We start from the raw sequence: 242,496 nt of genomic DNA, 5'->3' as shown, positions 1-242,496 counted from the left end.
TCAAACCCCACCAATCTGTCATTTTTCTTTATTTTATTACTTACGTGTCCTCCATAGCAGAAGTAAAGTTAAGAGGCAGGGGGCCCTGGTGGGCACTTGTGCATATAAGAATTTATGCACTAATTTGAAGTTGAAATCCAGGAATGCCCATGCCCCGCCCAGGCCATGCTCACGCCCCGCCCCTTTCTTGGAACATTCTATTGGTGCACGCAGCAGGAGATACGCACGTTCTCAGGCAGCTTTTAAAATCCATTCGGCACATGCCGGCCCAACCTATTTGGGCATCTCCCGGTTTTGTCGCATGTTGGGCTTTTACAATTCACCTTAAATTGTTTTGTATCACCATGCAATGGCTTTTTACTAAATATAGATATTTTTCTTTAATTTCACATTTACTTGTTACAGTAGTGAGGATTCTTTATTGTTTGGCTCCTAAAAAATGTTTTCTTTTTCCCTTTATCAAACAATTAGAAATCTCCATGGGTAAAAAAACACATGAGCAGTCTGTTGGGAAGAATAAGAGAATATGCAGAAACTCAGCCCTGGATTTACCTTTAAGCTCCCATTATGGCAATATGAATCTTATTCAGCAAAGAAAAGCCCTCTTCTCCCCTCTAGCAGCCAAAAGTGCCTAGGGTCAGCAAAATCCTAAATCCATCCCTGCAGAAACCACAGTAAATTCAAAATTATTTAGGGACATCAGTTCAAGGTAGTTACTATTTTCATCTTCAGACAGGCAGATAACTTCCAAACATGGCCTTGTTGGGGTTTTAAGAGGGTTTTCCTTTATCTTTACACAGATTGGTTTAATGAAGTTTAATACACGTGCCTTCTATTTTAAATGTTTTGTTGTTTTCATTTTTTTTCCTTTTTGCATGTTTTCCATGTTCCCTGCTTTTTCCTTCTGCTTTATTTCTTTTTCCTCCTTTTTGTTTCAGGCAAATGTTTAAACATTTGGATTCCTTTGAATAAACCCTGGATGTTTTGAGAGTCCTTCTATGCATGTTACTCTATACAATCTAGATAGATAAGACTCATAAGTGGTCATTTCCAAAGGAACCTACACACAAAAAACCCTGTTCTATGTGCGTAAAAGAGTCTTAGAAAATAGCCCTAGTGGGTATGTGCATAAAAGTACACATGGGATGTGATTTTCCATGTACTTTTCCATGAATGCTAAATAGATATTCTGGGGGGCAGAGCCGGTGCAGGATCAGGATTTATGTGCATTCACAGGGCTACTGAAAAGTGCCCTCTTATTATACTAGCCATTCCTTGTTCTTGCATCTTGGTAATATTGTGCTTAGATTTTTCTCCCTTTGATTTTCCTTTTGAACAAAATATGAATTCAGGCAGCTTCAATTTAGTATTTTATTTCTCTGGACATAAAATTTATTTTGCCATCTTCATCAAAGGGCACATAGCCAGGGTGACTGCAGACAAGACAGATGATAGCTAGACTAGAAATACTTTAATATTGTTGACACAAAATTCAGGTTGCAATAGCCAAGTCATAAACAGTAAGAAATAAGGATCTTTTTTCAAGAACTAAGTGAACTTATCATGTGGTTACAAGTGGCCACAAGTGTTATTTTCTTCCATTTCTGTAATGAAAAGAGTACCATGGAAGTCTGTCCCTGCCCCGTCCCTAAAAACAATACATGAAAACCAGCAAAGTGCTTAAGTAGAGTTGATGCATTTATAGTCTAGTCAATAGTTAAAGATCCACGCTTTAAGAAGAACCAACATCCCATCCTTAAGCTATGTCACTTCCAATAGCCAGCAAGCTCAGAAATAGGTTTATATTTCTATGACTTAAAAGATGGGCAAATAGTTTGCTTATATGATGCTATGATTGACTAATGCATTAAAAACATTTTATGTTTGTGTCAAAATCTGCATGTGTTCTTAAATCTTTTTATTCTGTTCTATTTTTTGTATTTACCTGAATAAATCTGTAACAAAAACGGGTAAGCAGATTCACTAGTAAATTTTATATTGATCAGTATTATTTTTATAAAGTTATAACAACACTACTGTACATGTATTTTATCTCTATTTTTTATTTAAAGTTTAACTGTATTCAGCAACTATGTAATACAGGTGATGGTTCTTATTCCATCTGTACATGATATTACAAAATCTTTGACTACAGAGTTAAGTATAACTATGTAAAATAACATTGTATTTTGCTTTCTATCATGGCTCAGTGCCAGTTTATAAAACTGAATTACCAATAAAGATATTTTAGCTAATATTTTTAAAGTATCCAATGTATCAGGCAAACTTCTTTTCTTATTTCCATACTTGCACTCCATTATTAAATTCTTCATCACAATTAGAAGCGCTACACAGAAGTAATGGAACCTATTTTCTGGAATGTGCACGCATTTGCTCATGCAAGACTAAGTTCATCCCAAAATAAATGCCAATGTCTTTGTCCTCCTGGTCTTCCTGACATCTCCTGAAAATCTGGTATGGATTGGATGAAAAACCAAAAAGTTACTGGATGACATAGTTGCACACATGTATTCATCAAATATGATGAGGTCCATATTCAAAACACAATTAGTTGGATAATATAATAGTAATTCATCTAAATGGCACACCCGGCTACATTCTAGCGAGGTAACAGGGATGTTCCAGGAGTGGGCAGGAGTTGTTTCTGGAGAGGAGTGAAGTTAACCACATATGTTAACCAGGTAACTCAAATATTCAGAGTTAGCTGGTTACCTTCTGCAGCTAACTCTAATCGGGCAGTAGAGGTGACCTAAATTTAACTAGTTATACATAACTGGCTAACTAGCACACAGTCACAGTGACTGAATATGGACCTTGATGAGTCTTCCCCTTATCCTGCCACCCCCATCAAATACTTTTGTCATGATCCCTGTAGATCTTTTTATTTGTCCTGATAATTTGATGTGGGTCAAATGTGAAACCAAAATGTTATTAGGTTGCATAAACTGTGCACAAAGATTCAAATATCCCTTTCATGATCCTTGTAGACACCCTGACATATCCTGAGAATTGGGTGTGGATTAGATGCTAAACCAAAAAGTTTTAGGTGGCATAATTGCTCATGGATATTCCTGGAATATGTGAATCTAGAAAAAATACTTCAGTCAAAATCTTCTTGCAACCCTGATCAGTGGTAAAATTTTTGGTGTGAATTGAATGCAGAACAAATGCCAAAAAAAAAAACCCAAAAAACATGATTAGGAAACATTTGTCGACATGTATTCACGGTATTTGTGGATCTGGAAAAAAATGCTCATATCTGATTCCATTTGAGCCCATCCCTATCCAATATGCCCTACAAATCTGGTATCAATAGCACACTGAACAGGAAAGTTATTAGTAGGGGACAGACACATACAAAGATAGAGTGATCACACTATCCTTCAACCCTTCAGAAAATAACATCATCTGAAAATATCCAAAAGTCCCCATTTAATCCACTTTGTTGCACATATATAAAAATGGGAGGACAATTTTTAGCGACATCTAGCTGCATTGACAATGAGCAATGTGGCAGATTACCCTTTATGAAATCCACACCCCCCCTCCCCTCCCCAATGTGGACAAAAGGACAGATAGAAGGAAAAGATAGAGATTTAACTGAGGATAGTCACAGGATTGCTGCTAAAGGAGAGGTGCTGCTTTAAGGGATTTTAATCTTCCAGATGTTGATTGGGAAATCCCATCTGCAGTATCTTCTAGAAGCAGGGAGATCTATTTATTTACTTATTTAAAAATACTTATATTCTACAACTTCCAAATTTAAAATGTGTCCAGGGTGGATCACATTAGTACATATATATTACACAAGTATCAACAAATATATAAAACTAACACCCATATATTACATAAACATTACATAAAATTAACACATCTCATTAATACCATAAGCTTTTTGAAAAAGATGTATTTTTATCCCGTTCCTGAAGTCTTTCACATCCTGCATTCCACTCACCTGGATTCTCTGCAAGGAGAACTGTTCAGTCAACTGGTAGCAGAACCCACATGGGAGGGGCAATACTGGACCTGGTGCTTACTAACTGGATAGTTTTTCTGATGTTGTAGTGGATGATCATCTGGAAACCAGTGATCACCCAATGGTGTAATTCAATATTAGGACATTTTATTTATTTATTTATTTAAGGCTTTTATATGAAGGTTCTTTCTAAGGCGAGAGTTCTAGACTTCAGGAAAACTAACTTTTTCAAAATGGGGGAGTACTTCAAGGAGTTGTTAGCTGGATAGAAAAATCTAGGGGAAGTAGAAGGGCAGTGAGCAAAACAAAAAGATATTATAAGGGCAACTAATCTTTTTGTTAAGAATGTAAATAAAGGGAAGAGGAAAAAGAGATCATTATGGTTTTCTAAAGAAGTAGCTGAAAAGGTAAGGGAGAAAAGGTTAGCATTCATAAGATACAAGAAACTGCAGAAAGAGGAAGACAAGTGACAATATCTGGAAAAATTAAGAGAAGCTGTGAAAGTAATCAGGAATGTGAAAATTCAAATAGAAAAAAATATAGCAAATATGGTAAGACTTTTTTTAGATATGTTAGTGATAGAAAGAAGTGCAATAGTGGCATTGTGAGACTCAAATGTGAAGGGAAGCAATATGTAGAGGCTGATGAGAAAAAAAGCAAAATTGCTTAACAAATATTTCTGTTCAGTGTTCACTGTGGGGTAGATTTTCAAAGGGGTACGTGCGTAAGATACGCACGTACCCCCCCGAAAACCTACCCCAACCCCCCCTGCGCGTGTCGAGCCTATTTTGCATAGGCTCGGTGGCGCGTGCAAGCCCCAGGACGCGTGTAAGTCCCGGGGCTTGCAAAAAGGGGCGGTCGGGGGCGTGTGGGCGGTCCGGGGATATGGCCGAGTGCCCCGACACAGCGGCCTGTGTTGGGGGCTGCCGCGCCGGCGCGCGTAAGTTACTACTGCCCGGAGGCAGTAGTAGCTTCTCCGATAAAGGTAGGGGGGGTCTAGATAATGCCGGGGGGGGTGGTTAGGTAGGGGAAGGGAAGGGAACGGGCAGCGTGCGCAGGTCTCGGCGCACGCAAGTTGCACAAATGTGCACCCCCTTGCACGCGCCGACCCCAGATTTTATAAGATACGCATGGCTACGCGCGTATCTTATAAAATCCGGCTTACTTTTGTTCGCGCCTGGTGCGCGAACAAAAGTACGCGCGCGTGTATGTTTTTAACATCTACCTCTGTGGAAGGGCCTGGAGTAGGACCACATAAAACAAACACAAATAAGATTGGGAGTGAGGTAAACCTCAATCAATTTTCAGAACAGTGTGTTCATGAAGAGCTAATTAAACTTAAAGTAGATAAGGTGATAGGGCCAGATGGGATACACCCCAGGGTACTAAGGGAACTTAGAGATGCCCTGGCAGTTCTGCTGGCTGACCTTTTATTTATTTATTTATTTATTTATTTATTTCTTTCAAATCTTTTATATACCGACGTATAGCAATCTGCCTTCCCTCCGGTTTACATGAAAACAACTTATTACATTAAATGAACATTGGAAACAACATATTACATTAAGTGTACTGTAAAGAAATAAGGAGGAGGCAGGGAACTAAAAGCCAGTTAGTCTAACCTCTGTGGTGAGCAAACTAATGGAATTATTGATGAAACAAAGGATAGTGCAATTTTTGGAATCCAATGAATTGCAAGATCCGAGGCAGCATGGTTTTATTAGAGGTAAATCTTGTCAGATGAATCTGATCAAAGATCTTTGTGTGATCAGAGAGTTGGATCAAGGGAGAGTGTTAGACAGAGTACTTGGTCTTCAGTAAGGCCTTTGATACAGTTCTGCACAGAAGACTTGTAAATAAATTGTGCGCCCTTGATATCGATCCTAGAGTGACTGACTGGGTTAGAAACTGGCTGAGTGGGAGATGACAAAGGGTAGTAGTAAAAGAATTTTCTCTGGGAGGGGGTTGTTACTAGCAGTGTGCCTCAGAGATCGGTCCTTGGACCGGTTCTTTTCAACATTTTTGTGAGTGACATAACGAAAGTGTTGTTGGGAAAGGTTTGTCTTTTTGTTGATGATACCAAAATCTGTAACAGGGTGGAGAGCCAGGAAGGAGTAGAAAACATGAGGAGGGATCTTGCGAAGCTCAAGGAACGGTCTAAGTTTTAGCAGCTAGGATTTAATGCTAAAAAATGCAGAGCTATACATTTAGGACGCAAAACCCAAGGGAAAGGTACAGTATTGGAGGTGAAATTCTAAGCATAAAGAAAGAGCAGGATCTGCAGATAATTGTATCTGATAATCTTAAGATGGTCAAACAGGTAGATAAAGTGATGGTAAAAGCCAGAAAGATGCTTGGCTGCATAGGGAGAGGAATGGTCAACAGAAAAAGTGAGGTGATGTTGCCCCTGTATAGCACCCTGGTGAGACCTTACTTGGAATACTGAGTAGAATTCTGAAGACTGCACCTTCAAAAGGATATAATCAGGATGAGTTGGTCCAAAGGGTGGCTACTAAATGGACTATGGCCTTCATTCTAAAGCATATGGGGATAGACTTAAAGATCTAAACATGAATACCTTAGAGGAGAGGCGAGATAGAGGAGAGATGATAGAAACATTCAAATATCTGAAAGGTTTTCATGCACAGGAGGTAAACCTTTTATCTTGGAAAAGAGGCTCTAGAACGAGGGGTCATGTGGTGAGGTTGAAAGAGGGTAGACTCAAGAGTAATCTTAGGAAATATTTCTTTACAGAAAGGGTGGTAGATGCATGGAACAGTCTTCCACTAGAGGTGGTAGAGACAAAAACAGTATCTGAATTCAAGAAAGCATGGGATAAATATAGGGGATCACTTCGGTAGTAATGAGACTTATAATGCTAAATTCAATTAAATTAATTGAATGGATGGGCCATACAGTCTTTTTCTGCATTCATGTTTCTATGTGTCACAACATGTGTACTTTTAGTTGTGCAAGAGAGGGGCGAGACCAGAGGGTGGCCAATGTAATGATACTTTAAAACTGGCTCCCTGGGTAATCAAGGAAACTACAAACTAGTAAGCCTGATGTCAGTACTGGGTAAAATTGTAGAACCTATTGTTAAGAACTGGGCATATAGATAGTCCTGGTTTAATAGGAAAGAACCAACATATTTTTAGTAAAAGTAAGTCATGCCCTCCAGAACTATTAGAATTTTTTCACTTTGATTTATCACTATGTATTTTTTTCACTATGTATTTATCATAGTGTCCCATGAAAGAAAATTAAAAGTAGGAGAAAGTCTCTTATTGTGGCTAGGTAACTGTTAAAATACAGGAAACTATGCTGAACTAAATGGTCAGTTTTCCCAGTGGAGAAAGATGAATAGTGGATGCGCAGAGATCTGTTCTGGGATGAGTGTTGTTTAACATATTTATAAATGATATGGAAAACAAAACACTGAGCGAGGTAATCGAATTTGCAGGTGACACTTTCGAGCTTATTCATGAAGCTTTAGTAAGCTTTTAGGGGGTAATTTTCAAAACAATTTGTGTGCAGAAACCTAGGTTTTATGCAGATAAATCACCTTTTAAAATTGCTCAACAGGGTGTGCACATAAAAGTAAGTGCAAAGGTAATTTTATGCCTACTGCTACACGCACTACAAAGAGTCATTCCGGTGGGTGGAGCTGGAGTGGGGATAGAACTTATACAAATATTTTGATTGCTGAAAGTATGTTTGTAAATATACATGGACAAAGTTACAGGTTGATTGAGCCCAGCATCCTGTCTCCAATAGTGGCCAATCAGGTCGTAAGTACCTAGTGGAAGATCTAATTCATGTCATTCACTCCCAGGGGTACAAATAACTTCCTTTAGTCTGCCTGGCTAATAATATGTTATGGACTTTTCTTCTAAGAATTTGTCCAAACCTCTTTTATAGCCTGCTATGCTGGTCACCTTGACCATGTCCTCTGCTTGACAGTGCACTGAGTGAAAAAGTACTTTCTACGTTTTGTTTTGAATCTACTGGTTGTTAATTTCATTGAGTGTCCTCTTGTTTTAGTACTATTTAAAAGGGTAAATAACCATCCTTCATTTATCAGTTGCACCCTACTCATGATTTTTTAAACTTTTATCAAGTCCCCCTCTCAGCCGTCTCTTTTCCAAGTTGAACAGCTCAAGCCTGCATAGTCTGTCATTATAGGAGAAATGTTCCACCCCCATTATCATTTGTTACCTCCCTCTGCACCTTTTCTGGTTCCACTATGTTTTTCTTGACATGGAGCAACTAGAATTTCACATAATACTCAAGCTGTGGTTATTCCCTTCTCGCTCCTTACTCTCCCCTTCCCTTCTCTTTCAATCACTCAGCTCATCTCCTTTTCCCTTTTCTCCCCTACTTTCTCACTGATAAGGGAAGGAAAGAAAGGGAAAGGGAATGGGAGTTAAGCTGATTGAAGGGAAATGAAAGAGTAAGAATTTCATTATTATTATTATTATTTATTAGACTTAATATACTGCCTGTAAAAACAAATTACCCAAGCAGTTCACAATAAAAACAGTTAAAATATATAAACAGGCACAATAGAGTATACAATCAAATACCAAAAGGCAACAGAAATACTATTGCATCCATTTGGGAAATCCTAGTAATGGAGTCCTGCTCTAGGATGTTAACAGTCATAAGCTTGAGAGCAGCCATGTTTTCACTGCTTTGCAGAAATTCATGAGTTAGTTTCCGCTCAGATGCTAAAAAAAAAAAAAAAAAAAAACCATTCAAAAGGAGGGGAGCTTAGTAGGAAAATGAGCAGTCTCTGGTAATGTCCAACCTAAAAACTGAAAGTGGGGGGAGGTGGAGAAAGCCTGTTCAGAAGAACTCAAAGTGCAGGAGGGATTATAGAGGATCAATTTGAAAGATTTGAAAGGTATTCAATTTGAAAGAATAGATTTGAAAGGTATTCAGAAAGGCCAATATGAACAGCACGGAGGAATATGAGATAGAGAATTTTGAATCTGATTCAGCAAATAACCGGAAACCAATGAAGGGACGCAATGTGGGATAGATATGATCAGATTTCTTCAAACTGTAAATCAGTTTGACTGCTGTGTCCTGCAGAATTTGTATTCTTTTAAACTGTGAAAGTGGAATACCTGATAGCAAAGAGCTGCAAAATAACTAGAACATGAGTAAGAAGTTTCAAGTTTTTCACTCCCTTTCCCTTCCCTTCCCTTCACTGCCACTGCCACTGCCACGCCTCTCTTCTCCTCTCCTCCTCGTGGACCACTTCATCCTAACCGTGAGAGGTGAGAATCCTCTGGGCACATCATCTTCAGGGCCACTGTGATTCTTTACTTCTGCCTGGGGGGGGGGACATCGTGGGCAAGCTATATTTGACCCCGCCACAGTTTCTCTGCCCATAGGGTGTAGAACCCATAGGCACGTCGCCTTTGGCACCTCTGCGGTTCTTCTACCCAAGGGGGTGGGAACCCTGCAGACACAACATGAAACCTGTCCCACTGTGATTCCTTTCTTCCTGCCCACAGGGTTCCCACTCCCTGCAATAATGTAATTATAACTGTGCCACCACCGTTCTCTTTTATCTGCCCATAGTGGGTGGGGACACCGCGGGCACATCATCAGAACTGCACAGTTAAAGTCAGTCCTGAATGCAGGATGAGATGGTCATGATAGGAGTTTGGGTGGGGGGCAACTTTTGCCACCTGAGTCAGCTGCCTGACCCTGCCTCTGGTCCCCCTCCTTTTCTAATGCCCCATAGACCCATCTCTTTTACTTTCTTCGTCTGCCCCTGTTCATATACACTTGTTCTTCACATATCGTCCCCTTTTCAAGCTGCAGTCTCATTACCTTCTTCTTTAGCCCATTTGTCCACCTACCAATATCTTCTTCCAGACTATGTCCCCCCTCCAACCACTTTTTTCACTTGCTATACCTCCTTCATTCCCCACCTCTAATTTTATCTTTCAAATGCTGATACATCTCCGTCCTGCTTTTGAATCACAATTGCTTGCACATAGTTTCTGATCTGAAAATATACCTATGAGCAAGCTGATATTCCTAGTAGGGCTGAGAAAACTAATCTGAAACAAATCCATCTTTTTGCTCTACTCAACTCAACTTTACCTGGAGGGCTTGCACTCTGGTTACATTGACATGATTCTCTAAAGCCCTTTTGTATTTTCCATGTCTAGAACAAATACTTTTAGTGATTTCTGAAGTTGACACCATGGCCTTATGAAAAGTTTAGTTTCCAAAAAACAAATTTTTGGCAGAAGATCTTCTTCACAAATATTTAGGAACCTTTCATCCCCACAGATTCATGAATTTTCCTGAACTACACAGCTGCTGAAAATGTTTTTAGTCACTAGAGATAACGAAATCCCAGGAACCACATGTTGTTCATGCAGCAGGCAAAAAACTGACTAGTTAGCTGCTTTGCAGAGAAGTGACAGAAGAAAACGGTCTCATTGCCACAAAAAAAAAATAAAAAAACAAGAAGGAAACAGAAAATAAAACAAAGAGCATGGAAGAATAATTATTCTAATAATGTATGTTTTAAAGTTTTTGAACCACCCGCATTAGTAGATATGTCATTTTCTCACACTACTTATAGATAAAAAGAAGAGTGTTAAATGGTGTGGGCACAAAGACAAATCCCATTCGTGAATACATGAATAGAACAGTGGCCTTCAAAACCAAGTCTCTCAATTTCTGACTCGCCTACCCCTGTGTCAAATGTTATGCAGCCTCAGTCATCCAGAAGCAAGGAAAATGTCCTCTATTGAAAGACTACATTCCCACATTTCTTGTTCATGCCCATGCAAACTTTATGCCTATCAGGGTTTTCTAAAGACAACAATTAAATCAATCACAAACTTTAGCCCCATAACCAAAATGAGAGGTGGTTCATAAAAAACACCCCTACCATCAATGCTGTAATCTGAACTGTGACACAAAGACACTAATTGGAACTGAAGCTGGGCCAAAGCCAGTTCTCAAACCCTCATTTCCAACTGATTAACATGGCCTACTATGGGTTTGTCAGCAGAACAGAAAGCGTATTTTTACTGAATACTTGACAATTCTTAATTATAGCTTCAGTTTTAACTAGATGTGCCTGAATAGGGCCTGAACCATTTAACAACCATATCCACTGCAACGGAAGTATTGTTTGGGTTTATCCAGGCACCAAATGCTTGCTATAGCCTTTGAAGACAAAAAGGGCTTCTGACAAAATGATCACGTAAAGCATTGGCTTCCAAGATAATGAGTGACTTGGAAAAGCTCAATTAACTACTAATGAGTTTTGGGAAAGCATGGTGTACTTCATAAGTACAGTATGAGTGAGGTACTTTCCAAGGCTCGTCAATCTTTATGGTACATCCGTGGCATGGTCTGAAATCTTTCAAGCAGATAATTCCCCATTTTCAGCATTGACAGTGCTGAGCCACACCAAGGTATGGTGAACAGAGCTGCAGGATATGACAGCCCTATAAGAAATAAATACAGTATCTAGCTGAATAAACAAAATCTGTTTCTGGTTATACAAATAGAGGTCATTTCCTTTTCCTGCACCATTAGCTGGCCTAAGCTGGACTGATGTCATCATATCTCAACCGGTGAGAAATAAAGATTTTAAGATTAAAGAAGAATAAGATATTCACAATAGGTCTGACTATTAATTCCTGGCCAAACTCTGGATATTAACAGATCAGTCTTCCTAAAGAGAAGAAAAGTATTACCAAGCTTGTATGAACAATTGCTAATAAAAGTTCACTTTGTCACTTACTATTTCTTTGGAGATTTGAATTCTATCCCAAATTCAACACCCATATCCAATGGTTAATTTATTGCATCCTGTGACTTAACATCCTGAAATAACTGCAATAAAATTAAACAGAGTGTTAACTGTTTTGTGGATGCCTGTTGACTTGTTTATACTTCTTTGACAAATCTTCAAGTTAACTGTGACACTTGGAAAAAGTTGAGTTTTGCTATAACTAGATAGCAGACTTCTGTCTACTCTGCCCCTACTGTAGTGTTTTTCTTTTTCTCCAAAGACACCTATGGCAGGTAGTTGATAAAAATACAAATATTGAACTCTCTTCACCCTTTTGGAGGCTGTGGTTCAACCTTTGTGTTTAAAGTAATTAGTCCAACAGAAAGAACACACGCACCACTTAATAATAAGTTCCAAAAAAACAGTTTAATATTTATTTGACAAACAAAACATCTATGCAAAACAAGAAAGCCCACTCTCTTTAGAAGCTGCAGCGCAGATGCTGGGCAGATCAGAAGTGAAACCTGAAAGCAGCAAACAAGAAGAGAAACAAGGTGTCTTATCGCATCAGCTCAACACTTTTGTACAATCACAAGCAGTAAGTGCTAAAGAGAGAAACATTTTAACACTGTGCATTAATTCAATAAAAACTAACAATCATAAGAACCTACCCTCCCTTTTACACTTTTAGACATTGATGTTCCCAACACACCAAAATCTAACTTCAAGAAGGTGAAGAGAGGAAAGTTACTAAATAGCAACTGTCAGAAAAGCAGTTATTAGGAGAAAAACCTATTAGGAATGATCCCATAAATATTCAGTTTGTTGAACTATAGGGGCATTGCAATTGCCTTCATTCTGTCCACAAATCATCCAACAAAGAGATTAATATTTATGCACCTTTTTCCTTGTCTCCAGGAGGCCTCAGATACAAAAAATGAGGTCTAGTCAGTTAAGAAATGGGCCATATAACTGGATATCCTTCCTAGAGCTAGACAGAGAAGTCCCCCCAATCCCACATGGCACACCTACCTCTGGCTTTGATCTCTCCTGGTTGCAAATACAGAGCTTCCTTCTATCCTGCCAGTAGCCATGGAGCTCCCTTTTTTTCCATCTCTGCCAACCTCACCACAGCAGAAACCTGCTAACCCTGTATGAGCTCCTCTGATGCAGTGCTATAAACCTCTTCCCCACACCCCTGAGCTCTTGGGATAGTTTCACTTTTGGTGCAACAAACCAACTGCCTCCTTGTGCCCCCCCCCCCCTCCCGCCCCCTCATTCTGCTCATCTAGCTTTTCTCTTGTTGTTCCAGCTTCTGCTGCTACCGGCCACAATTTACCAGTGTCTATCTTGTGATTGGGCCCCTAAATATTCCTTTCATGGTGGCCATCCTTTGATTGGCATAGTCACTAGCCATCATGTACCCCTGAGAACAGCCATTTTGTGACTGACTGAGTGGCAGCCATCTTAGCCTCCCTTCATGCAGTGAGCATCTTGGGGATGGCATAGGGGAGGCCATCTTCTTTTCCCCAATGTTGGCCATACTGAGGTTGGCTCTTCCACCTGTTCCATAGACTGCACCACAGCTAGCCATTCACCACCAACTATTTCAGTATTCCCAGGTTAGAATACTTCTTTAACAGTAGAGGGAGCCTTTAGACTGCAATGACAATCTGTGATGGGTTCAGAAGGCTGGATGTCAGTTCCTGCCCTTGCATGGCACAGGTGCTACAGCCGTCTTGTGTACATCTTCCTATCCAACATGTCTTCTGCCTCCCTGGCTCTGGCTTCCACCAGCACCATCATCTTTAGCCAAGCATTTTCACTCCAGCTCCCATCCTCACACCCCAAGAAGCCCCACAAAACATGCTAGTCACCCATAGTGGCCAAACCTATGCTGCCACCCCAGTGAATTTCATGAGTAGAAAACCACAAAGTAGCAACCAGGGGTAAGCACAAGTTCAGGAAGGGAAGGCATTTTGACAGTGGACCACTCAGATGGAAACCTACAAACCTGACCACCAGATACAGACATTGTCATCAGATGTGCAAGCCAGCTCACCCACCCTGCATCTATGGACATCAACCATTCATCAATCATCAGCAACTATATACACCAATGGCAGCAAACACTGGCACATCAACAACTGAACAAGAGAACATGATTAGGCTGATCACTGAACAGACAAGAGCAGCGTCAACTGTTCATGGAGCAGAACGGATGCTATTTCAATTCTCAGAACTGCAGCAAAATGAACATGGCAGCACACAATGGCTGCCAGAGACAACAGACACCTCCTCCTAGCCTATAGCTATGAATGTGCCAATGCTCTTACCACCACATCACAAACACATGTACTTCCAGCACATGATAATGGTGCACCTTCACACCCAACACTTATACATTTTCAACTAATGATGGCCACCCAGAATTTAACTCTAACAGATAAGGGAAATGGTAGTATGAATAGCGAGGTATGGTTAGACTCTCAACACCATGATGGATATGCTGAATAAGGTAATGGAACAATTAGAAAGAAAGAACAGCAAGCACAGCTATTGCCACTGATGGTAAACCAGGAAGGACCTAAGGCAGTAGCAGAAGTAACACAGCAGGTAGAGCAAGTAGCTACTGGGTTGAAGACAGTGATGTCAAAAGATCATATAGAGGCAACTCAAAATATAGGAGCAGATAAAGCAGTAGAAACTAAAGATCAGGGAGCTGCTCCAGATAAAGCTATGCCAGTCTTTAATAAGGCTGCCCATGCACATAATGCAACAGAGTATTTATGTGCTGTTAGCTCACTGACAGCGCATATCACTCAGGCATTAAAGAAGAGGATAAGCTGGGACAAATATGTAGACATTTTTTATTTACTCTGGAGGGATGAGGAGGTAGTGGAAACAAAATGGCATGAAGTTTGCAAGCTAGCTCAGAAGAACAAACCAATTATTGTAAAGAACATTGCAAATTGGTCAGCTGTATGCAAGATTTTATCCAGCATTATAGGGTAAAAAAAACCAGGAGAAATGCTTTGCAATGGTAAAGTATCAGGATGTGATTTGTGGGACATACCATATATATTGGGGAATAGCTTGGCTTGAATACGATGAACAGTTAGGAGGAATATAGCAAGCATTGCTAATTTGGAACAGAACAGGAAAGACATCAACCTATGGCTGTCCAAAATTACATCTTATAGGCCTGCAAAAGAGGCATTTCCTAGGTTTGCTGCAAAGTCTGCCAGCCCAGTTTGACCATCACAAATCAGTTTTTTCACCCTTACCAGAAAGTATTCCTAAATCAAGAAAACAGGTACGGAGGAGACAGACAACCAAGGCAGGGACTATATAGGCTTTTCAACAGTGGGAATTGCAAATATGGAAACTCCTGCCAATATAAACACTCATTCACTGCATGCGGGGCGGGCCACCTAAAAAGCAAATGAAACACGGGATCCCAGGAACATGGGCAACAATGGAAAGTTTAGTTTTACACAGGGTCCCCACTCCAATTAATTTAACAAATGTAAAACACCAATTAACAAATTTTCCACCCAGACAAGAGTGGTGGCTTTATTTTGGTTTCCTAGAGGGTTTCAATATTCCATATAATGGTCCAGAGGCAGATAATCTCAAATCAGCAAAAGACAACAATGAGATAATTATACAAAAAGTCAGTAAGGAATGTGCCCTGGGCAGGGTTGTGAGACCATCTGATGAGAAATCTTTACCAAATTTTAGGTTTTCACCACTGGGTGCCTTGCCCAAAAAAAACTGGGAGAATTCAGAATGATACATCATCTGTCTTTCCCAAAGAATGGGTCAATTAATGACTTTCTGGACCCCAGTTCTGCTCAATATCCTAGGTTTCCCTTGACCATGCCTTGCACATGACAAGGAATTTAGAGCCATGGGCATGGCTGTTACTTCCCTTTCACCCAAGCAGGTTTTGTTTTTTTTAACTTTATCTTTATTAGCTTTTAATTAAAATATACAAATAATGCCAAGAAATAATGTGTTGTAACCAATCAAAATTCAAGAACTAAACAAGGAAATAAAGAGTTGCAGGCACATTTCAAGTCCCCACTTAAACAGGAGCATAAGAAATTTTAGAAAATAATAAGCGAGAAGCTGTTCTAAACTGTTTCTTAATTAACTAAGTACCCCCAGTTCCACTAAATATTCACTATTACAATTAGGATACAGAAGGCACAGAAGTTGTATTATCTATAAGAAATGTTTCCAGATGGCTTGAATTAGAGAAAATATATTTATTACCCTGATAAGACATTATAGAATTACAGGGACATTTCAGAAAGAAGGATGCTCCAATCTACAATGCTACATCTACAGATATTTGTATCTTTTGACCACACAAAATTGCATCTTTGTACTTGAAATATTGCCTGAGTGCTAAATCCCTATCAGAATTAAAAGCAAAAGTAACAATTAAAGTAACCATCAAAGCAATATTATCTTGGGTATCCTGCAGAAAAGCAGATACTTTAGAACTATCAAAAGATAGTTCTAAAGTACTACCCTCTTCAACATTTACCTCTTACCTCTATGTCATCTACTTACTAAACTAAACCTAACTCACTATCTCTACGCGGATGACATCCAGATACTCATCCCAATCTCAGAATCCTTACAAAAAACCTTGGCTCACTGGAACAATTGTTTGCAACAGATCAATCATCTTCTCTCCAGCCTTTGCCTCATTCTTAACAACAACAAAACTGAGATCCTAATCATCAATCAAGACATCAACATCAAACTTCTAAACCCAGCTGACCTACTCAACTCATCCACTCCCATATTAAATCACTCACCACATGTTCGAGATCTAGGTATCATGCTAGACAATCAGCTCAATTTTAAAAAATTCATAAGCACAACCACCAAAGACTGTTTTTATAAGTTACAAGTCTTAAAAAAATTGAAGCCTCTTCTTTTATTTCAACGATTTTCGGATGGTCCTACAAGCCATTATTCTATCAAAAGTCGACTATTGCAATTCGCTTCTCTTTGGCCTTCCATATTCATCCATCAAACCCCTCCAAATGCTACAGAACTCTGCAGCCAGAATCCTTACCAATACGAATAAAAGAGATCACATCACCCCCATTCTCAAGCTCCTCCACTGGCTGCCTATAAAGCAAAGGATCCTATATAAAGTACTCACCGTAATTCATAAATCCATTCACAATATCTCTCCTCTTCAATTATGTAACCAACTACGCCCTCACTCCTCCTCTAGACCCATCAGAGGAGCATATAAAGGCACACTCTATGTACCTTCAACAAAATCCTCGCATCATAAACGTGCCATATCTACAGCAGGCCCCATTCAATGGAATGCGCTCCCACCAGACATTCGGCTTGAGTTCTGCCACTCTTCATTCAAAAAAAAACTTAAAACCTGGCTCTTTAGCCAAGCTTTTCCAGGACCATGATCATCATTTTTTCCCCTCCAACCAGCAAGAACATATCTTCTTCACAAACCCCCATTTTCCATACCACTACCTACTTCGGTATCTAATCTCTTGCTGCAGGACACTTGAGACTTTCTCACTTATACGTTATAATTTTTATGCTCAATAAGACCTGTCAACTTAATTGTTTAAGTCTTTTTTTTTTTTTTTTCTCCTTTATCTTTTGGTCATCAATGTTACAACGTTATTGTTAAATTTTGAACTTATGTACACTGTTCCAAGTTTCATAACCTTGTTCTATGTAATGCCTTTTGGCAATTTTCATGTTCTGTTTCAATGTAAACCGATGTGATCTTTATTTCATATAGGAACACCGGTATATAAAAATCTAAAAATAAATAAATAAATAAAAGATGTTAAAATATTCATATTTCCCTCTACGCTAATATCTCTCCTCTTTACAAATGCAATCTGAATGTGTGATAATAATGGGAGATTGTAATATTCATATGGATGATGCTGCCTCTCCTTATACAAAAGAGTTGTTGACCACGATGTCTTCAATGAATGTTGTCCAGCTTATTTCAGTTCCAACTCATAAAACTGATCATATATTGGACATTTTATTCATCCATGAAAAACTGGAAAGCAAAGGAAGAAATTCAAAATGCTTTAGATTATATTATGGTCCAATCATTCTTTAATTTTGTTCAGTATAAAGCTCCCTGAAGGCCAGTCACTTTGTATGAAAAATAATTTTAAATCAGTAAGATGGTTTTTGAATATGGAATTGTTTAAAAATGATGTGCAATTAATTTTTGATGAGGTTCTGATTGAAACAGACAGTGACTCTATGAATGTAGATATGTTGACCAACATTTGGGATTCTACTTTGTCACAAACATATAACAAGCTAGCACCAGCAAAAGATGAAAAAGTTGGATGCTTCCGTAAATGTGCTAAATGGTATACTAAAAAGTTCAGAACTAAGAGAAAAGAAGTACGTAGAGCTGAAAGAGCTTGGAGGTGAGATAAATTAGATACCTTTAAATATATTTACTCAGATATTCTTAAAAGTTATAGAAAAGACTGTTTAGAGTGGAAGATGGCTTATATTAGTATGAAAATAAATAATTCTTTGAATTGTCTACATAAACTCTTCTCTGGTGTGAAGAGATTGACAACAAAAGTCGATTTACATATTGTTGGTTTACCAAGTAGTAATTATTTTGCCCTTTATTTTGAAAATAAAGTAAGGAATACTCAATTTCAGTTTAAAAACTGTGATAAAGTACTTCAGGCTTTGAAAGACATTGGTTGTAATTCCGATGGACAACTTCAATAACAGGGAAACTATGTAATACACAAGGTATATTAGATCCATGCCCGTAGGTAGTAAATAAGGGGTTTCAGGGTCCTATTTATAAGGTAATTCAGCTTATAGTAAATAAATCTTTGTCAGAGGTAAGATACCTGGATCCCTAAAAGTTGAATTACAAGCAGATTGTGATAAATTGCAGGAAGACCTTGTAAGACTGGAAAATTGGGCATCAAAATGACAGATGAAATTTAATGTGGATAAGTACAAGGTGATGCATCAATGTGTTGCATATAGGGAAAAATAACCCATGCTATAGTTACACAATGTTAGGTTCCATATTAGGAGCTACTACCCAAGAAAGAGATCTAAGCGTCATAGTGGATAAAACATTGAAATCATTGGTTCTGTGTGCTGCAGCAGTCAAAAGAGCAAACAGAATGTTGGGAATTATTAGAAAGGGAATGGTGAATAAAATGGAAAATCCAAGTTGTTAGCTGGATATGGGTATCCAGCTAACTTAACCAGCCGCTTAGTGGCTGAATATGTACACTTCTGAGTACAATTATTGAGAAATGTGTTTTGATATAGTTGGATGAGTATTTAGATAAAAATGAAGTCCTGGAAATTATCAATGTGGCTTTAGGAAAGCTCATAGTGTGGAATTACTACTACTTTCCTTATTAAATGCTACTCTTGATCATGGTGAGACAGGGATGTTGGTCCAATTGGATATCAGCTCTGCCTTTGATACTGTAGACCATGATCTGATGCTTTTTTGACATCAAGAGATAGGGCTTTTGGGGACTGTAGTAGTTATAGGGCCTTGTAAAAGGCAAAACTGTGGAGGAGGATGAGAGAGAAAGGACCTATTTCTATATTTGCCTTTTCCTACCAGCGCTGATGAGAAGGAAGGGGAGAGGTGATAGCCTAACCCCCAATGAACTTTTTCTTTGGCTCCAGCACTTCTGGGTAGCGCCGATGTCATCCAGGGGTGACTGGCTAAGGATAAAAGCAAGCCCCCTGCGGCGCATCGGCGACGCCGGCGCGTCACCAAAACCGCGCACACCAAAGGGGCGCACGGCTTTGTTGGAAGTCAGGAATATTTGCATTTCTTCTAAAACATTGGAATTATTCTCTCGAAAACCTTTTGGAAGCTGAAACTGTAAGTTATTGACTTTATTTCATTTCGAATCTCTCAACTCAGCCTTCATTCAAGAAGTAAGGAAATAAAAAAAAAAAAGATTGGGAGAGGAGGTGTGGGGCCAGAGTGTTAATTTCTGTCTACATAGATATGCCTCATACAAAACGGAAGGCAAAGATTAGGGAGATTGTAACTTCATCTCCCATTTCTGAGCCTTCACAACCTCAGATCCATGCCTTCTTCTCCTCAACATCTAATAATCAACCGGTGAATAGGGCCATTGAAGATATGGGCATGGAGCAGGTGTCCTTTCTTCCGGCCGAGGCATCTCTTAGTCCCGGTGCCCCAAGTACTCCTCCTCCACCCTTGGGAGAAGGAGACAAGAATGGGGAAGGGTTGCAAGCATCCAGCAATCAAAAAGAAAACTCTCTGGAGTTAACTAAACCAGCAGAGGTTATGATGGACTCTATCTGATTGGCTATTAAAGCTCTTGAGTTAGCTATAGTAAAACTAACAGAATCTACAGAAGTATAAAATCAACGATTCAGTAAAATTGAGACTGTATTGACTAAAACGGAAGGGGAAAAACATCAACTTGAACAAAGAGTGGAAAAGATGGAAGGTTGTTATCAGAGATTTAAAAAAACTGAAATACTCTATGATAAAAGGCTTGAAGCCATTGAGAACTCTCTGAAATATTTAAATTTAAGAGTACTAAATTTTCCCAAACAGGATTTAACCCCACCGTTAGATATGTTTAAAGAATATCTTTCTCAAGGTTTACTTATGCCTCAAGAATCTATCCCCCCAATTGCAAAAATGTATTACATTTCATCAAAAGGGAATAAGGGAAAATTGGAAAAAAAAACCAGAGGAATCGCAGATTAACCTGACTGCAGTTTTAGAAACTACTACAGAAACAGTGATTTCTTCTAGAGCAACTTTACATATAACATTTGTTTTTGCATCTGATAGAGATGCTGTTTTCCGCTTTTATATGAGGAAAAGAAAGGAGAACTTTCATGGGGCACCAATATGGATATACCCAGATCTCTCCAGAATTATACAATTAAGAAGGAGAAAATTTCTAGCCTTTAAAGCAGAAATTGAAAAACTGGGGGGAAAGATGCTTTTAAAATTCCCATGTAAATGTGAGATTACACATCAAAATCAGAAATGTATTTTCTTTGAAGATATGCAATTAAGATTGTTTTTGGATTCTTTAGCCCGAGAATCCCCAGCCTTGGTAACAGAGGCAGCATAAATAGAATATATTAGATGTAATCTTATTTCAATTGTTTATTTGGAATTCAAATAGTTTGCCTCTAACCGCTTTGTTTCTTTTTTACTTCTTGTGGATTTCTTCTAAATTTACTTCTTACTACAGATAAATTCATTATTTTTTTTATTGTATATGATGTATCATTGTATTTCCTCTATCTGATTACAAGATCTGTAAGTCTATTTTGTAAATTAAAATGCATAAATAAAGAATTAAAAAAAAAGGCAAAACTGTTTCGCCAGGTGACTACGCCCACTTCTGGGTTAAGCCCCATTCCTTACCCTGCCACTCATCCAATCAGTGTTTACTTCTGGGTTAAGCCCTGCCCACATTCTCCAACATAATGTTTACTGTGCATGACTATCCTGCTTGTGCCTGGCTGAGAAGTAATTTTCTGCCCCCATACTTCACTGTCGCCGCAGCACCTACACAGCCTGATAGGACACAACATATAGTTAAAACTGAGTATCCTTATTATAAATGAGTTCATATCATACTTTTTTACAATTAGTTTCTAAACTACACAGATTACAAAACAGATTACATGGCAGCTTTGTTATTTCAAATACATTTTATTTCTGAAAAAAGAGATGCAAGAACTTCTGTCCTTGGAAAAAGAAAATTGGAAGCTGTGATTAGTTTTCTATTCATATCTTTTGCAACAAATTGAAGTGTGTAAGACACAGAGAGTCAAATTATAATATTTCATTACAAAAATCTGAGAATGAAATTGTTACATTTTTTGGTTATCATATAAATTATGCATTCTTTATAAAGAAGTGCCCAGAGAATATTATTCTATTTTTCCATCTGTCAGCATGCATAGTTTTATCTTTAGTAACAGAGGGTCAACAAAAATCCTGATTTCTCTTCTATTCATATCTTTTACAAAAAACAAAGCAGGAAGCATGCCACCCATAGATTTTGTTAAAAGTGTTTATTTCATTCTGTATTATGTATAGTTTAAAAATGCACATACATACACACAGAGAGATGACAAAAAAAACCCAACAAAACCTGCTTATGGAATTCTAGTATCTTTGCTATTACAAAATATATTTATTTATTTATTTATTATGTTGTTATACCGACTTTCATGACAAGAATCACATCAACCCGGTTTATAATTAACAATGTGAATAAGGCAGAGAGTAACATAGTAATCAATATTCAAAATTCAAAATTCAAACAGTAAACAATAGCATGGATGTGAGAAAGTTACAATAAAACAGGGAGAATTAACTTGGATCTGGAAAGGGGAGATAACTGAACAGTAGAATCTTAACAGTGCAGCCAATTGCATCAAATAAAATAGTTGTATAGCAAAAATGAATCTATATGATACAGTTGTGTAGCATGATAATATGGTGCTGGGTATGAGTGGGAGTTGGTGGTTTTTTATTTCAATCCAATTTTTGATTGGATTGAATATATATATATCTCGAGTCTCCTTGGAAAAAGAGAATTGGAAGCTGTGATTCATTTTATATTCACATCTTTTGCAATGTGAAAATAAAATTGTTATGTTTATCACATAAAACACACATTCTTTATAAAGAAATACCCAGATAATATTAGTCTATTTTTCCATGTGTCAGCAAGCATTATTTTGTCTTTAGTAATAGAGGGTCAACAAAAAGTTTGATTTCTCTTATATTCACATCTTTTACAAAAAACAAAGCAGGGAGCATGCCACCCATAGAGTTTGTTAAAAGTGTTTATATCATTCTTTATTATGAATAGTTTAAAAACACACACAGAGATATTACAAAACTTTGAAATGAAGTTGACCATAGAGGCAAAAACTCATAATAAAAACTTTTAAAAATATATCTGAAACAGAAAGCATGTGAGGGAGTCGGTTGGACTATTAGATGACCAAGTGGTTAAAGGGGCTCTTAGGGAAGATAAGGCTATTGCAGAAAGACTAAATGAATTCTTTGCTTCCATATTTACTAATGAGGATGCTGGGGAGATACCAGATCTGGAGATGGTTTTCAAGGGTGATGAGTCAGACAAACTGCACCAAATCACTTTGAACTTAAAAAATGTAGTAGGCCAGATTGACAAACCAAAGAGTAGCAAATCACCTGGACTGGATGGTATGCATCCTAGGGTACTGAAGGAACTCAAAAATGAAATTTCTGATCTATTAGTTAACAAAATTATTCAGAGTAGTTAAATCACAAGCGGATTGTGATACATTACAGGATGACCTTGCGAGACTGGAAGACTGGGCATTCAAATAGCAGATGAAAATTAATGTGGTAAGTGCAAGGTGTTGCATATAGGGAAATAAATAACCCTTGCTGTAGTTCCACAATGTTAGGTTCCATATTAGGAGCTACCACCCAGAAAAAAGATCTAGGCATCATAGTGGATAATATTTTGAAATCATCAGCTCAGTATGCTGCAGCAGTCAAAAAAGCAAACAGAATGTTAGGAATTATTAGGAAGGGAATGGATAATAAAACGGAAAATGTCATAATGCTCTCTATCGCTCCATGGTGAGACCGCACCTTGAATACTGTGTACAATTCTGGTCACCGCATCTCAAAAAAGATATAGTTGTGATGGAGAAGGTACAGAGAAGGCAACCAAAATTGTAAAAGGGATGGTACAGCCCCTATGAGGAAAGGCTGAAGAGGTTAGGGCTGTTCAGCTTGGAGAAGATGTGGCTGAGGGGCAATATGATAGAGGTCTTTAAAATCACGAGAGGTCTTGAATGAGTAGATGTGAATCGGTTATTTACACTTTTGGATAATAGAAGGACTAGGGGGCACTCCATGAAGTTATCAAGTGGCACATTTAAGACTAATCGGAGAAAATTCTTTTTCACTCAATGTACAATCACGCTCTGGAATTTGTTGCCAGAGGATGTGGTTAGTGCAGTTAGTGTAGCTGGGTTCAAAAAAGGATTAGATAAGTTCTTGGAGAAGTCCATTAACTGTTATTAATCAAGTTGACTTGGGGTAGATTTAAAAAATTTGCGTGATCGCATACTTTTGTTCGCACACCAGGCGAGAACAAAAGTACGCTGGATTTTATAAGATACGCACGTAGCCACGTGTATCTTATAAAATCTGGGATCGGCGCGCGCAAGGGGTTGCACATTTGTGCAACCTGCGCGCGCCGAGCCCAGCACGCACTGCCTGTTCCCTCCAAGGCCGCTCCGATTTCAGAGCGGCCTCGTAGGGAACTTTCCTTCGCCCTCCCCCCATCTTCCCCTCCCTTCCCTTACCTAACCCACCCCCCCCGGCCCTATCTAAAACCCTGCCCTTACCTTTGTTAGCAGATTTACGCCTGCTAAAAGCAGACGTAAATCTGCGCGCGCCAGCGGGCTGCTGGCACGCCGTCACCCGACCTGGAGGCTGGTCCGGAGGCCTCGACCATGCCCCCAGGCCCGCCCCCAAAATGCCACGGCATGCCCCCGAAACGCTGCGTCGTTTCGGGAACGCCCCCGACTCGCCCCCTCCCCGCCCCTTTTACAAAGCCCCGGGACTTACGCGCGTCCTGGGGCTCTGCGCGCACCAGCAGCCTATGCAAAATAGGCACGCTGGCGCGTGAGGGCCCTGTGCGCATAAATCCGGCTGGATTTACGCGCGCAGGGCATTTAAAATCCGCCCCTTAGGGAATGGCCTCTGCTATTACTGGCATCAGTAGCATGGGATCTTATTGGTGTTGGGTACTTGCCAGGTTCTTGTGGCCTGGTTTGGCCTCTGTTGGAAACAGGATGCTGGGCTTGATGGACCCTTGGTCTGACCCAGCATGGCATTTTCTTATTTTCTTAAAAACTACTTATAGAATTCTAGTTTCATTGTTATTTCAAAATACATCTTGAGTCACTTCAAACATCTACCACAGTTTTCACTTCTGAAAAAAAAAGGTACAATACTGCCCTGTTTTACAAAATGATGTGTGCTCTCTTTTACAGATTATGAAGTCTAGAAGCCTCATTTGTTGTTTATTGACTTTTGGCCTAACTAGTTGATTTAGAGCCATCTGGGGGTCGTCTGCATTTCTTTGACAGACTTGATCAGATCCATAACCATAATTTCATCCTCATTACAAAACCCCGATATTTCCATTTTATACTCCGCATTGCACCAATATGCTTATGACACACTCAAGAGACAGTCCATCGCAAAACGCTTTCTAGTTTTTGCCTTTTCACATGCTAGCACCATTTCAGACACTCATGATATTTTTTCCCTGGTATTTCCAAGATACACCCATCACAGTCGTGTAGGATGATCTTGCATACTTATTATTTTGTTTCTGCAAATGCTTTTTCTTCCTGTAATAAGTATGCTCTATTTGAATTTGTAAGCATTTCTCTTCTTGAAATGTGAAACAATGAAAACATATAATGGTATAAAAACCCACTAGCAAAGGCCTGTTTGGTTCTTTTTACAATACAGCATAATAATAATAAAACTAAGAATGCTTATGTTGCTGATTTAATGAGGTTTCTAAGATTCATCGGTCAGTATTCTCATCCTCTTTTTTTAATAAAAACAACTTCTGATTAATATTAAACATAGAAGCAGCTGTTGGTTAATGTCATAGTGCTATATATATATTTTTTTTTTTGTTTATGCATTTTTTTTGAAATCAAGAAATACAATCTTGAAGTAATAAAGTAAGGAGGAAGGAAAAACATATCCCACAATAAATAATCAAAAGAAAAATACAAAGTACATTCCTACATCCGTAAGTCCACTATAAGGGATCCAATTACAAAACATAAAAAGGAAAAAACTCTAAAAGGGAAATATCAAGTAGGAATGCTAGAGAGCAGTTATAATTCAGTGGGGAATATATCCATTAAACAGGTACTCATCCTTCTAGAGGAGTGCTGGACTGAGCTAAATCTAAACTCCTAAACCATAACACAGGTTTATCAGTGAGAAAAAAAGATAATTGAGAAAGAACAAAGAAAACATAAGACAACCCCTTATATCTAATCAAACATTTACAAGGAAATTTCAGGAGAAATGTAGCGCCGATCTGCAGGACCCTTGGTCTCATCAAGAGAAACTGATGTCCCTTCTTCTGAGCATGTCGTGAGATGTTAAGAAACACCGTTACTACATGTTGAAGAAAAGACTCGAGACAATTTTTAAAATAAAGTCTCAAAACCCAGTCTTTATCAAATTCAAAAGCAAATGTAGCCGCCATAGTGGCTGCTTGTGCAAGGGCAGAGTCTGAAGTCTCTAATAGCGATGTCAAATCTTTATTAGGACTTAAACAGTTCACAGCTTGTGTGCCCACTTGATTTCCCTTCTTTTTAAAAGGAGGTAAATAATACAACTTGGATAAGGGAGGTGCTGCTGCTTCAGGAACCCTTCAATGTTCCATTAGATTTCTTTTAAACATATCTTTTGCCGAGACATGCGGAAGTTTGGGAAAATTTATAAAGCAGAGATTCCGCCCACGAATAGGGTTTTCCAAATTCTCAGTTTTATACTGAATCAGTTGATTTTCCTTTATTAAAGAATCCTGAGTAGATTTTAAAGTTCGAGTATTTTGTTTAACTTCTGTAATCTCTTTTTTTGAAGAGAAACATTAGAACTTTCCATTAATATATAGTTGTTTTCCATGGTATTAATTCTATCTACAATAGGATTCAACTAAGAAGATATTACAGATCCAAGGTTCATGATAGTCTCCCAAATTGAATCAAGAGTAATCTCTTTTGATTAACAAAGCTCTAGGTCAAGCGAGAAAATGTATTCTCCTGAAATGGATACAACAAGAATGTCTGACGTTCGACTTATGGCATTCAGAGATGTTCAATCTCCTACAACTGGACTATTGTACTTGGCTTTTAGAGACACCATGCAAAAAACGAGTCTTTGCCAACATATGGAACCCATTTATATCCCATCTTCCAAAACAATGGGTCTGTAAATTCCAAGAACTCTCAAGATAAGCTGTTCCAAGTGAAAAGGTGCTTACTTTTGTATTTCTAAGTTGCATATTTTTGTATAATTTATGCTCTAGTGGGGAGGTAGCGGGTATCTGGGAGAGAAAGAGGGGAGGAAGGGATGGGGGAAAGGGGAAAAAGGGAAGTTTATACATTCAGATCTGTTCACCAAGAACCAATGTATCCAGTATGCTATTTGTTGGATTGTTGTGTTTACTCTGTTCTGACTAAAAATTTTTAATAAAAAACCCTTTGAAAATAAAAAAAAAATAAAAAAAAAAGAGTAATCTCTTGAGGTCTTACCAGAATTTGAATGCTGATTTTTTGCAGAGGATTCGAGACTGGATTGGAAATTAGCTCCTACAGGGTTGAAGAAACTCCAATTGGTAAGCCGACAAGGCCCCTATTGGGATCCACACTGTCTTCTTCTCCGTTGCTCACTGGGAATCCTGACTCCACAATGGGTCACGTGGCTTCAGCGTCATCAGCAGAGGCCCCTTCCTGACAGAGCTCCCAGGTTTCTGGAGACAGCCGATTTTGTCGGCGGGACCCTGAGAATCGGGGATAAAGAAATTGAGAAGTCTGGAGGGGAGAGCAGTAAAGCCAAACCCATCTCCACCTCCAAATACAATCCTCCTAATTGTTGTCCCCGCTGAACGTGGGCATCCATAGGGCCCAAAACGGAGGGATCCAAGGGGACCACAGGGAAGATCTGTTCCTTGGCCCGACACTTTCGTGCCAATGCGGCATCGTAAAAGTAAAACCCATTTCCAAAGAAGAAAGGGAAAATATGCCATGCTCACGCAGTCTGCTCAGTAGCAGCCATCTTGGATCCCTGCAGCCATCATGACAGAGGCTGCAATTTTTTTTCTAAAAATAAAAAATGAACACACATTTCTTTCCCTTTAGCCTCTGCATATTGTTTAGTCAAGCACAAGCAGCTGACCTCAAAGTTAAATATCAAATTTATTACAAGACAGACTTTAGCTCAAAAGGTTTTATTAGGTATGTTTTTTTTTATTCTTTCTTTAATTAAAAAGAACTGCTGATGGGTTATCTTCAACTAGCAAGCATTATGTGTTGCCAAACAAAAATCCTGCAGGTCCCCCTCTTCCAAAGATGTCCCTACTTGTCTTTTAATTCATCAGGGTTTCAAAGACAAGTCCGGACATTTATAACAAGAGAAAAACGTTTTCTAGGAGATAAGAGAGGAAAGTGGAGGGGTTGAGGCTACATCCCCCATCATTCCCCATTCCTGGAATTTCATCAGCCCAACATGCCAGGGCAAGTTACAATGGGAGGGGAAGAATGGGGGAAGTCTATTTCCAATGGATTTCATAATAAGCCTAGTTCATTAAGTCACAGCCTGGGTAGACAGCATATCTCAGTCTTTATGTGTATTCTTGTAAAAGCTGAGAGGAAGCAGATAAAGTGGAGAGAAGGGACAGATTAAATGGTTGTGTATCTGAAACTTAAATAAACACAAACAAGGTTACAATCCAGAGAGTGTGATAAAAGCTCCCCAATGGAACTAATACACGAAAGCTTGTGACCCATCCTTAGGAAGTGATACAAGGAAAGAAAAAATGAATCACATTTGTCTTTTTTTAATGTATGATTTTATATAATCCTAAAAATTATAAAATGTCTGTATGCTGTTAGTTTTTAAATATACATTACTTTTCCAAAATATTATTGCGTCATTTCAAGTCTACAATATTGTTTTAAGTTTATGTTAAGACTTATAGCTGTGGAGGATAGGTTGCTTGCAAACACAGATCCCTGCTTGCAGAAGTTATCAGTAAGGAAAAAAAGATGACTGAAATCTTACATTTGTTTTTTCTTTGACAGACCACGTTTTAACTGACTTGTTAATTACCCTAAGAAAAAAAGCAATATAATCATTTCTGTCCCTGTCTGTAATAAATGGTGAGAATGTAATGGAATGATGCATATTCCTTTTGCATGGTGTGTGTAATAAGGGAAAGCTCCTAATTCTCCTTTGCACTCATTAGTGGAGTTTCTGTCAATGTGCAGTGTTACAGAGCTGGGGGTGTAGGCTGTGGTGTTGTGTCACAGAGTGCTGGCAGTGGAGGCTGTTTATGTCACTGTTACTGAGATGATACCTGAATTTAAATAATCTTTTTTGCATGGTGAACAGTTTGGGGAAACTCCTAATTCTGCTCTGCAGTTACACTTTAAACCTGTGGATTTTAAAATAATGTTATCAGTGAGGAAAAAGTTGAATGACTGAAACCCTACACTTGTTTTTCTTTGGCAGACCACATCTTAACTGACTTGTTATTTACACTAAGATAAAAAGTATTATATTCATTTCAGGCCCTGGCTGTAATTAACAATGAGACGCAGTGAGAATGATGCATAAACAATACAAAAGTCTCTCCTTAGGAGAATAAATTAAAACTATTTTTCCTCTGATTAAAACAGTTATTTTATTTAAAAGGATGTGGAGTTTTACAGAGCTGGGGGTGCAGGATGTGGTTTTGTGTCACAGAGTGCTGGCAGTGGAGGCTGTTTGTGTCACTGTTAATGAGATGCCACTAGAATTTGAATATTCTTTCTTTTGCAAGGTGAATAGTAAGGGGAAGCTCCTAATTCTGCTCTGCTGTGTTGTCATTAACCAAACATGGCATCTCCCCTTTTAGCCGTGATGTTATTTCTGGTGATGTCATACAAGATGGCTGCCCCCTGTTAACTATGAAGTAATTTCCGGTGATTTCATCCAAGATGGCTGCCCTCTTTTTGCCATGATGTCATCCAAGATGACCAACTCATGGACAAAATAGAGGTGTGGCTTTGGCAGAGCCAGGCTGAATGTTAACAAAGGTGTGGGGCTAGGCCAAGGAATGGGGTGGGGCTTAAACCAGAAGTGAATGCTGATTGTCTGGGAGGTGGGGCATGTGGGCGGGCTTGACCCAGAAGTGATCGCTGATTGAGTGAGGGGTGGGACTTAACCCAGAAATGGGCATGGTCACTTGTTAAAATAAAGTTTTGATATTTACTAACCCTATAACTACTCATTAAAGAATTTTTTACCTTATAAGTGATGAAAAAGAGTTGATTTGTACACTGTAATCTCTGCTAGCTGCATTGTACAAATCAACTCCTTTTCATCACTTATAAGGTCTAAAATTCTTTAATGAGATCAATTTTACAATAGATTCCTCTGGATGTGTCTGTAACAACACCCCCCTAATCCCAATCCACCTTTTGAAAACTCACCCTGAATCAAAGTGCCCCCTTACAATGGTCCATATTTAGAATATCAGACTGAGAACTTTAAAGAGTCTCTCTCTCTCCCACCCCCTCTCTCTAATGTTCATCTGGACTCCTGCTCCTAACAAGGAACAGTAACACAGTGGTGAATGTATGTTACACGTGCCAGTTGAGGAAAATTAGAGGCTACGTGTGTCAGTGATGGCTCCACCTCTGGAATGCCCATGCCCTGCCTCTTTTCCGGGCACACATACATCAATGCAGAGTAGTTAAATCTCAAGTGGATTGTGATAAATTGCAGGAGGATCTTTCGAGACTGGAAAATTGGGCTTCCAAATGGCAGATGAAATTTAATGTGGACAAGTGCAAGGTGATGCATATAGGGAAAAATAGCCCATGCTGTAGTTACACAATGTTAGGTTCCATATTAGGAGCTACCACCCAGGAAAGAGATCTAGGCATCATAGTGGATAATACATTGAAATTGTCGGCTTAGTGTGCTGCGTCAGTCAAAAAAGAAAACAGAATGTTGGGAATTATTAGGAAGGGAATGGCAAATAAAATGATGGATGTCATAAAGCCTCTGTATCGCTCCATGGTGAGTCCGCATCTTGAAAACTGTGGGCAATTCTGGTCATCACATCTCAAAAAAGATACAGTTTCACTGGAGAAAGTACAGAGAAGGGTGACCAAAATGATAAGGGGCATGGAACCGTTGCTGCCCGACAGCTTCACTCCGCCTACCTTTCTTTTTCTGTGACTCCTCCTGCTCCTTGTGGACTTCTGGCTGCCGCGGTGTCTGCCTACTGTCCTCTCCGGCGTCCCTGGACTGGCTTGGGCGCTGCCTCCTGCCATGCTCCTCAGGTACCTTAGGGCGCACGAGTCACGCAGCCCTCATTCTTATTTCCTCTATGGCGCGAACCTCAGGGGCATCCCCCTGTGATGACGTCACGCTGCCCAGATATTTAAGCCTACTGTTTATTGCTAGCCGTTGAGTTAGCAAGGGATTTCCTACAGATGGGATTCGCTCTCCATACCCAGCTACTCTGCCTCCAACTTCTATTGGACTCTTTTCTGCTAATGGGGTACCCATTCCTCGGGGGCCTCTCTGCTTCTTTCAGGTCACTATCAGGTACCGGTACTCGCTCCTCGAGGGCCCATGTTCCCTGACTCACTGCCTGTGTCCATCTCCTCTTCTACTTGGAAGAATTCTCTACAGACACCATCTGTGAGTACTACTACCATCTACTTCTCAGAGCTGTTTCCCAGCCGGCGCAGGTTTCTTCTTCATGGGGAAGAAGGATGGTACCTTGCTTCCTTGTATCGACTATCGAGGTCTGAATGAGATCACAATCATATCCCCTGCCTTTAATTTCAGAGCTGTTCGACCGGCTTCAAGGTGCCAAAATATTCTCGAAACTTGACCTGAAGGGGGCCTACAACTTAGTTCGCATTCGCTGTGTCCATATCCTCTTCTACTTGGACGAATTCGCTACAGACACCATCTGTGAGTACTACTACCATCTACTCCTCAGAGCTGTTTCCCTGGAACCAGGTACTCGCTCCTCGAGGGCCTGCCTCCATTCCAGCACCAGTGCCATCTTCCATGGAGAACTGCTGCGTGAGTACTTGCCAACGAGTCTCTGTGCCCAGGGATCTGGTACTTGCTCCTCGAGGGCTAGCTCTCCCTATCTCAGGGCTTCTCCATATTGGGGACCCTGTAAATGTCTTATTGTACTCATTCTCTCAGTTCTTTTCACTACAGCACTGCTACCAGAGGAACCGCTGTTCCAGTGCCCTGAGGAATACTAGCCCAGCCGGGCTCCATCTTCTACTCACTACCGCCACCTCTGGTGGCTTCACAAACTGTCTAAATAAAGATATAATCTGTGTTTGTGTGTCCAGAGCTGAGCCTGACCTGTGGCTCCTCACAGGACTTCCCCCCGTGGGCATGGTCAGCTGCCACAGTGTCGAAGGGTCCAACCAAACCTAACAAAACATAACAACGGCTTCCCTATGAGGAAAGGCTAAAGATGTTAGGGCTGTTCAATTTGGAGAAGAGATGACTGGTGGTGGGGGGGTATGATAGAGGTCTACAAAATCATGAAAGGATTTGAACAAGTTAATGTAAATCTGTTATTTACTCTCTCAGATAATAGAAAGACCAGGGGGCACTCCATGAAGTTAGCAAGTAGCTCATTTAAAAGAAATCGAAGAAAATTATTTTTCACTCAGCTCATAGTTAAGCTCTGGAATTCATTGCCAGAGGATGTGGTTACAACAGTTAGTGTAACTGGGTTTATAAAAGGTTTGGATAAGTTCCTAAAGGAAAAATCCATAAACTGATATTATTTAATAAGCAATAATAGCTTGAGATCTATTTAATGTTTGGGTACTTGCCAGGTACTTGTGACTTGGAGTGTCCACTGTTGGAAAGAAGATGCTGGGCTTGATGGACCCTTGGCCTGACCCAGTATGGCAATTTCTTATGTTCTTTTGTGCTTATGTAATGTATGTGTGTCCTTCCCAGCTATTTAAAATTTGCATAGCTCCTGCTCGGGCCACTTATGTGCGTAAATGAATGTTTTTGCGCACGCAAGGCTTTTAAAATCTACCTTTAAGTATTTTCATGCACAAGAGGGCACCGGATCCCCTATGGCATAAATTTACTTCTGATATGGATAGCATGTAGGTCATGAAACAGAAAAAAACTAGGCTAATCATCAGGGTTTTAAGGGTTGGGGCTAACAGGGTAAAAGGGAGGCTATTTAACTAGGGGAGTTAGAAAGTCCTATCTTTTACCTGGGCAAACTGGAAATAAACTCTCGAAACTGGTAATTGCGTCAACTAAAATTCTCCCACTTATGCAGAGGAGGTGGCATTTGAGCTCAAATGCATGCATCTATATAAATTTGTGTGCACATGATCGCACAAACAGCCTATGTTATACCATGTGTGCATATATGTGCTTATGTTATAAAATGGCCATGTCCTTTGGTGCAAGCCAGCATACACTCCTACATGTCACAACTGTTAAAAGTTACCATCCCTGGTTTTTAGGGAAAAGCTAAAGGTTATGTTTTTCAGAGAAGCATTTTAATTAAATGTTAATCTGAATTATAATTTGCTTATAAATGTATGTAATGTATGTTGTAAATTATGGATGTTTTAACATTGTAATCCATTCTGAACAAAATTTTGGAGACACGGAAAATAATTCATATAAAAATAAATATATAAATAGTTAGAATTTAATCAGATACATAAAAACATCTAGATAAATTAATTGCCTTATCTTGAGATATTTGCAAAATATCATATATATATTTTTTTAAGCAACTCAGAAGTAGAAATTCATCTTGTTTTAGGAATATTTAATAAACGATATTTTTTAGATCTAATAGTATTTTCTAAGGATTCTATCTTATTATTTAGTAGCAAACTTTCACATTAGCCGTAGGTGAATATTGCAAAGTAGTCACCTGATAATTGAGGATACAACCTGTCTTTCCAATGTGCTCTCCAACTCAGTCAATTTAGAGACAGCTCCAGTAGTATAGGAACAAAGCTGGCTAATTGAACCAATGAAGACTCTCTCCAAGGCACTACCCTCCATATGCCTCTATGGGCAATTTCAACTGACTCAATAGATCGGAATCCCTCTCTGACTTCAAGCCCATCTAAATTAAGAGATGGCTTTATAACAATTACAACTGGACTCAACCTTCCAGGATTACTCCCCTCTGGAGACCCCTATTCACAATAGATGGTTTCACATCCCTCACTCAAAAGGAGAAACAGGAAAAGTAGCAGGCAGCTGAAAATTCCCATTTTTATCTCCTCTAATTAGACCCACACTGCTTGGAGAATTGACTACCCTAGCAGAAGATAAGATGAATTAGAATTTAGAGGAACAGCACACACGGTTAATGAGACTCCATCATTGCTCTAGGCTTCAACAGCAAGAGGAAATGTGGAAAAAAAAAAAAAGGATTTGCATTCACAAAAAAGTGAGGTGTAGCTTGCTTGTTACGGTGGTTACTTCCCCAAAACCAAATACGCCGATACTTTACTTTCAATACATATCCAGCATAGCTCTCTGCTTCAATGGCAGGGGAGAAAGTCTAATACTTCACTTTCAACGCATAGCTCTCTGCTTCAATGGCAGGGGGAATGTGGAAAAGAGGATCTGTATATGGACAACAACCAACAAGGTCTGAATTACATAGTCTGAGTGGACAAAGGCATGGGTGTAGCCTGCTTATTGCTGCGGTTATTACCCCTAATTAAGCTAGATATTCACTTGGATGCGGTTCCAGCACTGCTTTCTACATTGGTGGTGGGGTGGAGGGGAAATGGAACTAAGGGGTACTAAAAGCCAGGCGTAACAAGTATGAGAAAAAAAAAGAGTGCATGGCTTGCTGGGCAGACTGGATGGGCCGTTTGGTCTTCTTCTGCCGTCATTTCTATGTTTCTATGTTACTCCATTTACCATGAATGAAGGCCTCTGTTGGAAACAGGATGCTGGGCTTGATGGACCCTTGGTCTGACCCAGCATGGCAATTTCTTATGTTCTTATGTTCTTAAGTAGGGGAATACATTTCATTTTTCATTTAAAAAATTTATTAATCGCTTAACACAAAAGGCCTAAGCGATATACAGAATAAACATACATAATGTAAACAAAAAAAAATTTAACAAAGACCAAAACAAACAGACATTAAAATTATATAAAATAATAAAAAATACAGTAGTATCACATCTGAATATAAAATAAACATTTTCACTTCAATACCATAATCATAAACACAGAAGCAAAATGAGAAACAATACAATGCATTATAACCTAAACGCACGGGCAAGGAGAAATTCTTTATAGGATGGTTTAAATTTCTTAACATCATCCATAGATCTCAATTCTATAGGGATTGAATTCCATTGAGAGGGTGCCGCAATTGAAAAAGAGGTCTCTCTGGTAATAAACAGACGAGCTTGACGAATAGAAGGGACTTCAAGATTATTTAATTGTGAAGATCTCAAACATCTCACTGGTTTATATATTCTCAATAGAGCATTAAACCAATGTGACGAGTTGGAGTTACATAGTTTAAAAACAAACCAATTTTAAAGGAAATCCGGTCGCGAATAGGTAACCAATTAAGGTGACAGAGCACTGGTGAAAGCACCATAACTTTAAGGAGACCTCTCTTGCATATCCAATGTTTTCATTCTCAGCACAAGCAGCAGTACAAGTTAGATGAAAATCCATAGATGTAGAGGGTGTGTGCAAAGCAAAAGCCTTCCCCTTCCTTTTCTTCCCTATGAAAGTTGGGTCACAAACTCCCCCCAGAAATGCACCCCTTTGGTGCGCATCTTTGGCATACCACAAAATGTCTGCTTTTAATATACCCATCATGCTTCCAAAGAAGGCAGCCTGAGGACCCCAGATAGCCCACCACAAATGCCTGCAGTGATGTCACTGGGCCAGGGAGGACAGGAACATCATTCTCACAATGGTAAGCCCCAAGTCTTCTCAGGGTCATCTGCTTTTAATCCTCCTGCTGCAGTCCCAATGACGGCAGCCTAAGGATCCTGTGTAGCCCACCACAGATGTCTGCAGTGATCTTGCTGGGACAGGGAGAACAGGAACAGCATTCTGCTGATGGTAAGCTTCTTACCCAAGTAGTTTTCACTTGCTGGGCTTTCAATTCTAAGGGAAATACTATATTGATAACTGTCAATAAGCTGCTCCATATCTTGCTCATATTTTGAGAAATTCAGCAACTTTGTACAATGGGCAGTGGAGCAGGACATCAGCCAATGCAAAGTCATCCACTACTTGGATATTTTTTATATTTATGGGTTCACAAGATAAAACCATTTGTAAGCAGGCACCCCAGGCCTTTATCCAAAAAGCCAGGGAACTAGGCATCCCATTAGCCCTGCAGACAAAAGAGGGTCTGGCTCAGGTACTGTCATTTTTGGGGATTGCGACTGACACGTTACAAATGGAGACCCGACTCCCAAAGAATAAGCTAGAAGCATTGCAAGTGGTCAGCAGTAGCACCGTGGGTGCAAAGAAAGTCACATTAAAACAGATACAGCTATTTATAGATCACTTCAACTTAGCTTGAAAAATCATGCCACTAGGCAGGCCATTTATTAGGAGGATATCCCAGTCTACAGTAGGGATTAGGAACAGCCACCACTTTATTATAATTAATCAGGGTTGCAGATATGGCAAATATGGCAGATTTTACTTATACTGGGAAAAATCTATGGAGCGATCCATTGTTTCTTAGTTGTGAATTGCAGCTTTCCATAGACGCAGTTGGGGGTAAGGGATTCTGGGCTTATCTAGCAGGAAAATGGTAAGCTGAGCTAAGATCAGATGACTGGCTTGAGCTGGTCCTACAGAAAGACATTACCTTCCTTGAATTATTTCCAATTCACATGTGGAAATCACAATTTCAGAACAAGAGGTTAGTCTTCTGGTTTGATAACTTTGCAGTGTTGCAAGATATTAATTCACTTGCACCACTGCAAGTTAGCAAACTTGCACGGATCTTGTGCCTTCTGCAAGAATTAGTGCAAGTCTGCTTAAAAATTAATCTAGTTTTCAATGCAAAACATGTACCAGGAGCTAGGAATGGCATTACTGATACACTATTGCTTTTCAATGGTCTCATTTCAGGTTCCTGGCACCAGAAATGGAAAAGTAGGCCACAAGATCCTACCTCAGATTTGAGAATTGGGAACCCAGGAGCAATTGCCCTACTGAGATCATTGCTGCTGACTAAGAGGCTGTAATCAATTTCATGAATTCTGTCAAGCATCTGGTATTACAAACCCATGGCAGTTGACAGAAAGGAGAGTCATAGACATTTTATTACACCTGAAGCAGAAGGGTATCTCTAGATCTTGGGAAAGGGAGGGGGGCAGGGGGCAAGTCATTTAGTGGGAACATACTTGTTTGCTAACCTCTGGGGAAATAATCACATACAAAATTCTTTCCTAGTTAAATAATTGCTGGAAGGCTGGCAACAAACAAGAGTCCACTGGGTGGGGGAGACAAAAGAAGGACAAACATACCCACTATTTTTATGTCGCTAATGGAGTTGCTACAGTCCTTACGCTGGATGCCTTTAAGGTTAAACTCTGGATGGTTGCATTTTCTATGATGGTTTTTGGTACCTTTAGGATTAGCAAGGTAATTGCCAATCCCAAGGCAAAAAGCAGATATGTCAGTCAGCCCTGATCTAGAGCATCATTGAAAATACAGTTGAGCAAATCATCTCCAAGAAACTTAATCATTTTCAGATGGACAACTTGCATGAAGTTTGGATTCCTCAAATTACAAAAACAAATATTTTGTGTACAGAAGAAGCACTCACCGTGTGCACGCAATCTATCCATGACTCATTATATCTTATTGCATCTAAGAGGAAAGTCTAGAAGTAGGATTCATAAAGCGCTCTGGTTTGGACCTGAATTGATTTTGTTTAAATGCCAGTTGAGGAAAACTGAATGCCAGTGGTGTAAGCCCCAGCTCGATGGTGACTATGTGTTACGGAAGCGTTAGGAGAGCGGTTCCACTTTCCAGGGGATTGTGTGTCCTTGAACCTCGGCTCGACCCCAGAGGAACTCTGAAGAGGTGCCGAGGCAGGCGAGAAATGCCCAAACATGGGCTGGACAGGAGCAAGGCTAGACTGAAGACAGACGATGGAATCTGGAGTAGGAACAAAACTGGAATGAGGACAATGATGACCGAAGGTACTGACCCTCCACCAAACCTGCATGCTTTGGGAAGACCAATAACGCAATGGTGGTCTTTTGAACGGTCCTCCGACCGTTCCAAGCCCTTTCGGACCTGCCGCTGGGTAAAGGCAAGAAGCGGCAGGCCAGACGGAGGCCAGGAACAAGGAAGACTCTGGCGAAGACACTTGGACGAAGACTCAGGTGAAGACGAAGGTGTGTTGGATGAAGACTCAGGCGAAGACACTTGGACAAAGACTCAGGCAAAGACACGTGGACGAAGACTCAGGCGAAGATGTAGGTACTTGGACGAAGACTCAGGTGAAGGATCAAGGTACTGTAGATGAGGAGTTAGGGGTAAGGTTCAGTAGATGAGGAGTCAGGAGCGAGGTTCTGTAGACAAGGAGTCAGGATCAAGAGCTGGGTTGAGACTGCGATGCAGCGTGCCCTACCCAGCTCACCCGCGGGGCTGGTCGCAGACCATGCTGGAACCGACATAGACTCTAGACAAGATAGTGGAATAACTGAAAAGAGCATGTTGCAGAAACTGTAGAGGCCTGCACTGGGGAGCACCCTACACAGCCGCCAATGGCTGGTTGCAGACCACGCTGGTATGGTACAGGTTCTGGCAGAGTCTTTAGCATGGATGGAGGAGGCACAAGGAATCTGAGGGCCAGCAAAGTTCAAGACACAGGACCAAGACAGGACTTGGCTTCAAGCAAGGATTCAGAAGCAAGACAAGACTTGGCGTCAAGCAAGGATTACCCTCTGGAGGCTTGAGCTGCAGTAGTGAAGAAGGCATTGCACCATGAAGCGCCCTACTCAGTCCACCCATGGGGCTGGTTGCGGACCACGACATGGCAGGCCAGGAAAGGTGGTGATGAGGAACCAGGGGTACAGGACATCTGGACTGGATCATGGACATCAGGAACAGGAGACAGACATCAGGGCTGATCACAGACATCAGGAACAGAGGACGGACATCTGGACTGGATCACGAACATCAGGAACAGGAGACGGACATCAGGGCTGGATCATGGACATCAGGAATGGAGGACGGACATCTGGAATGTATCACGGACATCAGGAACAGGAGACAGACATCAAGACTGACTGTGGACATCAGGAGTAGAAGACGGACATCTGGACTGGATCAAGGACATCAGGATAAGACAAGGAGCTCCCACGAAGAACAGGAACACAGGAGCTTGAAGAAGCGATGGAACAGCGAGATTCCAGGAGCGAAGGACAGGAAGAATCCAGGAGCATCTAACTCCTTGCAAAGGCAAAGCTTGAATGGGCCCTTTTATAGGGCTGAAGAGGACTACGCCCAGGGAGGAGCTTGCAGGGGGCCACACCTGGCTGGCCTTTTAAAAGTTGGAGAGAGGCGCGTACCCGCGCCTATGCAGAGGCAGGAGAAGAAGCTGCAGGCATGTCGGTGGTGTCTGCCACGTGGAGGGCCCAAGATAGACAGCGGCATCAATGGTAGCGGCTCTGCCGCGGTGAAAAGAAGCAAGGCAGGCTGCAGAATCGGCAGGAACGGCTTCCCTGCCATCTGAAAGAGAAAGGAAGGCGGGCAGGCTGCAGGCACCAGCAGGGATGGCGTCCCTGCCAGCTGAGGACCCCTGGAGTGGCTCGAGCCATGAAGAGACTTGTCGGGGAGCAGGAGAAGCAGCAGTGGCATTGGCTGCGAGAGAAGGCTCCTGGCGGAGCACAGCCCTGCCGCGCAGGGTAGAAGACTGCCGCGGCCTCCAGACCGCGGAGGATGGCAGCGGCAGCAGACTGCTGTGCTGGAACACATCAGTGGTCTGACTGGCCGCAAAAGTAGGCGGCCTGCCCGCGCTTGTCGCGGGAAGGTTCACAACACTGTGAGATTTATTTAGATATGTTAGCATCTTTTAGGACTAAAGTCAATGAAATAAAGCATCACTATTTTTCTACTCAAATTCAATCAGCCCCAAATTGTCCGAAAGAGTTCTTTCATATCGTACGCTCACTTACATTAGCCACAGAGGATAGACACATTACAAAAATTATTTGACTGCCGAATCTTTTGGAAAATTCTTTGAGTAGCAAATGATGAAGCTATTGACCAATTTTATTTCTTTAAATGACCAACCAACAGAAACTGATTTAGACCACCTAGTCCTCTGGGATTCCTTTAGAGAGATTTCTCAGAGTGAAATTTGTAGCATTATTATAGAACTCAACACTAATTATTGCCATTTGAGTGGATGTTCTAATGCACCCCTGAAATATTTGAAACAGGACTTGTATGTTTTTTGAGTACATTTGTTAATTTTTTTTCTTCTGGAAGAATTGGACCTATGCTTTTAAAACCTGCCATTCTACGACCTACCTTAAAAAAACAAATATAGAATCTGATGACCCCAAATAATCTTTGTCCAACTTCTAATCTGTCTTTTTAATCTAAAATACTGGAGAAAGTAGTTCTGGCTCTATTGCAGGAACTTTTGGATGAGAATTCCATCTTGGATTTGCATCAATATGGCTTTAGAGTTGGTCATAATACCGAGACATTGTTGCTCTCGCTATTTGAAGTCTTCCGAAGAGGTTTCGATGCAGATTCTAGCTTTTTCTTGATTTTATTTGATTTAATTGCAGCGTTTGACACTGTTGACCACTGCCTTTTACTTTAGAGACTTAGGAGTATTGGAATTAATCACACTGTACACAAATGGTTTTCTTCCTTTCTAGAGCAACAAACCCAGAGAATTGTGTTTTTTGGTACTGAGTTCTCATCTTTGCCACTTTGAATGGGTATCCCCAAAAGTTGGCCCTTTCAGCCATGATTTTCAATATTTATATAGTGCCTATTGTTGTGCGCCTCCCATGGCTGGAGCCACGGGAGGCGCTTACCTTCGCAGCCCAGAGGCCGCAGAAACTGAGGCCTTGCCTGGAGCCAACAACCAGCCTTCTTCCCGCGGCCCAGCCACCATCTTGCCAGCGCGGCAGGAGCCATGCCGGGATTTCCCACATGGCAGGAGGCCACTGACATTCTTTGCTTCCTCTGGGGAGAGTGGCACTCGTCCCCAGTTCTTCCTGCGGCTGGGAAGCCGCTCCTTGATCTGCCTTCGCAGCTTGGACACCGCCGCTCCCTTGTCAGGCCTGGTTGAGGCCTGCTCCGGCTCCGTCCTCACGCTACTCTGCATCGCTGCTGTCCAGAATCCTGCCCAGCTTCCTCCTAGAGGCGGGCCCACAACTTCCTCTGTGATTTAAAGGGCCAACGCAGGTGTGGTCCTCCTGAACTCCTCCCAGGGAGTTGCCTTCTTCAGTCCTATAAAAGGACTCTTCAGTCATTCCTCCAGTGCCTTGGCAAGGAGCAAGTTCATTGCTGGAGCTAGCTCTTCTTGAGCTGGTCTGTGGATGTCTCATCACCGCTCCTTTCTGGTCCATGTTCTTCCTTTCCTGATGTCTCGATGTTCTGTTCCAGTCTTGATGTCTGATGTCCCATCCTGGTCCTGATGCTCCAGGTCCTGAACAACCCGTGCCTCCGGAGATGCCTTGCTTTTAATCTGAGTTCCAAGTTCCACGTTTTATCTGCTCCTGAAATGAGTTCCAACTCCGGAGGATCCAAGGGGTTGCTTCACTCCTGTGCTATGAGACTGAGCCTGTCCCACTCCCCACATGGTCTGCAACCAGCCATCCAGCTGTGTAGGGTGTGTTGGGGACAGCGTGGTCCACGACCAGCCTCCGGGCTGTGTAGGGCGCCTGAGGGTCTTGCTTGCCCCCTCTGTGACTATGTCTATGTTTCAAGTCTTCAAGGACTTTCCTCACCTGTTCCAAGTCTTCAAGGACTTTCCTAGCTTGTTCCAAGTCTTCAAGGACTTTCCTCATCTGCTCCAAGTCTGCAAGGACTTTCATTGCCTATTCCAGCCTCCCAGACAAGGTCTGTCTCACTGCAGGGGCAAACTTGTCTCATCCCCGTGGATCCACACCAGTTGGCGATGGCCCTAAGTAGAACTGGGCTCATCTTCCCGGAATCAGGAGCATCCCCTAGAGCTCCCTCCTGTGGTTCCGCAACAGCTTGCCAAGGCCATGTGCCCAGTGGGACTGTCTTGTCCTGGGTTTGTTCCTGGACTCTTGGTTTCTTGACCCCAGAATTTTTTTGGGGGGGACCTTTTTCTTCCTATGACCTGCTGGAGGAACCAGCTTTTCTGGATTCCATGACCTGAAGGAGGCGCCTGCATCCAGACTTCCATCTCCATGGCGAGTCCAGGTTGGGGTCCCATGACCTGCAGGAGGCACCTGCACCCCACCTGGCCACTCTAGTGCAGCCTGTTCCCACCCTGGATTACCTCCCTGGTCTTCTACGTTTGTTTACTTGTTCCCTTGTTCTTCTGTTGCTTGTTCCTTTGTTCTTGTCTGTTCCTTGTTCCTTGTTTGTTCTCTTGCTCTTCGTTTGTTCTTTGTTCCTTGTTTCTTCCATTGTTCTCTGTTCTTTGCTCTGTTCTTTGCTCTTCTGCCTCTTGTTTCTTTGCTCCGCTGTCTTGTTTCATTGCTCAGCTGTTTCCGTGTTTCCTTGTGCTCCGCTGTTCCATTTGTTCCTTGTGCTCTGCTGTGTCTTGTTCTCTCGTTCTATTGTTGTTTCCTTGTTCCATTGTTGTTTCCTTGTTCCGTTGTTGTTTCCTTGTTCTCTTGTTTGTTCCTTTTCTTGTTCCGTGTTCTGTTCCACGTTTTCCACACAACCTGCAGGAGGCACCTTCACCATCTTTGTTCCAGATACTTTGCCCAGTTCTACCTCCCAAAGGAGGGGAGAGGACCCCCTTTGAGGGGGGGTACTGCTGTGCTCCTCCGATGGCTGGAGCCATGGGAGGCACTTACCTTCATGGCCTGTAGGCCGCAGAAGCTGGGATCTTGCCTGGAGCCACCAACCAGCCTTCTTCCCACGGCCCGGCCGCCATCTTGCCGGCGCGGCAGGAGCAGTGCCCGGATTTCCCACATGGCAGGAAGCCACCGACATTCCTTGCTCCCTCCGGGGGGAGGGGACCTCGTCCCCGGTTCTTCCTGCAGCAGGGAAGCCATTCCTCGGTCTGCCTTCGTGGCTTGAACACCGCCACTCCCTCGTCAGGCATGATTGAGGCCTGTTCCGGCTCTTCCTTACGCTGCTCTGCATTTCCACTGTCCAGGGTCCTTCCCAGCTTCCTCCTAGGGGCGGGCCCGTGGCTTCCTCTGTGATTTAAAGGGCCAACGCAGGTGTGGTCCTCCTGAGCTCCTCCCAGGGAGTTGCCTTCTTCAGCCCTATAAAAGGGCTCTTCAGTCAATCCTCCAATGCCTTGGCAAGGAGCAAGGTCCTTGCTGGAGCTAGCTCTTCCTGAGCTGGTCTCCTGTGGCTCCTGCCTGGTCCATGTTTTTCCAGTCCTGATGTCTCGATGTTCTGTTCCAGTCCTGATATCTCAATGTTCCGTTCCAGTCCTGATGTCTCGATGTTCCGTTCCAGTCTTGATGTCTCGATGTCCTGTCCTGTTCCTGATGCTCCAGATCCTGAACAACCCGTGCCTCCGGAGATTCCTTGCTTTTAATCCAAGTTCCAAGTTCCACATTTTATCTGATCCTGAATCCAGTTCTGACTTCAGAGGATCCAAGGGGTTGCTTCACTCCTGTGCTATGAGACTTCTTGAGCCTGTCCCGCTCCCCACGTGGTCCATGACCAGTCTTCAGGTTGTGTAGGGCACCTGAGGATCTTGCTCACCCCCTCTGTGTCTATGTCTACGTCCCAAGTCTTCAAGGAATTTCCTCGCCTGTTCCAAGTCTTCAAGGGCTTTCCTTGCCTGTTCCAAGTCTTCAAGGGCTTTCCTTGCCTGTTCCAAGTCTTCAAGGGCTTTCCTTGCTTCTCCCAAGTCTTCAAGGACTTTCCTCGCTTGTTCCAAGTCTTCAAGGACTTTCCTCATCTGCTCCAAGTCTTCAAGGACTTTCATTGCCTGATCCAGCCTCCCAGACAAGGTCCGTCTCACTGCAGGGGCACACTTCACTCATCCCCGCAGATCCGCACCAGTTGGTGATGGCCCTAAGTAGAACTGGGCTCATCTTCCCGGAAACAGGAAGATTCTGGGAAGATGAATACCGGCAACTGACAGCCCGAGTGCAGGAGATCGGGATTTGGGTCCCGACGAATCTCTTGGGGGGGTCAGGAGGTTGGGGGGGTTGTAGTTAATTAAATTTAAAGGGTTGGGATGGGGGGTTTTTTGGGAAATGAATACATATGCAACTAATGAAGGGATCGGGGTCCCCTGAGAACGGATGCAACAGATTTGGGTCCCGACGAATCTCAAGTTACCTAAGGCTTCAATCACCAGAAAGGAAAAACAGAACAGCAACTGCAAGTGAAGGAACACAAATCTGCTATGATGATGCAGCACTGCCTCACTGCCTTCCTCTCTTGTGTTACTGAGAAACTGCTGCTGGCACAGTGAGACTATAAAATATGCTGCAGCAAATAATTTTAGAAAATCCTCAGAGAGAGCTCAGAGTATATGCTTTCACATAGTCAATGTCTTGAGAATCAATGCAGAGCAAATCTATGAACTGCTCAGTCTTCAAGATCAGCGTCACTGTATACGGTCCGCAGCGATGTCAGATAGGCAAATTGTTTCACTGTGATATGTCATTCCTCTTGTCTCCTTGACAACATGCCCATCCTCCCCTTCTCTGATGACTGTCTGCTCTACACTGTATCAATTTCTAACTGTATACATGCACCTGTTGCTTTCCTATGATTACTAGGAATCCATTGACTGAATTGGCTTATAGAAATCATCCTATTTAAAACAAATGAAATGAATAGGATTCATTTAATTCATGGGGCTCCTTCAATTCATTCTGAGGCCCCATGAAAGAAATGAATTGGCCCCTATTCATTACATCTTTCTATTTCATTTTAATGAATGGGAATCTATCTACTGCTTGGGATCCTGCCAGAAACTTGTGCCCTCAATTGGTCACTGTTGGAAACAGGATGATGGACTCCTGGTCTGAATCATATATTCTAATGTTCTTAGCTAATTTTCCTTTGATTGATTACTTTTTTGTGTAAAATCTTCTTATGTCATTATCAACAAGTGTTTGCATAGCTGAAACTTGATCTAACATAAATTAAAAATTTAACCCAGGGATTCATCATTCCACTATAAATATAGCGCAATGATGAGTCGTGAAAAAAAAGGGGCAGGGGCGATAGTGAGCCAGCGGTTGCATCACGGCGTTGCATTTTCGCCTGCCGCAGTTGTGGCCGCGCTGCACACTATCACCCCCATAGCACCAATGGGAAAGGTGTAGTTAATTCCGGTGCTACTGCCAGCGATAAAACATTATCAACCGCAGTGATACCGGCATCAAAATATTTTTTAACCCCTCCACTTTCCCTCATTTAAATGTTAAAGTTGCAATAACAGCCCATCGCGTTTTCATGAATGACCCTGAAAATTACTTGAATTGAAGGAAGATTTGCTTCATGCAGAGCAGTGATCTAATCAGAATTTAATTATTTAATAACCATTTCTGGTTTTATTTTCTGTTGAACTTGATAAAGATTGTGTTAGTCTTAACTAATAAAAAATGTTTTACCCTACCCAATTGTTGTGATTTTACAACATTTGATAAGAGGTGAATCTGAACCATTTAGAATGAAAGCTTTGCAATGGAATAAATAGCACTAAAAATCCAGTCAGAACGACTTCCTATTGAAACAGCATCCAAATATGTGCTGTGCACACTAGAGAAAATATTGCTGTGCTGGAAGCATCTAAATATCACTGAACACACTAGAGGAAATATTTCCTTGACAGCTTATCAGTATAGCCATTGCTGTATTGATGGCTATTATAAGCTAATTGAGTCATTTTTCAAGGTATGCTAATGAGGTCCTGGTAAATCTTTTGAGCCCAAAGTTCAAAACTGCCTGCAGTACACCATTTATTCGTGTGGATTCCAAATAATTATTAGAAATCCTAAGGTCCCATTCACGGCTTAATTAGACTAACAAGAGTCTCGCCCAAAAGCTGCTGCTGCTGCAGTTATAAGTTCCTCTTTTATTCAATGTTATGTTTACACAACAGAGAATTAGCTTGCCAAAAAGGAGAGGCAATTCTAACATACGCAGCTAAAATATCAGCTTTTATATCTTTCTGTTCTTCTCCTTTTGTTCCATACAAGGGAAATTTCAGAGAACTTGTAAATGAGATAAGTTTCATACCTTTATCATGGTTATTAGTATTCATTATTTTGTTTAATATTTGGTGAAATATGACAGTCTTTTAGGAGAAAACAACATCTAGTTATATCTGGTTGATCTAGTTTATGTTTACAGCTCTTCTATACCTTGCCTTTTGGCCCACTTTAGGTGTTATTCTGCCTTAAGCCATTACTGCAATATATGAAGGGATATTAATCTCTCCTGTGTAGCCTAAGTATTGCCAGCTGTTATGCATCACTACACTAGGGAATCTAACTAGAAATTTCCTTTGAATCCAACAACATGCAAGTGAGTGCACAAAGATTTATGCTGATATTTTATAAACTGTGCAATGGGAATTTCTGCCCCCAGAGTTCACACATATGTTTCACTACACACATATATTTGTAATGCAGGAAAATACCTACTTTCCCTACCCACTGTATAAAAATATGTATGTATATTTTATGCATGTAATAATTATAATAATTTGCACATATAACCCAGAATTAAGGGGCGGATTTTAAGAGCCCTGCTCGCGTAAATCCACCCGGATTTACGCGAGCAGGGCCCTGCACGCCGGTGCGCCTATGTTCAATAGGCCTACCGGCGCGCGCAGAGCCCCGGGACTCGCGTAAGTCCCGGGGTTTTCCGAGGGGGGCGTGTCGGGGGCGTGTCGGGGCGGGGACGAGCGGCGCGCCGTTTTCAGGGCGGGACGCGGCGTTTCGGGGGCGGGCCCGGGGGCGTGCTTTCGGCCCGGGGCGGTCCAGGGGCATGGCCGCGCCCTCCGGAACCGCCCCCGGGTCGCGCCTAGGCGCGCCAGCGGCCCACAGGCGTGCGGGGATTTACTTCTCCCTCTGGAAGGCGTAAATCCCCCAACAAAGGTGGGGGGGGGGTTTAGACAGGGCCGGGGGGGTGGGTTAGGTAGAGGAAGGGAGGGGAAGGTGAGGGGAGGGCGTTAGCGAATTCCCTCCGAGGCCGCTCCGATTTCGGAATAGGCAGCCTTGCGCGCGCCGATCCAGGATTTTAGCGGATACGCGCGTATCTACTAAAATCCCGCGTACTTTTGTTTGCGCCTGGAGCGCCAACAAAAGTACACGAACGCGCCGTTTTTGAAAATCTACCCCTAAATGCGCAGGTAGGTATTTATAAAGAATGCATGTACTCCACTTATAAAAAATACTCACTTGTGCACATACTTGGAATCACTAGTTTGCCAATACCTCCTCCAGTTTACCCAGACCTTCACCACATGACCAAGGCACTCCAACAATTCATCTCCCACCCCCACCAGACCCCCCTACCAAAAACTACAGACAAAAGAAAACCCTCAAACATTAACCTTATACTTCACTTTGATACAGCTCCACCACTGCTCTCTGCATCAGTGGCAGGGGTGGAAGGAAATTAGAATCAAAACGCTACCAATAAGGTCCCTGAACTCAACGGTTGGAGTAACAGATAAGTATGAGAAAATAAGTGTGAAAGCTTGCTGGGCAGACTGGATGGGCCTATTGGTCTTCTTCTGCCTTCATTTCTATGTCTCTATGTTTCTATGCCTTGGCAAGTTAGTTGGATACACTTATCTGAATAACTTAGCAGGGATTGAGGGGCATGGCAGCATTGCTGAATATACCCAATTATCTTAAAGTATGCCAGATAAGTGTATCCAGCTAACTTTAGCACAGCTCTGTGGCCTGACCAGAGTTAGCCAGATGACGTATCCGACTAACTTGATTCCTCCCTGATCTGCCCATTCCTTGTCCTTGAATTATCCAGCTAAAAATTTAGCCAGATAAGTCACTTATCTATCTAAGTGGTGCCTTCTGACTACAGCTGGATATTCAGCAGTGCCACTTAGCTGGATAAGTTGGACTTATCTAGTTGTTTGGGTTTTTTAATAATGGGCTCAAGGTGTTTGAGTCTGCTGTTCTCACTTTTAGTAGTAATGAAGACAACTCCTTCTCCTGTTGTATTCAGTGCAATAATATCAATCATTGCTTAATGTTGCAAAACTGATTAATAGGGATGTGAATTGTTTTTTGACGATTTAAAATATCGTCCGATATATTTTAAATCGTCAAAAATTGTTAGGGCCACGATACAATACCAATTCCCCCGATTTATCGTCAAAAAATCGTAAATCGGGGGAAGGGGGAGGGCAGGAAAACCGGCACACTAAAACCCCCTAAAACCCACCCCCGACCCTTTAAATTAAATCCCCCACCCTCCCGAACCCCCCCCCCAAATGCATTAAATTACCTGGGAGTCCTCCGTAGCGGCGGTCCGTGGCTAAATCGGGGGAAGGGGGGAGAGCACGAAAACCGGCACACTAGATCGTGAGGTCTTCAGCCAGCGCCATTTTTCAAAATGGCCGCCACAAAATGGCGGCGGCCATAGACGAAAACGATTCGACGCAAGAGGTCGTTCCGGACCCCCGCTGGACTTTTGGCAAGTCTTGTGGGGGTCAGGAGGCCCCCCCAAGCTGGCCAAAAGTTCCTGGGGGTCCAGCGGGGGTCAAGGAGCGATTTCCTGCCGCAAATCGTTTTCCGTACGGAAAATGGCGCCGGCAGGAGATCGACTGCAGGAGGTCGTTCAGCGAGGTCCGGAAATCTCGCGAGGGTTCCGGACCTCGCTGAACGACCTCCTGCAGTCGATCTCCTGCCGGCGCCATTTTCCGTACGGACAATGGCGCCGGCCATACGCGTATGGCCGGCGCCATTTTCCGTATGGAAAACGATTCGCGGCAGGAAATCGCTCCTTGACCCCCGCTGGACCCCCAGGAACTTTTGGCCAGCTTGGGGGGGCCTCCTGACCCCCACAAGACTTGCCAAAAGTCCAGCGGGGGTCCGGAACGACCTCTTGCGTCGAATCGTTTTCGTCTATGGCCGCCGCCATTTTGTGGCGGCCATTTTGAAAAATGGCGCTGGCTGAAGACCTCACGATCTAGTGTGCCGGTTTTCGTGCTCTCCCCCCTTCCCCCGATTTAGCCACGGACCGCCGCTACGGAGGACTCCCAGGTAATTTAATGCATTTGGGGGGTGGGGGATTTAATTTAAAGGGTCGGGGGTGGGTTTTAGGGGGTTTTAGTGTGCCGCTGGACCACCAGGTAATTTAAGGCATTTGGGGGGGGTTCGGGAGGGGGGGGGATTTAATTTAAAGGGTCGGGGGTGGGTTTTAGGGGGTTTTAGTGTGCCGGCTCACGATTTTAACGATTATGACGATACTTTACACACACAAACGGCAACAATACGATTCCCTCCCCCTCCCAGCCGAAATCGATCGTTAAAACGATCGAGGACACGATTCACATCTCTATTAATTACTAATGTTGGGGGAGGGTAATTTTCAAAGATTTTACACAGGCCAACATGTGGTTACTCTCATGCATAAAATGCTTTTTGGAAATTGCCATCTCAGAATATACTCCTTGTTTCAGGGAAGGAAAAGTATGCATGATGAATTCATTTTGAAATAACAATGCATACCTTTAGGTGCATGCTCTGCCATCTGCCTCAAGGCAGGTGCACAGTCTGCCAGTGCTTTGTAACCACGCTGGGTGTATGAATGGATTTTCAGATGGGAATTCCATGGGGGAGTTTCCATTTGGAAATAAGTTGGCAGGTCCACAGGTACATGGACCTGCAACCAAAAATTAGCCCCCCCCCCCCCCCCCCCCCCACCACCCAGTGTCTTCAGGGTAAACCCATAATTTCCATTTCATGTTAGAGCAGTGCATGGTAATTGAATAATAGTGTAGAATAAGTGTTCTCCATTAGGCAGAAGAAATTTTGTTGTTAATACAATTAAATTGTGTTTATTGTTAATAAGAATTTTTATATACAAGCAATTTTTTTAAAACTAAAACTGTCAAATTTTAGTTTTTCCTGTCTCACCACCACTGCAATCCACACTTGTCTTATATTCAAGGGCACCCTAATATCCAGCAAATATGATATTACCATTCAAACATTTTAATCACTTGGTGATTAAATGAATACGGTATTTAATTATAGGTTATCATGTGAATTTTTTTATAGGTGTAATTTCAGAGGATATTCACAGAGTAATTATAGGTAACCTATTTTTATTTTGACTGTGCATAAAAGCATAGCGATACTATTTTAAAGATAAATATATTTCATTTACACTAGCATTCTGTTAATAGCAACCAAAACTAATACTTCATCAGTGCAAAATAAAATGAGCAGGTCAAAGCAAAAGATGTCTTGCCTGAACATGCAAGTGATTTATAGATTACATTACAATGGTAGTGTAAATAGGAAAGGGAAAGGGAGGGGAAAGGGAGAATTTTGTGACTTTTCCCTGTCTAGCATGACAGAATACAGCCCTTGTCTCTGGGTCAGGTTCAGTCCACCAACCACTTGACCATTTTGGGGGGGGGGGGGGGGGGGTTAACCCTAAGGGGCTGGTGGCAGGATCATAAATCACTGGCATCAGACATTCTTTCATTTTATGAGCCTTGAGAAGGGGTTTCATAAAATTAGCATCCAACCAGCATGGGGTTTCAGAGGCATGTTTTAGAGTGTACTTTGCAGCAGCAGCATTTTTTTGCATTTTTGTGTGATGCTTCTGGGATGTGCAAAACGTTTTGCACATTAAAAATAGATTCCCCTTAGGCCTCTATGGAAGCAAGATGGTCACTGGGATTTGGAACGCAATGTGGAATGCAGGAGGACTTTTACTGCACGAAGAGGCAGACGACCTATCTGGGCATGCATGGATCTGAAGCCTGCGAAGAGGGCGAGGAAGAGGAGCTTGCTTGTCAACGTGGTAGAGGATGTCACAGGTAATTAGTTAGTTCACTGTGGCTGATTGTGACCAATCCTATCAACAAATCAGCAAGCCCATGGCGTGAAGCATCAGAAAAGGAAGGCAGCACCATCTTGGTCTCATGCAGTCTGCAGGAGGAGAGTGTGCCGAAGTGTGCCAGTGAGTAATGAAGGTTTCCAGAGCCCCTGGAGAGTTGCAACTGGAGATTTTGTGGTGATTGCCTCTTAGACAGTTGCCTTCAATCAGTGGCGAGAGAAAGAACATAGGTTTCCAAAGTTCAGGAAAGCTGCCTGTGTTACATCAGCGTGAGCAGAGGAGTCCGAAGTCCCCGGAGTTCTTGAGTTATCAGTGTTTGGCAGAGAAAACAAGCATGGAGCTTGAAATTTACTGGCAAGATAGTGTTGGGTTTGGTTACAATGCATAAAGCGAGGCGTTCCCCCTCCAGAACTTTAATTGACCTTCGGGTGCTACAAAGTTGGTATTTTTTAAATTAAGGACTTTAAGCTTTGTATAATTCCTCTCCTTCTTGGCAGTTATTCCAAACCAAATTATCTGATGAACACTGGTGCACAGCTGGACACCTACCCAAACAACAATGGTATCACTAGAGGAGAAGGGGATATAGGAGTGGTAAGATCTCTTCGCAAAAAATGGCTTGCCACCCAAATCTTCTGGCTCCTTGTTGGGCCAACAGGCAGAAGAAGCAGTGCTTCATGTCCATTATCAGCACAAATGGAGCAATCATTGCAGTGTGGGAATTCAGAGTATGCACAGTGCTTCCAGTCTCCACAGCACCCAACTTCTTCTGCTTTCATGCTTCCATTTTAAAACAGGAAGTGAGAGTAGAGGAAGAAGTCTCCACAGTCCATAGTGCAGCAATTGCTCTATTTGTGCAGACAATAAAGCCAGACAGCAGGCTACATGGAGTGCTGCTGCTCCTCTTTCTTGGGTTAACCGGGAGCCAAGAGATTGGGGTGGCTATATGGGAGGGGCTCAGATAGAAGGGGAGTGATAGAAAATGGATGGGAAAGCAAGGGAAATGGGAGATGGGAAGGGGGAGAAGATAGATGAGGAGGGAGGGGAGGAATGAGAGGGGAAAGATGGGGGGGGAGTGTGATAGGAAAGACAGTGAAGGAGGAGTGATAGAGCTGGGAAAGAGAGAGAAGAGAGATATGAAAGATAGGGAGGTGAGGCTGGATAGGGGAAAGGAGAAATATGGGAAGAAAGAGAGAATGGGGAGGAAATGGGGAGGAAACTCCACCCAGTTTAACCAGAACCCTCACCCGGCGCGTATACATGTACGCCCGATTTTATAACATGCGCGCAGGGGTCGGCGCAGGGGTCGGCGTGCGCAAGGGAGTGCACAATTGTGCACTTTGCACACACCGAGCCCACTCCGACCCGCGCTCTTCCCCCATTCCCTCCCAGGCTGCTCCAAAATCAGAGCGGCCTTGGAGGGAACTTCCCTACCCCCCACCCCACCTTCCCTTCCCTTCCCCTACCTCCCATGCCCTTTCCCCCTGACCTTTTTCGTCTTCTTTTTTTTGTTACAAAACTTACTTCAGCCCTGGGGCTGAAGTAAGTTGCGCGTGCCGGCCAACTGCCAGCACGCGATCCCCAGCACAGCAGCCATGCAGAGTCCTCTGGTCACGCCCCTGCCCCGCCCCTCCCCTGGACTGCCCCGCCCTGCCCCCGGACTGCCCTTTTTGCAAGCCCCGGGACTAACACGCGTCCCAGGGCTTTGTGCACGTCACCGGGCCTTTTGAAAATAGGCCCGGCGTGCGTGTGACCGATTACACACATAACCCTTTGAAAATCCGGCCCTATGTGCGTAAATGTTGGCCCCTCCCCTCACTCAACGCACAATTAAACTCTGGAATTTGTTGCCAGAGGATGTAGTTAGTGCAGTTAGTGTAGATGTGTTTAATAAAGGATTGGATAAGTTCTTGGAGGTGAAGTCCATTACCTGCTATTAATTAAGTTGACTTAGAAAATAGCCACTGATATTACTAGCAACAGTAACATGGAATAGACTTAGTTTTTGGGTACTTGCCAGGTTCTTATGGCCTGGATTGGCCACTGTTGGAAACAGGATGCTGGGCTTGATGGACCCTTGGTCTGACCCAGTATGACATGTTCTTATGTTATGTTCTTATGCCTTGCCGCAATTTCACCCTTTTTTTATGCATGTTCTTTTGCATATATGCATGTAATTTATCACTTTTAAAATACAAGTTGTATGAGTTCAGCCCAAATACTCACAAATGTAGTCCATTTTAAGCAAGCAACTCTTTTAAAATTCATCCCTGTATATTTATTTATTTATTTAACAGCTTTTCTATACTGACATTAAAGTACACATCATATCGGTTTACATAATAAGAAAAGGTGGAAAATACAAATAACTGGAGGAGGGGGTGAGGGGAGAAATAAGAAACAGCGGGTCGGAAGGAGCAGACCCCAAAATTAGAGATAAAGGAGAAAGGCGAGAGGAACGGTAACAAGGTTAATTAAGGTGTAAAAGTACAAAATATACAAATGATACAGTTAGTTAAGGTGTGAAAGTACAAAATATATAAATGAATGCAGTTTATGGGGCAAATGCGTAGTACATCTGTCCCTTAATTTAATTAATGTAGATGTCCATATTCAGAAACATTTAGCCGGATAACTTATCCAGCTCACTCTGGTCGGCCAACACACCTGTCCTAAATTTAACCGTATAAACTTATCTGGGTATCTTGAACAAAGTTGGAAATATTCTGTGGCGTGGCTGTGCCATACAATATATAGGCTAAGTTATGCAGATAAGTTTATCCAGCTAACTAACCGAGCCACACAGCAGCTGAATATGGACCTCCCTATGTTAAAAAAAACAAAAAACACCTTTTGTCTCAAATAACCACTCAGCCAAATTCTGCTTAGCTAAGTTTAAATATCATGTCCCAACTTATCCTTGTCAAACTGGGCATATAAAAAAAAGCAGTAAGTCTCTTATGGTATCTCCGCCCAGTATTAGATCACAATCACTGCTATTAACACTCATCCAAAGTTTAAGGTCAAAGGATCAGCTTCTCCAAATATATCAGTGATTACCTATTTACATTTCCTAAGCTTACAAAATTCATTCATGTGTTCTGTATTTTAATTTCAAATGACCCTCTTCTTTGAGCTACAGCTGGGACAGATCCTGCTGCACTGAAAGAATTTTTTGCTAAACTCTCCTTCATGTAATCATGGGAATAATAAAAAATAAACAGATGGTATACTGTAATATATTGTCTCAGGAGGTTTCCATTAGAAGTAGGGTCAGATTAATTCCTGTTTACATATCATAGTAAGAAACATTATAATACATTGCAATAGAACAGGTCTAAATAATTAAAAGACACAAAAAAAATGTCTATCTTTGCCAGCACAGAAAGAATTCATTATAGGTCCACACCTGCATGTGTGACAGCTCCAAAGCAAAAAAGAGGAATATAAACTCACATTTGTCAATCTGAATAGAGTTATGCAGTGTCCGGATCAGTCCCTCCAAACCATCATCTGAGGACAAATATCAGCTATTCAATTTTGAGCCCATAGTCTCATGTGTGACAGCCCATTCATTCTAAAAAGACATAAAACAAACATGGCCCACACCCTCTTGTGTAACAGCTATCAGTAAATCATTCCTACTAGATCTATATCATTATGTGTGACCACTATAGAGATTATCTCAGTGGACTCTATTATCTATGCAACCTCTGGGCTACTGTCCCATCACCCCAAAGACCACTCCTCAGTTACAAGCTTAAGATATTAACGTTCTCCTGATGTTAAGCCTCTCTGAATGACCAAGATCCATTTTGTGGGAGGGAGGACAGGGATTACTTCCTGGGCCTCTGAACATTGTTCAATAAATAATTCAGCATTTCAGCCGCTGGTAAACAGCAGTAATAATCCTGCTGGAAGCAATTTATGGTTTACAACTTAAATTTTACTGATTAAAGATGGAAAGTTGATAAAAATGTTCAATTATAACTTCTTATTCTCTGCAATCCATTTACAGCTCTAGCTCTTTTAATAAATCTGTGACTTTAAACTTCCGATTTCTCCAGTTACTAAGTCCATTAATTTATCTTACTCCTAATCTTTTCCAATTAATGGGGTGATTTTGGAGCTTCCTCCCAGAATTTGGTGGATAGTATGATTACTTCAAATGTAAATGTACCACAGTACAGCCATGTATCTCATACCTTTAATCTAGTTGTTCAGAATATAGCTCTTATTCCTTTCTCCTTATTTCCATGTTGGTACCTGCAGAGTACCTCCATACTCCTTTTTTTCAGTATCCTGATGATATGGTCGTAGTTAACATCAGATGGGTGCAATTGGTCTCCTCTTTACTCCTCCTCCAGGAATTAATGAAGATTCATTCACTTGCATGACTTCCAATAGTCTACTAGATCTCTCTCTGTAAGAGACTTCAAACTTCTTAAGATGTTCTTTAAAGGTCATACCTTAGACCTTGTCTTTTACAATCCTAGAGAATCCAAAACACAAAAAGCAGGAGCAAAACTGCACACAATAGTACAAACAATCCAAGGAATTGTGCAGAATAAATTAAATGTCCACACAAAACTTTATGGTATTGATGTGTATTTATTTGGGATGGCAACTCCCTGGTATTTTAAATCGAACAGTCATATTTGAGTGGGTCCCCCGATACGGACCCATGTTTTGCCGCGAGGCTGCATCGGGAAGTCTAGTGGTAGCTTTAACAATTCTGTGATATATTCAACATGAGCGATAACCAGGAGTGAATACATCACAGAATTGTTAAAGCTACCTCTGTCCCTCCTGACGCAGCCTCGCAGTGAAACATGGGTCCATGTCAGGGGACCCGCTCAAATATAAGACTGTTCGATTTCAAATACTGGGGAGTTGCCATCCCAAATAAATACATATCAATACCATTATGTTTTACGTGGACATGTAATTTATTCTGCACAATTCTTTGGATTGTTTCCTCTACAATCCTACACATATAGAGTTACCCACTGTAACCTAACAATTTCCAGTAACCCAACAATTTCCAACCACTTCTTAATACAAGTAGTGAGCACAAACATACTTCACCTAACATACTTATTAGTCCTAAGAAAATCCTCAAAAGAAAGCATGTTGACCCTGATGCCTTCGCTAATGCCCTACTTCCCAATCTTTCAATGATCCCTGACATAGATATCAACCCATAACTTGATATCTGGAGCTCTTCAATATCCAAATCCTTTGACTCTATAGCACCGAGTAAACTCTGTACCATTAGATCCAAACCTACCATAGCTTGGTTCTCTACAACATTACAACAAATGAACACCATGTTAAGATGTCTTGAACATTGCTTGCATAAGAATCCTACTCCAGAAAAGAAAAGTGCCTACTTTACTCAGTTAAAAAAATACAAAAAAAAATTGATTTTGCAAAAAAATCTTATTATGCAAATAAATTAAAAATGGCAAATGGCAATCCAAAAATATTATTCAACATAGTAAAATCTCTAACATCACAAAAAAACATCTCCCATAACAACATTTCAAATGACCTATGCTCTAAAGTTGCTCACCACGTTCAAGAAAAATCACCCAAAATTTCAACAGAATTCCTTCATCTGCCAATTCCAAAAATAAACCTTCCCCCATTTTCGTGTTCATGGTTCACCTTTTCATGTTTACTCACTAAGCTGAAAGTGCCTAATTTACCATTTAATCCATGCCCAGGACAACTCCTAAAGGACAACCAAGACTTTCTTGCACCATCCATAGCACAATTAGTTAACTTATCACTTAACACAGGAACATTCCCCAACACTCTCAAACAAACTTCTGTCAAACTCATACCCAAGAAAAAAACAACCAATCCATTCGAGCTCACTAATCTTCGTCCAATTGCCTTTTTGCCTACTCTCATTAAAGTCAACTGTTCTACACCAATTAACCAAATATAACATGGACAATAACATCCTACATCCAAATCAATACAGCTTCCGTAAAGGGCATAGCACAGAGACCCTACTTCTATCCACCTTTGACACTATTATTCATGGCTTTGATACCAACACTGATTTATCATAATTCTTCTTGACCTTACCGCAGCCTTTGACACCTTAAATCATGACTTGCTCCTTGCTAGTCTAGAATTCATAGGTCTTCGAGACACTGTTCTTCAATGGTTTTACTCGTTTCATATCTAGTCATCCCAACAAATTAATCTAGACTCCCATCACTCTGAATGGTACACTACCACAACTGGAGTCCCACAATGATCTTGCCTGTCTGCCATGTTGTTTAACATTTCTCTTTCCACTATATCATATACTAACTGGTCTAGGCATAGACTTCAAGATTTATGCAGATGACATCCAACTACTCCTCCCATACTCTTCCTCCTGGAATCATACCTTCTCACTAATCACCCTTTACTTAGAAACTATAAAAACCTGGTTGTCTCACAATAGACTAAAATTAAATGCAGCAAAAACTAAATTGATGCATCTATCCACTATTGCTAACACACCATGTGCTCCCCCTTCACATCTTACCTTCAATAATCACTGGATTCCCATTGTAACCCATGCTCGAAATCTAGGGATCATTGTAGATTCTAGATTATCCAAGTCAGATAACATATCCAAATTAGTAAAACCTCATTTTACAAACTGAATCTCCTAAAAAGACTTAAAAACCTTCTCTTCCCAGCAGAATTCAGAACTGTGCTACAAGCCATCATTCTCTCAAGTTTAGACTATTGCAATTATTTATATATTGGCCTTCCTGAATCAACAATCCGTCTGCTCCAACTCATACAAAATTCTACAGCTTTCCTCCTAACAAACGCAAAAATGAATGAACATATTTCCCCATTCTTAATTTTCATTGGTTGCCAATTAAGCAACGTTTTCAATATAAAATTCTAACCTTAATTTTCATCCTAATCCATAAACCCTTATCCATTTGGATATGCACTTAAGATCAATTGATAAACATCTTCTTGAGGTCCCGACAGTCGAAATTGCCAGACTAGAAATTACTAGAAAATGTGCCTTCTCCATGGCAGGCCCCCTCCTCTGGAATTCCATTCCAATCGCACTAAGACTTATAACAACCCGAAAGAATTCAAGAAAAAACTAAAAACTTATTTATGTACTATTGCCTTTTAACTAAACAACCTGGAATAATTCTTTTCACTTTTCTCACCAATTTATGTTTACACACTCAGTTTCAATTTGTTGTTTGTCTAAATGTTTTTCTGAGTTAAGTTTTATTTCATTTATTGTATTTTTATAGTCCTATGTTATTTGATATCTCCTATATTTTAAAGTATTGTTTTCCTTCCATTTCTTATTTATTACATTATGTATGTTTTATGATTGTAAACCGCCTAGACCTCCATCCATGTATAAGTGGTATACAAAGATTTTTAAATAAATAAATAAATTCTCTGAATTTCTGGAACCCAACTGCAACCTAAAAAAAGAAAGAAGGAAAGGTGAAAAAAAGTTCTGTCACCCAAAATCAAAAGGGTAAAAAAGAGACTTCTTTCAAAAGGGGACAAAAGGCATCCTTTCTCTTGCCCATACTGAAGCTTCAACCCTAGAAGTCCAAGGGACCTTTCCCCAAGAAACAACCAAAAGCAGAAGCAGGCATAGTGATATCCTGCCTCCTGAAGAGTCCACCATTTCTGTCTCCTACGTGGGGGAGGTTAAATCCACAATAATAATACTCTTATTTTCACTGGATATCTCACTTCATACTGAATCCAGCCAAGACAGTTACTCACAGGGTCCAGTACTGAATCATTTCCTCTCCTTCAGTTTCTCAGTTGCAGATTCAAAAGTTCAACAGTGACTTTCTGCAACACTGGTGGAAAATCTCATGGCTTTATTACCTTCTTCCAGACTCTTTCCAAACCTCAACCACCTCTTTCCCTCAGAATGAAGAAGAAAAGACTTCCAACTTCTACCACAGCTAATGCAGCACTCCCTCTGAAACTCACTGAGGCTGTACTCTGCCACCTGCTGGAAACACTCAATGACAACCACTTTTGACCAACATATCCTTTCACTAAGGGCTAAATTTTAAAAGCCCTATTTTGCATAGGCCACCGGTGCGCGCAAAGCCCTGGGACGCGCGTAAGTCCCGGGGCTTCATAAAAGGGGTGGGGGGCATGTCTGGGGGGCATGGGGCGGTCCGGGGTGGGTCCAGGGGCATGGCGACGGTTCGGGGGCGGGCCAGGAGGGCGGTCCCAAGTCCCCCGGCACCGCGGCCTGTGCCGGGGGATGCGAGGCGGCGTGCGCACGTTACGCCTGCTTCAAGCAGACGTAACTTGCCCAACAAAGGTAGGGGGGGATTTAGGTAGGGCTGGGGGTGGGTTAGGTAGGGGAAGGGAGGGGAAGGTGGGGGGATGTGGAAGGAGAGTTCCCTCCGAGGCCGCTCCGATTTCGGAGCGGCCTCGGAGGGAACGGAGGCAGGCTGCATGGCTTGGCGCGCGCAGGCTGCCGATTTTGCACAGCCTTGAATGCGCCGACCCTAGATTTTATAAGATACGCGCGGCTACGCGTGTATCTTATAAAATCCGGCGTACTTTTGTTCGTGCCGGTTGCGTGAACAAAAGTACGCGCACGCGTACTTTTTAAAGATCTACCTCTAAGGCTATAATATTCCTTACACCAGTGTTTCGCAATCCTCTCCTGGAGGTATACCTAAACAGTCAGGTTTTCAGCTTATCCATAATCAATATGCATGAGATAGATTTGCATACACTGGAGACCCAGGGTTTGCAAATCTATCTCATGCATATTCATTGTGGCAATCCTGAAAACCCAACTGGTTAGGTAATAGGTATACCTCCAGGAGCAAAGTTGGGAAACAGTGCCTTACACTTTTCTTTGATCTCTATCTCTGTCCCAGTTCTTGGAAACAAACAGAGGAGAACAGGTGGCTGCAGTTGACAAACTATTCAATTGGAGTAGATTTAGCACTATATTGTACCATATTTTTATGTCCATTGATGTGTGTCTTCACTGTTTGTGTAGTTTTATTTATTTATTCAAGAACTCTTCTAGTCCCACTTCCTGGCTTCAAAAGTTGCATATCATAAACCATATGGACATTTAGGAGGTAATTTTTTACCATTTCTCCTAAATTAGATGGTAAATATGTTCATAATTTACACCAATTTTCAAAGCAGATTTCCACTCATATCTTCTTTGAGATTTATCCCACCAAATTTCTCTGCATACAGTTATACCTCCTATCATGTAAATGAAATGTTTTCAGGAAAATCTATGTTCATACTTTTGAAAATGCAAAAGTATTCACATAAGTCCAAACTGCTCCACTGGGAATGCCTCTATCAGTCTGGGTAAACTTACTCACATGCAGAACATACAAGCATACGTTTACCCGCATATACAGTGAGCAATTTTATAACAAGTCATTTCCAGAGGTAAAGCATCATTTTACCTTTTTGGGAAAAGCCGCTCAGATGCCCCCTGAACTCCAGCTATGCTTCCTGCAGATGCCTCAGCAATGGGTCTCCTGCCTTCACAGTATGTATTTCCAGCCTTGCCTTGTCTCTCCAGCATGCCCTGCCTCATATTATCCAGTTCAGTCTTGCCTTGTCTCTCCAGCCTGCCCTGCCTTGCCTCATCCAGCCTTGTCTCTTCTTGTCTGTCCAGCAAAGCCTCACCCAGCTTTGTCATGCCTCATCCAGTCTTACCTTGACCAAGCCTTGACTCACCCAAGACTTCCTTGTGCAAGTCTGCCTCATCCAGTCTTGCCTTATCCAGCCTTATCTCATCCTTACTTTGTACCTTTCCAGTCCTCCTAACTACTCAAGATCTCTACAGATATTGACTACTCCCTTGCCTGCCACCTGGACCTGATCTTGCCATGAACTCTGACTACACCCTGCCCACTGCCTGCCCTGAAACTTGGCCTGTCTCTGGACTCTCTCTTGGACTGCCCTCGGGACCAACCTAAGTCCTGTTGGTCTTTGGAACCCAAGGGCTCAACCTGCGGGAACAAGGCTAGTTCAGGCAAAGCTCCGGCTTGTTCCAGACCAGAGTATGTTCACCTGCTGTCAGTGGGGACCTAGTAGGTTCACCTTCTAGGCTGCATCAACCTCGCCATAGCAGAAGGGCTCACAATCAATACCAGGATAATTGGATGATCTCCTAATCAGCTTACCATTCTCTTGTAGGAGGCTTGAAGGGTGACCCAATGGCCTTGCAAGTCTCTGCTAAGATGGTCAAGAGGCCTTAGGGCCTTTTTTGCTCCTCTCAAGATGGCAAGAAAAAACACAACTTTAGCAGGATAAAATATTCTTGAAGTTAAATAAAACTACAGAATACTTACTTACTGTAAAAATGGGTATTTGCATGAAAATGTGAAAAGTTTTAATGAAAACTGTATAAACGTTTACCTCACATTTAGGGGTAGATTTTTAAAGACACATGCTTGCATCCATGTGCGCACAGGACCCAGCACACGCACAAGGACATGCATATTTTATAACATGTGCCTTAGCTTTTCTCAAACCAATATCATCTGATGATCACTAATGTTCAGGTGGCCGCCCTACATGAATATCAGAAATGCTTCCTCTGTTCATAAGTACTAGGGCCAGTATCATCTTCCATTACCATTTCTCTGAGGAGGACTATATAAGAAAAGCAGAAATTTTAGTGAGGTAACTGGGACATTAACTGGTAAAGAGCACTTCTGTAAAAATATCTACTTTTTATGCTGATTCAATTAATCAAGCTATACACACAGCAGCTCAGTTTGGAAAACAAGGGCTATTTCTTTAAACTATAACTACATAAACAATATTTGCATAAGAAACTCTACATGTAAGAAAATGTCTCTTTTAAAATATTTAGCTTTCACAGATAGAAAAACCAAGTTAATGCCAGGTGAACATCCATTTCAGTGCAAAGACTTACTTTTAATATGTTTGCCTCTAAATTATCTTTTTGAAGTAAAAAAGACTTTCTATGCTGATTCAGTTGTCAAGTCACACAAACAGTAGCCAAGCGTGAAAAACCAGGACAAAATTCTTTAAACAAAAGGTATATTAACAAAAGCAATTCTACATGCAAAATAAAAAATCACTATTAAAATAATTATTTTTAGAGAAACCAAGTAAGCACCAGGTAACCAAATTTATATGCAAGAAAATGTCACTTTTAAAATAAGTACTTTGCTTGTAAGAAAGACTTCTTCTTAAACTGAGTCAGTCACAAAATATTAAGGAACATTCTGATATTTTGACCAATCAGTGCAGCACAATTTTCAAATCCTGCTGTTTGTCTTGCTAAGTCCATACTTATTGGGACAAACAGTGCTGAATATGGAAGTGTTTGTGTTTAGGAGCTAATTTGCAAAGCCAATTACACATACAAAACAAGGGGTTCTGCATGTAAAAAGCTTGTTATAAAATTGCTCAGTTAATGACAGTTGCTATTGAGCAAAACTGAAATAGCATAAGACAATAAAGACATGCATCCTCCAGAGCCCCAAAACAGCAGGGGAGAATTGAGCCCATAGTGACTTGCATTCAAACTGTGCTACCCTTGTGATTGGTGAAGGAATTCCTGCATTCTGTAAATGATGCACGGAAAGAGTGATTTATAGCTCTCAGGACTATGTACAACTATTAAAGCATCTCAACCACTTTTACCCTCATCCTAAGAACCATATTTGGGGTTGCCGAGACAAATACTCTTCAATATCCAGAGTTCTAAATGAAAATCTGCGAAGAACTAGGGTTAAAACGTGATACATATATGTGAATACATTTGTGAATTTATATGATACCTTTCTCAATGTGTCAGATCAAAATTTGATACAATTGCACTGCCATAATGAAAACATCTTTTCAGAATCGGTGTGTCTTTTTCTCTGCAAATTAATCCTGCTGCAAGAACATCTGTATCTGAGTCAAAACAGGATTTCATATGAGAAACGGGGACACCATCATTCACATGAATGCATCAGCTTTTCAGGCACTGCTGTAAATGTTTAAAATAGTGGAATGTTAAACTTACTGTACCAGGAAGTTAAACAATTCCCCATGAAGAAATGCTTGAACAGGGTTTTATGTATTCAAGGCTGTTACCCTACAATTCCTCCATGTGCATGGTATTTTCCAATGATTCATAGTACTGCAGTATAACACATTAGAAATGTGTGGGTCAGTTGTCTCAATGCTTTGATTATATCTTCTCTCAATAAGAGAGCAATCCAGAGAACTGACCTCCCTCTAGTTTGACTGATGTATCTTCTGGTTGTGCATGACAAAGATCTGAATTAACTATGAAGAAAGACAAATTGCCAGAGACAAATAACAACCCTTTTGCTCTCCTTACAACCTCTATTAATAACGTGTGAAAGAGTAATGACAAAGAATGTCTGTATTCGTTTTAAAAGAGCCCTAAGGGCAGACCGAGCTTGTAAGAAGTCATTCTCTTGCTAATAATGCAGGCTAAATTATTGAGAGAGACCAGTGTTAGCAACATACTATAGGGTCCTAATCCAGGGAAAGGAAGTGTTTTATGAATGACTTTGTAATGACTGTCAAACATTTTCAACAGCTAATAAAAAGGAAGCATTGTAAAGACAGGCCTATTACAAATGTGGTTACCTTTGGTAGAAGAGTGATGGACAGTGAGGACTTACAAACAAATGAAGGCTTTGTTTCAATGTACAACTATACAACTAGTAAGCTATTTCATTGTTATGCTTACTCTTTGAGGTTGCTTTGCCAGAATTTTTTTTTTACAGTATTTACATTTTCCTGAACCACATAATTTTAATAATCTGAAATACTAAGTATTTTTACATGGCTTTATATTTATGTTCAAGTTTAGTATTTTTTGGCATGATATACATGCAAGCTCAGAATATAGTTTACTAATGAGCGCTGCTTTATTGAGAAGCTGTTAAAACCAGAGTGAATTTGCATTTATGTTGGTTGCATTTGTATAGTATAATCTGTATGAATTAAAGACTGAGTGTAAGCAAATTTATCTTATGCATACTCATTGTGGATATCCAGAAAATTGGCTGTGGGATTCGTAGGACAAGTTTAGAAGCTCTGTTAAAGAAAACGAAGAGTTCAAAAGGAAGGCAGGCACCTGAGCAAAAGTATCTAAAAACTTAGCATCTTGTAATCCCATGTGAAAGTCCAATGTTTCAGTCAGATGTAGGACTTACATCAAAGTAAATTCATACCAAACATTCTGTCCCTTTTATAGTGAAAAAAGAATACACCTAAACATACAACTGTAATGTCAGCCTGCATTCAACAGCATTTGAGTTCGTTCACAAATCCACAAACATACACACAGATTGAAGGATTTTAAAAAAGCTCAGTGGAGAATAAATTAATTTAAAAAGAAAGGTGGGGGAGTCATGTGATAACCTGCTAGGGAGCAGACAACTCTAGGTATGCTCCCACACTGACCGCAGTAATTTTGCAATTTTTGCCTTGCATTGCCTTGACACCAGTTTGACTTTTTCTTATTTTTGAGATTCTGGGATTATGGTCGTTACTCAGAGCATTTATATGGACAGATATGCCACCTGGGAGCCCCCAGGTATGTCTGCTAAAGTCTGGAAAACCCATGATGAAGAAGGTCAAAAACATAATGGAGAACTTGACATCCGAGCTTACCTTCTCAGAGGATCTCATAAAAGAAAAACCAATGGAAGTTTCTAAACCAGTCACAAAGTCCATCACAGATATCTTGGAGGTCAGACTTTGAAAGATACAATTCCTTTTAGATGAGATAAAGGACTGGGTGGATTCGCAGGCCACACCATTGCAGGCTTCAGAGGGGTGGATATTTATTTTATTTATTTATACTCTTTTTAATACCGATTTTCATGATACAATCATATCAAATCGGTTTACATGGAACAGGGATTAACAACAATAACTAAGAGGATGCCAGATGCAAAAGTTACAATGAACAGGGGTAATGGAACTAGGAAGGAGAAGAAACCAGAGGTGGAGATGTAACTCGATAACTATATCAAAGTAAAAGCATTGTTCAAGATAGCGTGCCCTAAGCAGGTGGATTAGTATGTGATCTGTGGCATTGTTGATGCCGGCCTAGGTTGGGTGAAAGGCTTGTTGAAACAACCAAGTTTTAAGTTTTTTCCTGAAAGACAACAGACAAGGTTCCTGTCTGAGATCAGGAGGGATGGCATTCCAAATGGCTGTTCCCGCTGTCGAGAAGGCAGAGGGGAAGGATATCACAGCAGGAAGATGGTTCAGTGGAATTACAAATGCAGGTTTCCCATCTGCTCCAAACAAATGAGCAATTGTTAAATAACGTGGAGGATCTGGAGAGCAGGTCCAGAAGGAGCAATATCAGGTTGATTGGCATCCCAGAATCAGTTAAGGATGCTGACGTGAAAAACCTGTGCGAAAAATGGTTGCCTGAGCAATTGGGGTTCCTTGGGGATCGAGTCACTTTTCCAAAAGACAGAGCACAGAGACTTGGTAGCATAAAAGATAACAATTCCAAACCACGGCAAGTGATTGTGAACATTTTTAATTTGGGGGATAAGGCTGAAGTTATGGCTGCATTTCAGAGGAAGAAGGGGGCTTGTATATGAAGGTTCTCACATTCTATTATTTTTTTAACTTTTCTGCAAAAATTATGGCCACACGCCGTGAAATCACAGCATACTGCATGATGCTCTACAAAAAAATGAATTTGTTTCCAGTCGTAGTTCCCATCAAAATTAAAAATCATGCACCAGGCATCAGCAAAGCTTTTGCATACCAAGAAGGAGATTGCAGATTTTGTGTCAAAACTGGAATGGTTGTTGTGAGTAACGGGTTTTCTTTTTTCTCTTTTTCCGCTTGTTCTCAACGTGCCATGTTAGGCTTTTTGAGAGCTGTTTTTTTCCTATATAACATTCATGACTCTAATTTCCTTTGCTCAAGATAGTGTTAGTGGGATAAGTAGCAGTGCCAGCCTTGTGCTTTCTTTGGGACAGTGTGCATGTCTCCACGTTGCATCGTTCGTTCACAGAGCATCTGCATTTGCTTCAAGAACTGCCTTAATTGCCCTGGGCTGAGATGCTTTTTGCTCCTTGCCACATAATGTTTCTGCAGCATTCCCAAATACTGCATGGAACCTAAGGTTTGCATCCCTCCAAGACTGTTCTGTGAAAGGGATGATTTCCCAGCTTTTTTTGAGTCTTTGCTTAGTCTAATATCGAGGCAAGTTCATGTTCGACTGGACATGGGTTGCGTTTTGCTGGATATTACAAACTCTGTTAACTTTGTCTCATGCTTTAGGAATTTAATATGCTGCCTTCAGTTTTTGGCATTGCTGTTCAATTTTTAATAATTTTCTTTTGATTGTTTATAATGTACACCTTTGTTTTTAATATGGCTTCTGGAACCCTTTCAGACTGATTGGAGATGGACATGTGAACCCATAGGGCTGGTGCTGGTCAGTGAAGGTCCAGTGGAGCAGACCTGCAGACTGCCAATAGATAACAAGCCACAATCCAGGCAAGAGGTAGATGAAGTCCAATAAGCAGTCAGGGGTCAAGGCAGATGGCATGCAAGGGAAGGTCCAGTAAAAAGGCTAAGGTCAAGGCAGACAAAGGCAAGGCGATATCCGATAAACAGGCTGAGGTCAAGGTAGGCAACAGGCAAAGCGAAATCAGGAACAGACTGGGTCAGAACTGAAAGCAAGAATCCTGGGCTCAAATATTCAAGACACATGGGGATAGAACCTGTTGCTCAGGCATCACCCTGCTGAATGAACAAGCTTATATGCAGGAAGAGTGATGACATCATCAGGGCATGATACGAAGTTCAGGACGTAGGGTCTATAAAGCCAGGGAGAGAAGAATGTCTGAGCAAGGCAGGAAGCAAACAAGAAGTTGATGCTAGAGTATACCAGAACTCTTGGAGAGAGCAGAACTCAGCACTGGGGCCAGAGAAATGACACACCGGGCGCCCTTCTGGGAGCAGAGGCCCTGGGCTGGAGGTATGTAACAGAACACTTAATTAAATTCTTTGCTTTGATGTTTACTGATGAGGATGTTGAGGGAAATTCCCATGCTAGAAACTGTAATCAATGGTGATGATTCAGAAGAACTGAAATAAATCATGGTGAAGCTGGAAGATGCAAAAAAGCATATTGACAAACTAAAGCATAGCAGATCCATTACTAGTAATTTGTAACCTGTCATTAAAATAATCCATTGTATGCAAAAATTGAAGGGTGTCCAATGTAATCTCAATCTTTTAAAAGGGTTCCAGGGGTGATCCAGGCAAACTATAGACCAGTGAGTCTGACTTCAGTGCCAGGAAAAAGTGTGGAAATTATTATAAAGAACAAAATCACAGAACATATAGAAATCTTGCCTCACCAATCTGCTATATTTTTATGAAGGAAATAATAAACATGTGGATAATGGTGAGCAGGTGGTTGTAGTGTATTTGGATATTAGAAAGGCATTTGATAAAGTGCTCCATGAGAGACTTCTGAGAAAATTAAAATATCACTGGCTAGGAGGTAATGTTCTATTGTGGATTGCAAACTGGTTAAAAGTAGGAAACTGAGAGTAGGACTAAATGGTCAGTTTTCTCAATGGAGAAGGGTAAACCTAAGAGTGACTCAGGGATCTGTGCACTGACCAGGGGTTTTTAATATATTAATAAATGATCAGGAATGGGGAAAAATGAGTGAGTTAATCAATTCTACAGATGACACAAAATTATTCCAAGTTGTTAAATCATAAGTGGATTGTGAAAATTACAGGAAGGCCTTGCAAGACTGGAAGTCTAGGCATTCAAATGGCAGAAGAAATTTAATATGGACAAGTACAAAGTGATGCATATGGGTAAAAGTAACTCATACTATAGTTACATGGTTTAGATTTCATATTAGGAGTTACCACCTAGAAAAAGTATCTGGGCATCATAGTGGACAATACTTGAAATTCTCAGCTCAGTGTGCAGCTGCAGCCAAGAAAGCAAACAGACCGATGCTATTCTGTGTGCTGGCTGCAGCACACAGTTTAACCCGTTATTGAATGCACGTTTTAGATGTGCGTCCATAACCCCCAATGCAAAACAGGGATTAGCATATCCAAAACGTGCATCCAATTACACGCGTAGGTAATAACGCTCATCACATGCAAATGCATGTTGATAAGGCTTTTATCTATTCCCCTCCATGCAAAAAAAAAAAAAAATGTGCGCCCAAAATTAATGCCTGCTCTGATGCAGGCGTTAATTTTGGAGGAGCCTAAAAAGTGTACAGAAAAGCAGAAAATACTGCTTTTCTGTACTTCATATGTCTTAATATTATGGTGATATTAAGTCAGAGGAACTAAAATCTTAGAAATGTCCCAAAAAAATTTTTTTTTTAAAGTGTGCCAGTGGTCAGGTTAGGAAAATGGATGCTTTAAAACCGAGTGTCTGTTTTCCTATATGGCTGACAGACACCTCTCCCGGGCGCCCGCTGCCAAGGCAGCAGTAGGGGCATGAAATTGCCCCTAGCACCTCCTTTTTACCATGGCAGCCTATTTGCATTTTGCATTGGGCACCTCGGAGAGGTGGATTGGCGCACATTAAGGGAGCGGCGCCTCAATCACGAGCGCCCCTTTAACACGTGCAGATATTGCATCGGTCTAAAAATGTTAGGAATTATTAGGAAAGGAATGGAGAATACAGTGGAGAATGTCATAATACCTCTGTAATGTTCCACACTGAGGCCACCCCTGGAGTACTATGTGCAATTCTGGTCGCCACATCTCAAAAAAGAAATAGTTGCACTGGAAAAAGAATGGAGAAAGTCAACTAAAATGATAAAGGGGATGGAACTGCTCTCCTATGAGCAAAGGCTAAAGAGTTTAGAGCTGTTCTGCTTGGAGAAGGGACGGCTGAGAGGTGATATAATAGAGGTCTATGAAATCATGAGTGGATTAGAATGAGTAAACGTAAATCAGTTATTTACTCCTTCAAAAAATGCAAAGATTCAAGCATTACTACTGACAAAATTGGATTATTGTAATGCTCTCCTTTTGGGCCTTCCTTTAGTAACTATCCGTCCACTACAACTTTTGCAAAATGCGGCTGCGCGATTATTAACTAACTCCAATAAATTTGACCACATTACCCCAATTTTGATGAACCTTCATTGGCTTCCTATCAGCTATTGAATTAAATATAAATGTCTAATGCTTATCCATAAAGCTATCTATGGCAATAACAATGAATGATTGAATGCAACTCTTCACATTCATACACCTTCACGCAATTTACGGTCTTTAGGCAAGGCACTTCTTTCAGTCCCTTCTATAAAATCAGCACACCTGAATGCAGTTAGAGAGAGGGCCTTCTCTATAGCTGGCCCTAAATTGTGGAATTCTCTCCCACTTGAGCTGCGCTTAGAGGAGAGTATTCAGCCTTTTAAGAAGCAATTAAAAACATGGTTGTGTACACAAGCTTTCAACACTACAGTATGATTCCAAATGACTTCCCCTGTGAACTAGAAGATATTTAGCAGATTTTATCAACCCTATTTTGTTAGTTTGTTATTGAATTAATTGTATGTATTTTATTATTTTTATTGATTACAGTACAATTTTATGTTATATTATTCATAGGGTTATTTTATTTTATTTTAGTTTAGTTTAGTTTATTTTATGATATTTTATTCGTTTTTAGGACATGTCGTTAAAGACTGTCCATTGTTTTATTGTAAACCGACTTGAAGTGTATACAATATGTTCAGTATATAAAAATGTCTAAATAAAATAAAATAAATAAATAAATAATAAAATAAGTTAGTAAGTAGCACATTTAAAGGAAATTGGAGAAAATTCTTTTTGACATAATGCATGCATAATACATGCAAATGTAAGTTTGGAATTCATTGCAAGAGGATCTGGTTAAGGCAGTTAGTGTAGCATAGGCAGTTAAGGTTTGGACAAGCTCTCCCGGCGTGGACTGTGCGCGCGCGGCGTGGACTGTGCACGCGATTCAGTAAACTAAAATATTTAAATTAGGGCTGGCAGTAAAAAGAGGCGCTAGGGACACTAGCGCGTCCCTAGCGCCTCTTTTTGGACAGGAGCGGTGGCTGTCAGCGGGTTTGACAGCCAACGCTCAATTTTGCCAGCATCGGTTCTCGAGCCCGCTGACAGCCACGGGTTCGGAAACTGGACACCGGCAAAATTGAGCGTCCGGTTTTCAACCCGCAAGCCGCGGACCGATTTCAAATGTTTGGGTTTTTTAAACTTTTTTTTAACTTTCGGGACTTCCGACTTAATATCGCCATGATATTAAGTTGGAGGGTGCACAGAAAAGCAGTTTTTACTGCTTTTCTGTGCACTTTCCTGGTGCCGGCAGAAATTAGCGCCTACCTTTGGGTAGGCGCTAATTTCTGAAAGTAAAAGATGTACTACCTACTGTTAAATCTGGCAGGATGAGGAATAAGCCCCAACAGTTCTAGCTTGGTGAGTAAAAGGAGCAGGCATTAGGGTGGCAGGAGACAAATAGAAATGCTTCATGACCCCAAAAGAAGGGGAATAGTAGTAATGACAGAGAAGCTGAAAAATATACCAAATGAATGTGCACAGAGATTGCTCTTAAAGCAGGTTTCAGGGTTAGTGCCAATGTGGGGGAATATGCCCAGAAGATGGTTAACTGGAAATTGAATAATGAAAATATGAAGCTCTTTTAACTTCAACTTCACTGTAAACTCAAGACTGATTTAAGTTCTACAGATTTTCATAATGTCTTCTGCAATGTCTCATTTTATCATAACTCAATTATCGCAACTCTGTTTAGCTCAGTGTCCCATTTCTGCTTTAAAATCCCTACCTGTGATTCAAAATCCAGCTATGTGAGTCTTTATTGGTACTGTTAGCTCGGACCACATAACCCCTGTTCTGAAGTCCCTCCACTAGTCCAGTGGAGGATAAAGTTTATGATCCTCCTAACCCTAATACACAAGGCCTAAGTAATGATGCATCTCTTTTAAAAACGTAGAGACCAAGGCCTACTGGCCCCTGATCCCTCCATGTGATCACTTTGGCTTGCGAAAGTCCATGAAAGGACATTTAAAGCTGCCAGGCCTTCATTGCGGAACACTTTGCCTGAAGTGCTTCGGAAAGACATATTTATTTATTTATTTATTTATTTTTAATTTTTATATACCGACCTTCTTGCATAAAATGCAAATCAGGCCGGTTTACATTGCAAACTGAACAAGCAGGAAATATAATTCCTTAGTCAGATACATAGAACATCTAGAATTAAAAATGTAAATGCAAACTTTTTAGACAGCTTAATAGAGGTTAATTAAATAACAAACATAACTAAACTTATTTTACACAAAGCACGAAAGTTAGCAGGAAGGGGAGCACAAAGGGGAAAGCCCCTTTGTCGCGCGACACCCGATGGAACGGCGTCTTTTACCGTCTTTTTACATATACTTTAATACTTTCAAAAAAAGACATCTGAAAACATTTCTGTTTGAGGTAGCCTTGAATTTGCATTAGACTCGTTTCTTGCTGCCAATTCTCAGTTTAGCAGAATATTTGTGTACTGCAGCATTTGCCCCTTGTTTGTCTAGTATGGTGTTCCATCATCAAAAGAAATTTGTTTTCATCTTGTCTGGTGAGCAGAACAATAATGTAAACAGTAGAAGGAATGGAGAGCTCTCGTCCATGAAGCAAAGTTGCGCTGCCCAGCCGCAGGAGGAAGTGGCAAAAGAGCAGAATTTACCCTGCACCAGCACTGCCAGAAGCAACCAGCACAAACGTTCTTCCCTTCCTCCCCCTCCCCCAGTGACAAAAGCATAGATAAAAGGGGGGCTCCATGTGCTGAAGGAAAAAGCCCCTGGAGAGAGAGAAGGAAGATAAGGAACCTGTCCCTCCCTCCTTTCTCTTTCCCTGGGGAGAAAGAAAAACAGCACAGCTAGAGAGCTGCAGAAAAAAAAAATAGAAAAAAAGAGTGAAGGGAGACGAGAGGAGCTGAACTTGAGAGGCCAGAATAAGGAGCTGGAAGAAGGCTGAAACTGAAGCAGAAACGAGAGACCAGAGATGCTACGTATTGCAGCTGCACAGCTCAGAGAAAAATAAAAGAATTAGAGAAAAAAGAACTTGTTAGCAAAGCAGAGAGTGGCAGAGCCTGCAGACGCAGAGAAAACCTGTAAGCTGCAGGCAAGGGTGTAGCTATCCCTGTGAAAGGACTGCGGCTGGAAGGACTAAGTCTCCTGCTTGGTAGGACCTTAAATGACAGATGTTTTAGTTAGAACAAGTACTTGAGTTCTGCTTTTTTTTTTGTTTGTTTAGCAAGAATACAGTGCAAAGATGGTGCACACACCTTACTTTTCTGCACGAGGGCTTAGAAAAGTTTTATGTTATCTTTTTTAGTCAGTTAAGTGTGTTCAGGACAAGAGGGCATCTTGGCCTGCAGCGAGGGAGTGGCGACCTTACTTTCTGGGACCCTGAGTCGCCCTTGGAATCTGGACCTCAGCTGAGCAATGCACTCCATTCTTCATGGTGCTCAGCAGGGAAGCCCAAACTTGCGCTGACACTTAATTTACTAGAACACTAATTTTATACTTAATTGAGCTCAATTACATAGTAACAAAATAATGACGGAAGAAAAAGACTAAATGGCCCATCCAGTCTGTCCAGCAAGCTTCTTAAGGTAGCAAGTGCCACTCTGTGTGGGTTACCCCCAAGCCTTATGTTAAAGGTAGAAATATTTACAATCAAAAACAATCAACTATCAAACCCATAACAAAATTAATGCTAGCAACATTTTTATGGGGTGATCAAGAAGGCCGCTCATGCTGTTAAAACATTGCTAGTAGTAATTTTGTTATGGGTTTCACAGTTGCTTGGTTTTGGTTATAAACATTCAATCAGCAACTAACAATCTTTCTAGAATGTGTATGTGTCTTCTGTATTGGAATACATCAGACAATAAGCTTCTATTGTGTCTCATTAGCTACATCTACCCTACAATCTCCATGTAGAGTAATTGATGTCTGAATGGGAAGCAGCTGAGGGAGATCACAGTTGTGACCCAGCTTCAGGTGATAGCCAAGCACTGAAGGCTTGCTGTGTCAGGGTCCTTTCCAATTACAGGTGATGTAGTGAGGTCATGGAAAGCTGGAAGCTTTAAAGCCCTCAAAAACTCTTTCTGCCTACATGGACAGAGGATCAGGCAAAACTTTGTTTTGGCAGGCAGATCTCCATTGGAAGGTGTGTCTTCCAGAGATATAAGTGTGAGCACAACCATGAAGGGAGCTGCAGATGGAGCTGGGAGCCTTGTGGAGATAAGCTGGGCCCTACCAGGGAGAAAAGCCAGTGTGAGCAGGGAGAAGGTTAGGCTTAGTGCAGTAGTAACATCAGACATCTGTATTGCGCCAGGTAGGCCTTCATTACTGTAGTGTAAGAAAGGTTTTCTTTCCTTCATTAACATCACCAGCTTTTGGGACCTAGAGGTGAATGATTAGAACTTGTTATAGACAATTTCAGGTAAATGCGGCTCCTACCTGAACATCTTTATGACTCATCTTCTGTGATGGAAGATGTGTTGTTTTTGAAAGGGCTACTTAATATGTGTTCCTTATTTCCTTATGCAGTGCTTTTATTAGTGGGAAAGCATACAAGATGTTTCCCCTCTATAGACTATACCTGTGTTTGTGGCTTGGCTGCACGCACATCTCAGGCACTTTGAGGAGGTAAGAGATACATGTTGACTTAAAGCTCTGAAGTAGTATGTCCATTACAGGAAGGTCATTCAAGGGAGCTAGGTATAGAATGCACATCCAAATAACCAGAACTTACAGACAGGCAGCAGTAAGGGTAGATGAGTAGAGGCTAGAGATTACAGGACAGAGCTGTATGACAAGTTACATGCATGGCAGTCTGTGGGTAAGAGAGTGATTTCAGTAGGCTGTTCTGAATGGGGCTTAATTCAAGGTGGACATGGATGTTAGCATGCATAAAAAAAGACCCATGGATAGAATATAAATTATAAATTAACTTTAATCAATAATTTGAAACTTTTAAAACTATTTACAATGATAAAAGGGGGAAGGGTTGGGAAAATCTAGGTTGTAAACTATTAACATTTAAAAACGGGCCCAGGAACCTCAGGAAGCAAGGTCCTAATAGAAGTAGGAAGTTGGGGGCTGTGAAGGTCACCTCATGCCCATCAGCTCAAGAGCAGCTGTAAAACCCTCTTGTGCCTGGATTAGGTGCTCCTTAGGGATATGCATTTGTTTTTCATGAATTAGACAATGTCAACAATATTGTCTAATTCTTCATGGTTCGGTAGCGCTGATATATGAAAGGATTTTTGCCGAAAGTTTGGCAAAATTCATATTTCGTGTCAGTGTGCATTAATGGAGTTACTACGCACTGCATATCTCTTAGTACACAGTAAGGCTCATTAGTGCGCACTAACTGGTTGTTAGTGAGCAGTAAGGCCCATTAGTGCGCACTAAGTGGTTGTTAGTGTGCAGTAGGGCCCATTAGTACGTACTAACTGGTTGTTAGTGCACAGTAAGGTCCATTAGTGTGCACTAATGTACTTAATCAAAAATTGCCGAAAAAAAAAAACGAACCGTGGGAAACCAAAATTATCCGAGAGCACCTGAACCGAAGCCCGAACCGATATGTTTAAACAAAGCACATCTCTAGTGCTCCACAAAATTCCTTCCCTATTCTCAGGGCTGCTTGAATGATAGCTGCAAGAGACCAGGCCTCAGGGCTAGGAGTGGATACTTTAGCCACTGAGGCCACCTCTGTAGCCAAGGGGTACAGTGCTGAATCAAGTGGAAGGTCTCCTGCAAGCTGGTCACCTCCCTCACCCAGCAATGTTTGGTCAGCCTCAGGACCTGTGTTCAGAGATCCCGGGACAGAATGGGGAGGAAAGAGGGATGGTTGACAGTGTTGTCCCGGGGCATCCTATAGGGCAGGGGTGAATGGCTGCTGTGCGATTGCTTTTTTACCGGTGGTTGTTATGATGGTGCTTTTTCCCAGCAGTGTTCACAGCTGCTGCATAAGCTGGAGGGACCAATTGTTCTTCCTCTTCCAAACTGTGAACAGAGCAAAATGTGTGTGTTAAGCCATTAGCTGCTATGCTTTAGGGTGTGATGTGCAACATCATGCAAGCTGTTAGAAGACACCAGGCACCGGCGAGCAGGGAGGCCACCCTCCATCTTTCGGCCCCCGCATGAGACTATCATCTGCATGAAACAGAGGGGACTTGAGCGAACATCGGGAGGTGAGGGGGAATTGAAAAGTGCATGTTTCTGAGAGAGACCCGATCGGGAGACCACGCCCCCCCCCCCCCCCCCCCCGACGACACACAGACCTCCGGCGACCATTGAAATGCGCCTCACCACCAGGCGCCGCGCACCGTGCGTCGCGTGCCGAAGGGGCGCGACAAAGGGGCTCCCCCCTTTGTGCACCCCTTCGTGCAACCCATAGTGCATGCGCCAATTTTTTCCTGTAATCGGTTGTTTCTGTTTAATATTCTCCCTGTTTACTATTTTACCAGCTGTGATAAACATTGTAATCTGAACTTTGTAAACCATTATGATGGCTTTCCGAATGACGGTATATAAAACTCAGCAATAAATAAATAAATAAATAAATAACATTTCTGAGAGAGGTAGAGACAAAGTGAGGTACCCCTAGCAATAGGACACCCATGTGTTATAGGAAGTATCAAGCCCATAGATAGGTTCCCAGAGATAGGTAAGGTTCTGTACAGTGATGTCTAGCTAATGATTGGCGCTTGAAGGTAGCCTTAGTGTCTGGGTAGTATGTGTTGGGTGTGCCCTAGATTCCAAGCCAGTCAGGGCCATGATTGCAGCCAAGAGTCTATGGGTCTATGTTGGATGGAAGGTCTTGACATTACCTAGTAAGGGTTTTAAAGGTTTTAGGAGTAGGTTCTAACACACTCTTGAGTTCAATAGTTGGCCTGTGAGTGCATTATAAATAGTACTTCATCACAGTACTACCTAGGGAAATGCCAAGGATGAAGTTAATGTACATGAGGATTTTTTAAAACTCTAGGCAGAGACAGGGTCTTGAAGAGTTTCAGTGGGGCCTATGAGAGAAGCAAGAAATAGACAGACTAAGTTGACTGCTCCCTGATAGTTATTTAATGAACTTATGTCTGGCCTCCTGCCTGGCACACAGCTAACTGAGCCACTCTCCTTCCTTCCTGCTCAGCTCCCAGACCTTCTTCTTCAGGTCCACAATCAATACAGAGAAATAAGATCACAAAGCTCTTAGTTCAATGTTGCTGGTTATGTGACTTCTCAATGGTATTTTTTCATTTTTTTTCAACTGAAGCCTTGACTTTATTTCATGGCTCTTTACTCTCCATTTCTGCAGCAATATGAGATGTCCTGCTACCCAATCAGAAAATACAAAGGAGCAGAGAATATTCTAGAACAACCAAGGTATTGTTTTGGTTGTGAGCCCTTGTGCTGTGGTGTGGTTGATGTTGCCTTGTAGGTGAACCTACTAGGCACATGCTGACAGCTGGAAGACACACCCTACTGGGACAGGAGCTGGAGCTTCACCCGTACCAGCCCTGTTCCCTATGGGTTGAGCCTTTTGATTCCAAGGGATGACAGAACTTAGGTGAATGTCCCCTGTGGAGCGGTCTAAGACAGTCCAGATACAGGCAATGATCAGGGTAGGCAAAGAGCAGACATTATCCAGATCCAGACCAAAGGACAGTGGGGCAGCAAGCAGATGATATCCAGGTCCAGGCCAAGGGTCAAGGCAGGTAGCAATCCAGGAATGAAGATAGAATGCAAATTAGAGGTCAGAATCAGAGAATCAAGACAGGCAGAGAGAAGACACCAAGGGTCTAGACAAGACACCAAGGGACAAGACAAGACAAATGAGATAAGGCAAGGGCACAAACAAGGGAAGGCAGCGGGAGAACAGGGCAGCAGGACAAGGCCTAGGAACAGCGAGACAAAGCACATAGAATTGCAACGTGCACTGCAGAGCAGAAGGACCTATTGCTGAGGCAAAGATCCTGGGTTCCTGTGGGGTTTAAATGGCCTAGAAGGCCTGACGTCGTCAGGAGAAGCTGAAAGGGTTTTCCCACTGTGAGGTCCTTAAACTTGGTGAAGGTGCATGCATAAAAGTGGCAGCATTCATGCTGCAAAGCATAGCATCAGGGCTGGCCAGCAGCATCCTGAAATGAGGACATCCCCACGACCAGCCAAACGTTATAGGTATCCAGTTTCAAGAGGGAGATTGCAGGCCAGTTCAGGCTTTCGGACGACCCCATTCTTCTGCATTACATGGGCCCAACAGCAGTAATTTCAAAGGGAAGAATTAGGGACTACAGACAGATACCACACAGTTTTGGGGTGTAAGTTTACAATTAAGACTGGCCCAAAATGTCACCCCCCTGGAACTGGGACAATTGTCAGCTCTACAATAGGAGCCAGCAACAAAACCAAAAACATGGCCCTGAGGATATTCTTTCCCAGACCTGGAGCTTAACTTTACTTATGACTTAGTTCTAAATGTGTCTCTTTTTTTCCTATCCTTTTATTTAACTCTTTCAGTATAATAATTTAGCAACACATACATTTGTCTTGCCAATAACCTAATATGAATCAGTTTCTGATTTGATATACTGTATGTCTCTTGCCCTATCACAAGTCCACAATGTCCCCCTTTGCCCCTACCCCCAAACCCCCCAAAATCTTCCTTCCCTGCCCTACCCCTGCTACCCAATCTCTGAAATCCTCCAACCTAACCCTACCCCCACACCCCCTCAAAAACACCCAACCCTCTACCACCATCCCTAATCTCACTCCCACCCCAAAAGACCCACAATTTCCCTTAACCCCCACCACCAAAAGTATCTCAAAAGCCCCTCTAACTCTTCCTCCCTCACACCTACCTTTCTAATCTTCACAAAGTACTTACCCCATAGGGATAGGAAATGCCTGCAAGGTCCTCCAGCCTGATGCATCTGGCGGTTGTTCCCCTTGACCCTATGGACAGCAAACAGAAGGATCTTGTTTCTGACTACCAGGTATGCCAACCTGGTAGTGCAAATCAGCTGCCTTACCAGAGGCAGCCATCCTGACATGAACCTGCCCCAGCAAAACAGGAAATGCATATGCATGCACGTAAAAGCATACATGCATGCAAGTTTTCAGGTACGTATAAACATTTCACTACACCCACTTAGTTGTGCACGAATATAAAATGTCCACATGTACTTTTAGCCCCATAAATGCACATATTTTAGAAACTGCACAGACGCATCCATGCAGATTTTAAAATACTATATTAAATCTGGGTAGACTCATATATGCGCATATATGGGGCCAGACAGAGTTACTTGAAAGTTATCCTCTCTTCTAGCCTGGTTGTAAAGCCTTCACCACAAAACATCTGAGAGGATGTTTTCTGCCAGTTCTTTTACCAAGACCTTATGTTTTCCTAAATTCTTTCCGTCTAAATTTTAAATGCTAATTATTTTTCCATAAACACCTTTAGATCATTAATAACAGAGAACGCTTAGTTCTATAATTTATGGTTTAACTAGATGTACCCACAGAAGCATGATATAGCAGATTGCTGTTGCACATAGGACTTTTATTGTTCTATTTGACACTATTCAATATTTTTCATCGTTCCTACAGAAGATAAGAAATCATTATGAAGGGTTCACTTTCCTGGATGCTCATTTTTTTCCATTAAGCCTTTTGTTCTAACAAGAACACCCATAACTGTAAAGGTTCAAAAAACAAATAATTAGAATTCTGATATCTAAGCAAACATTGCAAGGAAATCTCAAATTAAATCTCGCCCCGTGTGATATCACTTCCAATCTCATAGAGATAAATTTCCTTCTGTGTTCTTGAGCTAATCTAGTAATGTCGGGATACATCCAAACTTTTTGACCATGAAATAACTGCTGTGATTCTGAAGGAAAATTTTCAAAACTGAATTCCTCTCAGATACAAAGACAAAAGTGATTAATAGAGTTCCCCTCTTCTGTATAATCATCTCTGAGACAGTTCTAATATATCAGACAAATTTGAAGCAGGGTCTGGCACATGAACCTAAGACATTCCTTCTTCTGGTATTGATAGGTAATAGGCCTTAGTTATATCAGGACTAGCTTCTGCTGGAAATTTAAGAATTTGTACAAGATAATTCCTAAATAAATCCTTAGGAGGAATGAACTTGACATAAGGAAAATTTAACACTCTCAAATTCAGAATTCTTGAGGTATTTTCCAATTTTTTGGAGTTTATCATATCAGATCAAACCAGTTTATGCTGCACTATCTCCACCATTGAAATACGTGTTTCCAAATCACGCACTCTTATACCAAATGAAGCAACTTGGCCTTCTGTTGCTGAAACACCATGATTAAAGAAGTAATAGCATTTTCCAATGACACTAAAGCATTCCAAACTGAATCTAAAGTTATCTCAGGAGGCTTCTCAAAGATAGGTTGAAGTATTGGTCATACCTGGTTGCTACCATCTCTTTCTCTTGCAGGGTTACTACCACCTTCCTCTACTCCAAACATAATCGAGGCATTGAGGAAGTGGGTTGGGGTTAGGGGGAGTGGTGTTACAGACATATTCAGAGGTATCCATTGTAAAATTGACATCAGTAAAGAATTGTAGACCTTATAAGTGATGAAAAGGAGTTGATTTGTACAAGGCAGCTAGCAGACTACATTTTCATCACTTATAAGGTCAAAAATTCTTTAATGATCTGAATTTTTCAATGAAAACCTCTGAATGTGTCTGTAATACCACCCCTAACCCTAATCCACCTCCTGAAAACTCACCCCGAATCAAAATGCCCCCTTACAACGGTCCATATACAGAGTATCAGGTTGAGTCCTATAGTCTCTCTTTCTCTCTGATGTTCACCAGACTCTTGTGCCTAATGGAGAGCTGTAGCAAAGTGCTGCTTAAAATCTACCTTTTGTCTTATTTCAAAATTTTAAATACTATTAGCCGATCCCCCGCTGTCCCAGCTGCTCCACCTACCCAAGTGAAATAGGTCCTCCACCTGGGCTTAAAATGCTGATAGCCCAGGCGGAATGTGGCAGGACAACTGGAGTCAGCGGCACCGGCATGCTCTCTTCTTCCCCCCCCCCCCCCCCCGCGGCCCAGAAGAGGAAGTGGTGAGCAGCAGGTGCATGTGCGGGAAGAAGAGACCATGCTAGTGTGGGCAGCATCAGCCCGAAGAAAAGAAGAGAGGCGCAGCCTGAAGGATGAGCAGCGCAGCTCGGAGTAAAATGAGGAACAACGTCAACCCCTGTGGCGGATGGTGCTCCTTTCTCCGCGAGGGCTGAAAATGAAGGAGGTTGCTGCTGCCTTTAGGGTTGGGAGGAGGCTGCTGCTGCTGGTTCGGGGGAGGGAGGAGAGTGAGTAAATGAGCAAGCATATGTGTTTGAGAACCTGTGTGTGTGTGTGTGAGTGAGATAGCATGTATGTGAATGATTGAGTGTCTGTATATGTGAAAGAGAGTATGTGTGTGTGTGATTGAGAGCTGGTTTAGGTGAGGGAGCATGTGAGTATGTGATTGAGAGCATGTGTGAAAGTGAGAGAAAGAGAGAGCATGTGTGTCTGTGAGTGAGAGCTGGCTTAGGTGAGGGAGCATGTGAGTATGTGATTGAGAGCCTGTCTATAAATGAGAGAAAGAGAGAGCATGTGTGTCTGTGTGTGATTGAGAGCTGGCTTGGTGAGAGAGCATGTGAGTACGTGATTGAGAGCATGTGTGAAAGTGAGAGAAAGAGAGAGCGAGCATGTTTGTAAGCATGTGAATGAGAGTCTGTGTGTGAGAGAAAAAGACAGCATGTATGTGTGTGATTGAAAGCCTGTGTGTGTAAGCATAAAAAGATAGCATGTGTGTAAATGTGTAATTAAGAGCCTATATAAGTGAGAGAGAAAAAGCATGTGTATATGTGAGCAATTGAGAGCCAGTGAGAGAGAGAGAGAGAGAGAGAGGAGAAAGTTGCAAGCAAACCATCCCTCCTCCTGCTAATTCAAAACAATCTCAGAGCACCTGGATTTCAAACATTCCCCGGTAGGCAGAGCAAAAAAAATGTTTATATCCTTATTATTTTTCATTACTGGTTCTTTGTGTCTGCTGTTTTGAAATATTTTATTGGTATCTAGAAATTTTTATTGGATATTCCATGCATCTGCTGTTTTGAAATAATCTGTTCTTTTTGTAGTATGGCTTAACTGCTACTGATTTTATATTTCTTGATTTGTTTTATAAGGATGGATAATGTTTCTTTTTTTCCTTTGTTACACTGCATACAGAGACTCTGGCTTGTTGCGGTTTCCAATTCAGTTTTTGTCTGCATGCTTCTAGTTATGGTTTTTGTCTCTTTATTCTTTGTTAGGTGAGGTCTGCACATGTGACTGAGATGTGAGGTATTCTGCTGGCGTATAGTTTCTGAGTAGGGCTCTATAGCAGCCTGACTTTGTCCTTTTTCCTAATAGGAGATGTATTGGTGTCTTAAGGCCTGGTGTAATATTATCAGTGTTGCCTTTTCTTAGGTAAGGTGGTTACTTTTACGTGCTGGAAATTGGTGCTGTTTTGGTGTGGGATGTTTACTATTTATGCAATTTCTGTTCAGACAGAATACGTATCTTTTCCTTGTGTCATTCTTAACAATAAAAATAATACTGGACCTTTATTTTTTATTTCTGCCGTGAATTGTAATGAGCAGTGTGTTACACATGTGAGCGTGGTCTGTCAGGTGTGTCAGGATTGGAAAAAGGTTGAGAACCACTGATCTATAGTATTATTAACATTTTTATTAACTTTAGCACTTCTGTTTAGTAAGATTGTTTTTTTAGATTTTCTTATCCATTGTGACATTTTGTTTACATTAGTTGCCTTTGCTCAAGACAGAGTATGTTTCAGTTTGCTGCGTTCTGTGGCAAGTATTATTTTGCATGTAATACAAGGGATGAGGTTCCATATCCAATTCTACAGGCTGAAGACAACTTATGCTCTCTGTTAATCAAAATGGAATACTGCAAAAATACTGATCTAGTGATAAAAGCCAAGATCAACCTATTTGCTAAAACTGCTGAGAACTATCTATATCCACTGTGTGTGGCAGACATTGCAAGGCCACAATCCTGGTTTTTCTTCTATTTTACCAAAATCTCTACGCCAAAACACATCCTGGTTGGAAAGTCATAGTGACTTTGTGCAGACTGCATGTAACATGACCCATTATTGACAGAGATGACATCACCTCTGACAGTTAGAGACATGCTGATGAAAAGATATAAGATATCAAACAAGATAGAGAAACTTCGGCGGTGCCACCATCATTACCATCATGAAGCAAGCATGGGTGCAGACTAATCTCCTGACCTCACTGTCCATCTGATCTACAAGAAGCAGTATGGTCAACTGCCAATAAGTCCTAATGTACTGTATTGTTTGCAAGAATAATAAATAGCAGACCCTTGCTTTCTGTTTATATATCCTATCTCTCAAGATACATAGTGAATGTAAAATATCTACATTTTTGTATAATCTTATGCTTGAAACTGATTAGTGCTATTATTTATAGTATTTGTAGTCCTTATAATAAAATATTCATTTATTTGGGCAACTTTCTTGTCTCCAAAAATTTTTTGGTTTGATTTGCAAGTCTGATTACATATTTTGGCATTGTTACTACCTTTAGAGTTATTTCCCCTCACAAAACTGATAACAATGTGGGCAATTCTCAAACATCCGATTTATCCAAGCAAATTGATATACTGTATGCCTGGGTAAATGGCTTCTGACTATTGCTCTCTGCCATAATCTGTTACTAGCTTACATATGCACACACATTGACATAGATTTATTAGACAGGGAGCCTAACTTTGAATCCCATTCATGGTATAGTATTTGCATGTGTAAGGGGATGCATGAAGATTTATCCTAGTATTTTATAAATTCTGTGGTGGGATTGAACAATTTATAAAATACTGCATAGTTCTCCTTGGAAAGTATGCACTGTTATGTTTCAGTACGTGAATATTTCCAATGCAAGAAAATGCTTATTTTCTTTACCTATTGAATGGTCTGTTTTCCTCTGACTTCTCTCTGTTCACTCTTTGATTGGCATTGCTGACGTCACTCCTGTCTCTCGTGATTGCTTGTTTTTGATGCATTTTTGTACTTTTATTTCCTGCTGCTCATCGTTTTACCTCATCATCATTGTTCACATAGGTAATGCAGTTTCTCTCTACAGGTATGTCTCTCTTGTCCTCGGTTGCTGTTGAACACCTTTTTGTGATCCATTATTTAATTTGTACACCTGTGCTTATTTATTTTAGATGTTGATCTGTGGACTATCTGCAAAGATCCTTTTGGTCTCTCTAGGCCAGAGCTTTCCAAACTTTTCATGTTGGTGACACATTTTTTAGACATAAGAACATAAGAAATTGCCATGCTGGGTCAGACCAAGGGTCCATCAAGCCCAGCATCCTGTTTCCAACAGAGGCCAAACCAGGCCACAAGAACCTGGCAATTACCCAAACACTAAGAAGATCCCATGCTACTGATGCAATTAATAGCAGTGGCTATTCCCTAAGTAAACTTGATTAATAGCCGTTAATGGACTTCTCCTCCAAGAACTTATCCAAACCTTTTTTGAACACAGCTACACTAACTGCACCAACCACATACTCTGGCAACAAATTCCAGAGCTCTAATGTGCATTGAGTGAAAAAGAATTTTCTCCGATTAGGCTTAAATGTGCTACTTGCTAACTTCATGGAATGCCCCCTAGTCCTTCTATTATTCGAAAGTGTAAATAACCAAGTCACATCTACTCGTTCAAGACCTCTCATGATCTTAAAGACCTCTGTCATATCCCCCCTCAGCCATCTCTTCTCCAAGCTGAACATCCCTAACCTCTTCAGCCTTTCCTCATAGGGGAGCTGTTCCATCCCCTTTATCATTTTGGTTGCCCTTCTCTGTACCTTCTCCATCGCAACTATATCTTTTTTGAGATGCGGCGACCAGAATTGAACACAGTATTCAAGGTGTGGTCTCACCATGGAGCGATATAGAGGCATTATGACATTTTCTGTTTTATTAACCATTCCCTTCCTAATAATTCCTAACATTCTGTTTGCTTTTTTGACTGCTGCAGCACACTGAGCTGACGATTTTAAAGTATTATCCACTACGATGCCTAGATCTTTTTCCTGGGTGGTAGCTCCTAATATGGAACCTAACATTGTGTAACTACAGCAAGGGTTATTTTTCCCTATATGCAACACCTTGCACTTGTCCACATTAAATTTCATCTGCCATTTGGATGCCCAATCTTCCAGTTTTGCAAGGTCCTCCTGTAATGAATCACAGTCCGCTTGTGATTTAACTACTCTGAAGAATTTTGTATCATCCGCAAATTTGATAACCTCACTCATCGTATTCCTTTCCAGATCATTTATATATATATATATATATATATATATTGAAAAGCACCGGTCCAAGTACAGATTCCTGTGGCACTCCACTGTTTACCCTTTTCCACTGAGAAAATTGACCATTTAATCCTACTCTCTGTTTCCTGTCTTTTAAACAGTTTGTAATCCACAAAAGGACATTGCCTCCTATCCCATGACTTTTTAGTTTTCGTAGAAGCCTCTCATGAGGGACCTTATCAAACACCTTCTGAAAATCCAAATACACTACATCTACCGGTTCACCTTTATCCACATGTTTATTAACCCCTTCAAAAAAATGAAGCAGATTTGTTAGGCAAGACTTCCCTTGGGTAAATCCATGTTGACTGTGTTCCATTAAATCATGTCTTTCTATATGCTCTCAATTTTGATCTTGAGAATAGTTTCCACTATTTTTCCCGGCACTGAAGTCAGGCTCACTGGTCTATAGTTACCCGGATCACCCCTGGAACCTTTTTTAAATATTGGGGTTACATTGGCCACCCTCCAGTCTTCAGGTACAATGGATGATTTTAATGATAGGTTACAAATTTCATGTTTTAGTTCCTTCAGTACCCTAGGATGCATACCATCCAGTCCAGATGATTTGCTACTCTTTAGTTTGTCAATCTGGCCTACTACATCTTCCAGGTTCACAGTGATTTCATTCAGTTCATCTGACTCATCACCCCTGAAAACCATCTCCGGAACTGGTTTCTCCCCAATATCCTCATTAGTAAACACGAAGCAAAGAATTCATTTAGTCTTTCTGCAATGGCCTTATCTTCCCTAAGAGCCCCTTTAACCCCTCGGTCATCTAATGGTCCAACCGACTCCCTCACAGGTTTCTTGCTTCGGATATATTTTAAAAAGTTTTTATTATGAGTTTTTGCTTCTATGGCCAACTTCATTTCAAATTCTCTCTTCGCCTGTCTTATTAATGTTTTACACTTAACTGGACAATGCTTATGTTTTATCCTATTCTCTTCACGACACAGTAATTCAGTCTACTAGCAAACCAGAGGTTAAAGGTTAAACAAATGAAATGTATTTCAACAATTTATGTATATTTCCTTAAATATATAACATAAATAAAATGTTTCACGATACAACCTATCGCATGAAAACCTTTCATTTATATTAAAAATATATAATATTCCAATATTAATGTTTTTGTTATAATTTATGAGTAACAATAATAAAACAAATTGTCTGTCCCCCACACACTCATCTCTCTCCCCCCCCAAGCACATGTCTGTCCCCCACACACTCATCTCTCTCCCCCCCCCCTCAAGCACATCTGGCCCCCACACACTAATATCTCCTCCCCCAGCACATCTGTCCCCCACACACTCATCTCTCTCTCCCCCAAACACATATCTGTTACACTCATCTCTGCCCCCCCCCCCAAGCACATGTCTGGCCCCCACACACTCATCTGTCTCCCCCCAAACCACATGTCTGACTCCACTCACTCATCTCTCTCTCCCCCAACCACATGTCTGGCCCCCACAATGCATCTCTCTCACCCCCCAAGCACATGTCTGTCCCCCACACACTCATATCTCTCTCCCCCCCCAAGCACATGTCTGGCCCCCACACTCATGTATCTCTTCTTTTTGATTGTTGCCAGTTAAGTGCTTCACTCCTTTCAGGGTTCAAGCCTGCCGTGGTGCATAACACCTTCCAGGATCACCAGACACTGTTGCTTGCAGTCAGTACTTCTCGTGGCCAGACCTCATCGGCAGCAGCAGCCAATGACAGATACAGCTGGGCTCAAGTCCCACCCACCAAACCCAAAAAAAAACCACGATTGACAGGAAAAATCGCCCAATAATAAGCAACCCACGAAATGAAAAAAAAAAAAAAGTAAATCACTGGAGAAGAGCGGCTATGTGGCCCAGGCTTGCACGACACATCTGCACACTGCAGGCGACACACTAACATGTCGCGACACACAGTTTGGAAAGCTCTGCTCTAACGCATCACCCTAAATCTCCACCAGTTCAGTCAAACCTCTCATCCAAAAATTGTAGACAATAGACAAGTCCAGTTTCACTTCCGCCAGTCAATTAGCAGGTGTGTAAGTATACAAATAAGTTAATACACATATCTCTCTTACAAAATATCTATTATTGCACATACTTATTAACCCCACCCCTTTTTTCCTCTGGTACAACGAAATGGAAAATACATGTGTACTCTTGATGTTTATAAAATTGCATATCTGCAAGTACATGCAAAAACCCTAACAAAATTTACTCCGTAGGGAGTTGTGCTTTTGCCATGAATAATTGGGGAGATTATATTTAATCTGCCTTTTTACTTTATCAAGTTATTCTTCCAATAAATTAACACAAAGTTTGGATACATTGAAGATCACAATTTGTTTTACATTATTTTTGCATTTCTTAAAATGCAACAAAGTTTTTCCATATTGTGTAATACATGATACTAACATTTTAATATTTTCAATAAATTTGTGATATTATGCTTCACGTATTTTCAGCAGCATTCTTTTACAGTATATAACAAATAGGACTCATCAAGATTGTTGCATATTTTAGGGCTCTCATTATAGGAATACCTCTTCCTGTCCTCCTGCCTGTACTCCGAAACAACCCACTTCCTCTTTTCCTGGTTCCCCTCAATAGCAATACTCCTGTTAACTGTCATCTCCCTACCCAACTCCTGATGATTCTACTACAATAATGCTTCTCATTATTCCTATCTCTTCCCCCCACTGCCCGCCCATGACAGTGACACTTCTCTACCTCCTTCTCTGTCTGATCCTTCATATAATGCTTCTCCTCAACCTTGACTGTGCCCTAGGGATATTTATTCTCAACCTTCATAGCAATGGTGATGCTCCTCCACACTCCCACGTATAGGAATCTAAAAAGTGCCTCAATCATGGTGACAAGGAGTAGAACTGTTGGCAAAACTGAGTTTAGAATAAGATTGGAGAAGGCACCAGTACATGGCTGAGGTTGGAAAGAATTAGTACTGAAATCAGGAGGGGCAATGATGGAACAGAAAAAGGAAGCATCAGAACCAAGAGGGGTGGACAAGTGAAGGAAGAAAAAGAAGATGCGGGTGAAGTAGAGGAGGAGTGGTGGGGATAAATTCCTAAAAATTAGTCAAAAAATATCATATAGGCTACCTAATATGTATATTATATTCTGATTTAAGCTATAAGAAGTCCTGTAACACCACTTGAGTTCATGATTCACTGTGTGAATTTATTGACCATCAAAAAGAATCCAGATTGCTGTTCTTTCATATCCAGGGTAAATACACCCATTAATTATTTTCCCTGAATAACAAAGAGAAGCTACAAGAAAAAAGTTATTTAGCACAAAAAATTGTATGTCAGTACTAATGATCAAATTGGATTCAAACTACGCAATGGAAACAGATAAAGCAACGGCTTAAAGGCTTTAATACCAGTGATAAACAACAGATACAACATCTTATTTCCATGGAATATTCCCAAGGGATGAGCTTGAATCCCATTTATTGACCTCACATATGGCAGAGAAAAGGCAGGCAGGCAGGATTCAAAGTATAAATCACTAGTGTCTGCAAGATCTGTCTTCCAAAGTGGGACGTGCTGTGTAAATGTTCCAGCAATATATTAAAAGAAGAAAAAAAAGTTATTGCCCTAAAAAGTGAGCATTTCCTCGCCTACAGGGGTGGCATCATTAGATATCCTTCCATCTGCAGCATATCCTTCTTACTCACTGTGAAAAATTGCAGAGATAAAGGTATCATGCCAATACAAGAACTTAAAAAGACATTGTGCTTGATTCACCCAAAATCATTTTACCTCTAGAGACTGAATATTGAAAAATATTTAGGTTTTGCTGATGAGCAGCTGTTATAAAAGGAGAGAGACTTATTCAAACTGACCTTACTATTGTAATGTCTTTTACAATTTTTTTAAATTCAAGAATCTGTTTTGTCCGCACAAGAGCATGTGCACGTTGATCAGTTTTGGTGTTGCTTTGAACTTTGAGTGTTGTATTTGGTCTCTCTGATGGAAAATCAATAAATATGGTCAATAAAAAAAAATGATAACCTAGTAGATGACAGCTTGTAAGAAACCAGATGGCCCAGTCAGTCTTTCCAGTTGTCATACTCTTTAATTCTCTATTTGGCTGTCTAAATGATATACATTTCCATACTTAAACCAACACCAGCTCCCCAACAACATGTTTCTAAAGGAAAATAAAGGATGATCTCCCAGCCTGGGAATTACTGGCTTCTCTGGAGGCTATCATTACCCTGAATGGCAAGATTGACTGTTGTCTCCAGGAGGGGGTTAGAGAGATTCATCCATCTTGCAAGTCCTTCACTCGGGCCCCTCATTTTCAACATCTGCCTACACCTGCTTCTATTCTACTGGCAGATCCAGTAGCCGCAGAAGAACCCATGCAATTGGGTTACTGTAAACTTGCCCCTGATGAGAGGCTCCATTGTAGGCAACAGGAGCTCTGTCTCTACTGTGGAGTCAGAGGACAGGTCATCTCATCACCCAATGTCCTGAAAAGTTGGGAAACTTAAATGCCTAGACTCGACTGGTGAGGTGATCCTAGGCCTTACTGCTCCCACTCCCCAATTGTTGGTACCTGTCATGCTTGAACTTGGCCCAACCTGGTTTCCCACACAGGCCTTCATTGAAATGGGATCAGGAGGGAATTTCATCCTCCTGGACCTCTTCCATCAGCTAGAGAGACCTACTATACCTCTGCCTCAACCTCTCATGATTTCCTCCGTGCATGGGAATCCACTCCCAGGGCATCTCATCCAGATCACCTTACTGCTTAAACTACATACTGGTACCTTCTGCACACCAAAAGTTTTATCTTTTACATCATCCCCTGGGCTGTTAATCTGGTGATACTAGGCCTGCCATGGCTTCAATAACACCAAGCCCAGTTTGATTAGACTACTTTACAACTGGCCTGTAGGGATCCGCCTGCTTTTACTCCTGTTTGTACTCATTGGAACCTATCAGTTCCATGATTGTGACTTTGGTGCTACCCGGACTACCAAGATGTTCTCTCAAAAAAGAGTGTGGAGATTTTGCCATCCTTGCAATTGCATCATAGAACTTATTCCTAGGAGTTCCTCTCTTTGGGGCTGGGTTTACCCACTCTCTCCACCTGAGATTCAAGCTATGACAGAGTATATCACAGCAACCTTGCCAGAGGCTTTATTCAACCGCCATCTTCCCCAGCAGGCACTGGGTTCTTCTTCATGGCAAAGAAGGATGGATCCCTTAGGTCATGTATAGACTACCAGTCATGTATAGGTAGTATAGGTCAGGTATAGACTACCAGGATACCGGAGGCATTATGAAAAAAAATCGGTACCCTCTCCCGATGATAACTGAACTTTCTGATTACCTTCAGGGCACCAAGGTATTCACAAAACTGAATCTCCGAGATTCATATTAAGGCTGGGGACGAGTGGAAGACCGCTTTCAATTCATGCGATGGGCAGTATGAATATTTGGTAATGCCCTTTGGCCTCTGCAATGCCCTTGTGGTCTTTTAAAACATGGTCAATGAGATCTTCTGCAATCTTTTAGACACATGCATGGTTGTATATATGGATATCATCGTGATCTTTTCCCAAATAATGACTTCTCATTGTACACGTTAGGATGGGCCTGCAGAATCTCTGAGAAAATAATCTGTATGCCAAACTTGAAAAATGTCTGTTTGAGCAAGAGAAGCTCCCCTTCTTGGGGTATATCATCTTTCGGGTGGGACTTCATATGAATCCGGCCAAGGTTAAAGCCATCCTGGAATGGCCATGCCCTGTCAGACTCTCAGCCCTACAAGAGATTCCTGGGTTTTGCTAATTAATACCACCAGTTTATCCCAGGATACTGTACTTTGGCAACACCTCTCACCACTCTTACTCACAAAGGCACCAATACTGGAATTGGACACCAGAGGCTTTCAAGGCCTTCCAGGAGTTAAAGACTGCCATTTCCCAAGGGTTTTTACTGCACCATCTGGACCCATCTCGGCCCTTCATTCTAGAGGCAGATGCCTCTACTCTTGAAGTAAGGGCTGTCCTCAGCCAGCACAATAGTTAAAGGACCCTCCGTCCATGCTCCTTCTTCTCTAAGAAGTTTTCATTCGTAGACTGCAACTATAGTATTGGTGACCAAGAACTCTTGGCTGTCAAATTGGCCTTAGAAGAATGGCCTTAGAAATTCAGCTTGCACTTCTCTTTGTTTACATTACCTTAGAAGAATGGCACCATATTCTTGAAGGAGCTCAACATTGAGTCACCATATATACGGACCATAGAAATTTAGAGTACCTTCACCAAGCCCAGAAGTTTAACCCCAGACAGTCCCACTGGTCTCTTTTCTTTGCCTGTTTCAACTTTGAACTACAGTATTGCCCAACGTTCAAGAACCAATGAGCAGATGCATTGCCCGTTCCTTTCAATCAGATGACCTGACAGAGACTCCTAGATATATTGTCGATCTAGCCAAGATCATCCTGGCCGCTGCAACTCCCATTCCTCCTGGGAAAACTGTGCTTCCTTCTAGACTAGAAACTGCTAAAATGGGCCCATGACCCTTGGGTCATGGGACATCCTGGAGTGGCATGAACCTTCAACTTGCTTCAGAATTACTACTGGTAGCCTCAAGTGAAGCGAAATGTTAAGAACTGTGTCAACTTGTGTCCCAGCTGTGCCCAACAAAAATCTTTACATGGTTGACGTTGCAGCCATTGCCAGTCTCAAATGAATCCTGGACCCACTTGTCCACAGATTTTATCGTGGATCTCCTCTCTCTCATGGCACCAAAATAATTTGGGTGGTAATAGATCACTTCTCCAAGATGGCTCATTTTGTTCCCTTATCTGGCCTTCCTTCCACACCAGAATTGGCAAATCTCTTCATTCAACATATCTTCCACATACATTGCCTGTCCAGTCACATCCTGTCAGATAAGGGCATTCAGTTCACTGCCCGTTATTGGCTAGCCCTCTGCAAGAAATTTGGAATCACCCTGGACTATACCACTCCTACCATACCCAAGGTAATGGACAAGTGGAATGCACAAACTGAGCACAAGACATTCATATGTTCCTACATCAATGAGCGCCAGGATGACTGAGCTTCCTTCCTCCCATGGGCAGAATTTTCCCTCCCAACCGAACTTAGAACTCAGCATAATTTAAAAACTTTCAAAAAAGAACTAAAAACCTGGTTGTTTACCAAAGCCTATCAAAGCACCCAATGACTTTCAGATATTACTTCACTCAGACTGGACCTATGCAAACATGTGGAACCGACGCAAGCACGTAATACAAACATAACTGAAATCTCATAGCTTGAAATATGATTTACGTTTAGAATGCCTACAATATGCTATGTTGACAATCACATGAATCTTTAGAAACTCTGTTAAACATCGAAACTTTGTAAACCGTTGTGATGGCGAAACCGAACGACGGTATATAAAACTCGATAGATAAATAAATAATCACACTAATGCCACCAAGGGTTCTTCCTCTTTTTAAATTGTCTACAGAAAGCAGCCTCGAATTCCATTATAACTTCCATTAATGGTATTCTCACCCGCGGTTCTACTCTCAGCTGAAAAACTACAGAACCTCTACCCAGTCTATTACTGCCTCATTCGCCCAGCCTAATCTTGTCTGCCCTTCCTATTCTCCTCCTGCTTGGATGGATACCTGGTATTGACTCGTGCTTGGACCCTTGTTTTGCCTGATTGCTGCCTACCTGCAACCCCTGCTTGGACCTCGTTTGCCCAATAGCCACCTGCACCAATGCTAATCTGGCCCTGAACTTCACCCAATCCCAGAGATCCTCGCTTAAATTCTGCCAGCCCCGGCATCCAAAGGCTCAACCCGAAGGGAATAAGGGCTGGTATAGATGAAGCCTCCTACCAGTCTCTGTCACACCAGGGTCCACCTACTGGCAGTGGGAACCTGCAGAGTGGCCAGGCACCACAGTTTTCTAGTTAGAGATAATACCCTGGCAGCAGATGCTACACAGCGATTGCTGGGGGTGGTATCATGCCAAGCTGAATCATCAAGTTGTCAAGACACCACAGTGGTTTGTCAGCATACACTTGTGGCATGAAGGGGCTGATGTACACTGTTCCGAACAATATGCACAGGATGGAGTATGTCTGATATGGGCAACAACCTGTTTCTATAAGCCATAAGAAATTTGAACATGGATTCAAGAACCACAGCCTTTTGGGGGGAATCCTCACCTGCTGGCTAGTCGATTTTACCCTGACCCACTTGTGAAGAGAGCCCAATGGCAGTGGTGACCAAGTCCAGGAGGAGTGATGTAGGGACAAGAAAGGATAATGAGGATGGGGATGTGCCTTTTAAGAAAGATAGTAGTTAGGCAGACATCTATACAGCAGGCAGCAAAGGAGAGATGTCAGGCCTGGGGATTGGGCCTTGACATATTCACAGACTGGAATGCAACAGTGGAGGAGCTCTTGGTAGGCCTGCTGTGTGGTGTCATACTTGGGACTCCTCCTGGGGCGTTCTCCTCACCATACCTATTGGGGCTTACAGAAGCAAGACCCTGGAGCATTCCATTTGGATGGATGAGCAAGTATGCAGCTAGTGTCACCTGCCCCCATAGGGAAGTGTAGGTAGGTGTGCAGGACTCAGCACCCCAATTAGATTTTCATGTTAGGGCATCTAATAAATGGCTGTGGCCATTTAATTCCAATTCAACATGAGGTGTGCTATTTGCATTCTGTGTTATTATCATGATTGCTATTTGCATTGTGTTATGGCTATGGTTGGTGATACAGAAAGGGGCAAAAATCAGGGGAAGGGAGCCCCGGGTGCCACAGTTAATGTTCCAGTCATCACCTCTCCAGCAGTGTGCAAGGAGCAGAAGGGGAGGGATTAACCTGATTAGAGCATAGAAGAGTGCTTTCTGGGGAGCCGCCGTTTGGAGAGAGAGAGAGGAGGATACGGGGCTGCAGGACGAGGAACACCAGAGGGAGCCATGCGAGACCTGAGCTCCGCCCACCCCGACGTCAACGGAAGCTGCTGTGGGTATTTCAGGAGTCCCACAGCGGAGCTTACCTGGGAGCCGCCGTTTGGAGAGAGAGAGAGGAGGATACGGGGCTGCAGGACGAGGAACACCAGAGGGAGCCGCGCGAGACCTGAGCTCCACCCACCCCGACGTCAGCGGAAGCTGCTGTGGGTATTTCAGGAGTCCCACAGCGGCGCGCAGCCGCCAGCGCGCTGCCGAAGCCGCGCGCCAAAGGGGCGCGCCCCGGGGCGTTTTTTCTTCGGCAAAAAATTACCAACTAATGGGGAGAAAGAGGAAGGTTAAAACCTCAACGCCGACGGCAAAAGAAGTTCGAGGCCCCATGGACGCTCACCTTCAACGGAGGGTGAGTTATAACTCGAGAGAGCTGGCTACAGAAATATCTTTTTCATCAGGGGACTCCGGGAGTCCGCCCCAGAACCAAACTGTCACTTCAAACCTGTTAGGAGGGGAGCCCAATGATGCTATTGAAGCTTCCCCCCAATTGGCAATAAAAACGGCCCATGTACCAGGGGTAATTGACAAAGTTCAGGATATGGCTATGGGAGCAGTTGGAGGAGAAAGTACTGCAGAAGAGGGTATTGAAAGACCCCTCCCGAATTTGGGATCAACCATAACTGAACCTGAAAATATTACTTTAATTGATGTATGGCGGGCAGTAACCAACATGGATAGGAGATTAGTCCAATCCATGAACCAGGCCACTGTTTTCACTTCAGATACTAAGAAAGCCCTAGGGGAACACGAAAAGAGACTGAAAGATTTAGAAGCAACTAGTGTGGCCACTGCTACACAAGTAGCGACTATTCAGGCATCGAGATCTGCATTTATGAAGGACACCCTAATGATATATAGGCAATTAGAGAATATGGATAATGTGTTAAGGAAAAAAAATCTACGTATATTGAATTTCCCTATAACTAGACTTTTGTCTGCTAATGAATTATTTAAAAAATACTCAAAAGAAATTTTGGGTATTTCAGAGGAAATAATTATTTCTAATTTGTACTATGTATCAAATGTTAAAAAAAATCTTGCAAAGAATGATGGTGACATGGATATACTCCAACCGGAAAGCCCCAATTTGACATCTTTTTTGGAGGCATCGGTGGATAATATCCAGGTAAGGTCGACCTTGGTGATGGTATTTGCACTGGAGAGCCAGAAAAATCTGGTTCTTCAGAAATACTTTTTGAATAAAAATTTTTCTTTCTGTGGACAAACAATGCAAATTTTTCCCGATGTGTCGAGGGCAACTCAACACAGACGGAAACAATTTTTGATACTGAAACAGAGGGTATTAGCACTTGGAGCCACCTTCTTTTTAAAATACCCCTGTAAATGCATGATTTCATACCAAAGAAATAAGTTTGTTTTCGCTGACCCAGGGCATTTAGAAGTATTTCTTCAAGATAAAAGTGGCTAAGTGGGTTATAGCCCTTATTGATCAATAAGTTTGGTAAAAGTGAAAAGTTTCTCTCTTGTTTATGAAAGGGTCATAATTTCCTTTATTATTACTTAGTTGATAAAAGGCTCCCCTAGATAAAGGGGTCTATATATGTCTGTCACAGAACAATTTTTTCTTTTTGTATTATATGGTAAATCATGGTTTATGTGTTAACAGACTATTTTCCTTTTCTTATTTCATATAAATGTATGTAAGAAATTCAATAAATTATAAATAAAAAAAAAAAAGAAGAGTGCTTTCTCCCTAATACAAGCCCTCTGTAGCTGAAGTGGACCCTTGGGGGCAAGGGGGAGTTGGCGCAACCTGCAAAGAGGAGCCATGCAGGTCCCCACCATCGGCAGGCAGAGCTGGCTGAAGCAGAGGCTCAACTGGAGCTTCACTAATACCAGCTCTCATTCCCCTTAGGTTGAGCCCTCAGGTGCCAGGGTCAGCTGGACTTAAACATGAGCCTCTGTGAAGGTAAAGATCCATTGTATAGAAGATGATGCAGGCCTGTATAGTAGGAGAAAGTGGAGTCAGGTCAAGCAGCGATCAGGGCTAGCAACAGGCAAGCAGAGTCAGGTTCAGGCTGTGGTAAGAGTCAGACAGAGTACAATCAGGGTCAAAGTCCAGGCAAAGGGTCAGGCCAGGAGGAGGTCAGTCAACAACAATAAGCAAGTAGAGGTCAGAGGCAGGCAGGGGTCAAACAGAATCAAGTCCAAGCCTGGTCAAAGCCAAAAGTCCAAACCAAGACGACAAGAAACTATGGAGGACAAAGAGCCACAGGAACAAGGAGGAACACAGAAGCAGACAAAGAGGACTGACCAGGAAGACAAAGACTTGGGAAGAAGACACAGAAGAGCCGTAACACAGCAGGAACCAGAACAGACGTTGGTGTGAAGAATGCTGATTCAAAGCACTACTCCGAAGAGGCGACCTATTGCCAAGGCAAGGACCTTTTATAGGCCAGGACTCTGATGTCATTCTTGGGGGCTATGGGGCTTTTCCTGCCACGGTCCCTTTTAATCATATCATGTTGGGTGCATGTGCCTAGAAGAGCCTGAGGAGAGAGTTGCCGCATATCATGGCAACTTCAAGTAGCATGTGCCGGGGCCTGGTCGGACACGGTAGGCAGCAGCAAAGCCTACTGGAGGCCTGCTACGGCATCGGGAAAGCCCAAGTGTGGCTCGAGTCTGGAGGTAAGGGCAGCAGTCCGCAGGAGCAGCCCATAGTCCACTGATTGCAAAAGTACCCCCTTTCCAAAGCCCCCCTCCTGAAAGCCTGGGTTTGTGGGAGTCCAGATGATGAAAACCCCTTCAGGTACTTGAAAGTTTCTTAGCTTGGGTGGTACCTTCCACAACCAAATGATTGATTTTCTCCCCTAGTTCATGCAGTTCTGGGAACGGAGGCGGAGCTGCCAATGCAGGAAAATCCCCTTCTGGGCTGTATTGGAGAAGGACTGACCCCACTACAAAGGTGGGAGTGACTCTTCTTTTCTGAAGCTGAACAGGTAAGACAAGCAGAAGAACAGAGTTTCTTTCTTTCTCTTGCTGAAGTCGGGTATGCAGGATTTGTATCTCTTCATCTTTCTTAATGATGATGGACTCGAGCCTCTCCTTGACATAATTGTATTCTCTTTGCAAACCTCTACGTTCGGACCTCCCTTGTCCCAAGTGTTCTTTTGTCAGCGGAGAGATCTTAGAGGAATCTCCCTGAGGTGCAGTGGAGTGGTCTGAGTTTCTCGGGGTTCTTTATATGGGATCAGGAGTCTTGGAACGGCAGAGGCCACAATCATCGGACAGAATGACCTTCCATTAACCATACAGGATTCGGCACACCAGGTCCCCACTGGGTAGGATCTGGCATGGACCAGTGCAGTTGCTGCTGCTGGAGCCACAGTAGGCCCAACACAGCTGGGCTTATGGCTCTGGACAGAATGTGGAAGCTGATAGTCTTCGTGTGGGAAAGGCCAATGCAAAGTGGAATGGTGAACCAAGTTACGCGACCTGGAAAAGAGTTCTCCATAGATGGACGAGAGTGCCAGAGGGGAAGGCAGAGAAATTGTAGGAATTCAGAATCAATCCAATAGCTCTTGCTGTATAAAATTCCCCTTGGAGTCAGAGTCTACCAAGGCATGAGCAGAGAAACAAGTGGAAGACTGCTGCAACGTGACTGGCATAAGTAACTGGATAGTCAAGGTAGTTAAGCCTAGGGTTATTTGCCCGGGAGACCCTAGACATGGCAAGAGTTTTCTTCTCTCTGGGCATTGGGCTAAGAGGTGACCTTGAGCCATGCAGTATAGACAGAGGCCTAACTGAGTTAATTTCTCTTTTAGGGTGTCAAACAAGTGTAACCCAATTGCATGGGCTCTTCTTCTGGCAGAGTCACTGGTGTAGCAGGATCAGAAAGAGGCGAGGCTATGTTCCTTTTTACCGAACGACGCTCTCGGACTCATTCCTGAAGGCTTCTATCTTCCCCATAAAGTCAATGAGCACTTCCAATGAAGTGGAGAGTTCTTGGGTGGCAAGCTCATTCTTAATTCAAGGAACAGTCCTCTTGCCAGGGTTCTAAATTAAATGGCATATTCTGCCAATGTGCAGTTACCTTGTTGAAGGAGGAGCAAATCAGAACTCATGATAGTCATGTGGTCAGACTTCTCAAGGACTGTGTTAAACAGCTCAGTGAACTGTTGTAGATTCTGTAGCAAAGGATGTATGCTCCCATAGGGGAGAGGCCCATGCTAGGGCGTTCCCATCCAGTAACGAGAGGATATAGATCATTTTTGTCAGATCGTCTAGAAACAGAGGAGCTTGTAGGAATAAATACAAGTGGCAATGATTCAAAAATCTCCATTTCTGGTGGTCTCCAGCATACTGGGGTGGAGCTGGAAGCTGAGGTATAGGTCGGTTAGTTCCTGGAGGTGCCGCTGGTGCCGCTGCTGGCGGAGATTGAATGACGGGCATAATCAAGGTGGCTATCCGTATGGTGAGATGGTTCAAGTCTGTGGCTAGAAGCGCTACAGCACCTGGAATTCCTGGAGATTATGAGCTAGACCAGGAATTGCCTGTTACACAGAGAGGTCTGCCAGTTCCATGGCCTCAGCAATTTGTTGCGGAAGTGGACCCTTGGGCAGAGGGGGAATTGGCACAACTTGCAAGGAGGAGCCCTGCAGGGCCCCACTGTCAGCAGATGGAGCTGGCTGAAGAAGAGGCCCAACTGGAGCTTCACCAATACCAGCCCTCATTCCCCTTAAGTTGAGGCCTCGGGTGCCAGGGCTGGCTGGATTTAGGTGCAGGCCTCTGTGGAGATGAAGACCCATTGTGTAGAAGATGATGCAGGCCAGCACAGTAGGGGAAGGTGGAGTCAGGTCAAGCAGCGATCAGGGCCGGCGCCAGGTAAGCAAAGTCTGGTTCAGGCTGTGGTCAGAGGCAGACAGAGTACACTCAGGGTCGAAGTCCAGACAGAGGGTCAAGCTAAGCAGAGGTAAGTCAACAATGATAAGCAGGCAGATATCAGAGGCGAGGCCTGACCAGGAAGACAAGGACTCAGGAAGAAGACACAAAAGAACAGGAACACAGCAGGAACCAGGAACGGACATCAAGGTGAAGAACACTGAGGCAAAGCACTAAACTGAAGAAGTGACCTATTGCCGAGGCAAAGGCTGAAGGCAGGCAAGGGCCTTTTATAGGCCAGGACTCTGACGTCTTTCTCAGGGGTCACGGGACTTTTCCCTCCGCGGTCCCTTTAAATCATATCATGTCACCTGCGTGCCTAGAGAAGCCTGGGAAAGGAGTACAGGAGCAACAGAATCTGCCACATATTGGTGGCAATTTCAAGTTGCATGCACCGGGGCCTAGTTGGATGCAGTGGGCAGCCCTGTAGCCTACTGGGGGGTCCTGCCACAGCATTGGTGGAGACTGGACTGTGGGATGAGACTGGAGGTAAGAGTGGCGGTCTATGAGAGTGGTCCATGGACCGCTGATTGCAGCACCCTCCCCTCCTATCATCGGTCCCTCTACTTCTCTCTCTGCATTTTGCCTGGGTATTAGAGGGTGAGGGGCTGGAGCAGACATAGCATGATAATTCAGCTGCAGAGAAAGAGAGAAAGCAGCAAGGTTTCATTTTGTAGGGAAAATGGGTTATGCATGAAGGTGGGGGGGCATGAAAGCCCTATGGATCAAGCTTGCAGGGGGGACAGTGTAGGGAGATGTCTCATGTTTACCACTGAATCAAATATGAATCATAATAGCCAAGATACTGACAGGCCCCAAGCACTGTCATTGCAAAAGGATTTACCCAGGTGAACTTTAAAACTGCAGCATCTCAGTGGAATTATGATGAACTTTTGTCCTGTTACACTGAAGGATACATTATCAGATCTGCCTGTTTGCATGCTCCTGTGTCAATAGGAGCAAATCAGACAGAGAGATAACAACTTAAGCTCCTAAGCAAGTGTCAGGGATGAGCCAAGTTGAGTCCATATGTAAAAAAAGATCCCGGGAGGGGGCAGTTACAGATGGAGAAAAACGCTGACACTGGTAGAAAGCTTGGCATACAGACATGGCATTTCTCCCCCGAAGAAATGGGGAGGGGGAACAAGGTTTGCAACATGGCAGGACCCCTCCCGAAGTAATGGGGGTGGGGGTAAGACCTGCAATGCAACAAAAGACCCTCCACCCACCGCAACGTTATGCATGAGGTTATGCATATTCATCAGCTGGGAAGTATAAGACAGAGGGGCAAAGAAGGGAGAGGGAGTGACGGACCCTCCTGGAGAGAGGCTGAATTGAAGGACCCCCCTGAAGGAGGAAAAGGGGACCACAAACCAAAAGTACAAACCCTAGGAGAAAACCCAGAGAGCAGATCCTGAGAGCGAAAACCTGTGCCGAAGGATCCCTGCAAGCGAAAGGGGGGGCCAGAGGCAGACCAGCACTCCCTGCTTTCGAGGAGGGAGAAGACCAGGTGTGGCCTGGAGTCTGGAGAGAGGAGGTGCCTGCTCAGGTGCAGGAAGTGACACGGAGTCTGAAACAGTGAGGGGCAAGAGCAAGCCCAGGCAGCCGGCCAGTACCAGAGCCAGAAGCAAATCTCCTTCCTTCTGAGGGCGCCTGCCTGCTCTGCCAGGACCAAGTACAGGAAGCAAGTCCTTCCCTGCACACTTTCTCCAGCCGGAGCCTGCTTCAGAGGTGAACAGAGGGCATCTCCTTAAGTCTGACCAGGGATAAGTAAGTTAGCCATCAGTATTAATATAATAAGCAGGCTAAGGTTTCTTGCATGCGTGAAATCACCCATGATGCAGAACTTTCTTTAGGGGAAACTGGTGCTTAGTGGCCAGGATGTTAGAGTTAGGAATTGTTGTTATTTTCTATGCTGTCTCCTGACAAATCTGACAAATAAAAAAGTCTATTTCTGAGGAGAATACGCATTGTCTTTTCCTGACTTAGAATCACAAGTAAGCTGTGGTGGCAGCTGGAAGTGTCTTGTAGCAGACAGATCCCTGCACAAGGTAGATAAAGCACTAACAAGAGAAAGGTGGAAAGGGGAGAAAGTTTCAGTAGAAGGAAAAGAGAAAAGGGAGGAATGGAGAAAATGCAGGAGCAGAGTGCCAGAGGGAGAGGAGATGACAGAGGAGGAAAGGGTTCAGAGAGGATGCTTGAGGAAGGGATGTTAATGCCCAGACTAATAGGTAAGCCACAGAACAGCTAGACCTCAGGGGAAATGAGGATGGGGGAGACAGAGCAGTGGAATAGGAATGCAAGAGCTAAGAGAAAAAGAACACAGGAGGAAAGTTGGGTACAGAGAGAGCCGGAGGAAGGGGCTATGGGTGAGAAAGCACAGGGATAAGGAGAAAAGATGCAGGAAAACACAAGACGGAGGGTAGAGAAAAAGACTGGGGAGAGAGCATGGGAAGAAAATGAAGATGAGGAGAGAGAAAACAGGAGAGAATGTAAAGGGAGAAGAATCAAGAGAGTTTACAGGAGAAAGACAGAAATAGAGAGATGACAGGGGGAGAGGAGGGAAAAGAGCACAGGATAACCAGCTGGGAATGAACAACAAGGAGGGAATTGGGGATCTCCTTATTAGGATCTTCCAGGTACATCCAAGTAGATTGGTCACTGTCAGACACAGAAGATTGTGTTCAATTAGTCTGATCCAGTGTGGTACTTCTTAAGCAGAGAAACAGCAGCACCTGGGAGTAAGTAAAAGGATAAACAGGAGATAAGCTTGATGGAGAAAATAAGTAGCTTAGGACAGGTGAGAAACAAACAGCAAGAGGAGAAGTGAGAGATAAGACAAGTTGGGGAAAATAGGGCAGTGTAGTAATTGAGAGATGCTGAAGAGGAAAGGAATTCAAAACAAAACACATACAAGTGAGGCTGGCAATAGTGACAATAAGTGAGAAAAATTAGGGAAGAGGAAAAATGTACAGAAAAAACTTTGGGGCAGACAGAGAGATAGAAACATAGAAACATGATCGCAGAAAAAGACTGTATGGCCCATCCAGTCTGTATGGCCCATCCAGTCTTTATGGCCCATCCAGTCTGTCTATCCATCCAATTAATTTAGCATTAATTTAGCATTAATTTAGCATTAATTTAGACCCCCTATATTTATCCCATGCTTTCTTGAATTCAGATTCTGTTTTTGTCTCTACCACTTCCATTGGGAGGCTGTCCACACATCCACCACCCTCTCTGTAAAGCAGAGAAAAGCTGGTATAACAAAGCTGGCTGCGAGACAGTCCCCTGCCAGCAGGGGTCATTGAAGGCTACATGATACAGCAAAGCCAGCCCTTTAAACCGTTCCTTCACAGATAACTCCCCGCCTCAGCATGGCGTCTTTTCTCTGCCTTAGGCCCTTGTCCATGTATTCTTCACTTGGAATTCTTGTTCTTGTTACTTGACCTGCTCTTGCTCTATTTAGGTTTCCTGCTGGCCTAATCCTTGTTTTTGTTCCTTGTCTTTTCTTGCTCTGTCTAGGCCTCCCAGTGGCCTTCCTTGCCTGTCTGTTTTTTGCCTTCCTCACCTCTCAGTGGCCTATCTTGCCTGTGTACTCCTAGTCTTGTCTGTCTGGGTGTCTCAGTGGACTTCCTTGTCTGTGTGTCCCTTGTCTTGCCTAGGCCTCCCTGGGGCATTGCCTTTGTATTCCTTAACTGGTTCCTTCCTCTATCAAGGTTTCTCTCTGGCCTTCCATGCTTATGTATTTCCAGCCCTGCTCTTGCATTATCTAGGCCTTCTTGTGGTCACTTCCCATCAGTGTATTTCTAGTTTGCCCCATCCAATGCTAGGCCTTGCTATGGCCCCCTTGTCCATATGGTTCCCTTCTACTGTCCTTCCTGCTCTTTGTTTGTGTTATTTGTGTCCATGGTACCTTCTTGGCCTTTGCCTTCTGCTGTCTGCCAGTCCCTGTGGGTTCCCAGTCCCTGAACCTGTGCACCGCCAGCCAGCCATCAGCACTGGAGGGCCCAAACCAAAGGGAAGGTAGCTGGTCAGGCAGATGAGCTCATGCTTGACCTGCCTGCTCCTCACCCCTGTACTCTCCCACCTTGGGGATATCATCAAATTGGCCCACACGGCCATGACAATTGGCATGAGAAAGCAATCTGAGGAAGAGAAGTTGCTAGAGAAGAAAGGAATCTGCATGAATAAACAAAAACCCATAGAGTTTAAAAAATGAGAATACAAATTTTTTCCATTGATATGTAGGGCTGAATTAACATAAGAACATAAGAAATTGCCATGCTGGGTCAGACCAAGGGTCCATCAAGCCCAGCATCCTGTTTCCAACAGATGCCAAACCAGGCCACAAGAACCTGGCAATTAGCCAAACACTAAGAAGATCCCATGCCACTGATGCAATTAATATCAGTGGCTATTCCCTAAGTAAACTTGATTAATAGCCGTTAATGGACTTCTCCTCCAAGAACTTATCCAAACCTTTTTTGAATCCAGCTACACTAACTGCACTAACCACATCTTCTGGCAACAAATTCCAGAGCTTTATTGTGCAATTTTGAGTGAAAAAGAATTTTCTCTGATTAGTCTTAAATGTGCTACTTGCTAGCTTCATGGAAAGCCCCCTAGGCTTTCTATTGTTCGAAAGTGTAAATAACTGGTTCACATCTACTCGTTCAAGATCTCACATGATCTTAAGGACCTCTATTATATCCCCCCTCAACCATTTCTTCTCCAAGCTGAACAGCCCTAACCTCTTCAGCTTTTCCTCATAGGGGAGCTGTTCCATCCCCTTTATCATTTTGGTTGCCCTTCTCTGTACCGTCTCCATCGCAACTATATCTTTTTTGAGATGCGGTGACCAGAATTGTACACGGTATTCAAGGTGCGGTCTCACCATGGAGCGATATAGAGGCATTATGACATTTTCTGTTTTATTAACCATTCCCTTCCTAATAATTCCTAACATTCTGTTTGCTTTTTTGACTGCTGCAGCACACTGAGCTGATGATTTTAAAGTATTATACACTATGATGCCTAGATCTTTTTCCTGGGTGGTAGTTCCTAATATGGAACCTAACATCATGTAACTACAGCAAGGTTTATTTTTCCCTATATGCAACACCTTGCACTTGTCCACATTAAATTTCATCTGCCATTTGGATGCCCAATCTTCCAGTCTTGCAAGGTCCTCCTGTAATGTATCACAGACCGCTTGTGATTTAACTACTCTGAATAATTTTGTATCATCCACAAATTTGATAACCTCACTCATCGTATTCCTTTCCAGATCATGTATATATATATATATATATATATATATATATATATTGAAAATCACCGGTCCAAGTACAGATCCCTGAGGCACTCCACTGTTTACCCTTTTCCACTGAGAAAATTGACCATTTAATCCTACTCTCTGTTTCCTGTCTTTTAACCAGTTTGTAATCCACAAAAGGACATCGCCTCCTATCCCATGACTTTTTAATTTTTGTAGAAGCCTCTCACGAGGGACTTTGTCAAATGCCTTCTGAAAATCCAAATACACTATATCTACCGGTTCACCTTTATCTACATGTTTATTAACCCCTTCAAAAAAATGAATCAGATTTGTTAGGCAAGACTTCCTTTGGGTAAATCCATGTTGACTGTGTTCCATTAAATCATGTCTTTCTGTATGCTCTACGATTTTGATATTGAGAATAGTTTCCACTATTTTTTCCGGCACTGAAGTCAGGCTCACTGGTCTATAGTTACCCGGATCACCCCTGGAACCTTTTTTAAATATTGGGGTTACACTGGCCACCCTCCAGCCTTCAGGTACAATGGATGATTTTAATGATAGGTTACAAATTTTAACTAATAGATCAGAAATTTCATTTTTTAGTTCATTCAGTACCCTAGGATGCATACCATCCTGTCCAGGTGATTTGCTACTCTTTAGTTTGTTGGCAGTTGGCTTTGACTCCGAAAAAGCTTTTGATAGGGTCTCATGGCCATATCTTTTTTTGGTGTTGAGCAGATTTGGGTTAGCAGGGTCATATTACAGAGTTTCTCTTCTTTATGAAAACCCTCTTTCAATTATTTTGGCTAATGGAGGTAAATCTGATCCCTTTCCTATTTCCAGAGGAGTTAGATGGAGTTGACCTCTCTATCCGCTCCTATATTTGCTTTCTATTGATCCCCTGTTAAGGAAGATTGCTGAGGACAAATACATTTTAGGTCTGGAAGTAGGAAGTACTTCTTTCAAAATTGCAGCATTTCCTGATGATGTCTTAATTTTTCTTACTTCTCCTAATATTTCATTATATCCAGTCTTAGCCTATCAAGTTCAGTTTGGAGCTTTCACTGGGCTGAAAATTAATCAGGCTTTGGATATATCAGGGAATTTATGTATCTTGGATGGGTCTTTTCCCTTAAGTTGGGTTACTTCTGAAATGAAATACTTGGGAGTTAGGAGCCCTTCAGATGGACAAATCTTGTATAAGGCTAATGTCATGCCACTATTAAGGTCTAAGCAAACAAATATCAGTCAATGGGTGAACCTTCCATTTCCCTTACTGGTTGGATTAATTTCTTGAAAATGATAGAGATTCCTAAATGGCTCTACTTCTGCAAATGCTATCAATTTGGTTTTCTTGGAAAAGATATTAGAGAGACTGAAAAATCTTTTAAGCATTTTCTGTAGCAGGGACAGGCTAGGCTTCCTCTAAAATTTTTACAATTGTCAATGCAGCGAGGTGGGCTAATTGCCCAAACTTACAGCAACATAATTTGGCCTGTATGCTCCAGATTATATGAGACTGGCTTTTTGGTTCTTCTTACTTTTCCCCAAATTAATATTTGCAGGTGTGACTGGGGGGTTTCTCTCTCTCCTCAATTTTACAAGTTGACTGGTGTGATAGTATGAAAGAATTAAATTATTTTATGGTGGTTACCTCCTGTTGATGAGCGTGGGAACTGTTATTTACCATATCCGGACAGACAAGTAGTCTTTCCGCTTAATTAGACATTTGTGGAAATCCTTGGTTTCCTGTGGGGATGGAAGTGGGGGTGTTTATAGTTTGGAGGTGAAAAGGACTTACCTACATCAGACAGTTGTTTAAAGATAACACCGGGGTCTTATGCAGTTTACAAGATCTTCAAAGTAATTTTCAGTTACCTCACAGATATTTCTTCGCCTTTTTACAAATCCGCCATTATGTCTTGTCCTTACTTCTCAAGATTCCTAAGTTGGGTATTTTGGGTAAATTGGACACCATTTTTCAAGGGGAGGTGGGGAAGAAACCCTCTTGTGCCAAATTTTCTAAGGCTTTGCTTCTTTTAGAGGAACACATGGGTTATCATTCGGTTATAGCACGATGGTCTCACTGGCCTAAAGTAAAGCTGATGATTAAGGACCTTCACTACTGCTTTAATCACATCCCAAAGATCTCACAAAACATTATTTTGTGAGAGACACAATTTAAATTTATTTGGCAGATATATGTATCATAGTCTCAGGCATTTAACTTCAAGACATGCCAGTCCCCTATTTGTGAAAAAATGTGAAGCTGGCAATAGTGATTATATGCATAGTTTTTGGAACTGCTCATTAATAAGTAATGTTTGGATTGCAGTGTCCAATAGATGCTCTACTGTGCTGGCTATCCCCCTTCCAATAGACTTACATTTCTGGCTTTTTGGTTTATATAACCCCACTTTTTCAAATCTCTCTAAACCTAACATCATGTTCTTGGACAGAGCGGGAGTTATTGATAAAAAGACAATCTTAGTTGATTGGGTGGGTAAGGTCTCCCCTACTTTACTTTCCTGGGAAACCGGGATGTTAAAATTACTTTCTTTTGAACAGTTATCTGCTAAAGCTTTTCCTGAGAAAAAAAGGGGAAATTTTGACTGAACTCTCCCATTTTTGGACACTATTCCTAAAGTGACTAAGAATGTAGTTCTTAACATATGAGCCAGTCCTTAAGTTCCCAGATAAATTATGGCCTGTTCTGTGGTAAGTCATGGTGCTCTGCAGTTAGTAGTTCCTTTTCACACATATGTTCACAGAACATATCGAAAATATCTAACACTGATACTTAACCTTACCTCTCTTGGTTTACAATATCACCCCTAAAACTATGACTCCAGACATTTTAAACAAGTCTATTCGATAAACTTGACTTTCCCAAAGTTACCTGTCCCTTTTACCTGGTTGACCCATTTGACATACCCTGTTAAAATGTTACGATTAATTTTAATAAGTTTTTATCTGACTCAGTTACTGTTAAATGCTTACTGTCAAATGTAATTGGTTGTTGTATATGTAAACCGGGGTGAAGGCATCTAGCCATACCTCAGTATAAAAAAAAACCTTTAAATAAATAAATAAAATAAAGATATCTATTGTCATCATCTTCTCTTGCTCTGTGGATTTTGTTCTTATTTGGGGAGGGTGGGGTGGGAGGGGGAAGGGCTCAGTATTAATATCTGTTATGAATGATGAGAATCTTAAACTCATTTTGGAAAGATAAATTACTTTGGCAGGTTGTTTCGATCATAGTAATTGAATTTAGCTTGGAAAATCAGTTACCATCTGTCTCTGGATGTATGGTCTATTCTTCCATCATGTAACTATGTTGCTTTTGTCATATTTTCTTCATTCAAAGTCATGTATTTGTATTTCCTGTTATGATTGGTACTTTTCAAGTCCGTCACTTTTCTTTGTGTGTACTCTTTTTGAAAATTTGTTATTTTTAGCTCGTCGGAATCTCTTCATATTTGATATGTCCTAATTATACAATTCGTGCACAGAGTTAACAGATTTAATTTGGAAACACAGAAGTTTAGTTATTGATTACTGATGTGGTTCATTTCACAACTAAATAAATAGTGCTGCAGTGCACCCTATATGGCATATAACAACTTTTTAATTAATATAGTAATATGATGCATGACATTTCTTATTACCTGGTTTCTGTGGTTTAGAAACAGTATCAATTTATTTTGTAAGATATCTCACAGAGCCACCGTTGGAGCACATTTTCCTGGTTTTTCATCTTGATACCACTCTAATGAGGCAATGTTTACATAGATACTCATATATACAATTTAGGAGCGGACTGGGAGGGAACGTCTCTACCCTCTACCCCTCTCCTCCCCTTCCCTAAACCCATTCTCCTACCTTCCCTTTTTTTTTTGTTTCATTGCTTATTTCTCCATTGTAGCAGAAGCAACTTGCACGTGCCAGCCGACTGCCGGCCACCTCCAGCCCCGCCCCTCCCCCTGGACCACCCCATTTCCAGGCCCCGGTACTTATTCGCATACCGGGGTTTACACGTGTGGCCGGGCCCATTTGAAAATCCGCCCGGCGCGCATAAGGCCTGGCCACAGGCGTAAACCCCGGGGTTTATGCAAGCAGGAGTTTAAAAATCTACCCCTTAGTATACATTCATGTATTTTATATGTTATTATTTTACAGCCCCTGACACAGTCCAGTGTTAGGCTGAAACTCGGCCTGAGTATCCACAATTCTAAGTTGTATTTTAATAAAAGTTTTCCCTTCATTGTTATGACTGATCTCATCTTGTCGCTGTTGCTTTCTGCAATTTAAGCTCGTCTTCCATTTCTTGTTGTTGGACTGACCATCCTGCCAGCCCTATAAAGGGTTGAGACTGAGAATTCTCCAATGCCTTGGCAATAGGTCAACTCCGTGGGAGAAGTGCTTTGCTTCTCCACTCTTGATTCCTGATCCTTGTTTCCAGGTTCCTGTGTCCTGTTTCTAGTTCCATGGTTGTCTGGTTTGTCTTCTGAGTTCTTGACTTTGTGGTCAGTTTTCCCTTTGTCTGTCTGCAGCATCTCTTCTTGCTCCTGTAATCCCTTGTCCTCTCTCCTCCTCTTTGTTCCTCATCCCATTGGATTGGACAACTGGTTTGACCTCGGACTAGACCTCGATGCTGCTTGATCTCTGCCTGCCTCTGACCTCTGCCTGCTTACCATTACTGCTTGAACTCAGCCTCCCCTGACCACTGCCTGAACCACAACACTGAGTGAACTCCACTTGCCACCAACCTCAGCCCTGTATCTGTCTCCATTGACCGCTGCCTGTCCTGACCAGTGCTCGTACCAATTACGCTTCTTCACCATGCTGGCCTGCAACATAGTCTATGTAATTGATCATCACCTCCACATAGGCCCGCGCCTAAGGCTCAACCTAAGGGGAACATGGGATGGTACTGGTGAAGCTCCAATTGGGGCTCTGCTACAGCCAGCTCCACCTGCTGACAGTGGAGACCTGCAGAGCTCCTCCTGCAGGTTGCGCCAACTCCAATTCGGCCAAAGGGTCCACTTCCACAACCTCACCTGCTGTCTAGCCTAGATTTTTTTTGTTTTAAAAGTTGCACGCCATCCAAAGCAGAAGTAAATTTATGCAGCACGGGACCCCAGCACTCAAGGACACGTAAGTATTTACATGTTTATTTCTTGGCCAGGCCCTGACATGCCCAGGCCACACCCATGCTTCGCCCCTTTTTAGAAACTTTTGCCTCATGTGCACATTGGGAGATATGTGCATCCATGGTGGGCAGCTTATAAAATCTTTTCAGTGCACACTAGTCCAACTTGTGCACTTATCTCATGATTTTGGCACGCTCGGGGCTTTTAAAATCTGCCTGAAAATGTCTATTCGGACCTCTGCCAGTTCCTGGATATTAAACTCTAAAAAGAGTTTGTAGATTTAAAGATGAAAACAGCCCAACATAAAAGCAGGAAATACCCACTCAGCGCCCCAAAGCTAAATCAGCATTTCAAAATCTGCATTCCTGCTTCGGGGCTATAATAGGTCTCTCAGATCAGAATGTTTTTCAAACTTATGATGAGAAAGAAAATTACTGACAAATGTCATGCATTGAAAGAAAAACTGCCAAGTTACTCCATATTGTACAAGAAGGATAGTGAGGCTTCAAGTAAAGTATTCTATTAAAAATATTGTATATAAATATGCATTATTCTAAGCATTGAGAACTCATGGTATAGACTTACTAAAATAGCAGCATATGTAACAATGATAAAAATTATTTTAATACAGCAACAGCTTGTATGTATGCGACTATTGTTTGGAGTTGCTACAAAAGACACCATTTTTAAAGGGACAAGGCAGGAAATGAACTGTCAATCAAATCTTAGAAGTTGCATATTTAAAATAAATAAAAAATGAAAAATATATATGAAAAATATGCAAATAAACTTAGCAATACTTGATTAATATAGAAAGCATATTTAAAAAGTGACCCAAATTAAAAAGTATAAAAAGTAAAAGTATAGCCAAATATAAATCAGGAAATCCTTTATTCATCATAAAAGACTTTGTGAGATCATAAGTGGAAATATCACATAGAATATAGCAATCTATTTTTTCATTTAGTCCCAAACGGACCAACTGTATTTAGGAAAATATCCAAAATTGCTCGCCTCTATTCAAGAGTTGTATTACATCGCCACCTCGTGGAGAGAGATGTATCTTTTCCATGACTGTTCACTGAAAGTCCAAAAATAGATGTCTCTGAACACAATGTTCTATAGTGGGTGCCTGAATTGTTTGTATATTTAGGCAACTTCGATGTTCAATTAGGTATACTCTAATACTGATTTGAACGTCCAATGTAAATCTTGGGATGGGGCACTGTATCATTTAATTCACTGTCTTAGATGTGCAATCTTTATAAGTGCTACACTTGACTGCTTTTCTGGTGATAGGATGACACCATTCTACACCCTGAATGGTGTTGCTATACATATCACAGGAGTCAAAGGAATAATGACCTGGTTGTGAAAAAGGTTCTAATGCCACTATTGACAATGTGCATTTATTAAGAATTGTTGTTCCAGAATGATTTTTTCCATCAGGTACATGAGGTAACAACGGGTTCATCCATTATACCTGATGTTGCTAACTTATCTATACAATACACAAACAACCCTCTTCCCAAAATGAAAATGCATCTGTGTGTGCTAAAAGCCAGTCATAATAGGCACTACCAGCAATGGTTGCCTTCTTTTGCCTTATGCTTAATCAATGGCTTTTATACAGCATTTTTTAAAGATCTTTTTGTGCAAATAAAACTTATCTTTAGGTTTCTTCCTCGGACTGGCTGTGTTTCGAAAACTGCTTCAGGGGGCCATCAAAAATCATTTTTCATGCTTCTTAATGTTGCACAATAGTGTTTCTGAAGGAACAAATATACTCGTAAAATATGTTACCAAATTATATGCAATAGCACATCTCGTAGCAGCAGGGCTTACTTACTTCAGCTTAGAGTTTTGGCATCATAATGAGATCGGAAGTTCAAGACCCATTTCATCAGATATAAAAGATCAAGAAAAAAAATCTGTATTAAAAAACATTTAATTCAAATGATAGAGTACCAGACAATTCTAGATTGAAACCAGATGGAACTACTGTATTTAAAGAAAAGATCCAAAATTGTTCCTGAGTGAGAAGATGAAACTCACAATCACCTCCTTGTGGACGTGGGGGTAAATGTTCCAATATGCTCCATTTTAAATCAGGAAAAGTGTAATTTTGTTCTAAGCAGTATGTCACCATAGGAGCTTGGATTCTTTGTTTTTTTATGCAGCTCTTGTGTTTGTTGCGCGGAAGGTGGACCCTTGGCCTGGTGCAGGATTGGTACAGCCCTCTGGTCGGACCCAAAGAGCACCTGCCACCAGGAGGCGGCGCACACGAGGAGAGCTGGAGCTTTGCCAATAACAGTCCGGGGTTTCCGCAGGTTGAGCCCTTGGATACCTGGACCACCTGGACTTAGGAGGGCCTCAGAGGGTCTCCCAGAGAGGTAGCGGAGAGGTGTGCCCACCTCGAGTAAGGGTGCGTGGCTGATGCAGAGAGGATGGACCAGACTGGAGACCTCATGGAGGTAACAGTTCAGGAACGTTCTCCGGGCGGAGCAGGCAGTGCCTGTGGGTCTGGTTGTATGAAAGTCATGGGCAGAGTCCAAGCAAGCTGGTCTGGTGGTCATGGAAGGCAAGAAGAGGGTGTCCGAGTGAAGCGCAAGGGTCAAAGCCAGGGTATCCATCCAGAAGTGGTCAGCCAAAGCCAGGGTCAAATCCAAGTCAGTCCAAGTGTAGTCAAGGCAAGCGAGGGTCAGCTCCAGGTGGCGGTCAATGTGGTCAGGCAGGCAGAGGTCAGTTCCAGGCAGCGGTCAGTCATAGTCAGGCAAGCAGGGGTCAGTACCAAGAATCAGTCCGAAGGGTACTACCAGGGAACGTGGAGCAGGAACAAGGCAGATGCTGGAAGACACGGAGGACCACGGGAACGCGGGAACACAGGAGACGCTGGAACAAGGAGACACTGGAACACAGGATCAGGCACAGGAGCAAGGAACAGGCAAACTTGAAACACCGAGGTGTCGACCTGATTGCCAAGGCAAGGTCCTGAGGACAGGGCCTCGCTTTAAATAGGGCTAGGCAGTGATGTCATCGGAATGCGTCTGAGCCAGGTTTCCCGCGCTTGGCCCTTTAAAAGCAGAGATATCAGCCACGCGCTCACCTAGGGGCGGGGCCAAGGAAATGGAAGATGCGGAGCCCCTACGGGAGCTCCGCTGAGAGGCTTGCGGCATGGAAGAGGCCGAGGACACCTGGAGAGAGCGTCGGGGCTGTCGGGAACTGGTGGCTGCGACAAGACTGGAACTGGTGCACTGCAGCGCGAGGTGAGCAGGCCGGTCGTGGCACCAACGTGGCCGGGACGTGCAACAGTGTTCAGTCAGTCTAGTCTTTATTTTTCTTTTACCAATATAAAGCTTATTGCATGGACACACAATGTAATATATTACAAACATGTAGGGTCATTTTTCAGATTGTGTTATGGCATTCTTGCATGCATTAATGCGTTTTCACATGTGAAAAAATGCCTTAATGCGTGCGAAAACGCCATAACACATGGTGAGATGCAAATTATTAAAAGGGGAGGGATTGGTGAGGAGTCCAGGGCAGGATTTCCAAAAAAAGTGGGCTGGCTTCGCAAAGTGCGAAGCCATAACACACAATATCACCAAAAATAACTACACCTTTTCAATTGTGTTAAGCTGTGTGATATGCCCATAATGCAATTTGTGATTTTTAGGCTGGGGAAGGGACAGAGATGTGGGCAGAAAGTGGGACAGGGATGGAGGAGGGAGGAGGGAGGGGAGGGGAGAGGGAGAAAGGGGGAGGGAGGGGGAGAGAGCCTCTAGGGTGGTATCATAGTAAGCAGATATTTATGCTACTATAGGAGGCCCACCTATTAACTCAAGGTGAGGTTTAGGTAGTAAAGAAGAAGTTAGGGACCAATTAGAGACGTATGAACAGAACAATACACTCTTGTGAAGATTTGATGTCATCAAGCTAAGTTGAGAGAACACTGTACAAATCTCATCTTTGTGTGTTTCCTCACTCCGAAGGACATCAAATCTTCACAAGAGTGTACTGTTCTGTTCGTACGTCTCACTCTACATGTAAAAGTGGCCCCTAACCCCAACACTAATACCGCAGTGGTGAAATGAGCCGTTTGCAGTTAGGAAAATGCAATTATCTAGGTATGATTGCAATGTACAAAATGTTAACGCACTTTGCGGTAATACTTATGCGAATTGATAAAGTAGCACACATTGGGCCAGATTTTCAAAGGGGTACGCGAGTAAGATACGTGCGTACCTCCGGAAAACCTGGCCGAAGTACCCCCTGCACGCGCCGAACCTATGTTGAGTAGGCTCGGCGGCGTGCGCAAGCCCCGGGATGAGCGTAAGTCCCGGGGCTTTCCTGGTGGGGGCGTGTTGGGGGGCATGTTGTGGCGGTGCCGCGGGCATGGTTCCGGCCAGGGGGGCATTTCAGGGGCATGGCCGAGGCCTCCGAAATGGCTCCCAGGCCTGGGAATCGCGCGCCGGCGGCCAGCCCAGCACGCACAAGTTACGCCTGCTTCAGGCAGGTGTAACTTGTACAACAAGAGGTAGGGGGGGCTTAGATAGGGCTGGGGGGGTGGGTTAGATAGGGGAAGTGAGGGGAAGGTGGGGGGAGGCAGAAGGAAAGTTCCCTCCGAGGCCGCTTCGATTTCGGAGGGAACGGAGCGGCCTTGGAGGGAACGGAGGCAGGCTGTGTGGCTCGTCGCTCGCAGGCTGCCTTTCGTGGGCTGACCCCGGATTTTAATGGATACACGCAGCTACGCGCGTATCTATTAAAATCCCGCTTACTCTTGTTTGCGCCTGGTGCGCGAACAAAAGTACGCACAGGCGCAGATTTATAAAATCTACCCCATTGCGATAATTAGGAATTAACAAAAAACACACCCCTTTTTCTACTGCATATGATATTTACAGCAATTTGATAAATCCAGCTAATGGTTTGTAAATCTGTTCTGGAGAAGAGATGAATAACTCGATTATGACCAGGAATCATAACATCGTGTCCAGTAATCGTAAGGTGACAAAAACAGCAGGCACCACATTGAAAATGTCCCTTTTGTGAAACATCTAAAGCTGGGCTATGCGAAATGAAGTCATCTGATCTAATTACCCAGTCTCGGATGTTTTTTCCCCTAGTGTACACTATAGTTGGGGGTGTGCTAAAAAAAGGATGAAATTGAAGAATATTCCAATGTTTGAAAATAATGGAAGAAACTGTAGAGGCCAAATGAGAGTATCATAACACACTTTAATTTATTTTCTTCTGAATGTGCTGAATCCAGTAAGAGCCATATACATTCTGCATTGTAAGCTCGCTTGTACGCTTTTTTAATACTCTGAAAGGGATATCCTCTGGAAAACAATCTCGAACTTAAATCTTGGACTTGCCTAATGAATTCTTCTCTGTTAGAGCAAATATGACATATCCTGAGAAATTGTCCTATTGACAAATACTTTAATGACAGAAGTCCATAAAGTAAAACAAGGTATTTCTTTCCATAGGTTTACGATAAATAGTAGTGTGTAATTCTTGATGGTGTATTGTAATTAAGACATCCAAATATGAAATCTGGACTAAACTGAAATTATGTGTAAATTGCAGATGTGGATCAAGAGTATTTAGCCAAAAGATAAATTGTTCAAGGTTTTCTATAGTCAAAGTCCATAAGAAAAAACACATCATCGATGTATCTAAGCCATAGAGAAACATATTGAAACTATTGTGATTGATACAGATGTGTAACTTCAAAGCAAGTTACATATAACTTGGCTATTCTTGGGGCCATAGTGGCACCCATAGCCACCCTCTGTTTTTCCAAATAGAATTTGTCCAAAAATAAAAAAATAATTGATTTTTAAGGCTATAATGGCCAAATGCATTATAAAATATGAAGGTATTCACTGGGGATCAGGACGTTTGTCTAAAGTCTGCTGTATTATCTGAAGCACTTGATCCTGAGGGATGTTGGTATAAAGCACATTGATGTCTAGCATCACTAGTAATGTGGATGGAGAAATATGAGATACATGCTCAAGAATATTAAGAAAATGAATGGTGTTTTCACATATGGTAGATAAGTTTAATTTGCACAAAAAATTCTAAAAAATTGTTGTATAAAAGCCGATGATTAAGAATAAGGCAAAAGAAGGCAAACATTGCTGGTAGTGCCTATTATGACTGGCTTTTAGCAGACACAGATGTGTTTTCATTTTGGGAAGAGGGTTGTTTGTGTACTGTATAGATAAGTTAGCAACATCAAGTATAATGGATGAACCCATTGTTACCTCATGTACCTGATGGAAAAATCATTCTCGAACAACAATTCTTAATAAATGCACATTGGGCCTGATTTTCAAAAGCATTTACATGCTTAAAATGGGTTTTACACGTGGAAATGCGCTCTACCTGTGAAGTGGGCTTTAGAAAATTACTCCAATATATGCCATTGAATTGTCCATAGGATTTGCCCATGAAAGTGCATTTTAGGCGTGTAAATGGCTTTTTCCTCATCAGAGGATTCCTACAGTGAATCAGCTGATCAAAGTACCACACATTTTAAAACACAATCTAAATGATCAGAAACAAAGAATAGGATTAAATGGTCAGTTTTCTAGGCTGAGAAAAGTAAACAGTGACGTGCCTCATGGATCTGAACTTGGACTGATGCTTTTTAGTATATTTATAAATGATTTGGAATGATGAGCAAGGTGATCAAATTTGTAGATAACAAAAAATAATTTAGAGTTGTTAAATCACAAGTGGATTGTGATAAATTGCAGGGGGACCTTGCAAGACTGGAAGACTGGGCACCCACATGGCAGATGAAATTTAATTTGGACAAGTGCAAATTAATGCACATAGGTAACACTAACTCATGTTGTAGTTACATGATGTTAGGTTCCATATTAAGAGTTAACACCCAGGAAAATGATCTGGCCATCATAGTGGACAATACATTGAATTCATTGGCTTAGGGTGCTGCAACGGTCAAAAACCAAATAGAAAGTTAGGAATTATTAGGAAGAATAAAATGGAGAATGTCATAGTACCTCTGTATTGCTCCATGATGAGACCACACCTTGAATACTGTGTGCAATTCTGTTCACTGTATCTCAAAAAAGATATAGTTACACTTGAAAAGGTTCAGAGAAGGGTGACCAAACTAATAAAAGGGGATGGAATGGCTCCCCTATGAGGAAAGGCTAAAGAGGTTAGGACTGTTCAGCTTGGAGAAGCGATAGCTGGGTGGGATGTGAAAGAGGTCTATAAAGTCATAAGAACATAAGAAAATGCCATACTGGGTCAGACCAAGGGTCCATCAAGCCCAGCATCCTGTTTCCAACAGTGGCCAATCCAGGCCATAAGAACCTGGCAAGTACCCAAAAACTAAGTCTATTCCATGTTACCATTGCTAATGGCAGTGGCTATTCTCTAAGAGAACTTAATAGCAGGTAATGGACTTCTCCTCCAAGAACTTATCCAATCCTTTTTTTAAACACAGCTATACTAACTGCACTAACCACATCCTCTGGCAACAAATTCCAGAGTTTAATTGTGCGTTGAGTAAAAAAGAACTTTCTCCAATTAGTTTTAAATGTGCCCCATGCTAACTTCATGGAGTGCCCCCTAGTCTTTCTACTATCCGAAAGAGTAAATAACCGATTCACATCTACTCATTCTAGACCTCTCATGATTTTAAACATCTCTATCATATCCCCCCTCAGTCGTCTCTTCTCCAAGCTGAAAAGACCTAACGTCTTTAGTCTTTCCTCATAGGGGAGTTGTTCCATTCCCCTTATCATTTTGATAGCCCTTCTCTGTACCTTCTCCATTGCAATTATATCTTTTTTGAGATGCGGCGACCAAAATTGTACACAGTAGTCATGAGAGGACTAGATCAGTTAAATGTGACTCTGTTATTTACTATTTCAGATAATACAAGGATTAGAGTGGACTCCATGAAGTTAGCAAGTAGTACATTTAAAACAAATCAGAGACATTCTTTTTCACTCAATGCACAATTAAGCTCTAGAAGTAATTGTCAGAGGATGTGGTTAAGGCAGTTAGATTAGCTGGGTTTAAAAAAGGTTTGGACAAGGTCCTGAAGGATAAGTCCATAAACTGCTATTAATTAAATTGATTTAGGGAATAGCCACTGCTTATTACTGGTATTAGTAGCATGGGATTTATTTACTGTTTGGGTATTTGCCAGGTAGTTATATCCTGGACTGGCCACTGTTGGAAACAGGATGTTGGGCTTGATGAACCCTCAGTCTGATCCAGTATGGCAATTACTTATGGTCTTGCAATCTACTTTTTTATGAAGATGATCACATACCTACATGCCCTTACAATTGTTTCACCTACCTCTGAATGGATATCAACATGAAGCATAGTGGCACAAACCACAACAATACAGATATTGGATTACAGATTGTCCTTTGTACCCACTGCAGCACATGATCCCTTTGAATGCTGTAAATTGTATTGATTTTTGTGAAATTTACAGGTTTTTTTGTTTCTACTCATGTTGGAGGCACAGTAGATATGTTCTTTGATCAAGCCATGGTCCTTTTGGTTGCACACAGATCCAATAAACCTGCATATCTTGACAGTTAAAAATCTATTATTATAAGGTTTGGATACATTGGAACAACAGTCTTTCAAAACCAATTATAATCTATTGAGTAGTAAGAAAGCAGCACTTTGGTCACTTTCTAAGGATCATGAATTACTAATCAAACCTACAAAGGTGGTGGTGGGGGGGGGGGGGGGTGTAGTAGTTATGGATGATGAGAAATATATAACAGAAATGTGTAGACAACTGAATAGTATACAATACTATCAGTCCTGCATCCAAATACAACACCACTACTTAAGGAGAAGATAATCAGCCTATAAGATCATGGATTCAAAACAGGGTATCTGACAACTAAGAACATAAGAACATAAGAAATTGCCATGCTGGGTCAGACCAAAGGTCCATCAAGCCCAGCATCCTGTTCCAACAGTGGCCAAACCAGGCCACAAGAACCTGGCAATTACCCAAACACTAAGAAGATCCCATGCTACTGATGCAATTAATAGCAGTGGGTATTCCCTATGGGGTAGATTTTATAAATGTGCGCACACGCGTACTTTTTTGATCTTGAGAATAGTTTCCACTGTTTTTCTCAATACTGAAGTCAGGCTCACTGGTCTATAGTTACTCAAATCGCCCCTGGAGCCTTTTTTTAAATATTGGTGTTACATTGGCCACCCTCCAGTCTTCAGGTACAATGGATGATTTTAATGATAGGTTACAAATTTTAACTAATAGATCATATATTTCATTTTTTAGTTCCTTCAGTAACCTAGGATGCATACCATCTGGTCCAGGTGATTTGCTACTCTTTTAGTTTGTCAATCTGGCCTACTATATTCTTTTTCTGGACCAGCACAAAAGCACATCAGTGGCTCAACTCTCAGGATGCTAATTACATTTTATCTTGACATACTATAATCAGAACTCAGTTCCGAATATCAACATCTGTAAGTGAGGATCTGCAAAATTTTATAACTTTATACCATAAGCCAGTGGAACATAATAATCTTTTCTGATTACAAAGTTCCATTCCCAACCTTTCAAGTGCGGCCTTCCTAATTTTCATGTCTTAGACACATATGTACAGATATTACCACAAATAAACAGGAAATCACAAGATCTCATTTCTAGATTTTTAACATGAGGTTACCCCAAGAAGATATCTGAGGGTCCATTATGCTGATCAGGATCATCTATTCGATGATCTTACATGTATTCTAACACATACCTCTTTAAGCTATACAATAACCAGCCTTATAAAACACTGACATTTATCTTTCATTCAATCATCTGTACATCACTTAGATTTTCATAAATGCGAGGAGACCATGTCAGAGAACAGGTGGTATGTGCAACATTGCCAATAGTGCCATTAGAACCTTTATCACAACCAGGAAATTATTCTTGTGGCTTCTGTATAGCAAGAAAACCAAAGAAGAGTCAATAGTAACCCCACACTGTTAGCAAACACTACACACAAAAGTAGAACCACAACATATGAGTTTCAAATCACAATAGCCTTAACTTTAAAGAGTGTAAAAGATGTCAGCAAGCCTGTCAGTGTATCTGGTAAAAAAACAGATCACCCGGACATCTCAATCATTCGCCTTAAGTACAGGAGGATATTTTTAAGGACATTTTTTAGATGCAAGCAAAATGTTAGCGAAAAACAACAGTCTCAATGTCTCTGCAAAAAGCCCAACATGGCCGATGTTTCGCAAAAAATTGCTTCATCACAGGCAATAATAAAAAAATGAAGGCAAATTGGTGTCTGGGCAACAGCTCCAAACAATAGCATCTGCATACATAAAAAGCTATTGCTGTATTAGAACATTTTTTTTCATTGTTTCATAATATGCTGCTTTTTTAGTAAGTTCTTAACACTTAGAATACAGATTTTTATACATTTTTTATAGAATGTTTTACTTGATGCCACACTAATCTTCTGGAAACAACATGGAGTTACTTGGCAATTTCTATTTCAATACATGGCATTTGTCAGTAATTTTCTTTCATTATAGGTTTGAAAAAAATTCTGATCTGAGAGATCTAGTATAGCCTTCTGAAAATCATTGTGCCCATGAAGCAGGAATGCAGATTTTGAAATGCTGATTGTGTCAGGAATCACAGTCGATATTTCCTGCATTTATATTGGGTTGTTTTCATCTTTAAAAACCTCAGGCTCTTTTCAGATAAGTGTATTTGTCCAGAAATTGGCAGAGGTTTGAACAGACATTTCATTTTAAGTGCAATTATAAAAAATACAATAAAAAATGTCACAAAATTGTATCCAGATATTAACCTATGATTAACATTTTGGCAGTCTTATTTGGACCCAGGACATCTGTTGATGACTAACGTCCAACTGAAGCCACTTATGATGGTTATATATTTGTGTTTTGCTAAGTAATAGGGTGGATTTTCATTGTTTATTTTTTTCACTTAAAAAGTTCTCTTTTCTTGAATTGCTTGTTTCTCATCCATTCTTATTTTGTCTGCCACTTGACCATTCTACTTAACATATGGGATAGATTTTAAAAGATGCATGCGCGTCCATGTGCGCGTGCATCCCTGCGCGCTCACATGGATGCACCGATTTTATAACTTGCGCGTGCCGGCGTGTGCAAGTTATAAAATCTGTTGGCTGTGCACACATGCCCGCCGGATTTCATAATTCGCACACATATGTGCGGGCAGCGCGCGCAAGGGGGGGGGGGGGTGAATTTTTGCAAATTATGCACGGCAACATAATCGGACCTTCTCCAGTTCCCCGAAATTAAGGAGCAGACAGAGAGAACTTCCCTAACCCCCTGCCTAACCTTCCTTCCCCTTCCCCTCTCCTCCCCACCCCCTAAACCTAACCCACCTTGCCTCAGTTTTTTTATTTTATTACTTACTGCTCCTTGGGAGCAAAAGTAATTTATGCGCAGCGGCCGGCTGCTGGCGCACGCTTCCCCGGGTCAGCGGCTAATGGCCTCTGTCCCTCCCCACCTCTCCCCCCAACTCACCCCTTTTTCAGGGCCCGGCACTTGTGCGTGTATCACCACTTATGCATGTGGCCAGGCCCTTTTGAAAACGCCCACAGCATGCACAAGGCCCGGCCATATACGAAAGTGGCGACAATCACGCGCATGACAGATTTAAAATTCGGCTGATAGTCCTCTGGGTATTTTTTGTTGTATTGTTGACTGGATTTCTTCCCAACAAAACTCATTATCTGATCCCTCCCAATTGTTCGTGTTCCTCATGACTATACTGGATCCCCGTCTTTTTCTGCAGTCTAACTAGCCTTGGTGGTATAGTCCTTTCCTACAGTTGTTATCACCTTCTGACTGACAACTTGCAAATGTACCTCACCTTTTATTATAGCTTTACTTGTTCTTCTCAGGTGAGCTCCAAGCACTTTATTTCAATACTGCAAAAGCAGAGGTCTTTTTCATTCTCACTAACTCTCTAATTTTACTGCCTACCCCCCCAGTTTTATTTCTCTTGGATCTATTCTTCTTCTTTCTGATATCTTGGCACCAGTCTGTACCTCTCTCTTATCTGACTATCCTGATTTCACATTATTCTCCTCCTTGCTTACTGAGCTCTTACTTATTTCATGTATTGAGCAAGCTTCCACCTGTTTTTAAAGTCTTTTCCTTCCTTGGTCCATTTCGTTGGAATTAACTTCTCCTAATATCCAGAATATCCTGATGCTACCTTCTAATCCAAACTAAAAACCTATTTCTGCTTTTGTTTTTCCAAAAATTTCCTATTATCCTATTCCACCGCATATTTTATTTTAGATCTTTGTTCTGATAATCTCTCATTGTAGACTATTATTTTAAGGTGCCCTGGGTTTGTATGCTATATAAATACAGAAATAAAAAGTACTATTCACACAATTTTTGAAAAATGGGTACCAACAGAAAACTGCCAGGCTACCCATCACTCCAGTTGTGCTACTATTAACATAGCATGTGGTCATTGCTAGCCCAACTCTGACACAGACTGCCACAAGTACAATTCTTGCAGTTTTACTCCACATTATATTCCCTCAAATAGATCCAACACATTCTGTTGTTTTTAAAGGTATCTGAGGTACACTGGATGGGGCAGAAATGTACCTTTTTACCATTTAAAAAAAGAAATCTGGTCACACACACACACACACACACCCAAAACTTAAACATGAGCTAGTACTGCTGAAATAGATTCTTTATTTCTGAAACATTCCAAAACAGCAATAAACAATTATAATCAAAAATGAAATCAAACATTGTATGAAAGCATTCATTAGTGCAATTTTGTAAAATGTCTATCAAAAAAGATTTCTTTTCCAATTAAAACCCAAATACTGCCTATGTGCAATAAAACATTACAACTTCATTCTTTGTTGCAAAGTATTCACAACATACTGCAGTTTTCAGGTCATTGCCATTTTAAATACTATGTCCTTTCGAACACCTTCATAAATAAAGTTATAATATAAAATGAGAAAGTTAAAAAAATAAATTAAAATTTAAACACAAAAGACAATGCAAGTCAACTATGACACTATGCAGTGAATATTCCTCCATTTTTGTGCTTCTGCAACATACAATTACAATCTACTCATATTGCCTTGGACATTTAATATGCTCCTAGTGTTTAAAAAAAACAAACAAAACTTATAACAAAATATCTATGGCACAAAAAAAATCTTTGTTTCATGTCTTAGTGGCTCAAATATGTAAAAAATGTGTGCTGAAAAGAAAATCCCTGAAAACTGAAAAAAACAAATAAACAAACCCCATCCAAAACTTTCAAGTACATCATAGGTCATCACCTTGTGAATTCTTCAGAGGTTACAATGCAGAAGAGAGACCCTGGCAAAGTTATTAGAGAACAGATCAAACCAATCTAGAACTTCAGTAATGGTGCAACGTCATACTTATGCACTGCTGACTGCCACTTTAGCGGAGAAAGTCTGTAGAATGTTGCATAAGTATAGGAAAAGACTTTCTCGCATTCCAATTGAGCTGAGACTGCATCCATCACCCTGATAGGACTGTAGCAATTCAGGCCAAAATTTAAGTGCTACATTTAGCCTCCTGCAACATGGTCAGCTTAAATAATACCTAACAATGACTACATAAGCCTATTACGTGCTAATCACAATATTAAAAAAACAAAGGCTTTGTGGTCCTAGGACATTTACCCAGCCAGCTGGGTACCAGAACATTGCTGCCATTTTCTTTCATTTAAGGACATACTACATCAATAGCAGCCATCTCTCCAGTTTCCATCTCGTAGAGTACTAAGTGAAGAAAGCGATTTTGGCGCTTGAATGAAACTGAAAAACAAAAGACAAAGTTTAATTTAGAATATAAGAAGAGAGACATTCTTTTATTCAGAGCAACAGAAAGAAGACCACACTGATAACCAATATGAAAATATATATACTGGTTGGCCAAATTCAGAGTGGAGGTAGTTTTGTGAAGACTATTGGAGTGCATGCCAAATCAATGCCTGTGTACAAGAAAAAAAATAAATCTACACTTTCTAAATCTATGCTAATTCTCACACATTTGTTTTTATTTTCCACAAATACCACAAAGGGTTTCAAGCAGAACTAATGGAACCTGCTTTCCTGAAAAAGCCATTTGTATATGCAAATCCAAAAAATATATATATTTACTTCTCTTTGGAACCTACCACGTACTTAAAATTCGGTGTGAATTGGACACTACACACAAGTCATTGGAAGAACACACAAAAGAAACGGTGATTTCCCACACTAACACAAAAATGCATGATGATCTCAAAATAATTTACATTCCAAAGGAAGAAAAGTTAACAATGCAAGATTTCTAAATTAATAAAATGGTGCAGATTCAGCAAAAAAGGTTTCCTCCAGACTTCACAGTGAGAATATCCCAGTTTATGCAACAGGGATAAACTGGAGCAAAACCAGTGAGGATATGCCCTTCAATCATCGTTAGCTTTTTACTGCTTTTTGACAACTATAGTTATTATAAAAAGGCAAAGATACAAGAAAAAAATAACCACTTTCTATTTTAGAGAGCATGAAAGGAGTAGCCTAGTGGTTACAGCAGCAGGGTAAGGATCAGGGAAGCCAGGGTTCAAAAACTCCTGACATTCATTTTGATCTTGGGCAAGGTCACTTCTCCCTCCAGTGCCTCTGGTACAAACTTATAGCTAGATTCATCATTCTGCTATAGAAGCGCGCGCTGGCAGCTGACCGGCGTGTGGAAGCTACTTCTGCTCTGAAGGAGCAGTAAGAAAACAAAATAAATGATGCTAGCTAGGCAGGGGTTAGGGGTCGGGGAGGAGGGGGAAAAAGGGAAGCAGACTAGGAAAGGGTATAGGGAACTGGGAAAACCCTACTCGCGTCGCCACGTTTTTTTGTAAAATCCCTCCCCCCATTGCGCGCATGTGATGCCACCTGCCCGCACATGCGCGCACAGATATTAAAATCCGGCAGGCATGTGCGCGCGGGAATCATATTTTATTACATGCATGCGGCGACAGCGCATGTTATAAAATCGGCGCGTCCATGTGCGCGCGCACGTGGACGCGCGCGGGGGCCTTTTAAAATCTAGCTTTTAGTAAATGAGGTCCTTAGATTATAAACCTCCAGAGACAAAGAAATACCTACTGTGCATGAATATAATTCACCTTGAGCTGCCAATGAAATATAACATTTTAAAATTTAAAAAAAAAGAACACTACAATACTTTTGTTTTGCACCAATAACGTACCTAGCACTTTACAACATGAATAAATATGACAATACAAGACTAGAATGATTAAGGAAAATCAGGAGCAAAGGAACTCTTACAATTTTTGTAAATCCTATGCTGGTAAGGTCTGTGCATTTCCAGCTGTGGAAGGGTGTTCACAGCCCCCTTGGACCCAGATACTTTAAGGGGCAGGTAGCTCTGAGTTGCTTCAATGTTGCAACCCTTCCCTGGACTACCGTACCTCCAGCCTGTCCATAACCTTTTGCAAGTACAGCCTCCAGAACTGGATACAATATCCCTGATTAGATCTCCACCAACACCCTGTACAGAGGCATCATTTCCTTCTTTTTTTTTTTTTCTACTGGTTATGCCTCTCCTTCTGCATCCTAGTATTCCTCTGGTTTTGGCTTCTGCCTTATCATACCGTGTTGTTACCTTGAGATTTATCAGACATGATCACCCCCAAGGTCCCTCTCCTTGTACGTCAGCATGTCATCCTCCACCATATACTGGTCCCTGGGATTTTTGTACTTCAAATGCACAATCTTGCTGCTGCTTTTTTTTTTTTTTTGCATTCAAATCTTAACTGCCAAAACCTTGACCATGCCTCAAGTTTTTTCAAATATCATTTCTCATTCTGTTTATTCGCTCCGGGTGTCCACTTTGTTGCAGATGTTAGTGTTGTCTATAGAATGGCAAGCTCTTTCTTCTAAGCCATGTGCAATATTACTCAGGTACTGAAGCAAACTTTCCCCCAGGATGGACCCATGAAGCACCCCCACTAATCACCTTTCTTGTTTCTGAGGTCATTAATCAATGCCCCCCCTGTCTTGCACACAACCAGTTTCCAATCCAGCTGACTACCTTGAGACCCACCCCAAGGCTGCTCATTTTATTTATGAGCCTGCTAAGCAAGACAGTATCAAAAGCTTTGCTGAAATCTAAATATACCAAATCGAGCAAATTTCCTTATCTTTCATCTAAAAATCGGGTGAATCTTCATATGTTGGTTATTTATTCTAAAAACAAGTGATGTCTGGGAACCAAAATGGGAAGTGTTAACCACCAAACTACTTCAAGATAGAAATAAGAATCTGATATTGATAATTAGCAGTGGAGGATTTTGTTTCTGAGTTTTGTATTGTTTTTTGTAAATATGCTTGTTTTAACGTCTCTCACCGGGAAATTTGGATTGCGCAAGTAATAAATCTTTTAAATAAATACATAATAACTAAGTTTTATCTTTTTTTAGAGCAACGTGCCAAACTTTAAAACTTCACAGCAAAAAACTTTTAAAGTATTGTGATCCAGCCACTTTCATCATTTTGAATGTCTATGATCCAGAACATTGCTGTGCTGATCTTCCTTTGAACGCCAGCTGTGTTTAACACTGATCCACATGATATTTGGATACAGAATCGACCAAGCACTTGAGGAAGAATATCAGCACGGCCACAGAACGGGAAGCGGACTTTCCCATCAAAACACTGAAAAAACATGTAGCCCATGGTGGCACAAAAGGACACCAGGGAATAAAACTAAGCAGAAGCACAGCCAAACAAGAAAGACAACATATTTTGAAGAATTTAGCTTGTACATCTTTAAACCATCCTGAAGTACCCTCCAAGAGAAATCCCATATGTTGAGCAGCTCACTAGAGTAATTTGCCATATGAGTAACAATCTAGAAGGACAGTGCACTACATTTTCCTCACTCGTTTTTCAATATAAACTGTTGTAGGCACATAAAATTTTAAACATTTGATAGGGATAGTGGTAATGCAAACAGCTTTGAAGCATTCAAGATAAAGCCAACACGAGTAGATGGAAAATAATGTTCTATGTTGACCACTCTTACAATTACCCAATGTCCACAAGTTCTATCTTAGATCAAGTATCTGTACTACAAATGAAATCTTAACTTACCGACATGATATACCTAATTTACCGTCTATGTAACAGAAATTAAATGAAATGTATAATCTAACATTTTTCAGACACTGATAAATTAAAAAAATTAATGCCCAGATTCATCAAAATGCTATAAATATAGCAGAAATAGTGCCAGTGCAAAAATCGGGCAAGGTTAGGATAATTTCCTGTGGATCTCATTGCAAAGGCAATTATCGCATTGCACATTGGTCAGTGCACTGTATGTCATTTTATGCAGCTCGTGTTGATTTGTGCATGCCACGTTATTTTTCTGGTTGATATATACCGGCTTCCTGCAGCTGCCTCTTTGAGGGTGGGTCAGGCATTTGGAGAGGGGAGAAGAAAGTGAGTTGGTGGTAGTTGGTTGGAGGTATTTAGCGAGTTCTGAGTGAAGTGTCCTGTGGCTTGTTTCTCATGTTTCCCTTTACCTTTGTCTATTTTCTTGATCTGTGTGTGTGAAAGTTTTTGCTAGTTTGTCCTGTTTGTCTATCTATCTGTCTTTGTGTTTGGGTGAGGCATGGTGGTGAAGCGGAGGAGGAATGGTGAGAAGTAGTGAGGTAGAGGAGGAATGGTCAGGCTTGGTGGTGAGGCAGAGGAGGAGTGGTGAAGCATGGTGGGGTTGAAGAGTGGATAGAATGGAGTGTAAGAGGAGAGGAGATGTGGGAGGAAGGAGGAGAGGAGGATGGATGAGGGCAGAAATGCTAGGGAAGGAGGAGTAGGAGTAGGGACATGGATAGGAGTAGAGACAGGTAGGGTGGAAGGGATAGGAGGTGGCGGGAGGGAGTAGGAGATAGGCAGGCAAGTACTGTGGGAGGAAGACAGGCTAGGGATAGATAGAGCGGGCAGAGAGAAGGGGAGTTGGTAGGGCAGATTCAGAAGGAGGGGGAGGAAAGGAAGGGAGAGGGGAGTGGAAGCGAGAGTCAGGAAAGAGAGGACACCTCTCCGTAAGCAGAAGTGGCACCCTGTTCAGGCAGCCAAGCAGCAGGGCACGTTCATCTGAGGAAGTTGAAGTTCAGCCTGGAGGACAATGAGATGATCATTGCTGGGGTCCTGGAACATTATGCCATAATCCTTGGCAACCATGTGGCCAAGATCTCAAGGGCATCCAAGGGCTAGATCTGGCCTACCATCGCCCAGGCTATCTATAAGTGCAGCAGCGTGAAATGCAGTGGGGAGCAGGTGGCAGATAGGTACCAGGACATAAAGGCCCAGTTGAAGACAAAGATGGCTAACCACAACAAATACATATGGCAGATCGGCAGAGGAGCCATGGTCACGCCCATGGAGGAGCGCCTCCGTCCAGTGGCTGGAACTGGATATGTTCGAGGTTATGGCTGAGCGGCTAGTCACCATGCAAACTGGAACTGGTAAGTTCACCTCACCTGTAAATGGTAAGGCTGCTAGACTTGTGCACATCATTTGGCATAAGATGCTCACATTGATTGACATGTAAAGTGTGCATCTCATGCCAAACGGTGCACGTGTGTACCTCTTGGCTTTGGTACTTATGTCTTCTTCTTTGTTTCCATAACTCTCACCCAGGACTTTGCTGTTCCCAGCCATCAAGCCCCAGGGACCAGCAGTGAAGACCCAAGGACCAGCAGTGAAGCCCCAGGGACCAGCCATGCAGCAGCACGTTTCCGTGCCCCCTTGCTTATGGACACAGTTCAGAAAAGAGGAGAAGGAGCAGCAGCAGCTTCCTCAGCACAGCCAGATCCTGGAAGCCCTTGGCTCAGCAAGCCCACTGAATGTGAGCTTAAACATTGCAGCATTCATGGAGGAGCCCAGCCTGCAGTGGGACACAGTTCAGCCAGTGCAGCTTCACTCCAGCACACCACAAGGCTAGCACAAGGCAACAGGCACTTAGCCGGAGCAGCCCACCAGCCCAACAATGCCACTTCTGGAGGCCCAAACCTCCACTCCAGCCACGATGAGCACAGAACTGGCACCAGCTCTGGCACTGACAAGAGGCGTCAATGCTAAGAGCAAACAGGTATGATACAGATCCACATGCCAGGCCAGTACAGAGGAGGCAGCCAGTTTGTGGAAGTCTGCCTGCTTCCAAGCAACAGCAGGCCTCCTCCTAGCTGTTTGCTCTAGGCTGTAGGGTTTCTCTAACCTACACAGCTCCCTCAGTCCTCCTCACTTGTCACACAGCTGCTGACAGGATGTTAGAGCAGCCAGGAAGTAGACAGAGGTGCATAATCCACAGGTTGTGTAGAGCACAAGTGATGCAGGGGAAATCATCTGCTAAACCTGTCCCCTAAAATCAACAGCAGAAATGTGCCACCACTTCTATGTATGCACACAAAACATACTGAGCTACATACAGCAGCATCTCTGAAGGATAACATGCCAGTGTATACATCTGGCAGTGGAAGGTGCAAAAGATGTGGCCTGGTGTGGCAGCCTTTATGTGGAGTGTCCAGGATCTGTTCTACAGAGAGGAGGGTAAGTAGGCCACGGTCTCAAAAAAGGGAACCTCTATTAGGAGTTCTGGCAGGCCTCAAGCAACCCCCCCCCTCCAAAAAAAATAAATAAATTAGTAAACCCTCTCTGGCAGCTGAAGCTGCACACCCCCAAATAACAGGACAATTAGGCCCACTCCAAGAACTAGGTGGATGAGATTCAGGGTCTGGGGGTGGAAGGTGTACACTACAGGCAGATATCTACTCATCCAGAAATGAGACACACCGAGTCTGAGGTCTGATGGTTCACGTTTCACATCCCCCTCCCCCCAACACAAGCAATAAACAGTGTGAGCCGAGGATGGAATGATCTTTGAGTAGCGTTAGGCCATTTTCTCCCCATATGAAACAATCGTAGCTCTGAGGCAAGCGTTGTAAACAGTGGAAGCACAGAATCACTTGGGTTGAAAGATAGTCTGTGCAAAATGGATGCACACACACACACACTGCCTGCTCTGGGGTATGTATAGGTGTGGTAATAGAGGGAACTATGAGGCAAACACCCACAGACACAGATGAGGACCAAGGCTAACAGCACGTCACTCGTCCAGACTCACAGAGTCATACATATGTGTTGGCCCATTTTTGGGGAACAGACTACCTCCGGTGCAGCGACTTCTCTAGGAGGAGTTGGAACTTTCCTTGCCTGTTCGACTGGTTGTTCTTGTTGTCTGTGGCAAGCCTCCCAACAAGTAAAATTGCCACAAATACTATGGGTTTAAGAAGACAGGCCGGGTAAGAACAGTTATTTTTTTTGGGCCAGCAGGGCGTGGCAGGTGTGTATAATAGAAGGCCTCATTTTATTTCGCGTGATAATAGCTGCGATCCATGATAACAGCCGCCAGCGCGCGATAAAAATTTTTTCCCTTGTACCACAAAAAAAAAAAGTGTAGTTATTTTTTACATTAAACCCAGTGTTAGTGTGCATTAAGCTAATGCAGAATGCGTTAGGACACCTTAATTGGCATTAATTCCTCCCCCATGCATCCTAAATTTAAAATTTGCATGCTAGCTTGCACTGTGCTATTTATCGCATGCGCAACATGCATTAGACCCCATTTAACGCGCCTTCGGGCCCTAACGCACTTTGATGTATGAGCCTATACATTTGTTGCACATAAAATTTCCATATTACCTTCGAGGCGACTGTGCAATTTTACTGCGAGGTATGCTGCTCCCTCCTAAACTGCTCAGCGCTGGCCTAGGAAGAGCACTGCGCCCCAGCGGCGCAGGGTTTGCCGATTTATTTGGCAAGGGGATGCCTGTGTTGGAATTCAATTGCAAGCTGCTGGACAACGGGATGCCACTGCTGCCTTGCACAGTCGGGCTCACATAGGCCGTGGCTTTGAGAGGCTGCCTCACAGGCACCGGGAAATGGCCCACGCTATGCACTCTGTGCTGAAGCTGTCCTGGCGATGGAACTACAAATAAAGAGAAAAATCAAAAGGAAAATATTGAGACATAAGAGAGAAATATAACTACTAAGCAGTCAGACTAGCTTCTACTCCTGAACCACGTACAGCGCCTTAGTAAATTTTAGTTTTAGCATCAATCTGTCAGACTTTACACACTTGCTCTATCAAATTTAGACCATGTAAATATTTATTTATTTTTAATTTTTATATACCGATGTTCCTGTATAATAAAAAATTTTAATAAATAAATAAATAATAAATATGACAGCAGATAAAGATCGAGGCCAATTCACAATCTGTGCCGCCACCCCCCACTAGAATTACTACTTGAACTGTGGTTTTACTCCCATTTTACCAACATCAAGACATCTTTGTGCCTGCTCCAGGCTTATTTGACCACTGTTACGTTTGCCTACATCACCTCCTTTGGGAGAAACAAACTTACTTCATGCATGGAACCGGTAGAAGAGGTACAGTTTGAAATCGATCCAAACAAGTTTACGTTGAAACGAAGGAAAACTCAAAATTTGGATGAAAAGGCTTTGGAAAAGCTTAGTATTCAAGCCGAGAAAACCAGATATTTATAGAAAAAAAAAAAAAAAGAAAGAAAGAAAAAAACCCCATAGAAAACGATCACTACCCCACAAAAAAGGTCTTCGTTAATAATCAGAATGGGTATGGATAGAAAGGAACAACAAAAACAGTGGGTGTTAGTAATAATTTGAGAGACAGAAGAACCTGCTGAATGTTTTTTCTAAATCTAAAGACTGAATAACAGTTGGTATTGATTCCTTAGCGAGAGGCCATGCATGTATAACACCAGCAGATGGCACTTTCTCTCTAGATTATCACCACTTTTGCTTGTTGTGCCCTCTGCATCACGCCTTCCCATCAATGAGGGTTAACGCAACGAGGTTTAATGCAGTAGTTCATAGATTAGGGTGAAATGCTTCCTCTCTCAGGTGTACAGGGCTAGATTATGTGATTCTTCTGCCCTTCTACCTCCCCCACAGAGCAAAACTGTAAACCAATTAGTAGAGATGTTAATTGTACAATGCCCACTAAAGAGAAGTGGTGTCATGCTGCAGGTTGTTGGCAGAAGGAATGAAAGGGAAGGCACGGACACCAAGCGAAGTCCTTGCCACCCTACTCCACTGTGACGAGCAGATGTTATAGCAATGATGATAAATTGAAATGTGCAAATTGGCAGAGACCTTTCACATGGATAACGAAATAAGATGTGGTTTCTTCCCTACTAATGCATACCCTTGTGTGACGTCTTATTAGAGTTGACTTCTGAGTTAATATCTTTGATCATCCCCTGTTACACTTCCAGTTTTTCCCATGGTTTCTTTAGAGCAAAGGTATGTGTGTTTCAGGGCATATTTAAATGAAGGAATGAGGGAAGTGTTTTACAGTCCAGGCAGTTATAGTCAAGGCGTTTCTTCGATGGGAATTTTTTTTTTCTATATTTTTTTTAAATTCCTAGCAGGTGCTGGAGAAGAATTTTAACCTGGAATCCTAGGAACATAGAACATGACAGCAGATAAAGTCTGCCAATCCACACCTCCTGCTCATCCGTTCCTTTCGTTCAGAGACCCAGATGTGCTTGTCGCATGGCTTCTTGAATTCAGATACTGTCCTTGTCTCCATCACCTCCACGGGAAAGGCTATTGCATGCATCCACCACCCTTTCTTTAAAGAAACATTTCTTTAGATTACTCCTATGTCTGTCCCCTTTCACCCTCATTCTGGAGTCTCTCTTCCTGTGAGTCACTTTCTAATGCCAACTTTAACAGCAGTAGCCATGACTAAAGAGATAAATACATATTAACATCTCAGAACCTAGCAGGCAGCTTCTGGTTCTCTAAATGACTTAAAATGGGAATCAACATAATTTATAAGATTTGGTGAGCAATAACCCAGTGTTTTAGAGCTATTATCTGCTAATTGCAAAACATTAGGGATCTTTTTTTTTTAAGGTGCAACATAGCATTTAATAGTATCTGCTCTAAATATTCTGGTAATGTTATCTGTACAATCACAGGTGGCTTTGACTTTTTATTAACCTTAATACTTAAAGCATGTTTTATGTCTTTTAGTATTTATTGGTTTAATATTTATGGCTTCTGACATTATTTTATTAGGATATCTTCTATTTTTACTTGTTAAATTTTATCTCTTATTATTATTATCGTTTGTAATTTTCTTTTATTGTATTTTATTACTATGTTAATCGCTGTGAAGGCTATGCCAAGACAACGGTATATAAGTACCAATAAACCTTATAAACCTTTGTTACTTCTTGCAGACCTGAAGTCATTCGCAGATTAAGCAGTGCATAGACATAGTAAAGAAACGACCTCCTATAAAAGGTTTCACATAGAAATAAATGTCTTCCCTGTACTCTAGGAAATTTAATGATCTGGAAGGACTGGTGGCTGCTGAGGGAGGAAGGGGAGTGGCTGCCAGTAGAGGCAGCGGGAGCAGGGAGGGAGTTGCACTCATTGTACAAGGACTGCTCCTGAAATGAGCAAACTAAAGTTAAGTTGGAAGAGGATGTAATACGGGAGGGGATTGGAATCCACATGTAATTGCTAACCAACGCCCAATGTGTCAGATCCCAGCCCTGGTTCCGACTGAACCGATAGCTGAAACAGAGAAGGAGGAGGAGGAAACGACCCGGTAAAAAATTACAAATTACACACAATCATAGAACCACCCACATCAATTTTTTTTTTTTTTGCCAGCCACCACTTATAGACAGTAACAGAGGATGAAAATTAATGCACAAGGAGTCAAGAATTCTACAGCCCACTGGATAAAACGGCCCAACCCACCACATATTATCCTAAACTATCATGGGCTGGAGAGGAGGTACCTGTGTGAAAACAATACATGCAAGGGGTTTATTTAGCTTTACTAAGATATTCAAGGCCTCTACACTGCCTTTTCCAAAATGTAGGCTATAACTATTATCTGCCCAACTCTAAGAAAAGCTATTTGTCAGAACTGTTTGCAATATCCTGATTTGGGGTGAAAGGGGTAGTTAGATGTGTTCATTTCTAAGTTTACAAGCTGCTGGATGGATAGGGCCTTTGCTTACCCTTCCCACATATTTTTGACTGCAAATATACTTTTAATATGAAACCAGTCCTTTGCTGTTACTCTGTGCCACCTCCTTCCTTCTGTGGTGCTTTCACTAACGGGAGAAGCACAGCATCCAGTAACTTCATTCAAACCTGCAAGGGTGACTATTCAAGTATCTTTACAGCTGGAGTTTCAGGTTTACATTAAAAAAAAAAAAAAGTACTGAAATAAGTATGACCACAATTACTGAATGCATCAATGGGATATTTTAAATCTTTGGGGCACAATGGCAGTCGTCTTGGGTAAGGGTATGTGGTTTTTAAAAGTGGCCTTTAATATGACCAGGAAAGGTCAGAATTAGGTCTGCCTGGCCTTCGGTACAGAGAACATGTGCACAGCACGGGCATGACTAGGTAAAAGTCAATAGGGACCAACGTTTTATATTCAGAAGTGAGTTTAAAAAAAAATTACTGAAGTAGAATCTCCACAGATTCAAATATTCCCTCAAGCTGGCTCAACTATTCCTTTTCCAACAAGAAAAAAATAAAATAAATACTGGAGGATAAATGGAAGAGGCTAACTGGTTCAGATTAGCTACTGGACTTAACATGACCCTGGGGGCCATGTTGATCCTGTGACGCCTTGGGGGGGGAGAGGGTTGGGATTTCTGAGCTGCTGCCTCTCATCCTCTCCCTTTCGCTTTGCTCCTATGCCAGAAGTTTGAAAAAAGCAAGCATGCCTCTGCAGGCCACTGATCAGAATGTTACAGTGGGTAGGGGCGTCCTGACCATAGAGGTTAAAAGGGGGCACGCCCTGCTACATCGCCTCCTTTTCCTCCCTCCCGTGGCTGGGCATGTGCGTGGTTGTCCGGTATGTGGAGAATGCTGGCTAGAGCAGGTTGAGGCCAGGAGCCTGGAACAGGATGCAGCAGACAGAAACAGCAGTTGTCGATCAGAGATCCAGGAAGCCGGCGGAGAGGACTGGAGTGGAGGAAGGAGCCGGCGCACAAAGCGAAGGCGGCCTTGATCGCGGCGACACGCGGTGCGCTGCACCCTCACTTCCCTTTGAATGTGGAGGGGCAGACGCTGGGGGCAGGAGTGGTTCCAGGGCAGGATGGGCCTCTGCTTTGCAGAAGAGCGTAAGCCCATAAAGGCAGTCAGGGCGCAGGCAGGTGGCCATGTCCCAGGTTTCCTAGCCTGTTTAAGCTACTCAGTGCAAGTGCTCCCATGGAAGGGATGACAAATCTCTAGCCTCTCCGACATTCGGAGGTGGAGCAGGGTCGTAAGGGATGGAGAAAGGAGCAGTGCCGCTCAGATGGCATCTGCAGCTGTCTACAAGCGTGTTTAGCAGAAGTGGCAGCAGATCAGGGTGCCTCTTCCCTCAAGCATGCTGAGGAGGTACTCAAGGGGGAAGGGGGGGGTGGAGCTATACCATATGTTGTACCGGAAGGGGCAGGAAAAAAAGATTTGGCAGTGGTGGTGGTGGTGAGGGGGCATGATAGGGGGTTCTCTGCTAACCTGTACGGGTGCAAGTCTGGCACTGGGTGATTTCTTACCCTTTTTAAAGCGAATTTGGGAAGTATGCTTCTTGCAGGTTGGCATTTTGCAGCTGCCGTAAAAAGGGAAGGCTGCACGTTGGGCAGGAGATGAGGGCTTTTCCCAGTCCGAGAGGTGGTCAATGCTTGAGTAGCCACTGTGCAGGGTTCGGAGGTGGAAACAGTGGTGGTGGTGGTGTGGGGTGAGGGGGAATCAAGGGTCTTTTCCTTTTCTTCCTCATACAGAGACTGGTGCAGCAGCCTGGGAGGGCAGAGCGAGGCGGAGCACCATGTACCGAGGGACAGTCTTCCAGTTAATCTCCCATGCAGCTGCAGAGGCCTAGGCAGTGTGTTTCAAGCAGCCAGAAATGAGAGCAAATACAGCTGTGGAGGAAAGGATTCTGCCGCCGGTGGTGGTGACAGGGGGGATCACATGGGGGGTTGGGGATGGCACAAAGGGTAGAGTAATGTCAAGGGGATCACGAAACGTCAAGGAGCAGAAGTAATAAAAGGTAGGGGAAAGAGAAAAAGCAGTGCATGCTCATCATCATTAGGGAGAAGATGGGACTCGTCAATTTCCAATCGCCTTTGTAATTCCTCCCAAAAAAGGAGTCAAGTTTAGGTTAATTTAAACTTGTATCCAGAAGGAGCGTCAATTAATGGCTTTTGTTCTGGGGAGTTGTGCACAGTTCATTACACTTCATTTGATTCAGTGGCGGAGATGATTAGAAAGGCAGGCTCCAGCGCATAGCTGGCCAAGACAGATGTGAAGTCAGCTGTCCGACACCTGCCGGTACATCCGGACAGTTTTTCACTTCTAGGCTTTACATTCAGTGGGGAATTTTATTTTGATAAGGTCATCCCTATGGGTTCTTCAATATCTTGCGCTTATTTTGAAATGTTTAATACATTTCCTCACTGGTTGAAAGTAGAGGCTCCCACTGATTCTTTGAGTTTTTTGGGCTCTGTTCTAGGTACAGCGTCATGTTCAAGGTTACCGGTCAGTAAGCTTCATCCACTTCAACTGTTCATTCGGCGGGTGAGAGGGATTAGGAAGGTAACAGTGTGAGATGTGCAGTCTGAATTTTGCTTGTCAGCCAATACCGCGAGGAGGGCCTTTGTTTGGAGGTTGGTGGCATCCACATTAGGCGTGAGATCCAGGAGGCACTTTATTAGGGTGATGCGGCAGATAAAAAGAGGATCTGGATATTTGGTGGGTTTCTAGATTAGTTTAAAGGTATGTTGTGGTAGCAGGAAGACCCAAGGATTCATATTCAGCTGTTGTGCCGCTCAGCTAGTGGGCCGGATAAAACTATCTGGCTAACTTATCCTGTATGCTCAGCGGCGTGGGCATGCTGCTGAATATACACAGCTAACCTAAAGTTAGCCAGGTAAGTCTATCTGGCTAACTTTAGGACAGGTCTACGGGATGACCAGACTTAGCAGCTAACTCAGCTCCTCCCAGTCACACACCTGGAACGCCCCGAACTTATAAGGCCAAATTTTTGCTAGATAATTTATCTGGCTAGTATTTAGCCGGATAAGTGCTCAAATATTAATTTAGCTGTATAACTTCTGATTTATCCGGCTAAATACTTCTGAATATGGACCTCCAAGTGTCTAATGCAGATTTTAAACTTTTTACAGATGCCACAGTGGGGGTTGGATTCAGTGCTTATTTCAAAGAAGCATGGTGTGTGGCTTGGGTGCAGATAAGGATTGCTAAAAGCATTACTTTTTGGAATTGTTCCTTTTGGTGGTGATGAAAGTCTGCGGGATAAACTGCATAATAAGAGAGTAATCTTTTGGTGTGACAATGCAGGTATGGCTGAAATGATCAATCAGCATTCTGCAAAATGTTTGTAAGTGACGGAATTGTTACGCGAGTTCATTTTGCAGCGTATGCTGGCTCAGTGTTACTGCAAGAGCAAGGCATGTCCAGAGGTTGAATGATTGTATTGCTAATGCATTCTCTCGTTTCGAGTGGTCCATGTTCCAGAAACTGGCTCCAGAGCTGCAGTAGATGGAAACTGATCCACACTAACTTTGGCAGTTAGGAGTCCAGCAGCTTGGAAGCTATTGCAGTCCATGACTGCTGGTACGTAAGCCGTATATGTCTGGGTTTTAACAGAGTAGCCAGGTATTTAGAGGCGACGGAGTGGGCAGCTGGCGGAGTGAGATGAAATGCTGTTAGGGTTTATTGCAAAAGCTAAATAATTAGGGGTAACACAGGTGGTGGGTAACATCTATTGCAAATTTTTCCTCTTTTTTTTAAACAAAGATTCATGGTTGACGGGAGCCTGGTAAATAGTTTTGCAGTGAAGTGGGTGTTGGGTGGTTGAGCGTGGGATCAGGGTGTAGCACTGGTAAGCCAATTACTCATGCCATTCTTCAGCATATCTGTTGGCATTCAGACCGATACAGTAAAGTTCGCGGGACAGCGGGCAAGCGCCCGCTCTCCCGGCGCGCACAGGTCATTGTCCTGTCTTTTTGACAGGAGCGGCAGCTGTCAGCGGGTTTGACAGCTGAAGCTCAATTTTGCCGGCGTCAGTTCTTGAGCGCGCTGACAGCCACGGGTTCAGAAACCGGACACCAGTAAAATTGAGCATCCGGTTTTCAACCCGCGAGCCGCGGGCCCATTTTAAATTTTTTTTTTTTATTTTTTACTTTTTTTAACTTTTGGAACCTCCGACTTAATATCGCCATGATATTAAGTTAGAGGCTGCACAGAAAAGCAGTTTTTACTTTAATTTCTTAAAGTAAAATGTGCGGCTTGGCTGCACATTTTACTTACTGTATCACGTGGGAATGACTAATAGGGCGATCAATATGCATTTGCATGTTGTGGGCGCTATTAGTCTCGGAGGGGTTAGACACGCATTTTCGACGCGCTATTTCCCCTTACTGAATAAAGGGTAAAGCTAGCGCGTCAAAAACGCGTGTCTAAATGCCGGTTAACAGTGCGCACTGTACTGTATCGGCCTGATTGTTAGGCTTATGTACTTTTGCGTTTCAAGTGCAGTTGTTCCATATCGGCTTTTCTTCAGAGCTTTCAGACTGGGCGAGCTCATAGGTAATTCTAGGTTGAATGCTAAGGTTTCTGGTTTGTTTAGAAAACATATGTGGGCATCAGAGTTTACATTGCGCATAAAGATTCAGCATTCTAAGCTCAACCAGAAGGGAAGGCAAGCAGAAGTGATTTGCCTGATTTACAATACATTGGAATTTATGAAAGTGGGGCCAGCAGATGGTTGTCAGTTTTGGTGCACAAGAATGGTGATCTGCTGATTCATTTTCAATTGATGGCCATGCTACAAAAAAAATAGGACATTGAAAGTTACTGATGTGGATCTGATGGATTTCGGAATACATTTGTTTAGGATTGGGGCAGTGACCTGCACTGCTGAATCCAGTGAACTAGGCATTGGAAGAAGGGATTTCTTTTGTGTATGTGCACCTAGATCCCACACTCAGAGGCAATAGATTATTTATTTATTTGTTTATTTTTAACTCTTTGCAGATCCAGCTATGTGTGGGGTGCATCGATGACTGGTCTGGATTGTGGGCCATTTCTTTGTGCACTGGGCTAAGCAACATGCAGTGACGTGGCGTTATGGAACTCGTTTGTGGTTGGACCAGCATGCAGTGGAGGTAGTCTGGCTAGGACAGCAAAGTATGCACTGGGATCATCTATTGCTGCTCATCAGATGACAACTGGAGGTTTGGATTTGGTCAAAAACAGTAGCCATGCATCTTGAGAGCAATGACCTGGGCACTTGGACTAATCAGTACCTCTTGGGGTGGTGCAGGTGGTCTTTGCTACCATGATGACATGGGTACCAGGTAGAGTCTGACATTATTCCCAGACCAAAAATGGGTGGGGAGCCATAATGGAAAAAACAGGATTAGAAAGGAGAATAGGCAAATTGGGTTGTGGATTCAAGCATAGGTGGGTAAGTGGATATGTCACACATGGTTAGATGGAGACGAAGGCTTGTTTCAACCAGCTGCTGTTCATTTATTGTACATGTGAATGAATTTGTTTAATGATGATATTCATGAGGATTTAGAGGTAATGTCGGGTTTGTAAGACTTGCAGTCAAGCTTTCTTTATGGGGCCCACAGTCTCCTGCATCTGTAGTGGGTTGCTCAAGCCAGTACACATAGGGGGCCAGATTTTCAAAGCGATACGTGCATACCCCCTGAAAACCTGGCCCAAACACCCCCTGCGCGCGCCGAGCCTATGTTGCATAGGCTTACGGCGCGTGTCGAGGGGGGCGTGTCGAGGGGGCGTGTCGAGGGGGGCGTGACGCATGTCGAGGGGGCGTGAAGCGTTCAGCGCGTCATCCGGGGGCGGCGCCGTGGGCGTGGTTTCGGCCCTGGGGTGTTCCGGGGGCATGGCTGCGGCCTCCGGACCAGGCCCCGGACCGGAACATGGAGCACGGCAGCCGGCTCGGCGCACGCAAAGTTAAGCCTGCTTTGAGCAGGCGTAACTTTCGTGATAGAGGTAGGGGGGGGTTAGATAGGGCCGGGGGTGGGTGGGTTAGGTAGGGGAAAGGAGGGGAAGGTGGGGGGAGGGCGAAGGAAAGTTCCCTCCGAGGCCACTCCGATTTCGGAGTGACCTCGGAGGGTACGGAGGAAGGCTGCGCGGCTCGGCGCTCGCAGGTTGTCAATTTTGGGCAACCTTGCGCGCGCCGACCCCGGATTTTAATGGATACGCGCGGCTACTCGCGTATCTATTGAAATTCCGCGTTTGCGCAGATTTATAAAATCTGTCCCATTTTATTTGGGGAACCCTGCACTTGGAGGTTAGGGTCTCCCCGGGAGTAGTGAAGCTGCTGGTGCAAGGCGAGGATCCCAGCATTGGAAGGGGTCTATTTGGGGTGGATAGGACACCGTGCCCAACAAGGGCTCCTGCTAGGCTGTGGCAGGACCTTGAGTCAAGGCCTAGTGCACTGGGATGTGGCCACTGGGTGGCAAGTGTATTAGGTCTGAGTTGCAGTTTTGGCTCATGAACCATGTCTTAGTAAATGAAGCTGCAGCCTTTACTTTCCAAAACTGGTGTCCGGTGGTTTGATTTGAATACGAGAGACTACAATTGCCCTGGATTGGTGGGGTGGGGGCAGGAAATATGCTTCCGAGTGCCTGTGTTATATATAGCTCCAGATATCTTGCCATTTGCTCGAGTCAGAAATGTTACAGAACTGGAAGACTCACAGGAATGGAAGGGAAGAAAACTTTCTAGAGAAGAGAAAAGTAAAATCAGATCTTTGTGTCATATAATATCAATATGGAACTGCCCCCACGTTTATTCTTAGACCAAAAAAAAACATCATCGTTCTCAATTGTTCCAATAACAGTGGACCAGTGGGAGAACAGAATACTTACTGCTGGACTGCAGCCTGGATAATCCATTGCCAACCCCATGCAGATTGGAATCAAAGCTCTGGCTATTCCGCACCGTTACTGGAGGAACTTGTGTACTGCTGTTACTAATACTTGGCATCCGGGTTAAGTTAGGCATGCTTCTTCTAAGCTTGTCTGAAACAATACAGAAAAATATTTTTTTCTTCTTAACAGGTGAGGACTTATAGCTGAATGACAAGCAAATTGCATTGTTTAAAAGTACAGCAACTGTTGGCCAAAAAAGATTGTTATTTGCTTGTCTTTTCTTTCTTGAAAATATCCAAAAGGAACTGAAATTTAATTATACAAAGTAAAGTCCATAGTTTAATTTAGTTTGGTATAGTTTATTAAAAATGTATGTACTGCATAGATACTACATACAAATTTCATAGCGGTTTACAAACAGAAACATACATAATCTGCTAAAAACAAGAACATCTTACATACATAATCATCAATACTTAAAACAAACAAAAGGTTAAAATAATACAGGCCCAGCTCCAATATGCTATGAAAGCAGATTCAGCCAATCTCTGGGAAGGCTCTCTTAAAAAGATGCGTCTTCAGTGACCTTTTAAAAGATTTTACACAAGAGAGTATACTTATCTTGTCTGGGAGTGAATTCCAAAATAATGGGCCAACTACAGAGATAGCCCAGTCTCCGGTACTAAGGTGGACCGATTTTACTGTTGGGACTGCAAAAAGATTTTTTGCGCTCACTTTAGGGACTTGGGTGGTAGTTCCATACGGTATTTGATTTAACAATTCTTTCAGATAGGACTGCCACCTAGCTCCATGCATTAAGGCCAGGCTAATCCAGTCCTGGTTCTACCCTACTGCATGCAAGGACTTGGTTCTGATTTTCCTTAAGTGCATTAATGGGTCAAACAAAACTTACAAGTCCTTGAATGCAATAAAGCAAGTGTAGGGAATTTGGTCCTTGATTGTCACAAACAGGTCCAATTTTCAGATACCCATAGTGAGCTAAACACTTCCATGGCAGTGCAGAAAGCACCAGGCCCGAGAGTCCGTAGGCTGAAGAATTCCCAAGTTAAAGGTACAGGGAGGGTGGAGGGAGGCTTGCGGGAGAGAAGCCCAAGGAGGGTATTTTAACATTAAAGATGTGGAAATGGGCGAGTGGGCGGAGCAGGCTGGTGCCAGATCATTTAAGATTTTAATTTATTTAATCCTTTAGAGAGATTTGGGGTGAGGGGGGAATGCTCAGCCTGACAGGGCTTTTTCCTACAGCTTGGATGGGGGTGGGGCTGTCATTCAGGCTGATGGGCCTGCAAAGATTTTTCTTTTTTTTATTACAGCAGCACCACTTAACCAGCCAAATAACTTAAACCTAACTGCTGATATTCAAAAGACAGCCAATTAGATTTAAATGACATCCGGCTAAAAGTAGATGAATAACTTTAATCAGGGATATTCAGTGGAATGTTTATCCCACTGAATATCCAGGATAACTTATCCTGCTAAACATAGCCAGATAAGTTATCTGTTAGATATTCTGAATATTGGCCTCCTTATTTTTATAATGTAAAATAAAACAATGAAAATGTTTATTATGCCTGAGAATTTTCTAATTTTTGCCATAGAATCTACCCTTGAGCTGCCACAGGAAACTTTCAGGCTGTGCCTTAAACCTTTTGCTCCCTCACTAGGGGGAGGGGAGGGGCGATCTGCTCCAAAGGTGCCTAGTGGGATGTCATATCCTAAATCCGTCAGGAAAGCCAGATCAGGCAACAGAATCCTGGTATCCAATAGGAGGGGTTAGTAAAATTGTTCTGAATCATATCTTAGCCCAGTCCTCTAAATCAAACATATTTTAGAAATAAAGAAGGTTATTTTCGAAGCAATTTACACAGGTTAAAGAAAAAAAAAAGTTTTACTCACGCAAATCGGCTGTCTGAAAATTTCCCTCCTTCAATAGTGTTCTCCAGTGCCTCGACTTGTAGCCACATTCAGAGGCAACATTCCCGGGAGAGGCAAAGCATGCGCATAGATCACATTTTCTAGTCTATGTGCGTTCTTTTCCAGCAAAATCCCACCCACACAAGAAGGTGCAAATGTCTGCTTTTACTTTGTACTACCCATGGCCAATTTCAAAGCAAAAAGAACGCACATACTTTCACTTCAAAAATCAGTGCAAAGCCACAGTTTGAAAATGCCCCATACAAGGCTGTGTTTGCACACTAACTTTTAAATGGCACCTATTTTTGCAAGTATGGTATACTAGGCTTTTGAAAGTAAGACCTGCTTGTTTGATTTGTCATTGTCCCATTTACATTCATGGAGATCCCTCCCACGCATGATTTTCCCCATCAGAGAATCCAGATGCTAGCGATGTCGTATAAATTAGACCATATTCCATGCAGAAAAATTTCCAGGGAAAAACGAATTCAGAAAAGCAGAAAGAAGTGAAATGAACATTGCCAAGTGCCCTTTCCGAGAACTGCTGGTGTACATCAGCTCGGGATGTTGTCGTATACTCTGCAAGGCCACAAGAACAGAACTGTGCAGTCATATATAACCCAGCTAACTAAGAACCACTCTGTTTAATAGATCAAGGGCAGAGTCTCCCTTCGTGATGCTCTCTACTGTAACAAAAGTTTTAACTTTTTAAAAATATTCTTGTCAAGCACATTTACAGTCCAAAATGGACAAAGTATTAAAAGTAAAATGATATAACCAGTGTCATCCGCTCAACAAAATCACTCAGCCTATCTAACAAACAGTGGATTTGTTTTCCGAAGAACCAGACTCTGCAAAGGAAGCTCTCCTTCAGGAGGGGGGAAAAAAGCCTCACATTTTCCTTCTGAAAAACTAAAAGTTACATTTTCTTCAAGAAGACAATAAAATCAGAAATAAAAGGGGAATTATTTTAACGACTCCATTTAATATACTGCTCTGATTTAAAATTAAATATAAATATGTAAGGGATGAGCAGGGATTTTTTTTTCCCCCGTCAATTTTGTAGGTGATAAATGGACCACCAAAAACTTCATGCATTGTTCTGAACTTGGTATGAACCTTTACCATTGTCGATATCTATGGGATGGTTTGTTTCTTCTTTTCTTTTTAACAAACATTAAGGTGTACCCTGATTTGACTGGAAGGACTTGCTTCTTTTTTCTGCTATTTTAGAACCCTCCTTTTTTTTTTTTTTTTTTGATTGGGAACTTCTTGTGGCTTCAGTTTTCTCCATGGGGAGCACAATGTTCGAAGGGATTTACCTTCATAAGAAGTTACCAAAATAAGTTCCGGGGCTGAAAACTACGTTCACCTCAGTGGCTAAATCGAGCCACTGACTTTCACAAGGTCGCCAGACTTAGCTGCAGCAAAGAGGGGCCTTCCCAGGGGAGCTGAGGCAGATGAAGTACACGTGGGTGATGTAACGCAGTAACATAGTAAAATGACAGTAAAGAAAGACCAAAAAAGCCCATCCAATCTGCCCACTAAAGAGCTTAGAGTTAAAATTGCAACTTTGTGCAAGTTTCCCCCTCATTTTCATTTTGGGGTTGCAGCTGCCATGCTGCACAGGTAAACCCCATGCAGTAAAGTTACCACAGGTTTTGGAGAATTGTGTATAACTATACAAATTTGTGACTGTAGACAAATGTGCAAAATTAACCCCAACCTTCTTGTACTTCTTGACATCTTGTACTTCTTGTACTTCTTGACATCTCAGCTGCATTTGACACAGTGAATCACTCCATCCTCCTCAAACTACTTACAGACATCGGGATAACAGGAACAGCATTCAAATGGTTCGACTCTTTCCTCAATAACAGAGGATACAAAGTAAAAATCAATAACAAAGAGTCTCCTTGCATCAATTCCACAAGAGGCGTACCTCAGGGCTCTTCCCTGTCACCCACACTCTTCAATATATACCTTCTCCCCCTCTGTCAGCTGCTTACGAAGCTAAAACTTAAACACTATCTAGGGATGTGAATCGTTTTTTGACGATTTAAAATATCGTCCGATATATTTTAAATCGTCAAAAATCGTTAGAGGCGATATACAATAGGAATTCCCCCGATTTATCGTCAAAAATTGTAAATCGGGGGAAGGGGGAGGGCGGGAAAACCGGCACACTAAAACAACCCTAAAACCCACCCCGACCCTTTAAAATAAATTCCCCACCCTCCCGAACCCCCCCCAAAATGTCTTAAATTACCTGGGGTCCAGTGGCAGGGTCCCGGTGTGATTTTCCACTCTCGGGCCACGGGTGCGTTAATAGAAATGGCGCCGGCGCTACCTTTGCCTGTCCGGAAGCGACCTCCTGCACTCGAATCATATTTGCCATATTGCAATACAAAATGGCGCCGGCCGTATGGCCATATTGCCGTATTGCAAAATGGCGCTGGCCGTATGGCCATATGGCCGGCACCATTTTGCAATACGGCAAATATGATTCGAGTGCAGGAGGTCGCTTCCAGACCCCCGCTGGACTTTTGGCAAGTCTTGTGGGGGTCAGGAGGCCCCCCCAAGCTGGCCAAAAGTCCCTGGGGGTCCAGCGGGGGTCTGGGAGCGATCTCCTGCGCTCGTGAAGTCGGGGGACAGGAACCAAAATGGCGCCGGCGCTACCTTTGCCCTGTCATATGACAGGGCAAAGGTAGCGCCGGCGCCATTTCTATTAATGCACCCGTGGCCCGAGAGTGGAAGATCACACCGGGACCCCGCCACTGGACCCCAGGTAATTTAAGACATTTTGGGGGGATTCGGGAGGGTGGGGGATTTATTTTAAAGGGTCGGGGTGGGTTTTAGGGTTGTTTTAGTGTGCCGGCTTTCCCGCCCTCCCCCGATTTAAACGATTTAAAAAAAAATAAAACCGCGACGATCCGATTCCCTCCCCCCCCCCAGCCAAAATCAATCGTTAAGACGATCGATCACACGATTCACATCTCTACTATCTATACGCAGATGACGTTCAAATCCTGATCCCGATAACCGAATCCCTCTCAAAAACACTTAAATTCTGGGACAACTGTCTTCAAGACATCAACCATCTCCTAACGAACCTAAACCTAGTGCTGAACTCATCTAAGACGGAACTGCTCCTTATTTCTCCCAACCTCAGTGACAATCTTCACCTGTCCTACACCAACACCCTGGTCAGCCAAGCAAGAAATCTCGGCGTTATAATTGATAACCAGCTAAATCTAAAGAGGCTCATCAACAACACAACCAAGGACTGCTTCTTCAAACTTCAGGTGCTAAAGAGACTCAAACCGCTTCTGTACTTCCAGGACTTCAGATCAGTACTCCAAGCCATCATTTTTTCCAAATTAGACTATTGCAATTCAATTCTACTAGGTCTTCCCGCCTCTTCCACCAAACCACTTCAAATGCTGCAAAACTCGGCAGCCAGAATCTTATCAAATGCCAACAGAAGAGACCACATCACACCTATCCTAAAAAATCTGCATTGGCTTCCTATAAGCTTCAGAATCTTACACAAATGTCTCACCATCATTCACAAATCAGTTTACAATCAAACCCCCATCGATATCCAATACCCACCCACTCTACACACGTCCCTAAGACCGATCAGAGAAGCCTACAGGGGATCGCTTCACCCCCCCCCCCCCCAGCCAAATCCACACTCCACTTAGCCACCAAAGAGAGCCTTCTCGACAGCGGCGCCTAACATTTGGAATGCTTTGCCCTCTGACCTTAGACAAGAACCCAGTCTATTGACTTTCAGAAAAAAAGTGAAGACTTGGCTATTCCAACAAGCCTTCCCTTAATCTGGGACCTCCCCAGCTACAGGCTCACTCCAAGGTCCTCTAGTCATCGCTTCCCCTTACCGCTTTTGTAAATACTGTTGTATTGATATAGTTTAGTTCAGAATTCCTCTGCCATTGGCTCCTCTTATTCCCAGTTTGAGTACCCCTGTTTTATTGTAATTTTTGTTTATTCTTGGTTATGTTAATGTTATTTCCCTATGTTCCATGTAAACCGATATGATATGATCTGTATCATGAATGTCGGTATATAAAAGCACTAAATAAATAAATAAATAAATAAATAAACCAAAAGGATAAGAAATAGTTGGTCTATGAGACGTCATAGGAAAACAGATTAAGATCATAGATTAAGATAAATTACCAGTCACCAGTTTTAGAAAAAGAACTGCTTTGTAGCCAGAAAGAAGGACAGTAAGTGATTGAGGTCATTTTGCAGCTTCTACAAATATAACAAATTAAGTACATTATTTTGTGAGCATGATTGGTAGCATCATGTCTGATCTTTGTGATAATTTCTAGTTGCTCTGGTTTATTTTTGTACCCTCAGCAACAACAGTCTACAAGGGAAGCAGAACAAAATTACATATCTTAAAGATTACAAATATACTTTGTAGTCTGAAAGAATACGATAATAAACTTCATACTAACAAGTATCAACGGGCGTATTTTAAAAGCCCTGCTCGTGTAAATCTGCCCGGATTTACGCGAGCAGGGCCCTCGCGTGCCGGCGCGCCTATTTTGCATAGGCCGCCAGCGCGTGCAGAGCCCCGGGATGCGCGTAAGTCCCGGGGTTTTTTAAGGGAGCGTGTCGGGGGCATGTCGGGGGCGTGGCCGAATGACGCAGCGTTTCGGGGGCGGGACCGGGGCGTGGCGCTGGCCCGAAAGCATGGTCCAGGCCTCTGGACCAGCTCCTGGGTCGGATGACGGCGCGCAAGCAGTCCGCTGGCGCGTGTAGATTTACGTCTGCTTCTAGCAGGCGTAAATCGAAGGACAAAGGTAAGGGGGAGGTTTAGATAGGGCCGGGAGGGGGGTGGGTTAGGTAGGGGAAGGGAACGGAGGCAGGCTGCGCGGCTCAGCGCGCGCAGGCTGCCCAAAATCAGCAGCCTTGCGCGCGCCGATCCAGGATTTTATAAGATACGTGCGGCTAGGCGCGTATCTTATAAAATCCAGCGTACTTTTGTTTGCGCCTGCTGCGCGAACAAAAGTACGCGATCGCACTTTTTAAAAAAATCTACTCCCAAATGAGCAAGCAAACAGGACCATAAGCAGGGATTCCGAGTGTGAAGGTGGAAATTAGACTCCACAGGCTAGCTAATTTACTTGTAGGACAATTGATAAAAAGGTAGGGATTTGGGAGCTCTTTATTTCTTTCAACAGGTACCAGAAGCTCCCAACAATTAAAGGATGGCCAGGCAACATCGTATCACCAAAGCTGTCACTGCTGTTACCACTTCTACTGTTGTCCAGATAGATGTCCTGATCCACAGTGAGGAACTTATTTAGTGTGAAAGATGTTATCAGATCGACTACTTTAGGAAATAGGTGGCAGAATTCAAAGAGGCAGAAAGTCTGAAAAGCATTTGGACTTATCGAGATATCAAAGATGGAAAGCTCAAGCAGAGGGGAAGGTGAAACTGGACTACAAGATGATAGCTGGACCCAGATTACCACAACTACTAGACCCTATACCAAGAAGCCAATTTTCCTCAAGTTGAAGGACAGTATGCAGCCCTGGAAACAGAGAAGGAAAAACCATCCCAAGAAGAAGAGGAATTAAAACATGCAAACCCAAAGTTGTGGGCTCAACAATCACTGTACCTAGGACTGATTTCTGAGGGCAGAGAGGTATCCATTTGCTGACCAGGCTTGTTATCTCAAGAAGTGTGCTGTCTGCTAGGTGCCAAAATTCAAGACATTATGGAGAGATTGCCAAAAATCTTCAAGTCTACCGACTACTAATGGACACTGCTCATCCATATTAACACAAAAGATACTACTAGGTACCACAGATCATATCAAAAATGACTTCATGACTCTGGGAAAGAGAGTAAAGCAGATACACAGGTGGTATTCTCCTCCATTCTTCCAATTAAGGATAAAGGCCCAGGCAGGGAAGCTTGCAATCTGGAGATGAATACATAGCTGTGCAGATTGTGTTGACATGAGCGTTTTCTGCTTCCTGGACTATGTGATGATGTTTCACGCAGAGCAGAGTGGAAGACAGGAGCTCACACCCATCCCCAACAAGAATCTGGGTCCCAGCCCTGGCCCCTCCATCCTCCCCAAGTCCTATAAGAAGAAATATTGTCCCAGATCCCACCCCACACAAGAATTTGGGTCTTGGTTCCCACCCCCAACCCCCCCTCCTGCACCCCTTGAACCTTGAAAATGGGTAGAGGGTCCCGCGTCAGGGCAAGGACACTCCCTCGCACCCAGCCTGGTCAGCGCCAATTTCCAAAATGACACCGACTTGATTTTGTCCCAAATATTTCTTGTGGGACTTGAGAGGGGTAGGGGTGACGGCAGAGATCCAAATTCTGCTTGTGGGCCAGAACATTGTTTCTTCTTGTGATCCTTGGGGCAAGGTGGGGTTGGGGCAGGGTCATTAAATCTTCTAATGGGACTTGAGGGGCTAGGGCTATCGCCACGAAGGCTCTATATTTATCTTATTTAACTTTGGGGGCTGCTTCAAGTAGCAGCCCCAGATTGAGCCAGGGATCAGCACTGACCTCCACTCAACTTCCCCATGTGCCTGCAACATTTATTTTGGTGGGGGGGAGCAGCGGCCCTTTAAGAAGATGCCGGTCCTTTGAGTTTGGGACCACTATTGCCTTAACGGGCCGTTAGGAGCCTTCTTTTGCCCTGTGGTGTTTGGCCACGAGACAAAAGAATGCACCATAGAGCGCAATTTTTTTCAGACAGGGGCCTCACTATCACAGTTAACCCCCCCCCCCCCCACTGGAATAAAGGGACCCCCTTCTGCGACAAACCATCAAGCTTGATGCATCTAGGGATCTATTTGGACAGCGGAAGCTTGCTTGTTGTTCCTGCACCAGTAAGAATTGCATTCCTATTTTGCCCCATGGAGTTTTTCTCCCCCACCAGGAGTTACAAATTTTAATGCCAGAGACACAGAGCTGAGCTGCTTTGCAGAGAGATGGGGGAGGCAGTAGGAATACTGAAGAGAAAGAAAAAGAAACAGTAAGGAATTAACCTGCATCATGTTAAGCAGTACCTCATTCCAAAAATCTCATCTTTCCAGGAGTTTGGCATGGAACACAATAGGTAGACTGACAGGGAAAAATAACTGAAACAACTGATGAAATATGGTGCCGAAAGGTGCCTTCCAAGCCCCCTTCCCCCATACTTTCCAAGTCATATCCACACATCCCCCGGCCCACATCACATACACCTGCATCCTTTCAGAGACCCCCATCTCTCCCTCTAACACAATTAAGAGCTGTGCAAGAGACCTAACTGTGGTCTTAAATAGGGCCGTTTCAGAATAAAATATGTTTGTGTGTGCTCAGGAAGGAGATTGCCTTCAGGTGAAGTTTCAGCTTGCCTGCCAGCTGTTCAAAGGAAGCTGTGCCTGCAGCACTTTCTGTTTTCTGTTGACACACACACACACACACACACACACTCATTTTGGACCTGGACAACAAAGCTTGGCAAACCGAGAGAACAAAGTCAGCCCAGACTCCACATGGAGCAGTGAGTGTGTGTACAGAACTGGGATGTACCTCTGGCAACCAGGGGACGATCCTTACCTTCAGCCCTTTCCCTGCAAATCCGCAGCTGTGGTTTTGCGAGACAGTGCTCCAGGATTGATAACACATGTTTTACTTAATTTAGCAAGATTATTTGGTCAGAATAACCAAAGTTGAGAAACGGATCTGCGATTGTGGTGACTGGTGGATTTCTCCCTGTCACAAGGTGGGGCAGCGTGAGGGGCTGTGCGCCTGGGGTGTCTGAAGCTCACAAGATTGAAATCTGAGGTTCCCCCCCTCCCTATCAAGCATGGCATCAGGATGGCGTTGGAGACCTTGTGTCCCTTCCCTCCATGTACGTGAACCTGCATGCATACCCAGACTTCTCTCTTACAGACAGTGGGGATTTGTGCATTCGTGTTTCCTCTAGGGCAGAGGTTCCCAACCTTTCTGGGAGCATGGACTCTCTTTTAGCCTCTAAAAAGACAAATTTCATGGACACCCACACTTTTCTTTCATTTTTGCATGAAGTCATATCCCATAACAAAAGAAATACTGATACGCACTCCAGAATTACCAGTGTATAACACTTAATACTAAATAATGCTTGCTGATCTAGCTGAATATATAGGGAGGGCAATGTTCAAACCTATTTATAAATTGCCCTCAGAGCTGCAGGTCAGGGCCAGCAACAGCTTCCACTGTCCACTCCAGCTGCAAATGAGAAAAGTTTGCACGTTGTCTCAGCTCACAAAGGTTTCAGACCGGTGAAATGGTGTAAGCTGGCAGAAGTCCATACTGATACCAGCGGGCCTGCAAGCTCATTTGCAAAGGGAAAATCCCCACCGAGTTTCCTTCGCAAACATGCGCTGGTGGTGCGGGGAGTGGATAGCTTGCACCTGAGTATTTTGAACCTGCTTTGAAGCAGGTGCAACGTGTGTGTGTATGTGAAGGTACGCATGAGGATTTCAAAATTAAATCCCTGCATGTACTTTCCCTCCCCAACCTAACCCTGCACCTTTTATCTCACAGGTAAAAGTAATCATACTGTTCAGCTCGGATACTTTTGCCCTTGGTGGTGAATGAGTGGCGATTTTTAAAGGGCCCTTTTTCGGTGGGAAAGCGGATGTTTATCCACTTAACGTTTTGAAAATTACTCTCCCCGAAAACTGCCCTCCCCCCCTTAAGCCTGCTTTTTTGAAGGGAAGGCAGCTTATGACACTGCCATTTCTCTTGTGTGTTCCCCTAAACGTTCGAGTTTAATGTCCCTTCTACACTTCATGCTCTTCTCTTTCTCCCTCATCACTGGCGGTCATCTCTCCCCATCCTCTCCCCTGGACCATGGTGGCCATCTAGCCATTCCCCTTTCCCTACCTCTGATCTAGCAGGATTCCTAGGGGTCCTCCCCTGGGTCTCTAGAGGTCTTCTCTCCCCCGCTAGGCTGCCATTCCCCTTAACCAGATCGTGCTGCTCAGTTTTTTGTTGCAGCTCTCTTCTCTTCTCTGCTTGTCCTGCAGTGGCAGAGCACGTGGCAGTGGTGGGAAATACTCATCACCACTGTCCTCACTCAGCTTTCTCCTGCTTTCCTCTGTTTACAGCAGAGGCTGCTGATGGTTATTAGAGCCACGGCTAGGTCAAAAATTAAAGATGCATGGGAAATATCCAATAACCAATTTACATTAACTTGTTCAAGTCTTTTCATGATTTTATAGACTTCTACCATATTCCCTCTCAATTGTCTCTTATCCAAACTGAACAGCCCTATCGTCTTTAGCCTTTCCTCATAGGGCAGCCATTCCATGTCCCTTATCATTTTGGTCGCCCTTCTCTGCACTTTCTCCAGCACAGCTATAACCTTTTTGAGATGCGGTGACCAGAACTGCACACAGTATTCAAGGTGCAGTCTCACCATGGAGCAATAGAGGCATTATGATATCCATCCTTTTATTTTCCATTCCCTACATTCTATTTGCTTTTTTGATCGCCACAGAACACTGGGCCAACAATTTCCATGTATTATCCAATATGACACCTAGATCTCTTTCCTGGGTGGTAACTCCTAACATCGTGTAACTACAGCGAGGGTTATTTTTCCCTACATGCATCACTTTACACTTATCCACATTAAATTTCATCTGCCATTTGGAAGCCCAATCTTCCAGTCTCACAAGGTCCTCCTGCAATTTTTCACAATCCGCTTGAGATTTAACTACTCTGAATAATTGTGTCATCCGTAAATTTGATCACCTCACCCACTGTACCCCTTTCCAGATCATTTATAAATATATTAAAAAACACCGGTCCAAGATCAGATGCCTGAGGCACTTCACTGTTTACCTTTTTTCACTGTGAAAGCAGACAATTTAATCCTATTCTCTGTTTCCTGTCTTTTAACCAACTTGCAATCCACAAAATGACATCGCCTCTTATCCCATATACTTTTAGTTTTCTTAGAAGCCTCTCATGAGGGACTTTGTCAAACGCCTTCTGAAAATCCAAGTATACTACATCTACCGGTTCACCTTTATCCACATGTTTATTAACCCCTTCAAAAAAAAATGTAGATTTGTCCATGCTGGCTATGTCTATGAAACCAGGTTTATCTAAGTGTTTTGTGATTTTATTCTTTATAACAGTTTCTATAATATTTCCTGGCACTGAAATCAGGCTCACCGGTCTATAGTTTCCCAGATCACCCTGGATCCCTTTTTAAATATCAGGATTACACTGGCCATCTTCCAATCTTCAGGTACATCTGATGATTTTAATGATAGGTTACAATTTTTTACTAATAGGTCTGAAATTTCATTGTTTAGTTCTTTCAGTTCTTATGCATAATCATAGGTCATGTTGCCCAGGACCTCTTTAATGAATCTCTCTATTTTTAAAAATATGTTTCACTGTGTCCAAATAAGTTAACATTTATCTTGCAAGTCAAAGTAAAATGCCAAACCTCTGGTCTGTTTTAAACAGGGCAGGTGGGAGTTCACGTTCTAGACATTGGCCTGGATTCATGCGATACAGGAGACAATTGACATGGTCTGTTTACAAGGTTCGGGACAGGGGCACAGCCGAATGACTGGGGAGACTCTGAAAAAGGAGGTTTCACAGCCAGAGCTTTTGGACAGCAGGCAGATGGGAGGCACACACGCACAGACCATTCTCAAAAAAGGTGGGGATGGGTGCCCACCCTAAAGCTTCGATTATCAGGATTGGGATGCTCTCCGAGAACGTGCTCGTATCCTCCAGGTTTGGCAGTCGGGGCCTGGGGCTTCCAAGCGAATAAAGAGCAAATTCAGGGGGGAGAAGGAGTAGTGGCCCAGCTTCTCAACAACAGGGAGAAAGTCTATGGCGAAGCTAGTAATGGCCTTGCCGGAATGGGGCCGGTTTATCACGGCCAGGTTTCACAAAACCAGCCCTGCTCCCCCCACGATCCTGGTTTAAAAAAACAAAACAAAAAGACAACTGCTGTGTAGAGTCGTGCACAAATGTTTACATTTATCATTATAATTAATAAAGCTCACACTGTTCCACGTTGCTTACAACCCTGCACAGAATGCACGGATGGGGAGGTAACCTCAGGGACCAGCAGTTACAACTCTGATCACCTGCCTGGGCAGAATGCATGGACCATTTTGGTCTTCTTCTGCAGTCATTTACTATATTACTTGCCCGCTTCAGAATCCATCTTTGGTCTGTCGTGCTCTCTGGGAAGGGTTGATAGGCATTATGGGAGGTGCAGCTGCCAGTGTTACTCAGGAAAAAAAAAAAAAAAAAAGAAGGCCAAAGGACAAAATATTCCATCCAGAGCAGTTTTACTCCAGGTTTCCAAGTAAAACAAAATGACTGCTGATCTGCCTAATCCAATGAACTTTCCCTCAGTTGCAGTTGTTAAAACTTTAGTCCTTTATAATCGAATCACTTTTCATAGCAGCCTTATTTAATCCAAGAAAATAAATGACATCCTTCATGCTTACCAAAACAAACTCGGGCCTCTGTTGCATCACCATATGCTCAACACCAGTATCCCCTGCTAACTTTCAGTAGTTAGCAGATTGTACCTTGAATTACATTTTGCTGTGGGAAGGTAGATCGTATTCTATTTGCTTGGTGCTGATCAATTTAATGCACCTTTGTCTACAGATTAAAAGGTTAGTCCAATTTAATTGCTTATTGTGGTCAAATGAGCAGGCGAGTGGTGATTTCTCCCCATGGATAACTTTTTTTTAGTTTGATAGTATGGCATATTGTCTCTCCACAACAGACATATAAAATGCATATTGTCCACTACATGTTACTGTTGACAAAACCATATGCATATGATAATGGGACCTAAAACTTATTGCTAACCAGCAATTTTGGCAGCCACCTGATTAATAGATGTGGCTTGTCATGGCTAACTTTAGCCTAATCTGTTAATTTTCTCAAACAAATCACATCCTGTCCCGACTATACAGCGGTCCAGTTACAATTTCTATGACTATAAGAGGACAGCACAGACTGCTAGAAACCTGTAGAGAACTGTGGAAATCCACCAATGGCTCTATGAGTCAATATGCCCAGTTTAGTGTAATATAATGGACTGCCCACAGGGCTACACAGCATCCATCTGCAGCTTCCTGCACATCTGTTCTGTATTATAAAAGTTGAACTCCATTACAAAGACAGATAGTGCAAGCCTTCAGTATCTTCCGGGAAGACTCCCGAGTTGTTTGCTAACCTCTAGCCTCCCCTGTTGCATCTCCCAGCCCGCAGCAGCAACTCCTGTTGCTACTACTGCTATGGGGGCAGAGAGAAGCAGAGAGAGAGAGAGAGAGAGAGATACGTGCCAGAAGGCAGAGAAAACGACATAGTAGCGAGGAAAACAAAAGCTGCATGAAGCATTTCTGCACAGCCAGCATTCTGAGCAAAGCATCTGCCACAGGGACAGCTCTGTACAGCTCTTTTGTTCTTCATCGAGTGGCTGCTAGTACTGCTGCCACCAACACTGTCAGGAGAGGCAATACAGCCAGTGAGGGAAGAAAAGAGAGTCTGAGTAAAGGAGAGACCTGGCAGAGCTGAGCAAGGAGAGTGCTGTTGATACATAGGCTATAAGCCTGAATTTATTGAAATTTATATATATATATATGTATATATTGCAATGGGACATATGTCCCATTCTCTAAGCCAGACCAAAGGAAGACTCTAAAAGGGTCAGGCATAACCAGAGCTGGGGTGAGGCCTATGAAAATGCTCAGAGAACCCAGGCAAGCAGCAGAGCAGAAAGCCATGAGAACATGAACCCAACTGCTAGCCTAATCAGGGAGGAGCCACCACAAGAAGGAAAAGGCCGGGAATAGCTGACAGTGGAGGGAGAAGAGAGGAGATGAGAAAGGCAGCTCCCCTTCCAAAGGTAAGAGGCTTCTGTGGAGCCACTGCCCTCTGAAACAAGGGGGAACATAGGACTGTCAGGGGAGGTGCAGGAAATCCTCTACTGAAGTGGGCAAGCAAATTCAGAGGAAGTTCACTGCCTAATTATCCTGCCAGGGAGTGGGTGATAAAAGTCCACCCCAGCACACAGCTGTGTTGGGGGAAAGGGGAGCAAGGCCCAATGAGTATGACAGTAATGTTTTGGGGCCTGGAGAAACAAAACCCCTGTTGAACTGTGCATAGTATCAGTTATGTTGGGGGAAAGGACAGTAGGGCCTACGATCTGAGCCTGGAGCTGTAAGTAGTTTTGGGGGCCTTGGAGGAATAAACCCCCTTACCGAACTGAATGTTGCAGCAGTTGACATGGGGGAAAGGACAACAAGGCCCTATGAACTGAACTGTGAACCTTGTGTGGAGCTGAGATTGTGGAGAGCTATAACCTTTGCTGTTGAACTATATCTGGGAGCAACGGTCCTGGTGAATGTTTCGTGGGCTCTGGTGGTGCAACGGAGCAATGTTTGTGAACCAGCCCTCCAGTGGTGCAGTTGAATGCCCTAGGATACTGCAATGCAAATCTACCCTTGGAAGTCCAGCTGTGGAGTGAACCAAGGTACAAAGAGATAGTGGCTTACAAAGTAGTGGCAGCAGTGGGATCTCTCGAGTCCACACGGAGAACAGAGTAGGAAGAAATAAGGACCCAGGAGACCCTGACTAGGCCTTCACTCAAGAAATTGGAAGGAGAAGCCTGAGGTGGGAATGGAAACTGAGAAGGTTCTGACATGGTTGGTTGAACAATTGCAAAAACAACAAGACAATACGAGCCAACTGGTATAGGCAGCCCTTCAATGCCAGAGTGAACAACAGCCCTTCCTAAGACTGTTGGAAGAACAGACCAAGGATACTGAAACTCTGATCCAGCAACAGTAGCACTGGTCAGTACAGGAGGAGGTGGGAGAAGCACCGGTTACATCCACAGACATTGAGAGGGGAATGGGTGGGGTGCACAAAGGACTGACTGACTGACTAAATTGGGAATGGAGGATGATCCAGAGGCCTTTCTCATCACATTTGAAAAGATGGTGGAGATATCTGGGTGGCCCCGGGAGGAGTGGGCTGTTGGGATAGTGTCCTACTGACAGGTGAGGCCCAGGCAGCTTAGAGAGTCCTGGACAAAGACCAGGCTGCAGAATATAAATAGGTAAAAGCAGCCATTGTCGATCACCTGGGGCTCAATCCAGAAGCTTTAAAGTAAGAGGTTTTCCTCCAGGAGGGAGGGAAGCACTCTTGTGCTTTACCGATGGGGAGGAGGGGAACTTTAAAGGGACTGCCCCTATATGGGAGTGTTCATTTACTGGCTGGGGAAAGCAGGAAAGGATAATAAAAGACCTCCCTGAAGAAGGGTTCACGAGGAGTGAGCGTAAATGGGACCCAAATGACTACAATCCTAGTCACAGGAAGCAATCAGTCTTTGATTGCGGGTCCAACGGCCAGGGAAATGGGCCTTCTCTTAAGGGGGGTGGAAAATGTAGGGCCCATATAATGCGAGTCTGGTGTGTACATGGGCACATCCGCAGCTGCCCCCTGACAGAAGTCATACTGGGATGGGAGAGGAAGGAAATGAAACTAAAACTGACAGGAGAGGCAATACAGCCAGTGAGGGAAGAAAAGAGAGTGTGAGTAAAGGAGAGACCTGGCAGAGCTGAGCAAGGAGAGTGCTGTTGATAAATAGGCTATAAGCCTCAATCTATTGAAATTTATATCCCATTACTATCACAAAAAAGTGCTCTGAGCAGTTACAACAAAAGTACCGTATTTTCCGGCGTATAAGACGACTTTTTAACCCAAGAAAATCTTCTCAAAAGTCGGGGGTCGTCTTATACGCCGGGTATCGTCATATTGGGCACACCTGCTCTCTTACCAGTTTCTCTCAATCACACACATGCTCTCAATCAAATGCATTCTCTCACTTACACACAGGCTGGCTGATTCTCTCTCTCTCTCACTCACTCACTTCCACTCCCCCCCCCCCCCCCCGAGCACAAATAGTAGCTGCAGCAGCAGCTTCCTCCTCCAGCCCCCGCAGGCCAAGAAAGAAGAAACCCATCGGCCGCGGGAGGCTCATGCTGCTGTCTCCTTTCCCGATTACCAGCTCCTTCGACTGCTCGGGGCCGTTCCTGCTGTCGCCGCTGCAATTTTTTCATTCGGCACGGCTTTCTCCTTCCCGCGCACCGCACTGCCGTTGCCGCTGGGCTATCAGCACGTTCAAGCCCAGCGGGAACGGCAGCGGTGCAAAAAAAAAAAAAAAAACCTGTGGCATCCGCGGCTGCCCTTTTCTTCCTCCCGCCCCCCCTCCCCCCTTTGAACCGGAACAGGAAGTGATGCGCGGGAAGAAAGAGCCGTGCCACGTGAAAAAATTGCAGCGGCGACAGCAGGAACGGCCCCGAGCAGTCGAAGGAGCTGGTAATCGGGAAAGGAGACAGCAGCATGAGCCTCCCGCGGCCGATGGGTTTCTTCTTTCTTGGCCTGCGGGGGCTGGAGGAGGAAGCTGCTGCTGCAGCTACTATTTGTGCGGGGGGGGGGAGTGGAAGTGAGTGAGTGAGAGAGAGAGAGAGAATCAGCCAGCCTGCCTGTGTGTAAGTGAGAGAATGCATTTGATTGAGAGCATGTGTGTGATTGAGAGAAACTGGTCAGCGAGCTCATGTGTGTGAGAGACAATGAAAGTGACTGCTCAGAGAGATGACTGAAGTGTATGTGAGTGTGAGAGAGAGAAAAAGCATGGAAGTGAGAAATCTGGGTATGTGAGAAAGCATGGGAGTAAGAAGCCTGATTATGTGAGAGAGAGCATGGGAGCGGGAGGGCTGGCTCTGTGTGTGTGTGTGTGTGTGCGCGTGCATGAGAGACTGGTTGATAAGGTGACGGTGTGTGTGAGAGAAAGAGACTGGTGTGTGTGAATGTGAGAGAAAGAATGTGATTCAGGGAATGAGAAGCCTGTGCACGTGGAGAGTGAGCATGGAAATGAGAGAGAGACTGGTGTGTGTGTGTGTGTGAGACAGAGAAAGTGATTATGAGAGTGAGAAGCCCGTATATGTACGGTAAGCAGAACACGGGAGTGGGAAGCCTGTGTGTGTGTATGGCATGAGAGAAACCGTTCAGGAAGGTGTCTGGTGTGTGTGTCAAAGACTGTTTGGGAAATGATTGGTGTGTGAGAGACAGAAACTGGTCATGGGGGCATGACTGGTATGGTGTGTGTGTGTGTGAGAGACATGGGCCCTAAGGAAGAGGAAGAGGAATAGGAGAGCTGCTGGAGGGGGTAAGGAAAGGTGGCTTTTTAAGTTTATTTTTCTTGATTGACTGCCATTTTAATTATTTAATACAAGCCGTTAAGCCCGTTAAAACGGGCTACATCCCTCTGTCTCTCACCTCCCCCTCTTTCTCTCTCCCCTCACTCTTCACCACCCCCTCCCTCACCCACTCCTCCCCACCCTCCCTCTCCTATCACTCAGTCCCTCCCTCCCACTCAGTCTCACTCACTCCTCCTCCCCCTCTCATCCCTCCCTCTCACTCCACTCAGTCCCACTCCCTCCGTCCTCTCCCTCAGTCCCACTCCACTACTCCTCCCTCCTCTCTCTCCCTCAGTCCCACTCCCTCAACTCAGTCCCTCCCTCCCACTCAGTCCACTCCCTCCCCCCCTCCCTCTCACTCCTCCGATCCCACATCACTCTCCCTCAGTCCCACTCCCTCCCTCTCCTCTTCCCAGTCCCACTCCCTCCCTCGATTCCCCCCTCTCCCTCTCACTCAGTCCCCACCTCCCTCCCTCTCACTCAGTCCCTCCCCAGCACTCAATCCCTCCCTCCCACTCTCAGTCCCTCCCTCTCACTCAGGTCACTCCTTCCCACTCTCCTCCTCCGTCCCTCCCCTCCAACTCAGTCCCTCCCTCCCTCTCTCTCTCTTCTCCCTCCCTCGCTACCGCCCGCTACCGCCGTCGCCGCTACCGCCGTCGCTACCGCCGTCGCTCGCTACCGCCGTCGCCGCCCGCTGCCGGTACCGCCGCCGCCGCCCGCTGCTGCCACTGGACGCCGCCATTTTTTTTTCTTTCTGAAGCTGCCTCAGAGCGACGTGCTCGCCCGCACATGCGCGGTAGAGCTGGTCTCTACTGCGCATTTGCGGGCCGTCGGTCACAGGCCATTTATAAGGTAGATTATGTGATGTGTCTGCTTTTTTGAAATATTTTATTGGTGTTTGGAGAATGTTTAATAGTTTTTATGAGTTTTTAATTGTTGGATGTTATTCTGTTCATAGCTGTTTTGAAACATTTATTCTGCTTATTAGTATAGTTTTACAATTATTTATGTGTGGGGATCTATAGCTGCTTGCTAGTTCTGTTTTCCTAATAAGAGGTATATTGGTTTTTAGGGCCTGATATACGGTATTTGTAGTGTTGCCTTTTCATAGATAGGGTTGCTCCTGTTTGAGTGTAAAATTATTTTTTTTCTTAAAAATATGTATAAAAAAGGGGGGGTCGTCTTATACGCCCAGTCATCTTATACGCCGGAAAATACGGTATATTAGCAAAACACAATGCATAAAAATAGAACAAAATACATAAGAGGGGACTGGGAGGGGTTGCAAGGTCAATTCGGGACTCAAACTTGGGTTGTTACAAGAGCCCAATCTCGTGGCAACAGTAATCCTGAGGAGACAGAAGAGTGCAATATGCTGGGGGAAAGTTTTCCTTTTTCAGACGTAGAAAGTGTTAGTAAACCTAAAAGCCAAAGACAGGGGGATCCCCAACTACAGGCAGGAGACGAAAACAGAAAGGCAGGCAAAGCCCAAAAGACAGAAAGAATAGTTGGGTTGAGGCCTACCTCACTTTAGGGATGAATAAGACGTGGAGAAACATGGAAGTCGAGAGAGGCTCTAATAAGGAGGAAGGAAAAACCTACCCACATTGTGAGATTGGGGGACTGGTGTGTCGGATCATTCCAGAAACTAGTCAAAGGTCAAGGAGAAAGCAGTTGCTACTGCCAAGAGTCTTTCAGGGGACAATGCTATCCCTTTGCCCATGACCTCCTATGGCAGGGTGTTTGGGAAGCAGCGCCACCTTGGCTTAATTAACAGAGCACTTTTACTGGCCCGGGGTAGCCTGGGTTGTCAAGGACTATTGTGCCTCCTGACCCATTTGCTAAGGAACCACTATCAATAAGCCAAAGCCAATTCCATTGGTTCCCCTCCCCACAGTCACAGAACGCTTAGAATGGGTGGCAGTGGATATTGTAGGCCCTACAGAGAGGAGTGCAAGGGGCCATGAGTATAACTTGGTGATAATTGATTATGCCACCTGGTTCCCGTGGGCCATTCCGCTAAGCATCACTTCAGCCAAAGTTATAGCGGGGGAGTTGATCCGCATTCTCTGTCAAGCGGGGCTTCCCCTGGCGATTTTAACAGATTGAGGGATGACTTTATGTCGCAATTCCTAAAGCAGATGTGGGCTTCATTTGGGGTCCAACACATTAAGATGGCCGCCTATCATCCCCAGACACATAGGTTGGAGGAATGGTTCAACCAGATCCTAAAGGGGATGTTATGTAAGTGCATCCAGGGGTCTTGCGCAACCGGAACCAACTAATCCCGTTCCTCTTGTTCGCAGTCAGGGGGTGCCTCAGAGCTCAACAGGGTTTCCCTGTTTGAGCTACTCTTTGGGAGACAAACTCGGGGGGGTGTTACGTGCTTTGGGAGAACTTTGGGAAGGTCAAACCCCCTTCAGACACAAACATTGTAAGTTATGTAGTACAGCTGAGAGACAGGTTGCATAAGACACAACGTATAGCCCAAGAGAATTTGCAAAACGTGCAGGAATGACAGAAGACCTGTTATGATAAAGGGGCCTGAGAGAGAGAGTTTCAAGTTGGGGATATAGTACTCATGTTAATACCCACTTCCTCTAACCGAATGCTAGTCCATTGGAGGAGGCCCTCTGAAGTTTGCAAGTGTCTCGGACCCATGGATTATGAGATAACACAAGGGAGACATAGGACCCAGGTCTTTCATGTCAATTTACTGAAAACCTGGGTTGAGAGAGATGCGCTGGGAACAGACAGCCCCACCAATGAGGAAGCAGACCTTGGCCCAGAAGTTGACCATGGGGCAGAAAAGGGTATGAATTGATTAGGTACTGGCCTGACCCTAAACTAGAAACAGAACATTAGGACCCTAATAGAGCAATTTCTTTATGTATTTTCCAATTTACCAAGGAAAACCCATAGGATATATCCAGAGCCAGGAAAGATTGTAAGGCAAAAGCCATATAGTTCTTCATATATTGCAAGCCCTCTGGGGATAGGGAAATACCTCCAGTACCTGAATGTAATCCGTTTTGAAGCACTGAAAAAAAGTGCAAAAAGCGGAATAGAAATCTAAATAAATAAATAAATAAAATATAGGATTCCAGAAGCAAAATGAAATGAAACAAAAATAATTAGAGGAATCACATAGTGAATGGGCAAGCCCTGTGGTATTAGTCCCTAAATCTGATGGATCTACCTGTTTCTGTCTAGATTTCTGTCAAGTTAAATGCCATCTCCTACTTTGTCGCATACCCAATACCAAGAATTGGGGACCTGCTGGAGCAGTTGTGGGGGTACGTTGTCAACCTTAAACTTAACTAAGAAATACTGGCAAATTCCCTTAGACCGGAGATTTAGAGAGAAGACAGCATTCATTACCTACAGAGGGTTACACCAGTTTAAAGTCCTCCCGTTTGGGGTTCATGGGGCCCTCGCCAGTTTCCAGTATGTGATCAACCTGGTACTAAGACCCCACCAGGTGTATGCAGGGGCATACCTGGATGATGTAATGATTTTCTCCAAGACTTGATGGGAGCAAATTAAACATCTAACTGGGGTACTCCAATCCCTACGTCAAACAGGTTTGACCACAAACCCAAAGAAGTGTGCATTGATGCAGATAGAGGTATTTATTTATTTATTTATTTATCAGGTTTTATATACCGTCATTTGGCTTCAATATAAAGCCATCACAACGGTTTACAAACATGGGAAGGTTACAAAAACATGTTAAAACAACATAGAGAGAAAACATGTTAAAACAACATAGAGAGAAAATTTATTCGCAAAGATTTTACGTTTCTAAATAGAGCTCGCACTGCGGATTGCACTAAGGGGTGCACAAAGGGGAGTGCCCCTTTGTCGCACCCCTTCGGCGCGCGACGCACGGTGTGCGACACCTGATGGCATGGCGCTGGTTAACGGTACAATATTTTAGGGCATATTGTAGGGAATGGGACCATAACACCCTTAGTCAAAAAATCAGAGGCAGTGGAAAAAACTCCAAGACGTAAAACAAAAAAACAGGTAAGGGCATTCTTAGGATTAGCTGGATACTATAGAAGATTTAAATTTTAATGTACACATTTTCAAACGATTATTTACTGTTTTTCACTGTTACGACTGTTATTTACTGTAAAATGTTGTTTTAAGTGTAAACCAGAGTGAAGGTTTGTGCCAAACCTCGGTATAAAAAAACTTACAAATAAATAAATAAATAAGACTTATTCCAAATTTTGCTGATCTTCTGGCCCCTTGACCAACATGTTGAAAAAGGACCAAACTAAACAAGTCCAGTGGGATTTGACCACAGAAAAGGTCTTTGAGGAAATAAAAAGGAAGCTATGTGAACATCCCATTCTATACAGTGTAGACTAAGCACACATTTGTGTTACAGACCAATGACTTGGACGAGGGTTGGGGGCAGTCCTGTCTCAGAGGATAGGAAATGAAGAGCACCCCCATCCGATATCTTAGTTATCAGTTAAAAGAAAACGAGAAGCTTTCAATAGCCAACAGGAAGTTGAGTCTTTTTGACACTATAATTAAACTTTCTTAGTATATTTGAGAGCAAAATAGCTGGTAGGAGTCAACTATAGATCTCACACCAAGGAATAGCACATCACAGCGAAATGGGAACATTTGCAGTAGCAACATGGAAAACAAAGGGTTCAGTCAATTATAATTTGTGTGTTTCAACTAGCCCGATCTAATACCGATAGATGGCTCCGCTCATAGGTTAGCAAGCATCACTTAAGTGCCACTTTTCAAATCTTATTTGCTTTCCTCACATAACTCATCCATGATGGCATCAGAAGCAGGGACCCATGGAGCATAGTATTATTTTCACATACAAGGCCCACTATGATTAAAACCTTGAAACAGTAAAGTGTTAAAAAAATGGCATCAATTATTTAGGTCAATCTAAAAGTGATTATAAAAGAATCCCTCCCACTAATTCCATTAAGCTTAAATTTAATGCATAAGTTACACAGAAGTATGAAGACCACCCTGGCAAAGTGTCAAATTATTCAAGCACAGGAAGAATCAGACTTCACCTCTCTCGTTCTAGTATACATAAGAACCACTAACATACAGAGACTATAAAAAATACGCCATAACTCTTTTTTGGTGGATTTTTTTCCAACACAACACTCCTTATTATTCATCCTTGATATCAGAACTATCCTGATGAGAGTTACATTTTGACTCCCTGGCATCTATTTCATGGAAACCCCTCCTGTTCCAAAATGCATCTCATGTTATAAGTGGCTGCTCCCATAATTATAAGAGGTCTTAGTACTCCCAGCCCATAATGAGCAATTTTCCCATAAACTCAAAATAGGGAAACCCTTTTCATATGGATGGCCCTATATATATAGTTCTCGCTACATCCTTCTAACAGATTTGGTTAATGATTCAAGTCCCCTAGCCTCTCCAACAGGTCTGGTTTCCAGGATATACACAATCAATATTTAAGAGATCTTACAGACGTCTGTAGGTGCATATTTATTGCCACAGCTTGAAAAACAGACCCATCAGGTGGGCATCAAGGGCAGAGTGTAGAATCCACTGGCTTATTCCAAATACGAACTACTGTGTGTATAAAATGAAAGATCGCCAGTAAAGACCAGAGCTGCAGGGAAAATCAGAATTAACTGCAACCAGCTGGAATGTATTAACATTGCTCATGCATTTGCAAATTTTAAAATTTATTATTTGCAATATTCTTTTTTTTGAAGTCCTAGGTACAGGGATGCAGAGGATTTTACTATTTAGGGTCTTATTCAGGAAGGACTTTCGCCCCTCTTCTGTGCCTACAGAAAGCACCACTTTTATTGAGCAAAACTCTTATTGTTACATAACTAATGGAAGGATTGTTATTTTAGATACTTAGGTTGCCAAAGGCTGGGAATAAACAAACCGAAAAAGTACAACCAACATTCCCTTCAATAATGGTTTTCTCTTACACAAACAAACATATCTATATAGGTTTCCCCTTTAAATTGTGATCAAACTTAATTTTAGACTTTTCCAAAAATGGATCAAAAAAAAAAAAAAAGCACCCTATACACTGAAAGTTAAGCATGCATACATCTAAACACACCACAAAGACAGAAATGTGTCCAGTACCTGCACTGGTTTTGTTTGGTTGCTGCTTTGGAGACTGCGTTTGAGGACTGTAGCTGTACTGCTGGTAACTGCTGAACGGCAAATACTGGGAGGCAGGGCTTCTCCTGCACTCCCGAATGCTGGCAAACGTCTGGGAATGGGGAATCCCTCTGTGGAGTGGCATGCAGCGGGTGAGCCGAGGCTGAGGTGGTGGAAGATGATCAAACTCCTCATCCTCGTCTTCCAGGCTATAGCGGTCAAACTCCTGGTCGCTGCACATCCCTTTCCTTCCGGAGTGTAAAGATATACCCGAGCTGCCTCTCGATACCGAGGAAGTAGAAGCATAATCCTGCCTAAGACCTGGGCAATTAGAAAATAAATCATTATATAGCAGGTGACATTTTGACCTAATCATGATTGCTTTCAGTTGCTGCAAAAGACTGCCCATTTTGCCCTGTCTTAAGCATGATTTCCATACAGTGATAATGAACTAGAAAGAGCGCGGTTGCAAGGAAGCCAGCCTGTGCACATACAGCAATCTAACAATCTCTTGTAAAGCACAATACGAGGAAAGCATCAATGTAACTTTGAGACTGCCACATAGCCAGTCTCTCTTGCCTCTCTCATCTAAAAGTTGGACGTTGTTATCCGAACTTAACACAGAAAGGCATCATGAGAAACTGAAATCAAGAATAAGTGTCTCATGGTACATTCAACATAGCTCTTAAAAGAAAAAAAAAACCCACGATGCAGATCACTGCAATCCACACAAGTATACAGGATTCATTTAAAGACATCATGAATTCAACTCAAGAATGGGGTGAAAACGTGACCACAATCATTCATAAAGCATAGGGAGAGTCTGCTGTTTTCTCTCTCATGTAGACTTGTGCAATTGTGATGAACAGCGAACATGTCCAGGATAATTAACAATAATACATTACAGGGGTGTGCACTGCTGGTAAGTATTAACATGGTACAGGTAGTTACGAGGTGCAAAACTAAAAAAGGTCTTTTAATCACACTGGGTACACCCTGGAGCACCCGACTGCTGATTTCTATATTTTTTCTTTTATTGGAAAACGTTATTTTACATTGATCGGATTTAATCCACAATTATATCATAAAGGTATCTGCAAGCTTCAATAACAGACACGTCCTACCATTTCAACACAATACACATGGCAAAGGCAGCGTCATATCCTAGTATGGTTCCTTTTCCTATTTTTATGTTCGTTCAATATTTTCATCCAGACAAACCAAGTAAGTAGCAGATCGCAAAAGAAAATTTTAATTTCAGACCTTATACCAGTTATGACATCCGAAAATCAATTCCACTCGCAGATTTTGGAAGGGTAAGGGACAGAAGAGGTTCAAAATAGTAAAAATATAAACTATAGACTTCAACTCAGCCCCAGAGCTTTGGCCCTCTTTTGGGGGATTGCAGCTGAAAAGCAGGTTTTTCAGAATATATGATCTATTTAAAAAAAAAAAAGCACCACCACAGAACAAATATTTGGTAGGCATTCAATGCATCCTGAAGCTTCCACAAAAAGACAGACATTCATAAGGCCTGAAAAAAAAATATTTGCCCTACGTATAAGGTGAAGCCTGTATATACTGTCCATAAGGATTGGCTCCACCCCTGTTGTCCTCACAGATAGCAATTCACAGCTTAAGTTATTTGCATGACCCAGTCCTCCACCCCAAATAAGTTTGCATCTTGAATAGGGGACAAAGGGATTAATAAAATACACTATACTTAAAGACAAGACAGGACCACAGACCACGTACACCCAAATTCCAACCCCACAAAATCCCCCTTGCCCCTACCTAAACATTTTCATGCAAAACCCAATAAATGCTCTAGCAAAACTCTTCCATTACAACTTCCCTTAGTATCCCTGCTAGATTCAAAAAGCACCACTCGGGGCAGGGGTAATACCTGTTGACTGCCCTTTGAGGCAAAATGTCCATTTCCTATGGAAGGGAAAATTAATTTTTAAGTTCTTTACCTCTCTGGCAGTAAGCAACTCCCACACTTTTTTTTTTACTCTATCCCATGACAGTGAAATCAAAGTCATTAAACAGCTTCAGTAGTGGGAAAAAAAAATTCTTGTCTCAGTGCCATTCTTCACCGCTTTGAAAGAGTCACACAGTCGCTGCTGCACCTGGTCTAGAACTGGTCCGAGTGGACTAGTAAGAGCCTCGGGGGAATGATCACTTGGTACAGCTGAAAAACTCGCCTTGCCCAATTAAATGCAGTCTGCATAAAAGCCGTACAAAGAGGGTGGTGCTTTCCCTGTATATTGGCTTACTTATGGTGGATATGCACTTGAGGTACTCTTCACTGGCTCAAAGAGTTCATCTACTCCCCACTGCAGGAGGTGCTGAGCCACCTGCAGAAGAATATTTCATTCCAGGGCTGATTTAGAGAAACTGACAGAGAGCCTGAGCAGATACAGACTAACTGCAGAATTCTCATCTTCCGGTTTTGGGATGAGCTTTGTGTGGCCAGCTGACCTCCTGTACAGACACTCTCACAGTTGGACCGTTGAAATGAAAGTCATAAAACTCTTACACCAGAGGATATCAAAAGACACAACTATCAGTTAATCCGCCTTCTGGCCCCACAAGATTCATAAGTAATACCATGCTGGGTCCACTGAGCCTAACACCGACAGTGGCCAGTCTGGTTCACAAGTACTCAGCAGATCCCAAATAGCTGATCAATTTTACTATCATGGGTAAGCGATGGCTTACACAAATCATCTTGACTAACAAACGTTTATGGACTTGTCCAACCCTCTTTTGAACACCACTGTGTTAGCTGCCTTAACTACATCCTGTGGCAAAGGATTTCTTAGCTTGATTATGCGCAAAGTGAAAAAAATACTCCTTAGGATTTGTTTCAAATCCACCAGTTGCTAGTTTCATGGAGTGTCCCCTAGTGCTAGTGTTCTTTGAAAGGGTAAAATAACCATTCCCTATTTACCCGTTCCACCCAACTCATGATTTTATAAATCTCAATCATATCCCCTTTCAGTTGTCTCTTCTCCAAGCAAAAGAGCCCTAATCTGTTTAGCCTTTCTTCATTATTTATTTATTTATTTTTATATACCGGTGTTCGATTTTACATATCACATCGGTTTACATTTAAACTAAATTTGCAGGAACTCATGCGTTACCTTTGTCAAATACATTAAACATTTAAATATGGGGATTGTTAACAAGGGATATAAAAGAACATGGGGAATGGCTAACACTACGGGATGCACGAAGAGGTGCACAAAGGGGAGTGCCCCTTTGTCGCGCCCCTTCGGCGCGCGACGCCTGGTGTTCTGGCGCTGTTTAACGTCCATCACAGTCCTCAGTGACATCAGAGGGGGCGTGTCTCTCGATTGAGGATCACTCACCGCCCCTCCCCTCTCAGTTCCAGATGGATTCTTTCACCTTTTTTTTCTCTTTCTGTCTTTCTCATCACATTAGGGAGCTTTTCCACCCTTTTATCATTTATGTTGTCCTTTTCTGTCTGTTATGTCTTTTTTGAGGTGGGGCAACCAGAACTGCATACAATACTAAGAGGCATGTGGTCATAGCATGGATCTATACAAAGGCATTATGATATTCTAGTTTATTCTCTTTCCCATCCAAATAATTCCTAATATTCTATTTGCCTTTTTGATAGTCACACACTGAACCAAAGATCTCAAGGTATTGTTCAAAGACTTCAAGGTCCTTTTCCTGAGTGGCAACTCCTAACACAGCGGCCAGCATCATGCTCCGGTGGTTGGGATTACAGTATCTTTCCCTACATGCATTACTTTGCACTTGTCCTCATTAAATTGCATCTGTCATTAAGACACCCAGTTTCCCAGTCTCTCAAGGTCCTTCTGCAGATTGTTCCAATCCACTGCTGGTTTAAACAACTCAAAACAATTATGTCATCTACAAATTTGTCAACTACTCACTCGCAGTTTGCTTTTCTAGATCATTTATGAATATGCTAAATAGCACAGGTCCTAGTACAGACCCCTGAGGCATTTCCTCAAATGACCTCTGTCCATTTGGAAAACTGACCATTTAGTCCTATCTTATGTTTCCTGTCATTTATCCAGTTACTAATCCACAATAGGACACTGCCACTGATTCTATAACCTCCCAATTTCCTGAGGAATCGCTCATGAGAGGCTGTCAAATGCCTTCTGAAAATGCAAAAACATATAATCAACTGGCTCATCTTTATCTGCATGTTTGGTTTATTTATACCTTCAAAAAAATCTAGTAAATTGGAAAGGCAACACTTCCCTTTGCAAAAAGCATTTTGACTCTCCCCCATTGAGCCATGTCTATGTGGTCAGTAATTTTGTTTTTAAGGATAGCTTCTACCATTTTACTAGGCACCAACGTCAGGATTGCCAATCTATAGTTTCTTGGATCACCCCTGCAGTTCTTTTAAGAAATTGACTTCACACTGGCTACCCTCCAGCTTTCAGGTGCAGTGGCTGTTTTAAATGATAGGTTGCCTGGGAACTGACAACCAACTAACATGTATTATGTAATGTAATCTTTTTCCAATAAAAGAAAATGTGAACATAAATGACAGCTTGCAAGTTACCAGAAACAGGTCTGCAATTTCATATTCATGTTCATTCAGAACTCTGGGGTGAACACCATCTGGTCCCAGTGATTAGTTATTATTTAGTTTATGAATTTGATTTATTACATCCTTCAGTTTCACAATGATTTTGTTTAGGTGCTCAGAATCATCACTATCAAAAAATGTTTCTGCTGTGGGTATGACCCAATATCCTCCCCAGTAAAGACAAAGAAAAAGAATTCATTCAGTTTTTCTGCTACTTCCTTGTCCTCCCTGAGCACCTTTTACCCCCTCAGTCATCTAGCAGCCCAACTGACTCCCTCACAGGCTTTTTGTTTCTAATATATTTGAAAATTTTTATTACTTGATTTTACCTCTCTGGCAAGCTTCTTTTCAAACTCTCCCTTCGCCTGCTTAATTACTTTTTTTTTTACATCTAACCTGTCAGTTCTTATGCTCTTTCCTGTTTTCTTCTTTTGGGTCTGCATTCCAATTTTTTAAGAAGTCCATTTGGCTTTAATTGCCCCTCACCTCACTATTAAATTATGCCAGCTGGTTTACCTTCTATCTTTTTTAATGCGTGAAATACATTTTGTATGGCTCTCAGGGATGGTTATTATAAACAATGCCCACACCTCCTGCAAGTTTTTTACCTTATGAATTGCTCTTTATAATTTTTCTATTCTTTATGGTTTATTATAAAAAATAAAATTCCTCATTTCATCATAGTCTCCCTTTTTATAGTTAAATGCTACTGCAATAGCTTTGCTTAGTATTTGCCTTCCAGCAATTATGTCACGTTTAATTATATTATGATCACTGTTGCCAAGTGGATCTACCACTTTTATCTTTTGAACCAGATTTGGTTTTCCACTGAACTAGATCTAGCATAGTCCACTAACATAGCTCCATGACCAACTGCTGCATGAAGCAGTCATTGCTGAATCTAGGAAATTTACCTCCCTTGCATGTCCTGATGTGATATTTACCCAATCAATACTTGGACAATTGAAGTCTCACATTATTATTTTACTGCCCATTTACTGCCCATTTTATTAACCAGTCTAATCTGTTAGTATTTTATAATCTACATCCTTGTCCTGGCCAGGCAGGCAGTGATATATCCCTACTGCTATACTCTTCCTTTTTACCCTTGGAATTTCTATCCCTAGGTATTCCAGAGTGCATAATTATCCTGCTTGGCACTTTGCCATTTTTAACATATAGTGCCATCTTCTTTAGCTCCCCTTACCTCCAGACACTCCTGGCATAGTTTTCTGCAATGTGCTGCTTCCTAGGGCCTTGTTAGAATCTCCTGCACTTCCTGAAGCCCTTTTGTAAGCCAGGCAGCCAGCACTTCCAGTGGGCACTGACTGATATCATCTCTGCTCTAGTATAAAAGGAAGCTCAGTACTAGTACTCAGCGCCTCAGCAACAGGTCTCCTGCAGAGCCAGTTGCTTCATGGTCCCGACCTGTCATTTTCCAGTTCTCTTGCCTTGTTCCTGCCTTGTCGTGTGCCTGACTTTCCATCCAGTCTTCTCTTCCTGGCCTTCTCTCCTTGGCTTTGATTTTCTCTTACTGACCTCGGACTGGACTCTGACCTCACCTTGCCTGCCACCTGGTCATTACCCTGCCTGGATTTTGACTATGCTTTTGCCCGCTGCCTGCCTTGACCTCAGATTGTACACTGACCATGCCTTTGCCAGCGGCCTGCCACAACCTCAGCTTGGACTCTGACCTCTCTTATTTTATCATCAGCCTGTCAAGTGGGAGAGAGCCATCTCTCAGTACTCCCTCCTCACATCGTCCCAAGGGTCCACTCCATGCCTCGTTATACCTCCTCCACCAATTTTATCTGTCCTTTTGATACAATTTGTTTCCTGGTATCACATTGTCCCATTGGTTATCCTCCTTCTACCAGGTCTCTGAGATGCCTATTATGTCTCTATCTTCCTTTAGCACCATGCATTCTGACTCTTCAGTCTTATTTTTCAGGCTTCTGGCATTCACATACAGGCATTTTAAAATAGGTTTATTTGTATTTCTCTTTTTATATGTACCCACAGCCTGCTTATTATCAGATGACACAGGCAGTTTGGAATTATTTTTATCTGTGCACTTTCTTTTTAAATTCATCCAGGCTTTTTCAGCTTTTACAACCACCTCTCCATCAGGACATTCTAAATTACTTGGTTTGCCAATATCTTTAAACATTCCTCCCGACAAATCATGCGCTACTGAATGACTGCTGGTTTTCTCCTAGTTTCTAGTTTAAAAAGCTTCTCTCTCCTTTTTAAATCTTAGTGCCAACAGCCAAGTTCCACCCTGGTTAAGGTGCGGCTCACCTTCCGGAACAGACTCCCCCTTCCCAAAATGTTACTTAGGTTCTAACAAATCTAAAGCCCCCTGCCCTGAATCATTGCCTCATCCACCCATTGAAACTCCGGAGCTCTGCCAGACTCCGGGGTCCCACATGTGGAACGGGTAGCATGCCTGAGACTGCCACCCTGGAGGTCCTGGATTTCAGTTTCCTACCTAAAAGCCTACGTTTAACCTCCAGACCCTCTCTCCTGCGAGCCCGCAGCTGGTGACAGTGCACCCCAGCACACAGCTGTTTTGGGGGAAAGGAGAGGAAGGTCCTATGAATGGAGCTTAGAGTATGACAATAATGTTTTAGGGCCTGCAGAAATAAAACTCTTGTTGAACTGTGCATAGCAGCAGTTGTGTTGGGGGAAAGGACAGTAGGGCCCTATGGACTGAGTCTGGAACCTTGAGTAGTTTTGGGGGCCCTGGAGGAATAAACCCCTTTCTGAACTGAATGTTGCAGCATTGTGCTGGGGGAAAGGACAGTAAGGCCCTATGAATTGAAGTGTGAACCTTGTGTGGTGCTGAGACTGTGGAGAGCTGTAACCTTTGCTGTTGAACTGTATCTGAGAGCAGCGGTCCTGGTGAATGTTTCGTGGACTCTGGTGGTGTAACGGAGCAGTGTTTGTGAACCAGCCCTCCGATAGTGCAGTTGAATGCCCTAGGATACTGCAGTGCAAATCTGCTCTGGGAAGTCCAGCTGTGGAGTGAACCATGGTATAAAGAGATAGTGGCTTACAAAGTTGTGGCAGAAGTGGGATCTCTCAAGTCCACACGGAGAACAGAGTAGGAAGCAGTAAGGACCCCGCAGACCCTGGCAAGGCCTTCACTCAAGAAATTGGGAGGAGAAGTCTGAGGCGGAAATGGAGACTGAGAAGGTTCTGACATGGTTGGTTGAGCAACTGCAAAAACAACAAGAGAATACAAGCCAGCTGGTATAGGCAGCCCTTCAATGCCAGAGTGAGCAACAGCCCTTCCTAAGACTGTTGGAAGAACAGGCCAAGGATACTCGAACTCTGATCCAGCAACAGCAGCACCAGTCAGTACAGGAGGAGGTGGGAGAAGCACCGGTTACATCCACAGACATTGAGAGGGGAATGGGTGGGGTGAACAAAGGACTGACTGACTAAATTGGGAACGAAGGATGATCCAGAGGCCTTTCTCATCCTATGTTATAGATACCCACATGTAGCATGACAGCTGGCTCCTCCCAGCTAGGTGACACGCAAGGTCCACCACATTTGCACCAGGCAATTTACTGTGCAGTCCTCACATCTACCAGCAACACAACTATCCACTTTCCTAATGACCGAATCGCCAACTACATTGGCTATTTTAACTCTTTCCTCCTTAGCACGGATCTCTGGAGACACATCCTTGGTGAGAGAAGATAATGCATGATCTGGAAGGCAGGTCCTAGGTATAGGATCACTTACTGCAATTCTAAGTGATATCCCCTTCCAGGTGACCTTGCTCCTCCAAGACAATACACAGCCTGATAGTAGAGGGATCCCGACTCCACTCTATGGGGTAGATTTTAAAAGAAGCGCGATCAGCCTACTTTTGCTTGCGCATCAGACTCAAGCAAAAGTACGCTGGATTTTAGTAGATACGCGCGGAGCCGCGCGTATCCACTAAAATCCCTGGATCGGCGCGCGCAAGGCTATTGATTTTGTATAGCCGGCGCGCGCCGAGCCGCGCTGCCTAACCCGTTCCCTCCAAGGCCGCTCCGAAATCGGAGCGGCCTCGGAGGGAACTTTCCTTTGCCCTCCCCTCACCTTCCCCTCCCTTCCCCTACCTAACCCACCCGCCCAGCCTGTCTAAACCCCCCCCTTACCTTTGTCGGGGGATTTACGCCTCCCGGAGGGAGACGTAAATCCCGCGCCGCCAGCGGGCGCTCCGGCGCGCCGGGCCGCGACCTGGGGCGGGTACGGAGGGCGCGGCCACGCCCCCCGGACCGCCCCGGGCCGTAGCCACGCCTCCGTACCCGCCCCCAAAACGCTCCCGACACGCCCCCGAAACGCCGCGACGACCGGGCCTGCCCCCCGACACGCCCCCTCCGAAAACCCCGGGACGTACGCGAGTCCCGGGGTCTGCGCGCGCCGGTAGGCCTATGTAAAATAGGCTTACCGGCGCGCAGGGCCCTGCTCGCGTAAATCCGGGCGGATTTACGCGAGCAGGGCTCTTAAAATCCGCCCCTATGTCTCTATATTCCTCTATATACCTACCTACCTCTGCTGCTCCAGATCTGCCACTCTGGCCTCCAGAGATCGGACTCATTCTCTGAGAGCCAGGAGCTCTTTGCACTGGGTGCACACATAAAACCTCTCACCAACTGGTAAATAATCATACATCTGGCATTCAAGGAAAAGGATTGGATATCCCCCATCTTGCTGCTGATCCACTGTCTGCATATTTTAGCAGTTGATCTGCTATAGAAGTTAGATTTCTTAGTTTAGTTTGATTATTCTGTTTACAAATCAAATATAATGGTCCAACTAATTCTTTGAAACTGGTCAGTGTTAATCAAGTATGCATTTATGTGTGAGGCCACTAATTAAATGCCAATTTGAAACTTTTCCCAATCCCCTAATTATGCATTAATCTATATATTAAGATTTGAGCCTCCTGTGGGTGGGAGGAAGGATTTGAACAAACAGCTCCTACAAGCAAATGGAATGTACTTTCAAAATTTAACACAGAAATCCCACAAGCAAACAAGATTTAAAAAAATAGAATCAGCTCCTAGAAGTAACTAGACGCATCAGCTCCTTTCTGGAGGCAATGCTAGCTTATATATTACAAGCCAGCTTAAATGCTGTACTATATCCAATAATGCAGCGGAGGAAGTCATAAAGAGGGTTTTATGAGATCACTTAGTTCCTCCAATGTTGTTGGGGCTAGTGACCATACTCATATGTGCATGGTTCCTTCAAGGTGAAAGGAAGTCATCTACCAGAACCATAGGCAGTACCACGTTCTGAAAATGTAAGCCTGCCGTGACTATTGCTTATTGGTGAGAAATGTGGTGGTCACGTTTAAGTTCCTCCATACACTAGGAAACAGCGCACCCTGCAACTTCTTCAGCCCCCCTCCCCCCCTTCCCACACTCCCCCCAGGCCAAATGATTGCATGTTTGCTTGGAATCCAGGTAGAGTTTAAGTGAACAAATACTGGAGCCCTTTAATTATATGCAGCAGTGATTTCTACCTCTCACTGGCCACCAGCCTCCCCGAACACACCCAGGGCACTGTTCAGCCCAGCAGCAACAAACTACCAACGAGTAGAGTCAGAACGAAATGGCTACTAGATGCTGTCGCAGTTCAAAAAGGCCATTACAGTTTAGAAAGCAACAAGGAAGAGCACTTGTAACTGCAGCACCTCAGTTGATAATGTAAAAACAAGTGGCTTTCACAGGAAGAGTGGCTACCCACAGGGATTTACCTATTGGTACATAAGAAATGCCATGTTGGGTCACACCAAGGGCCATGGAGCCCAGCATCATGTCTCAGCCAATGGCCAGTCCAGGATACAAGTACTAATCCTTAGGAAATTCTGCACAAAAAATATTTAAAATTCTGCACACAAAAATTTAAAATTCTGCATCCAATATGATGTACCCACGAATGTCGGTATAAAAAAAAGTTGTTAAATAAATAAATAAATAAATTAAATAAATAAATACTTTATATTGGTCAAAATAACACAATATGCATGACAGTGTAAGTAGTTAATTTAAAATGTAATACAGAAAAAAAATTACTTAAAGATGTGGAGTTTTAAATACTTTGAGCAGAATTTCCCTAGATGTTCACTTAAGAGTGTCTCTTCTACCCTCTCTCCCTACCCCCCTGGCCAGTCTCCTTTCACTTTGCCTTCTTGGCCCTAACTCCACCTGCCACTATCTCTCCCCTCCTCCTCTAGGATCAATCCTTTCCATTCTATCTCCACTCCCAGAGTTTGACCCCTCTCTCAGTACTGCCTCTCACACAGGCTCCCTCTCTCTTGTGCACACACCCACACAGGCTCCCTTTTCTCTCATATATACCCACACCCTCACACAGGCTACCTATGTCTCTCTCTCACATACCCTGTACACTGGCTCCCTCTCTCGCTCACACACACACAAACACACACACACGTGCCTTCATACAGACTCTCTTTCTTACACATACTTACACCCTCAAACAGGCTCCCTCTCTCACAAACAAGCACCCTCACATACACACAATCCATTTTTCACACACACCAGCTCCCCCCAATCTCTCACACACACATACACACTCCTTCACAATCTCCTCACATAGGCTCCTTCTCTCTGGCACCCACACCCACGCACCCTCACACATGCTCTCTTTCACCCTCCAGGCTCACAGTCTTGTACACACACACACATACACTCGCACTCACTTTTACTAAGGCCTGCTCCATCTTCACCTCAGTGAGCTGCACAAAGCAGAAAAACAGCTTTTCCCATTCTTTAATGAACTTGGGATCCCATTAAAGCTTCAGATTTTCTCATTGAAACAAACATACATGGAAACAGATTTATACCTCATTTATTAGCCCAGTGTGCTAATAATGCACATCAGTACCTTCAGTATCAATAGAAAATTTGCAGAAATGAAACAAACATATTTAAAAAAAAAACAAAAAACATGAAAAACAAGGCCTTCCCAGGCCCCCCTCTCACCTGCTCCTGAAGTACAAGGGGGATACCCATACCTCCTATCTCTGGGTCATCCACTTCAAATGGCGCCATCTGCTCTGAGACCAAAATGGCGTGTTTTCAGGGCTGGTTGGAGCCATTTTCTTTTATCAGCATATAAACACATGGCAATACAAGAAAATGGCAGTGGCCAGCCCTAAGATTGGCACTATTTTGAGGTTATTACGGTGCTGGTCTCAGGCACAGCCAACGTCATTTGAAGCAGATGACCTAAGGGCAGGAGTTAGGTGGGCATCCCTCCTGCCCCTCAGAAACCCCACGGATGGGTTACGTGCGTGCCAGGGTGGTTACCGGCACCCAGTACCTTTTGGGAAGGGAGAGAGGGAGTACAGCCAACAAAACATCTGCAGATTTTTCTTTCATTCCATTTTGAAATCATAAAATGAAATGTGAAACATGTTACATTTCGTATTTCATTTCAAATGAATGCATATCCCTATACAGAAGTAAGTGCAGTGTGGTGCATTACCTCAGAAGGTATAGAATTGCCTCTTCACCTCTCACAGGGAAGTAGTCTCAGACAGATACTCTGGATGCTCAATCCCCTGTGCTTTCCAGACTTAGACCAACCACCTCCTCACCACCATCTTTGCTCCAGGGGATTGCACCATCAGGGACCAGTACATTACTTTGCCACTCAATGGCACCATACAAAAGAATGGCCTTGCCTCCAACAAAATGGAAGAGGAAACCCAATCCCCACTCTGTACCAGAGATGAACAAATCACAAAATAATCCAGGCTTGTTTGCATGGCTAGAGCCAGTTTCCTCAGTTCCACTGTGAGAGTATGAACCAGGACTACATGTGCTCTCCAAAATCCTCCATGAGACAAATAAATCCCAGGAGAGATATTCATTATGGCAAGCACCCCTGTTAAGCATGGGCTATATGCAGCAGCAGTCTTCTTCCTCCTCCCAGAGCCCTAACTTACAGCCACAAAGTATTTCAAGTATTGCAGGCAGCAAAAGGTTTAGTCACCCTTTAATGCTCCAGCATTACCTTTTAAATTAATGTAAACTCGCTGCACAAAAACAGTCAATACACATGCACACTTTTTCTAGCTAGCAGCATTCTTACGTGGGTATCTGTGGAACATGTAACTCGAGTATTTTGAAACACCTCAAAGAAAAAGGAGACAGAAAGCTATAAAATATACCTACAGTAAGTACCAGAACACTGAACACGTGAAGATAAAAAAAAAAGGTAGCATACTCTCTTCCTGCAGCCGAGCCATGATCTGAACATCTGTGAGGTCCTGCAGTTTATACCCCATGGAGATGGAGTCATCATCCAGCTCGGAGGTGCTGAGTTCACTGTCTACTGATGATTGTGGGCTCAAGGGAGAAGTTCGAGGAGTATAACCTGGTAACAAAAATTTAAAATCCTTTTTACTTTGTATGTTGACATATAATTTCATTTCTATCCGCAAGTCATGCCACATAACTCTGGCAACATCATGAAATCAATTTACCAGAAACATACAAAAACAGGAGCCTGTTAATAGAAATAAATACAATCTAAGACCAAGACCGTTATAAATGCAAATACACATGGATTACAATTACACCTGGAGATTTCCCCTTGCACAAAGTTAAAGTTCCACCCCCGCCACTCCATATTTAGAGCTCCAGCTCGCCTTCATTTTGAACTGCTTCAGGCATCTAGGTTCCTTCCAGCATCCCATGCCACTCCCTCCCTAACAGGCCGATACAGTACAGTGCGCTCCGGCGGAGCGCACTGTTAACCCGCGATTGGACGCACGTTTTGTACGCTCTAGCTTTACCCCTTATTCAGTAAGGGGTAATAGCGCATCCAAAACACGCGTCCAACCCCCCCGAACCTAATAGCGCCTGCAACATGCAAATGCATGTTGATGGCCGTATTAGGTATTCCCGCGCGATTCAGAAAGTAAAATGTGCAGCCAAGCCGCACATTTTACTTTAAGAAATTAGCGCCTACCCAAAGGTAGGCGCTAATTTCTGCCGGCACCGGGAAAGTGCACAGAAAAGCAGTAAAAACTGTTTTTCTGTGCACCCTCCAACTTAATATCATGGCGATATTAAGTCGGAGGTCCCGAAAGTTAAAAAAAGTAAAAGAAAAAAAATTAAAAAAAATTCTGAAATAGGCCCATGGCTCGAAAACCGGCATGCGGTAAAATTGAGTTGTGGCTGTCAGTGGGCTCGAGAACCAACGCCGGCAAAATTGAGTATCAGCTGTCAAACCCGCTGACAGCCACCGCTCCTGTACGAAGCGCCTCTTTTTACCGCCGGCCCTAATTTTAATAAATTAAAATACTGTATCGCGCACACAGGAGAATGGCCTGTGCGCGCGCCGGGAGAGCGGGCGCTCACCCGCGATTTTACTGTATCGGCCCGCAAGTCAGCAAACATACGTTAAATCACCAAACATACGTTAAATCACCAATGAGACTAGCCACACTGGGAAGAGCTCCAAGAACACATCATTTTCAGAAAGATGTAAATCAAGGACTCACAGGGACGGTAACTTTCCAAGTGGCGGGCGGGCGCATGTGTGCTGCTGTGCGCACAGGGATGCAGCTATTTTATAACTTGTGCGCACATATGTGCACGTTATAAAATAGCCTGAGCATACTCATATGTGGGCATGCACCTAGGCGCTTAAATCCTATTTCTACCACGTACTTCATGGTATTTTAAAACTGGCGCGCATCTACGCCATGACCAGTCTCACTAGTCTCGCCATGACCAGTCTCGCCCAGTGTAGAGCTAGGTCCTCCAAACCCCCCTGGTTTAATACCCTGCATGCCCCAAGTACCCCAGACCCCTTAAACCCCTCCAAAATGGCAGATTTTTTTTTTAACTTACACTTCCTCCGTAGCAGAAGTAAAGTTACACAGCAGTGGACCTGGGTGCGCGGGGGGGGGGGGCGTTTTAAGTATTTTTACGCCCATCTCTTGGCCAAACCCCACAAAACCCTGATCGCAATCCTTTTTGAAACTGAGTGAGATGTGTGCGCAGCGGGAGACTACGTGAGCATCTGGGCGGATTTTAAAATTCGGTGGGCGCACACGAGCTCGACTTGTGCGCGCCTCTCCTGATTTTGGGGCGAGCTGGGCTTTTAAAATTCACCTCTATAGCTTTTGTCCCTGGTGAAAGAGGCAACTTTTATCTGGACCAGAGAGCTAGTGATGAACTTTGAAAACGGCTTCGACGTTGTGCTAACTCAGACATTAGCCAGCTGAATGAATATTTGGGCACACATCTGGCTAAATTCTAGCCGCCTAATAATTTAGGAAGGGGGGGTCATTCTTCAAATTGCGATGGGCCGTTATTGCGTGCATTAGGGCGTTGCTCGCTTCGCGAATCGAAAATGAAAATTAGGGAAAGGGGAGGAGTTTGGGTGTATCGCACATTAGCGCCCACATTAGCGCCAGAAACAGCTACAGCTATTTCATTAGTGCTTCAGGGGCTGCAACAGCAGTGGGCAAAAATGTACCAACGCAATGCCTGATTATCACCCCCCTCCCCCCGCCCCTTTGTTTTTCACAGCCTAATCTTTCCGCTATATAGTTATATATTCATAGCGGAATGATGAACCCGGGCTGTTTAGGGGAGTTCCGAGGGTGAAACTAGGAGGACTTGAGTTAGCTGGTTAAGTTAAGCAGCTAACTCCAATATTCCAAGTTATCCAGATAAGTTAGCTGGCTAAGTCTAGTCGGGACAAAGAGCTGTCCTAACGTTAGGCGGCTAACTTTAAGATAGCTGGCTACATTCAATACTGTGGCTGCACTGTTGAATATACCTCCGAAGTTAGCCGGATAAGTTTATCCGGCTAACTTTGCTAACCAGACTGTGCCTGAATATGGGCCACTATTTTTATGGCCTTTAATGGGTGTTGCCATAAACTCAAAAAGCCCCTTAGGACAGTGTTTTACAACCAATGTGCCACAGAAAAGTCACCACTCACAGATGCTCAGGTCCAGGCCGGCACCTGGGATGTGCTCTCACAACCCCTTCTAGGAACAAGATAAACCCTCTGGTGCCTCTTCCGTGTGTGGTCATGCACGCCTCTCCTTTCTACCTACAGCATGAGCCCCACAGTGTGCGAATTAAAAGGCAGCATGCAGGCTATGAATAGCCAGGCCCCTCTCTGTGCAGCGCACACGCTGAACACAGCAGCTCCTCCTCCTCAGCCTCTTAGGAGTCCTTCTAGAATGTGTCTTCTCCTCAAATCGCATGAGATGGGGGGGAGAGTGTGCACCGAACATTGGATATGGTTTCTCTGAGCACTGGTAGCAACAGTCATGGTGGGGCTTTGGCAGTCACGATAACTAAATGAACCAGCTGCCCATGACACATTGACTTCTGCTTTCTAATAAGTACAGAGGACACTGGCAACCAGGAGTAGGGAACTCTGTTTATGGCCAGGAACTAAAGGGAAGTAGCCCGTGCATGATCAGGTGCTTAAAGTAGGGAAAGAGAAGGAGCATCTGCAGGGGTGAGGAACTAGGCCAGGTAAGTAATGTGCCCATGGTAAAAAACAGAAAAAAAAAAAAAAAAAAAACTGAACGGTGAATGAGTGTGTGTGAAATAGAGCAGTGTTTCCCAACTAGTGTGCCACAAAAAAAAGCCTGATGCTCTAGATTCAAGCCAGGACCTGAGTTCTGCTCTTAGCACCTCGCATCAACAAGAGATGACAGTAGTGGCTCTTAAACATGCAGGAGCTCTTTTCTGGGAACATGTGTAATCATGCATGCCTCCTCTTCCTAGCTACAGCATGAGCCTTGGAGTGTGGTAATTAATGGGCAGCACGCAGGCCCTGCTTTGCACAGCGCACACAGGCCATGCTGAGTGCCGGCTCTCCTGACGCGCGCCCAGATTCTCCATTTAAATGAGATGGTGCGCTAATAAGGAGGCGCTAGGGACAAGAGCGCGTCCCTAGCACCTCCTTATTAGTGAAAAGGTGGCTGTCAGCGGGTCCCGACAACTGACGCTCTATTTTTCCGGCGTCTGTTTCTGAACCCGCTAACAGCCGCGGGTTAGGAAAACGGACGCTGGTAAAATTGAGCATCTGTTTTTCTAACCCGCCAACTGGCGGGCAGATTTTTTTTAATTTCTTTTTTTTTAATTTTGGTCCCTCCGACTTAATATTGCTAGGTTTGCTTAGGGCAGGCGTCAATTTCTGAGAGTTAAATGTGCGGCTTGGCCACACATTTTATTTTCAGTATCTTGGGCAACTAACTATTTGCATGTGATGAGCACTATTAGTTTTCGGGGGGGGGGGGGGGTGTTGGCCGTGCCTTTCGACGCGCTATTACCCCATACCGTACAAGGGGTAATAGATGCGGGTCGGAAACGCGTGGCCAATCGTGTGGTAAACGGAGCGCTCAGCCGAGCGCGCCGTTCTGTAATCGGCCTGACAGAGTGCCCACAGCACCATTTCTTCTCCCCCTCCTTTGAGTCCTTCCGGCCTCTGTCCTATTCCCAGGCTCGGTGGGATGAGGAGGGCGTGCACTGAGCACCGGATGTGACTTAGCATTGGGAGCAGCAGCAGTGAAGGAGCTCTGGTAGCCACATGCGGAGACATAAGTCACTTAACTGAGCCGGTCACCCACATCACCCAGACTACTTCTTTATCCTAGAGGGGAGCTGGTCCATTGCAACTGTCCCCTCTTTCCCTTTCTTTTAAAATAGGGGAGAGAGTCTGGTGGGGCTTTCAATGCTTCCCTATGAGTCCTCTCCACATGCGCACCACCTGCTCTGTGGAGGATGGTGGGCCTTGGAAAGGTTTGGAAACACTACTTTAGAAGTTTGAATTAAAAAAAAGTGCACATTCCTATTTATTGCTGTATTCCTTAAATCATGAACTGTAGATCTTTAAATAGGTAAGAGTACAAAGCCAGTCTCAATGCCTAGCAATACATCATAATATAACTTGCTGGGCAGACTGGATGGGCCGTTTGGTCTTCTTCTGCCGTCATTTCTATGTTTCTATGTTTCTATAACTGTAAAATTCATTCACCAGGAAAATCAAATTGAGACATGACAGTCCTGTTTTAAACCAGGTCCTGTGAGGAAGAAGCAAGATGCACCATCTCAGGTAGTTTAGTGTGAAAGAGGACATCAAAGCTATTTTCTGAAAATAAAAAAAATGAATAAATATACTATTACACCCAATACTCCTCACATGCAGTTTATAGTTACGAGAACAGACTGCCTAGTTACGTTTTCAAGGTGAGCAGTCACAGAAGGTATCTTTGATATTTTAATCTATTTGACTGTGGAGGCAGTTTATGTAGCGTGTCATTCACAACAAAAAATATATTATGGTAATAAAGTACTGTGCTCATTTCAGGAGCTCATACCAAAAACACGAAGAGCACTTATTGAAAAAAATGTAGCAAATTGCTCTGTGATTCCAGCTTTAAAAATGAGTGCTACACAGTAAGGTACTAAACAGTAGGGATGTGCTGTCATGTCATGGGCTTCCTAAGGCTCACTTGCGGGCTCTTCCGCTTTTATAGAATTCAACTGCTCACTTAGGGGTAGATTTTAAAAGGAGCGCACGCACGATTCCCGGCGTGCGCACATGGATGTGCCAATATTATAACACGCACGCAAATGTTATAAAATCGGATGGCCACGCGCGGGGGGGGGGGAGAATTTTTGCTAACTACGCATGGTGATGCCATCGAGCCTGCCGCAATTCCCTCCCAGAACGCTCCAATTAAGGAGCGGACTGAGAGGGAACTTCCCTACCCAAACTCTTTCCCTCTCCTCCCCGCCTCCTAAACCCTTCCCAGAAACTAACTTTTTTTTTTTCTATTTTACTACTTACTGCTCCCCTGGAGCAGAAGTAGTTTGCGAGCGCCAGCCAGCTTGCAGCGTGCACTTTCCCAGGACAGCAGCCAATGGCCTCCCACCACAGCTTTCTCTCTTCCCTCCTCTACCCCCACAGTTTCTCTTTCTTCCACCTACCACCATCACCCCTCCAGAGATGATCCCAACATACTTCCCCTTCCTCTCTCCCTGACCCCAGCACTCTCTTTGTTCCCACCCCCTATAAGTCACAGCTCCATGACTTATGCATCCTTACTCTACACGTGGCCGAGTGAGTCCCAAGTCCTGGAATCACAGCTGCACACTGGATTTTGTGTGTGTTGCAGCCCCTCTCCACTTTCTCCCCACATGCTGCTTGTAGTGTCTGCTCCAGACTCACCCCACTTCTCCTGTTCTCTGCAAGATTACTGAGGAAGGGAAGTGGCTGAGCGGTATAAAGAGAGTCCCTGAAATTTCTAGTGTTTCCCCTGAGACCCTGCAACTGATGCAAACTCTCTGAGTCTCAGGGTGAAATGCTGAGAGTTCTCAGGTATGCCTATCATGTGACAGGGGCTACCCAATGGTAGTGGAAGCCCCTGTCACATGATGGGGCAAAGGGCAGCTGGCATCATTTTTGAAAATGGTGGTCCTCTGGGTCTGGGAGCAAAGGGATATCTCCTAGGCCCCCACTAGACCACCAGGATGAATTTAAGTTGGGAGGGTGATGCAGGGGTGGGCAGCCAAGAAGATATTTTTTTAAACAAAAGGAAAGGTTTGGTATGGGACATGCGAAAAGGAGGTTTTTCGCTACTACATTTCTGGGGGAACTTTAGCTGCCTCCAGGGGTGGGATGGGAAGGGAGGGTTGGAATAGGAGTCTCCAAAAAACCCTGGGGTCTAACACCTGTGTTTTTTTCTTGAAAAAAAATGTGTGCTATTGAACCCCGTCAGTTTTACCAGACTGTATGAATTTTTCTATGAAACTAGTATATAAAGAAATGTTTTTGAACAGCAAAACTGGTGACTAAGATTTATTTCCTGACCTTTGTGACTGTCCTCTTTGAACTTCAACAAGATTTTTGCTACCAACGGAAGTGGAGGATACATGTACAGAAGACCGCTGGTCCAATCAAGAGCAAAGGCATCTGAGGCTAGTTTGCCACGTGCCCTATGTCTGGAGCAGAAGAATGGGATCTTCATGTTCCAAGAGGACATGAACAGATCCACTGCAGGAATTCCATGGCAATAGAATACTTTATTTGCCACCCATTGACTCAGGGATCATTCGTGTGGTTGCAAGGACTGATTCAGTCTGTCAGCCATGTCCTTCATGCCAGCCAGGCATATGGCTATGAGAACCAGCCTGTAAGATGGCCCAGCCCCACAGCTGGACAGCTTCTTGACCCAGAAGGTATGAGCCTATACCTCCCTGCTTGTTGATGTAATACATTGCCACCTGATTGTCCATCTAGACGAGAACAACTTTGTTGGACAGTTGATCTCGGAAAGCCCATAGATCATACGAATCACCCAGAGCTCCAGGATCTGTTGACACCATTCTTCAGCAAACAAAGAGTCCTGGGTGCAGAGGCCATCTACATGAGCTCCCTAAACCAGTGTGAATGAATCTGTCATGAGAACGATTTGGATTGGAGCAATTTTGAAAGGGATGCCCTTGACTGGAATTATTCTATCACCATGACAGGAAGTCCCTGAGCAGTATGGTGACTCAGATGCTGTCCTTCAGATCTTGTGTGGCCTGCAGTCACTGAGATCTTAAGATCTATTGGGTTCTTCTCATGAAACGATGTGCCATGAAGCCCAACAATCTCAACATGTACCATGCTGATGTCTGATGACTCTTTTGAATATCCTCCACTGCAGCCATCACAGTGGCAGCTCTTTGTGGCAGAAGGAAAGCACTGGCCTGAGTCATGTCTAGCAGAATTCTGATAAACTTCAATAGAGGTGACGGACTGGGATGAGACTCTGGGTAGCTATGACAAACCCTATTAACTCCAGTATCCAGATGGTCATGAGCACTGATTCTTTGGCTCTGGCCTGAGAAACGCTCTCGACTAGCCAATTGTCCAGATAAGGAAACATGTGCACCTCCAGTTTGTGCAGGTGTGCTGCTATCATGGCAAGGCATTTTTTGAAGTCACGTGTGGGTAGACCTAGCCCAAAATGTCAGAATGTGATATTGGAGGCACTGGTTTCTTACTACAAATCAGAGATATTTCCTGTGACCAAGGAATATCTCGATGTGAGTATAAGCATATAGCTAATCCACTCTTTGAAAAAGGGGAATTAAGATGCCCAAGGAAATAAACTTTTCTTGTTTGACAAACTTGTTCAAGGCCCTTAGGTCTAGGATGGGATGGAGTCCCCCTGTTTTCTTCGAGATCAGAAAATACTTGGAGTAGAATCCCCACCTTCTCGGCCTTGGTGGAACAGACTGGACCACTTTGGCATTCAAGAGGACGAACTCTTTTTGAAGCTGTTCCTAGTTTGGCAAATGACCCCAGGAAAGGACTAGGGGCCAATCTGGCAAGTGACCAATAGGATTAATTTCTATTATTTTCTGGGCCATCGGTTTATGTAAATCTGAAATCTGCCCCTGACTGGAAAGTCCTCTGTCACAGATACAGGGATCAAGGCCATGCTGTCTGTGATCCAATCAAAACCCTATCCCAGTTGACTGGGTTGCCATCTGAGGCTTAAGCATCCTCTGCTGCCAAGAGCAGGACCAAGGGGCGGAGGATAGTGCCTCCTAAAGCGGAAGAAGTGCTTCCTCTGCTCCAACTTTGGGTACCTCCTCGAGTACCTCCTAGACAAGGAGGCTAGATCCAGAATGGCTGTGGAGAGCTGTTGGAGCATTGCATAATGATCATAGATCTGCGCCACCACAGTCAAAGGTTTTGCACTTTGACATAGATTTTCCATTCAGGACTCCACTGGATGTCATCACTGGGTGTAAGGACTGCCATCCTGCTTGTCCTCAGAGAGCAACCTGATCAAAAGTAGATCAGGGTTCCCTAATAACTATGGGAGTTGATCCTGTAGCTTAGTGTTAAAGATTTTAGTTGGGATTTTAACTTGCAACCTTCTGGCTCCCAACCAAGACTCACAGCTAGGAAAATGGGCCATGGCAATGTGGCGTGTATAGAAAATGGAAGGCTGTCACACACCAAAGGTGATTTCTGTCTATGGAAACCAGTATTAGGGCTCTAGCATAATTGGCAAAGAGCAACACCAAAACTACAAACAGCCAGAGCTTGACAAAACACTTGACTATTTTTGCCATGTACTTCACATTACTTTTCTACAATTCAATATATAAAATACGGGCTTAATTTTAAAAAATGTTGCATGCCTAAAAATTAGCATAGGCAAAGCAAACGCAAGACAGACCAATCAACTTAGGTTAAGAAAATGTATTCGACTTCTGGTTAAAAATTAGCATAGCAGTATTATTTAAAATCCCCGCCACTCTAATAAACTCCAATTAGCGACGCAAACCATTACATGACCTTCATAATAGGCATCATTGTGCGGCAACACGTACCTTTTTTCACTGCCTTATTTGTTTTTTTCATGTATTTTTTGTGCTTGAAAAATAAAGTGCTCCGTGTATTTAAAACTGTTTCATCAAACATTTAACTTTTCCCAAATTATCCAAAGTGCATGATAGAATTACTTAGCTTGTAAATCCTGTTTTTTAATATTATAGCCCAAGGTTCTTCACATCCGATGGTCTATAGCAATGTGTCCAATCTTCACATTGCCATACTGTGTCCGTGCCCGACACTGTACAATGTTTCGGACGTTGTCGTCCTTCCTCAAGGGCGATATTCTGCGCCATAAACGTTGTCATCCTTCCCTTGAGGAAGGACGACAACGTCCGAAACATTGTACAGTGTCGGGCACGGACACAGTATGGCAATGTGAAGATTGGACACATTGCTATAGACCATCGGATGTGAAGAACCTTGGGCTATAATATTAAAAAACAGGATTTACAAGCTAAGTAATTCTATCATGCACTTTGGATAATTTGGGAAAAGTTAAATGTTTGATGAAACAGTTTTAAACACACGGAGCACTTTATTTTTCAAGCATAAAAAAATACATGAAAAAAACAAATAAGGACTGACCAATGATTAAAAATAAGGCAGAGTGAAAAAAGGTACGTGTTGCCGCACAATGATGCCTATTATGAAGGTCATGTAATGGTTTGCGTCGCTAATTGGAGTTTATTAGAGTGGCGGGGATTTTAAATAATACTGCTAGTGAGGACTGATCCCCAACTCGAATAGAAATTGGGTGCCGATTGAAGGGATTTTTACTGTTTAAAAATTAGCATATACATGCATAAGTTGTCTCTACTCATGTACTCCCTATTTTATATAAGTCAAAAATATACACGTATTTTTACTTTCGCACACATAAAAAAAAAAGGGGGGAGAGGCCTAGGGATATTCTAGGGCGTGGCCAACAGTTACACACCCAAGTTTCTAATTTAAAAGACACACATGTACATTTGCCAACTTAGGTGTAAAAATACATGGGTGCTAATTATCTGGAGTAAGTGGTATTAAACGGGTTTCTTGTGAAGTTTTGACCGAGTGGGAGAGCTGGGTGAAATGGATGGGTGGGGGAGTTCAGGCGGAAGAACCAAGGAAGTCTCTATGATCTGGAGGAGGACTGGGCAAATTGGTGGACTAATTAGCAAGCCAGTTCATTTCATTTACACGAGCAAGCAGTATTTACTTTTGCGCAAAACATGCATACATCAAAGGCGCAGGTGATAAAATGTAAGCGTAGATCTGCTTGCAGCCAGATACACGTGTATATGCCACCCCACGCATTTGTTTGAAAGCTTTCTTTTAAGATTTTGCTAATGTGTTTTATTTTGAAGTTGTAAGACTTTGAATTCAGAAAATTCTTGACTTGTTCAGAAAGTCTTACCTAAGTTACATCAGATATTCTGCATCTTTCTTACAAAAAGCAAGAAATAATCCCAAGAATTTGCCATTCTGCATTCAGTGTCATTTTTTTTTAGGCTTCTCCTCCCCTTGCCCCCCCCCCCCCCCCCCCCATTTTTCACAGAATTTTAAACAATTCTTGCTTTAAAAAATGTCACCGACCTTTGGAAACTAATTACAGGGGGAAAAAAAACACCAAACACATACTCATCCTCAGGAAATCATTACAAAATTCAAAGCAAGCAAAATGTTTTGCAAAGAAATAAAAGAGGCACTATTTCCCTTATCACAGAGCAGAAGTTAGAACATACAAAACATAGAAATTATTTCAGTGTGACCCACTAATGCATTCAGGCCTTGAGCTGTAAATCAAGTCTAAACAAGTCACCATCATTTTATGCAAAAATATCAGGAAATTCTGGATCCAATATGCCTTATTTCAAAATATAAGAATTAATCTGGTTAGCTTTATGAAACCCGAATGTACATCTAAAAGCAGACATTTAATGTACTTTCTCTTATTGTGTTAAGCCATAAACTATGGTAGTTAGTTGGTGAGAAAGTAATTTAGACTGTTAAAATCATGCCTCGAATGTAAGTATTTATGTACATGTAGGTAGCATTCCTTGCAATCTGTTATGGGTTTACCTGTTGTTTCTGGTGTTAGTATTGCTTTAGTGGAAGTTTTAAGGCTGGGAGAAATGAAGCCATTGCAGTATGGAGCAAGTCTGGCAACAGGGCTAAAAGGAAAAGCCATGGAGACAGGAGCAGAAAAAAGGGTCTTCCAACGGCTAGCTGTTGTAGGACAGAAGAGAAAAAAAAAAGGGTTACCACAGCAGCAAAATCTGTAAATATCTTAGCAAAGGAAAACAAAAAATACAGCATTAAATATTACAAACTAAACGTCATAAGATAAAGGATGCAAAAACACTCCCCATCCAGAATACATCTGCATTATGCTATACACAGGTTACTGCTCAAGAAGACAAAAGAATTACTTTTTACACGTCAACCCAACATTGTTATTAGGTGGCACTGTTTTTGGATTCTCACCATTCCCTTTCAGCACTTACTTCATAACCCTTGCATCATCCAGGATGACAAAGCACAACATTTTCATGGTCTTCTAAACTTTTTTAATCCAATTACAAAAAAAAAAAATGAAGACTTTGCCTCCAACTTGTTTGGTGACCTTTATTTCTACTCTACCCAAGCAGACGAACATGACAGCTGCTCTAAAACATTGATTCTCTTTTAGAAATGTTTCCAAAATGTCATTCGCCAGACAGTTCCTATCCTGTATGTGTTTGAATGGCTGTCCAGAGCTTGCAGGAGGCTTTCTCCAGAACTAACTTCAATGATTGCACTTTAAGAGATACCTCAGGGTCGGGAGGATAATGAAAAAGCCAACACTGGTCTAAAACGGAGCAGAGAGTGGTAAAGGTCCGAACTTTCTAGTGCAGCACAGTGGACCCGATCATTTTACTTCAGTCCGCATCACTTAATAGCTCTGATGACAGAGGACTGAAAAAAAAAAAAAGGGCATAGGATTGTACGTAACAGGTTGAACATCAACCAGAAGAGCTGCGGCACTAAAATAATGAAAACATTTACATTTCCAGTGCACTAAATGAGTTGGTCACAGATAGGAGGGCCCCAAACACCACACTCTACCCAATAAATGAAGCCAGAGCCTTAATATATATTTTTTCATAATAAAACATTTATTTGTATCCCACCTTTCGTGGCACTTCAAAGCGGACTACATTCAGGTACAGTAGGCACTCCTCTGTCCCCAGAGGGATCACAATCATAGGACCTCATTTACTAAGCATTTTTCCCATGAAAAGCATTTTTCCCATGAAAAGCCTTAGTAAATCTGGCCCTAAATTGGTACCTGAGTTAATAGAGGGGGAAATGACTTGGCCAAGATCAGAAGGAGCCGCAGTGGGATTTGAAGCTTGGCTTCCCTGGTTCACCACCTGCTGCTCCAATCACCAGGCCACTAACCACTGCATTGTGCCTATATAATTGAACCCCTTTATACAGTAATAATGCAAACCCGCCATTCTTTCTCATCCTTAGAACAAGCAGAGAAATTTAATTTGTAATTCAAAAACTGTACTGATTGAAACCACTGTTAGACCTTTAGTGGTTTCATATTTCTGTACAATTTTTCCAGCACCACAAAATAATAGAAATATCACTTCTAATCACTAATAAGTGATTCAAAAAATAGGTCCATCAGCCCTAGAAGAGGCGGAAGAGCAGCGGCTACAGTGTAGTGCATCCTGCCATGACAGCTGCCGATGGCCCTGCTCCCGGTCCTAGAGACTGCTTCTCCTCCCACCGTACATGCACTTCCCTCCTGAAATGGAAGCTGTGGGGAAGGCGTGCAGGGACCAGGAGCAGCGTGGCAAATGCCCTCAGCTGGAATCACTGCCGCCACTCTCCATCCTTCCCCACAACCATCCAGTGGGTCCAGTTTGCTCCCCCATTCCTTCCAGCCCCATACTGTTACCACCCTCCGCACCCCAAGCCAGCGTAATGATAGGTCAACCACAGCGCATGCAGCTGCTCTGTCCGCCCCCCGGCTGTGCACCCAGGAAATCAGCCCTTGCAACAGGAAGCAGAACACATTCACTATTGCCCCTGCAATGCCAGTGGGAGCTCAGGAACCGGAAATGGGAGGAAAGTTAAATGATGGGGAGCAGAAGAGAGAACAGGAAGAGGGATTTAAGGAAAGAGAGAGCATGGAAGCTGATTCAAAGTCTCAGCAAAAGACTGGAAGGGTAAATAGGATGAGAAGATTGCAGCCCTGGATAGGAGGGGGAACAATTTCACCTTCCCCTTTCCCCACTGCCTCCAGCCCCCCCAGTCGGTAAACTTCATTCCACCGAGACAGGATGAATGGGAACAAGGTAAGCTATGAAGCAGAGGGATAGAGGATAAAAAAAGAAAAAAAGATAAGAGGAAGTTCTGGAGAAAGGGAGAGTAAATGGAAACTAAAAAAAATTTGAAAAAATAGGGGAGGGAAAACAGCAAACTAAACCGGATTGTCTGAGGTATCTAACATGGGAGAGATGAGCTTCCAAGACACTGACTGTACACACACACACTCCCACCAGGTTTGAAAGGAGCTTGGTACGATAATTGTGCTTAAGTGTTACAGTGGTAGCCGCTCTCTTCAAACCTGCAATTTCCTGGGCCACCTCAATTAAAGTTCTAAATATTTATAAGCAAGCTATCGTAAAGCAGGGCTTGGCACCGGAGGATCTCTTTATGGTTCAGGAAAGTAGCAAATCATCTCTTTAAGCAGCAAACAGGTGCAATGTAGCTGCTCGGAATTTTACAAGAATAAGATTTAACTCACAACACTTTTTTTTTTTTTTTATCATCAGTTGAAATTTTAAACAAAGCTATCTTGACGTGAAATCAGCACATTATGATGCTCGAAGCAATAAATTAAAGGAGGGCCACAATAAATTGCAAATCATACAAGGCCAGATTCTGGAACCTGCTCTCGGTTTTGAAAAGCAAATGATCTCTAGAGTTTTAAAACCTAGCAGTGTCGGAAGGGCAGACTGCTAGTGTTACTGCAGGCATGCAGCTCCTGGACATTGCATTTACATATTTGCAGCTATATTCCTGCAGCAATAATCGAAGCCATATCCACTTGGATATGGGTCCTCGAGAGCCACAAGCAGCACTAGTGTTCAGGGCAACCCACATTTCTTTTTAATGTGACCCTGACCCACGTGGCATGGTATGTGAGTCAGGGAGCTCACACTCAATACCAGGGCTAAGTCACAGTCTCAGATAATCCACTCTCCTTAAGCTCCATCTAACTGATTCTTTGTTGGGGTAGGGAGGTTAATCTCCAAGGCCATGGGGCATTGTGTGTGTCTGTCTTCAAGTGCACAAAAGAGGAGAAGGAAAACATGAGTCATGTTCCAACATAAAGTCTTTGATAAAGCGCTTTGATCCTCATGAATGATCCGACACATAATAATACACTGTCTCCTTGGTAAATCCATACTCCAGAAATAAATACTTCAACCAGTTACTGTGTGGTCCTACCTTTCTGTTACTGGGGGTCTCTCTCATCCTCTTGAAATTAGGGACTCTCGGGACACTAGAGACAGAGATACTCTCTGCAATTTAACGTGCCCTGGACATTACGGATGCTCTCTGATCCTTTCCTCTCCTCTCCACTCTGCTGTGGGAGCCACATCTCTCTCCTGCTTCCCTGCCAAACACCGAGTGCCGGATACATATCCTCTCCCCAACACTCAGCTCTGTTGTATGGCCACCGTCTCCCTCTCGCCAAGAGAACCAGATGGGAGTAATCAATTGCCCAGACAAAAAGGAAGAGTTGGAAAACTTCCTTTCAAAAATGAGGAATCTTCTCAAACCTTAAAGGGTAAATCAATTAGGAAGTCTTTCAAATCTCTCAAACTCCTTATTCCATTGAGTTGGGCTTAACGTTTTCTCTAAACAAAGAGAACTTATAAAAACCAAAAAAAACCACCACTCCTCTCCCTTAGACTTCCAACACAAAAATCCACAACTCCTCTAGGAGATCTCCATCTTATATAGACACAGGAAACAACCATTTCTCAGCCTCATATGGGGGTGCTGTGGCATGGATGGCGTGTTCCTTTCTCCTTCTCTAACTGCACAGCCCTTCTACAAGGCCACACCTTCGTACGGATCCCAGGGAGGCTCTCCATTTAAGCTTAACCAGCTTCCTAGACCAAGCACGTTCACACAGATCTGATGAATATTCAAGTTGATCTGCTAAGTCTTAGCAGGCAACCACATCACCAGATTTGTCTGCCAGGCTAAAATGAGAGAACTCACTAGCAGCTAAGTCTGTCGGGTAGACTACAAGGAAGAGGGATTCAGTTTTGTTAGGAACTGGGGAACCTTTTGGGGAAGGGGGAGTCTCTTCCGAAGGGATGGGCTCCACCTTAACCAGGGTGGAACCAGACTGCTGGCGCTAACCTTTAAAAAGGAGATAGAGCAGCTTTTAAACTAGAACAAAGGGGAAAGCCGACAGTCGCTCAGCAGCGCATGGTTCGGAGAGATGTATCTTTAAAGGATACTAATGATGCATTAGAATTAGGGCATCCCGACAGTGAGGTTCCAATAATTAGAAAAGTAGTCCAAGTGCCTGTAACTAAAAACTCACCTGAGCTAAAAAATTCTAACTTATCCCTATCAATTAAAAAGCAGAATAAAAATACAAACAAAAAACAAACTTTGAAATGTTTGTATGCTAATGCCAGAAGTCTAAGAAGTAAGATGGGAGAATTAGAATGTATAGCAGTAAATGATGACATAGACTTAATTGGCATCTCAGAGACATGGTGGAAAGAGGATAACCAATGGGACAGTGCTATACCGGGGTACAAATTATATCGCAATGACAGAGAGGAGCAGTCGGGAGGAGGTGTGGCGCTTTATGTCCGGGATGGCATAGAGTCCAACAGGATAATCATCCTGCATGAGACTAAATACAAAATTGAATCTTTATGGGTAGAAATCCCTTGTGTATCAGGGAAGACTACAGTGATAGGGGTATACTACCGTCCACCTGGTCAAGATGGTGAGATGGACAGTGAAATGCTAAGAGAAATTAGGGAAGCTAACCAAATTGGTAGTGCAGTAATAATGGGAGACTTCAATTACCCCAATATAGACTGGGTAAATGTATCATTGGGTCACGCTAGAGAGATAACGTTCCTGGATGGAATAAATGATAGCTTTATGGAGCAATTGGTTCAGGAACCGACGAGAGAGGGAGCAATTTTAGATCTAATTCTCAGTGGAGCACAGGACTTGGTGAGAGAGGTAACGGTGGTGGGGCCGCTTGGCAATAGTGATCATAATATGATCAAATTTGATTTAATGACTGGAAAAGGAACAGTGTGCAAATCCAAGGCTCTCGTGCTAAACTTTCAAAAGGGAAACTTTGATAAAATGAGAAAAATTGTTAGAAAAAAACTGAAAGGAGCAGCTACAAAAGTAAAAAATGTCCAAGAGGCGTGGTCATTGTTAAAAAATACCATTCTAGAAGCACAGTCCAGATGTATTCCACACATTAAGAAAGGTGGAAAGAAGGCAAAACGATTACCGGCATGGTTAAAAGGGGAGGTGAAAGAAGCTATTTTAGCCAAAAGATCTTCATTCAAAAATTGGAAGAAGGATCCAACAGAAGAAAATAGGATAAAGCATAAACATTGGCAAGTTAAATGTAAGACATTGATAAGACAGGCTAAGAGAGAATTTGAAAAGAAGTTGGCTGTAGAGGCAAAAACTCACAGTAAAAACTTTTTTTAAATATATCCGAAGCAGAAAGCCTGTGAGGGAGTCAGTTGGACCGTTAGATGATCGAGGGGTTAAAGGGGCACTTAGAGAAGATAAGGCCATCGCGGAAAGATTAAATGATTTCTTTGCTTCGGTGTTTACTGAAGAGGATGTTGGGGAGGTACCCGTAATGGAGAAGGTTTTCATGGGTAATGATTCAGATGGACTGAATCAAATCACGGTGAACCTAGAAGATGTGGTAGGCCTGATTGACAAACTGAAGAGTAGTAAATCACCTGGACCGGATGGTATACACCCCAGAGTTCTGAAGGAACTAAAAAATGAAATTTCAGACCTATTACTAAAAATTTGTAACTTATCATTAAAATCATCCATTGTACCTGAAGACTGGAGGATAGCAAATGTAACCCCAATATTTAAAAAGGGCTCCAGGGGCGATCCGGGAAACTACAGACCGGTTAGCCTGACTTCAGTGCCAGGAAAAATAGTGGAAAGTGTTCTAAACATCAAAATCACAGAACATATAGAAAGACATGGTTTAATGGAACAAAGTCAGCATGGCTTTACCCAGGGCAAGTCTTGCCTCACAAATCTGCTTCACTTTTTTGAAGGCGTTAATAAACATGTGGATAAAGGTGAACCGGTAGATATAGTATACTTGGATTTTCAGAAGGCGTTTGACAAAGTTCCTCATGAGAGGCTTCTAGGAAAAGTAAAAAGTCATGGGATAGGTGGCGATGTCCTTTCGTGGATTGCAAACTGGCTAAAAGACAGGAAACAGAGAGTAGGATTAAATGGGCAATTTTCTCAGTGGAAGGGAGTGGACAGTGGAGTGCCTCAGGGATCTGTATTGGGACCCTTACTGTTCAATATATTTATAAATGATCTGGAAAGAAATACGACGAGTGAGATAATCAAATTTGCAGATGACACAAAATTGTTCAGAGTAGTTAAATCACAAGCAGATTGTGATAAATTGCAGGAAGACCTTGTGAGACTGGAAAATTGGGCATCCAAATGGCAGATGAAATTTAATGTGGATAAGTGCAAGGTGATGCATATAGGGAAAAATAACCCATGCTATAATTACATGATGTTGGGTTCCATATTAGGTGCTACAACCCAAGAAAGAGATCTAGGTGTCATAGTGGATAACACATTGAAATCGTCAGTTCAGTGTGCTGCGGCAGTCAAAAAAGCAAACAGAATGTTGGGAATTATTAGAAAAGGAATGATGAATAAAACGGAAAATGTCATAATGCCTCTGTATCGCTCCATGGTGAGACCGCACCTTGAATACTGTGTACAATTCTGGTCGCCGCATCTCAAAAAAGATATAATTGCGATGGAGAAGGTACAGAGAAGGGCTACCAAAATGATAAGGGGAATGGAACAACTCCCCTATGAGGAAAGACTAAAGAGGTTAGGACTTTTCAGCTTGGAGAAGAGACAACTGAGGGGGGATATGATAGAGGTGTTTAAAATCATGACAGGTCTAGAACGGGTAGATGTGAATCGGTTATTTACTCTTTCGGATAGTAGAAAGACTAGGGGACACTCCATGAAGTTAGCATGGGGCACATTTAAAACTAATCGGAGAAAGTTCTTTTTTACTCAACGCACAATTAAACTCTGGAATTTGTTGCCAGAGAATGTGGTTTGTGCAGTTAGTATAGCTGTGTTTAAAAAAGGATTGGATAAGTTCTTGGAGGAGAAGTCCATTACCTGCTATTAAGTTCACTTAGAGAATAACCACTGCTATTAGTAATGGTTACATGGAATAGACTTAGTTTTTGGGTACTTGCCAGGTTCTTATGGACTGGATTGGCCACTGTTGGAAACAGGATGCTGGGCTTGATGGACCCTTGGTCTGACCCAGTATGGTATTTTCTTATGTTCTTATGTTCTTATGTTCTTAAGTACAGAAATAACTAGAAGTCCTAGTGGAAACCACAAATTCTTATATAGCAGGGTCTGCCTGGCAGGCTACACGGGGGGGCTGGGATGATGGATGTTTAGGGAATGGTCACACTAGCATTGCTGGCTATTTAGATTAGAGCTTTGTGGTTAGACATGGAAAAGATGGGATACTGAGAGGCTCTAAGGGAGCAACATTTGCTCACCTACTCAAGATGGTGGAATAGCAGACTGTCCTGGTTAAGGAGCGATCTTACAAGCACTCACTCTGTGGCTGGCAGGTGAGATATAGGGTTAGCAGTGTGAACAGAATAACTGGGCAGAGTAGATGGGCCATGTGGTCTTTCTGCCGTCATCCATTATGTTGCTGTATATTCATTGCAAATATTCTGAAAACCCAATCGGTTTACTGCTCTGAAAAAGGCTGGTATTGCCTACCCCTACATAACCATACTATTAGAACGAAAGTTTAAAAAATAAAATACCACTGAGGACAACATTTTTCAAAATAAAAGTTTCCAAAATCACATCCTTTTATGGTAAGCAAGTACTGGGTTATTTTACATTAATATTCAAAGCGAGTGTTGCTCCTCCTATAAAAGAACTTTAATGTACGGACACTTGATGCTCTGGAAAATCAAAAAAGATTTTCTTATAGATACAGTATATTGGCACATTTTTAAAATATGGTAAAAAAAAAATGTCCTATATACACAATAGAAATTGTACAACTAGTTGCAGAGTCTACCAAAGTTATTTCATATCATTTAATCATATATATGTTTAAGAGCTCCACCCTGATCTTTTCCAAAAATAACAGCAGGCAGTGTAAACGCAAGGTAGGTTAATGCCACAAAACTGTTTTTATGGACAACAGTACAAAATCCACCCAGTCAATTTTAAAGCAGCAAGAGACTGTGATTAAACAAGTATTAGAAAGAATGCATTATATTACATTAAAAAAAACCACCACCCACACAAAACCACACTTCTCGTTTTGCATTTGTATGCCAGCACAAATTGCATGGTAGGGCCAGTTGCTAAAGGTCCAGTACAGTTATTTACTTGTTTAAACAAAAGATGTCAACTTGTAACAGTCTGATCACTTGCCAGCTAAATTACAGAGTCTAAAGACTGAGACCTACAGATGACAGCTGACAAGACACATTCATTGTTGTGCATAGAGAAAGCCTGTGAGCTAACCCACAAAGATTCAGTCACAGTGGCAGCACGAGCCTCAGCAGGGACCGAGGCCACAACCCTTGTTCACAGTAGATAAGAGCATTCAATTCCAGTAGGTTCTTGTAGAACACAGCAAAGTCTGTTTTAAAGGAAAGCAGTCAAAAGAAAAAAAAAAAGTCCATTTTTAGACAGTTTCCGTGAAATCTACGAGCTGGTGGAACTCTGCGGTCAAAGATAAGCCAAACAGACATATGCTGGGTTCATAAACATTTAGCTGGAGCAACTATTTAGAAAACAGAAACACATTTAAGCTATTATGTGCACTTGGTCAGCATAATTCTGTCTTTCCAACTGTGAGACAAAAACTATGCCATTTTAAAAAAAAAATAAAATAAAGTTTCTTTAAACATCTGATTTTACCTTCCATCATAAATCTTCCCTGCTTGTCCACCTAAAAAAATTGTATCTGATCATTTTAAAATAAATCTGGCACAAATGATTTCATTTTAAAATGACTTGAATGCATTAACATTTTAAAATGCTACTACAATGCCCACCCTCCCTATTCTAAATCTTATTTATAACAACTCACTTGGCCCAGGCCATTCTGAAGACTCTACTACTGTTACTGATCTACCATGTTATGCCAATAGACTAAAAGGAAAAAAAAAAGAATCAAGTGTGTTAAAAGGTGAGTTAATACTGTCAAGAGCCAATATATCAAAATTAGAGAATAAAAAGCTGTTACACTCTTTAAAGTGACACATGAACTACCCTGTAGATATCCTTCATGCTTGACCCAACATGGCTCAAGTCATATTTTCAAGATTTCTTAGTGTGTCGGGAACTGGAGCCTAAGAAGTACAGCATATTGAAGACTGCTCATTCTACCTGCTATTTAAAAAAAATGCATCCAAAAATACATATCTGATCCCTGCATAGCAAACCTTCCAGCTGGCCTAGACCTCTGCTAATGCTGCAATACAGCTCATTAAACTGAAAAGACTGCATACTGTCAAAAATCAAGGACAGCAAACCTGGAAAAGAAATAATTCCAGTTCATGAATACATACAGTGTCTAACCAGAAAAAAATATAAAGTGAAAAAGGTATCTTCATAGTGGTTGCTCTAATCACTTATAGAACATGACAGCAGATAAAGACCATACTGCCCATCCAGTCTGCCTGCTCAAAATGGGCAAGAACACGCTCACAGGTGATCATTATCACATACCAAAAAAACACTATTAAAAAATGCAGCTGTTTTGGAAAATTTCTTCACATTATCTGTAGGGCCCGACTGGGATCCCTACAAAGATGTAGCCTTGTATAAGGACTATATAGTTGGAAAAAGAGGGGAACATCCCACCAAGCCACAGCCTCCCTATCAGGCCAATACAGTACAGTGCACTCCAACGGAGCGCACTGTTAACCCACCACTGGACGCGCATTTTCCCTTACCCCTTATTCAGTAAGGGGCCGAAAACACGCGTCCAATCCGCCGAACCTAATAGTGCCCGCAACATGCAAATGCATGTTGATGGCCCTATTAGGTATTCCCGCGCATTTTACTTTCAGAAATTAGCGCCTACCCAAAGGTTGGAGCTAATTTCTTCAGGCACCGGGAAAGTGCACAGAAAAGCAGTAAAAACTGACCGACCGACTTAATATCATGGCAATATTAAGTCGGAGGTCCCGAAACTTTCCAAAAGTAAAAAAAAAAAGAAAAAAAATTTTAAATCGGCCGGCGGCTGTCAGGTCGAAAACCGGACGCTCAATTTTGCCGGCGTCCGGTTTCCGAGCCCATGGCTGTCTGCGGGCTCGAGAACCGACGCCGGCAAAATTGAGCGCCAGCTGTCAAACCCGCTGACAGCCGCCACTCCGGTCCAAAAGGAGGCGCTAGGGTCGCGCTAGTGTCCCTAGTGCCTCCTTTTGCCTGTTTTTACCGCCGGGCCTCATTTAAATACAGAATCGCGCGCACCGAGAGCAGGGGCGTTCACCCGTTCTCTCGCGGACTTTACTGTATCGGCCCGATATGTTAGGCTACTCCAATGGTTGGGTTCTGTGACTGTATCAGACAGAGCCCACTAAGGAACTTGTGAAAGGGAAGTGCATTTGTTTCAAACAAATGCAAAAAATACAATGAATGAAAAACTGAAAATGGTGCCCTACAAAAATATCCAAAATATTTGGTTAGTTTCATATCCATTTCATTAAAAAAAAAAAAAAAAAGGAAGGGTCTCCCATGGGTATGGAAACTTCCTCCCATACTGAACATAGTAAACCTGGGTCCTATGCCTGCCTGGCTGGACCTCCCCAGGTCTCTCCAACCCGTATTCCCAGCCCACAAACTTAATCTAGCCTGGAACCCAGCCCAGTTGGTGGCCTCCCTGGCCCCCCTTCTCCAGTTTAAATCTGGTGGGACCAGGGAGCACCTGTTTACTCCCTTCCCAGGTCCTGGAAAGTCCTAATGGGCTTTGCTCCTTCCCAGGTCCCACACTGGCCACACTGGAGGAGGATGCAAAAATGATATCACTTTGGTGCCTTCCTCCAGTGTAACCTATGCCATTTTTAAAATTCCGAGATCTGAACAGAAACGAATGGGCTTCGCTTCTAACCTTTAGAACTTTCCAGGACCCGGGAAGGGGGAAAGAGGGGATCAGGATGGTAGATTTAAACCAGGGTGAAAAGGGCCCAGGCTAATTAGTTATGTGAACTGGGAATAGGAGGGGACAGGCCCCAGATTCATTTTTTGCAAAGTGTTTCCAGGGCCAAGGGAAATCTGTATTTTTTGTTGTGGTTGTTTGGGGATGGGGGGGGGGGGGACAGTACTGGTTTAATGTTTTTTTCAGTTTAGCAAATGAGCTAAAACAAAACACATTAATGAACAGAAAAATGAAAAAATCCCCAAAATTAAAAAAATTAAATAAAAAACCCAATCAGAAACAAAAATTTTAGAGCTGCACAACCTTAACTTCTGGATTTTTGTGTGCATAGTCCAAGGCAGTGTAATGTTTCTTTGCTGTACAGTTTTTACTGGAGAAACCCTAGAAGCAATCCAGTAGGCTATAGAAGTGTAGAGAGACTTTCAAACTGATTTAACTATAAGAACATGCCATACTGGGTCAGACCAAGGGTCCATCAAGCCCAGCATCCTGTTTTCAACAGTGGCAAATCCAGGCTATAAGTACCTAGAAAGTACCCAAAAACTAAGTCTATCCCATGCTACTGATGCTAGTAATAGCAGTGGCTATTTTCTAAGTCAACTTGATTAATAGCAGGTAATAAACTTCTCCACCAAGAACTTATCCAAACATTTTTTAAACCCAGCTATACTAACTGCACTAACCACATCCCCTGGCAACAAATTCCAAAGTTTAATTGTGCATTGAGTAAAAAAGAATTTTCTCCGATTAGTTTTAAATGTGCTACATGTTAACTTCATAGAGTGCCCCCTAGTCCTTCTATTATTCGAAAGAGTAAAGAACTGATTCACATTTACCCATTCTAGACCTCTCATGATTTTAAACACCTCTATCATATCCCCCCTCAGCCGTCTCTTCTCCAAGCTGAACAGTCCTAACCTCTTTAGTCTTTCCTCATAGGGGAGCTGTTCCATCCACTTTATCATTTTGGTCACCCTTCTCTGAACCTTCTCCATTGCAACTATATCTTTTTTGAGATGCGGCGACTAGAATTGAACACAGTATTCAATGGAGTGATACAGAGGCATTATAACATTTTCTGTTTTACTCACCATTCCCTTCCTAATAATTCCTAACATTCTGCTTGCTTTTTTACTGCTGCAGCACACTGAGCAGACAATTTCAATGTGTTATCCACCATGACGTCTAGATCTCTTTCCTGGGTGGTAGCTCCTAATATGGAACCTAACATCGTGTAACTATAGCATGGGTTATTTTTCCCTATATGCATCACCTTGCACTTATCCACATTAAATTTCATCTGCCATCTGGATGCCCAATCCACCGTCTCACAAGGTGCCCCTGCAATTTAATTACTCTGAATAATTTTGAATCATCTGCAAATTTCTTTACCTCACTCGTCATATTCCTTTCCAGATCATTTATAAATATATTGAAAAGCACTGGTCCCAGTACAGATCCCTGAGGCTCTCCACTGTCCATCCCCCTCCACTGAGAAAATTGTCCATTTAATCCTACTCTCTGTTTCCTGTCTTTTAACCAGTTTGTAATCCATGAAAGGACATCGCCACCTATCCCATTACTTTTTACTTTTCCTAGAAATCTCTCATGAGGAACTTTGTCAAATGCCTTCTGAAAATCCAAGTACACTACATCTACCGGTTCACCTTTATCCACATGTTTATTAACTCCTTCAAAAAAGTGAAGCAGATTTGTGAGACAAGACTTGCCTTGGGTAAAGCCATGCTGACTTTGTTCCATTAAACCATGCCTTTCTATATGTTCTGTGATTTTGAACACTTTCCACTATTTTTCCTGGCACTAAAGTCAGGCTAACTGGTCTGTAGTTTCCCTTTTTAAATATTGGGGTTACATTTGCTATCCTCCAGTCTTCAGATACAATGGATGATTTTAATGATAGGTTACACATTTTTACTAATAGATCTGAAATTTCATTTTTTAGTTCCTTCAGAACCCTGGGGTATTTATTTATTTATTTAACATGTTTTGTGCACCGTCATTCGGTTTCGCCATCATAACAGTTCACAATAGTTACATTAGTTAAACAAACATTGAGTCATATTAGAGAACATTGTTACATGGAATATACCATCCGGTCCAGGTGATTTACTACTCTTCAGTTTGTCGATCAGGCCTACCACATCTTCTAGGTTTACCATGATTGGGTTCAGTCCATCTGAATCATTACCCATGAAAACATTCTCCGGAACGGGTATCTCCTCGACATCCTCTTCAGTAAACACCGAAGCAAAGAAATAGTTTAATGTTTCCATGATGGCCTTATCTTCTCTAAGTTCCCCTTTAACCCCTCGATCATCTAATGGTCCAATTGACTCCCTTGCAGGCTTTCTGCTTTGGATATATTTTAAAAGTTTTTACTGTGAACTTTTTGTCTCTACGACCAACTTCTTATGCTTTATCCTATTTTCTTCTGTTGGATCCTTCTTCCAATTTTTGAATGAAAATCTTTTGGCTAAAATAGCCTCTTTCACCTCACCTTTTAACTATACCAGTAATCATTTTGCCTTCCTTCCACCTTTCTTAATGTGTGGAATACATCTGGACTGTGCTTCTAGGATGGTATTTTTAACAATGTCCACACCTCTTGCACACTTTTTACCTTTGTAGCTGCTTCATTTGATAGGAAGATTTTCTACCCTTCCTTTCTCCCTTTTTTGTTTGGGAATTTGTTTATTGCCCATCTGGTTCTCTCAACCAGAGAAAGTCAGTGTCCCTACGGCAGAATTTTAGAGAGGATACCTATCCAGTATCCAGCAAAGACAGAGGAAGCAGGAGAGAAGCAAAGAGGTGGCACTACAACAGATATACAGAGGATATTCAAGGAGTTATGTAATCGGTGCAACAAAGAAACAGAACAGCGGAAACAAATGAGACGCTCCATCCAGAGCACCAGTAACACTCTGACAACTCTAAATTGGGGGGCAGAGTCCTGATATGCCCCAAGTTCCAGCTGGAAGCTGCTGGACTCCCTAAATTTCAAAAAGGAAAGTTGGGGACCCCAGTAAGAGAGACAGGCAGAATCATGCAGTTGTTCTAAGCTGATGTATTATTTCCCCCAGTATGGATTTACTAAGAAGAAAGTGTATTACATACTGTATCAGATTATTCATATTTAGAGACCTTAGTTTTCAGTTTTTGTACAAGATGTGCTATTTTCAAACAAGACTGTAGCAGGATAGCCCAAAAGCCGTTTGATGCTCTGACTGGGACCAAGTTTCACCCAGAAGCTGTATCAAGGAAACTTCTCCAAATCTTGTGCCCACGCAATTTGCTTTATATAGGTAAAGCAAAGCAAAAAATAAAAGCAAGAATTATTAAACATTTGAGCTGCATTTGTAATTTGAGGAAAGAGTTCCCATTAGAGGAGCTTTAGATACAGTTATCACACACTTTGGAAGTTTGGGGTTTTTTAAAATCGAGTTAAAGAAAAAAATGTTGAACATTGAAGAAATTCTTTATCCATTCACAAGTAGAAATGTCCTATGATTGGCCTCTTGGAGGTCACATGCTTCCCCCCCCCCCCCCCCCCCCACACACACACACACACAACACACATTTTTCAAATATTTGGAGGCATTTGCCCCAAGATTGTTCAGATTTATCCTGCAGCTATCGGTTCACCTTGCCATGGGTGTTTTCCCTTCACTGTTGCTGGCTTTCCTTCTAAAACAATATACCTCTAGACCCATTAAAAAAAAATATATAAGCGAAAAATGTTGTAATTGGATACTTCCATTTTTAGAAGCTTAAATCACAGGCTGTTATATACTGTATATTTGTATAAAAAATAATTATGTTGCATAAGCTATTGCACTGAGAGCAGCCATGTCATTCTAAATCTCCTTGATATCGTCTATGGGCAGAACTCGGTCACAGCTAGAGTGCAAGCTAGGGATGAGCAATATTTTTTCAAACCGGTGCGTGGGAGCACTTTTGCACGTGTGCATCTGTGCACACCCAGTTACACGGCCATTTTATAACTTTTGTGCATGTTATAAAATAGCCTGGCTGTGTGCACATGTGCACCCAATTTTAAGTGGGTACACAGCTAGGTACACAAATCCCGATTCTACCACATAAGTCAGGGTATTTTATAATGGGCGCACAGCCACACCAGTGCCAGTTTCACCAGTTTGTTCACCAGTTTACCCAGTTAAGTGGTAGGTCCTCCAAACTTCCCTGGTTTGATAGCCTGCACCCCCCAGTTACCCCATAGCAGAAGTAAAGTTATGCATCAGTGAACCTAGGCACACACCGCGGTTCATTAAGTATTTACATGCACATCTTTTGGCCACGCCCCAAACTTCCCACGCACACATCCCGCCCCTTTTTAAATCAAGTGAGATGCGTGCACAGTGGGAGATATGCATGCATCTTGGCATCTTTTACAATTTGGTGGGTGGGTGCAAGCCCAATTTTGGCACATGCAAGGCTTTTAAAATTCACCTAAGATTTTTCATGTATTTCTATTCATAACATAAGTTTGAGTCATTTCACAGAGAGACTATCTGCCATCACAGGCAGCAGCCAAAGCAACTGACCGAGCCAGCTGCCTGCACCACACTGATTTTTCTCTTCCCCTGAACTTGTATATAAAAAGGAAGCTGTTCCATTGTGATGGGTTTATTTGTGTCTCTCCCAGCTCCCTTTGTATTACAATTTGAAAGAGACTAGTGGGGTTTTCAGTGCTTCTCAATACCTTTTTCACGAGCTTTGTGGATGCTGGTGTACCACACAACATTTGTGTTATTGTAGGTGTGCTTTGGGCTTCAAAACTTTGGAGCTAGATAGACAGACAGACAGACAGATATAGATAAATATAGATAGATGCACATAGTTGGCGTTGCCTTTGTACTTTAAGTTCCCTTCTCTTTTGAAAAATATTTCCTGCATAGACTGTCCTTGCACTTTGCTTTTATATTTGTACATATGTTATATACTATATTCAAATGTTCTATGTAATCCTGTTATTTCTGTTATAATTCGTTATATTTATTACAATGTTATAATTTATTATATTTATTACAATGTTATAATGTAAAATAGGGCTGTTTCTACCCTATTCTTTTAGTTATCTGGAAACCGATGTGATATCTCGATCGAACGTCGGTATATAAAAGAAATAAATAAATAAATAAATAAAAATATTTGCAAGCTTTGCACAAAAACTTTTTTAATTAAAAGGGAGTAGAATGGTGCAGTTATAAATCATGACTACAAGATGCCAGTTGTTGAAAGAGCAGGGCCAAACTTAAGATTTTGACACTCAAAGACAGAGTGCCAGAATGGCCCCATGCTGAAGGTATGCCGGCACATGGCCTTACAGCAAGAAGCAGGCTCTTCTTTGGCCTGGATATTTGCCACCGTCAGCAGCTATCTATGTTTATGCCTAAATTTGGGCCTGAAAAAGGGTCCCATAATGATCAGAGAAGACACCTGAAAAATCCTAAACCTGAACAAAGGGACATGCGATGGATAACCATTCTCTGAACCTGACTAATGAGTATGAAGTGCCCAGTGGTTTCGCCAGTCAATCAGCGAGACTTTAGCCAATCGTGACCTGGCAGTACAGCACTAGCCAATCCTCAGTGCTTAACACCACGCACATTCGCAGGTGGGGAAAGTCCTAACTTGGAACTTTAAAATATAGATAGCAGGACGCTGTAGTTCAGTTCACAACAGAAAACAGGAAGAACTAAAAACAGAAGATATTGCAAAGAGAGGGAAGGCACCAAAACTGCCCAGATGAGGAGTCAAACAAGCCACTGGCATCCTTAGCAGTTCAAGGTTTTGGGTGAGACTGACCTTGTGTCTTAATTACTTTAGAAGGTAACTATTGATCAGTGACACTCAAGATAGCAAAGATGGTTGAAGCTTGTATAATAAAAGCTTCAGCGAGTTCCTGTATCCACCTCATCTGCTGAACACAGTAAAGGAGACAGGATTATTTAAGTGTGACCTGGGCTAATTTATTACAGGAGCACAGAGTAGCTTTTGGACTATCGTTTTTTACCGTCTTGTCTGAAGCAATGCCTGTTGTATTCATCAGTCTTCAATAGGCTTCAAACATTTGTTTCATGGAAAAGGTACCTGAGCAAGAAGACATTCAGTAAAGTAACTGGTCATATACTTTTTTGTTATAATTGTTTTTGCACCTTGAAGAAATCCCTTTAAACCAGCTGCATTTTTTACATAAAAAAAGGTCATTATTCAAAGCCATTTAGACAGATGGCTCAAGTTCTGTCTTTTTTTTTTTTTTACTTAACATTCATTAAGTTTAAATCATTTACATGAAATGAAATAACTTCCAAGATTAGTTGAAAAATGCATCATAACACTAAGGAAATAAACGTCCATATTCAAACACAATCCAGCTAGCAAACCCCTAGATTTATCATTTTGCTACAAAAATTGCAAAAAAATAGTGCCTGTGATAAAAAAAAGAAAGGGGGACATGGTTAGTGTTATTTTTCTGATGCCATATACCTTTTTTACTGCAATGCACGTTAAAGTTGTATATTTACATCACACACTGAAAAATGTCCAGGCAGACTTTTATCACATTTTGGGTTGCAAGGGAGAGGGAGAGAGACTGAGACTGACCCTTTATAAGATGTTCATATAAGTAAACTATTTATACAACTGTAAGAGGGGCAACTAGTAACTCGAGGTGAGGTTTTGGTAGTGGGCTATGTTTTGGGGGGCAGTTTTACATGCACAGTCAGAGATACAAACACCACAGTAGACATCAGTAAAGATTTTGTGTGATTTGGAGTGATGAAAGGTATGAAAAGATGAGATTTGTACCATGTTCTCTCTACCTAGCTTGATAGCAGCTAGGGAGAGAGTGCATCAAGCTAGGTCGAGAGTAGATTTGTACTGAAACCGCACTATTGAATATAGCCGGCTATCTTAAAGTTGTCCGGCTAACTATAGCTGCCTAATTTTAGGACAGCTCTTTGGCCCAACCAGATTTAAGGCCTAATTCACTAAGGGTTGAATTTTAAAAGCCATGCGCATGCCAAAACCAGGAGATAAGCGCAGAAGCTGGGCCAGTGTACTGCGTGGATTTTTAAAAGCAAGCGAGTACGCCTGTATATCCTCGTACGCTCACAAATGTATTTGGAAGTGTAGGGCGTAGGTAAGGTCTGGGCATGGGCATTCCAAGTTTTCTCAATGAAATCTGCACTTAAATATTTACATGCACAAGCCAAGGATGGCGTGTAAGTCCAGGAACAAAAAAAGAAAAAAGTAGGCTAGTCAGCGAAATTTTAAGGATAGGGGCTAACAGGGTAAAAGGGAGGCTAATTAACTAGGGGAATTAAGAGATCCTATCCTTTAACTGGGCAAACTGGGAACAGACTGGGGAAACTGGTAATTGCATCAGCACACTTATCTACCAAAACCCCACCACTTACGCCATAGAGGCGGCATTTGCATACATCCACATGTACGAGTGCAGCCTATTTTATGCCATGTGTGCATATACACACTTAGGGGGTCATTTTCAAAGGAGTTACGCATGTAAATGTGACATACTATCGTAGCAATTTTCAAAAGCTATTTACTCAAGTAAAGTGCACTTACTTGAGTAAATCCTATGGACAATTCAATGGCATATATTGTAGCAGTTTTGAAAAGCCCACTTACTTGAGTAAAGTGTATTTACTCGAGCAAAAACCAGTTTTGCTCGAGTAAATGCTTTTTAAAATCTACCCCTTAGTGTTATAATAAGGCCGCATCCTTTGGCACAAGCCGGCATACATATTTACACAGCCCACGCAGCTGTTTCAACATTACCGTCTAATGCTTTTCTCCCATTCTGTGTCTATGGGAAAAAATGCTTAGTAACAGGCCGATACAGTACAGTGGGCTCCGATGGAGTGCACTGTTAGCCTGCTCTTGGACACGCGTTTTCCCTTACCCCTTATTCAGTAAGGGGAGGAAAACGCGCGTCCAACCCGCGGCACCTAATAGTGCCCGCAACATGCAAATGCATATTGAGGGCCCTATTAGGTATGCGCGCGGGATACAGAAAGTAAAATGTGCAGCCAAGCCGCACATTTTATTTTCAGAAATTAGCGCCGACCCAAAGGTTGGCACTAATTTCTTCCGGCGCCAGGAAAGTGCACAGAAAAGCAGTAAAAACTGCTTTTCTGTGCACCCTCCGACTTAATATAATAGCAATATTAAGTCGGAGGTCCCAAAAAGTAAAAAAAGTAAAAAAAAAAAAATTTGAATTCAGCCCACGGCTGTCGGGCCGAAAACCGGACGCTCAATTTTGCCAGCGTCCGGTTTCCGAGCCCGTGGCTGTCAGTGGGCTCAAGAACCGACGCCGGCAAAATTAAGCGTCGGCTGTCAAACCCGCTGACAGCCGCCGCTCCTGTCAAAAAGGAGGCGCTAGGGACGCGCTAGGGTCCCTAGCGCCTCCTTTTCCCTGTTTTTACCGCGTCACCTAATTTAAATAGAGAATCGCGTGCACCGGTGAAGGGCTGGTACGCGCGCCGGGAGAGCGGGCATTCGTCCGCTCTCCCGCGGACTTTACTGTATCGGCCCGTAAATGAGGCCCTTGGTCGGCTAGGTCATCCGGCTAACATTGCAATTAGCCGGTTCACTTAGCCAGCTAACAACTCCTCCCCGTTTCGCCCGAGTAACACTCCTAACGTAGCCTTTTAAATTCTAGTTACCTAACTTATTAGCCAACTAGAATTTAGCCAGATAAGTACTCAAATATTCATTTAGCCGGCTAACTTATAAGTTATCTGTCTAAAACGGCAAGTTTTGGAATACTGAGCCACTTATAATGGCTAGATTTTAGCCAGCTATGTCATTATCCAGCTAAAATCTAGTCAGATTAAAAAAAAAAAAAAAAAAAAAAGAGGCCATTCAAGGGAATCTGAGGAAGAGATGAGTTATCTAGCTAACTTAGTTAATTTTTAGTTATAGCTGGCTAAGTTAGCTGGACAACTCTAGAACCTGCTTCAGAGCAGGTCTACAGTTATCTATCTTCGTGTGGCTGGATAACTTCCTCCTTAATAGGATATCTTTGAAAGATATCCAGTAAAATAGTGCTAAAAAAAAAATAAAAAAGAAAGCTGAAGTAAAGGGCCTATGGCCCGATTTTCTATGCTACCCTCCAAATTTATATGGATGCCCTGTCAGGCCATGGAGCCCCCACCCCCTAATCCCCTCTGAAATATTAGCAAAGTGTTCTGGGATCTGCTGATGGCCCCCAGCCCCCACCTCAACCTCTTCCCCAGATCTCTCAATTGAAAAACTGCCACCAGGTCTCCCCGCCTCCCACTCTCAGTGTATTGTGCCATAACCCCTAACACTGGACCCTTCTCCCCTAAATCCCCAAAACCCATGCTGGAGGTAGAATATGAACTTACCCGCTCCCAGTGAGCTCCAGCACAGTGTCTGTCATACACAATTTATACTTCCAACGCTAGAAGGGTACTAACCTTTGAAGGTATCTGGTTAAGTAGGAAATTATCTGGCCACACAAGGCCGGATACATAAAAAATCTAACTGGCTATAATCAAACATATGACAGACCAAAGTGTATCAAAGAAATCACCACTAAAATCAGCAATCAATCAAATGAATCAACAAAAATCAAGAGAAAAAACTCTATCACTGATAAACATATTGATTTTGAAAAATAATTCTGTGTTTGTCTGTGTTTTTAAGATTTATTTTTAACACCTACACTAAATAGAATTAATGTTTTATCAATCTCGTCACTGGGTTCAAACAATATATATTAATGGAGGTGGAGGGAGGTTTCATATACTGTGTAGGTGTCCCCGCACCACTACTTAGTGGTTATAATCATCAACCAACCTTCTCCTCCGTGATGTTATTTTTTAAGAAACTTTTATATATTTGTATGCACAAGTCCCGATAACCTCAGAATCTTCCGTGGCTAGATGATCAATGAGCTTGCTTATAATGTAAACATTTGTTTAAAGATGTAGAACTTGACAACCAATTTTTAAAGAGGGTACAATTCCGACTTCCCAAATATGCTGGTAAATAGTGTCCAACCTCTAATGATGATCATTAGACCTCCCTCCACCTCCATTAATATATATTGTTTGAACCCAGTGACGAGATTGATAAAACATTAATTCTACCTAGTGTACGTGTTAAAAATAAATCTTAAAAACACAGACAAACACAGAATTATTTTTCAAAATCAATGGGGGTAATTTTCAAAGGAGTTACGCGCATAAATGTAACTACTATTGTAGCAATTTTCAAAAGCCATTTACTCACATAAAGTGCACTTATGCGAATAAATCCTATGGACGATTCAATGGCATATATTGTAGCAATTTTCAAAAGCCCACTTACTCGAGTAAAGTGCATTTACATGCGTAAAACCCAGATTTACGCATGTAAATGCTTTTTAAAATCCGCCCCAATATGTTTATCAGCGATAGAGTTTTTTCTCTTGATTTTTGTTGTATAATCAAACATAGCCAGTTAGGTTTTTCAGTTTTCCATCTACATGTAGCTGGGTAACTTTAGGCAAGTATATTTGGCAGGACATTTATCCCACTAAATATATGGGCCAAGTTATCCAGCTAACGTCAGCCTCTATTGGCCTCTGTGTGTGTGGTTTTTTTTCCAATATGATCATCACCTGCAAACATGCCCCTAATTCAAGTGACTGGATCAGCCTCTATGAATGTAACATTAAAAAAAAGTATTTTTTCTGGTCAGATATGCGTGTTCTTGAGTTGGACTTGAAGACTGTTTGCAAAATAGAACATATCTCTAGATGATATTGTGTGTGGCAATATTGCTTAACTGCAAAATCCTTCACATTCAGCTGGGGTGCATGGTATAAAATCTGTTCATTGCACACACGTACACAGCCTATTGCACATAGCTTGTATGGAGATGTAACTGAAGTCAGAATAAAAACAGTCAAGATCATATGTACCACCTGAGATTCATGGCCCACTGCTCACAAGCAATGCACACGATGTAAACAGAGGAACTCTACCATGAAAATCAGAAGGCGAGACTGTAAGTCTCCATGCTAGGCAGAAACAAGATGGAAATGATCAAGGGAGTCAGAACGAGTCTTCAGGAGGAGATATGGGAATTGAGGACATTGTGGGCAGTGTTCCAAAACCACTAGAGAGGTCTGTTTTATACAAGATTCACAATGAACAGAACAAATATATGCAAAATTAAGTGATGAACAGCAGCCCAGTTACTTTGTAGTTAACCCCCCCCCCCTCCCTTGGAAGTAGGAATCACAGTAGAGAAACAGATTTATTTTTTTTACAGGCTTGTACCCTGCAGGGGATCAAGACAGTGTCCCTGCCCCCAAACCACACCTGGGGTCTTCTTTTAGAGACCCCTTGTTGGTATCCCCAGATACCATAGGTAAATCACTACTATAAGGAAAAACATGGCAGAAATCTTTTTACTATGAACTTGTATTCCATGCATTAAGAAAGGTGGAAGGAAGGCCAAACAATTGCCAGCATGGTTAAAAAGTGAAGTGAAAGAGGCTATTTTAGCCAAAAGATAGTCATTCAAAAATTGAAAGAAGGATTCATTAGAGGAAAATAGGATAAAGCATAAGCACTGGCAAGTTAAAAGTAAGACATTGATAAGACAGGCTAAGAGAGATTTTGAAAAGAAGTTGGCCGTAGAGGCAAAATCTCATAATGAAAACTTTTTAAAATATATCTGAAGCAGAAAGCCTGCGAGGGAGTCGGTTGGACCATTAGATGATTGAGGGGTTAAAGGGGGACTTAGGGAAGATAAAGCCATTGTGGAAAGAGTAAACAAATTCTTTGCTTCAGTGTTTACTGAAGAAGATTTTGGGGAGATACCCGTTCCGGAGACAGTCGTCAAGGGTGATGCTTCAGATAAACTGAACCAAATTATGGTGAACCTGGAAGATGCAGTAGGCCAGATTTTACTACTCCTCAGTTTGTCATCACCTGGACAGGATTGTATAGACCCAGGGTTCTGAAAGAACTCAAAAATGAAAATTCAGTCTTATTAGTAAAAATTTGTAACCTGTTATTAAAATAATCCATTGTACCTGAAGTCTGAACGGTGGGCAATGTAAACCAAATATTTAAAAAGGGCTCCAGGGGAGATCCAGGAAACTACAGACCGGACAGTCTGACTTCAGTGCTGGGAAAAATTGTGAAACTGTTATAAAGAATAAATCACAGAACATTTAGATAGACTTGGTTTAATGGGACATAGCCAGCATGGATTTACCCAAGGGAAGTCTTGCCTTACAAATCTCCTACATTTTTATGAAGGGGTGAATAAACGTGGATAAAGGTGAACCGGTAGATGTGATGTATTTGGATTTTCAGAAGGCATTCGACAGAGACCTGCATGAGAGGCTTCTAAGAAAACTAAAAAGTGATGGGATAGGAGGCGATGTCCTTTTGTGGACTGCAAACTGGTTAAAAGATAGGAAACAGAGAATAGGATTAAATGGTCTGTTTTCACAGTGGAGAAAGGTAAACAGAGGAGTGCCTCAGTGATCTGGTGCTTTTTAATTTATTTATAAACGATATGGAAAGGGTACAATGAGTGAGGTGATCAAATTTGTGGATGACACAAAATTATGCAGAGTAGTTAAATCTCAAGCGCATTGTGATGAATTGCAGGAAGACCTTGTGAGATTGGAAGATTGGGCATCCAAATGGCAGATGAAATTTAACGTAGACAAGTGCAAGGTGATGCATATAGGGAAAAATAACCCTTGCTGTGGTTACAGGATGTTAGGTTCCACATTAGAAGTTACCACTCAGGAAAGAGATCTAGGCATCATAGTGGATAATACATTGAAATCGTCGGCTCAGTGTGCTGTGGCGGTCAAAAAAGCAAACAGATTGTTAGGAATAGATAGGAAGGGAATGGCGAATGTCATAATGCATCTGAATCGCTCCATGGTGAGACCACACCTTGAATACTGTGTGCAGTTCTGGCCGCCACATCCCAAAAAAGATATAGCTGTACTGGAGTACAGAGAAGGGCGACCAAAATGATAAAGGGGATGGAACAGCTCCCCTATGAGGAAAAGCTAAACAGGTTAGGGCTGTTCTGCTTAGAGAAGAGATGGCTGAGGTGGGATATGATAGAGGTCTACAAAATCATGAAAAGACTTGTGAATCAGTTATTTACTCTTTTGGATAATACAAAGAATAGAGGGCACTCCAAGAAGTTAGCAAGTAGCTCATTTAAGACAAACTGGAGAAAATTCACACACTCAACATATAATTAAGCTCCAGAATTCATTGCCAGAGGATGTGGTTACAGCAGTTAGTATAACTGGGTTTAAGAAAGGTTTGTATAGTTTCCTAGAGCAGATGTCCATATACTGCTATTAATCAATCAATAAGGATTAGTAGGTTGGGATCTATTCATTTCATGTTTGGTTACTTGCCAGGTACTTGTGACTTAGTTGGCCCCTGTTGGACAATGGATAAGAGATTTAGATTATACCCAGTATGTCCTGGTTTATGAACAAGATTCATTCCGGTCATAGAATATGACAAAAACTCAGTTGGAGACAATATCCCAGAGGGAAAAAAAAGTGTTACTGCATTTCATCTAACAGATTAAATGTGTCAGATCTTGTTACAATAGATTGAGAATAAGTTGTTTTTAAATTTGAAGTCCCATCCAAAATGAATGGCATTAAAGATGTACACAAGGAATGAGTTACAACTTAAGAAAATCCCACAGAAAGAATCACATGAATGGATAATACAGAGAAATGACATTTTGAATTCCATTGCAAATTCATGCATTTTTTTTCTCCGCGTCTCATCACAATGAGGCCTCTGTGTGTAGCAGGTTCTCGATTATACCTTCACATTGTAATGCAAAAGACTACTAATGACTAATGTTAGTCAAATTTTCTGCAGCTGAAACAAGTACCAGCTGAATTAAAAGACTTGCAGTAGATTTACTGACTATAAAGGCAAAATACAAATGTTGAATTAAATTGAGGAATCCCAGCTTGGCTATGAGCAAATTCTATGCTGCATCTATCGACGGGACAGAGTTTTGCAGTCCTCCCAAAGAAGTTTTCTGGGCATCCCTTCTGATTGCTGTGTAAGAATTGATGAGCTCCGAGAAAGGACTTTTTTGATTGCAGTCCTACATTATGGAATTCTTTGCCCATATCACTGCCGCTGTCTCCTTGTACTAAAGACGTTAAGAAGTTGCTGAAACCATATTTGTTTGAGTTAGCTTTCAGCACCTGATTATATATGTGTGAGGATTTCAGTGAAGTTTGGACTGTTATCCTGGTCAGTACCCCTGATATTCTGGAGTGTTAACATAAGAACATGCCATACTGGGTCAGACCAAGGGTCCATCAAGCCCAGCATCCTGTTTCCAACAGTGGCCAATCCAGGCTGTAAGAATCTGGCAAGTACCCAAAAACTAAATCTATCCCATGTTACTGTTGCTAGTAATAGCAGTGACTATTTTCTAAGTCAGCTTAATTAATACGGTAGCAGGTAATGGACTTCTCCTCCAAGAACTTATCTAATCCTTTTTTAAACACAGCTATTCTAACTGAACTAACCATGTCCTCTGGCAACAAATTCCAGAGTTTAATTGTGCGTTGAGTGAAGAAGAACTTTCTCCGATTAGTTTTAAATGTGCCACATGCTGACTTTATGGACTGCCCCCAGTCTTTCTATTATGTGAAAGACTAAATAACCGATTCACATCTACCCATTCTAGACCTCTCATGATTTTAAACACCTCTATCATATCCCCCCTCAGCCGTCTCTTCTCCAAGCTGAAAAGTCCTAACCTCTTTAGTCTTTCCTCATAGGGGAGCTGTTCCATTCCCCTTATCATTTTGGTCGCCCTTCTACGTACCTTCATCATCGCAATTATATCTTTTTTGAGATGCGGTGACCAGAATTGTACACAGTATTCGAGGTGAGTTCTCACCATGGAGCGATACAGAGGCATTATGACATTTTCCGTTTTATTCACCATTATTCATTATGTTCACTCTTTTTGTGTGGTTAGTGTTTTCATTTGTTGATTGTGAATGTTTTATTTTGTAAACAGCTCATGGCTATGTATGGGCAATATAAAGAAATTTTAATTAAAAAAAAAATAGTGTCTTCATCCCATCTACTTCAATTCCATAAGGCTTGATAAAATCATGACAAAGTAAATGCTTTAGCAGCACATTAAAACAGGAAAGAAAAAACAGTATGTCACACACACACACACACATACCTAATAAAGGGTCTCTCATACATCGTTTCAGGTATTTTCATTAAATTTTCAAGATCAGTCTCAGAATGTGTAACATGAGCCTAAGATTTTTGCAATACTGAATCACTTTTACCAATAATGTTGTAATTCTGACATATACTGTTTCCCAATTTAGAAATTATTTAGATTTTAAAAAATAAGTCAAGTATTGCAAAAAATTACAAGCTGAAAAGGGATGAAAGTGCGATTCCTGAAAGAGGCCCATCCAGCTCACTTAAAAAGGCAAGAATGGGCTTTCATGGAAGCTCAGGATGGATTCAACTATAAGTCATTTTGATGGGCAGTATCTGCCCTGCCTCACTATGAACCACATCTTCTGTAGGAGTTTGCGACATACTGAGCATAACAGAAGCCCCCAAATGTAAATTCTAGTCCCCAACCTTACATTTTATTTAATCTTATTCAGCTCAAAACTGCTTTTTTGACAGTTTTACTTTTGAAAACAGCTAGGCTAGCCTATATTCATCATAGGGCTTTTTCTCGTAGACAACCAAGTTTATGCAACTCCATGGCCATCAAAGTGCATCAAACTAATGATCCAGCTGTCTTTAAAAGGAATCTTAAGATGTAGAATTTTTCAGACAGGCATTTTTTACTCTTTCATTTTCTAGTATAATATGCAGCAGTTTTGCGAGAGATGAGCTCTTCATAGCTGTGGCTATTTTAGCATTAAGAGCTATATGAACATATTTTACTTAGGATTGCTGGGAATCATTTTGTCGGGGATTTATATATGGTTTTATTTTGATAATTGAGTTATTGTTCTATAATTGTGTTATAGGCTGTGCATTTACTATACTATATTTGTATAATGTATATATATTTGTTGATTTTGATAGATTCAAAATCTATGAACCATACTTTACCTTTAAGCATGTGATAATTGTTTCTGTAATTCCATATAATGAATGCAAGTTCCAATTTGAGGCGTGAGCTACTCTTAACACACAAATATGCAGGTGGTCAACTAATAACCGCTTGCCTGTTAGTAAATTCTGGTAACCCCAGGTTTTTGGACCCAGCAATATTAAAAATCTAGGCAAATATCAGAAGGCTTAAAAGTTCCAGTGATGGGGGTCAGCTATTCAAATTAAAGCACTAAAGCTTAAATTGTAGCACAGTATCTCACCCACTAACAAAAGCAAGCATTGTTCACACTCTGCATGTAGCTTTTGCATAGTAAATACATAAATACATAATATTACATATATTCTGGTCTAGCCATTCTTAACAGCCATGTTACCCTCATGTTATCCTAGCTGCCTCCGTTTTCCAGGTTGAAGTGGAATGTGTATACCCTCAAAAATATGCAAAAAGATAGAAAGAGAAATATGATTGAGGAAAAAGACCATATACCCAATCTAGTCTGCCTACCCATCCAATTTACCTAGCCCTTACAATTCTCATCAGTCCTTCAGAGATGCCCTGTATTTATCCCATGTTTTTTTTATTGAATTCAGATATCTATTTTGAAATTGTATTAACAGCTAAGAGCTTGCTGCTGCATGCTCTTTATTCGGTTTCCCTCTACTCCGTGCAAAAGCCACAAGAGATCTGCTGAGGGAACATGCAACTCCCCGATAAGTTGTAGGGGACTTGCAGCACCAGGCCTCTCAGAACCGCAAAAACCTCAGTTTAATGAAAAGGTGTCAAAGGGCAGATAGCTTTACAAAACCTCTTCAAAAGCATTTCAATCTGGATCGCCATAACAAAAAGAGGAGAGAATACGTAAAGCAATCTAGACCCTTCAAAACAGGAACCTGCCTGTTCCTTGACTTGACTGCATTCACCTTTGCTCTCCCTGTCATGACCTTCTACTTTAGTTTTTTTATCTTTTAATTTCCTTCCAGGTCTACTTTTCAGACACCTGTACAGGCTGCAATCATGATTAAGACTTCTGTTTTTAGGTATTTATAATGTATAAGTTTAAGTATCTATTTTCAGCTAACCAAGCTATGTTTCAACTAATCTCTACGTGACCAGAACCTGACATAACCTTTGCATGGTACGAAGTAAAACAGCATCTTTCTGCAATTTTTAATGCAGAATTCATATTTGCTGATTTTAACACGTTAAAAGTAATAAAGCAGGGAATATGGCATATGCATAAAAGTTTGTGCACCCTTTCCAATACTTTGTAACACTGATTTTAACAGAAATAACTTCCAATGTGTTTTCTATAGCCGGCTAAGAGTCTCTGTTCTTGCTTTGAGAAGCGTTTCCTCACGACCCCCTACAGAACTCTTCTAGGTCAGAAATATTCTTAGGTTTCCATGCATAAACAGCATGTTTGAGACCTCCTCAGAGATTTTCAATATTCATGATCTGCATGAGCAAGTTCTCAAAAGGAAAAACATTTTCTACCACCTCATCACAAGGCATCTAAAGTATGCAAAACAAAACTTTGACAAGCCTGAATCTTTTTGAAACAAAGTGCTTTGGATTGATGAACCTAAAATTGAACTGTTCAGCCACAACCATACAAGAAACATTTGGAGAAAGGGTGAAACATGCCAAAGTTAGTGCAGTTAGTGTAGCTAGGTTTAAAAAAGGTTTGGATAAGTTCTTGGAGGAAAAGTCCATTAACTGCTATTAATCAAGCTCACTTAAGGAATGTGTCTGGGTACTTGCCAGGTTCTTGTGACCTGGTTTGGCCTATGTTGGAAACAGGATGCTGGGCTTGATGGACCCTTGGTCTGACCCAGCATGGCAATTTCTTATGTTCTAACTTTACAGGAGTGCTGTAACCCTCTCCTGGGTACCTTAAAGTCCATCAAGCTAGGGTGAGAGAACAAAGTAGAAATTTCATCTTTGTGAGACTTTCCTCACTCCAAATGATGTCAAATCTTCACCAAGGTGCACTGTGCTGTTCATACGTCTCACTCTACAAGCAAAACTGGCCCCTAAACCCTAAACCACCACTAACACCTCACCTCGACCTATCAGGTGGCCCTCCTATAGAGCTATAAATACTTAACAATTAGGAGGGCCTAGTAGATAGGCTCTCTCAGGCTCTCTCTCTCTCTCTCTCTGCACCAGATGTGAAAAATAGGGATTCTCACAGTGTGTACTAAGTTTACCTATGTGAAGTGGTAAGTTACTTACACATTTCCATAAACACACCACTTTTTCATAACTCATTCGTTATTAATTTTTTTTTATGAATGATGGGGTAAGTTTGATGCCCTTTTTGAATTTTTCCGCTCACATCACTTTATTCAAGTGTTCATTTTATTTTTTACATTTTATATGCCAACTTCGTTCCTGCCTAGATCCATCTGATCTAAAGACGGACTTATGCACCTGTTCTCAGTCGGATCAACTACTGTAACTTTTTCATGGTCTCACTTCCCACTCAATTCACAGTCTTCAATTTGTCCAAAACACTGCAGCCAAACTCATCTTTGGTAAAACACAAGTATGACCGTGAGTCATCCTAAATACAGGAGATTCATTGGCTTCCTGTCTCCGCCCATATTCGGTTTAAGATTCTTTGTTTAACTTTTAAAGCACTACATTTTCACAGTCCATCCTACCTTTTAAGTACAATCGTGCCGTATCAACCAACTAGTTCTCTCCGTTCATCTCAATTTGAGCTATTAAAACTTCCCTCACCCAAGGAAATTGTTTTGGAACATACTCATGAGATATGTCTTCCACTTTTCTGGTTCCCTCACCATGGCATTATTTGCCTCTGTCCTCGCGTTTCAAGAAAGACTATCAGAAGTCCAGAAAACAACTTAAGATTTGGTCATTCACTAAAGTCTACTTTCTTTTGATATGATGATTTTGCCCAATATATGTAATTAATTCTGCATTTTTCTCATCTTTTTGTACTTTATTACCATGTGTATTAGTTTTACTTATTTTAATCTCTCTGCAGTCAAAAAAGCAAACAGAATGTTAGGAATTATTAGGAAGGGAATGGTTAATAAAATGGAAAATGTCATAATGCCTCTATATCGCTCCATGGTGAGACCATACCTTGAATACTGTGTACAATTCTGGTCGCCGCATCTCAAAAAAGATATAGTTGCGATGGAGAAGGTACAGAGAAGGGCAACCAAAATGATAGGGGGGATGGAACAGCTCCCCTATCAGGAAAGGCTGAAGAGGTTAGGGCTGTTCAGCTTGGAGAAGAGACAGCTGAGGGGGGATATGATAGAGGTCTTTAAGATCATGAGAGGTCTTGAACGAGTAGATGTGACTCGTTTATTTACACTTTCGAATAATAGAAGGACTAGGGGGCATTCCATGAAGTTAGCAAGTAGCACATTTAAGACTAATTGGAGAAAAATCTTTTTCACTCAATGCACAATAAAGCTCTGGAATTTGTTGCCAGAGGATGTGGTTAGTGTAGTTTAATGTTGTTGGGTTCAAAAAAGGTTTGGATAAGTTCTTGGAGGAGAAGTCCATTAATGGCTATTAATCAAGTTTACTTAGGGAATAGGCATTGCTATTAATTGCATCAGTAGCATGGGATCTTCTTAGTGTTTGGATAATTGCCAGGTTCTTGTGGCCTGGTTTGGCCTCTGTTGGAAACAGGATGCCTGGGCTTGATGGAGACTTGGTCTGACCCAGCATGGCAATTTCTTATGTTCTTATGTTCTTAATCTGATGCTTTATAGTTTTTAATTGATATTTAAATTTGCTTTTTATAATTGTTTAATCATTTATTGTATTTATTTTATGTTTTATTTTTTCTTTCTTTCTACATCGCATTGATTGGGTGTAAGAAATCTGATTCATTAAGCCAGTAAATTAACTAAAAAAATATGGAATGCTACTTTAAAACTTAATTAGTAGCTGCTGCCACACGCTCTACAATGAAGCTATCTGCGCCAAACCCAGGACAAGGTCACAGTCGTAAAGTTCAAATCCATCCTGGTGGCACCACTGAAAGTATCAAATCTCTGTCTCTACAATTCAGACTCAAAGCGCATATTTAGCTTTTCTGGTGCCATAAAACTCAAGTGTTGTTTTTCTTAAATGCTTCTTCAATAAAGTCTTTCTTGGACCTCGGCAAGAGACAGAAGACTGCTATCTTTTCTTTCTTTTTTTTTTTTAATCTGGCAGTTTCCTCCTGATCTGCTGACCTTCTAAACTCAAACAGAACCAGTCATGAGTCTTCACACACAATTACCTGGGGGCTTCTCCCCAGTCCCCATGTTTAACCCTCTGTCCCTATCTATCCCAGTCAATCATCCCACTACAGCTCTGAGCCAGAGGCCACAGACCACGGCTCTGACCACACATACCCTCGGTTCTGGTCACTCGGTGTTACTGTTGTGCCATGGCAGAGGCTCCCTTTCCCAGGCACTGAAAGCCGGCGCTAGCTACGACCAGCCCAAAAGATAAAGCCAACTCAGGAATCGAGCAGAGAAGGCAGTGCTGAATTCTGCCAATGAGTTTTCAGGCCAGTCTTAGCAATTTAATTGGGATTAGATCTAGGAAGGAGCTGATGGAAAAAGGTGTGAAACATTAAGTTTAAAAAAACAAACCTGGTTAAACTATTGCTGCAAAGCATCATGGGCCAATATTTTCAAACTAATGCATCTACCATAATATTTTTTTTGTTAAACATAGGAAAAATCAAAAGAAGGAGAGACTTATCTATTTACCTTGTTCCAGTCTGAAGTTAAGGGATCGTTTTGCAGCTTCTATTTCAGGAGTCGGGTGATCTAGCACTTGCCGGCACCACTGCAAAGGACTTGCGCCTTTCTCGTATGATCCAAGCTTCTTGGGAGATACATACAACCTTAATTAAAACATACAGATATATTAGCATATTATTCCAGTATCGGCTTTACTGAACCCTACATTAAGATGCACAAGTAGAGTCATACGTGCCAGTGCAACCCTACTTCTGGTTTCCATGTCATAATTTTCTGGTTATTCACCAGTAAATTATTATTTATTCGATTTATATTCTGCTTTTCAGAGTAATTTAAAAATGAATGATAAATGCAAAATACCTGAAAGTAGTGCAAAACAAAAAAAATTCTTCTATGCCTGAGTGGAGGAGTAGCCTAATTGTTAGAGCAGCTGGCTTTGAACCCAGGAGACCAGGCTTCACATCCCACTGCTGCTCCTTGAGGCAAGTCTCTTTTACCTCCATTACCTCAGATACAAACTTACAGGATCATTCATCAAAATGTGTTAGGGCATGGCGAGATGTGTAAGTGAATTTAGTCAAGGGGGAGGAGTTTGGGCAGGGTTTATGAAAATGTGGGATGTTTTAACATTGCGTGCAATAGCTTAACGCACTTTATAACACTAGAAATAACTACACCTTTTTTCCTGGCGTTAAGCTGTGCGATATGCCCGAAATGGGATTTGCAAATGCCGTTTCGGGCGGGAGAGGGAGATAGACTGACTCTGGGATGGCACACATTAGTCATCTGTTTATACCATTATAGGAGGGTCATCTAGGAACTCAAGGTGAGGTTTTGGTGGTGGTCTAGGGTTTTGGGGCCAGTTTTACATGCACAGGTAGACGCACGAACAGCACAGTACACATCAGTGAAGATCTAACGTGATTTGGAATGAGGAAATATACAGAAAGATGAGATTTCTACAATGTATTCTCGCCCTAGCTTGATAGCACCAAGGTAGAGAGTGCATCAAGCTAGGCCTAGAGCACACTGTAGAAATCTCATTGCACTCTGCGGTAAAATAGCTATGTAAAGCACTAAAATAGCATGCTGTAACTCAAAAATTACTCTAACCACTCCCCCCCTTTTTTTTTTCTTTTATCACAGGCATTATTCATGAAAATTTATTTAATTTTGATTAATCTAGGGGTTATATTGTGAACCCTCTGGGGACAGAGAAATTACTACAGTTCCTGAATGTAATCCGCTTTGAAGTCCCAAAAAGTGGAATATAAAAATAAATAAAAGTAAAAAATAAAGTTCCTGGAGGAAAAGTCCATAAACTAGCAACCAGGGAGACCTGGGGAAAGCCACGGCTTACCTCTGAGCATAAACGATTTGGGATTCTGCCAGGTACCTGTGACCTGAAATGGCCACTATTGTGAACAGGATACTGTGGTTGATGGACCCTTGGTCTGACCCAGTAGGGCAGTTCTCATGTGATCTACTTTTCTTGTCAAACACTACAATGAGCAAATGATCCAGGTAAAGCTCAGAACACCAACCAGCATCAAGTTACCTACATCATTCTGGCAAATTTGATTTTTTTATTTGTTTACTTAATGCCACCTAAAATGACAAAATAGATTTAAAATAGGTATTTGTAGATACAGAAGCTCCCAACTATGCTCACACATGACAGCTGCCTAGTAGTCACACACACACACATTTTTTTCTTAACAGATGTCTAAGAGTTAAGAAACCCCACAGTTACTTTGTCAAGTGGGTCTTTGCTACAGACATTGGACTATCTGGTAAAAGTTCCCCCAAAAAGAACAATTAGATGCCACTCACCCCCTTACTGAATATTAAAAAAATAAAAACAAAAACAGCATGAGCCCGATTCCTCTCCCTCCACCATCACCCCCAACACCTCTCTAGCTGACAATTAGAAAAATGAATTCGATCAACCCCAATCTACACCATAAGTTTCCTTTGTTAAATAAATATTTGCATTTTAGTGACCTGATCCTCTCACCCTCCCAACAAATGTAAATGAAAACATGCCTGGGTCTCTGCAGTGGACTCCCTATCCCCATCCAAACTGGCTTCACACCCGATTGCCCCCGTTTTAATAAAATGGGGCTTGGTCAGGTAAATTGGCTAATCCTGAGGATGACATGAATACATGACTACCTAAATGGCGGTAACTGTTTGCTGTATCATTTATTCATCCCATGGAGGGTGGTAAGAGTCTCTGCTATTCCTGCAGGGGTATAGCAAGGCTTTTAGGGGACAAGATTCTGTTTGATTTACTACTGTAGTCATGAACGTAAGTACTGTATGTGCAGTTCTGGCTCTCATCCAAGTACATTGGTTAGTTTCTTTTTTCAATAAATTAGATAGAAACAAAATTGACAACTTTTTTCACAATTGAAATGGAGGAAATCTTTTAAATAATTTATATCTTAAGGTTATTTGTAGTTGTTTAGAAAGACTTTTTTTCCTGAATGAAGTGTGTGACATCATGTCCATTAATTGGCGTTAAGAAAAACATCCTAGGAATGGTGGTTTTGCTTAGTTTTGTTAAAATAAGAGATTTGTTTGAAGAAAGATACTGCAGTGCCTGATGATCTATATTAGCTGGTGACCGGTGTTACCATGCTTCTTCCCAATTTATGCTGGGCTGCCGGTAACTTTAGTTTTTTATGCATTGCAATTTAGGACACACTTCTGAAAAAGCGGACAGGAGATGAGACTTTCGGACTTTTGTTTATCTAGAATACAGTTCAACTACAGCAAGAATATACTGTCATATATTTTAGACAAATCTTTAACAGACATAGAAACATAGAAACATAAAAATGACGGCAGAAGAAGACCAAACGGCCCATCCAGTCTGCCCAGCAAGTTTTGTACTTTTTTTTTTTCTCATACTTATCTGTTACTCTTGGCTCTTAGTAACCTTTTGATTCTATTTCCCTTCTACCCCCACCATTAATGTAGAGAGCAGTGTTGGAACTGCTCTAAGTGAAATATCTAGCTTAATTAGTTAGGGGTAGTAACCGCCGCAATAAGCAAGCTATACCCATGCTTATTTGTTTACCCAGGCTAAATAATTCAGACCTTGTTGGTTGTTGTCTGTATATAGATCCACTTTTCTTCATTCCCCTGCCGTTGAAGCAGAAAGTTATGCTGGATATGCATTGAAAGTGAAGTATCTGACTTTCTTCCCTGCCGTTGAAGCAGAGAGTTATGCTGAATATGCATTGAAAGTGAAGTATCTGACTTTCTCCCCTGCCATTGAAGCAGAGAGCTATGCTGGATATGTGTGAAGTATCAGTCTTTCTCCCCTGCCGTAGAAGCAGAGAGTTATGCTGAATATGCATTGAAAGTTAACTATGAGACTTTCTCCCCTGCCGTTGAAGCAGAGAGCTATGCTGGATACGCATTGAAAGTGAAGTATCAGGCTTATTTGGTTTGGGGTAGTAACCGCCGTAACAAGCAAGCTACTCCCCACTTTTTTGTAATGCAAATCCTTTTTTCCACATTTCCTCTTGCCGTTGAAGCTTAGAGCAATGTTGGAGTCGCATTAACCGTGTGTATGTTTATTGAATAAGGGTATTATCTCCAGGTAGTAACCGTCATTCCCGCGAGCCACCCACTCTTCATTCATGTCCTCTAGACTTTATGGATCCACAGTGTTTATCCCACGCCCCTTTGAAGTCCTTCACAGATCTGGTCTTCACCACTTCCTCCGGAAAGGCATTCCAGGCATCCACCACCCTCTCCGTGAAGAAATACTTCCTGACATTGGTCTTGAGTCTTCCTCCCTGGAGCTTCAAATCGTGACCCCTGGTTCTGCTGATTTTTTTCCGACGGAAAAGGTTTGTCGTTGTCTTTGGATCATTAAAACCTTTCAAGATTCTGAAAGTCTGTATCATGTCACCCCTGCTCCTCCTTTCCTCCAGGGTGTACATATTTAGATTCTTCAATCTCCCCTCATATGTCATTCCATGAAGACCATTCACCTTTTTGGTCACCCTTCTCTGGACCGCCTCCATCTTGTCTCTGTCTCTTTGGAGATACGGTCTCCAGAACTGAACACAGTACTCCAGGTGAGGCCTCACCAAGGACCTGTACAAGGGGATAATCACTTCCCTTTTCTTACTCGATATCCCTCTCTCTATGCAGCCCAGCATTCTTCTGACTTTAGCTATCGCCTTGTCACATTGTTTCGCCGGCTTCAGATCATTAGACACTATCACCCCAAGGTCTCTCTCCTGCTCCGTGCACATCAGACTATGTAAGTCTCTTTCTATATTCTCCCTCCTTCCAAGTTTCTGCCAATACTTTTTGTATCTATGAAAAGGTCCTGAAGGCAAAGCTGCAGCTATAGTCTACCTCTCTTATCTATCCGGTTTACTCCAGTTTCTAAAAGTTAGTGCTCCCTTATACCTGAACAAAATTACTGACTTGCTCTCGTATCCTCAGCCCTCATCACTTCCTTGGTCTGAGGAAGCAGAGAAATATTCATTTACTCTTCTTAAACCGTCTCTTGCATCTGCCCAATTATTCATTGCACCTGGTGTTTTACTGCTTATCCCCCCCCCCCCCCTTCCTCAATAGCTTGACCCTAGTGCTTCGTATTTACCTGAAAGTCATGGCTGCAGCTGCTTGGTTAGTAGAATTTTGTCCTTGGTGACCTCCCTCTGTTTCCACCCTTCTCTCTCATGTTAAACAGAGCTGTTACCCCACTCTGCTCAACCCCCCATGCAAGGAAACGGGGGATAGCTCATGAAATACAATTATAATGTGCAGTGTATAATAATGTTGGGAAAAGTATATGGATGGCTCTCTCACATTTAGGAGGTTGCAGATGGTTTTAATTCAGTTATCAAAATGTATACAGTATTAGTAAGGACCTTCATTTTCAGTTTTTATTGTTCTTTATTTTTCCTGGGAATGTATCAGGGTTTATTATAAGAACAAAAGTAGGAGAAAACCAGTTGGAAAAAAAAAAGACTCATTTTTTCCGGGTAAATATTGGAGTTTATTTTGGTGGACAGAACCCACCCACCTACTCACTCAGCAGCATCCCTATCTCTACCTCCATATCCTTGCCTTTCATGCCCCTTTCTGTCTCATCTCCCACCCTGAGAATCTCCCTCCTGCCCCTCACACTGCAACAGCATTCATCCTTACCGGTGGTGGCTCCAGGAGTCTCCTCTCCCCCCCTCGGCCGTGTGCTTACCGAGGCTCACTCGCTCTGCAACCCTGCATGTCTGCTTTTATGCAGGGCCAGGAAGCCTGCCAGGAAGTGCTTCTGCTGGACAGGCCTGCTTGAAATGCACTCACGACACCGTACAGCAGGCACTTTGGCTGCTTAGGGGGGTGTAAAGGTGGGACCTGAAACACTGATTGGGCTTTCACAGGTGGAGGGTGGGACTTGAAACACAGCATGTGCTTTGGCCCATACTGGCTTCCAGCAGTGGCTAGAGGCCTTGAAACGCTGCATCTGCAGCTCTGAAGCATCTTTTTAATCAGCCTAAAATTAGGATGAATATCGGTTTAAACCGAATGTCACCTTTGGAAAAATCCGAGAATTTATGGGTGAAAATTGGTTTAAACTGAACAACGAAGGACCTTAAGTATTAGCATGCATTAGTGGGTGGATTGAGGTATTGCCTACAGCCAAGGCTGATGCTATCATTGTAAAAACTGCATAAGGAAATTATTCCTAGGTTTGGTATTCCAGAACATACTGAAAGTGAAAAAGTACACATTTTACAGGTGAAAAGGGCAAAGAAACTGCGTTATCTTTGCCCTTATACCACAGGCCTTTGGATTTGTTGAAAGACTAAATGGTATATTTAAAAATACGATTGCTAAGATTTGTGCTGATCTCTGTCTTAGGTGCCCAGATGCACTTCCCCTGGCCCCAATGAGACAACATGCCTAATTGAAAGCATGGGCTTCCCCTTATGCACTATTAATGGAGAAACCTATGCTCACTTCCAGCATGCCTAAGCTCCCTGTGGACACCGACTTTGCCCAGGATGAATTGATCTTGCATTTCATTTTTCAGCTGCACTAACACGTGAAGAAAAACATTTACCAGCATGCATCAAGAACACGGAGAGCTCATTCAAATTCATTTGTACAGATGTTCAGCCTGGTGACTTTAGTGCTCCTAAAAGCGTTTCATTGAAAGAACTCCAGGGCCTTGATCACTGAGTTCCTGGCAGTCACTGGGAAAAAAAGCGACTTGACTCACACGATTCTTTACCAGGACCACCTCCTGCAGCTTCCCCTACTAACAGTGCCCAACTCAGAATGCCACCTGAGTAGTTCTGGCAGGTACCACCGATCCGATAGAATTTCATGGAATCCCCAGTGGTGGTGCTGTGTTCCACCGTGCAGAGGGTCCTGGCTTCAATTTCCAGCTCAGGTCTTTTGTTACCCATCTGGGTTGACAAGGCTGGGGATGCTATAGAAGTAGTCTTCACGGCCCCATTAAAAAAAAGAGTCACACTGATAGCATAATGGTGACGCCTAGGGCCCAAGAATGCAGGGTTCTGGATGGAGCCTGGTACACGGCCATCATGTGAGGACCATCACTGCACCATTGGGTAAAAGTAAAGTTGGGAGGGGAAAACTCCTAAAACAATTACAGATAAAATAGGTTCATGGTGCCAGTTCCCAGCCCCCAGCTCTAATGGAGCTGGAAGCCCAGATATGCAGGAAGAAACTGTCAGGTCAAAAAAAAAAAATGAATTGCAAGGAATCCACTTGTGAGGAATACAGGTATATAAAAATGTATATTCTTTTTATCATTTTGGTTGCCCTTCTCTATCTTTTCTAGCTCTGCTATCTTTTCTGAGATGGGGGGCAACCAGAGCTGCACAGAATACTCAAGGTGCAGATGAACCATGGATCGATGAAGAGCCATTATGATATCCTCTGTTTTATTTTCCATTCCTTTCCTAATGATATCAATCATTCTCTTTGCTTGGTTGATCACCATGCACTGGATGAGGATTTCAAAGTGTTGTCCGCAGTGACTCCAAGATCCTTTTCCTGGGTGGTGAAACTAATACAGAACCCAGCAGCCTGTATCCATCACTTTGCATTCGTCCACATTAAATTTCATCTGCCATTTAGATGCCCAATCCCCCAGTGACAGTGGTGTCTAGACTGTATTTAAATTTTAGATTTTATTTTTTTTTTTATAGAGAAGAATACAAGGTAAAGCAAGTCAGTATGTTAGAAGATGGGTAGTGATTAATGTAGCACAGCATAAATGGTGCAGCTGTGAGATGAGGAAAAATAAAAGACTTCTATAGGAAAATGCACAATGAGCTACTTACGACAAGCATGGTGGCTGTTAATCTCCAGAGGAAAACCATAGGTTGATTACTTAACACGTTTTTAAATAAGGCTAACAGACTGCATCAGGTTTGTCTAAGAATATCTGGCAAAAGGCCAATGTAATTTCATTTTGAATTAGGGGCCGCACATAGACTCTCTGAAGCTGAAAAGAAGCTGCGTCGAGGAAATCTGCCTTTTTTGTTTTGCCAGTGGTGAAGAAAAAATAAAAACTTTGCCGTGGTTATCTTGTTTTTAAAAAAACTCCATAGATCTTAAACTGACTTCTCAAACATTGAATAAAAAGTTTTGTATCTCTGGGTTCATAAAAAGGAATGAGGTATGTGAGGTGAGGCTCAACAGCTAAGGGCTTTACAGCCTGCAAAAGAGATGACCGAGAGGAGATAGGAGAGAGATCTATAAAAACATCAGTGTGGTAGAACAGTTAAATAGGGAAGGGTTAATTACCCTTTCAAACAGTACTAAGACTAGGGGACACTCCATGAAGCGAATAGAGAGCTCATTTAAAACAAATGTAAGAAAAGTATTTGTTCACTCAGCACACAATTAAATGATGGAATCTGTTGCCAGAGGACGTGGTGAAAGCAGCTGGCGTAACAAAGTTCAAAAAGGGCTTTGCCAAGCTCCTGAAGGAAAAGTCCATAAACCATCATTACTTGGGGCAGTCACTACTTATCCCTGTTACAAGCAAGAAGGATTGGACCTATTCTAGGAGGCTGGACTTTATGACCCTTGGTCTGACCCAGTATCACATTTCTCGTGTTTTCACATTAAAATTTGGAGAGCACTTCACATCACCACGCTTCCCATTCCTGCCTGGGGAAAACTACATGGGCCCAACTGATGTCCTGCGGCTTGCCGTGCTCAGCAGTAGAGGCTGCCGTGTTCTTCGCCTTTCCTTCTGCTTCACCGAATCTACCGTGACATTGCTGGTTATAAAGACTATGGCACCAAGACACACCACCGCTGCCTTGCTCCTCCCCAAAGCAACCCGTTTTAAAGAGAACTTAAAAGGACGTCCATGCTTGTCTCAAGGAAGCTGCAAAAAAAAACAACTCTGACACTGCCTCTTACAGCGCTTTGCTGGACACAAGCCAGGCATGCCAATATTGCTTCATTTTGATTTCTCTGGCAAATTAAATAAAGACTTTTAAAACACACAAGGGGAGTAATTTTTGGTTTCATTTTGTTTGCATATAATTTCGAAAATCAAAAAATAAGAAGGTGGTTGGTGTGGACATGGCCATTACGATTATAAAGAACCCGGAGGCATAAAAAATTATATTAAGCATGGCATTATGAATGGTCTTCTCACCTAACCCTCTATTTAATTTTTCAGTACTATTCGAAATTCGCTTTTTTAGAGATTAATTTTGAATCCGTGTGTGTTGTAATTTTGTTAATCTTTCGATTAAATTAAATATAGTAAGATAGTAGTAACACAGTAACATAGCAAGTGATTTTGGCAGAAAAAGACAGAAGTGGCCCAGCAAGATTTTTTTTTTTTTTTTTTTTAGGATTGTTAACTGCTGCTCTATGCAGGTTACCCCCATGCCTTCTGTTTAGGGTTATAATTGCCTCTCTGCATGTTACTCCGATGCTTCTTTGCCACCCTAGGGATCCTTTGTGTTTATCCCATGCCATCTTGAATTCCAGTACTGGTTTTTTTTTCTCCCCACCTCCTCCACAGGGAGAGCATTCCGGGTAGCCACCATCCTCTTTCCTTGAAAAAAATATTTTCTGACGTTGGTTTTGAATCTACTTGGAGCTTCATATCATGCCACCTAGTTCCAGAACTTACTTTCCAAGGCTTGCCTCTTGTTAACTGCGGATACCTGAAAGGTATCTAAAACGATCTGTGTCATACCCGCCCCATTCTCTAGAGTATGCATTTTTAGATCTCCAATCTCACCTCATAGCCTCTAGCCTCCCTATTCTTTTTCGGATGTCGTCTCCAGAACCGAGCACAGTATTCCAGGTAAGGCGTCACCTGTACGGTGGCACAATCACTTCCTTATTTTTGCTGGTTATGCCCCTCTAGCCACTGCCTTGTCAAATTGTTTCACTATCTTGAGATCATCAGACACTATCGCCTCCCAGATCTCTCTCCTGCTCGGTGCATATCAGCTTCTTAACCCATCTCATACAGCTCCTTTGAATTTCTATATATAGCTCTACCATAGCCATTTTCCAGGATTCCCTGTTTTCATGGCATTTTTCTTTAATATTACTCAGCAGTTCTCATTCCTACACTGTTGCTGGCTCATCAGGAAATTAAATGTGTCACACATTCCCTTTTTACTAGTGTTTGATGTAGCAAGATATTCCTCAGAAAAATCTGACTGGGCTTTCTTTAAAAAGACACCCACAAACAAATCTAATTTTCACCCCTTCCTTTTTAGGAAGTGGAGATCTGAGGCCCAACTATGACTCCAAAGGAAGATTTCACCTCCCACAGCTTCTTCGAAGTTGCACATTCCCTCTTAAGTAGGCCTTCATGCTTGCAGATGCCATGAAGCAGAGCAGGTCTGCAGTTAAGGATCTCATGTATGTATTTAGGGAAAATTTTAGGAAACAAGAAACAATCTGAATCTTATTTTTCTAATATCACACTTTACAATGTTTCCTTTAAATAAAATAAAAAAAAAGATAGCTGCTATTTCAATTCTGTCATATGTATAAATATCTAGGCCTGTGGTATTCACTTCTGGTTAGTCCTCAAGGACAGTAAATGGGTCAGATTTTCAAGATATCCTTCATGGATATGCATCAGAGATTGGCATGCACACTGCCTCATTTGCATGCAAATGTATTTCATGCATATTCATGAGGGATATCTTGAAAAAACAAACCGTTTACAGCCCTCAATGACTGGAAGTGAATACCACTGGCCCAGGCAATGTGTGTCAACACTCTCCCTATCTCTACCTGCCATGGTATAGGCTATTCGGATGGCAGCAGATGTGGAACTTTAGGTGCCCAGGGTTTATTCATCTCTACTGCTATTTCTTCTTTTTTTTTTGTTTAATGCTAATCCATTGCTAGCAGCTATTGACTCGTAAACCTCTTGCCTTAAACACTAAAACCTAATACCATTTCTTTGAGCCTTGATGTTTAAAGCAAGTAGTTTTAACAGCTGGTATGGAGATTTGTGGAACATGTTAATCTTTTCAAATAGTGACAGCTGTTCTTTTGAACTAATTTTTGCAAAATATCTGAGGGGGTTCTTTTCAAATTATGAATAGTGGAGGATGGCTGTAGGACTTTCCATTTTTTTAATGTTGCTTAGCTAGTGGAAACATCAATGTGAAAGAATGCAGATGCGCTATGCTGTGTGAGGTACCCTGGGTGCACGCTTAACAAGAAGCCCTAGAGGTGAGTGGTTCTGCCTGCCAGGGGTGTGACGTTTACCCTGCCCTGTAATCATTCCTGGCATAGCAAGTATTAAGGTTGAATTAAGCACCTAGCAATTTAATATTTTGTAAGTGCATTGGAACTGTGGCTGTCAAATTTTGCTGTAAGATAAATTCATCTTTCCCTTCCCTCCCAACCTTCTGAAGGGATTAGTCCAGCTGTTACTCTTTGGGAAATTCTGCACAATGCAAAATTTGCACAGAATTCCACACTCCCCAGCACAGAATTTACCTGTTTCTGCACAGAACTGTGGTGCACATAGTTTTGGTTGGGGGAAAAGTATCTGCGGAAAAAGCAGGCACCGATCTCTGCGTGCATTTTGTCACTGGGCAATTTTCAAAGTAGAAGTAAGTGCGCATATTTTTACTTTCGGAAAAACTGGTGCAAAGACAATGGGTAAAACATATCTGCGGATGTCACAGTAATGCAGGCAGTTTGAAAATTATCCCCCAGTATGTATAACTGGTTTCACACAAAAGCAAGCTTCCTGAACCTGTGATCATTTTTTTTTCTTTTTTTTTCCTTCCCTCCTGTAATGTCTGCTCTGTAATAAAGCAGTCATCTGCATTGTTGCTAATAAAGATATTGAAAAGAGCCATCCCCAGAAGTGAGCTCCGAGATAGCTCACTGGCCAGGTCTGCCTTCCCCGGAATGGGCTCCATAGATAACCACACTCTTGTGTAATCTGTTCTTTGTCTGTTAGGTCCTCGTCCCTTTCAGCGTGGAATGATGTCTAAAACCTTCCTGGCAGCATCCACTGCACCGCCCTCATTCACTACTTTTTATTATCTCATCGAAGAAATGAATCCAAGTTTTGTATGAGAGGATCTTCCCTTTGTGAAATCAGGTTGTTTAGGTTCTTGTGGTCCAATTGCTTCAAAGTTTTGCATTATCCTTTTTTCTTTAGAAGTGACTCCACAGCTTTGCCTACTACTGAAGATACACTGACAAGTACCCCATTTTACATAATCCTCTCTCTATCACCCCCAATTCAACTCGGATTGGTCTCCAGATGGTTTGCCTCTTCTGGTGCCGGAACTTCCAGTCTCAGCAGTACTTACCACAGTGAACAGGCAGGCACAGAAAGCACTCTAGGGGCTCTCATTTGCCTGTAATCCTTTTTAAACATCTCATCTAGGTCCCTCTAGCAACCGAGTCATTGCCTTGGCAATCTACAGGCGCAAGTACACAGGAAGTCTCATTCTGTACCCAGCATACATGCACCCCTTTATCTGTCTCTCCAGCCTGCAATCGTTTCCCTTTCCGCAAGCTCAGGTCCCCCTGGGAATTCAGCAAGAAAGTTGCCTACCAATTGCTAGCTGTCCATGTGTCAGACAGGTTCATTTGAACACATCTGAATATGGTTTACCCTAAACCAAGCATGTCGATGGCAATGCACAAGACTTCTTTTTCATGGAATTGCGCTACCAAACCCAAATTCTCGAAAATGCTGGACTATTATTTCAATATGAAGAAAGAAAAAAAACACAATACACACTGAACTATTAATTGTGCAAAGGTTTGTTCCAGTCAAGTACCATAATAGCTCATTTTTAATTGTATTTAGTTTAATTTTTTTTTAAAACAATGAAAGCTTTAAAAAAAAAAAAACCTCCCCCCACCACACTACACATACCATGAGCAGATATATCCCCTGCAGAGTGAATGTAAACAAAGTTAGGCACTTTTAAACCAAAACTGAGAAAAGTCTAAAAAATAAAAGGATAAAGGATAGGACTTCAGATTACATGGACCATTTTTCACCCTCCTTCCCAGTTCTAAACAAGCTGTCCAGGAGCAGTGCATACTCTTCTAGAAAGAGATAGAGAGTCTACTGCTACCCTTCATATTCTATCCATGGGGCCGATGCAATACAGTGCACTCAGCCGAGCGCACTATTTAACCCGCAGTTGGACGTGGGTTCATAAGCGCGTCCACAGCCCCTTATGATATAAAGGGATTAGCGCTTCCACAACGCGCGTCCAACGTGCTGGGAAACTAATAGCGCTCATCACATGCAAATGCATGTCAATGAGGCTATTAGTTATTCACTGCCATGCAGTAAAAATGTGTGTGACCATTGCGCACATTTTTTTGCGCTCAGAAATTAACACCTGCCCAGAGCAGGCATTAAATTCCTGAACAACCCAAAACGTTCTACAGAAAAGCAGAAAATGCAGCTTTTTTGTATATCCTCTGACTTAAGTTCGTGGTAATATTAAGTCGGAGGAACGAAAGATTAAAAAAAAATTTTTTTTTAAGTGCTGGCGGTCAGGTTCAGGAAACGGACTCTCAGTTAACCAGCATCCGTTTTCCAAACCCATGGCTGTGCGCCAGTTAGGAAAATGGTCACCAATAAATTCAGCGTCCGTTTTCTTAACTGGTGGACAGCTGTGGACAGCCAACCACTCCCGGGCGCCAGTTGTCAAGGAGGCGCTAGGAGCGTGCAATTGATTCTAGTGCCTCCTTGACCGTGTGACCCCTACTTAAAATACTACATAGCACCCCCAGAAGAGGTGCCTTTAGGCACATTAGGAAAGCAGGCACTGAACACTCAGCGCCCACTTTCAGTGCATTTTTTTTTGCATTGGCCCTCAGATGTGTAACAAACTTCACCCTTATGATGCCAAGGAAAGTCTAACATTGCTATTACTTGAAAGCCTGAAAAAAATTACCACAAACTACAAACCACAATATAACTAGGGTTTCCACCTCACCCCAGTCAACCCAAGAAGATAGAGGCAGTTCTGGTTTGCCTCCATTGTGCACATAGAGAATTAGTCCTACTAAAATCACAACTACGCCATCAACCATGCAATGGGGAATTAAAACAGCAGTATAGGATCAGCCTCTTCCAACTGACCAGAGTGAAGTGGCAACCTGGAATGTTACTGTACCTATAGGGCCTGCAATTATAAAATCCAGCACTCAAACTGTAAGACATATGAACTCATTAAAAAAGTCCAATAGCTGACAGCAGGAAGAAACAATTACAGAGAAAAGGAACAGAAAGACTACATTAGAAGAAAAACTGCTAAAGAGGGAATCATTTCACCTTCTCAGGACAGGGTAAGCTCATTAAAATAGGCTCCATTTTACTCCTTCTAACTCATGGTTTGAATGAAATGGCAGTGTGAGCAGAAGACAATTTTGCACTGCTATCATCAAGGCATACTTCATTTGTAACAAACTGAGAACCCCAAAGTCAGAACCAGCAACAATTTAACTATAAAAGAGGAAAGTTGCCCATGCCTGCATTGCTGGTAATCAAATTAGGCTCCGCCCCTCCTTCCCTGTACTCTCCAGCTCCGCCCCTCTCTGTGTATGAAACTTGAGCTCACCCTGGAAGAAAAACATTTATCCTCTCCAGACCAGTCCAGAAGGGATATCATAGTGGCAGTGGACAGAACAATCTACCCTCCCCCCCTCCCCCCAAATCCCTCACTCACCGGCTTCTATAGACCAAACAGGAAGAGGAGGAGGAGAAGGAAGAGGATGGTGGTCCTGCAGTGCCTCCAGCAAGTCCTCCCTCCACCCCTGCCGAGTCCTGAATGGCACACTTGGAACAATGTGGTTCAAAGTATCAAAGCCTGGGTCCCAGCAGGGGAGGAGGGAGAACACGCCTGCAAGGCCACCATCCTCCGCCTCCTCCTGTTTGTCTGATAGCAGTCAGTGAGTGAGGGACTCCCGGAGGGGGAGCAGGGAAAGAATGAACTGGGGATTACAGGGTGGGAGTAAACTGGGGATCAGGGGAGGGAGGAAGTGAGTGAATCAGGGGAAATGGGGGAGTGAGTGAGTGAGTGAGTGAACTGGGGATGGGGGGGAGGAACTAACCCAAGGCAAGTGAAGGGTTCATGGAGTAGGGGGATGGAGTGAACCAGGGTGAATTTGGGGATAGTGAACTAAGGTGAGAGAGGAGTTTGGGAGGGGCGAGCAAACCAAGGTGAGCGAGGGGCTTGTGGGGGAACCAGAGTGAGTGAGAATATCAGGTGGGGGGGGGGAGTGAATGAGAGTGTGTGAGTGGATCAAAGGGGCTTTGGCAGGGGGGAGAAGGGAAAGAGGGAGAAGGAGTGTGATTCCAATTCACACATCTCAATTATGCATTTAGAACATAAGAATACACGATTTGCCATCTTGGATCAGACCAAAGGTCCATCAAGCATAATATCCTGTTTCCAACAGTGGCCAATCCAGATCACAAATACCTGGGAGGATCCCAAAAGGTTGATAAATTCCAAGCTACTTATCCCAAGGATAAGAATTGGATTTCTGCACCTCTGCTTTAAGAATGGTTTAAGGTAGAGTTGCACTTCTTACACATCACAATATTTCCCCATCCTCGGACGGGCTTTTACTACTATCTTACAATATTTTGCATTGTATGGAGTCTTAAAGCCTAAAAATGTTACTTGAGTGAAAAAGGCACACGCATTGCATACTACAGCTTAAATCCAGAATTGTAACGGAAACTGTTTTGCTAATTATCTTTTACAGCTTTTTTGCCTTTTTGTTGTTGGTTTTTGGGGGAGTTTTTTAAGCACTAGCACACACACACATCTTGTTGCAAGCAATGCTTGTCCATGAATAAGGACAATGAAAAACCGCACCCATAAAAGAAGAAAAATAAATAAACCTGCCATTTCTAAAATCAATCGGGCTTCTTGCTTTCCAAACTTTCTGCACTGCAGTTGTTTAACAAGTTTATTTCACCAATCCCTAGTTCTTCAGCCTCCCCCGAAATTAGACAGACAAGCGATAGGATTTAGGCTACTGCGGGGCAAATATACAAGGCAAAACTAAAAGGACGAGAACAGGTTAAATTTACCCTTTCCCCTTCTCCCAATAAATTCAAGAACAACCGTTAATGAGTAAAGAGGCAAGATAGGGCTGGCAATAACAAACACCCCACTCTGGTGGCCTCAAAGCATTACACAGGACTCAAATCAAACGTCGGCTACTCGGAAACCACCGGTGTGCTTTTATTTACCTGCAGAGTCACTATTAGTACCTGTTTCTTCACACCACAGTCCAATTCAACCAGATGTCATTTGCTTCAGACTGGTCCTGCAGAAGGACCAGCATCACAATGACAATTTAGCATAAATATTATTTGGCACAGAAGAGGAATCCTAATAGCAATACTGGTGCTGAAGAAGACAGTTCTTCCCAGGCTATGGTAACCTTTTATCGGCCCAATATAAGAACAATGACAATGAGCCTTTGAGACCACACAGGTACCTTCCTCATATGTGATCAGGCAATAGCTTGATCCTTTTGCCCAATCTTTTATTAGTGGACAGACATTAGCATTTTGTAATCCAGGGGTAGGCAACTCCTGTCCTGGAGTGCCGCAAACAGGTCTGGTTTTCAGGCCATCCATAATCAAGGTGCATTGGCGCCAGCTCTGTGTGTGCTTGAGCACCCCCTGATATTGTCTACTGCAGTGGTTCTCAACCTTTTTCCCCATCGTGTCCCACCTGACAGACCACGCTCACATCTGTGACACACTGCTCATTACAAAAATAAATTTAAAAAAAAAAACATTCCCCTGTAGTATCCCACAGGAGACAGCAGTTATCTCTGGGGTTTCCAAACCGAGAGCAGGAAATTTCACTGGCAGCTGGGGCGATAGAGACTGCTGAGCTGCTAGGGCTCAGGACATGCAGGTGCTGGAGTGCCTTAGGTGGACCCTGCAGCAGGCACAGGACTGGCTCTGCCCTGGAATCTGCGAGTGGAGGAGAGGCAGGAGCAGTTCCAGAAAAAAAAAAAAAGTGCCTGTGTACAGGGAGGGCAGAGCAGCAAGGTGATCCAAGCCTACTGAGGAGGGGGAACCAAAAACTGAGAGGTGAGCACAGCCTGCCAGTGAAGGGAGCTGCTGATGAGGGGTGAGAATCAGTGAAGGGATGAGTGAACCAAGCCTCCATAGGGGGGCAGTTGGTTAAGGAGGAACCTTATGGGGAGTGGATGGATGGGACGAGGGAGTGGGGTAGGGAACAGAGAAGGAGGGGTCGGGGGGAAATGGGGAGTAGAGCAGGTTAAGGGGATGTACGGAACAGAGCAGGAAGAGGGGTATTAAACTCCCTCCCTCCAAATATAAAATTCAAAATATGCCCATACAGGAGGAGGAGAATTAAGAGTGCAGAGGGAGTAAGGAAGAGAGAGGAGGGGAAGGAGAAAAGATGGGTCGAGGAGATTAGAAGAATGAGAGAAAAGTGGGGCACAGAGAGTGATTGTGACATAATATAACACAGTATAACAGGGTAGGGGAAATGGATAGGCTGTTAAAGTGGAGTGGAGCAGGAGGGAGGAGACTGGGGGGAATGAGCCAGGAATGGGGGAGAAGAATGACTGGTGGGACTGAGTCTTCCATAGCTTTTGTTTTGGCAACATGAGACTTACCCCTGTCCAAATTAACCTCTTCTCTCTGGACATTTAAATACAGGCTGGCCAATCACACTTCTTTTTTTATTTTGCTGGGGGCACTAATTTGCGTTGAGTTCAGAATCCCAAGTCATTTCCAAACGTTGTCTCCTATGTCCATATGCATGAGATATTAGCATACGATGAACAAAGAACATAAGAACATAAGAAATTGCCATGCTGGGTCAGACCAAGGGTCCATCAAGCCCAGCATCCTGTTTCCAACAGAGGCCAAACCAGGCCACAAGAACCTGGCAATTACCCAAACACTAAGAAGATCCCATGCTACTGATGCAATTAATAGCAGTGGCTATTCCCTAAGTAAAATTGATTAATAGCCATTAAAGGACTTCTCCTCCAAGAACTTATCCAAACCTTTTTTGAACCCAGCTACACTAACCACATCCTCTGGCAACAAATTCCAGAGCTTTATTGTGCATTGAGTGAAAAAGAATTTTCTCCGATTAGTCTTAAATGTGCTACTTGCTAACTTCATGGAATGCCCCCTAGTCCTTCTATTATTCGAAAGTGAAAATAACCGAGTCACATCTACTCGTTCAAGACCTCTCATGATCTTAAAGACCTCTATCATATCCCCCCTCAGCCGTCTCTTCTCCAAGCTGAAGAGCCCTAACCTCTTCAGCCTTTCCTCATAGGGGAGCTGTTCCATCCCCTTTATCATTTTGGTTGCCCTTCTCTGTACCTTCCTTGCATGAAAAAATACCTCATGCATAATTATTATCTTGAAACCAGACTTATTTGTGGTGCTCTAGGACCAGAGTTGCCTACTTTGGATATAATCGTTGTACCAAATGCACATTACCATAGAAAGAATAAAGGTTCTCTTAGTATAAAGGGAAGCAGAGATCTTACTATTACATCACTGAAAGGCAGAGAAAGCCAATTAGTCTTATCAAGGCATGCATTCTTCTTGCAAATGGTTGGTACCTTTTGGTATTCATTCCCAGAGTGTGGCACCACAAAGAAAGATTTGACAATACTGAAAAAAAGTTGGAACTTTATCAAATAGAAACTAGTTTAAGTTTCCATAATCCCTAAAAAAATTAAACAAGGGATACATGAACTTCATATTTTTAGCTTAGGAGTGCCCCACTCATTGTCTGAAAATAAATGGGCGTAAAAGGTCAAAAATCTGAAAACAAGCAAAACCTTTTTATTATTAAACTAGATTACTTAGTACATTTGTGATTATCTTCCAATAACCATACTTTGTCAGATCAGAGCAAACGTTTACAATAGATGAAAAAATATATTCCTTCCTTGCCAGCCACAAATGGTATTAAGTAAGCTCTAGTTTAATTTAAAAAAAAACAACAACAACAAAAAACAATTACTGACATTTCCACTTCAGGACCAGCAACAGTAACTGCACTACTTCACTCAATGTGGCCGGCCAGCCACCACCAATCATGTTATCACATTACCTACTTATTCCTTCCGACACACAAGCCAGCTTCTGAGAATGTTTTGCTAAACGCTTTTCCCATCAATTTCTATCCCCCTCCGGGGCTTGCTCCCTCTACTGTGTGTAACTAATGACCTCATCTGCTGTCACTGAGACCTGTAAATCACACCAAAGATAATCTAATTGTTTTTGTACATTAGGGCCAAGTCCGCAGATAAATACCCTACATCCAAAAAGCATTTGGAAAAATTTAAAAAAATTAAAAAAGAAGTGCAATCCCTCCATGCCAGACACCATCAGCTATGTGGACCAACTGTCATAAAACAGTCCAAATTACCATTTGCTTTATATTTACAGTATTAAAACAGAAAAATGTTTGGGGAATATTAAAAAAAAGATGTGCCCATGATTTTACTTGTGGTAGGTGAAAATCATGATTTTGAGAGGCTCATGGGCTAGTTGAGGCTTCGTCCTGCTAAATTAAGGCAGGGTAAGTGCTCAGTTACCATCTCCATTACAAACTGCTGGCGATTCTCAGGAGAGTTGCAGCAGAAGGTGGTCTAAAACCCAGAATGGAAGGGGTTTAAGCCTCATCATTTGTTTCAGTTGCCAACCAGCATCTCTATCAGCAGCCTGGAAGGGTTTTGCTGCACCCAGACGGACCATTTTTGTGCAGGTTTACAAAATGAGACTAACAAGTGTCCTGAGTTAGTTACATAGCAACACATATGGTAGTTTTAAAAGGTGCTCTGCTAAAGAAAAGGCAAACATTAGTCCAGGTCCCACACAGTAAACAAAAAAACAAGAGGCGCTTGCACCTTGAAGCACAAATTCTTAAATCCCCTCCTAGTCCATGAAATCTAAGGGCCAGATATGCTCACTTATTCCACCCCCCCCCCCCCCATCCCACACACGGGTGGGGGAGGGGGCAGACATTTGGCATACACCTGACCCTAAATGAACATATGAATGTTTAGATGAATGAGTCAAATTTGATTTTAAACTGTAATTTGTGTTTAAGTTTAAGAAAGTAAGAATGACGCTTTTGACTATTGTATTGCTGCTTGTTATTTGTTAGATAATGACAGATATTGTAAACCGTTATGATGGTTCTATCCAAATAGCGGTATATAAAAGCTGTTTAAATAAAATAAATAAATAAATAAAATAATTAAATAAATATAAAGACTTGAGTCGATCAAAAGAAATAAGGGGAAAGATTGGTGAAAACCAAACAGGAGTCGAGCATGACACACACACACAGAAGAAGAAGAATGGCAGGTGATTTTTTCCAGTGGGCTTTCTCCCGCATCCCCAGGCATTAAGACAAAACGGATGACGCAGGGCACGCTACTTTAAAAATAAAACCGGATTATAATCGTCAGCACGACCGGATCAAATGAGGGAGGGGGAGGGGGGTGTGAAACCAATATGAGGGTTCTGAAGGGATTTAGGAGTTAATCCGATCGCTCATCCCTGGCAGCCTGCTGGAGGACCCTTATTATCATCTCCGCACTTCCTCGGTCGACGGACCAGCAGCATCCCGAGCAACGGAGGCAGCAAACAGCGCACTGGATGCGGCGAAACCTTGCTGCTGCTCATTAGTTGCTGGCGTCCAATTAAAACGGAAATGAAAAGCCGTCTGCGATCGCGTCTATGTTCCCCCAAAATCTTACTAAATATACCCCCCCCCCCCACCACAAAATCCACGATCTAATCCTTCCCTTGGCAACACGTGAATGCGCGGAAGGTGCAAGGGAGAGGGACACTACTACTACCATGTCTCGACGTCGCCGCTGCTGCAGTAACCCTCCTCCAGGTCCAGGATCTCCAGCTCGTCCAGCAGCAGCGGCGGCTCCTCCGCCTCGCTGGCCAGCAGCTGCTGCTGCCGGTGGTACAGGAAGGGCTCGGGCTGGTACAGCCCTCCGAGCGCCGCCGGGCACAGCAGCGTAGGCGCCGGGCTGGGCAGGCAGAAAGGGCCCGGAAAGGGGGAGCCCCCGCCACTCCCGAGGGCTGGGATGCAGCCCCCCAGGACACAAGAGGCCGCTGCCGCCGGCTGCTGCTGCTGCTGCTGCGATCCGGGCTGTGGCTGCAGCAGGTGCGCGCCGGCCGGGCAGGGGCTGATGGCGGCGGCGGCGGCGCGGCTCCGCAGCTGCTCGTTCTGCTTCTCCAGCTTGCGCACCAGCTCCTGCAGCTTCTTCACCTCCAGCTCCGCGTCCGCCCCGCTGCCCCGCACCTCCGCCATCCCCGTCGCTGCTGAAAGGGGGGAGGGGGGGGGCCCGCTGCCTTCCTTTTATCCCCGGCCTTCTGCTCGCACAATGGGAACAAAGAGCGGCAGAGCCCGAGCGCCGCCGAATCCCCCTCCCCCCCCCCGGCTCGCTCGCCCGCACTACGGAGCTCCGGTCTTAGTAGCCGAGCCCATGCTGCTCGCTGCCTCCCCGGCTTTCTTCCCACAGTCCCTTTTCTTGTGCATTTGTAAGGGAGCCGAGTTTTGGGGCTTGGTGTGAGAATGAATGCGGAGCGCTGGCTCCCTCCCTTCTTCCGCCCGCCCCTTTTCTCTGAGCTGCTGCTACTACTCCATGGGTGGACCAGCGAGCTTCAGGCTCTGGTCGTTCCCCGCGGGGAGGGCAGAGGCGAATCGTAAGATAAGACAGCAGGCGCGCTGCACCCTTCGCCCCCACCCCACACTCCAGTCATCAAACCCATCCCGACAAACACTGGGGCATCTGTTCTTCCGAACCAAAAATGTATTCTTTCCAAGCATAACTTAACACATTAATTTTCACCTTGGAACCAAACTCAAAACAGTGGAACATATGGGCCACAGCTTTAAATAAACTGTAGTATTGCCTAACCAAAAACCCTAACCCTGTGCTAAGGCAGCACCCGCCTTTTGTCATTAATATTATTTCTCTTTGTCGTCATTATTTATTTATAGCCACCTCGTTGCCCCTCATGGAGCCACACTAGTGCAAGATGTTCAGGGAATG

At 42.6% G+C, this 242,496-nt stretch overlaps 1 protein-coding gene across 3 annotated transcripts; it reads right to left on the bottom strand.

The window, feature by feature from the left end:
- Positions 1 to 121,660: 121,660 nt before the first annotated feature.
- Positions 121,661 to 242,075, bottom strand: SLAIN1 (SLAIN motif family member 1). Of its 3 annotated transcripts, none has more exons than XM_029603039.1 (8): positions 241,285 to 242,071; positions 220,885 to 221,021; positions 188,467 to 188,613; positions 177,244 to 177,393; positions 164,358 to 164,696; positions 139,986 to 140,138; positions 129,694 to 129,979; positions 121,661 to 122,748 (listed from the first exon to the last, which is right to left on the bottom strand). In XM_029603039.1, exons 1-8 carry the CDS (start codon positions 241,749 to 241,751, stop codon positions 122,673 to 122,675), a joined length of 1,755 nt encoding a protein of 584 aa, XP_029458899.1. In that variant the 5' UTR covers positions 241,752 to 242,071; the 3' UTR covers positions 121,661 to 122,672. The 3 variants fall into 3 exon arrangements, with proteins under 3 accessions (XP_029458899.1, XP_029458901.1, XP_029458900.1); XM_029603041.1 differs by lacking the exon at positions 241,285 to 242,071 and adding an exon at positions 205,971 to 206,047 and having other exon boundaries at positions 220,885 to 220,939; XM_029603040.1 differs by lacking the exon at positions 188,467 to 188,613 and having other exon boundaries at positions 241,285 to 242,075.
- Positions 242,076 to 242,496: the final 421 nt, after the last annotated feature.

The sequence above is a fragment of the Rhinatrema bivittatum genome, chromosome 5, assembly GCF_901001135.1.
Source record: "Rhinatrema bivittatum chromosome 5, aRhiBiv1.1, whole genome shotgun sequence".
NCBI lineage: Eukaryota > Metazoa > Chordata > Amphibia > Gymnophiona > Rhinatrematidae > Rhinatrema > Rhinatrema bivittatum.
Note: the sequence above shows the minus strand (reverse complement) of the source record. Positions and strands in the feature narration are given on the sequence as shown.

What these genes read in the sequence shown, in the direction of transcription:
- SLAIN1 (XM_029603039.1), bottom strand. Translation starts at nt 241,751, where the DNA reads ATGGCGGAGGTGCGGGGCAGCGGGGCGGACGCGGAGCTGGAGGTGAAG. An exon ending in TAACTTCAGACTGGAACAAG is followed by an intron (nt 188,614 to 220,884) that starts GTAAATAGATAA and finishes GTCCTACAACAG; the next exon opens with CTAGCCGTTGGAAGACCCTT. An exon ending in GGCTCGGCTGCAGGAAGAGA is followed by an intron (nt 164,697 to 177,243) that starts GTATGCTACCTT and finishes CTAATTGCCCAG; the next exon opens with GTCTTAGGCAGGATTATGCT.